We start from the raw sequence: 259,800 nt of genomic DNA on the forward strand, positions 1-259,800 counted from the left end.
CTCCCTATACATATTCCTCCTCCCTTTTTTGCCTGTTCGCTCTGCCCTTCTCCGGTTTGTTTGGGGCCGCCGCTCCCCACGGGGATCTCCGCCTACTTGATGTCTGACGGCCTTAAGCCAGTGGAGGGCCACTCCTCTTGAGAGATTCAGATATGCACAGTTATGTAACTTTTTTCGGTCGTTGGAGCAGACATATCATGTTTTGAGGGACCTCACCAAATTTGAAACTTTATGCGCTTCCGAGACCCCTCCGGCTCATGGTATTTCCTTGCTATATGGCCTGCTCTTGTCCATTTTGAATCCTGCTCCTCCACCATATATGGGCAAATGGGAGCCACTTTCTGACGGCAACAAAGGCACTGATTCCTTTGCATTGGGGTGATCCGCCCCCCCCTTCGGATCGAGAATGGATCTTACGTGTAGAACAGAAGCAAATTCTTGAGTTAGTAGACTCAGCTACTGATGCAGTTGGTATCACTGGCTGCAGTTCCTCTCTAGCTCTTGAATCTGCTCCCTGTTGAGCTCTACGCCCACATAGGAGATAGTGGAGACAGGCCTAGGGACCTTCCTCGGCATCTCTACTGTTACCCCTTCCATTTCTTTTTTCCCTCCCCCCTTTTTTTCCCTCTCCTTCTCTTCCCCTCCCTCGTCTCCTTTCTTCTTCCTTGCCTCTGTTCCCTTCCCTTGAGGGCAGTTACTGTATTTTATGAGATGTAGTTTAGTAAATCCTTGCTATTTGCGTGGTCAGTAATCATGGGTTAGCTTATTAGCTATAAAGTATTTTTATTCGAGATAAAGTAAAACCCATTTTTCCTATTCACATGCACCTCGCAGATATCCCGCGACCATGTGCAGTGAGACGCATACTGCGCGACATTGCAGATGGGATAAAGGGGTTCAAGCGTAGTGCATGTGTGTTGACGATGAGCTATAGTGACAAAGAGTGTTAGATAAAGTGTTTTCTTGGGCTTTTGTAATAATGTATGTGTGTGTTTGCATGTGGCTGAGTGAATGAGTAGAAGCAATGTGAATGAATGGGTGACTGAATATTGGTCCACCAAGAGATTATTCATACAGTACTATAACAAAGAAAACAGTGTATATAAAATACATTTATACAATGCATAGTACTGTATAATTGTTTTTTTTTGTTTTTTTTCTTTTACATGAAATGTGTTTATGGTGATCAGTAGCAAAAACGTGTATGGTGAACTGGGCCCCACAGGAACCTGTTATTCCCATAGCATCAATGGTTCAGTGCTCATTCATAACATTTTCAAGGATCCTAACCACTGTGAATAAAGATTGTGTGTAATCATTTTTGTTTGAGATATTTTCCTTTCAGATGATCCTCTCTGTCCAGATTTTGAAAGTATACAAAACAGAACAAAAATATGACATCCGCATACTTTATGTGAACATTTATGTCCCTACGGGACAGAAGCGAAGCAATTGTCATAACATCAAAGGCATATTTTCCTAAGTAATGATTGAATTCCACCTAGGGGTGCATTATTTAATAATCTGGCCCAGTATGATATATTTTCTCTTCGCATATAAGTCTCATAAAACTTTCTGTCCACAAGGAATAATGCCAGGGCTAATTAAAAAATCCATCAATATTCCCATCTACGAATAAGCAAACGCATTTCTTCTATGACAATGTATTATGAATAGGAAAAATACTTTAATAATTACAAAAATGCTGATACAAAATTCTTACTACCACATGATGCTTATTTAAAATAACTAACACAGAGTAAGACAGATATGTTATTTTTTTTTACAGGGGGAGTGTCACCATATATTTATACTTTTGTTATTGTGCTGTGGTTGTAAGGAATATGTACTATATGGACAAAAGTATTGGGACACACCTCTTAATTATTAATTACAGTCTGCATTTACAACCATTTGCGAGATTAATGGGTCCTTCTGAAGAGTTCAGTGAATGCAAACATTTATAGGATAGGTGTTAGGCTATCCTGATTATAAGAAAGGACCAAAGGTCAAATAAGGTTTAATGTTTTCACAGCAGGAACAAAATGGGCAGACTAGTTCTTAATCTGCCATCAAGTTTTGTATTTCTGTGCCGATAGATATGTTTATACTCCTGTGCCCGATACAATATGATAATCATTGAAACACAAAAGGGGCAGCAGCTGTACAAACAGACAATCAGGGTCTGTTCTGGCTCTTAATGCTTTATAATGAGAATCCAGACTGATACTTGGTTAATGTGCATAGTAACTCATGAAAATATGAAACTTCCCATTAAAACACCAGCTTTCACCCTATTTCTCTCAAGCAAGCAAACGTCCAACAAAGTCATGCCAGCTTGTCATTTTTTTTTTTTTTTTTTTTTTTTTTTTTTACAAGTGACAAGCCTGCACCTTGAAAACAATGCATCACCAATCAAGGTACGGATAACAGCAGAACTATATGTACAAGGGTTATAAAGTTTTGTTTCATGTTATGTTATGTGTGTGACTTTTTTATTTTATTTTTACAATTCTATTTTCTAGTAGAATCTATAATTTGCTTTGGTCAGAATGGATCTTACCTTTGCAGATTCCAATTATAATGACAAGTACTCCCCAACATTCTAGCAGTAGGATTCTAGCAGTAGGATTAAGCAGAGGAGGATCTGAGTATCTTGGCCTCTACGTAGGACCAGGTTACAAGAGGGCAGGCATCTATAAAGTCTTACAATAAAACTTAACTTTGATGAGTTAAAATTACAATAAATGTGACAAAAGCGGAAAACATAAAATAGTTTAACTAAAGCCCAGTGTTGCTGAACAGGAGTTAAGAACCTCTATATTTGCACTGAGAAACTCACCCATAATTAAACCTAAGCTCTTTAAAGATCTATCACAGTCCCGGTGTCACTGAAATTTAAGTAGGCTTGGTCAGGAGATTGTCTCTAACATTAACAAAATTGATATTGGTGGAAAGTAGGTGAAACCAATATGTTTACGTAATCAGGGGCCATATCTCAAATACAAGAGATGAAAAAGGTGAAAATGATGGGCCACAGAGAACTCTTGTAGCCGTGAAGAAGAACTGAAAAAAAAATAGCTAGAAGTACAAGTAATAACTGATCTGAATAATGCTTTAACAAGCTTCATTATCCTAAAATTTCATATATCATAATAACCACAGAGTGAGACATTACATTCAGCAATATAATTAATGACAAGCAATTCATCAAATTCAATTTTATGAGGAGAGCAGGAAATCACAATCTCATAATTATTATTATTATTTATAAAATCAGAGTCTGTATGGATGCTTAATAGAATGCTAATTTTAAATGAACAGGTTATTTTTCAGGTTGATACGGGCTACGTAAGATCTAACAAAATGATTTTGAGATTTTGAGTGCAGAAGAAAAGAGAATGGGTGATTTCCTTGGACGAGAACAAAGGATGGCTGGCAAGATTTGTAACTATTTGAGGCAACTGCCTGGAGCTTTTTCCATTTGATTTACCTGCAATTCCACATACAACCACCAGGTGAGTAGATTAGATAAACATGTAGGAAGTACTTGCACGGATCCTTTCTATGCTTTTTTTTTTTAATTTTTTTACATAGAGCTGGCCCTGGCATTAAAAAAGGAGGGCCGCACTTGGGTAATCCAGCAGCAATGCCCTTGCAAATCCTTCCATTGATCTATCTTCTACCATGCCCAATAGCCTTTGTCTATTCATCTCCATTCTGTATCTGTATTTTGGACAGGACTAGCGAGAGTATTGAGTTTGTTGTCTGCCAAATGTTTTTTGTGCCACTAACTTTCACCCCCGCCCCCCACACAGATATGAGCCCTAGTCATTCAACCAAATATGATCAAACTATGTGTGAAGAGAGAATGCCTCTCTTAAACACGTATAGTTACTTCTAACCTGTGTCTTGGATGCAGTTCCAGTATTTTCAGCATGTATTTTGAGCCTGTTGTACTTTCTACATTAATCGCTAGCTCTATGTCCCTGCTGGGCAGAAGTAGAATGAGTTGCTGCCTCTTGGTCTTGTAAACTAATGTGCGGAATTTATGCTGGAAAACAAAGGGCACAAGAAGCTCACTCAATCAGAACATTACAGAAAATACTACTCCTTATTCCAGTGGAAATGTGTTATGGTATTTCTAGGTCAGTCCCTAGATTTTGTATATTAATATTTATTGTTATTTTTAGTGTTAGTCACTTTGTAGGATTTGGTTACTGCAGATATGTCTGGAGACCTGTCTGGAGTTACCCATTCTGTAGTTCTTCTTCTTAATGGCAAAGGGATGGGGCGAAGGTAAGTCTGGTGTGTTACTGAGCAAGGAACCTACTGAAACCAGCAACATAATCTGTAATTTTCGTATAAAAATCCTCAAATCAACATTGCCGTAAAGAAGAAGGCCTCTATTAGGCAACAGGGTAAAATGTCATTTTTTTCTATTGTCTTTGCTTTCAGTTCACAGTAATAACAATGAGCCCAAGTCCTCTTATAGCGTGTGATATTCTGAACACATTCCTATTTAGGCGGAATAAAGAACAGAATGTAAAGTACTACTCAGATACTACTGAGCAGTGAATAACATAAAAGACACTAATTCTATGCGGCTCTACTGTTGTTATTTTCTCCATGACCTACTTGATTCTATTTCTCTCATTATCTTGTTTCAGATAATAAAAGGGAATCAAATTCACATTCTGCTTCTGCCTGAGCCTACATTTCCCTACCATTAGCCATAATTCTTCAAACACTTTTGTTTGAAAGGTGCTTAAAGCCATTATTTTTTTTTTAACACGAGGAAACAAAATATAAAGTACAGAACCATTATATATACATTTTTGCATTATGAGTTAGTGTAAATTTCAAATAAATGGTGATGTTGTGTTATAAAACAATTAACACCAAACTCTCCAAACATACATTCTTATACATGCATGCTTGCTTCCATACAGTATGTATACATGTACTTCTAATAACGTATTTGCTTGATTATAAGACGACCCCCAAAATATGAATATTAATTTAGAAAAAAAAAAAGCCTGAATATAAGACTACCCTATAGGAAAAAAGTTTTACTAGTAACTATTCATGGAAACAATTTTTTCATATTTAATAAAAGCTATGATTGAGAAAAATATTTTTTTTGTTTTTATTTCCTTTTATTTGCCAACCTGTCCCCCAGTTATGCCCCGAGGCTTGCCACTCTGCCCCCAGAAATGCCTTATACCCCCCTATATGCCACTCTGCCTCTCGGATATGCCTCAGACCCTCCTATATGCCACTCTGCCCCATGATATGCCTTTTAACTTATCTCTGCGGGGAATTCTCCTCTCTGGCAGCCGGGGAAGGTCTGTGTTTGGTGATGTCCCCTGCAGCGCTGCGGGGGATTCTTGTAGTCAGACCTCTATTTGAGGTCTGATTAGAAGACGACCTCGATTATAAGACGAGGGGTATTTTTCAGAGCACTTGCTCTGAAAAAAACTCGTCTTATAATCGAGCAAATATGGTATATGTTTCTTCATATTAGACATACTGACATACTAGAGATGGTATGGGGAACTTTATCATTGGTAAACCAAACAAAAGCTTTTTTATAGGCAATTTTTCCACCTTTTGATCTCAAAGGGTTAATTCTCTCAGTCATACTATGGCACAGGCAAACCTTAGAAAAAAACCTCTTGCACTATTAAAAGACCTTTTAATGATTGCGGTAAAATTAGGGCTGCCATCAGGGGTGTACAAACTGTACCCGGGTATAGGGCTCAGGAATGCAATGGGAATCCCTGATCTGTCACTGGCCTTTTCATTTACGGTTCTGGCCCTTGTGGTCAGCCCAGAGGGCCCCTTTGCAGAGATTGAGGTCTGGTGGAGCCTGGTAGCCCCCGCAGCTTGTAACTAAAGCTCTTGTTTTTTTCTACCTATATTTTATGGTGCATATAGCCTCTCAGTACACATATGAAATAAATAATTCAGCAAAGACACGGCTCGAAAAGACATTGTGAAAGCGTAATATAAGCTTTAGGTTTGAGAATAAAAAAGTGTGTTTTTTTTTAATTCTGCAAAAAACAAACTTGTTTCATAGCAACCACAAATTCTGCTAACTGCTTCTAATACGCTGCTAACGTCTCATGTATGTCTCAGACTGAAAGCAACAGGAGCACGATCTGCAGACAGAGACCCAATAAACAACCTGATTATCAAGGAGGGGAACTACACAAAAACTGTACAATGTATTCAATATTATACTTTCTTTCGTATTTTGAACAGTATTTATATGCTATACATTTTCCAACGGCTATAAATGAATCCTAATGGAATATAAAGCATCAAAGATTACTGATTTGATGTAAAAAAAAAAAAAAATCTACCATACATGAATAATGTTTAGAATTTTATTTGAAATAAAAATGCATTTTGATTTATTATATTTCTCCTTTATGTTTTATATAGCTCTTGCCGGTATGTGCAAAAAATATATATTTATTTATGGTTGCCACTGCTGTGAGACTTTGGGATATATGAAATATAGATCTAGGAAAGTATACTGTGTATGAGCCGTGAAATAAAAAGAAAAAACAAGGGTGAAGGAGAGAGCTGAATCTGAAGAATAGAGTTGTGGACAGAAACAGTTCTTTTTTGTTATTCTTCTTTATTCAAAGAGGGAATATCATAGAACGTGTTAATTTATGTATTAAAAACAGATTGCGAAACTGACCAATGGAAACATCTATAAAAGTTTAGAAAGGTCTAGAGTATAACTTTTGGAAAGAAATACAAGATGACCCAACAAAAGGATATTCAAAGTATTTGAGTTTATTCTTGGATTCTTGAGTAGACTTGGGTTTTACTCTCTTGCAATGCACAGTAAGGTCTGATGCATGCTGACGAGCACTCAATAATCCATCACCAAAAGTAACTATGTTGTCACCCAAGTGTGACCCTGATGAAAATGAGAGCAGTGACGTACAGATGCAAAAACATTCCCCTAACCTGTGTTCATATGCAATAAATGTAAAGCTTACCTTTCAAAAGAAAGAAGGAGTCAAACCAAGAAATTTGTGATAGAAACTGTCTTTCATAGGATCACCCTGATAGTGAACATTTAATCAAAGAAAGAGACAGGTACATTCACGTTGCTTTTAATTATCTTATTAGCGTTTCGTTTAGGAATTTTTTTATAGAAGGAGTTGACGGTTTCTTCAAAATAATTACATTTTTTGTAATTTTAATATGTTTTGTTAACTTTTAGCCAAAATTGTCTCAGAGATTCTTCACGCGCAAAATGATTACTAAATTAATTAAATTAGTATCTGTACCTGCGCCAGTCTTGGACAAAATAGGGCTTTGGGATTTCAAGAACATCAGCCCACAAATTAAATGATTGCCTTGCTCTCTGTTAATGAAAAACAGAACCAGAAGGCCAGTGACCCACTTGTATAACGCATGATCAGCCCAGGCCTGCTTACTGATTATCTTATCTAAAGACCCCTTAATGTTCTTTATATGAAGATGTAATAATTGGGCTTTAAATTATTGTATAAACAGTAAGTCATTGTGAGTTGTCAACTCCAGCAGATCTATTCTTCATGATGCATAGTTATTGCTGTAATGAGATATTTGTTATTTTACTCTAGGATCAGCCCCCAACAATATCAGAAAAAATACCATGTGCCGAAAATTGCATCTCAAAAAATTCTCAAGCTTCTGAAACAAATTAATTTTCTGTGAGCTACCACATCTATGGAAAGATCCAACTCTCAAGTTGGTTTATTTTATTTTATACCTCTTTGTTCCATTCAGTACCATATTTGACTTGTATAAACTTCAGACGAAGAGAATTGACTATGGTACTTTACAAAATAAGATGAGGCTAAGAATTGGTATGAAGTAAGTAAAAATATATATGTGAATTCAAGATGCCATTGAAATCAAGAATTACATTAAAGTGCAGGTTTGTTGTCATAACGCAAAACACTCCAATCAGTGAAGACTGATTAGTTTCGGAAGAAACTTGGTAGTAAAAATCTATTTCCACTGCAAGTTTATATCATTGGAGATGCTGTAAAAAAGTTGACAGTGAAAGTAAAAAAAAAGTCTAGTCTAAGAATGTTTGATTGCTAGGTATGGAGTTGAATGTGGATGAAGTCAGACATGTTTGTGCTTAATATAATTTTACCAGTATAAAAACATAGCAGAACAGTTCATCTATCACGCTTTACTGCATTTATGGTTTTATTCTAGAAAAGCAGTGTAGTTCTTACCATACTGCTGGCACAATATATTCTTGTAGTCCCTTGGTTTGACATTTATACCTGTCTATGCCAGTGTGGACTATGGAGAACGTTGGAGCCTTTATATATGGAATAGATTTGTTGAGCCTCTGTTCATAAAGTATGGATTCTACTGCAACATATTCTGTATTTAATAATGCAAATACCCACAGGCAATAAATATGTATTCTGTTCTCCGTACAGGACTGGAGCAGTGTGCGCATGCTAACTAGATTGGAGTTACATCGTATTACTGCAAACCTCCAATAATTAGCTCCAGCCATGGATGGACTCACTCACTGGGATACGTAAAAGATTCTCGGTAGGCTGCTTGCCCTGTGACCAGTCTCCGAGCCTACGCCACATTGCCAGCAGTCACGGAGTTTTATGACCTGCTAAGGTAAGCAGTGGAATGCTGGAAACTAAGTTACTTGAGGAACAAAAGGAGGGTGTGTGTTTTTGCATGTGTGTATTTAACACTACAGTGAGTGTGCTTGAGTGTCGATGAAAGTGGTGAGTTTGCTTGAGTGTGCATCAGTGTGATTAATATGAGCAATCATCTTATTGAGAAGTTGTGGGATATGATGGAGGTCATGGGGCCATTGTGGTAAGATATTAATTAGGGAGCGCTAACCCTAATAAAAAAAATAGATGCTAGGACCCAAAAATAAAATTAAATTCAATATGATATGCGGAATTTAGTTATTTCCTAGGCTGTTTTTTTTTTCCAGTCCAAACCTGGCCCCATCTCTTTCACATTTCCCTTGGAAATGTATAGAAAGAGTGGTATTAATATGGGCGGATGGAACCAACGCCAAATAGGTTGTAAGGAGTGGTGAACGCTCATAGATAGACTAAAACACAGAGACACAGAATTGTTTGAAAATGGCATAACTTTTACTTTACCCTAGAAATAAAGTTAAACATGGACTTGTGGGCTTGATTTGTTAGCGTCAAGACTGTATGATAAAGTTACTGGCATTATCACAAAGTTCTAAACTTAGACATAGTTTTGTTTCACGCAAAACATGAAGGAAATATATGATTAACTTGTGGGTTTCATAAATGTACTATACGCATTTTGTTCTTGAATATCAACAAATGATATTGATAAGTAATTTTGTAGCGACTCCCTAATGGCCCCAACCAAACGGTTCTAAAACAACCCTTATGAAATTCATATCTTGCCAAGATTGTGTTTTTTTGATTTATAGTCATAGTTGACTTTCTTTATTCTCAATATCTAAAATTCCAGTAGTATTTTTTCCTGTAGAACAATTCATTCACTCAAATAACTCTGAAATTTGTTCGTAGAGGACACTTAAAGGGAGTTATTTTACTGAACAAAGCAATAGCAGGAGAGTTGCAGTTTCATCTTACTTCACTTTACAAGGCGAAGGGCCAATCCCCAAATTATTAGGAAAGGCTAAGGATCTCAATATGTATAGCTTGGAAGAGAGTTTATTTAACCCCTTAAGGACAATGGGCAGACCCCTAAACCCATTGAAAACAATGCATTTTGAGCCCGTACATGTACGGGCTTTGTCATTAAGGCGTTAAAAGAAGGAGAAACATGAGGACAAGAGGCCATGATCTAAAACTAGAGAGCCAGAGGCTTATATGTAGGGTGAGGGAGTTTTACTTTACTAAGAGAGTGGTAGAAAAGTAGAATAGCCCACCAGCAGAAGTGGAAGAAGTAAATACAGCGGGGGGCTAGCATAAATATAAGACAAAGGACCGATTAAGGTTCTTTCCACCTGTATTAATCGGCAGACTAGATGGGCCAAGATGAAGAGAGATTTGTCATCGATGGACCTTAAAAATTCATATTTCATTCAGTTCATTTTCAGAAATGCAAAAAAGTTTATTTACTCAGCATATAGTACAATTAATGTTTTTTTTTAACTTAAAAAGTATTAGATGTATTATAGTTAGGACAGGTATTGATAGGGAGGCAGTTTAGATGTTCAGATGTGGAAGAATAACCTTTTGACAATTGATTTTAAAAGATTTTTATTACAGTGATGGGTAGATAGAGCTGTACACACAACTGCATAACCCACAAAATTCCTGCTTTCCATTAGATAAAAGTTTTAGAAGATATAGCAAAACTTCCTCAAAGGTAACTTGCGCGACTTATTGAAGGGCGTCTTGCTTTTTAAGTTCACAGCTTCAAAATATACAGTAGTTTAAACACAGTAGGAACTATATAAAAAGCCACGCTTCTAACCGTGTGGATGTTAAAATCTAGAAGCCGTTAAACAAGGTATTTTTCCTTTCCAATTTATTTCCATTGTAACCAAGATAATGAAAAGATTTAAAGCTCAATGTCTCCAGGCACGCGTTTTCTACACTTATTCACACATAGCATAGAAATGTCTATACATCTGTTTATGTCCAATAAGATCTGTTTAGGGGATGAATACAGATGCCACAAGGATCAAAGTTCTAAAATTAATAATAAAAACATGAACTTTTATTACAACAGGAGTATTCTGGCCAGAATACAGGCGTGTAAAGCCAGTCTTCAAAGGCAGATCCTTAAAAGACCAAGCGTCGGGATATGGAACTAGAGTATCAACCCGGCATGGCCCTGCCAAAAATAGCATTACAAATGCCCCATGTTTGGGATCTTTTGGCAGCTTGTACGCACAGTTTTTGTTCTGAATTCTAATCTAATACCCTTATTGCACAGGTAGCGAAACAGAAATCCCAGAGGTACCCTGATTGCTAATATTCCAGAAACAAATAGATTTATTAAAATTTACTAAAGTTAAACAACAAACTATAATCAATAGACTTTTAATCTAGGTTACCTTTGCCTTCCAATCTGATAACCATAATCCGGCACATGCGCCAGCTTGTGTGGTCTTAATGGTTCGGACATTGGGCAGTTGCCCCTTTTGCCCCACTTTACAGACAGTCTCCGCTTCCTGATCCTAAGTGTGTATGTAAATAGTGAGCAGTGTGCGATTAGTGAGTGGGCTGTGTTAAGAGTTGAACTTACGATGTGTGGGGTACCCACAATCTGGGTAATTAACTTTTTTGCAATGGGAAGGGTGGTTGTACTTTCCATTGATAGACTACTTTGTACAAGTGGTGTAAGGTCCCTGTAAATGCACTTGTTTTTATAGTTCCCCCACCTCCCAAATCCTCATATTTGCCCTTTAATCTAATGAGGGCTCTAAGAAGCTGCTTCATCTGTGTATATGGTAGCGCCGTCTCTGCAAACATTATCCTGAGTTCCAAAATCCCATTGTAGATCACTTGCATTTTACACAGTTTTTGTACATTTTAGAATTGTGGATCAATCTACAGGCTGGCTTTTAATCAGTGGGACATTTTGCCGCACCACTTTAGAAACCTCGGGCTACATTCTAAGCCTGCTGTATTCTGTTCCGTAGAATCCTTATCTATCCAGTTTCATCATGTATAGAGCTGTATTGATTTGGATTTAAGCAGGGGGTATCTTTTTTCCCCATTGAAGTACGCAGAATACACTACAGTAGCTTTGGAAATAAGAGAATATAAAAGACAGACACAATAAATCGTTTCAAGATAATGAGGCATTTTTTTGGAAATATACAAAGAACAGGATCATAAATAGTGTTATTGATAAAATGAATTAAGTACCCCCTGTTGTCTATAATAAGGAGGTAATTGTCTGGAGTCTTCAACTGACATCATAAATCACCAGACAAAAGGTTGAACACCTTCTAAAATGTCACTAGAAGACTAGATGCAATTAGAGTCTAAATTAAATGCAGTAGGGAGCTTCATTTTTTTATAGGAAATATGTTTGTAGAGTTCTCCCTCTATTTTGTGGTAGTGATTAACCTTTTTGTCTGTATAGCTACCTAGTGTTTTTTTTTTTAAGTTGCCTACAAACCTAGACATTAAAAATATCCACATCTAAGCAATGGCAGGGACTGGATCTCTTTCGAGAGGAATGCCTACAGATAATATTTTACTAAATACAGAAAAATATCTAAAATATATATATATATATATATATAATATTTAAAAATATACTCAAGCTTTTTCTCCATTCTGCTTGAATTAGAGCTTGAATTATAGTACCATAGTGTTTAGATAAAAAAATGTAAAGGTGCCAGGTTTCATTATATAAAATTTTTTTCTATTTACAAATTGTTTTGAACTATTTATCTCTTTCATCTTAAAAAAAAAAAAAAAAGTACCCCAGCCACCCCCTCTTCTGCTGTTGTCCTCACTGGCATTTGATGTCATAGATGCATCTTTTAATGCATCCGGTGGTGTCTACAGTATAAATGGGTTGGTTTGGGAGTTTTGAGGCCTGGCCTGTTGAGCAGCAATGCATAAGGGTCTGATTGCCCAAGAGGATGATTTGTCTGAGACCCCCCCCATACCTATTGTCCTCTGCACACTAAAAAGTTTGTTTGGGAGGAAAACAAGTATACCAATCTGTACATTACCTTCCTTTTCATTTGGATGCTACATTATATTACTGTACACAACGCTGTTTGATACTCAAGGGAACATTTTTTTTTCCTTCCCTAGGACTTCCCTTACAGACAGTCAGAATGGGACCATACTGTAAAAATCATTTCTTATTGTACTCATGGTTCTAGGAGGACATGACTGCATCCAACAACTCCCCCTTTCTTGGTGTGGGCTCATTCATTATAATTTATTGATACTGAGAATTAATCTCAGTTACTTCGAAGGTCATGCATTTTTTCCAGGATGTGTACATCATCAGTACTCAAGGTTGTCATTCATCCCTGGTCTCCTTAGCCACCGCAATCAATGCATACTCATGGTGACAAAATAATTTCTTATTTTATGTATTCCGATATTTAAAGTTAATGTGTAAATAATTGAAAATAATTATCTGTCTTTCTGTTGATCTATCTGATGGGTTTATGTATGGCAATTATTATTATTCCTTTAATTATATATTGCTAACAGCTTGTTACAGTACATACATTCAAAAGCTATAACAAAACTAGACTTGATCAATTATTAACAATAACAATTATTTACAATATATGTATGTGTGTGTATATATGTATATATATATATATATATATATATATATATATATACAAAGAGTATTGTGCAAGGGTTTTAGAAAGGTAGAAAGGTACTTGTAATGTCAAGAAAAATCTAAGACTTGAGCAGGGAACCTTGACACCATACAGACACAAAAATCCAGGTAGCTTCCTTCTGATGCAGAGATAAAACAGAAAGGGCCGAGCAATGTTCATGTTTTGGAGATGAATATAAGATGAAATAGGTTAATAAAATATAAAGGATCTGGACACTGATGGTTCATTGCACAATTAGGGTTTATCTGTGTTAAAATAATTTTCAGGTTTAATTTAATTTAAAATAGCTTTATTAGTATCCCAGAGGGTTCATTTAACATTGCTAAAGATAATATTATGATTGAAATTATGTTAACACTACCAGATATATAAGACAATTTTGCAATAATTCTATCTATCATTATAATGAACAAAAATAATAGTGTAAATAGAAAAAACTATTTTATGTTTTGTTTTTTGTAAAAATGTTGAAATGTATTGTTAAGAAGAATATGCTTAGGTTTTCTACTGGAGAACATTAACAGTTCAAATTTATATATTTCTACATAGAAAAGATAAAGATATTATAAACTATAACTGGAACTTTTGTTAGATTGGTGTTGTTATAAAGTTGGAGAAATATTATATATAACTGATATTACGTTGAGCCAGAAACCAAACGGGCTAAAAATATAAAAATCGTCACTGCCCGATGGAGAGATATATGACGTAAAATGCTGGCCCTTCAAACCATGCAGCTACTACTGCTAAAGATGCAGAGCTCTCTGTCAGAAGCAGGGCAGATGTACGACCAGTACAAGAGGAGCCTCCAGGCACACCCTCTCCCGATTGGATGAACTGGGGAGAAGGGGTGCCAGGAGGCTCCGCCCTTTTGCAGAAGTGTACTGGGAGGCTAGAATAATGAAGACAGATTCCCTGAGAAAGAGAAGAGTTTCTGTACCTATCATTCTCTGTGAATCTATCTGCATTAATCTTGCCACTCAGAGTGTGCCCAGAGGCTCTGCTCTTTTTGCAGAAGATCACGGGGAGGCCATGTCCATGGAGAAGCAGATGAAGAAAGAATATACAAGGAGCAATGATCAAAAACAGAAGAAAAACAAGAACACGCAAGAGAAAAAGTTCAGCTCCTCAGCAAGAAGGCTGGGATGCGGAAGCAGTTGGCAGAGAAAGGTAAGGAGACCTTCAGATAGCATGAGGGAATGAAAGTGTAAAAGACTAAGTGAGATTGTGAAAGCACATGAGAGAGTGAATGAGGTTGAGTGACAACGAATTTCGTTTCCTAATGTAAAAATCTCTTGGATTTTCGTCCCAACGGAAAGAGCAGGAAACATCCAGAAATGAATGGACCAAAGTCGAAAATGTATCCGATCGTTTTTGGTCTATTTGCACAAGTCTAGTGTGCATGTATATAAGAGGGTGGTGTATGTTACTGAATGGCATTAGCATGTAATGTTAAAGTCTGTATTGGTGTATGGGGTTAGCATTCGTGCGTGTGTTAATCTTAGTTTGTTACGGTATAGTGCTAGATTGTGTAAGTGCATGGTATTAGCATGAGTGTATATATGTTAGTATTTGGTGTTAGCATGTGTGTCTGGGTGTCAGTGTATGATGTTATCATGAGTTTGTGTGTCAGCGTATGGTATTGGAATGTTAGGGGGAGCTTAGGGTTAGTGATGTCTGGGAGGAGGGGTCAGAGGATCTCCAACACTACAGCTCTTGCAACAGGGTCATGGGCTGTCAAGGCTCACTGATGCACGTGGGGGGCGAAGGCTGGCCCGTGTGGTCAAATTCAACAGATGAGCTACTACAGCTGAAAAAATGAATGCTGGTTCTGATAGAAAGGTATCAGAACACACAGTGTGTCACACTTTGTTGCGTATGGAGCTGCATAGTTGCAGACCAGTCAGGGAGCCCATGCTGACCCCTGTCCACTGCCGAAAGTGCCTATAATGGGCACGTGAGCATAAGAACTGGACCACGCAGCGATGGAAGAAGGTTGTCTGGTCTGATGAATCACATTTTCTTTTACATCATGTGGATGACTGCGTGCGTCCACATGGCACCAGGATGCACTATGGGAAGAAGGCAAGCCAGCGGAGGAAGTGTGATGCTTTGGGCAATGTTCTACTGGAAAACATTGGGTCCTGCCATTAATGTGCATGTTACTTTGACACATACCACTTACCTAAGCAGTGTTGCAGACCATGTAAACCCTTTCATGGACACGGTATTCCCTGATGGCATTGGCCTCTTTCAGATAATGCGCTCTGCCAAAAAGCAAAAATGGTTCAGGAATGGTTTGACGGGTTTAAGGTGTTGACTTGGCCTCCAAATTTGCCAGATCTCAATCCAGTCAAACATCTGTGGGATGTGCTGGATAAACAAGTCTAACCTATGGAGGCCGCACCTCGCAACTTACAGAACTGAAAGGATCCGCTGCTAACGCCTTGGTGCAGATACCACAGCACACCTTCAGAGGCCTCGTGGAGTCCATGCCTCAATGGATCAGGGCTGTTTTGGCAACAAAAGGGGGACCTACACAATATAAGGCAGGTGGTCATAATGTAATGGCCGGTATATACATGTGAATAACGATTGGCTCTCCTTTGACGTTGTTAAGTGTTAAAGTTGTCATATCTTTATTGTATCATATATGCATTCATGGAGGCTGCAATAACTAGGTGTCCCTAGCCAGGACCAGACTTGGTAACTGGCCTTAACGTGCCAGGAATGATTTTAATCCCCAGACTGGCCCTGTCCCTATCTTTCATTTAACTTGGTGTTGGTAGTTTAACAATGTGAGAACAAAGACCTATGCCTTTTCCGTTGCAGATGTCTGCATCTTTCAGCGCTAGCAGCTGAGCAGTATGTAGCGTTAGCATATGACATCCTAGCCTGTATCTCTACACAGGCAGTTCCTATTATTATTTAAAATGTCTCTTAATACTTTATTTTCAGTGTTGAAATATACATATATCCTTCTTAGCAATCTATTTCTACATTAAAAAACCCATAAGGTACCTTTTTTTTCTATGATTCATTAATTGTAATGTAGATATAATTATTGCAAAACCGGCTAATATATCTAGTAGTGTTAACATGATTTCAATTATAATATTCTCTTTAGCAATGCTAAATGAAACCTCTGGGATTCTTAGAAAGCTATTCTAAACTAAATTAAACCTGAAGATTCTTTAAACACATACAAAAGCATTAATCATGGCAAAGATATCAAAAAAGCTAAACCTGTAAATGCAATTGTGTAATGAACCATCAGCGTCCAGTTCCTTTGTATTTTATTGAGTTATTCCAAGGCTCAACAATAATTTTTTTTCACCATCTTTGATTCCTAAAGAAATATTCATCTCCAAAGCATGAACATTGCTCGGCCCTTTCTGTTTTATCTCCGCATCAGAAGGAAGCTACCTGGATGTTTGTGTCTGTATGGTGTCAAGGACCCCAGCTCAAGTCTTAGATTTATCTTGACATTACATGTCCTGCTATGTAGGGTAAAAGCACTGCTCCTCACAGATAAAAAGAACAAACATTTGTTTTAGAAGCTCTCACATCTTCAGCTTTTTGAGGAATCTCTTCGCCGTGTGTAGCATCACTGCAACGAAACCGAGGTCCCCGTTCTCAGAAAATATACAGAGTTTGCCTTTCTCCTTATTCTATTACATTTCTTTATAAAGTGCTATTCCATGGAAAGAGTAAAAATTAACAATAACATTAAATTGTCCAAATGACCAAATATAATGTAAATATACCAAAATGACAATAACATATTGGTACAGATGGCAAGAAAGCCCTATGCTTGAGAGCTAACAATCTATTAGGAGGTTGAAGGGAATGAGGAGCCGCTTGATTATGTGATCATAGCAATTAAAATCAACAGCCTGGAGATCTAAAAGGTGGGGGGAACAGATGGTTTCTTTGGAATTCGAGAGTTTTGTATTTAGAGGATAGACTACATAAGTTACTCCAACTTTGCCCAACAAATCACCGTGCAAAACTGAATCAAGTACTATCAATGTAAAGCTTACAGACATCAGTACAAAGCACGATCGCCGTGCCCAAGAGCAGAATGGGCCAGGGGCAATTGCAATTGCCCTGAAAGGGCCAATAATTTTCTATTAATCATTTATAAGAGGTAGATATTGCTATAGCTATAGAATATAAATCATTAAGAAATGTAATCTACTGAAGGTAGATAAAATACAGAAAAGGTTATTATATGGGGCAAATATGCATTTCATTGTGTTGGCTATTTACAACAAATATGAAAAATAGCTTCAAAACGACATTGAAACAAGCTCTATGTATTCAGAGTCACACAATGGCAGAAGAAGATGAATTTATAGATATGTACTTTCTACTGTAAAAGAAATGATTTAAACTGATTTTTTTTCACTACTAACATTTTCAAGGTTAAAATCTCCAGCAATTTTACTGTAGGATGTAATTGTCCTAGATTCAAAGAGTCGAAACATGAGCAGGCTGCGGGGTAAATGACTAGAACATTATTACGAGACATTCAGATTTAGGGAAAGCGTTACAGGTCCTTACTCATGCAATCATTTATACAATAAGAATCTTGAAAGTTTCTTTGATGAGACTACACATTTTTATAAATCTAATCAAATGCTGGAATTTAAACTTATTTTAATCTTGGTAAAATGCAACATAAAGGGGACAATGTATTCGTCTTCACTGATATCTTAATGTGATATTTAAGACTATATAATGTAAGCATTACACCAACAGTGTGATAATTATTCCATGAGCTACTTTTATGTAACTTGTACATTTGCGATGGAGAGCAAAGGAAAGAGGACTTTTCTTTTATAGCCAACGCTTTATTTAGTTAATATGTATCTAATTGCACTAACAGAGTTTACTAATTGCTGGTATGTTTCAATGTGTGTGTGTGTGTGTGTGTATAGATATATGTATATATTCATACCCCTATAAATTAATCAACAGGTCCTGTTGAGTACCCCAAACTAACAGGCCTCTTCTTTAGAAGGTAAATTTATTGTTTCAACACCCAAAAGTTTTGGAGGCTTTAGATGTTCAGCTGCTTTCATTCAGCTCCTAGTGATTTATATGCGAGCTAAACTTGATCCACCGTAATCATTTAATGTGAATACAGTTACCTATATCTGCACGATCAGACGATTAGCCACTGGAACCACTTCTATTCTGTGCTGATTGAATGGAGCTTGTTCTGACAACATCTGCCCATGTCTTCGGCTGATCTGCTGTCATTGCAGGAGCGATAGAAAATATGGCGTAGTTCCCTAGGTCTATTCTATTTTTATAAAGTCATACGTATAATGTAAAAATAACTATGGCTTCTTTCAGTTCTTTCCTTATGGTAAAAAGCCTGTTCTGGCAGTCTTATTAAGAGTGCGGTGGATTGATGGGATGACTCTTGTTAGTTTTGATCTCCTCTCTACTGAAGTAAGAAAAATCTTGATGATTGAAAAGCAAGAAAATAGGTTAATTGTAATAAGGAACTTGGTAGGTGATTATTTTTTCTCAATATGCCTCCATGAGAACTGTTGAGATGCGATGCCAGACACAACCTCTTGAGATATATTTACGTAAAATATATTAAAAAATAAAATACAGTAATTACATGCCTGTTATTTTTATGATTCATATTTAAGCTACACAATATACGTAAAATATTAAGCGTTATTTGTGTGAATATCTTCTGCCAGCTTTGGAATCATTGCTCTGTAAGTTTAATTTAGCATGAATGGAAACCTAAACCTTTAAATAATTGAGCTCTGTGGTTGTACAATGGCCTCAACAAACAAGCACTAATCAGAACAGGCAGGTAAGGCCTTTCCAGAGCAAATACATGCTGTTACACATGTTGTAACATCGTGCAACAGAACTCAACACTGCTGACTATTAGGCAAATTAGTACATTTTAGGATTTTTTGTTGTCCCTAAATTGCACAGCAATTTATAAAATATTCACAGTGTGCAAGTAGCTAAAGGTAAGGGCTCCAGGTAAGGGAAGTTTGTGAGGTGTGATTGAAAGAGTGAGGTCTGGTGATATATGACTTCTGGTGATGTGTGATTGATAGCGTGAGGTGTGGTAATTTGTGACTTGTGGTGAGGTGTGATGTGTGATTCATAGAGTGAGGGGTGGTGATGTGGTACTTGTGATGAGGTGTGATGTGTGATAGACTGAGGTGTGGTAATATGCGACTTGTGGTGGGGTGTGATGTGTGATTGATAGAGTGAGGTGTGGTAATGTGTTACTTGTGGTGGGGTGTGATGAGGTGATATGTGTGGGGTGTGGTAAGGTGTAGTGTGTAGCTGATAGTATGAAGTGTGATGGAGTGAGTATGTCTGAGTGAGTGTGGGTTCATGTTGTAGTGTAAACTTGCGAGCAGAACCTAATGTATTGGCTTGTCTAGTTTGAGTTTTGTCAGACCCTATGAATGTATGCATTTTAAGAAGTAATGCGGAAAATCTTGGCATGATATAAATGCATCATAATAATAGCGAGTGTGTATGTAAGTGTGTGTGCTAATGTGTTTCCTACAGAAGGGGAGACAAGGGGCCAGTATGGCCAGACAGCCCTCCCCTGGCAGAGTTGTTATAATTAATAATAACCACTTAGTGTTTCTGCCTTACCAGTCCAATCTATGTATATAAACAAATGCATACAACATACTCCCGTAAATTATTTATTAACCCATAAATTATCTATTAATTACTATTACATTATTTTAATAGGCTGCTCAACTGTGAGATCTATGTTTTCCAGAGAAAGAATAAGAACCATTTATCCGTGATTACTTTTAAAACATATTTAGCCTTTATTTATAAAATGTACAAAATGATATTTCCAAATCAACTATTATGATTTATCGTTAGAACAGTCATTTGAGACAATTAAACGTTCTAAAACATGTCTTGCCACTTGTGAATTGCTTCCCTGGTACCCTTTTAACACATTTGAATCTCCATATTCTCAGTAGAGGGATATGTCGTATTTCCTACTGTGGGAGTCCTGGAAATGGATAGTACATTGAGAACATTAAAGTAATTAGAGGATGATCAAAGCAAGGTCTGAGGGAATCTCTCTGTCCTCCCCCACTGAGACATCAATCGTACCACAGTATGGAGTCTCTCTGTAATACGACCATGGAAAGCAGAAGGATCATCGGCACCTTGCCGGCATCACATTGCTGTCTTTACAGTACCCAGTATTTTGTAATAGCTCTTCTTATGACTAGTACCGATTCTTCTGACAAAGGCCTAATTTTCCATCTGAAACCTTAAAGAGTTTCTTGACATTGCAATCACAAAGTCTGCCACTTGCAGACCTAGATGCTCCTTTGATTGTGAAATTAGCATATGATAAGTGATTATACCGGCTCTTGACATGGAGTACATCGCTGCCCTTAACAGTAACGTATAATTTGGGAACTCATTACGAATTCAGGTGCTGTAACGTGGGTAAGAAATCCGGATTTTTTTTATTTTTTAAGTAAGGTTAACTCCTATTTTTGTTTATTAATTTTTTCTACTATGGACATGTTCAATGAATTATAATAAGTTGCACGATAATGGATTATGTTCTTTGTGTCAGAATTTAATTTTTCTGTCACCTGGATTTTCTTATTTTCAATTTGCCTGATTGCCCCTTTCCAGGGCTGAAGATGAGGACTTGTGGACATCCTGGATCTTCCCCGGATGGACCTTTAAAAGGTAAGACGTGACTTTTCCCACTGGTTACACCCTTTAAGTGGCATTTGGTTGGACCCGCCATATCTGATTGGCAGGTTTTTATTGGTTCCGGTGATGTCATACATGATCTGCTGGGCTATAGATATGAATAGCCTGATAAATCGCATTTTACTTTGGTAAAAATGTCTGATTGTCAGTGGAAGGACATCAATGGTATATACATTTCTATAAATAATATATTCTCTTTAAATACTTTCATGGTTTTTATGCATCTGAACGTTCATTAAATGGCATGGCTACAACCATTCAGAGTGTGCTCGCTATTCCAACTCAGCCTTGAAGGTGTTAAAGACACATGTCAAGTCTTGTAACACTCAAAGCTAAAAATTGCTAGGTTGCTGGAGGGAAACATATTCCTAGAGTTACATTAACTGGTACGGTGTTATTTTTATGGTCTAATTGCTTTATTGAAGGTACTTGCGCTAGACAGTAATTCAAAGTCATTCCTTTGCCCTAATAAAACTGTTCGCTTTACCTTTGCAGATATTTATTCATCAGTTCAAAATATGTCGTGTACTTCTTTTTAAGCCTTCAAAGCTAAGATTTGCTTGAAACCCAACCATTACCATGGAAGGTTTTTGTTGGCGGAAAGTATGTCTAAACACAATTGAATTGTGTAAAATAGAAATATGGCTTTTGGGAGGAAGTTTAAAACTATGCTTACCATTCTCCGATGGTGTACGTTACCGGATACACCAACCGCTGCCCACTGGTTAGGCCCAAGGAGGCAAAAATGTAGAGCTTGGGTTGCTGCTCTCTGCGTAGCTAGTCTCACGCCATTTTGTATGTTTTGGGAATCACTTTGGGTTCTCCCCATGTGTAAAGATGAGTCCAGACATGGATCCCCTCGCTCACTATGACTACCAACTGCACCTCATTCATAAGGTGTATGAAGGCTACACTGTATAGTTAGGGTGTCTTCTTGTTGAGTTAACCTCACCTCTCTGATAAGTACCAGAAAGGCTACGATGTCCAGGTGGGTTTCCTGGTTCTTTCAGCAGGTGTAGTTGCTGTTTTTAGTTGAGTTATCAGACAATGGGAGGGCTTCCTACCTAAACACCTACAGGTTTCAGATGGGTAATCAAAGTTGAACACCCCAAACATGAGACTAAATAGTGTTAATTATGTTTATTAATGTAAAATGCTGTGGTACTACTAAGTGACATAAAAGATCAATTATACATATATTGTATGTGCAGTCCCTATCCTAATGAGGTTCCAAGTGGCAGGAAAAAAGCACTAAACTGGTCCTCTCTTCTAAGTGATCTATTTATGAGCACACTTTGTTCCCTCACCTAGTGCCCTAACACATCATACCCTGCCTGACCTACTGGTATATTGCGCGTTTCTACATAGCATTGGATATGTTATCATCAGAGGACTCTACAATCCCTAGGTTAAAGAACACTGTGTGCTTATAAATAGATTACACAGTAGAGAGGACCAGTATAGTGTTTGATTCCCCCTTGGAACCTCATGAGGATAGGGACTGCACATACAGTATATATAAAGAATCTTGTATGTTACATAGTAGCACCACAGAATTTTAGTGTACAGGTTTTATATACAGGATTCTAGCTGTTTAGTCCCAAGTTTCAGATGAGTTAGACTCACTTGTTTTTGTATGTAATGTCTCCCTTTGGGAATCTTTTGAGGTAAAGGTATGCCACGTATGGAGCTCCTTGCTCAACGTGTCTAGAGAGACACTACATGTCACCAATGATTATTGGTGCAAATGGGCCAAAAAAGATTTGGACAATTGTTTTGCGTCAAAACCTGACCTTTCTGCATAAGTATAGTGGGATTTTATTGTTGGATGAGATGAAGAAGCGCAAGGCTTCTTACACATTTCAAATGCTAATATGCTAAGTCATATCCTTCTTCCTCTACTTCGACTGTTTTATTGTTATGCTAATGTCAGCATATATATTTTCCCAACAATCTTGGTCTTAGAAATGCCTTTCAAATATACACTTAAAATTATTCATTGTTGGATTAGCCAGACAGTTTATTATACAATCTCCCATATGCTGAAGGAGACATATTAAACAAAAAATATATATATACATTGAAAAAATATATACGGTACATCTGAAAATAGTATTCGAGGACATTAATCCTACTTGGAGATAGGGCTGAAATTGTCTTGGCAGGAGTTACCAAAGATACCCAGCAATTTTTACCCACTTCATCGGTGACTCTTACCATTCCTGATATGGTGCATGCAATGTAAAGAGACACAGGGACTATGTGGAGTATCACGATTGTTTCCCCTTTTTGATATGGGTGTCCATTTGTACCCACTTCTAGTTAATGCATCATACACGTAAGGGTTCTGGAAGTAAAGGGTTACATTTGATCAACCATTTGCTTCACTCTGTTATCTGATGAGAGTTTTAGGTCTATAATTAGGTGCTGTCTTTGACGTTGATAACAGGAACTAAAGAATACACACCAAGTACATCTTCACAAGTGTTGTGTAAGTGTCTTCAATAATTGACCGAAAGGATTATAATTCGACTTGCACCAGCCTATAATATTAACAAGACTGTGTCTTGGAGAATTGATATGAAAAATATTATCGGTGATATTTTTACTGACCTGAAATATGTTCCATAACGTATTGATGCACTTATGTTGTTATGGTGCATCCAGAGATCATTAAATTAAGCGGACAGGCACTTTAATGCATATGATAGCTAAATAGTCCCTTTACATTTACATGGTGTACCCTTACAAACATCATCCCACACAAACCCCAATTACCATGCAATCTGATGGCTCGAATTTAGAGCTAAAATGTTATTTATTCCATCTTTCTTGTCTGATTATTTTTTCTGTTTATTAAGATTGTAATCCAAGCTCGAAACTGGTTGCTCAACTCAGTCTCTGCTATGTAGGTGGATTTCTTGAGTTTCCAAGCAATTACAACTTACCTGTGACACATTTTTTGCATATGTTATAATGTACATCATAAAGCTATGACAGTGGTGTTCTTAGATTGTGAAGGCTTACAATTACCCAACACAAATAATGGTTAAAGTCAATGATGTCCCGATGACCTCTACCGGAGCAGCCAGTTGATGAAGTCTTCTCATGAGGCTTTGATGAGATGCAATAGGTTGGCTTTTGTGGAAAATGTGTGTCCCTTTGATTTGAGAAGAAATACAAGTTACCTAGAATACTAATATAATAGTGTACTGGTAAAAAAAACAGTGATTAAAAAATACTTAATGAAAAAATATTCAGGTTTGCTTATTTAGAACTTTTCAAGTACACGAAAACACATTTTTTTAAAAAAATCCTGTTAACTTTAACACAGGCAGTGACTGGTATCTCTGCCTCTCTGTTTTTCTCAAGCAAATCAACCTAAACCTAAAAATTAGGTCAAGAAGGAGAGATTTCAGTTTGTGTTAAAATTACTTGAATGAGCCATTTCCATTTAAATCCTTCTCAGTTCTTTTCTGTGGCATCAATTTTATGCTTCATATCTCCTGACATTGGTAAATTATTCTAGGTATTGTAGACTTTCTGCTAGATTATTTGTCCGTCCAATTTACATGTTTCATAGGCAATTATCAAATGACTTGCTTTTCCTAAAGCAGAGAGTGCGAAGCATGATTTACGTGTCTTATTTTTGGAGGCATTTTCCTACTGTTAAAAGAAGCACTTTGAACACCAATGAGTCATTTTAATTAAAATGCATTTAATTTAAAATTCAAGATATATAGGTGTTACCCTCGCCAACCCTGCCAGCCCCTCCGCTGTGCTGATCGGGGGGCCTCTGGGCAGCGTTCCACGCGTCCGGCGTCCTTATCGGGCACCCTTGCACACAGCTGTGCCACTCACAAGATGGAACAACATGAACAGAGTGATGTCACTCCATTTCAAATGTGGAATGACCCTGGCTTGTCACAAGACTTCCCTGGTCACAGACTCCTGGCTTAAGACCTGTTCGATCTACCTGTTAGTCCCCAGTCTTGGAAAGTCATCACAAAGTCCCACAGCCAGTCAAGGGGGAATCCGTTTGAGGGCGAAGAAATGTTCTTAGACCGACGGACTTTCTCCCATGGGTGGGGACACACTGTCCTACCCTGCACCAGCGTTTCCTCTGCTAGGCTCTACACGACCTTAGGTGTATCATTTAGATACTACTATACAATTGTTTTTAACTGTTAACCATGTGGCAAATGTAGCATAGATATTATTCTTGTACGTTGGTCAGGACACCTCTTAGGGTCTAAGCTGTGCTCTTTTGGACAACATGTGTCCCAATATAGATGAAATGTCTCATCTTGATTTTATTATTTGAACTTGTGTTGGTAATCAGTCACCCCAATACTGCAAATATAATGTATTGCAATCTAGAGCCTCTGAAAACAATGGTATGGACAACCAACTCTCCAAACCTATGTCTTGTCCAGGTGCAACCCTTGGCTACCTCTTCCAGGATCCCATAAATGTAAACCGTTGACTACGCCAACAACAAACATTCTTGTGTGCAATTTCAGGCTTAAGTCCTTTTAATATGTAAATTATCCCTAAATCAGTTAATTTTGGTTTCACAGGCTTCTATTAGTAGAAAGTCACCCCTCTAGGCTTTGAATAGAACCTATCCAAATGCAATGATACCTGATTCAGTGGTTATCCTTAATTTGTCCTTTTTCGGAGGTAAATCTGCGGTTAAAGTGACAATATTATAACACATAAATATGGGAATATTATCCTCCCTTACCTTCAATAAAATGAACAATGACTCATCTGCCAAGGCTTTGATTTTACACAGCTCGCGATTTCAAAGAACCTATAGAAAAATTCACTTGACCTGTTTTAGAAAATAGTTATCTTCAAACATCCTTTGGGGTATGCAAATAGATTATTGCTGTTTCTGGGTACAGAGAGACCTGGGGCATATTAGTCTTTTAAGACCTACATTTCTTTTTTCTAATTAACCGCTTGTACTCCACTGTTTCGTGAAATCTTTTAGCCTTGCAAATGATTTTTGTTTTTGGTGTTGGGACTTCACATGATGTTAGCCAAAAATAAACTAGATCAAGAATCTGTAAATTACTTCAAACTGTGAAGCCATTTTCATTGTTCTCTTATATATTTTAGTGACTTTTTGTCATTGTAGTGGTTTAGTTCATGACACTGATAATCCAGCTAGCACATGGCTCTTTGAATTTTACATGTCAGATAGCTACAAAAGGTATAAAGCCATGCTAAAAAGAGAATTTTTATTAGTACGGTTGTGTGCATATGGCTTGGGAACTTTATATGCAATGCTTACTTTAGAATCTAATAAAATTTGATCAATACAAAAATCAAAGACTTAAAGATATTTTGTTAAATATTTTTTATGGAATCCATAGAATTATGTTCTTATGTTAACAAATTAAGCATCTGCTCCTCCAAACGTAGATTAGCAAAATAACGCAGCTTGTGTTTCTTGGGTAGATATGCCACTGTGGGGTCAATTAAATTAACTTTTATAAAGATCTTCACATAATGCCCATAATATAATATTTATATTATGTAGTAAAGGAATTCAGTTCACTAGTCTATGACACATCCATGCTTATGCATAAGCTTCTCTATGAAGAAATATAGTATTTTGCCCTTTGGTAATCTTTTGTGAGTCCAGCTCATTTGTGCCAAAAGGGATACCAACTGACAGGACCATATATTGGCCCATGAAGACCAATATATACATTTGGGGTTGCTGGCTCCCTCTGGCACAGGAAATTTACCTTGCATTTTTGGTTCTGGACTGCCCAGAATCAGACCGATGTGTCAATTTTTGCTCTATTAAAGCACAACAGAGATGCACCATAGGACAGGCTATTAAGCAGCTGTCTATCCTTGGTGAGCTAAGCTCAGAACTTGATGATAAAAAAATCTCATCTAACCAATAACCTGCAATAACAGATCACGTTTCCAAAGTTACTATGTAGTAAAATGTATATTATTTTTTTATATGATCAGTTACTGTGTAACTGATATAATCATTTGCATTGGGGGAAGGGTTTATGAACAGTGGATAGCCACGGTTGTTTACATTCTATAGCACGGTATTATAATAGAACGTATTGTGTGTGCCCTGTCAATCAAAATGCATGCTGGAATGAAATGCTTGATTAAGTTACACTTAATTTAATCACGCTGGTGTGAATACAGGGTTTTTAGCCAAATCAATACAGAATCACATTAAATTAAAAGTGGTGTCAGTGATACATTAAAGTATTGACCAGACAATGAAAAACACAATTGTCCTTAGAAGAGTAATCCCAGCCAGCTAGTTAATGAATGCTCTAAAACAGAGTCCATCACGGTGCTATCAACATAGAACATAAAAGGGGATATAACACCTATGATGCATTTGAAAACCATGGCTTGCTAGGCTTACATATACATACAGGGATTAAACAGATAATATCGTATAAACTGGCTTGGCATCCAATGCTGTATAAAATAACTAATCTGCCAGCAGCCAGTTTGATGAATGCATTAATGCCTGCAAAGTTGCTGGATGGAATCGTCTTTTTTGTAAATTCTTTTCCATCCAAGTACTCAATTTTAGCAGTTAATGAAACAGGTTGATCCCTGCTGCCGGCTACTGCCTTGTCGATTTACGCCAAAATACTGATTATGCAAGTTTTTCACCAGGTTCCTATCAGGTTCCCTCTCATACCTGCCTAGAAGATTTTTATTTCCACTCTTGTTTCCATTTTTTTAATTGCATTTTACGTACAAGTGCCTGCAATGTAAATTGGACAATGTGTAAATTGGGCAATGTGTAATTCAAAAAAAACCTAAAAAAATACATTTTTAATATCAACCTCAGAGCAAAGGTCTTCAGATGTTAGATGTGAAAGTGAAGTCCATGCATTCTCAATGTAGAATGTAGTAGAGTAACGTGGTTTCTTCATCGCACACTGTTTTCATTACTTGCAGTTGAAGACCTTGGTTGGATTATTTTGTTCATCATTTCGATATTCTAGGTTCCTCTGATTAATGAAAATACGCAAGCAACGTGTCATCTTTCTATCAGTAGTTTGTGTTCTCCGTGATCTATAAGGATAGGGCTGGTGACAGCAGTACCATTATGCATTTCTTCAATGGTATTATTATTATATTTTTTCTTTTTTGTCTAACAGTGTGTGGTAGGACACACAGAGTGTGAGTCTCGTCATAGATGACATTTCGCTGTGAGGCTTGGTTGTTATTTTCCTTAAGTGTGTCACAATTAACTATGCATCAGCTTCACTTAATGACACTAATAGTCAACAATGCTTCACAAGATGCCTCTATGAATAAAGGAATCCTCTGTGCTAATTGCACGGGTAATTTCATTTTTTTTTAACTTGGCATCAAGTCTTATATTATCTTCAAGTCAAAATTTTTAAAGTACAAATATTTAATGCATATGTTCAGACTGTGCTTCTACTACCCAAAGAACAGAATAATTTATACATTAGTCTTATGGCTGTGTTGGGCATCCATTGCATTGGAGTGAATATATTTTTTGTAAGGTGACAATTGTATTAAAATTGAGAAAAAAAAAAACCTTAAACATATTTAAACCCAGTACTCTAGAAACCCCATGTTTCATCAAATGAATTAAATTGTCCTAATGAGGACACACCATACCTACCATTGGCCTATGCTTGGGAATCCTTAGATCAAAAATGCCATTGTTGGTCATGCTGTAGATCTGTTGGAAGATTTCTACAGAAGTTAGAAATAAAGTAATACACTGCAGTGCCTTCATCTTCTTCTTATATAGTGAAGTCACCTCTAGGGTGAGCAGTGTGTTGCTATTCAATAATTTAGTCGCAGAGAAAATATTTCTTCCTTCAGTTGATCTGTGAAGCCATTAAATTATTGTCAGTAGTTTTACCTTGAAAAATGATAGGGCCATGGAAATGTCAACAAATTAGCCTCTTATGCCCCCTGGTCTCATGGTTGTGCGGTTATATATAGCGGAACGGTGGCCAGGAAACAAAAACGTGGGGAAGCATATTTTAGTATATTATCTCATTCACTGGGGATTAGCAAGCGGACATTATCCCAGAAATCTTGTTAACTCTATCACCCGGGACACAGATAGCCTGTTATGTCTTTGCACTTGGTTTGACACTCTTTTACAATAGTTTAAATGCAGTACCCTGAATGATTCTATACAAAGCAGATTTCTTGTGTGGCCCAACCACTGTTACAAGCCTAGAGATGCAACCTTTGCATGCTGACGGCCTGTCTCATGTAGTTGAAAGGGAAGTAAAAGAGGTTGCATTGACTCGGAGTCACAAAGCTTGTCTTCATACAGACTGTTTGCTGATTAGGAGCTATCACAAAAAAAGAAATGTTACATCCCCCCCCTCTTCTTCTATTTCTGTCCCCTACTTTTCTTTCTATGTTCTGGGGTTCAGTCTGGGTGGCTGTTGCCTCTGTGATTTCGTTTCTCCATCACTTATCAAAGGCACACATTTTCTCTCTGGTCCTTCATGGAGAAAGTATATGTCAGTCTATCCCAGAATGTTGGGAGCTGATGAAGATAATGTAACCGGGGATAGAGAGAGTAGCTATTTGTTGATGTGGGTGTTCATTGGAGGGTGGGGGAAGGGAGAAGTTAAGCATAATTGATGCAACACTGACTGCTCTCGCCTTCATATTCTTTATTGTGACTCAATAAGGTTGTCCTGTGCTGAACCTTTGATTTTTTTTGTCCCCTTTCCCTTTTATTTATGTACCCCTCGTAGGAAAATCAATAAGCATTGATTTACAAAAAATATTATCACTTACATAGCTTAGTGATGCATCCAACGTTCTCTCCCAGTAAAAAACACAATATTTTATTGATTAAAATGAATACTTAATTGTAGAAAAAAACTTAAGTACTAATACTTGGTTTTTAAATTAGTGCACAGAACAAAGTAAAATTAATACACAAAATAGACTTCGTGATAGTTTGGGGTGTGCATAAAGCTATGGAAAATAACTGAAAAGTGATTAAAAAAGGGTATTCTAGATCTTATCATTGTGTGGATTGTAGATTTTTACATTTCTTTTATAATTTCTCAAATCTATTGACCCATTCCCAGCCTTGCCTCACTGCTGGGGCTTTGGTGGCCGTTTGTACAAGTGACCGATTTGACAACAGCAATGGCGAGAGAGACTAATTAACAAAGACCCGTGTCGCAGGCAGATGTTGTGACAGATAGCAACATATGATCTGGCAAAAACCATATGACCCAGCGGCAATGATTTCCCCATCCAAGATCAATGCCAAGACATAGGAAGCAAGCGCATTAGGATAATTGCTTACACTGCTCTCAAGTCAACACTGTCAGTTTGGCTTTTTATTGAGGTTACTTCAAATAAGCATTTTTAAAAATCTATATAGAAATAACATAATAAGAGTGTTATGCTGTATGCGAAACTAAAAAATATTATTCTGTGGCTATAACCCTGTGATTCGTCTTATGTGTGTAACAGACTGCAAACTAAAATTAATGGGGTGAACCATAAAGCTCAGTAGAATTTGACGGTACATAAAAAGCATTAATGCTTCCCTGGTATAAAAACCCCAAACCTTACTTGGTCCCTGGTTTTGTCTTATATTCAGGATAGCCGTATCTGTATGATCTTATTTTATGACCTTGCTTTTGTTAAGCTTTTAAACGGAACTTAATGACTTGTATCCTATCTATAGCAACATACCAATTAAAAACTGCAACACCATCACCAGATCCATGGGTGGACAATGGATATTGCAATCACAATTTTGTTTCCTAGAATCAAGATTGTAAATCTCAGTATTCAGCACACAATTGTTTTATTTAAAAAAACACATTGGGAATGTCAGGTTTACAAAGTGTAAATTGCATATTCTAAGTATACATTTTAAACTGAAGTTAGTAAAGAATTTTCATGCCACAAATAGATTCTAACCATCATTATTAAGCAGAAGGACAATAAGAAATTCATTATTTCCCATGATTTCAAGATCTAAGGCACTTGCTACTACTTTCATAATGGTGATGAGGTTAATGGATGGAATCTTCAGACTGAAAACACTACCTGACGTCGCCGTTTAACTTCAGAGAAACTCTTACTTTTTAGAAAGAAAACATTTTTTCCTCTGCGGATGTAAATTACAGTAATTACGACAATCATTTCCCAAATAAAGCATCACTCAGAGGATTTCATTGAAAATTCTGTATATTTTAGTAAATAATAGGCACATTAGACAATACATTTAGGTTATTTATATAAGCACCTACATCTTTCCAAGATGCCATTCAAATATTTGAACAGATTTATTCACTTCCATACAAAGGTATTTCTACAGATTTTAAAAACAAACAGTATCCGAAAAACACTTGTTTTCTTGTCCTGAAATTCATTTTAACTTAGCATATGCATTAAGATATAAAACAAATATACATGTTATATAGTTGGAGCATATTCCTGGTAAGTAAAATCAGTAAAAACCCATCAGTGCACTTATATTGAAGAGAAGACAAAAGATAGAAACTATGGCAGTCCTTGCAATAATACATAAAGCCAACTGAGGACATCATTTATTTTTGAATCTAGAACATTAAAACTGTTTAATTTTATGAGTTTTGTTTGAGCTATAGCTCGCAATATTTTATTCCACATTCTGAGACAATGTGTTCAGTCCTGTGGATGTGCATGCTGCTTTCCAATATGCAGTTTGTAACCATCATTCCCCATATATAGCATGAAATGATAAAGAACTGGGTGAAATACAATTTTATTGACGGCAATCAAAGTGAGTTTCCAAATTAAAAGAATAATACTGTGCAACTATTTTTTAATAAATTGTTATATTACAATATTTTTACATTTATATTAACAGTATAAGAGAAAAGTAGGTCCTAGTCATGTGCTATTAGGATCTGCGCGGTGTTATGGTATTTACAGTTGTCTATAAGAATAGCAGAATCCCACTTAGTAACGGTCATTAAACTGATCCACAAAGCCAACTTATAGCCCAAGAGTTTGTTATTATTCCATAGGTTAGCAGCTGCTTGCCCATATTATTACACAGATAATGAGCCATGTACGGAAGCCACCGCAGGTGACTGTGTCCATGTTTAAGTATGTTGTCGGAGGCTCTAGTCTTACAAACTCAATCAGGGTTTGAGGACAAAGTAGTATTTATACATATTATCAAACACAATTATCCAATAATGAAAAAAAATAGTGACTTATTTCAAGTTGTGAACCTTAGCTATACAGTTCTTTTTCCAATATTTTTATAAATACCAAAACGTGATTATTTCACCAGTGAAGGGAACTATACTATCTTACTGATTTATATATGTTTTTTACAGGCCCATTCATGGTGTTCTTGGAGCAGAAGCTCACTAGGGTTGGCCCTTTATCATATAAAGTGAAGTTAGTTGAATGAAACTGAACACCCGCAGTGCAATCGTATATTTTTTTGGTTGTTGTCTGGATAATCGTATTTTCCACTACGCAGTTTACATGGCAGTACAACAGCTCACCTTGCTTGTCTAAGACTCAAACGCTTACACTTTTCATAAACAAACATCACACGTTACTTTTAATACCAAAATCACACACAAATTACCTTATTACAATCATGTCCGTAGTAAAAATAGACAGAATTACAGTGCAACCACTCACTGTGACCGGTTATCTCACACACACACACACACACACACACACACACACACACACACACACACACACACACACACACACACACACACACACACACACACACACACACACACTTACTCTGTCTGCTCTACAAACACGTATCTTTATTGTTTACAACATACTAAGACGTGAATAATACTATCACAAAACTCACCCAACCATTATGATCCCCCACCTCAAGTACAATCGTATCCTTACTTTTTGTATAATTAAACACCAAACTGAATATATGTGATTTATTCAGATAGCAGGTGATATATCGTATACATCTCTAATATCTTAATAAGATTACATACATTAAGACCCTTTGTAAAGGGGTATAAGGTGCTTAAAAGGTGTGTTTTCGCTTGCTACTCTTGGACTACGCCTCCTATCATCTGCAGCTAAATGAAAGATTAGAGATGCAGTTTTCTGGTCTGCATTTTTGCTTTATCGCCAGAGATTATGTCCTGTGACAGCATATATTTCCCAAAATACAGACTGACAGTCTCACCACAGAGACATCCAACAGGACCGCCTCGAATTTAATATCTAATAATTATTGCAAAAACATGATATAGTAATTACCCCAACGGTAAAATATATTAAAGTCTGTAAGCGGTTCTTCTGGTAGATGTCTGAAAAGTGATAGTGAATATTCTAAGCATATCCCAATCTTTCGCTTAAGGTTGGTCGTTGGTGTGCTTGTTAAAGCGGAACACATACATAGTGTGGATTATTGCAGAAGCAACATAAAGGACATGATTACTTGACGTATTTGAAGTAGATCCATGGATTCTTTAAGAGCTGAGATGTCACAACAACATTGACGCATTCAAAGGGTTTGAGTCATTATGTTCTATGCAGTCCTCTTTCCTCCAAGACTGATGTTAGCAAGGAAAAAAGGTCAAAGGTCTCCACTCTGAGGCTCAAGATTCCGTGACTCTCTTGGGTGATTGCGAGATAATTTCGGGAAACGTGAAGCCACTTTTGATCGACTGCTTTTTCCAAGCTGTTCTCCAGTGCTTTGAGTGTCACTAAAAGAGAGGGAGAGGAGAGGGAATAAATAGGTAATAGGTGCAAATTACTCACAAAGTGATTGCAACAAAGGTTAGAGTATTTTCCACCATGGATATGTCACTGCTGTACAGAGGTAATCATCAGTGTTCTCGATACATGCCAGATTATATGAAGTGTGTCAACCACGTGATTATTAGCGCATGGAAATGCAGTAATCTCGGGGGGAATAAAACGTACTATGTGTGGAAGTTTAAAAAGAACAATGTTCAACTGTAAGACCTTAACGTGACATAAATACAAACCATAAAGGATTTGCGAATAAAGGCTGGTTTCTGCCGTGCTCCTTAACGTTCTAGTGTCAGATACACTGACAGTGAGATTTGGAGCGACTCTGAGACACCACAACAACAAAGGGGTTAAAGCAGATGATCCGCTAGTGCCTCAGGCAATGGCCTTCAATACAAACCCTGTCAATGCCTGAAACTTGTTTTACACAAGCGGAACAGGGAGAGAGTGAACTGAATCAACGCTCTAGTTACTTAGTTCTTCTAATTAAGAAGGTTTCATTAAATGATAAAGTACATTAGCAATACATCCCTGCTGGGCACTCTTCGCTTACTCAAAGTCTGATCCTTACATGAATGGCTTCTTTTTTTATACTGGCTGCAAAACAAACCATCCCAAGCTCACAGTTCATACTGACACAACTGACACAGTAAATAAAAAATACATACACATTTTGATTTTTAGATTGTAAGCTCATGGGCCCTCACATAGGAAATGATTTGCTAACTCACACGGGCTACAATGAACAGTGGCTAATAACAATGAAAGTCTCGCCGGTGAGAGGAATTTCTTGACCTCTCCCTATGTTATTTGATGAAGCCTCCACTTTATTTAAGAAGGACCTTGCTAGTGCATTGGGAACGTTTACTCACTGGCTCCTGAAGAGATATGCCACAGGTAGTTCACCAGCTGTTGTTGGTGCTTAGAATTTTAATATACACCTGCTTCCCAAGAACTACCTTTGGTGAATAAACCCTATTGCATAGAATTTAATGCATATCGCTCATTACAGATATGGAATTATACGAGTCCCTCTGCAGGACCCAGATCCGTCTGTTCTCTTTTTCTAGGTTATCACAAAAGATCTACAGCTACAGTATATATATATATTAATCCCGGGGTAAACAGCTGGAACTCTGCTAATAAATCAGGTTAGGAGCACAAGTTTAAGCGACGCTCCAAGGCAATTAGAATCCAGTATGTTCTTGATGCCAATGGTAACAGAACAGTTTGCATCCTACTGTACCCACGTTCCTGTGCACCCCAACCACCACATCAATGATAGACACATCATCATCTAGTCTCCAGATCCTCTACTTTATTACATAGACAGGAGAGAGCTGGCTGAGCTGATTAAACGTAAGGGAATGCGTAACTTAGCTCTGGGTCCATACAGGTTTTTTTGTTTTAAATGTAATTTTTATTGACATAAATACAGTAATGACTAATTACCTCCTAATCAGCTAGAGAAATGTTCCAAAGTAAGGAATAGACAGGACATCTAAAATCCATACAATTTGAAATGCACAAGGCAGGTAAGTATACTTACAATGAGTATAGACTTGATACAAATTCAATACGTTGATACAGCAGAGTATGTCAATGTAAAATAAAGAAAAACAAGACTGTTTAAACCACAGAAACAATCAATCAACCACGGGAATAACGCTATGTAGCAAACATGGGTCAGAGCACTGGTATAGAAGGGTCATTTATCCACATTTCTAGGGAGTTTCCCCACAGCTTTTCTTTAACCTGTAGCATAAAACTTTTTTCAGATGCGTGAATCCCTCATCTTCACTCATTAGAGAAGTGCAGTGATCATTACCTTGTCTAAACCAGGTGAACCCCAAACCACTTCAGACCGATTTCATTGCTCATCTGCAACATCAACATCTATCCAGGCCCATAGACCGGGCTCTCTCCTACATGGCCTATTACACCCAGATCAGGCGGGATTTGTCTTGGGAATTACACTCAGAAACTCATTAATGTCATAATTGATTCCAACAGAAAACCAGAAATCATATTGTTTTCAGGTTTTGCAATATACGAGGAATCTTTTGTGTTGTATTCTTTGTACTGAGGCACGATCGATACCATAATATTTTTTTATAGTTTAGTAAATAAATCAGTTTAAGTGAATACAATGCTTTTTTGTTGTATAAAGTGCCTGAAATTCCCACACATGCATAACTGAACTTTTGTGTTGATTTTAAGGAGGACCTTGTAACATGCGACACTTGAATGCACATGTTAGCTGAGCAGTCCCTTTCAGTGGAGACGTTTGCATTGATATATGTGTGGAGCGATTCTGCGGAGTCCCCCATGCATTTTCCTCTTTCCCTACCCAACCCCTTGCCTTGAAGGTGATGCATTTGCTCAAACACATCTTCTTGCCAGTGTGGACACAAGTGGTACTCTCCGCCAGCTCTGGCGTGTTCCATGTGTGGAACTCAGATATTTAGGGGTGCTTCTTATGTCTCTAATATGTTCTGTATATCTTTTATTTAAAGGGCACCAGTTTCTGTTTTCATATATTGACTGAAGACATATACGTTGGAGGATTACTGCACACACCAAATACCAGTTTGCTATTTTGTGAACAGCATTGATTGAAATCATGTGTTTTACTCAAATTTTATACATTTGTATTCATATTCGGTAAAACACAGCAATTTATGGAATCAGGAATAATTTGGTGAGAGTAAGTAATGATGTGAATTAGATAAATGCATTTGAAAGCAAAAAGAGCAATTTATAGTCATGCCACAAAAATGAGCTGGATCTGAGTACATGACAGCCGGCAAAAATTAACATTATCCATCTGTGCGATGAGACTGGATAGTTTTGCATTTAATAAATATGTATTTAGGCTTTAACGTATAACTGAATTTGGAATATAATGATTTATGGTCAAACCGGCATTTTATTAAAGAAGAATCATAGACTACGGATGTAAATGTATTGAGTTTTATTGCTATAAACTGAGTCAAGACTTCATACTATGTGCTGAAAGCTACATGTATGTCATATAACAGCTCAATGAGCTTTAAAGGAATCGTTTAGCTATAAAAGCTAATGAAGGCTCCTATTAGTGAGAATGGACCCACTGGCATATAATAGACCCCAGCATACATTTTAAATCATAGAGAACATATTAACTACTCATTTTATTATGTCATTTATTGTATATGTTTTATGAAAACCTTACTTAAATGTTGATGATTTACTTTGTTTAGTAAATTGGTACCTTTTATTTATTAATACCTTCGTAGAAAACAACAAACTGATAGGAGGTGGGTGTTGCCGTGTCATAGGGCTTAATATAAGACAATAATGATTAGATTAACAGCAATGTTCAACATACACCACAGCAAATGTAAGTAAAGACATTTCTAGGTTGTTATAGCCCATTATTGGTACAGGGCTGGCTTAAGGAATGTTTGGAGAGATGGAAAACAATGTAACCTCATTGTATTTTTTATGCATTATCTGGCAGAAATTGTTTTTTTGGGGGGTGAATACTTTTGCAAGGCATTGTAGGTGGGAGGAAGGGAGATAACTTGACAGTTCATAGGCGTCTCTAAAGAAATGGATGTTGAGGGATTTTTTGACCAACTGAAGACAGAGCAAGAGGGATTCGCCAGAGAGGAGCAATCCAGAGGATAGGGGCAGCCATTGAGAAATCTTGTAGGCATGCATGAGAACTAGAAATCAGAGCAGAGGACAGAGAAAAATCATCGGATAGGAGGAGAGAACGGGTAGGAGTGCATTTAGGATATCGATTGATGGTCCACATTGTTTAGGGCAACTGCTTGGTAGGCCTAATGAGCAGAGATCCACATTAATTCAACAATTTATTAAAAAATACATGAAACAGTGCTAACCAGACTGCCTTTAATTACAAGAATCACGTACACGTATGTATATAGAGATGGGAGTTGGGGCATTGTCACCGATACTTTCAATGATGGGTGGATGGCACAGTGATGGTACATTCATTTCTGTCTCTGGAGATGTTAATGACAATGTATCCAGCTGAACTTGTACGATTAACCTCTGTTCTTTCTTCTTAACCCCACATTGTATTCTCCATGCATGCCAGGGAACCGCAGAATCCATGCTGTGAGCCTGCTTCTTCACCAAGTAATTGTTGTTTTGATTTCTAAGAATTTCTGTTCGGGCGTACAGCCTTAAATACAAATCCATGTAAATTGATTTTCTCATAATGTGTGTTTTTTTGCTCCTCTTTTACTAGTAGTTAATCTTCAGAATGCATTTTAACTGCTCATTTTATCTGTTCTTGTACAAGCTGATGCTTAGAAGATGTTTCAGAGAAGCGCCGATGTAATCACTTGTATAATTGCAGACCTATCCCTCAATTCCCACTATGTTTCTAGAGGGTAGCAACACAGTTACATCGATGCTTTAATTTCTGCTGGATTTGCACTTACTAGCAGAATTTATGTAGTGCAAATTTATGTAGATTGTAAGATCACAAAAGCTGGGACCTCTTCTCTTCCGGTGCCAGCCTGTCTTATGTGTATTCACATTATGGTTATTTTTTATATTGTCAGTTTCAATGTTAATCTGTTATTATTCCCTTCTACTACAATATGGCTATTATTGGTTGGATGTAATGGAGGCAAAGAACAAGAGATAACAAGAGGTAGTGTCCTTGATCAGGCATAGGGCATCACCCTAGATAATATTGCATTTATTTAGAGAGTGTCAGCAGATTCCATAGTGTTATTATAATAGCGGGACAGTAAAGATTAATAACATTCAAATTCACAATATACAGCTTGGTACAACAAGATTAACAGGTATGTACTAAAACAAAATTACTAAACACTGAGAGACTTAAAAAAGGAAAGGAGATATTGCAGTATTACGTTACAAAGAGTAGAATACAAAGTTACCAATGACATTAACACACTTTTACACATATTGGTACAGAAGAAGCTTACAATGTATTAGAAGAAGGAGAGGGAATGAAACATAAGGAGACAAAAGGGGTCATGTAGAGAAGTCAGTGGCCTGGAGATAAATTGTGTGCCTCGCTAAGTCAGTGAATTTGGGCTGTTGAGTAGATCATAGGAACTTGTGAAGAACCTATGTCTGATCTTCACTGTTATTATTATTATATTTATTTGTACCCTGTTTGAATGTGGCTGCAGCTCCAGCCTTCAAAGAGACGATCCTATAATCTGGCTGGGGCTCTTAATCAGCCAGCACAGCCCTGTCTGCCCAGACGGCACCAGCACTACAGGGGGGATAACACAGGTGGGGGAACCCATTGTATCCCTTAATTCCCTCACCTGATACATACCCTGTATACCGATGGGATTTGTGAGGGGATGTGGCTGATGGGATTTGCGATGGGATGTGGCTGATAGGATTGGGGGTTGGGTTCGGTGCACAGTGAATGGAGATTGTATATAAGTTCTGTGTGTTTGTAATAAAGGGAGTTCTGTTTTTAACCTCCAAGCATGAAGTCCTGTCTCATGATTGAGGGAAGTGCTGGTCTGTGACTGCTTTCTTCGGACAGCCACAGCGTGTCCGCTTACTGGGAGAGGGAAGGAGCTGACGGGCGGATGTGTCCAGTCTGGGGCACAGGACGATCCGTCACAGAACTCTTAACAGTGATGGAGATATAAGGAACTGGGTATAGAGGAGACCAGGGGAAAGTTTTGAAAATTTCAGCTTCAGGTAGTGGGACGCCATTCAGAATGCTATTCAGAGAGTTGGCAAAGTGAGTTAAAGAAAAGGGAAAGAGATCGGGAAAGGAAATGTAAATTAGCGTTTCCTCAGAACAGAATTGGTACTGGAACCCAAATTCCAAGTGATGTGGTAGCTAGAGAAGAGTGTAAGCCCCAGAACTGAACCCCAAGGAACACCAAAGAAGAGCAATGGAGAACACAGACAAGTGCAAGCGAAGCAGATGCTAAACGTACGCCAGGAGAGAGCTGTGTCACGGATGCTTTAAGGACTTGCAGGAGATTAAGGTGGTTAACCGTGTCAAAGGCTGTGGAGAGGTAGTAAGAAGTCATCACCTTTTATTTTACAGGCGAGGGGATCATTAGTAATTTTGGTGAGGATTGTCTCAGTAGAGTGTTGATCCTTGTTCATGGTCTAGATATCAGTCCTCTACAGAACTTGGCTGACATTAAACAAGTGGGGCTTTAAGTGTCAGAATATGAACTTCGTGTAATACTCAGAGTAATGACTCAGTGTAAGAGCATAGATTGTTACTAGTGCTTAAGAGATTAATAGTTTGGTTTATATTTTTGGTTGAAAAAGAAAGAATAGGAAAAGCTATGTCTAAAGCTAGCTATAAAACCAAATGTAATATCAGACTCAGCTGACAACTTTTACTGCCATTTATTTCTATTGCTGGTAGAAAGAGTCGTTTGATCAGTGAGCCCAACAGTGGTTACAAGTACAATTACCCATACAAAGTCTAATCCAATAAATTTGTCTTTGTCTCAAGAAGTTAGGAATCCTATTAAAACGAACATCAATCACGGCGCATCTGCTTTAAGAAATGTTAAGATCTGCTTTCAGTAACAGACAACAGCGGTTTTTACAAATGATTCATAAGCTGTATAACAATATATACATATGTCCTGTGTCTGATTAAAGCTTAGGGTACAGAGGTTAACTTCAAGCTGATGCGTGGAGCCGGTAACCCTTTATAAGTAAGTCTCGAGTAAAACAGAGAGGAGTATGAATTCTGGCATGGGATTCCAGCTGGAAATTTCCAAATTAGAAAATCTCACCGAGTAAAATTGGATTGGAGCACAAGGTTCAGAAGCGTTGGCATGACAGATGAGGGCATTGCTAAAAACCTGCACGGAACTGGGTTTGTAATTCAGTCAATACTAATTTTCTATTAGTCGGCTTCATGACAAAGAGGTCTGAGACATCCGCTAGAAACCTTTTACCCCTTAGGGATGATGGTTTTTTTTATATTTATACATTTACAGTACCCACCAAAACCAATATTAATTGTGTTTCAGGGCTTTCCTTTGACATAATTCCTGTATACATACATACACATCTACAATATATAGTATGACAAATGATAAGTATAAACATAAATCCTTATTAATCCTCAAATATATTAAAGAGTCAGTCTAGTCCCCCAATTTATTATATTATTTTAATACATAATAGAAACAGTTTTACACTGAGTGCAAATTGGTGCAGGCATTCTTGACGTTTTGAAGTTAGAAAATTAAACGTCTGTTTCATTTTCCTCGTCACTCGGAAGCATACTTTAGTACGCTTTCTGTAAATGCACAGTGCTGCTCCCATTAAAACCATTAAATGGTACGAATCTCGCCCCATATCTCAACCCGTAAACAAAATGGCAGAACATCAGGCTACTGCATCTGTAACATTCACATTTCATTTTCAATACAATAAGGCAAATACCAATCAGATACCTATTATGAGAATAAGCCGAACGCCCCTATCTGATATGCCAGAGGTTGGCATGCAAATAACAGTAATCCAATCCTACCAGCTGTTTGTATGATCATATCAGTTCCTCCCTGGTCATACAGTGTCTGTCTTTGAATTCAGATTTTCTTCCTGCAGCGATACCGAAACATACATTACTCTACAGCGGTGTGCTGAAACGGTCTAGATTGTGAGCTTAGATATTTAGTACATTAACCTTATGGATGTCACAAAAAAAAGATCAAGAAACCTAAACGTATAAATTAATGTAATAATAGGCATTTTGTATTGATAAAAGGAAAATCCAATGTTTAACATAGTAAATAAATACAGACACACCGCACTGGCTGCATTCTAGATTTGATAAAGAAAATAAATACACTATAATGTTTGGGCAATCATTATACTCTGGGTATATGCACTGGGACAATCACTAAAAGCTATTACTTGGTATTGCGTATTTGCTGAAATACAGTTTCTTACTAATTTTTTGTACATTTACGGATTTTACACTAAAAGAATCATATTAAGAAGGCTTTTTGTGTTATAGTCTTTGGATTATAATTGGCTGCCTGCAGGTACAGGCTTCGAGTTTTGTTAAAGAAAACCAATTTCTGCCAACATAGATTTAAGAAAGGATTTATGGAGGAAAGGAAAAATTGGTAAGATTTTGAACAGGAGCCATGCTACAAATTGTATAGGTTACAGTAAGCATTTGCGAAATGTTTTATATTGCAATTGAAATGTTTTTATTTAGTGGAATTGCATTATGTCTGTACATTCTTCCGAACACACTCATCTAGCCCCATTATCAGTATACAACCTCCCTTTAATCCTTAATTCACACATTATTCATGAATAACACAGATCCAACCTCTGTGTTAGATTTCTAGTCCAACATCTGCACCAAATTATGCAAGATATATTTGTAAATCATATGCGAACATATTTTGGTCTATGATTACTGCCTTGTGATAAAGATACGTGAATATTACATGTTTCCTGGTAAAGAAAATATGTTACCAACAGAAAATGTAGATATCGCTTCCACCACTCTATCTTTGTGGTTTTTTTCCTAAAACATAGTGGAACCAGATGTCTCGGGTCCAAAACGCCTCTTCACAACAACATACCCATCAGGTTAAACAGAGTGGGATAAAATGCTCTTTGAGAATATTTCTTCTGTAAAAATGTAGTTTAAAAGCAGTAATAGATCCATAAAGTCTGAAAGCCCTCCAGAATGGACGTAAGATACAGAAGAGTCCTCCAGGGCAATAATGTAGACTCTTTAAGCACAGGCAGATACAAATTGCAATGTTTGAATGTGCAGGTGAGGGCCAACTCCTCTTGTCCTGAGCATTCATTAGAATATGAGACAACAGTGAATACAGCAGAACTTTGTAGCCTGGTGTCAGAATCAAATCTATAGTTGAGGCTGATATGTGATCATTTTGGGCACAATTTAATTTAATTCTATCAATAGGAAGCCATTTTAATATTATGCTAGAAAATTTAGGCGTCAATCGGAATTTTAGTAGACAAACGGTTTGTGTTGGTCTGCAGCTGTCACGTTTCCTGGTCTGAATCAGAACCTCTGGTTACAACGCCTGATGCATCACAAGAGACTTTCGTTTTACATTCGTCAGCTTACAAACTTCTTGCTATATTCTAGCCATGGTTCCCACATCTGTGTAGGATCAGAGTATTGCCTTCAACTTCTCACTGTAGGCTTTAACATAGCAGTGCACACAGTCAGCCATTGCCCTTGGATGGTCCTGCCTGTGTCTAGTACAAGCACATTGTTGTTTCTCTAGTCCCTGTTGTGTCGTGTTGGGTTGTCTCATTTCTGGCATCCCGACCCAGCTTTTGGCATTTGTTTCACCTGACTGACTACCAACTACCAGGGAGGCACTTGAGGTTCCGGGTGGCTCATCAGGAAGTGCCATGGCCACTCGAACCCAAGGGCTCAGCCTGAGGGATCACCGGTTAGAGGGTAAAAAAAACTCCACTTTGATTCTAAGGGCGTTTCTCTTCTGTTGGTAAACATCAATCTTCGCTCAAGGGTCCCACTTGGACACTCTGAGCGTAAATGCAACAACATATTATGAAATATATGACAATTATATGTAGTTACTACATGGACAAGTTACTGCTGGATTTTTATCTCACATGTAATTAATATGATCATTTAATAATACATTTAAAAAAATGTTATGTCATTGACACAACTTTATTTTTCATCAAAAAAGTCTTCACTTTATAGCGATTCGGAGCACCTTTCTATATATAGTAGAAGGCTAGAGGGTAGGTTTTGCAAATAAATCTAGCATGAACGTGTACATGTAACACTGAATTCCATCAAACCAACCCATACAAAGTGAGAACCATGCAATTGTTATTTTATCCCACTGGAACCTCAGCATACACAGTAATAATACTATATATACTCCCATAAGTAACTTCTGGTAAAAACAAACCTATTTCCTCCTGAATTCATTTGCAGTTTCTTGCCCTTGGGTGGTTAGTTTCAGTTCTCAGTGATATCTTCAAAACTACTGTAATTTAATGATATTGAAAGTCTACCATCCACTCCAAAAAATAAAATGCCCCTTTACTCACTAATGCAGAACAAAATGGTCATTATTTTTTCTTCGCACCAATATGTTTCATATAATTAAGAAATTCTGCAACAAAACTCCCCTTTGCTCTGGATTAACGCCGTGTTTCTTTTAAAGGTAATATGAAAAGATTGCAGCAGCAATGATAATTGAGGTTATCAGAGTCTTGCTGACGCGAGGGAATGAATAACTGGCTGGGGCTTCCATGAATGACATTGGAGATTGCATGTCACTTTCCTACCAAAAGCATGTAATAGCCTTAAACCTTGGCGGAAAAAAAAAATATTTAATGCCGATAAAGTTTGAGAGAATCAAATTTGCCTATCAAGAGAGGTTTCATTAATTCAGACATTGGTGAATGAGAAGAAAAGATGAATCGGGTTACACAAATATGAATATATGAATAGAAATGTTATGTATGCAGAAAATTGGCTTGATTGAAATAATGCACACGAGACAAACCGAAAGCAGGTTTCAATCTTATATTGTATGGAGCAGGCAATTTATCTATGTTTGCAGATATATTAACATATGAGCGGATATATAAGTGATGACGTACCGAGTGTACCTCCAATTTTTAAAGATACATTTCTAATGAAATATTAACCTACTGTCTTTGTTGTCATTCTTAAGGGTTTTTGAAATATTGTTTTCTTAAAAACGATAGAAGTTTTGCATATTATAACTAAATCCCACTTCTGCCTCCAAAAACATACATTTGAGCAATTTAACATAAACCACCACTTTATATGTTATTAATAGTCAAAAAGCTTAAAAACATAGGATATGCCCCTATTAAGGCCATGAGGAAAATATCAGGAATTCTGTTAATTTCTGAATTTTTACATATAATCAGGGGTGTCTGCAGGTGGTTTCTAGTCCCAGACACAGCTATGCCAGATTGACATTGCTTTACGATAATGATTTATAAACATGTAGTGTAGAAGGAGGAGGAGGTTAGGTAAGTGGCTTGAGACATTTTCCCCATTTACAGTTTGCCAGATTATAAATTGGATTTGTAGCTTCTACACTCCCCTATATTGCTACCTCAGCTACCCTCAGACCCTGGTAAGGATCTGGCAGTAAGTATGAACATCTTAACAAAACGTCCAGTTGCTGCTTCTGATGCCAATCACACAGTGGAATTTTATTATTATGGACCATGTTGAATGATTTCATAGAGTGACGATAATAGCACAAGTTTTCTAACACTCTGCATTTCAGGAATCCAGTTCATAATCAGATGCTACAGACCCCAAAGCTACCCCAGTCCACACTTACTGAGGCTTCTTGTGACAATCTCATGGATCTTGTTCCAAAAATCATGAGGAAGTAGAGGTCCGTTCCACCATTACTACAGACACCAAAGTCTCTGACATGTCCCATCACTGTGGGATTGGCAGGTTCATTAATGAACACAATATAGGGCAATTAGTGTCATTAAACCCCGTCTAATTCTCTGGATGGAGACACAACAAATATACTGTGCAGGGGTATAACTAGAAACCACAGGGGCCCTGTGCAGCTTATCAGTGCCATCCTAACCCCCATACAGTCTGTTTGTGCCATCTTTTCCCCAGCCTGTCAGTGCCCCAAACAGCTTATCTGTGCCATCTTTGCCCTTAAACAGCTTCTCTGTGGGATCATTGCCCCCAAACAACTTGCCTGTTTCTTCTTTGCCCCCGTCTTCCAACATACACTCCGGCACACATATGTAAACACACACTGCGGTCCAAGTCAGAAAGGCCCTTTCTAAACTATTTTGAATTGGTATGAGGAGACAGAAACCAAGGGTTGCAGGGGTCGCCCGGGCCCCGTCGAAGCTGCCACCACTGTGACGCCTGTATTTACACCACTGATACTGTGTATGTCCATAAAGAAACAAATACCGAGAATCTTCTGATCCTAAATAGCGTACTGTGGAATGTTCAGGAATGCACAGATATCTAGTCTAGTTTACATCTGATTTTTGTTTTTTTGTACAGATGCAGACACCTTGCTCTATCTCTTTCGACATCAAACAGCAAGCAGAATCAGGAATGTGCAACAATTTCAAGATGGATTTCTCGTACATCGGGAAATGTGTCAGGAAAGACATATTTTTGTTAGTAGCACTGCCAAATTTCACATTTCCTTAATGTACTTGTTTATCCAATATAGCCCAAGCACAGGATTACTGGCATAATTTATAATGCAAATTATGAACACGGACAATGATGCTCTCTCATTATCGACTGCCCAAGGCGGTTCACAGCCTTTCTAGACTTGCAAAACTCAGTGTGAAAGAAAAAATCCTGTCTTGGTTGTGAGTGAATATACCACAGAGAGCTGCAAAACCTTTATAGAACCATAGCGGGTTATTGGCTTGAGCTTTAATGATGGTTTCATGGCTAGCGCGAATTCTGTCTAGCGATATACAATAAATAATTATCTGAGTTTTGCTTTTCCAATAAGCATGGTGACATAATGGTATTTTAAAGTGGTCTTTTCCAAAAAATATATTTAAAGGTAACATAGTGCTGCTATAAAACAAACTTGAAGATGTATGTAAATGATGAAGATGCTAATATTAGTTAAATGTTGCTAACACATCATGCTAAAATGATCAGTACATACACCAATCATTCTGAGACTGATCTAAGCGACATCAAGAACTAATTAAGGTCAGAGTCTTTACATCAAGAAAACCAGGCAGACTAGATGGGACGATTTGCCATTAAATTCTATGTTTCTACACTAAATATTTAGTGTCAGACATCAACATGTTAAATAATTAACCATTGGTATCTTCTCCATCATCACGACTGACATTCCTTTTGTCAGTTTTCTCCACCATGTCCTTTTCTGTCTTCTCAATCAACCCCACAAACACAATTCCTTTTGGCTTTATCTTATTAATTGTCCAGACACCATTTGCCTTTACATACTTTATATACATCTATACACAATAGGAGTATAAATGTAATCTCTACTTACATTTTATTACCCATCAATCCGCTATATATGCCTAGTTTGTTATCTTGGTATAAAATTTGTTTTTAGTCCACAAGCCCATACCCGACACCCAACTGGTCTGAAAATCCTCTGTTCTCTCACACGTGGAGATAAATGTCATTTCAAATCTAAGTCATCATGAATTCTCATTTTCATCTAGAAACAAAATGTGAACAGTAGCTATATTGAACTTTACCCAATTTTTTGTTTGATGAACCAATAGGAAAATATATTAGTCATCCTAAGCAGAGAATGATTTCCCTGATTTTTCTTTTATTCCCCAAGAAGATGGCAACAAAAAAAAGTAATTTTGTCAACTGACTATAATCATATATAGTCAAAGCCTCCAGAATACTAAAGGGATATATGCCACTTGCTGAGCAAAAGATTTATTTCAGACACAAATAGGTTTGGATGGAAGAAATGATTGTGAAAATAACAACATGGAATTACAGGGGGGGTTTGCATAACGCCAGCATGGTAGAAATCACCTTTCAATCATTCATTGCAAGAGGTATCCAAAATTGATTTTTTTTCTTTTTGGGAAAAAAATCTGTTGATTGAGAGAGGAAAACAATGAAAACATTGTTTTTACAGCAATATACTGTGCTACAATAATAAAAATGTGTCTTTTCATCAGGAAAGTCACACGTATAACTCTTTTAGGTAAGCCGTAGAATGTTCAGGTTCCTACACCAACGTGCTGGGCTTTCTTAACGCGTTATTGGGATACAGTAATGCTTGCATGGTCACCAGTCAGGCTTGAATCTATAGAGAATCCCTTGAAGGTCACATCTAGCCTATCTTCTTCCTGTCAAACTGCCTTGATCTTCATCATACTAAGTATTTCTAGTTCATCCGGTGAAGGACCTGCCAAGCTTTGCTTAACAACTAAATCACGTAACAGCCTTCTTCAGAGTCAACTTACGCCTGGCATCGATTCTAAGTTTGGTGAATTTCCAAGGCCACACTGTAGTTAAAAATATGCAACTTGCAAAAATGTTACAGTTCAATAGCTATAGTGAGATTTTATTAACAACACAACAGCACTTTTCCCTGCCATTCAGAGGTTACTATTCCTCATGTTTGTAATAACTCCAAATAACCATAAATTACATGATTAAGCGGGTACATCTGGACGTGTATTTTATTGTATCTTTATGTAATATACTTAGATAATATATACATTTATATATATATATGCATGCATTGAATACAAAAATAAGTATTAAAAGGACAGCTTATTGTCCCAGGGGTCGCTCCAAATAATAATGCATATTAAACTACTTCCGGAGTAATTCTATATGCACAATTGAAAGAAAAAAAAACAGTATTTCAGCCAAATACATCTTCAGCATGGAAAATATCCAGGGTACGGGCAAAGAGACACCATGTAAAGGGACATCTATCGTATGCATATAATGGATTGATAAGGTTGTGCCATAAAAAAATCATCGGCATTGGAAGTTCATTTAGCTCTTAAAAAGAAAAATGCAGCCATTTCTGAAAATGTTCATGTATGATAAGTACTGACCAGTGCCTGGAGGTCATTGGAAATAAACTTAGAATTTCAATGGACACAGCAGGATGCGGAATCGGGCCTCAATCATCTTTCATTTTCAGGAGGTCCATTTTCATCTTAACTTATTTCTATTCAGACCCAGATAAGTGCAAAATGTCGGTGGAAAATGGAACATTCATATTTTTAAGTTGTGTACTAAGATTTTTTTTGTGTGAGGGTGTAGCTTGAAACCATAAAACAACTTGAATAGTTGTACTATATTAAATAAGATATATAATTAGATAATTATAAAACGCTACTTTGTTTATAGTGATGAACGATTGTAGCATGTTAGTACTTTATCTTCCGTTGGAAATCTATTGGATACTATCAGAAATAAATCAATTATCATGTATACCCTAAAATGTATCCAGGATCTGTCTTAGGGACAAGACAAGAACTGACCCCCCCCAAAAGCTGTAAAATCTAAAATTGCAAAGTACTATTATCTCAATTTGTCTATGTTTTTCTGCTGACCTCAATATCGTTCTGTAATCAATGAAGGCAAATTGTGTCTCGCTTTATGTCAAACTGTATTGTTTTGTAAATAACAGTAGTTAAAGGATTTCTGGAATATTATCTCAGTCACACGTTCAGACTTTTTATCGGTATTCATTTAACTTTGAAACCAGCTTTGCCTTGTATCCCCGTGCCAGCTTAAGTTTGAAGGAGACAAGGCACTAAAGGTAAAGAAGTGATGCTAATTTGATTCCATTAATCATGTCAAGAGTGGAGCACAGTTGGTCTCATCCCTAAGGTGAGCTGTTTCTCTGAAGCAGACAATGTTTTACCACATGGCAGGTGACACATTAACTCTAGCAAGGTGCGAATCTGCTACATCCACCGGCAGAACTTAATTAATTCTACAAGATTTCCTCGTGAAAGATAAGGAGAAGAGGAAAAAAAAAAAAAACTTTAGGGAGGCATTTTCAAGTTTACATAGTCAGGAGCTGATTTATTTGTGCTGATCAAAAAAGCTTCACAAAAAAGTGGAAACGGAAGCATTTTGATTTTTGCATTTAATTAAAACATTTTTTTATATATATATATTATATTTTGAAAACAGAAGGCAGTAATGAGGAAAGAAGTATATGAAGAATATTAGCATCATTTTAGCTATGACTAATTATTCTTATCAAAATTATAATAATACATAGGATTTTAGTGTGCACAATATATATATATATATAAATTTAATTATTATTATTTATATAACACCAGCAATTTAAGTTTTCTTTGAGAAAATGGAAATCTTAAAATTGTAATTATGTTTTATTTTTGTTATATTTGCTACAAATAGTGTGTAGGAGCCTTACACACTCTTTAATGGTCCATATACGTTGATTCATCATTATGGCCCGTAATTATGAAATGTTGTAAAAGTGATGGGAATAATTGTGTAGGCAGCTGTTAACTGGCAAGCGGCAGATAAGAAGCTTTATAAGAAGACAAACGGTTGGCTCTAATCTGCAAGCCGTTACCAGCTTTACTTTTTATCACTTGCTTGTGCTGTGGCCCTGGGGTCATACATGGCTGCTTACACATGCAAAGGAACGGCAGATTAGTATGAGATCGCAGGGCTGCTAAAATAAAGAAAATATTTCATTATATGCTTATGGGGAATGCAGATAGAAAAACCACTCATTCTATATCTATATATTTAACTTTGTTCACTAACGCAAGTGACCTCTCTCTTACCTATATAGCTATGAATGTATATATATATATATATATATATATATATATATATATATATATATATATAAGCTAACAATTAACAACTGCTTCCACCGTATAGGGGATATGACAAACCGATACATATAGTATATAAAAAATAAAATGAAGACTTGCTGTCACAGACACAAACATTAAATGGCTTTCATGTACCTAGATGACTGCATGCATATATGATATAATAATTATATATATATATATTCATATAATGTATATTGTGTATAATATAGAACAGGCTGCAATGACTTTTTACTAACATATGAGAACAAATATAATTTATTAAACAATACTATTTCCATTTTACATAAAACACAACTTCAAATGTATGAAAACTAACGCCATCTTTCATCTTGCAATAGGCACTCTCTCCCTTGGCGGCAAACCCTATTGGTTTATATATCTTTACGGTAGATTTAGAAACTGGAAAATAATTTCATACCCTGGAATAAGCATGCGCTAAATGAAAACCGACCATGAACATGTATAAAACATGTACCCTATTGTCATTCTTCATTAAACACAATTACTTGTGAATCAATTTAAAATGATCCAATATCCATTGTTCGCAGTAAATACATTATACAATTTCTTAAATTATGATATTCATGCATTATTATTTACCTTTATCTCCCTTTGTCATTTTATTTCAACATATTTCCATTAGTTAAAAACATGTGCAGGTATGCAAGTTTTGTGAACCGTTCTAAAAGTGGGGTTCTCGCCATAGGGACCAACAGATTTTGCTGCAAATAGAACTAGTACGTCGGTTGCCACGGTGATAACACCACATTAAAAGCTTTACACCAGAACAGCTTTTATAAATAATCATCGTTGTGTACAAATGTAGAAAATACATTTCATGCAGCATTTCTGTAGTTTCCCGTTAGTGTTTTCCTTGTTTGAGAGAAAGCCTAGGAACGAAGCAGAAAGGCTTTCATAAAATCACTGGGAAATTGTGTTTAATGGCAACCACAAACTTTTCTGGAACTAAAGAGCCATCGTGAAATAATACAGGACAGCTTTTGGTTCTTTTTTCTCCTCTAGTGTACATATTTCTGTATTTCCTATTGTAACACATTTCACCGAAGGAGAGGTAAACTACGCTTAATTTGGTAATCCTGGATAATTTGTAATAATATTCAATACTAATAAGGCATAGCCTAGACTAAATAGCAATCTGCATTGATTTTTGGACGAAGCACTTACGTGACCCATGTTTCACAATGTCAATAATCTGTTCACCACGCATTTTGCTTGTTTAACTATATTGCCATTAACCTTTCTAAACGGGATGTAAAACCAATGTATATCTAATGTGCAATACATTAAATAGATTACTGAGCAGTCTATATATAATATTAAGATTAGCCCTTTACACAGTAATATGACCAGGAATACTAAGTAGTAATATTACACACGCCATAGATGTGACAAAATCCAGAGTGTCCCATTTTAAGCAGGACAGCGTAAATTTTCAGGCACTGTCCTACCTTTGCGGGATGCAATGACATAAATTGATATCTTAGAGATACAAATGAAAATCCAAATGTATTAAGACAGGCATTGCTGTCCAATAACGTTGCGGCTGATGATGGCGAGAGCTGTAGTTGTTAAATGAGTGGGTGAATGGGACATCAAAGTTTGGGACACTGAATACTAAGGGATAATGTAAAAGGACTATTTCAAAGAAAGAATGATAGAGACCTGGAAGATGAATGCACAAGGCTGTGTCTGATTTAAAGATAAACATACAGAGAATATGAAAAGTATCAACCTATAGCAGGTACTTTTGGCTAAAGCAGAATTACACATTTATTAAAGTGCCCTTTTTTGGGTGAAACAGTCCCTATTTGGGACCCAAACCCCTCAGACTCTCTTTCCTCTCTTGATGTCCCTCTTTTCTAGGCGCTCAAAAAGTTGGTATTAAAAGTTGGTATGAGTGTTATATGTAAGTGTTAAACTGTCCCGAAACCTTGTTTAATTACCTTAATAGTTATTAACAGGCCACAAAGTCACGTAAAAGTCATGCCTCACAGCCACACCTCACACCCTTTGAAACGTTGGCGGGTATACCAATGCATATCTATGTATAGAAACTTACAATCAAGCTGAACTTTATTGTAAAATCAACGTCTTGACTTGGAAAGCTGTCCTCAATGGTAAAAAAAAGATTTCACATTTAAAAGTGCTTTGCATTACAACCACATTCTGACTGATACAAAATGCATGTGGTTGGAAACAGGAGTCAGAATTAGGCCTATTTGATTTGAGCTAACACTTTTGACACTAGACAGCGAAATGACATTAATATTCATTACTAATTATCCTAGCTCATCTTTTGGAAGAGCACATACTTGCCCTTTTCCTCTGCTGCTGTCTTAAATAAGAAAGTAGAAAATATTCCTTTCTTAGCACGGATCCAACTCGTCCGTAAAAAAGGCAAAACATTTTAGAAATGTGGCCTTATTTCATGTATCCTACCCTAAGCCTAAAGCAGACAGCCATGGAGATGAGGCGAGGGAATGGCTTGCCCTTGGAAGGGGTATGGTCGGGACCAACTGCCCGCCATACCTCAAGAGCCACCTTGTGTCGCTGAGAGTGGTGGCCGCGTAGGAGCGGCACTGGGGGTCTGTGCTGTAACGGCACATATCTTTACTGATGTTACAGCTCCTTAGTCACTGAGGGGATAACAAAGGATCTCCCAACTGACCCATGAACCCCACTGCTGGCAACGGCAGATACAGGGACACTCGGGAGGTATGCACTCCAACAACATAATGCTTTACAAATAAATGTCCACTTGAGCCATGCATTATTCACAGCCATAAAGGATTTCTTGGTATGCGTATGTTTGAGAAAGAGCTTAAGAGGACTTCAAAGAAGATCATGTAGTGTCCTACATTATGTGCAAAAAATGTAATATACCTTTTTGCATGCTAGATTTTAAGGAATCATGCGGATTCTGACTGCTTGCCAGTTCTATTGACAGAATGTCAATAAAACCATGTCGTGCGACAAATGACCTTGGTAACCTTCAGTCCGTCAATGAAAAATTACCTTCAAATATAAAAAAACGCAATCATTTTATCTCAGAAACTCTTTTTAATTTATGGAGATAAGATTAAGCGGATTCTTCTCGAGTAATGAATGGATTGTAACCAAATACTGTACAAAAAAAAAGTTAGCCACAAATACACGTAGGTGTGCATTAATTCAAACACCTCTGGTTATTAATGATTCTGCCTTCATTCACAAGGGAAATATAAAATCAATATAGATTAGATCACGATTCTGCTTTAAAACATGAATTTTAACACTTTTAATCTCCTGTTCCAATGAAAGGGTTGAAATTTGATTTTTGTATCTATTTATATTTTTAATAGCACTATAAATAATGGGAAATTTGCATGAAATTGTATGCTTTTGTTTTTTTTTAAGTTTTAAACTAAAGATAATAATGGCACAGGTGTAGAGATATCTGTCACACGTTTTATGTAAAGTTAAAACATGTTTTATGTGAGAAATGACAGAGATCGTCTTGGTTTTGGCACAGTTAAATCTATGATTTCTAAAAGAAGAAGCTGTTCAGACTGCAAACATGCTTAGGTTTCCTATCATCTGGGTAGATTTTACCTGCAACTACTTTTTATTTTTATTGAGCCCGAGGGGAATGTTTTTTTATTACAATTGAAGATGTATGAGAGAAAAACAAAGTGATCAGAAGAGTCAAAGCTACCTCTATCTGTACAGAGGAGCCTGAAACTCAATATCGTACGGAGGAGCCTGAAACTCAATATCGTACAGAGGAGCCTGAAACTCAATATCGTACGGAGGAGCCTGAAACTCAATATCGTACGGAGGAGCCTGAAACTCAATATCGTACCGAGGAGCCTGAAACTCAATATCGTACGGAGGAGCCTGAAACTCAATATCGTACGGAGGAGCCTGAAACTCAATATCGTACAGAGTATATACTCATATACTTATTACATACATATTCCACACTCCTCCCTTCCCATAGACGACCCCTAGCAGGACATGGTCTGAGAACATAAAATGTGGTGGGATACCTCAAAACTTTGCCACAGGGCCCTTCTCATACTGGCATCTGTTGGGTAGATATAATGAGTGTTAGCCTTTAAAAAGGCATTCAATAGGGATTGCGCAACAAGAAAAAAGCAAATCCAGTGCGAGGAGGTATAAGTAGGGCAATCACCAGAAACATTTCATTAGTTGCTATAGTGATTGAACCATTTACCTTTTCTTTGCCCCGGGTTTTCTCATTATTATACTGGACATTGGACAAAGATTACTATTAAATTAAATTAGCAGCTTTAGCAGTAATAGGCATGTGTAACAAGGTATTTTGTTATGTTTTAGGTGCATTTTCAACAAGCAAATTGAAAACAAAAGTTACTTACGTAAAGAACGGCATTAGCTGTGTCAAGCCTTCTTTGTTAGGTCTGGCAGCAAACTCTGGCACTGTCTGAATGACTTTGTTCATTACATGTCTCAAGTAATTCTGTAGTTGCTTCCTTCGTTCCTCCACAAATTTTGCATCCTAGGGGGGAAAAAAGACTCTTAGAATTCCTATTTTAAGATCCTGAGGTCATCTGTTTTAATCCAATAGATACATTCGTAACTGAAACTCATTAAAAATACTTTCAGCTTGTGCCGTTTATTCAACAATCAGTGTAATTGATTTGGAGATACTTAGTTTAAAAGATTACCACTGTGATCTGTGTCTCAACATGGCACACGTAGCATTAGCAATTTCTATGCTGAAGGTACCTCCCTTCTTATTGCTAACAAAACTTTACATTATTTTTTTTATTATTACTTCAGCCCTATTTCATGTTAAATGTGTCCATTTCCAATGCATTTTAGTGCAGTCATTCTTTAGTTACTGGACTTCGGTTTCATAACTCATTGGTCTCCTCAATGCTGAGAAGGCATGCAGATACAGGGAACACCTAATTGGCCCCAAATTTATTCTGCAGCATGGAAATGACCCCAAACGTACAGCCAAAGTAATTAAGAACTATATTCAGTGTAAAGAAGAACAAGAAGTCCTGGAAGTGATGGTATGGCCTCCACAGAACCCTGATCTCAACGTCATTGATTCTGTCTGGAATGAAGAGAGAGAAGCAACTGAGGCTGTCTAAATCCACAGAAGAACTGTAGTTATTTCTCCAAGATGGGAACAACCTACCTGCCGAGTTCCTTAAAAAAAACTGTGTGGGGAAGAATTGATGCTGTTTTGAAAGCAAAGGGTGGTCACGCCAAATATTGATTTGATTAAGATTTCTCTTCTTTTCACACATTTTGAACGTTATTAAATGCTAAAAATAAACTATTAACATGTCTATTTTTTTTTTAAAGTATTTTTACTCTACAGCATTTTTACTCATTTGAACCCTTGGATTTTATAAAAGGTCGGGCCTCCTTTGGCAGCAATAACATCAAACAAGCACTTCTGGTGGCTGCAGACCTGCTTTCTTGGAGATCAAGGGGCATCGTAACTTAAGATCATATCATATTTTAAGACTAATTTATACACAAATTCGTTAGTTTTTCTTGCTACATATTATAAAAATTCATAAAAGTTTATCGTAAACTTCCAGGTGCAGCTCAGTCGGTTAGGAACCCAATCAGTAGAAAGCAACTCAACAGGTGCTACTCAACAGTTAATTTACAGAATGATTTCCAAGTTCACTACAGCTTTATCTGTTTAAAGGAGAACATCCATTGGAAGAGCATAGAGCTGAACTCCACATTTTTTATTACACACAACACATTCTCGGGAGTTATTTATTTGAACCTTGCCGCCCTCAGCACACTATAAAAGAAACCCTGCATTGTTTAAAGCTTTTCATTTTCTCTGAAAATAATTGCATTTTCATTACAAAAGAAGTGACCATGAGTTCTACATGTACTTCAAGATTATCTTGGAAAAAATCTTACTAAATGAATCTGTTCACATGTTACACTTCATCAATGTGGATGTGGGTCAAACTCATCTTGAATTTTAACAAAGATGCTTTACTACATATAAGTCATTTGTAGCACAATCACCTGGGGTTACAAACTACTGTCTGAAATTCATCCAATACTGACCACAGGATAATAAACCTTGAGTGTTTTCATGTTTGGTTTATCTCCACAATGGTTATGGTTTCCGTCTGCAGAATCTGCCGGCGCTTTATAAATAAATGTAATGTCATAAATGTAATGTAGTTTAGAGAGCAAAAATGTAAACCTGCTTTATCATCTCCAAAAGTTGTATAATTCTAAGGTGGTCAAAGATAAATGAGGACCCAAGGTTGTTTTTAGTTTTGAGTCAACATAGAATCATAAGGCTTGATTCACTAAAAGGACAACTGTCAGGAGAATAACAATATCAACTTTCTCTCTTCACTGTTAATTTTAATGGGCTAGCACTGACAAGTTTCTCCAGTAAGAAGCGCATAATACACAAGTTAATGTGCGAGGAGAACAAAGTACCTATATGGCATTATACAGGGCAAGCCAAGCTCTTCCTACAGCAGAAGCTCATCAGGGCAGTCAAAAAACGGTACTGTAAACATACATTTTAGCGAAAAACTAAAGAAAAAGAAAAACCATAGAATTTGAAAGCAGATAAGATCCATTTGGCCCATCTAGTCTGCTCATTGTTCCCTGCAGTACCAACCTCTACTATGTCTGGAACGCTGTTCCTCTTATCTACCACAATCTCAGTGAAGTAGAACTTCCCTACATTACATCTAAGCCTTTAGTTTTAAAATATGTCCTTACATTTCCCTCCTCCTCTCTTGTACATACGTTTTATTGAACCCCTTTATGTATTTAAATGTTTCTATTGCATCTCTCTTCCAAGTTAAATAGTTGGGATCTTATGGTCTTTCCTTTTAGTTTTTATTCTGCGAACATCACCATTTTAATATCCCTTCTCTGAACTCCCTTCAGAAAATCTGTAATCCTTAAGGAGATGGGATGTCTAGTACTCTACATAATAATACTCTAGGTGAAGTCTCACCAGAGATCTGTGAAGTTGCATAAACACCGCCCTCGAGCTGCAAGAATATTAATGTTTCTGGCGATTCCATGAGAAAGCAAGCTACAATTTAACATCATAACTCTTAGTTAATGTAATAGCAGCCTAGTATAACAAATACATATCTTTTCGTACCTTGGACAACTGTTCTTTAAGCTATTAAATAGGTTACAATGAAATTTCTGAATAACAGTACAATATCACAACATTATAGAAGATTTGAAAAGGTTCTGAAGAACTGATGCTAGATGGAGAAAGCTCCAGGGTAAAAGAATAATCATCACTGGACTTATGGAGCAAATGAATGCTAAGAAAACACTTGATATTGGCTTATCTTCCTAAGCGGTAGAAATGCACAAAGACTGAAGTAAGTCTGATTACTCATTGTTGTCACCGAGTTTCCCACAGTAGCGGTTGCTCACGATGTGATGCTGTGTGACACAGTCGCTCCTGCTGAGAAAATAGGGCTAACACAGAAGAGAATGTTTTGGCACACGATACCCTTTTTCAAACACTATAATTCCCACAACTTTCCCACATAAAAGGAAAGTAATCTGGTTTTTTTTTCTGGATGGGACCCCCAGGCATTACAGATTTAGTAAAATAGATTCAGCTTTGAATAAATAAATTTTAGCTGATGTCATGCCAATCTGTGCTCCAGTTTTCAAACCTAATTTATGGAAGAAAATTGGAAGGTTTTAAAAACACTCAGCATATTTTTACTGTTTGTCTTAGATTTAGGATTTGATTATTTGGTTTTGTTGACATTGCACACCATCTTATTCATACATAGCTTCCTAGAAATGTTTGCTTGCTTAAGCCTATTGTTGTTTTGTTTTTATTTATAACTAATAGAAATCTACCTGTTGTGGACAATGTCTTTGGTTGCATATTTTGATACCGTCCATATTGATATTTGACAAGGTATGGGTCCTGGTTATAGGTAATCGCGATATGCCTCGAAGCAGCAAAAATGTCAAAGGCAAAAAAAAAAAAAAAGAGATAAAAAGAGATTCATAGCAGATGAAGAATGTACAGTATGTGGCAAGAAAAGAGCCAGAGAGCAATCGATATTAAAAAATTGTAAATAAATCTAAACCTGATGGCTCTCGAGCATTATGTAAGTGGATACTGGATTTGGTATTGTTCTTTGGGGAGATCTGCATTGAGGGGCGCTTGAATTACTTTTGTCCTATTTGCCTCGCGTTGAAGCTTTGCAGGTCTTCTTGTTCTGTATTAAAGCTGTCTGGGCTGTGTAAAGAACTATAACTTATTCACTGCTTATTCTGACTAATTGTATACCACTACTAGTTCACCATCAATCAAATAATATAACGTCAAAACAAACTTTCAAGAAACGATGTTCTATAAGGGCCTAAGAAGGCATAAGCAACAAGGAGCTGCTCTTCATTGGCTTTGATATATAAAAGATGGCACGATAGGCTGTTGTGTGCATGTGTTATTTGACTGATATGTTTCTTTCCACTGATCCGTAAGCAGCTTGATCAACATGGCGCCATGCACAAAACTACCCGTGAGTTGGGATCTTTCCATCATCATACAACCCTGATTTTAATAGTTACATCAAATAAAATCAGCTCATTCATCCATTCGTAAGATTGCAAAAAAAAAAACTCCACCAAATCTCTTTAATTTCTAACTCTATCAAATATTTCATTTACATTTGAATCAAACTCCATTTTATGTGACCTTCCCTAGAGAAATGTTTTTTGAATGGTTATAAAATCATTCTCTTGGATGAATTAAAGTACATGACTTGGTCTTGCAGTTCAAAATGAGCATTAGATAAATACCGCATACTTATTGAGACTAATAAGTATAATACAATTATACATTTAATGAACCTAAATATTAGGGGGAGTTCTATCTCTACAGAAAGGAGTAAAAAATGCATTGTTGGGTAACAGCAAATATATTTTTGAAGAACAATCATATTTCTTTCCCATATTTCCAAAAGCAACAACTGCTGTGTCAAATGAGACAGGAAGGTGGTAAATGAGAATAGTGCCCAAAGCGTTATAGAAATGGATTTTACACAAGTTCCCTGATGATTTGATCAATTGCCTATTGAACTGGACACGAAAAATATACATACATTGTCGGGCCTCTCCATCATGTGTCACTGCGACTTGGGTAACCCGAGGCTATAGAGATGCTGTTGACGTGCATGGAGTGAAGTATTTGCGTGCAATATTATTCCATATATAACAGAAGAAGAAAATGTGTCATATATCATTAAGTGCTTTATGTTGTATAATATCAGAACTAAATATAAGTTATTACAGGAGGGCAAGAGTTCACTTTGTAGGGTCACAGATTGAATAACCTCTGACAGTTTTCTCAATAATGGGATGGTTTTAACCAATATCTGCATCTGCCTTCAGATGCCACTCTGGTAGACAAACCCATCAAATAATTAGTATTAAAGTCCCATTATAAATGGTTACTACTAGTATATCCGAAAAACAGGTTTCATTATTTTTTTAAAATGTATGGTTTTCATAAAGTCCAATAGGTTTCACCGAAGCATATCTGCAATTTAGTACACAACAGAATGCCTCAGTCTTGATCACCCAGAGGGGCATTGGACTAATGATGATGAATGAGGAAAGGTCTTACTAAAGGACTTCATTAGCTGGGGACTTCAATAACTTAAACAGCTCAGTATGGTACTTGATTAGGGAAAGTCAACCAAATATCATAACACAATGTCTACACAATGGCAGCTTCCAGGTCTAGAGCTAAATGAAAAAGTGTTTTTACTCAAAGCTACACTATATTTATAGAACACAGAATACCGTATATCGTTCATGGTAGATCTATTTTTTTCCATGGTACTTACAATTTAAACAGAAAAGCCTCATAATACAGCGAGTAATATAGTTAATATATTTATAACCTTTATAGAATAAAGAGAGTGCTCAGCTCTAAACATCAAAACAGACACTTTATAAGCTGAATTTTAATAGACCAAATTGGACTGGTTGTTCTGTATCTTTATACAAACCTAGTCACCCAAATGAGCACAATGCTTCTCTGTCTAAGCACCAGAACACTAAACAAGCATAACTTATTTGAAAATCCTTTGGTTTAGCTCTCAGGGCCCCAATCAAACACGGTATGAGAAGCAACAAATCTGGATCGAAGCCCAGGCTACGAAAGCTGCCAGGATTGCTTTGCGAGTTACTTAATGAGATCCAACAGCTTGCGATACCACTGTTTTTCAGCCTCGGCATCCCACCATGCCACTGTTGCCATTAATGTATAAAATAGCTCATACACTTTGAGTTATCTCTCTATTAAAAAAGAACATTCAAGCGTTTCATAACGATTAGCATTGTTTCAAATTTACATTTCAAATATTCTTGAATTGAACACGTAGGAACTATATATGTCTGTTAATTCATTCTACATATGAACCAGTATGCTTCAGTGTGAATGTCATTTTGAAGACATGCTGACTAACTCCTGAAACTATAACTCACACTCCTTTCTACCTATAGCATGAGAATTAAAAGGGATATTGTTTTTACATTTTAAATCAGGACAAAATATTTAAAAAAAATGAGTATTTTTGATACCAAGGAAATTGGCATCTACTAATGCTAAAAAAATATCAATAATAATAATGCTTCGATCATTATTGCGATGAAGGGAAAAAGACATGCATGAAAGTTTATCTGTCAGACACCTCACATAGATTGTAGTATTTGTCTATAGAATGCAATTTAGTGCCGATTAAAAAGAGAAAAAGAGTGTGGGGGGGGAAGCAAAGTGAAAATCAGAATGTTGTTATAAACCAATGTTTGTTGAATTCGTACAGTTAGATCTTGAAACTGCTGCACGTGATCTTCCATTTGTCTCCAGAAAGACTTATATGTAATTGCTAACTGCAAATGGAAAATGAGCTTTCTTTTTATTGTCAATTTAATGCTCCCGGAGGATGCGTCAACATGCGCTGAAAAAGCTAGTAATTTTTGTGCAATTCAAGAACTTGAAAACACTACTAAATAGTTGAATTCATGCATGTTTTGAGAGAGGAGAATTTTGTTTATATGTCTAAACTGCCCTGATAAAACCAAATTAATTCAAGTACAAGTGTGAAAACTGAAGATGATTGGGAGTGATTAGATCATAAACATTTGAGTATAATTTCACAAACATATAATTTTTGACCAAAAATCTCCGGATAAAGCCCTGCTTTCCTTGGGTATAGCGTCAGTTTTTTCTTTCTCTGGGCAGGGGAGTGGCGTGTGGCCATACTCACTCCCCCCCTACATCCTGCCAACTCCTCACCCACTTCCCTGCTCCTCGCCTTTGAAGTTCCTCTGTATGTCTGTAACACATATTTGGTCTTTTACGTAAATGATAGGTCATTAGAAAGTGCTTTGTATTGCCCCTAAATAAACCTATATTAAAATCAATAGCACCCTCCACTCACCCACTTCTTTTTCTATATCGGGGAGCTTTGTGTATTTCCGTGGAATGTTTGCGAAAAAACCACTTAAACAAGCTAGTGTTCTAGCACCATCAAAAGGGGAGAGGATTAACTGCAAAGCATAATGGCGGTTAGTTATAAAGAGTAATTGTGGTCTTTAAAGTGGTCTTGTGAGTACGGTAACTAATGGGATCCCTCTGCTAACTTCACTATTCAATTAGTTGTTATGAGGGATAAGCCTTGTTGTTTCTTTTAGAAATATTATCCTTCAGTAGGGAAAAAGGGAAATTCAATATTTTACTGTATGACATGTTCTTTAATTTCTGGACTGTTTTCTTATAGAAACAGGAATATAAAATGTGACGGCATTCAGCAACACCGAAAATGCACTGCGTCACAAGCGCCACTGCAATAGATTTTGCCGTTCAAAGATGGCCCAAAAATAGGACATGGGCACATACTGACCAGATGTCTAAATTCCCCAAAAATGTCCTTTTACCTCCCAAATAACCAAACAAACCCATGCACGGGTGGTATCACTGTACTCAGCAGATGTTGCTGAACACATATTGGGTGTTGTGTGACATATACCAGGAGCTGTAAACTCATACCTGAAGTAAAATCTGTGTGGGGAATTTTTTTTAAAAAACAATTACTACCACAAAGTTTGACAAAGACTAGCGGCTAGGGGTAGAATTAGTGAATGGAAATACTAGCATTTGAAATACCCTGGGGTGTTTGTTTTCAAAAATATATAGTTTGATGGGGTAAATTGCAATATCCTGCTTCAAAGATGTCCCAAATAGCACATGGGGCACAAAATTACCAGATTTGGAAAAAACTGTTTTGAAATAGCAAAGTGCTACTTGTAATTATTGCCCTACAACTTGTGGAAAAAAGCAAAGAAAACATAAAAACATTGGGAATTCAGGGCAAAAGTCAGAAAAAGTCCCTTTTTTATATAGTAAATGACATTTAAAGAAAGCCGTTCTTGTCTTGAATTAAAAAAAAAAAACAATATATAACTTGTGTGGGTTCAGTAAATGAGAAAAAAGAAAATTACAGCTAAACACGAGCACTTCAAAATTTTTTTAACATTGTCACAAAAACTTTCCTCGTTTTGGAAAAGATACAGCCACAGAGGAAAAGGGGAAAAAACTGCAGCTTTTAGCAATTCTAATTCCTTCTTTGTTTGCAAAGCAGTTTAAGTAACCCACTGTATTCTTATTTTTTCAGTACATGCAATTAAGCTGCATGTCACTTCTAAATCAATTCACCATACATTAGAATTGTTTCAGCGCCTGACTGTTAGAAGAAACAGTTTGTAAACAATATTTTATGGCAGCGATATATTTCATGCTTAAATCAATACCTGTGTCTCTACGCTATGTTTGGAACATGTTTCTTTGATGACGACAAAAAAAGTGGCTGAGCATTTTATTGATCTGTTGGTAGGATTGTATTAAACTTGTGTACGCACGGAAAGTCTGTCTAGACAAGACTGATTGGGAGCTGGTAACCTGTTTGAAGAGGCTGTAAACTACAAATATTCCAAAAATTGCTATTACCATGCATAATACATAGATTAGATTTAAATAGGTGACTCTAATGATGTTCCGTATAAAGTACAAGGGTATCAAACAAGAAATATTTTTTGTGGAAATGTATTTTTTTCTACACAGCTTTTTCAACCTATATGTTCCCTGAACGAATTGATAGAGACGGGGAATAAACTCAGCTAATCACATGGAGATGCTGGAGGTGGATTATTGTGCCATTAGATTTTATTGATAAAGTAAATAGAATTGGTATGATTATTTGGAAATACTTTATTGATCTGTAAATATTCTCGAAAGCAGAAGGCGGCCATATTTTGTTGTGGGATCAAATAGCCATACTTCCCAGGGTAGGCTACACCGAGTTCTCCCTCCTCTAGTGGAGTACCTCCATCAAGGATGGGACTGGCTGCAATATCTCAATTTTATTTATTTTTTATTATTTTTATTTTTGTATTAATCTTCTTTTTTGTCCTTTTATTCTGAATACAATACATTTTGAGAACCCATTTCTAAAGTAATCAGCTTTTTCTGTTTGTAAATGGGATAGAAACACTTGCTACTGTTATAAAGTATATATTATGTGTAGACATGGCATGTCCTTTACCAAATTTGTATTTAGTCTGCCGATAAAGTAGTATGCTTAGCTAGAAACATTAAATATCATTAAACTTCAGTTTAATGTCGTTTTATCTAAAAAATGGTTTAGTATAATGTTCAATTGTTCACCCTATGGGACGACTTCATGTATTTAAACACTACAATTTCAATAATTTAAACCTTGTAACTTTTATTGTATGTATTCCTGCTGATTTGGGTTACTCGCTGCTGTGCCTGGGGTACATTTAAATGTTATTTTATTGGTATCTTTAAAGCTATTGGCCATTTCCGCTCATTTTATTTCAGAAAGAGATTTCCCTGTAAACTGCGAGATGCATCGCGTTAAATACAAACCTTATATTTACTAAATAATTTCATACACAAAAGCTAAAAAAGAAAATTGGCATCAATGTGCTAAAATAAAATGTAAACATTAAAAAAACCTACCAAGCTTCCCCAGTGCATAGAGAATGTTCAGCATTAAGCATTGCAGTCACGATTTTAAGCTAAACTCAGGAATAAATGCATTCACAAAACACTTGGAATTTTTGGAAACATGCAAAACCAGATTGCAACTATTTATATTTAAACCATGTTCACGTCTATGCGTCATGGGAGCAGATGCTTATTTTTGTATTTAGCAATCCATTTACTTACCCTAACAATGGTAAAGATGACAGTTACCATGTGGCCCCGTTTAGTAAGCGGTTTGAGCCTGTTTACAATGTTCTAGTGGGGCTGAGAGACCAGAGATTCTCCCATCCGTTTCATAAAGTATAAAACAAATCACAGTGCGCATTATAATATCCAACACAAGTGGATTAATCACAGAGGCAGCTTTGACTTTCTTGTCATTTTTTTTATATGCTTCCAAGTGATTTTATCTATGAGGAGAAAAATTGATTCATAGTTATTTGTTAGGGGCTTCGGGTTTTTGCACATTCTTAGCTAAAATACGAAACAAAACTTCATGTGGGACACCTGACCATTACACCAAAGGGTCTTTGATGACATCACATTCTAAATACATAGACATAAATAAATAGTTGGTTCCCCCCTTTGTGGTTATAACAGTTTCCACTCATCTAGGAAGGCTTACCACACATTTCTGTGGGAATTTTTGCCCATTCATCCAGTAGAGCATTTGTTAGTTCGGGCACTGATGTTGAGCGAGAAGGCCTGGCTCGCAATCTCCAGTTCATGCCAAAGGTGTTCAATGGGGTTGAAGTCGGGGCTCTGTAAGGCCAGTCAACTTCTTCCACACCAAACTCATCCAGAAAAGTCTTTATGGACCTTGCTTTGTGCACTGGGTCACAGTCATAATGGAGTAGGAAAGGGTCTTCCACAAAATGTTCCCACAAAGTTGGAAGTAGAGGACTGCATTGGGAGGCAAAAAACTTGCGGGCGTGTGTGGTCTTGCTGGTGCTGCGGGCGGGAGCGGGCGGTCAAGCACTGTACCTGCGGGTCCCGGTAATCCCGCAAGGCTGCCTTCTCGCTGCTCCCTTACAGTGTCTCCTCTCTTGCTCCGCCCAGAAACAAAACGGAGTCACGTGATGTGGCGTCACTTCCCGTGACTCTGCCTTGTTCCTGGGCGGAGCAAGAGAAGAGATGCTGTGAGGGAGCAACTCGAGGGCAGCCTTGCGGGACTGCACAGGAAATCTGCAGTTCAGGTAAGGAGGTGGGACACAAATGGCACGGGAGCGGGCGGGAGTGGAACACCCACATTGCGGGAGCGGGCGGAACTGGGCAAAAAATCAGCGGGAGCAGGATTAAAAAAGCAGTCCAGCGCAGGGCTCTAGTTGGAAGCATGGCATTGTCCAAAACTTTAGTATGTCCCCTTCAACTATGCTTCCATTAAGGCTCATTAAGCAGAGGGACACCAGGGGCCTGATCTCTCGAGAGGCCACACATGTCATTTGGTGACCACTGGTGTTAGATATTTGTTTGTCTTAAATATCCAAACTTTTCTGTGAGCAAAGAGCAATCAAGACCATGGCTTCTAAGTCTTATTTAATAAAGAAGTATACATACAGCATTGAGTGAAGACAGTTGGTTGTAGAAGCTATAGGCTCTGTATTCTTGAAATGGAGGAGAAAGAAACGACCTTGCCCTTCTAAACATGAGTTTTTATACCCTTTACGTTAGGGTATAAGGTCTTACTATATATGGGAAATATTTGAATTTTAGGAATCCTATTGGAGCCTTCATATAATAGACTGGCTTTCCAAAGAAGACCCTGTAACAGTTACGTCACCTGATTGAAAACACATGTTCCGCCCTGTCCACCACACATTCTGAGCTCCTAGAAAAGAGGAACACCAGGAAAGGAAAGGACGACAGATAGATTTGAGTCCTAAAGGAAACATTTGGGAGGCACGCTTAAAAATACCAAGAGACAGCCAAAACTTAGCTAATGTATGATGAATTCATATTTCTGTCTTGCTTTTACTAGTTATGTTTTCCTCACAAAGCACTCCCAAGTTAAAGTGTTTTCTTTGTAAACTTTTACAGAGCTTTCCTTTTGTGTTCTCTCTCTTATTATATATTGAACACCAGCTGAGGGAGGAGGCGATTCATAAAACATTAGCTTTGTGTTGGAGACGTTTTGAATATTAGCATAAGTGCCTCTCAGCCGAACACTGACAGAAAGCTTCATTTTTTTCTGATACAATCTTAAAGCAGCACACAGAGAGGTGCTGTCAGCAGATTGTGAGGAGAAAAAGATGCGTCTGTTTACATGGCGCTATATCTGTGAGAGAAAAAATAAAAACATTCCTTTGTTACGTCCAATTTGCCAGCCAAGTAAATGTGTTAGAAAATTAGAGGCCTATGATGTGAATTATGTTATAAGGCAGCTAGTTGTTATTATTTTATTATAAAGCAACAGGTAGGTTATGCTAACTTGCAACTCTGTACTAGAATCCTAACTCTCAGTCATAAAGGCCACTGAGTTTATTAAATGGGAAGGCCAGTTTCTTTTCTTCTATCAGAAAAATATGTTTTCAAAAATATTTCTAAAATGTTTCTAGAATCTGCATAATGTTTTCAGGCAGCTGCATATCAGTACTAGCTCTGTTATCTTATCCCAATCTACTAGAGTCTCAGACTCCTTATCATACTGAGTTGTGGTAAAAAAAAATAGAGCGACTCAGTCTTAATCTCACAACCAGACATTCTGACTGATGACAATCAATGGAGGAATGGACTTCCATAATAAATCAGCTCAGTTGGGTGTTGGAGCATAGAAGATAACCCAATATATCACATGACAAACAACAATGACAACCTTCAGGAAGGTTGTTGGAACAAAATGACACAAATGGAACAGCCTCTTATCAGAAGTAGGCATAATGCTACACTGAATTTAAGACAAAATCAGGGACTGTATTGTTCCTATTTGCCATCAAATTCTATGTTTCAATATAATCTATAATATATATCCCAATAAAAATCTGCCTTTTCCACTGTTAAGTATCCCTTTCAGTATTTTGAGCATGTTCGTGGTTATTAGAAATGTTGTCAATAATGTTTTTAAATAAATCTCCACCATGAAATGTTGAGAAAGGTGACGATCTGTTTAGAAAGCCCAGTTTGGGTTGTTGGCGCTTGGATGTGCAGAAGAAAAAAGAAAACAAGAAAAAACAAAATAAGTAAGAATATATCAATCTAACAATAAAAGATTGGCACGCATTAAACGACTCATGCATTAAAGAGATGGAGCCTTGCTGGCATATGAAAACATAATGCAGGGATAGACTAAAGGAAACCAAGCAATGAATTTGCCTTACCCATCAAATTACCAACCCTGGAGATATGCAGCCACTTCAGTCAAATTTTGTAGTTGCTATAGCGACAAACTGGGAGGTCTGCCAAATTTAACAAGATTTTACTACGATGTTGCTACATTATTCTGGGTAATGTACCAAGTCCCTGAAGGCAACTCAGCTTGTCAATAATATAAAGACCGGCAGTATGTATTGTGTCTATAAAGAGATAAATGGACAGAAAAATCAGCAGATAAAATTCAGGTAAGTGAAGCTCAGTGCCGGGAGTGAAACAGCTTAATATGTGGTACTCTGGTATAAATGTATGCTTTAGACATTTCCAAGATGGTTTATCTCGCTTGTAGGAAATCTTTTCACAAACAAATTAGACAGACCCCCCCCCCCACAAGGACAGTCCAGATCCAAAAGGCAGAGTACATGTTGTGCTTATGGCTGTTGGTTTGGAGGTACAGAGATTTAGCCAGCCATCAAAAGTGATAGGAGGGGATAATCAAGCAAAAAAATCAATTATAAGCTCCCTTGGCTGCTTATTAGACACTTGAACTGGAATACGAAGCTATCTACATTAGCATCAGCGTAACGCCTTGTCTAGTAACATCCTGGTCGACCGTGGTACATTATGGTTTCCAACATTTAGATATTACCTTCTTGATTTCCTTCTTTCTGACTGGCAGATCATTGCAATATTTTTATCCCCACATCAGCCCCAGATACAAATGTCTTCCCTTCACTGGTCCTCCATTGAAGAATGGCTATTGGCAAAGCGAGCAAAGACATCAAACGTGGAATAGCCTTCAGGAGATTACACCTAAGAGTATTCAGATGAGCAAACAAAATATAAGGTGCGTGATCCAAAATGAACTAACCCCATGAGTTTGTCCTCACAGATGGAATTCCTCTGGCCCACCGCACTCACAGCCACGAGGAGCTACACAATATCATCAGGAGTCCTAGGTAGTTCTAGAAGAGCGGAGGGGTTCTCAAAAGCAGGAGAAGAAAGGAAGCGTCACAAAAACACAAGTGAGGGCTGCTCCTTGTACTACAATGGTATTTGATGCTGTATTTATAACATGGGAAGGTCCAACAAAGAATTTTTAAATGACATAAGGTTCGTTATGGGTACACACTCCTATTTTTTATGCGTCAGTTTTTAGGTGGTGTGATTATGGAAACACTTTTCTTGCATCGGATTGCTTGCGTGTGAATATATGGAAGTATGTATATATTTACCTGTAAACACGTAATTACTTACACAAGCAGCACTAAATTAAAAAAAACATAAATTATATCAACATCCCGACAATTACATTTCCTCAGGATATGCATGTTTAAGTGTAAAGCAGATGTCATTATGTAATAATTGAACCTGCTAGCAAGGGATCTTCATAATGTAATCAAAATAGCCTAAAAGGCCTTAAAATATGCACAGCTGCAAAGCAGGAAACATTTGATTTCTTTTTAAACTTTACACTTAAACAGATAAATGCAGAATACAATCACATCATAAAATATGCATGTTACACTGTATTTAAATCTCGAAATCTAGGACTCACAGGTCCGCACTGCATTTTACTTAAATACAGTGTTCTACCTGCAGAAAAAAGTTGACAAAATTCATAAGCTTACACAGACCTATTTGCAAACTGCTCCATTTTAACTACGATGGACCATGCGGCATGATGACCGTATAGAAATGTTGTACGCTGATCATTCAGGTGCTGTACCAGCTAATTTAACATTTGTAACAAAAAGTAGCAAAACCTCATTCCTATAACTGCGGAGCACCCAAACGGTTCACAGAATCAAAATCATTTCAAATTTGGTTTCATTCACAATTTTTCTTGGGAAGGCTTAATTTCCATGTGACATAAAGGCAGATGCTGAAAAATTGTTTCCATGGAAACTGAAAAAAAAACACATTTCTTAAAAGATTAAGATTGCATACCTTGAATCAACATCTTTCGGTAAATTTTAACTCCTAAAGTAGCATGCTGACCTTTTCTTTGAGAGACTAAACATTTTTACTGCTTTGCCACAATAACTACATTCCTGGCTCTCTATCTTGGTTTATAGTGAATGAAAATGTTACAGAGGTCCGCAAGTCAGGAAGAAGGAAATCAAACGTCTAATATCTAAATGTCGAAAACCATAATGTACCACGGTCAACCAAGGCGTTATGCTGATCCTAGTTGGCCCTTCTTATTTCACTTCAAATGTCTGGTCTGTAACCAAGGAGATGTATGATTGAATATTTTGGTTTGATTACCCCGTCCTATCACTTTTGATAGCTGGGTATATCTCTGTATCTCCAAACCAACAGCTTTAAGCACCACTGACCTCTGGCTGTTAAAAGGGAAGTCTTTGAGCGTTAAATGCAGCGCCGTACACAGTGATTTAAGCCTACAGATAAAACACAGGTTGCTATGTTATAAGCAGGCCAGAAAACAGAATAAAATGTGTCCCACGAAGACATTCCTTTTAAGTATAAAAGGCTTATTATTCAAGCAGGATGATCATTAAACATGTAGTCTTTTGTTTTTATTTCTTGCTTTCTTCATGACAATGTAAAGTAGGCAGCATGCTGTGGGCAGTAGCCAAATTATACTTAAAAAGGATTAATTATATCTTACTCAGCCAAGGGAATAAAAAAAATGGATTGGGCCGAATGGGCAATTATTGCTAGGGAGTCAAACATAAAGGTCATAGTGACAGTAACATGAAAAGGCAGAATGTCCAATAAATGTGATTCCTAATGATTTGACAATAGTGACACAGCTGGCACCTGTGATAACCTCTTTCCCATGTTCTAAAGAACTCTTCTGCACTCAATTACCAAACAACGTCGTCAGAGGCACGTTGTAAACTTCAAAATAAGTCATCTCTGCTTGTTGGAAGTGTGAAAAATTATAAATTTCTAAAACAGCTAGGTGCTGAAGTACAAAAAATACGAGGAAATGTAAAGCAAGTATAAACATGTGGGGATTTTTTTAATCGACAGGTTTATATATTAATGAAAATTAATTAAAAAAAGTTTTTTTTATAATAATCACGTCATTAATCAGCGGAAAGCAGGAAGAACGTAATATGAATTACAATGGAATACAAGTTGTCTGATGTAACAGAGTTATATAAAACAAAACGCAACAGCAACAAAACAAAAATGGCATGCGTAGGAAACAATGGATTGCTGATCTGAACAAGGATTTGTTTTGTTTATTGCATCTCTCTCTTGGAATCTTTACATGCATACATTTCTCCGATAACAGATGCTCCTTGATCTCCAAGAAACAGTGAAGAATGTATTAAAGGGGCAGCCATATATGCGGTCTCTTCCAATGTATTATTCCCTAACAGCTGGGTTCAGCATTGACCCATAATGTTTTCAGCACTCCAGCCTGAGGACATTCAGTGCAGTATACCACAACTCACCAGAATAGCCCCAGGGCCATACAGATGGTATGTCTGATGTTTCATCGTATATCCGATCTAATCAGCTGCCCAGGGCTCCGAGCTTGTGTGGAGTTCCACCTATGTTTGTAAGCAAGTGCACACAGCAGTGAGCACTTGACCTAGAGCTAGCCCTTCAAACTGGTAAGACATATCAAACAACTCATTGGAGTTTATCATTGATCGCGTAGGGCGGCTGGAGGAACTTGTGTGTTTTTACCAGCCCAAAACATTGGTTGATTACATTACCTGTTACCTTTTTTTAACCTTAAAATGATGAAACCACAAGACATTTTTTTCAATCTCATTATTAATAATTTGAAAAAAATAATAAATAATGACATTACAATTACTACCTTGTTCCCAATTGCTTTCTTTGGCGGAAACTGAAAAGCCCTCACGTGTGGATATTTGCTTTGTAGTTTGTGATGCAAGCTCCGGAACTCGGCATATCTACGATAGATGTTCCATTCATCATCTTTAATCCTGATATAAACCTAAAAAAAAAAAATCAAAATACTTAAAACGACTGCTACAGTTTTCAAAATAAATAGAAATAAATTACTCAACATTTTCCAGCATACAAGTATGGTTACTAAAAATAATAATGCTTGTTAAGTTAGCATTCATGAAACATTATTTATATATATATATATATTTATATATATATATATATATATATATATATATATATATATAAATAATAATAAATATATATAAATATATATATAAACCATGGGAAACTGAAATACAGGACATAGCTCCGTTCCACACTCATTCCATGTGCCCCCCCCTTTCTTAGTTTTAATACTGGTCCCAGTGGGGGTGTACCATGGGAATTAGAGGGGCATCTAACAAATAACGTGCCAGACGTGGGTCTTTCATACTGCTTGACTGATGTACTAGTGTTCAATATGAATATAATTTCTGATGTAGGACTGGCCATTGGTCGAAACATTGGGTGCTCATTCCTCCACAATCTAAAAAGGTAAAAATATATAGTGCTATCTGGACCGGGGGTAGTGGTTTCCTAAAAGGCTAAGTCCAGAAAGTAGGTCTGGAACACAATCAACACAGTTTATACAGTCGCTTTATATATCTGTCTACAGATTTATGGGATTACTAAACTAAAAGTTCCATTTTATTCCACCGTCACTGAAACATATACCGTATTGGCTCGAATATAGGCCGCACTTTTTTCCCTTCCGGGTTGTTTACCCGCATCGCCGCAGCCGGTGACCGTCCGGGCGATGCGTTTTACCTCTGCCCCCAAGACTTACCGGAGCAGACTCCCGGGTGTCTTGCGGGGCGCCGGCGGGGGACATCTACGCAATACGCGTATACAACTTCCGGTTGTATACGCGTATTGTGTAGATGCGCCCCGCAAGGCACCCGGGAGTCTGCTCTGGTAAGTCGGGGGGGGGAGGAGGACAGTGGTAGCATATCGGGGGGAGGAGGACAGTGGCAGCATATCTCGGGGGGGCGACAGTGGCAGCATATCTCGGGGGGAGGAGGACAGTGGCAGTATATCTCGGGGAGGGAGGACAGTGGCAGTATATCTCGGGGGGGAGGACAGTGGCAGCATATCTCGGGGGGGGAGGACAGTGGTAGCATAGCTCGGGGGGGAGGACAGTGGTAGCATATCTCGGGGGGGGGGGACAGAGTGGCAGAATGTTTTTTTTTTTTTTTGGTGCTTTTTAAAGAAAAAAACTTTTTCTTTAAAAAAGCACCAAACTTTTAGGGTGCGGCCTATATACGGGGGCAGCCTATATCCGAGCCAATACGGTATATATTCACCATCCCCTTGTTCCTTGTTCATTAGATTGCTTTAAAATGATGAATCGCACATAATGATCATTATGTGTCCTTTCTAAAGGTAAAAAGGTTCATTACATGCCAACCGGTTTCTGCTGATTAAGGAAGCAGACAATCACACACAGATATAATATAACAGAGTTCACAGAGCATCACAAAGATAAAGTAATGGGAACCCACTTGTTCAGGATAGAGCAGCCTAAGGTTGATTATAACAACCTGTGGGCTTTTCGTTAACCCATTATATACCGTTGTCTTCAAACAGGGTAACATTTGCGGTATTCTCCACCTATTTAACCTTGCATGTCATTGGCATTTTGAATATTGTTTCTGGGTTTAATTTAAGTCACCAAGGACATGCTGACCTGCTGTGACAGTAATTAAGAAAAGAAACCAGCTGCCAGAAAAAGAAAAATTGCTCCAAGGGGGCTTACTATGATACAGTTAGAAAGGACACCTAAACCAAGTAGAGAGAAATGGGTAAGGGAGTGTGCGTATGCAAAAAACAATTCCTTTGCCAGAGAGAGAAGAAACATAGGGAAGCAGGGCTTTCCTAGAGGAACTGTGTCAAGGCCAGGGGGTTCCCAGGTATGATCATCTGGCAGATTTTAGGATATCTGCAATAACCACAGGCCTGCCTGCAGTAAACAAATAAATTCCCAGGTATGTCAACATAAACAAAACATTCTATGTCTACTATTGATGAATGTTGCACCTCCACTGTACAGGCTACTGTTGGTGATAAGAATAATCTAAGATTATGATTTAGAATACTGGTAGCTTTATTTTTCACTATGCGAGTAGAAATGTATTAAATATGACAGCATCAGTGGACAGCGTTTTTTGAGGGGGGGGGATTATCTTGTTTCTTCATCCAGGGTGTAAAGAGTTTACAAATTGGTCCATTGGGATTTTAAAACAACTGGAAGCCACTTTTTCATTAGGTCTGATTTTATGTATACAAAGTCAATTTCATTTTGCCTAAAAAAAACACATAAAATTTGACATTTCAATTACTCTGCTGAAGCCTAATGAAAGCCAGAAAAAAACCAGAAATAGTTCAAATTACAAAAGAACTTAACAGCAGTGTCTCATCTCACCAAGATTACTACTCCGCTAAACTTTAACTTGAGATGAGTAACCATCAGTAATTGCCTACTTGGCTTTCTTTATAATTTGCCCTGATCATTATCAGATGCCTAATCACATTTAAGCACATTGTTTCTCGTAGGAGATCTACTCCAGAAACATGGAGTGTTGCCGAGTAAGAATTGCAGGGAAGTATTGTGTTCTCTATAAAGCTTCTCTTTTTGTCTATAACTAATTACCCAATCTACGTCAACTCTCAGTGATGCATCTACACCTGTTTTGCAGGTCAACAACAATCTATACAATCTCTAGCCTCTTATCTGTGCCTACCTGGGGTAAAGCTTTATTTTTTCCTTAATAATGCTCAAGAATGGTAGCCAAATGATAAAAGGCCAAAGAAATTAGCACATCTTTTCTATCAAGTAACACAATGCCTCTGTATTAGGAATTATTTCATGTTAACCTACTTCCCTGGATACAAATGAATCCTCCAGAAGGTTCTGCCAGTATGTTTAATTACACAGATCCCCCTGTGTATGAGTTTATTTCCCGATCTTCATGTGTAAGACAGGGCCACAGGGCTGGAGAAATTGACCTTATTTTTCATGTTACACATTTTTATTTTTGTACGCATGTAGAAAGCGTTGCTACCTGACATAAACCGCTGAAATGTATCTACAAAACAACTGCAAAAGATTACCTGGAATGCACCTGTTCTTAAACACGATTAATTACCGTTAGTGCTGCTTCTGTTACATAAATTAAAGTACCTTAACTAAAAATACTTAACATTTGGTTGCATTATTTCTGGATCTCAAAGCTGCCAATCACTCTACACTGCCTGTAATCTCTTTACTGCCCTAGGGCCTTCTCTGCAAAGACTCGCAGACCCCTCGGGCAGGAACACACTTATCTAATATTAGCTAATATCTGTGGTACCCAATTGGTAAGTCTACATATTTAACTAGAGATATATATTAGAAACTACTGTGCTGAAGAACAAGATGGACTTTGGTAATTTCTACAATCCCCATTTGGTAACATTAGTTAAGAGTCTATTTTTTTGACACCTGTAGTGTCAGCACAAATAAAAGTGGAAAATAACAATATTCAAACTTTCCATTATGTTTGGACTGATAATACAACATAGGAATCGGGTATCTCAGAGTCTATCTAACATAGTAACAAACACATCTTCAACAGTTCAACAGTTCACAAAGCAGGAATGTCCCATTCAAGAAAGTATTTCTTCACTGGGAGGGTTGATAAGTGCTATAGCATTTCTAAAGAAGTTGTGGAGGTCAATAAACTGAGGGAAATTAGGTTGTCTACGTTCAGAACATAGGGTGAGGCCAAGGACCAGATAAGGTTGACATCTTACAATGAGTAGGCAAATGGGCAGACTAGATAGGCAAAGTAAAGGCAGAAAAGGAAAGCCACCCCTTAACAATGTCAATGTGACCCCTAATGGTGTACCTGTGGGGCAGGACAGGTGATGTTCCAACCTTTACTGGTCTTTAAAAAGGCCGGTACTAACAATTGTAGAGCAACTGTGATTGTCACGACGTGCAAGCAGTTTTTATTTGCTATTAAATTCTCTGTTTCCTGGAATCTAATATATTGCGTGTTGTTTCAAGTTACTTAAAAAGGGCAATTATACAATACCTATTTCTCAAAATAAATTAGAATAATGCCTAGAACACAATTACATTAAGCAACTGTGATAAGTATCTTAAAGATGATTATAATTTGGGAGGTATGAAACATAAATGTATTACTATAAGATTTGTTATTTAAAGCGAAACCATGGTAAAAGTAGTATGTAATAACCGTTACACAAAACACTAATGGAAATCATCTGTTATGTTTACAGACCATTAAACACAAAAGTGCTGTCACAGGTAACTGTTCTTAATATAGCTCATGTTACTTAGTAATGTTACCATTTGAAATGCCAGAGCATTTGACATCAGAGCTTTCCTCACAGAAGTGCCGTGTGGTTTTTCACCCCTTTAAACAGTACATCAATTACTAACATCAATGAGTAAAAATATAGCATTCTTTCCACTTGAATAAAATTAACGTTGACTGCATCGCAGGCTGTATAAAGACCAGGGCACAGTCCGAAGAATTATCAGGATAAAAAAGTGTCAACCAGCTCTTGAACAATGACACAGGAAATTAACAAACAGCATTTAAAATGTTAATGAAACGCCATCTTTGTTTGCCATGATGGCAGCTTCATAAGGTAACCAGGTTAAAAAAATGTCAGTGGTCTGTGCTCACAAAACCTCAATGACCAGGGGATGGTCCAAGGGAGGTACCTACGCTGATGTACACCGCCGAAACATGCGATATGAAAGAGTTTTAAATATATTTTTCTTGAGTAAAATTATGCCTTTCCAGATGTCGCTCGCGTGTAAAATTACCCTTGTTCAGATATCGAGGGCACACCAGTCCATGGAGAAGCCTCAAGGATGGCAGTCTCTGATCCTTGATTTTAAATCAGTCTCTTCCATATCCTAGCAAAGAGAGCTGGGTGATCTCAAACTGCTGGATTGGTTTCTGGTTTGCTGTAGTTTTTGTGTTGTAGTTTTTGTGTTTTGCTGACAAATGGAGAAGCCACTCCAACTTTCGAGAGCAAAACACGTGTCCAGGGGAGCAAGGATTTATTTTATTTTGTTCTTGATTGATACTTTAAGAAAATACATTTATTTTTTTATAAATCTGTGTTCTGTTTGTGATTGTTTGATATCCATGACAGAAGAGCATTTTTGTGTATTTTTTGTAAGAAAAAAAAAATTAAAGGTTAACCAATAGACACATTTTCACAGCCTTCTTTGCTCATATTTACCAAGGGTAACTTATAAACTCAGTAGAGCAGGGCCCTCCCCAATCTGTAAGTCAATTTGTTATGTTGTATACTAATTGTTATGTCCCATTGTACAGCGCTACAAAATATGATGGTGCTATATAAAAAAAAAAATAATAATTAGTGGACGGTGTTGTAATATATATTTCATGCACTTTATGACCAAAACACTGGCAGAAGAACTCAGAGACTTTAAATGTGGCACTGTGATAGGACCCCACCTTAGCTACAAGTCAGTTCGGGAAATTTCTGCCAGGCTTGATCTGCCCCGGTTCTAGCATGACTGTGCCCCTGTGGCTTGGCGTGGAGGAACTTGAGGCCTCCATAGAATCCTGACCTTAACCCCACTGAACTCCTTTTCTTAAATTAGAATTTAGATTGCGTGCCAAATCTTTTCATACGACACCAGTGCCTGATCTCACAAATGCTCTTTTGGCTAAATGGGTACAAATCCCCCTTAGCACCTTTCCCATTTTGTCACTGTATACACACAGACATACTTACACTATTGTGGGCTCATTATTAAAAATAGTAGTATTTCTTTAATGTTAGGCAATGTTAATCTGGAAGATTGCCCATGAGTACTTTCAGGCTCGGATCATTGTAATAATATGGTTGCAGCTGGATTCTGGAGAGCAACTCCGCTTTCCACTGTCAGTTTGACAACTAACTGAAAAGAGAGACATTCCCAAAATAAACTGTAATGATGGACACTAATAACTACTGGTAATTGGCTACAATTCCTTACACATTTAGCTAGGATATTTCGGTTTCTAGAGTCTTTGAATTGAACAGAAAATGACACTTCCAAAACTGATTAACCTATAGATGGAATAATCATCATCAAAGCTATGATTAAGAATGCATTGGGCTAGCATAGAAACTGTTTAGGAATAATGCGCTACAATATAAATAGTTATGATTTGAATAAATGCATTATCTGTCATGGGATATACTATCATTTTAAATTTGAAATATATTTTAAAAGAAGCACTTCACATTGATCTGATGTATTCAGCACTTTCATATACGGACAAGGACCCATAGCATAGAAGTGTGAACCCTGCCACAGTTTCTCCCAACATCAATAAATCACCCCATAGACGTACATTAAACAGCTTACAGATGGTGGTACCTGTCAACATGGGATTTGCTCTGGGAGATGCCATATGGGGTCTATCCAAATTTTAGCTATCCATGCCTTAAGATATATATAGCGCCATCATATTCTGTGATCCCGGATTTATATTAATTGCAATGAGGGTCTATTGAACTCACAGAAGCAGAACATATATATGTTTGATATACTGTATATCTTCATCACTCCTAAATCCTACATTTTCAGTTCCTAAAGTGTGACTTTTTAGGGGGAGGTGAATAAAGGATTACCAGAGGAAAAAGAATACCTGGATCTCACCAACTATTGATGCAGAATTTGTATTTGACACATAAGCTCCACTTCAATAGGTGCACAAAAGCACACACCTTCATCAACTGTACAGCTCAGTGAGATGGGATGATCTTTCTGGATGGCCTATTAATGATCACCAATGCCCGCAGCGGGGTGGCTTGGCAAGACAGCAGGACTGCCTCATGCCAACTGAGATACTTGGGAGGTATAGCACAACAAGTGCCATGCACATACGGAATATGGGGTGCTCAGCTCTCATTCCCACTCAACGTGTTAGCAATGGATTCCCTACACCACCTAAACTAAGGACTTTAGACAGAGGGCCAGAAAGGTGGCCTAGTACCCACGGAATTAAGAAACACGATTAGAATCGACACAGGGCAACCAAGCGAGTAACCAAGAGCTTACCAACCATGATGCCATTTGTAATATGTAAACTGCACACCTTCAAAGGCAACTTTATTTATGAATAAAATCATATTTAAAAACCTATAGGGTGTGAAAGGCTGTCAGATTCTTAGGCACCCAACAAACACACACACATATATGTGTGTGTGTGTGTGTGTGTGTGTGTGTGTGTGTGTGTGTGTGTGTGTGTGTGTGTGTGTGTGTGTGTGTGTGTGTGTATTTGTTTTATTTTTTTTAAAAAAGGGAAGTCCCAAGAAAAACATATTACATATTCTCCTCTTGAGCATAAAGTTCAGTGCAGAACATAGTAATGTAGGTTAGCGCTGAAAAAAAATAGGTTTTACCCAGGGTTTCTTAAGCCTATCCATTTTCTGCAAAAAAAAATATATATTAAAAAAAAAAAGGAAGCTGCTGTCTATATGGGGCAACGAACACTATCCGAAAACAAAGCTGAGGTTCCATTGTTAACTCTAAACTGTCTGCAGTTAAGCACATTTCTCTGCAGTGTTTTTTAATATGGAAATAATGAAGAAATAAGAGGTATTTAGATAAACATGGCTTCATTAGTCCTCAGAGGACTTGATGACGATTTCCACAGCAGTGACTAAAATGTTAATGGCTTTACAGTTTGACGGCTACGGTTCTTCGGTTTGTTTGAAAAACAACCAATTTCAGCTTTTCTGCAGTAATCATTCCAAGGTAATGAAATGCAAACATGACTACGAAAATATGCAACTATAATGCGATTAGTTTTCAGAGGCTCTTTTCAGCAGAGGTATCATAACAATTAGAAAGAACATTCTTGTTATAAAGAACAAATCCCACATTAACTTGCACAGAGACTATAAACATTTAAATAGGTTTACATCATGTTCAGTATTTATGTTTACAAATTACTAGGGAACGTCAAGGTCGTTAACACGAGTACAGATTAACTCTGAATAGAGCCAAAGGCGGTGGGATGAACTAGACATGCCCCGAGCTGTATAATAACTTGGAGATCAGTATGGTAGATTGCCAAAATCACGGGTTTCAAATTTCTGACACTACACATACTTGTTAACAATATAACAAAGGCGTGCAAGCAGCTCCCTAAATGATATCCCTCATTTGAATCTGTTTTGCAAATCACCTATACATATGGAGACTATGGGATCTCAATCCGTATAGCTTGGAGAAAAGGAGAGAGAGAAAATGTGATAGAAACATTTAAATACATAAAAGGATTTTAAAAAGTACAGGAGGGATGTTTATTTTAAATGAGGAGAAAAGTTAGAACAAGAGACCATAATCAAAGACTAGAGGGTCGGTCAGAGCTTTAGATGTAAAGTAAGGACATTTTACTATACTGAGAAGGTAGTACATAAACGGATTAACCTGCCAGAAGTGGTAGAGGCTAGTACAGTGAATGAATGAGTGAGTGAATGAATGAGTCTTCATATCAGAAATAATGGGCAGACTAGATGGGCTGAATGGATCTTATCTGCCATCAGATTCTATGTTTCTATTCTATTGATGGAAATTTACAAGAACTCAGACACTCAGGGGTCTAGATTTAGTTATTTGAGATAAATGTAGCCCTGATGTCTGGGAAGTTACTGTAATAGATGAAACGTTTATAAAACGTAACAGAATTTAGTGCAGGATAAGGAGAAGAGACCACTTATGTACATTTTACTAGTGAAAATATAAATACCATTTACTGTTTACAGTACTTGAACACATCACGCAACAGGGAAATTCTCAATATCCATTCATAGTTTGTCAACCTGGTAGGACAAGGCTGTTGGTAAAGGAAAGTTGGTAAAGTACACCTTTAAATCATGCCCCCCTCCACTTGCCTCGCTCCATGGTCAATTCACTAAAAAGATGTATTAAATTGGAAGTCAAGGAGAGTTTCTCTGGCCACCTTGTAGATTCACTAAAGCCAAGCCAATTTACAACATTCTCACCAATTCCAATCAACATGATCGTATTGCTCGCTCAATGAATGTTTAGTGGTGTCATTAGTTGTTAGCTTTTTGTGTTTACAGTAGTGTATCCTTTTTTATCCATCACGAAAGCAGAAGGAATATGCCATTGGAAGACCCATCTATCCTTAGTGCAAACAATGTGACAATTCATAGTAAGAGGTTAGGTGTCATTTTAGGTGCTTAACAATTTTCTTCTCTTGTCCCATTCCAAACACAACAGTAAGACTTTCTTCTGCCTAATGATCTGCGTGAGGAAAGCAATCAATACTTGCTCTGACTCCATTTTGCTATCAGCCAGTGATTGAAACAAGCGAAGGTTATTTCTTTTACTTTCACGGAACCACTTTTGAAGTTAAATATTGATTTATTGACATGCTCATCTGCAATGAATGAAATATATGAAGCTTATTCACTTGCATTGATTCTCCCCTAACTGTAAGAGGCACTTGCTGGCAAACACTGCTGGAATGGTCATCAGATCCACCTATAGCCAAAATTGCCTTAAATACTCTTCTGTCCTTTAGTTTTGATGACTCCAAGGAATTGACTATCAACTCATTGGTTTGACAGATGTTCTTAACTAGTCTACATTAATAGTATAGTAAATATTAAAAACATGCTTTGGAATTTCCAAAACAAACCTCACATTTCAGCTTCTAGTGGGAAGGATCTAGCAAATGCTCTGAAAAACAACCATCGTCTTATATTCCCTGCAGGGGACCTGGATCCTCCTGGCTGGCAGCCGTTGGAGGTCTGTGCGATGTGCACAGACAACCTCTGCTACTGCCGGCACTTCTTTAGGGGGTTAAAAGGAATATCAGGGAGGCAGAGTGGCATATAGGGGGTAAAAAGGAATATCCAGGAGGCAGAGTGGCATATAGGGGGTTAAAAGGCATATCTGGCGGCAGAATGGTATATAGGGGGTATAAGGCAGTTCCGGGGGACAGAGTGGTATATAGGGGGTATAAGGCATTTCCAGGGGGGCAGAGTGGCATATAGGGGGTATAAGGCATTTCCGGGGGCAGAGTGGCATATAGGGGGTATAAGGCATTTCCGGGGGGCAGAGTGGCATATAATGGGGGTATAAGGCATTTCCGGGGGTCAGAGTGGCATATAGGGGGTATAAGGCATTTCTGGGGGGGCAGAGTGGCATATAATGGGGGTATAAGGCATTTCCGGGGGGCAGAGTGGCATATAGGGGGTATAAGGCATTTCCGGGGGGGGCAGAGTGGCATATAGGGGGTATAAGGCATTTCCGGGGGGCAGAGTGGCATATAGGGGGTATAAGGCATTTCCGGGGGGGGCAGAGTGGCATATAGGGGGTATAAGGCATTTCCGGGGGGCAGAGTGGCATATAGGGGGTATAAGGCATTTCCGAGGGGCAGAGTGGCATAAAATGGGGTTATAAGGCATATCTGGGGAGCAGATGTGCATAACTGGGGGCAGGTTCGCAAATAAAAGGTAATCAAAACAAAAAAATGCATTTATCTCAATCATAGTTTTTATTAAATCTGAAAAAATAGTTTACATGTGAATTAATATTTACTAGTAAAACTTTTTTCTTATAGGGTAGTATTCTATTCAGGCTTTTTCTTTTTTCCTACATTAATATTCAAATGTTGGGGGGTGGATCGTCTTATAACCGGGCAAATACGGTAATAATCAAACATTATATATTTCCAACAAGCAAAAATGTACTGTGTGAGCAATGCACACGTTTTGCGATTACGTAAAGAATTACATTCAGATACAGATGGAACATGGGAGTAATCTTCCTTATAGACATGTTTGCATGCCATGTGTTTAGCACATACATATATATATATAGTTCATGCTTTTAACTATGTTTGGGCAAATGGCATAACATCTTAACTTTATCTCCAAGGCCATTAGTTGGCTAGTTCCCTGTAAGGGTCCAATATAATGATAAAAAACATCGAAAGTATTGAGTAAAATTATATTTTGCTGATGTAAAGACAGACCTTAATTAGTTCTTGGTCGTGTCTGAGTTATCCAACAGCTCTATGCCTATCCCATGCATGTCTATATTCATTGTATTAGTCCCTAACACTTCTGATGGAAAGTAAAAACTGTTTGCCTATTAAAAATAATACTGTCATCATAATCATGTAAAATAAGAGCCTCAATTAATAATAATGCACCACGTATTCCAAAGTAGAAAATGTATTTGTATTTGCTGTACAGTATTTGGATGGATGACCAACATGGAATTCCATGTCCCCCAGCTTTCTACTCAGTTCTTGATTCATAGTATGAAACGTTTACACATCATTTTAAAATGTATTCCTGCTCAGAATTTTACATCTAGTTAACTATTTTACTACCAATAAAGCACCAATGAGAGTAGTGCGACGAGCTAGACTTTTCATTTACTGATGACAATCTTTAGCCAAGTGATGGAGCAGCCTCCAACCCGAGCTGCCAATATGTCTTAGACCAGGCTGGGGGCAGTTAAAGGGGGAAGCATCTCCAGCTGTGAAACAATATTAATACTTCATAAACTGTAGCCTGCGGACATACACAGCTAAAAATATAACTGTATATTTCTTTGTGTGCGCATAGACAGATTATGTAGAGATTGTAGGGGGAGTAAAAACCACCCAACACGGCAAAATGCATTTGGTGACATGACCTGGAACATTAGGAACCGGTGGTACTGTTGGCTATTTCTACAGATGCAGACCAGCGTGGGACTTATGCGGGGTGCTGCCCTAGGCAGTTCTATACATGACATGTAGATGCAGAAGTAAAAAAAAAGTAGCTTTAAGAAACACTGTTATTTAGCTCTCTCTCTCATCATTGTGTCTAATTAACAGATGGAAGCTGAACTCAAAAATACGCTCCTAATCAATACGTATCACACTCCAATTCCTGGTAACCGCTGAATCGTGAAAATGTAACTTTTTTAGACGCACTACGTTTCTGAGAAGATTCATACTTGGAATTGAAATGTTAAACATATACTCCTGAATTTCTGCAGGAACAAGATTTTCAAACCTAGCAGTACATTTTTTAAGAGAGGAAATCTACAAACATAACCCCCTATAAAAAATATCTCTGAATCTAAAGATTAAACAAGTTAATAAAGCGAAGCCATCGTCATATAATGAAATATGACAGTAGAACTTTAACTAAAGAGAGAGAATAGGACAAGGTGCCAAAGTCTCAGTATACACTTCAGCAAGCACAAAACATATCTCCCAGACTGAAATGGCAGGCGGAAGACTTGCCCAGAGCTGTCAACACAACTTAATATTTCAGTAGATCATTTGGAGAGAAAAAAAATAGCAATGCATTTATGTCAGTTTCCAAGCATTTTAAAATGGTCTCTTAATATTCCAAATTGGGGTTATAAGTAGAGTTCAATTACATAATGTCCTGTTTAGTAAATTAAACAGGCAAAACAGTGTACTTTACTAAATTAGTCAATATTTAAATATGCCATATTTCTTCTCGTCTCTTGAAACTTGATTGCAGGGTCTTAGAAAATACTTTGCTTTTCCTTCCTGTAACAAGCAACATACTGTATACTGCAGGCAGTAAAACTGTTTAGTAAATGCTATAAATTTGTACAAGTGCTAAAAAAAATTAAAAATGAAAAAGTATATGTGAAGGAAAACACAGGTTTGACCCATTTGGATTAGCACTGAAATTTGTTACCAGTAAATTCAGGTTACAGGTACAGCAGGGCTTTATAGGTGCTGATCCACTTGACACAATATTAATTGTGCTCTCTAGCATGTAAAGGAAATAAACCTTGGCAGCTTTTCTAAACCTCCTTTCACTAAAGGTTTAACTCCCAGAAAAACAAAATTAAAGTATTTTTTTATGCATTCCCTGAAATACTATAAATAAGCATACCTGGGGAGTCTGCAGGTTTGACCTGGAGTCTCCGAGTGAAGCACTTTTGTCCCTGGGTCTCCGAAACAGCGTCTTCTTTGCCAAAGAGGAGAGTGGTATTTGGCCACATCCATCCCCTTCCCACTCCCCACCCATTTTAGCTAATATAGCCCCACCCCTAAGTGCAAATGTCCCCACCCCATATAACCCCCCCAGAAAAGGGAGGGCTCTATGCAGCCTAACCTGGGAAGCTCCCAGGTGGGTTAAATGAGGCAAATGTTGACATTATTAAGGACGTATTGCTTGGGCATTTAACACTACTAGAAATTATATATGTAATGCTGCATTTAATGAACTTGTCCCAAACTCTTTTGGTCCTAGCACAGTCCCGAGTAAGTAACTACTGTTGAGTTTCTCCAGTGGAAGGGGTGAATTGACCTTGCATAAAGCATAATTAATATGGAAAGTTTTCTTGTCTTGAAAATCTTTGTATCATACAACGCCAGGAAAGAAAAGTGAAGACATTGATTTGAAACGTATATATTTAGCATTGCCTATGACTATTATATAATAAATGCATATATAATAATTTGTTCATCTGAATGAACCTCAAACATATAATACAGCTGACAAAAATATGTACTGTACGTTTTGTACGGTATGGCGTACAAATCACTTTGGTAATAAATGGCCCATGGTGTGCTAGAAGACCAAGATATTTTCTTTATTTATGTGGTTCCTTTGTGGATGTTCACAGGGATAAATGGTTTTATTCTGAAAAGGCCACTGGGTCATCATTTACCAAGTGAAGCTACATTTTCTTTGAGCTAACATATTCCTCATTGGCAAACAAGTAGTCATTAACTGAACAGCGAGCAAAGTATAAAACAGTGTCATGAAACCTATCTACATCCCTGAGCAAAGTGTAATCATTGTAAATTATATTTCTAGAAAAAAATAACAAATAAATAATATTTTCTTTAATTTGATATAGATATATGTGTGTGTATTATTTCACAATAGAGTAAACGTTGGTTCCATCTTACACTGTAAGGGTGGTATGACCCTGGAGTGAAGATTCACATTGTAGGAACATGGAAAAATAACGCACCTCCCAAGCGTCCCATTTCTCACAGGACAATTCTCAGGCACTGTCCTGCTGTACCACTTTTTAGGACAGGGGTAAAATGAGCCAGTTCAGGAGATCCTCTGATATCCACTAACTGGCCCAGGAAGCTGTAAAAAGCATAAGAGGTCTTCATTCCAATATGGCCACCCTGCAATGCTCTGAAGCTGAGCGCCACAGGGTGTCTCTTTCGGGATGGTTGGCTTGCAGTCCCACTCCAACCATGCTCTATCCAGGGTCCAGCCATGCCCACTCCCTACCTCTACCCATACCCCCTAACACAAGTGTCTTGTCTGAAATGTTGCTGTATTAATTAATAGCATAAGTATTGCAGGATTCTTGGTAATGTGAAAACTATTTGTTGGGGAGAAACATTTTTTTCATGTCTTAAAATCTCTGCAATATCAGTAAAAACTGCTTCAAGGAGGATTTATTTAGATTCCACTGGCTTTTTATTAGACGAATTACCTTTTAATATGCCTAATAGAAAAGAATAGTTCTTTACTGTGAAATTACTCAGGTACATATTACTAAAAAGGCAATTTGAATGTGCCAGTGTGTGCTATTTGCAAAATAAATATAACATGCTGATTGTTTTCTGATGATTTTAACAATACATGTCGCATTAATTTATTTACTTTATATTTTATTAAAAGTATAGATTTAGTGGTAATGATTCTTCAAGGGAATTCTAATGGTTCATTACCAAAATGGTTTGATTCTTTTTCTAAATCAATCAGACGTGAAATATAAAATCATTCTCGTCCTATATTTAGTTAGAAATCTTAAATTTAAATGATGGCTCTTCCTCAATGGGATATTATTAATAAATTACAGACATCACTTATAAATAGAACAAATTAGCGCAGCCACGTGAAGAGCTAAACATGTTAGCAACCATGCAAAATCCTTCATATTTGCCAGCGGGTTTCACCTATTATATATTCATGAAAACCATAAGCTTTATTTTCATTTTGTAATGACTTCAAGCAACACAGGCATCAACGTAGTTTAATGGTATAGAAAAAATAAAGCTGGGCAACAAAATAAACATTCTAGCACTGAATCTGTTATTCTAATCGTATAACGGAGGTACCTTAAACGAAAGGCAATACATACGGAAATAAAAATAAATGTGTGGCATGGCTACTCTATGACTTATTTATGATCTTTGCTGTAGGTTACAGAAAATACTGACTGCGGACTACACTTTAGATCATGAGCTTTTGAAAAGTAAGAAAGAAAAACTGTGAGATGAACCTTAACTTTTAAACTGTGAGGCGTTAAGGGGATCGCTAAATTATATTTATTAATAGTATCAGATTAAAAATATGTTTTCAAAAATACTATGCATTTTTCCTTTTTAAAACAGTTGTTTTTTGCACAATATATTTTCATGCAGTTGCATATTAGCCATTTGTATGTGTTCTAGCGCTTATCTTAGCTCATTTTATTGTGGTAGTATTTTTTTTGTGTATAATTAAGTTGAAAAATGTGCACCTCCCAAACGTGGACTTTTAGCTCCCGAACAACCTGACAAACATATGCATGGGTGGTGTCATTGTACTGAGGAGGTGTTGCTGAACACATATTGGATTGTTGTTTGGCAATGACATTCCCAAATAGGACATGGGCGCAGATGTCAAAATTCCTAATTCAAAAACTAAAATGCACACTTCCCAAATGTGGCCCCCAAGCAACCAAAGAAACATATGCATGTGCGATATCGATTTACTCAGGAGATGTTGCTGAACACATATTGGGGTGTTGTTTTTAGCAACCTTTTACATTTTCATGTATACCTGAAATGAAATCTGTGTAAAAAAAATTAATCACCAACATTTTTACCTCTTTTGCCAAGGTAGGAAAAATCTGGCAATGGTTGGTGGCAAAATGGCTGCATGAAAAGTGTCAAAATACCTCAAGCTGAATACCCTGGGTTGTTTGCTTTTGAAAAATATGTACATGTGGGCGTGATTCAGGGATTTAGGACAGATATCAGTGTTACAATGCCACTATCACTATTTTTGAAAAACAATATATTGTTCTCGCAAATGATATAGCTGAAAGCATCTGTGTTAGCTCATTTTGCAGGAGCCGGCAGCCGCTGTACATAGTGCAAGTACTTTTTAGATTACCCGTCAATGATTCTTTGAAAAGTGCAAATTATTACAAAACTATCGGGCTTTTGTTCGCTCACCCAAATGCACATCATTACACTGAACTCTACCAACCGATTATTTGATCGATCCGCATTTCTCAAAATCTTGACATTCACTGAGTTTAACATTCACTCAGTCTGCTTTAAAGCTTTTTTTTATTACTGATTATTATTATTTGAATTAATTACTATATAATTACTATATATCGTGCTTTCTCGGGATTTTGGAAAATACAGTGATTTAAAGCTGGCCATGACATCACCTAATCACACCTGGGAACTTCACAAGATAGACTATGCGGCGCTCTCACTCTTTCCTTAAAATACTAGGGTACTCTGTCTTTGGCCAATGGGCAACAGCACCACTAACACAACTGCCAATCAGTGGCACTACTGCCACAACAAGTTATTTATTTTTTATTTCTTAAAATAATTTTAAATTATAGGAATCCTATATATATATATATATATATATATATATTTGAGGCTTTAGGAACAAATAGTCAAATTTTGTATTCTGCACTACAGAAATGTATAAACAAAGTAGAACAAATGTTTGCACAGATGAATCATTCGGCACATTTTCCCCCCAAATATATTTCAAGAAACAATCTCCCACATCATTTATGTTTTTAGAACGTGTCGCCTAATAGTGATATTTTTAGGCATAACAGTTGCTGTTGGCATAGGACACACTATGATATGATAAATCAGATTAAGCGTACAAGTGACAACCTCTTAGCTGAAATGAAATATGACTTTCGAGGACAAATAACTTAAATAAACATTGAATGCCTGGAAGGCGATGTTTATGAATATTAAAGTGGTTGAATGAATTTAAAGTAGATGTGTGAATTGTAATATACCTGCATTTTTTAAATAATACATACAGCTTACTAGTCAGTTCTTCATGAATCACTTGTCTTGGCAAGAAAATAATATTAGTTACTGGTGTGCCAGCAAGGTGAAAAATGCAACTCAGTATACAAATACCCACAGGAGCAATCACAAGGACATAGGGACCTTAAAACGTAACATTTAATGAATAATAAAAGACATGGAAAAAAATGAAAATTGTAAGAAGCTTTTAATATGAGAAAAAGCTTAATAAAAGCCCATTGTCCTGCACATCCTATCCCTATTATTATTCTGTCTCCATGAACATTTGACCCAGAGATTCAGAGAAGCAATGTTAAACCCGGAGACTGTGGGTCAAACCTGGAGAGTGATCAGGTATGCCCATGAAAAACAAATATAGCTCTCCTTTATTAACTTAACATTGAATTCTCCTACTAGGAAGGACTAGACTAGGGCTAATGTAACCTGTTTCATCAGGGATCAAAAACGGTATGTGCTAGAATCAAGTACCGATTCCAACCTGACAGCATACACCTGTGTTAATAGCTTGCAAGAATATTAAACAACATAGATATACCTATGTATATATTTAAACGGCTGTACAATATATTTTTTATAACAGGTTTGCAAACAAAACAGAGAAAATGGAAATAATCTATGCATGTGAACGCACAGGAATTTGCATTGTGTTATTCTTAGAGTAAACCGTATTTTATCTAATCAGCAGATCTGAATCTGAATTGTATACACAGAAACCACAAACTATGCAAAGTAAAGCTTGATGATCAATATGCTGCATCTCACATATGCGGTACAGATATTGTATACCAAAGGTTGAAGAATAGACCCTGTGGTGTTAATCCCATATATTGCTCAAACAGAAATGCAATCTCTCATGTATTTTAACTGCCCATGCTGCTTCTGGCTATAAAACAGCGCGAGCAGGCAGCGCGAGCGTCCACAAAACTGTTAAAGCCAGCATTGCTTGGTCACTTTACAGGCGTAAGATCCCTAAGGAATAGAAAAGTTGCTCTATGTAATTATTTTGCTGTCAGCAGTACCGAGGTAATATACTGCAGTCCCATTCATTTTAGGTAACAATAAAACAATTACCAGGCTCAAACGGAGAACTTTATAGTGTGTGTATGGATTTTTACTTTTAGTTTAATAAACTGAACTAGAATACAAAAACATACTCTAATGTGATAGAATCAGCCTGGATGATCACTGTTCTTAATATAATACTTCTCCGGTTTACATGATTCAGATGATTTAATATAACCATCATTGAGCATTATAATCAATATATCTATATACACACAAGACTTGGCCCATGGGGCTCAATATGCCTAGTAGTAGTGAATCAGCCCAGATAGGAAGCAAAGTCTCAAATCTGTGGAAGTCACAACTCAACATATAGACAAAAGGGAATGTACATATATTTATCTCTATATAGTGTTTCCTGTTATTATTCACCTTGGCTCCATAAGACATACTGCACTATTTTTCGTTTTTTCTTCATTTTACATATCTCCATCCCCTGGTTATATTGGAAGACCCTTAACAGCCATCATACCGTTAGGCGCGGCCGCCACAGCCATCCCAAAGAGTCTACCTTCAAGCCAGATAGGAGAGGTTCCCAGCACGGTTTGTGTTGCTGCCTACACCTCCATTCAAAGACTACTCCCAGCGCTGAACCATTTTTCTGTATTTACATATGCGTTTGTACCTCTTCACTCATTATTGCTTATATTTAGACTTCTTCTTGCACTCTCGTTGCTGGTATTTTTTCATGCGCTTATGTTTTTATTTTAAACAGAATATTGTTATTTGGTTCCCTCTGTGCTTCTGTCTTCAGAATCTTCAATACTGGTGACAGGGATGCAGCTTGCAAGACAGCAGTTAAAAATGTAGGACCTGTGCATAGCTTCCTTCTAAAGAGGAATACTCACCCACCCTTCTGGCACTCCTCATCATCTTTATTCACTACCTGGAAGCCGCCTGCGTCCCGGGACACTGCAGCAATAACTTCACAACCAGCATAGTGTGCGATGTCATTGTGTAAGTATAGTGGCCTCTTATTGCTGGCCACCATGCTATCCTCTATCCCCCAGCTGTGTAACTGACATATTTAAAGGCTAGCCTTTAGCTTCCTATTCTACAGGACTGATTATCACTTTAAGTAAACTACTTTACAAAAATGTTACACAAAATATCTTAAAAATTAAAATTGGTTTATTTATCTGGTCGCACATGAACTAAGAATCACCCCTACAATACAATGTTTCAATGATATTTTCTACTTGTCGACTATGCCAGACTAATCAATCTATACAGTCTTGAAAATATCATTAAACCTGAAAAGGGGAAATCAGTGAGTAAATGTTCAAGGAGACCTGAAATGGTAAGGACAATGACAACTGACATGGAGACATACTGTGAGTAGAACCATTCTTATGGATATTTGGAGTTGTAGGAATGTAACTGTCTACTTCATTGAAAGTATTAAATGTTTGTAGCAAATATATATTTTCTTTAAGGAATTCCTTATAATTCAAGCTGTATAAACAAGGAATTCTGCTGTCAAAGCCTATCTTCACATCTGCAGAGGGAAGCCCAATAACCACTAATCCGGTTTCTGCAAGACTGAGATAAGGGTGAAGACTTAGGTGTGATATATTTCATGGTAGTTAGTGAATATATATATATATATATATATATATATATATATATAATCTTTTTTTCTTAAAAAAACAGAACAACGAGCTGAATTCAATTTTAATTTGAGGAAATCTGAATTTGTTTGTTCTATATGGAATCAATTATATTTGTTCTATATGAAATAAGCTTAATCAAATAAAATACCATGAAGCTAACTAAACATTTAAATAATATGGGCCGTACTTTTAAGCTTGTCATACATATTATCTAGATCTGTGCCCATTTCCTATACTGCCAAGGAAAAATCAATTACTTTGAACCACAATGTATTTCTTGTTAATGTACAGTATATTTCTACCTTTTCAGTTCCATGCCTGCCAGTTCTGCCTGTACTCAGGGTAGTACCATGTATTCATCTGTCTTCCTACTGCCAAGTTAGACTCACTTTCCGTATTTTAGAACCATACCTCAGTTTTGTTTCTATTTGAAAGCTGACCTTGACTGGGCGAACAAGGGGGCAAAACACACCCGCAGAGGAGCCATCAACAAGCAAGCAAGTTTGTCTAGATTCCCTAGGGCCTGCCCTGTTTTATTTCTTATGTTTTGGGCGGCAAAAAGACAAGTCAACACAATTAACAGAGGCGTATTTACCTTGGACTCTGCCCTATCATTCCACCCAGCCTCCATAGTGTAAATGGGCCTGTTGGGGAGATCAGAGGTCTCCCTTGTAACAGCCTGAACATCCACGAGACCTGCTTTGCGGATGGGGCTAGAATACCTTGCTGGGGGGGGTAGTAAATTGAGTTGCAGTTAAAAAACTAATCTAACTTACTCATCAAACTTAAGTTCACCTACACATATCAAACAGTTGATGGTTGCCGTCATGGAAAGCATTGGCACTTTAAAAAATATTTTTATCGGATGTATAAGCTACCGAATGTTGGCAAATACTGTAAGTGTATTACTACTGTGAAAAGTACAATGTACTTTGGATTAAAAAATAAAATCTGATATACTTCAATTCCAAGGGGAGGAAAACAACAAACCCTTTGCACACTACTTAGGGATTTAATGCAATAATTGAAACTTCTTTGATTCGCACCTAATCACCTTCGAATTTAATAACTAAATCTTTTCTTTTTTTTTAAATTACAAGTTTCTGTTCAGATCAAAGACGCCTATTAAAATGTGTAAATATATAAAGAAATGAAGCAAATGCTTGATGTACCAGCAAATAACATTCATTCAATAGTTCTTCACAAATTTATGAGCCAAATCAGTTTCACGGAATGTGCTATTATAGCAACTGCCATGATTCCACATGCCAGAAAGAAGAAGAACAGTTTAAAAATGTCAAATGTATATTTAAACCTCTTACAAAGAAATCATGGGCAGAAGGTATGGAAATGATAACTTTCTTCAGGATTGACTTAATTGCTGTCATGCATTGCGATCAATGAAAGAATGTTAAACACCCATATAATGTTAGTTTGCGGTTTCACCGAACTTTAAGTAAATATATAAAAATACTGGGCTTCCCAAGGTTTTACAATTATGGCACAAAGGGGCGTTGTTTAAAGGATGACAACCACATCTATGTACTTTGTAATTAAACTAATTTTGTCCTGCAGATCCGACATATAGATACATTTAGAACACTTTTTATCAGTTTCCCAAGCCTGTCTTCAATAACCACTAGCTGAGTGAAAGCTAACAGCATCCTTGCTTGAATATCGGCTAGTTGACTGATTATTGATTGATTAAACCTATTCTCACCGAAAATCTAAATTTCCAGCACAGGTTTGCCAGGGTATGGTAAATTGAATACTGATTGAATTGAATACTGATACAGGACATGAGAAGACAGAAACAAATACATAAACCGGGGGGAAAGAAAACAGAAAGACAATGCTAAGGTCAGACGTGAACAGTAATTTAAAGAGGTCATTTTTCACCTCATATCATCCCAGCCAGCATAAGTTTGTAGGGTGAATAGCTGGGCCCTAAATCTCCTTCCCTCAAAGTTTATTATCACCTACCCCACCACATACAGCGTGGAGAATGCCTGTTGGTTAACAGGGCCTCACGAGGCCTTCAACTGACCTTGCATCATCCTGGCTATTTAAGGTGAAATTTGTAAGTTGTAAAAAGTTTAGGCTCACATTTTCATCTCGCAAGCAACTTACGAGTTAGTGAATTCTTTTTTTCGAGTTGCATCACTTTGACTCTCCTGGAGTTGAGCGTGTCATTCACTTCCTCTCGTTCCTGTATTGCCGGTGGCTCTAAACTTCTTTTGTAGTTATAGTTTTCTTTTGGGCTTTGTTTCTTATTGTTTCTTAGCATGTCTATTGAAATCTTATTTTTTCTTATTCAATGTACACACTATGAAACCGACATAATGAGTTAATATACTGTTGTGCTAAATAGATCAATAAAATGTTTTAAACGCATCAAAATGTTTCATTGTAAGTATATTTTATAACCTGTGGAACTATAAATCTATATTCTCTTCATTGTCCCTGAATAATACTGTGTATTTGGAATTCTTGGCACAGTTACATTTATAAAGTATTCTCTATTCAACATTTCTTCCTTAACAATACAATTTTATTTACTTCTCAGCTTTCGTAAATTGCTTTAAAAAATAAATAAAAAATGTAAGCAACGTACTTTCTCTGTAGCCGCTTATCATGGCTTAAGATCAGAGTAGTAAATGTACTTTAAATCAACTTTGCCGTTTTTGTTTAATCCAGTTGAATCTTTTTTGCTCTATAGTTAATTTAATTAGAGGACAACATTTGAAACATCAGTAATAATAATACATTTAATAAGGATAACTTGCACTACAAATAATAATACATATTAAACGTGAGACTACTTTGGAAAAATACATTTCACCTTATCCTAATCTCAACATCATCAAGTGAGGCCAAAGCCAAAGAAGAACTGTGGTTAGTTCTCAAAGATGTTTGGAACAGCCTACGTGCCAAGTTCCTTAAACCGTGTACCTAAAGGAATCAATGCTGATTGGAAGGCAAAGGGTGGTCACACCAAATATCGGTTTTATTTGGATTTCCCCCTGTCCACTCACTTTGCATTTTGTTAAATAATAAAATATATATCTATTTTTGAAAGCATTCTTACTTTATAGCATTTGTTTCCACACCTGCCTAAAACCTTTGCACAGTACTGTATATAGATAGAGAGAGAGAGAGAGAGAGAGAGACACTAAATCTAAAAACAACTGCATTATACTCTATAAACTGAAAAATTTAAAAATGATGTCACGTAGCTTGCATCATTAAAATTAATGGGGATTTATTCACATTAAATATTGAATATTATTGAAATTTGACTAGTGAATATTACAGACATCTGTCTAGAACATCAGCTGATGTTTCTCTATGACTAAAATCAGCTAATTGCATTCCTACACACCTTTAAATATATAATCATTCACATATAAACATTTATGTGTACAAATCACTAGAATGAAGTATACAAATTACAGAGAGAGTAACATGTGAGAAAAATACAGGGATAAAAATCCAGAATAAAATAAATTTAAACAACTGACTGGTGTATTGCTGTTTTCTTGTTCCTTCTTTATATTTTGTTTATTAGAATGAACTTTTCTTAACAAAGATCACATGTGGATTTGTGTTCATCTTTATAAAGGAAATTTTAAATAAGAGAAAAACGTATTTTAAAGTAGAAACAGCATGGTCTTTCCGCCCAAACAATATGAATAATTTCACCATTTTAGAGCATTACATGCATTGTGTTATAGATTGTGATGTAGTACTAAGAAACACGTGCATGTAAAATGGATATAGCTGTATCGGTCAGAGAAGGTGGGGTCTTTAGCTGAAGGTGATAGCTTTCATTGGGACAACATAGAAAAAAAGAGTTGTAAAAGCTTTCAGAATTCAGAGCGTAACTCTTCTTTCACAGAGGTGTGTCCTATCTGAAAATGAGATCCATGAGCATACCTGGGAACTCTCCAGGCCTGGCCCAAAGAACTCTGGGAGAATTGCTGCTTCTCCGGTTCTTGGGTGAACACTGAGCAGGGTCCTGACACGCCCCACTCCCCTTTGAATGGGGAATGCCCACTGACGTCAGCCGGAACACACACCGACGTCATTGGTAATCAGACCCCACGAGTTCCAAGGTATGCCTATGAGGTACCTACTGCTTTCATGACTCATCTTCTTCTATGATGGCTCAATAAAATGTATCAACTTTGACTAAAGACACCATCTTATTTTTATATTAAAACCAATATGGTTGGCTTAAAGGGGCAGTAATGTCCACAAGTTTTTTTGAAGGCACCAGTTTTGGCATATCTAAAATCTAAAGGCCTTAAGCATATTCCGCCATATTTCAGTGCTATGACCTATTGCTAGACATGTATACTTAGTTTGTATCCCCTTTTGTCCAGTCTGTTTTATACCTCTGTGTCCTTTTCTGTGTTTTGTGCATTAGAACAGTTCTAACCATGGATTAATTGTGTACAGGTTTTCCTGTTCCATTCCCTAGAATGAAATTCAGCAAAAAAATTCCCTTGTGAAGGACGCTTGTGAATATTGAGAAACACTGCCCATGTTTGCTTTGGACTTATGTTACATTAAGTATCCATATAAACCCATTAAACACATTTAGAGGCACAGATATTTTTGAATGTACAGAAGCTTTTTAAAAATGATTTTTTGAGTTTAACTACAGCCAAGTGTCTGATATAACTGGTCATAATCAAGATGTGCAGGTTTCTATTTGCAGAACATTTGGAAAGTTGGTTTTCAAAGCAACCTAAATTGGAATCATCAATGTTCATGACCACGGAGGAAAGGTTTCCAGATGACAAAAAATTGGCCAAGGGATCAGTTCCGAGACCAGTAATTTGATACGCTCAGCTGCCTGACATTAATGGAACAGTTAATTCAGCAATGATTCTCCATCTTCCTACAGACACCTTAAAACCAATAAAACAAATGCTTTTTTCATAGCCTATAACCCACATCCTTCTTGGGGCTAGTGGAGCACTGAGAACCACCGCTCAGTTACCTGTCTGGTGTTTACAGACACATTTATTCATCTATCCTCAATCTATCTACAGGGTCAGGGTTTCAATGTAATGTAAGGAAGTTACAATGAGCGTTTGGTAGATAAGTGGAACAGACCGGTGAGGGCATTTAAACATGCATGGGATGGGCACAAAGCTATTCTGAATCCAAGACAAGAACTAATTAAGTTCTGAGTCTTTACATCAGGAAAAACGGGCAGACTAGACGGGCCAAATGGTTCTTATCTGCAGTCTATGCACAGATATATAAACAAGGATAATAGTATTCCCCCTAAACCAGGAACTCAAGCATTACATTTGTTAGCATTCAGCATCCACATTGTCTATGTTAATATGAAAGAGAACTGTCATTGTCTTACCATAAAATATTTCTTAATAAAGATTATCCTTTCAGATTGTGTGACACTATCCTTAAAACTTAACCGGCAGCTCTAAAAGGCAGATATGCAGATGAAATCACACGCCAGTGCTAGTGCCCAAAGAATGTTATGTTGGACAGGCAAATGAAGAGCTAAATATGTTAGCAAGACAGTAGAAGCTCCAGGCTGTCTGTCAATCTTCATGACTCCGCACGAGAGGCGGGAGACAAATACTGGTTACAAGAAATGAATGGGGAAATAATTGAAGGTTTATTCTAAAAGCCACACACTGCCTGAAGAGCTCTACTAAAGCACAACATAAAACGGTAGTTTTACCGGCCCCTTCATTTTTTTCATGACTGTTCCTTAAAAACCTTGTCGATTTTAGTTTTGAGAACAAATACTGCTATGAAGCTCTGCACAGATATAACTCACAATCACAATCTGCGCAGCAGTATGCACATCACTGTTGGTACCCTGCTAAAGGCAGCAGTATCACCTAGAAAACTGATTGGCCTCTGGGTCCGGATGGGGTCACACCCACTCCTCATCCAGGTCCTGCCCACTTCTCTACCAACTTCCTATGCTGTTTTCCCCATTCCCCTCCCCTGTGTGACTATCCCCGCCCCTTATCACGAGCACACTCCCGTCTCCTATAAGTAGCAGGAGAGTGAGAGCTCCAGGAGGGAAGTTTTCCCCCTAGTTGATGCCAATTGATGTTTGTTTTGTAATAAATCATGGAGCACCTTTCTGCAAATCATGTATGTGTTCCAAGTCTACCCCTCCAGATGGCATAATTTGAGGGTAAGACCCTTATAGCATTTTGGATTCTTATTTTGTTATCGACCTTGTTCCAATATTATATTTTTGAATATCAGCCCATTTTTCAGTTACATTTTTATCAGAAAAATAGAAACAAGTCTTTTATTCTGGAAAATACAATATTCCATAGCTGTATTCCCTCAACTAAAATAATATTATACTTACTATGAGATACATAATAAAGCAAGAAAAAAATAACAGCCGTCCTAAAACTGCAATGTGAAACATAAGGCTTTAGTGCTACGATTTGTCAAATCACATTTGCTGACCCAATTCATCCCCTCGGTCTAAGAACCAGGCGTAGATTAAGCCATTCGCTCCACATACATCATCTCGGTGTAGCAATGAACAACAGTGTTAAACCTGCCGCTGCTAAGATGGAATCGCAGCTTTATCCAGTATACAGCATTGCCCTAAAACAGCAAATTAAGCTCTGCCAGTACTATACTGATATCATCCAGACTTCTTCGTTGGTCATGGCTCTGCCACATCAATGAGGAATTATTTTAATTGGTTCTTGAAGAGCGCTTTAAATATTATAAGGAGTTGTGATACTCCCTGATGAAATGTCTTGTGCAAAGAGCGATAAGCCTGAATAATATAAGAATTCATCTTAAATGTGCTTTATCGTTGTTGGACACGAGTCACAGCTGGATGTCATTCAACAACTCAATCCCAAATTCCTGTGGCTTGGTAAATCAGCCGCTACCATTTAACAGCTGTAAGATAAGAGGTAGCAGAAGAACATACGTGGCATTATAGAAAGCAACCATAGCTTTGACTTCAAAAGTGTCGCTTGCATATTGTATATTTTTTGTGTTTATGTTTGAGATATGAAAATAAAAACATCGTATGGAAAATACTGTACAAAAAATTCTATAATACAGTTAAGCAATAATAGGGAACCCGCAGACTGCATCTCATAACTATTTCTGGGAATTACCTGGAGCTCTTCTTCTCGGGGAACAGCTTCTCGAGGAAGCTCAGCTATCCTGCCATTTAGGTAGGGCCAGGGAAAGTGTCCGTTCAAGGACACCAGTGTCCATGGCAAGGTTTGTAAAGGTCCATAGAACAACATTAGAGCGTCCACCAGAGACCCCAGTAAATGTCCACAATGAGCAATCTTGGTGCCTAACCCTGAGAAAGGCTAGCCACACATGGATGGAGCTGGTCCAAAACAGTATTGTTTGAATTAGGGTCCTTACCTGATAAACATGAAAGGCATTGGCAGATTTGCCCCGAAGAAAAACCGAAGGTATCCAAACATTTATAAGGGCACGGTGTGATCTGTTAAGAAAAAATAAAAGCTCACTGACATTTCATAGTCAATAGGAGAACAGAAAAGGATTTCTGTTTGGTCAACAGGGTTACGCTTGAAAGAAATGCCTCGGCACTACATTATGTATATTGCAAACATAAAACTGTGATTTCCAGCAATCAAAAGACTCGTGAGGACATTTTAAGCAATAAATGGCGCTCAGACCAGCACATCCCATGACGCTAAGTGAGTTTGGTGTATTATGAAATACCTCTTCTAACATGAAGTGATTCTCTGTTTCGACAAAATAGGTTTCATTAGGCAATGCAACTCTCAGTTAGGTAATGAAATGAAAATACTCGAAACCCAACACACGGAAGAACTATTTGTCCTCCCAGACTCTCCCAATAAATGAATATACTGAAATGTATGGCATTACGAGAAGAAAGAAAATAGGATTCGCAGCTGACGAGAGCAGAGTGAAAATTACACCCTACTGTGTGTATCAATAGGGCTTTCCTGTAGAGGGCTTACTATTTGTACACCTATAGAGAAGGCATATATATATATATATATACCTTCTCTATGCCAGAGGAGTAATACAAAGCCTATTATCAATCCTACCGTAATGCCTGCGTCTTTTATCACGTTATGCCATATGTGAGAAATTAGAACGCAATTAAGTGCAGTTATATTGTAAAGCTAATAAAACCTACGTGGCAATTTTTCACATCAATTAGCCAGTGATATGACAACAGACACCTCGCCTGGTAAAAAAATAATTCAACAATCATTTAGCAGCAGACGTCATTAACAGCAGCTTCAAGCGTTGCATTTTGCACCAATAAGCCTTTGGGGTCCCCTAGAGCCTGGGGGTCCACTGTAGAGAAGAGGCTGCAGGAGCCTACATTATACGCTTGATCTAAGCTACCTTCTATCATTAAACAACCTCCATATTAATCAAGAGGCGGCATCTGATTAATGTTGACATTTTAACTTTCTTATTCATCAATCATCATGTAATAATATGTTATTTTGCTTTAAATGAAACTGGGTGGTAAATAGTCTTTCCTCTGAGCCTTTTCTTACAAGTGGCAAGTTTAATTAAATTAAAAATAAGCGGCTGTAATTTAATACTTGAAAGGCAAAGTGTATTGTACACAAGAATTAAAACTCTCAAAGAGCAGATGTTACAAAAAACGTAGGATCATAACATTTAGAAAAGGAGCCTGCCAGATACAAGAGGCTCTGAGATCTAAAGGACAAAATATTTGGGAATGTCATCTCGTGGATATAGAATTGGAAATACGACATTAGTGGGTATTTATAATAAATCAAACAGGGGTTTGGACAATGAAAGATGTCTTCATGTACGAGCTTGAAGAAGAGCCTTCCAGAAATGAAACACTTCATTACTTTGCTATCGCATGTTCTATATGCAGAATCCCCCCGTGCATTTGCAGGGGGGACATCAAGAAAATTTAAAGGGACCACATTAAAGTGATTATGGTGGCTGGAGTATCCCTTTAGATTAATAGTTCTCATGGATCAGATGGTCTCTGTCCTTCAGTAGTTTGGGATTTTTGTTCAATAATGGTTATTTCATTTTCCGGGATTATTTTTCTATCTGGAGAAATCCCAGAAGTAAAGCGAATATGAGGACACTGTTTGGGGAAAAGAATTTAAACCTGGAAAGCAGACCTATAAAGGTAACTTTAATGACAATTATAAGTGCAATAAATCTTGTCATTAGTTACATATTTAGCTGAAAAAAGACGTGTAGTTTTCGTAACTATAAAGGCAAGCCAACGTGTAAAGTAAGTAAGTGGATATAATTTTGTTGTTTTTTGTTGTTTTTACAAACAAGTCAATAGTTTGTACAATACAACATTTCAAACAATGTCTTACATTATATTTTGTAATGTCGCTTACAGAATCAAGAACACTGATGTGCTATGATGTGTAGAGGATGCAACACTTGCTCTCTGTTCCCACAGAGTTCCAAAAATATACAATACCCACAATGTCTTCATGGCCAGCTACTGACAACTTACATTTCAAAATCTGACAAACTTGGGTCTTCGGACGTTTGACTCAAGTCTCCGGGGACCTGAAACAGCAAGAACAACATCAATTTCATTATACTTCATAAAACCAATGAGATTTCAAGAGGTCACACGTAGGACACATGGATCACTCTTATAAAACAAAGACGTCTGCTCTCCCTCTCTGTTTTAGAGAGCATTATGATGTAATCTCTATAAGTAAAACTTTTTTGCTTATTTAGAAAGAAAATATTTCATAGGTTAACCAAGGTTAACAAAAAAAAAACCTTAAGGCTCTAAATATAGAGTTTTTAGTTTTTCAGTTAGTGCCTCTGGTGTGGGCAGATGCAACACCTCAGTGAGGAGGTGTTTTTGCTGAAGGGGGGGAGTCCAGGTTGTCAAAAGGCAGCCTGATCTCTTGTGTAGCAACAGAGAGATGTCCGTGCCACTGCAAGAAAGTCGGGACGCACTGGCACATCCTAATGGGCCTTAAAGTACTGTTTTTAGAAAGTACCGGTGTGTCTATAAGGTACAGATGGGGTTAATAAGTGACATGAGCTTTATAAGTTGGTGTAATTGTAACTGATGTGTGTCCCTTTGTATATACTGTCATCTCAACATGAAACATTTATTTGTGCCATAGATCAGAAGAAAAATATATAAACCTTAACAGTTCTCCATATGCGAAATGCAATATGAATAATGGCATTTTAGACTTTGCAGCCGAGATGTATGCATAGCCAAGATTATGCAAGGCAAACATATACACCAGCTACATTCTTAGAGGCTATTCGTCAGTCTTATGTCTACAGTATATGATGAATAATGAAATTTAGTTCCACAATATTCTCAGCACAAAGTGTGTGTAAATGTTTTGAGGTCAGCTAAGCACACAGTGCTTGATTATTCGTGTAGCGCAATATATTAGAACAGTACCATATTCTGCTAGGTTTAGGGAAAATGCATCAGATTAATGTAAAATATATAGAGAGGGAGCTGGCAAGTCATAAATAGTCATGACATTTTGCAGCTATTCACACCAGACCTTTTTTTTTGCCCTGTGTTCTTCCACGCAAAGTCACAAAAAGAAGGGCAGATAAGGCATCACCAGGATAAAGATGTCGGTTCATTTAAATGAACCTTTCCGAATTATACCGATTTAACTAGCACGGGGGAAAAAAGAACAAGAATTGCAAAAAAAAAGAAAAAGAAATTGTGAATCCAATAAAAATTCTTATGGCTACTTTACGTACACATGTATTACTGTAAGAGACCATAATAAAGATTGTGGGTGAATAACTGATCCTGAGCCGGACTGAAATTCTTTAAATGCATTGTCTTTACTGTTACTGCCTGACCCAAGTGCCCTTGGTGAGATCCCCAATGATGGCTGAAGATGATACCTTTGTCCAGGTACAGAATACTGCAGCTATGACCTTTCTGTCCATTGAGGAGGACAACCAGCAGACAGGGCTTCCCGCTGTCTGTATGATAGCAACAAAATCAGGATGGCTGCTAACTATGGAAATGTTACAAATGGTTGGAGGTGAGAATGGTCTCAGATTAAAAAAAAAACAACTAAAAAACATGGTGAGCCTCCTGCAACCTAGCTACCCCACCGCAAGAACCATATCAGGCTCAATTAAGAGGGACAGGATATCTATTTGTGAAATTCTGTTCTGTAGGTTGATATACAACTGTGACAGGAGAGAAAAAACCCACCATTTTTCAGCCCCCTTCAAGAGTGAATAGCCAAAGCATGTTACAATACAAAAGTACTCTGTTTATCTCACAGACACTGTAAAAACTTTGCAATCTACTCATGAGGATGATGGATTATGCTCTTAGTAAAGAAGTAAGCAAGCAATAACCGTGTTCTGCTAGTAAATCGATGTGAGAAAAAGCTGAACAATTTTCACAGGCGGCCTATCACCTCTGATTTATTTGTAATCTGTGGAGGGAACATTCAACTTTAATGACTCAAATTGCTGCATATTTAAATGCTACATTATAGATCAGTAACAAAAAAATCGACTGCTAAACTGCTGGTTTAGACGAGGAGGGCAAAGGAGTGAATTGTAACAAAATAGCATTTGAATTTCACATCAAGGAATGATACACTGATGTATTAATGTCATCTTTTAAAGGGTGAATGTGTGTGCATGTATGTATGTATGTACACATATACATGTACACACACATACATATATATATATTTATCCAAGCTGTTTTGAAGAGTACAACAAAACGAGCAAAGTTGAGGACCATAGATGCAGAGGCCGGCCAAGGAAACACATCATGCTTACTTCCCTTTAAAAGTGAATGGTTTATTTTTATTATTCAAAAAAATAAAAAGTGAACAGAAGAAAAACATAACTACATTTCGATGTAAAAATGTAATATACTCACCGGTCCTCTTAGGTCAATAAGTTCTTGTCTCATCTGTGCCACAAGTACTTCTTTGGCGATCAGTGTGCGGTGCAGCCGCTCATTAAATTCTATCAGCTCTCCATGCATTTCAGCAACCTAAAAAGTTTGCACATAAAATAACAATCTGGTTATAACTCTCTGCACGCAGCTGGGTTCGTTTCTTTGGAATAAAAATAACTTGTAATGAAGAAACAAAAAAAGCTAATATATATATAAAAAAAAAAACACATAAATGAGCACTTTCCAAACAGGAAGCAAGTTTACTGGTCCACTTGTGAGGCATCCTACAACCACTCTCTAACGAGCAGATGGATTTCTAGATCCGCAGAAGACATCGCCATTTGTTAATGCACGTTGTGTTTGCATAAGAATACAGTGACCCAAGACATGATATGAGATAGAAGCAGAGCTATGCAGATTATGCAAATTAGCTTCCTCAATGCTGTGTCTGTGATTAAGATTTTTGAGTGTAAAAAGTGTAAATCAAACTTAGTTCTCTAAATGCATGTATGAAGTTCTAAGTGCAAAAGTGTGCCATCAGATACATCGCTTACAGAACGGTCTCTGTTTGGGACTCCTCTTTCGTATGCTGGGTACGAGTGTATCACAGTGCTTTGCAGCCCTAACAGTCACAAATAATGTATGTGTAAACAGCAGGGAGTATGCGTGCGCATTACGCTGTCATTAAAATGCAAGACCCAGAAATGTTTCATCTAGTCTATTGCGGAAAACCAGTATGTGCTAAATGTGTTTTTTACAGATTTTATGCCGAAGTGGTTTTTAGCAGACTTTTTTTTTTTTTTTTTTTTTTAAATACGCACCCTGATCAACAATGGGAGCTAGTATTCCAAGCTTTAAAAATATGTGTGTTTATATCAAAGAAAATTACACCGTTGAATCTCAGCTAAAAGCAGTTTTAATGAATTTGTCCTCAGTGGCTGCTGTTTTGAAGAAAATCAATTTCTTATTACCCGGCTCATACTTCTCCTTGAATGATTCTTCATTCCCTTGATCTTCCTCATCTTTTTCTAGACCTTGGAGTAATTCCATTACTCATTGATAGCTTCCTTCCCTTCCACTATTCTATTTATCATTGTAACGGCTAGAAGTTTAAAACATCCTAATTTAATTTGTCATTGTGTGTTCATTGCATTCTCCTATAATTACAGAATGTGTTATATTACACATTTAACTAAAATGAGACTACTTGCTGGATCACTGATTTATTTTTGTTTATTCCTTTCTTAGAGTGTTTATATAATTGATTTATTACCAATGTAATAGTTTGTTTGTAGCTTTAAATTAGTTATAAAGCCAGTTGTCTCCTTCGTGTTATATCTATAAATTCTTCCTGAGGGTTACAATTTAAGGTCACTTACCAGCTACATCCCTATGCTTGCAAACAACGCTCTCCACTAGGACATCCGCGTACCATAACATAATGCCTCTAACGCAAGCTAATGATGATGTAAAGTACAACCCGAGATGTACTTTACATCATGTTAGTTTCAAATATCTTAAATGAAAACCCTCAGTTGGTGCTTATATGGTCCTGGTGCTTTTTGGATAGTAACCTGGTATTATTCTAGCAGATCTTCAGTTTTGTTGACTTTTTTGGTTTGTTTTCTTGGATTTGGTTTATGTTGCCAGTGACCCTGATCTTGAACTCTCCTTTTAGAGATCCATTTTGCATCTTGATGCTTCGGATTCATATTTGTGGCAGTGACTTACATATGGGAGACTCGCCTTGGTTCCAAGGCTGTTGAAAAACCTTATCTTCCTTTTCTCACAAATTTTTTGTCTAAAAAACTTTTCCCTTCTTAAAATGACACAATGTTTATTATGTTGATAACTGAATCCATTAAGCCACCCAAACATTAACTGGTGTGAACAAAATGTCTTCCAGCAGATGGTGTCCAGTCAGCAACTTTGAGGATCTTTGTTCATCCAGACTTTAACTCAGGGCTGACACATAAAACCATTCTGGGTTTCCTAGACGTGTGTCATGGGTTAGAGTCTATTTATTAAAAAGGTAGTATTTAGAGTTAATATCACTGCCCATTTACATTCCATGGCTCAGTTTTATATAATTCACTTAAAAATAAATAAATAAATCCTGCAATTCATGATTACTATACCTGGGACCTCCCTGGGTTTGACCCAAAGGTGCCAGGTGAAGCCTCACTTTGCCAGGTCTCTGGGTCAGTTTCTTCTTTCTCCAGTGAGGGAAGTGGCCACGCCCACTTCCCTCTCTGATTCTGCCTACTCCCCACCCACTTACATCCAACTCCCCACCCACTTACACATGTCTGGGGCTAGCCCTGCTCCTTCAAATAGCCATTCCCTCAGGAGAGGGGAGCTTTGGATAGCTTGGGAAGTTTCAAAGTATGAGAACATTGATAGTTTTGGGGTTTTTTTTAAACTTGAATTGAATATATTAAAAGGAAAATGGTGCTTCTATGAATCTGAAAGTTGACAGCAAAATGAACACTCAATAATCAACAAATGCCAAAAACCTAAATAGCAAAATAGTGACCTTTTGTTTGATTTAATTAAAATGTGATGACATTGAATTTGGATCAAATCTGAAATTTTTATTGGCTACCAGTACTTCTAGGCAGCAAGCCCAATACCTCTAATGAGACATTAATATTGGTCAACAATAGACACAAAACATGTTAATTCAAAAAGTGAACATACAGTGCTGATGTCATCACTATTTACTTTTTCAGAACAAAGCTGTGACACATTAAAAGCCATATGGAATAGAAATAATACAGATCTCCCACTAATCAAGTACACAGTTATAGATATTCTTTTTTTGGTGCTGAAACCAGTCTCCAAGTAAACGCATTAACAACATTTTTGTATCACTGTGTTTTGTGCAAAATTCTGGTTCACTTAAACAATACTTTTGACTTAAATTAGTCAGAGTTCAAAATGTAAAAAGTAAGGATGTGGGGAGAAGTCATCAGCGATAATATTTTGATATAGAAGACAATGGCCATCTTACATGTTTTTTGTTAGAAAAAAAGTGGACTATTAGATTCCACAAAATGCAAAATATATCTAAAAAACACCATGATTTTCTTCACTGCTCACAGTTCTTGAAATACTGCTTTTGAATTGGGTTTAAGTTGCACATTTACACTACTAGGAAAACCTTTTAATTTTGGAAAGTGCAAATAAATCAATACATTATATATATATATACTGTGTGTATGTTTGTGTATATATATATATATATATATACATACATACATACATATTTGTGGCAGGGCATGGGACTTTTTTCATCTGTAGGTTTTTGTGGGTTGAGCAGAGGCGGTGGCAACTGTGTCTTTAAAGCAGGTAAAATGGGCAGACTGGATGGGCCGAACGGTTCCTATTTGCTGTAAAATTCTGTTTCTATTTTTTTTTCAACTAAGCACAGACAGATTTTTTTTCTAGGGAAAAATTAAGAAACTAACAAACCGAATGTCTTTCCTACAGGAGTTATATTTGACTAGAAAAATAGACCGTAAGGCAAGAAACAACTTGGTCTCCAAAGGCCTCCTTTGCTTGGTAGCTGGCAGGTACTGATTTTACCAGTTTCAACATTTTTGTACTACAAATATTAACATTAACAACTGGTGATGGAAAATGTGTATGGTGCCCCAAAGGTCTCATCTCTTAAGGGATTTCATTTATTGTGAATTTTAAAAATAATATGTATTTAATTCTATATGTCTATGCCTTCTGCTTGGTTTTCAAAGCTATGACAGATACATTTAAAAGTGAGGTTTGATTTTTTTTCCTTCTAGCTATCTCATGGGTTATTTCCCATGATGTTACTTTTTCCACAATCCTAATAACAGGTCTCATTTTACAGTCTGCTGTTCACTGGGCAGAGTTTGAGTACAATACACCAACATATATATATTATCTTGTATCTTGTTAGCTCATGATCTTGACTATGGAGGGAGAAGGTTGAAGGTTCTCCATGGCTTCTCTCCAATATCTAAAGACTCTAGGGTCCCTTTCCTTCAGTTTTGTCCTTAGAAGGAAGCACCCACCCTGGTTGCCAGTGCCCCGACTCACACAGCAAACTCCGAAAACAAATTACTAACCTCCGTTATTTAGTCTCGAACACCAAAAGACGCTAAATGAGTTGGAAGTGCTGTGCTTTCATGCAGAGAGAAAGTTAATACACTAAATATCCAAAAATGGCAGCAAGCAGACATGTGCATGCAATATGTTATATTATATATAAAATAATCGAACATTATAAAGCCAAATTACATAGGTAAATCAACGATAATATTTCATTCTTTGACGTTCCAGTTTAAAACGGTTCCTCTTGTCTACTCTTCTTGTTTTAACAATTAAGACATTGAAGTACGTAATATTATTGTCACAAGACAAAACCGAGTTGATATTATATAGTGCATCTTATTATACCAAAAAACTTAGTACACATTTACAATTTGTATTTATAAATAGAATATGCAAGATTGACTATTTAAAAAAAAATTAAGTAAATCATTAGGTGGCTTTTTTAAAAAAAAAATTAAACTTTTTTAGTATCAAAGTATTACCAAGTGCAACAGAATCTACTAGTGCTCTATAAATGTAAAAAGTTATTTAGGGAATAAATTGCATTGTCACTCACTTTAGGGCTGCTGTGACAGCGAGTGTTGGTTTATTACTTTTAGAGATTGGGTTGGGAACATTTTGAAGCATCTATAAAAATATGCAGGACTTGTTCAAAAATATCGTTTGTGTTACATGGATGATAAAATGTAATATGATTGGTATATGTGCTATGGTTATGAAGAGAGGAAATAAAATAAAGCGTATGTTCCTTGCCACAAGGAATGGTGATTAGGACACGGTTTCCCTTTCACAAGCCAACCTTTACCAGGTGGCCTGAGCACTAACACAGCCACTTATTTCTTCCAAGCATGATTGGCCCAGGTGGAAAGAGTTAAAATATGACGAGGGTCATTCACGTAGTAATAAAAGTAATTAGTTTCTCTTAGCACTGGACTTAAACCATCATTCCCCCATCATTTTATGGGAAGATATTGTGTATGTGACTGTAGATATGTGTGCCCAGAGGCGCTGCCCTTTTGTGGAAGTGCTCTGATGTGCCAACTGTGCGACTAAGTAAAGTCCTTTGCCCGGCAGTATAATAAGATATTAAAGACTTCAGTGAACAATAGGATACAGGAATTATTTTTAAGGAGACCAGAGAAGCCTGATAAAACTGCTCCTATTTATTTTAGTGGCCCAAATACTGGACCACATAGGGGGCAGCTCTTCCAAAGTACTAGAGTACTTACAAATAGGCATTGTTTGTTGGTGAGGCTGTATGGGACACTAAAATGTCCCTTTAGAATTTTACTGGTTACGGTTGCACTTTTTCCAAACTGTACTGAGCACAAAGTAATCAGTATCTTCACCAAATTCCAAATCAATGCAAAAATATGGGCCATCTATAAAACGTTATTCCAATATATGCAGGAGTGGAGAGTGCATGGGCTTTATGAAGATCCCTTATTTACCGGAAACACTGCAAGGAAATGGATTTGCGTCTCAACGGTACATTCAGAAAGTGGAACAGGAGTTACTGAACTTTTTTATTTTTTTGGAAAAGTTTGGCCTGATCTTCACCTATTGGGTATATCCTATCTGAAATTACGGTGTAAAATTCTATATGTGGCATTTTATCATGGTGACAGAGCATCATTTTATTTACAATGTACTATACCCCAGGCACTTTTCACTGTGTAAAAGAACATCAGGTCTACAGGAACACAGACTTTATTAATGTTCTAAGATACAAATCTTTATGTTTAGAAACCATTATATGATGAAGAATACTGCTTGTCCAAACTTGCTATTGATTCAGAAGTTTGGGTAGAGATTATTAAAGAAAAGGCCAAGATACAACAAATAATGTTATGTTGTTCACATTAAAAAGACAGAAAGAAGTCTAATTGCATATATTTCTTTTCTTTGTAGCTTGTATTTTTGTGCATTCGATGGTTGATCTGTTTCATAAGGTGTATTCATATTATTTAGATTAGATTTTGTGTGTGTGTGTATATATATATATACATACACCCATACCATTCTTCCTGTAGAATTGGATTTGATTGCTATTGATTCTATATCATGAAAGCTTAAGGTCAGACCCCTTCTGATGCGATTGGATGATGTTACAACTACATCATAGACGATTTCTACTTAATGTTAATAACCCCCTTATAACTTTAACCTGGACTTGACAATTTACTATTGTAAGTCACCTTTCCTGTCCTGACATTTTGCCTTGGAACTGCTTAATAATAATCTTGATTTGGTAAGATTGTTTGGGGCAGTAGACTGTCCCTTTAATAAACCTCGAATGAGTAGTTGAAAATTGTTTTGAACTTCAAAGGGAATTAACGACAAACGCATTTCTTTTAGGGATTAGCGAAGCAAACGAGGCAGTGCTGCCAGGCATCTGAACCTGCATGTATGCTCATCTTGACGCTGGGTTCAGCAATTAACCTGGTGGCACACTATATATGCCACTTAGACTCTAGCACGCTTGAAAAATTAGGCAGGCGGAAAGGAGAGAGTGTAAGCATGGCTATAGGAAAGGACAGGGGCTTAAATAATAATAGGCACCAGTATTCTTGTGGATACCTAATAACTAAACCGTTTAATCCCACTAGACTGAGACTGTGCTGTAGATGTAGGATGTTCAAGCTATTGACTGGTTCAAGAAGATGGGCAAGGCATCTAACCATCGTCCAGCACAGAATCCTAATGCACGTTCAGAAGGGTACCGTGAGGACCCCACTGCCAGAGGGTGAGTTTGAAGCGCCAACATCAATGCGATTCCTCTGCAAGATTTCTAGAAAGTGCCCTCGCTGATTGAACTATGTTTTTACACAGGGTCAGTTCGGAGAAACATCCCAGGGATGGCCCTTTATAATGCACAGTGAATTCACATTCTGCTGTAAACTCCTGCTTTAAGGAATAAACCAGTCAGTCTTATTTTGCATTGTGAAGCGCCAACCATAGTGAATTTCTTCTGCAAGAAAGGCTGAGATGGTCATGATGCATAATTAAAAGGCTGAGATTAGATCACAGATTTAACTATGAATAATGCAGGGCCAACAAGGACCATGGTTGCAACTTCATAAAGCACAGATAAGAAGTGAAAAATAGAGTTTTCATCTTATTTCAGCTCACCCCAAAATACCAGTTTACTAAACCATTTTTTGGCATTTTGTTCTATTGTTCTATCTATATTATCTTTACATTATCCTATAATGAATTTCTATTGCAACACCAATGCAATACCATGTAAATGTGAAGCTAAGCTGGGTATTAATCAAGAGCCAAACTGTAGCTATACCTTTTTTCGTTCCATTAACAAACTCATCAGTTATTATGCCTTCAATAAAATCAGTTGTGTGATAACTTGGCAGATCATTTAAGTTCGTATAACTTAGTTTGCCTGCTTATATATTCGTAGAGGTAACGCACTCTTCCAAAATCAACAGAAAATAATTTGGTTACGGGATTCACCATGAACTAGGTCACTGCTGAAATTTCATTACGTTACTATAAGACGACTCAGCCTGTTCTCTGGGGTGAAATAAAGCAGAAAAAGGAACATATTAGTTTTGGGATCGCAGCCAAATTTGCATGGAATGTAAAGTGTAGATCGAAGGAGACCCTGATTCCAATTTCTATTACAGCATCTCTTGTGGCTTCGCCAGGTTATTTATTATTTTCTAAAACAGACAAAATGCAGAAGGTTTTGAATTGGTGGAGATCAAATGCTAATTGACCTTCTTGGTTTAGTGTACACCTATCAACTCATACTAAACCTAATGGTGCCACAAAGAACGCCTTACTGTTGTTATTTGTTGCTACTTGTTAAGTATTATTTATTTAATTATTTTTATAGTACCATCATATTCCACAGAGCTGTGCGATGAAAAAACAGGACATAACAAGCCGTGCATTAAAAACAATTTGGACATAAACACAAGGGGAGGAAAGCCCTGCTCAAATAAGCTTACAATCTGAGGATCCCATGTGTGAACAGCGGTCCCTGTGTAGGTAGAGACTGTAGATGGTTGTTGGTGCCAGATGTGCTGTTCTGAGTATTTCAGAAACTGCTGATCTACTTGGATTTTCACACACAACCAACTCACAGGTTTACAGAGAATGGTCCAAGAAAGAGAAAATATCCAGTGAGAGGCAGTTGTGTGGAAGAAAATGACTTGTTGATGTCAGAGGAGAATGGGCAGACTGGTTCGAGATGACAGAAAGGCAACAGTAACTCACATAACCACTTTTTACAACCAAGGTATGCAGAAAACCATCTCTGAACGCACAACTCGTCGAACCTGGAAGCAGATGGGCTGCAGCAGCAGAAGACCACACCGGGTGCCACTCCTGTTAGCACAGAATCACCAAAATTGGACAATGGAAGGCTGGAAGAACGTCGCCTGGTCTGATGAGTCTCGATTCCAGCTGCGACATTCAGATGGCAGGGTCAGACTTTGGCGTAAACATGAAAGCATGGATCCATCCTGCCTTGTATCAACGGTTCAGGCTGATGGTGTGGGGGGCATTTTCTTGGCACACTTTGGGCCCCTTAGTACCAATTGAGCATCGTTTAAACACGGTAGCCTACCTGAGTATTGTTGCTGGCCATGTCCATCCGTTTATGACCACAGTGTACTCATCCTCTGATGGCTACTTCTAGCAGGATAATGCACCATGTCACAAAGCTCACGTCATCTCAAACTGGTTTCTTGAACATGATAATGAGTTCACTGAATTCCACAGTCACCAGATCTCAATCCAATAGAGCACCTTCGGGATGTGGTAGAACGGGAGATTCGCATCATGGATGTGCAGCCAACAAATCTGCAGCAACTTGTGATGCCATCATGTCCACATGGACCAAAATCTCTGAGGAATGTTTCCAGCACCTTGTAGAAAGTATGCCACAAAGAATGAAGTTGGCAGTGAGAGTGTATGTATATATATAGATATATATATATATCTATATATATACATACACTACATCAGCACATAATACACGCAGTTGAGATATACCGGTGTGTATATATATACATGAAAACAAAACTCTAAACATGAAATTAGAAGAAGAAAGAACAGTATGGTAATATTCTCAAGCTCCAGAAAATATGTATACCTGAATCCTACCTGAGTAATTAAAAGAAAAAACACTAAAGCTGAAACCAAGGCATTAAAAGTTTGGTTAATCCCTCCAAAAGGAGGAAAATAATAATTTCACAGGAAATTGAAAGTTGCACATTTAAGGTCATCCTTCTAGGAGCTGCAAGGAATGCGAGAGCGTCTTACACTTCATGTTTTGAAATTAATACCACAATTTATTTGCTTTTTAAGTTGTCATAAGTTTTTTTTTTATTTAGTAAAGATTGCTACTGTCATCATAAACCAAAGATACTAGAATCCTTTTATACTGTATGGATACATGTTGCTATAGCTATTCTAAGACTTGTATTTATCCTTTTTATGTTACTATACTTAAATATTTACAACTGCGGCTACCTCACATTAAGTTTAACCTCAAAAGGGCAGTGAATCACTTTGGCAAACAAGGTTAATCCAGTCAAAATACTTTTTTTTTTGTATTTTCTTATATGGAACACAAAACACATCCACTTCCATATAAATTTTACACAAGACTATTTTATCAGAGCTGCAATGAACCAAGCAGGTAGAAATCATTTGATTTAATAGCGCCACCTGCTGGACAGGACCAATAAATAATACAATATATTAACTACTAATTAAATGGATTATTGCCAAATGAAACAAAGTTTCAAAAGAAAAATCTACTTGTTTTTCTCCTAAATATATTCCTGTAGATAAATACAAAATGTATTGAATGTTGTTTAAGCTAACAAATTTTGCAAAGAAAATTGTGAATCTATATGGTTTCAAATATATAAAACATGTAAATGTAGGAATATAATGTTGACACACACAGCACACGGTACATGTACTGCCAATGCTTGACAATTAAATCAAACATATAGAAGAACCCTGTCCTTAAAACACAAGATATAGTCAGGCCATATATCCAGGCTGTGTTGTTTTATCGTTAATAGAAAAACAAAATAAATATTGGCACAAATTTGGTTTTCAAAAAATCCTTTTGGCTAAACTAATTCGCTAACAGAACACTGGTAACAAGAATGTTCTTCTGAAATGTCCATAATCAGAATGGCATAGCACATGGATTTGATTCTCAAACACTTGGCACCTGATGGAACTTTTATGACATTGTGTTCTAAATACACAGTTGTTAATATAGAGTTGGCGCCTTTGCAGCTAAAACAGCTTCCACTCATGAGGTCAGGGCTCTGTGTGGGTCAGTCAAATTCTTCCACACCAAACTCATCCAATCATGTTTTTAGGGAACTTGCTTTGTGCGCTGGGGCACAGTCATGCCGGAATAGAAAAGGACCTTCCCCAAACTGTTCCCACAAAGTTGGAAGAATAGCATTGTCCAAAATGTCTTGGTATGTCCTTGTTATGCTTCCAACTATGGGGGACCAACTACGTATTAATGTGTATGTACTTAGAACGCAATGTCATAGAAGTCCCTGTTGGTGTAATGGTCAGGTGTCCCAATACTTTTGCCCATGTAGTGTGTGTATTTATATATATTACTGAATTAGATATGGTAAAACACATTAAGGTATGCTGCTGATGTGGACATTAAAAAATATTTTACAAGCACACACATTTTAGTTGGGTCTACTTCCTGCTGAAATTCCTTCTCTACCCTTCCTGATCACCCAGCCTAAGCCAGGAATAGGGCTGTAAGGGCACTGGATGCTGGATCAGAGTCTCGATGCAGGGGCAGGTTCGGATTCAGAGCATGGCCGTAGACAGGCTGATAATGTATCCAGTCCAGGGCTGCTCTCCACTTTAGCCCTAGTCTTCCTTTTGGGCGCCATCTATATGTGTTCTGAGCACGAGCAGGATATAAACGTGGGGTGACAAGCTCAGTACAGACAGGAAACTGGAAGCCCTCTGGCAGGGTACACGGCAGGCGGCAGCAGAATGGTAGGAGGCAGCAGGCAGCAGTGGATTCTGACCAATGCACAGTACAAAGGATGATCCGAAGAATGGTCGCAGTCCAAGCAAAAGGTCAGAAACCAGAATATCACGATCAGCGGGGTCCCAAAGGACAAACACAGAAGACAGATTAAATGCAGCAAATCAGTAGCTCAGTATACAAGGCCGGGAACACAATGCTCTAACACTTAGGTTAGGATAATACCTGGTTTATATTGGGCCTTAATTGCTCGAACGAGGGGCAGGTGAGTCAAGAGCACGCAGGAACAACATGGCCAAGGAGAGGCAGAAGGAAACAGCAACCAAAGATCCACCTGGTGTAGTAGTGGTAGGCGAGTAATCTGGAATCCACAAGGTTGCTGGTTCAAATCCCTGCGGATCCTGACATGGGCTCAAGCAATCAAACTAATGAAATGCATGCAATCATGTAACAAAGGCTGGGGAACCAGCAGCAACATGTGGGAAAGTCCAAGCATCTCTCCTGTGTTCTTCAGAAATACAAGGGGTTTCATTTTTTAACTCCACCTCAATTATGGAGGTGCATGTTTACTAATCTTAAACAATACAATAAAGAAATAGAAAAATAAGAAGGGGGTGGTTGGATTAAAGGCCAACATTGTGATCTCATAAACAAAAGTATTATATGTAATTTGGAAGTTTACTATGGAACAGCCTCGCAAACAACATCTTTGCAGAGAAAGCATTGTCCTTGACATGGCTAATCTTTTTTTTCTAGCCATATAATTTTCTTATGATATATGTACATTTACTATAGTCGCTATATAGTTTTGCTCCCTTTTCCTTACAGCAAACTGTCAGCAGTTCGCACGAGGTACAAACTAAAAATAGCTTCGCCACAAATAAAAAGAACTGGCAAGATTAAATCATAATTAGGCAATTTCCTGCAAATTAAGGAGCCAAATTGCTTCTCAAATTATCACCAGAGTGATTTTCTAGCGTTGTTGCATTAAAAATTCATGAGGTAATCAAACATTCCATAACATAAAAGAACAATACAATGTTACAACCATTCGCATGCTTTCTTTGTTGATACCATGTTTTTACAAGAGAATTAATATTTGAAGATTAAAATTACAATAATTTATATGTGTAATTTTTATTTATACTCAAATTTCAAATTTAAAAAAATACTATTTATTCAAAATTACATACTTCAAGTACATATTGAATCAACTATTTCTAAAACTCCTGTGATCACGGTGCTTAAAACAGAATCATTTTTAGGTTGTGCGCTCTCCTTTCTGTATATTTTTTTTTGTAGATTTGCAGGTTCTGACCAAACCTTAGGTTGAGAACCCCCTGCTGTCACACAGGCGTCTCATTAATGGTGTCCAGAGAAGGCTTTAACTTGCTTGAGGGTCTCTTTTGGGTTAAAATGCATTGCACTCCCACTGATTCAGCTCCTTGGTAAGCCATATCCATGAAAAAATACATAAGATTCGCCAAAGTAGGAGTACTTTGACGTAGTGGTGGGTTAAGCAATATCTGGCCATATAGTGTGATGGAATCCCCAATATTTATGACTTAGGTGTTTTTTGAATTGTATTCGCTGGGTATGTGCTAAATTCTTGCTTTGTTTTGTGTACTTACTGGGCAATGCTATTCTAGCAGCAACCCGGGAATCTGTATATGCCCTTTTTGTTTTTTTCCTAAATTAATATTTAGATTTTGGGGGGTCGTCTTATAATCGAGCAAATACGGTATTTTATATACCGTATTTGCTCGATTATAAGACGACCCTGATTATAAGACGACCCCCCAAAATCTGAATATTAAGTTAGGAAAAAAGAAAAAGCCTGAATATAAGACGACCCCAAAGGAAAAAAGTTTTACCAGTAAATGTTAATTCATGTAAACTCTTTTTTTAATAAAAGCTATGATTGAGAAAAAGATTTCTTTTGTTTTTATTTCTTGTATTTTCCAAACTGTCCCCCTGTTACGCACATCTGCCCCCAGGCTTGCCACTCCAATATGGCACTGTGGCCCATGATATGCCTCTTAACCCTCTATATGCCACTGTGCCCCATGGTATGCCTTTTGACCCCCTATGTGCCACTCTGCCTCCAGAAATGCCTTATACCCCTATATCCCATTCTGGCATTTAGGGGGTTAAAATGCATATTATGGGGCAGAGTGGCATATAGGGAGGTATAAGGCATTTCAGGAGGCAGAGTGGCATTAAGGGAGTTAAAAGGCATTGTATAGAGCACTCTGCCTCCAGAAATGCCTTATACCCCTATATGCCACTCTGCCATTTAGGGGGTTAAAAGGCATATTATGGGGCAGAGTGGCATATAGGGAGGTATAAGGCATTTCAGGAGGCAGAGTGCTCTATTAAATGCCCCCTTAACGCCACTCCAGAAATGCCCTATGCCCCCATTTAACACACACACACCCTATAACCCCATTTAACTAACACACTCTCTCTCTCTCTCTCTCTCTCTCTCCCTCTCTCCCCCCCTCTCTCTCCCCCCCCTCTCTCACCCCCCTCTCTCTCTCACCCCCCTTCCCCCGCTCTCCCCCCTCTCTTACCGGTGCTTCCAGCCGGGGCAGCGGGTTGACGTCGCCTTCTGCTGCAGCCGGAAGGAGGTGTGGCTAGCAGCGGGGGTTTGTATGCGTCCGTCGCGTATACTTTCCCCGACTCTGACAGTCGGGGAAGGTCTATGCGACGGACGCAGACAACCCCCGCTGCTAGCCACACCTCCTTCCGGCTGCAGCGGACGTTGTCTACGCGCATCGCGTAGACGTCAACCCGCTGCCCCGGCAACAAAGCAGGAAGCACCGGTAAGTGTGTGTATGGGGGGGGGTCGGGTGAGACTGTGCGGGGGATCTGGATCTTAGTCTCCTAATCAGACCTCTATTTGAGGTCTGATTAGAAGACGACCCCGATTAGAAGACGAGGGGTATTTTTCAGAGCATTTGCTCTGAAAAAAACCTCGTCTTATAATCGAGCAAATACGGTAAATAAAGTTATGAGTGGCATCCAGTGCTCTGTCCATGGGTTAAACATGCTGTGTGATGCATCCTCTGCTGCCAGCTATTACTGATGATGTATATATATGAAGCTGCATGTTCATATATATTACGCTGGTTCAGCGTTCACCTTTTAGTGTCCAGAGGGAAGGGTTGTTCTTCAAGTCATGGTTCCCCAGAGGTTTCCTCCTGAAAATGGGGTTTTTTCCTCTCCTGCATGAAGAATGATTCTTAGCAAGTCCAGAGGTAGCTCCTTCTCTGCCCCTAGCCATACAATAAAGCTTCGATTGTTCCCATAATCATTGTTGTCTATGGGTAATTCTGGTATTCGAACATTGTTGTTGCTCACGGCACTCGCATTACTAAATGGCAGACATTATCATGTGGTACGAAGTGGTTAAACAAACAAAGGAAACAGATAACCACATATCTTTTTATAATATAAAACAGATTCCATGCTGCCTAGGTTTGCTATCCTAATACCTACACATTATTTGATTACTTAGTATTTATTCTAGATTCTTATTCTAATGCTTGACATTTCCACTTGTCCAATAACCTTGTCCGAAACAAATAATTGTCCCAGATGAGTATGTAGCTATTTCACACCTCATCAATTAACATAAGTGGTATATTTAAAGCAGATGTTGACCAATATTTTTGGGTACTAACCAATGAAAACAAACATAGCTCGAGCCAGAGCATCAATCCATTGTTTGTTGATACAAGGGAGCATCATAACTGTTGATTTGAATAATCAGAGAAACTCAGGAGGGAAAAAAACACCTAAAACAAGATGTGACGGTTCCCTGTATCTATTCATGAAATATGTTGACTGTCTGTTTATGGCTGCATGACATAGCAAAATCAGGAGTATTACCAAATATATCGGGAAGGTGGTTATCATCATACCTGTGAAAACTCTGGCTTGGTCACAGTGTCCCTAGGCAGAGCTGCCATCAGGAGGGTATGCAATGTCACACAGAGGTAACATTGCTCTCATAAGTTTTCCTTATGGGAGGATCATAATGAGGGGTGATGGGGTAGGATGACAGGAGGGGCCTGGAGACCCAGGCTTTAAGTCTGTAATGGGCCCCATGATTTTTGATGGCGGCTCTGTCTCCAGATCAGTGCCTTCTTTCTTTAGGCAGGGGAGCAGTGTGTGGACATGCCCATCCCAAATTCTCCCTGCTCCCCATCCACCAAAAGCTGTCTGAGGCTTGCCACTCCCCAATTCAAGGCCACCCCCAGAAAGAGAGCTCTGAGAAGCTTACCCTTGAAAGCTCTGAGGTATAAGTAATTGTATGTGGATAGATCATAAAATGGAGTGCCAACACTGCCTGGCCTGAATTTACCTGAACTTTGTGACCCTTTAAATTTGACATTGCCTGCATGAAGCCGTAAAACCCAATGAAAGATATTTTATTTTCTGCCATCATTTGTCCTCTGCTGTCAAACAGTAAAACAAAAAACTGTCAAATAAATGAAATCAAAATTAGTGGCTTAATCCCTGTTGGCCAAAATGCTTCAGTTATCATTATGTCATTATCAGCAGAAGACTATCCAATATTCTTCAGCAGTAAACTGCAAAAAAAAAAAAACAACTATCTTTAATTTTAACCCCCGGCCATTTAACTGTACAAAACAGTGATATGAATTCATAGCGTTTCTACTCTAGCAGTGGCTTGGGTCAAAAAGATTTCTGAGAAAGTATTTAGAATTCATAATTTTCCCAATGCATACTGAATTATTTAGGGCTGCATATTTTAACAGCTCCTTTTTACTACGCTTGAGAAAACGAAGCATTAAAAGTAGATTTATATTTCTTTGCAGACTGTTTACTGCAAAAAACTTTCTTAAAAATTCTGTAGCTGTTAACTTGCTCGAAGTTTCAATGAATATTCATATTTAAAAAAAAAGAGGTGAACTTTTTATAATGAGCAAAACAAATCCATTATGGAATAAAAATATGGGGTGTAATAAAGAGCATACCATGATTTAAAACATAATAGGTTGAAAGATTGTTAGTTAAAGTTGATATTTTTTTGAGTGCCGACATAGACAAGATCTATTGTTCCACAAGCTTTCAGAACACAGAGGTCTCTTCATCAGATGAAAGGAGAGCAGATAAAGACACTTCTGAAGTCAAAAGAGCTTATATAACTTTACATCTTTTCCTATGTTGATAGCTGTCGTTTTTGCATCACAAAAACCATCGTTTTCTCCCATGTTTGTTTAACAGGCTACATCGCGATTATCAGCACAGAAAACCGGCCGTTGTAGGTGTTTGTGCTAAACTGTCAACTGTCGCTAACCTAACTTCTCCTATGTTACTTTTAAAACATGAATTAGATACAGCTGTAGTGCTCAAGGCATATCATGTATACGTGACCCACCCAGTACACAAGTCCAATACAAAACAGAAACAAGATACTTCCCGCTCTCACAAGTGTAAAACACGCTGGAGTTACCTAAACTGGTCACTGTTTTGTGACAGTCTATGATTAGGTCCTGTACAGGATAAAATGTGTTGTACTGTACTTCTTCTAAAAGGAATGGAATGACCTTCAGTTGAAAGGCCAACCTAAACTGAAAAATAACACTTTTCCAATAGTCAGATGCTCATATTTGAATACATACCAATTACATATCTTAATGATCATTTTATAAGCAGATTTTGAATACCAAATGTCTTACTAATTGCCTGCATCAAATCTGAGTGTAAATGGGGATCTCTGATATGCGCGGCCGTAGGAGAAGGCCATTTTTCACAGTGGATCTCCCAGCTGCTCAAGATGAACGAGCAGACTGATGCTGTCTTGACTGGGAGTCTGTGAGTGTGCAGCCTAAAACTGCTCTGCTTTCTGAATATTCCATTAGGCTACTTATAAGTAAATTATGCTTCTGTGAAAGAAAACAACATTATCTTCAGTTTCCATGTCTCTTTGCATTATTAACCAGGATGTTTCCTTGTAACAGCAAGAAAGTATAGATTTATCCTCGGTATCCATGATGCTGTCCATAGCACGAATATGAAAAGTGTCTAAGGGTAACTAATTAAAATTAATTCGGCACCCTGTCTGATTTGGTCATACCGAATGAAAAATAACTTAAATAGGAAAGCTGGGCTGGCTGTGGTGTTAAACCTTAACACAGCTCGGCTCTGGGCAGTATTGGGTTAATTGTGTGACATCTATATTTACTAATTTACAGTAGGAAAAGAAAATAATCATTTTTACAAACAGTTTAAAATGGGTTAGAATACAAAAAAGCCAGCAACAAAATTCAAGGCCTATACTGAAATGGAAGTCTTGTTAAGACTAGCGTTACTGCAGAATAACAAGCCTCCCAAGTTTTTTGTCATTACAGGACAGTCCAGATTTTTGGTCAGTGTCCCATGTAGCACTTGAGCGATCATGGATCGCTTGGAGAGATCCTACGAACTCCCAACAAGCTATCAATAAACGGAAGTCTTCCACTGGAGCTGCACAAGGTCATCTCACGACACCCTGTAGCTGGGTGCCAACAGTTGGAGTGATTGGTGATCTGTCACTTTTTTCTTACCTTTACTGTAATAGATTCACTTTATCTGATTTAACCAAACCAAAAGTTTACATTAAAATCTGAATCAGTTAAAAAAAATTATGTGGTTTTCTGTCAACTGCTGTGAAGGAAATGAAGAGGCAGGATACTAAACTTTCCTGTACTGAATACCATGCCGCAGAAAGGGATTCCCCTTCCATTATGGAATATAGATGATAAATTGTTGTTTCAGAGGTTACTGGCCAGATTAATACTGCAGAAGGGCAAGACATGTTTTTTTTTGTATCCATCTCTAAATCACCACACTTCCCGCCTCATATCCTCAGCATTGGTTTTGGAAAACATTTGATCTGCAAGGCCCCCAACTGCTTTCAGTACGTGTTTATCACCTCCACCGTCTCATATCTAATAGAAGCTCATGCAGTTGCCAGACAACCCATGAGATAAAGCAGAGCAGGCGATAAAAAAAAACCCAAAAGTATATTGATTTCCCACCTAATTTACTGCTTGTCACTAAACAAAAATACATACAGTTTTTGCTCTTTTTTTAATATCCGACACGAGAGGAGGCCGAAAGTTCCAACAGGTTAGTTTCCTCTACATACTCAGTTTATATAAACTTGAGGACACCGATTCACGCTTATTTTTTAAAAAATGTTTAAGAAGAACATGCATTTTCAATGTTTCAAATCGGTACAGTTAGAGGCTTGGTAGAGCTGTACAAATATTTGTGAGAGTAATATATTTTAATTATACACATTATTGTAAGTTTAAGCATCATAGAACACAGTGATTATCATAACCAAGCATTTTGTGTTTCCAGAGAAAAATCAAAGGGTTATAAAAGTTTGGGATCTAAAAAGATGGATGCTTAAAGGGCATGTGCTTTGCAATTCTGCAACAATGTGATAGAGACAAAAAAAAAGAAATTTTACCTCGATCAGCTTTCTTTCGTAAGAGTTGGCAAGTTCATCGTTGTCTACCACAGGCTTTACGTCCGGAAGTGCTTCTCCATCTGTATTTCGCAGGCTTGGAATTGCTGTTAACATATAAAATATACAACATATCTCATTAGAAAAAAATATAGTATGGTTTGTATATGACATTTCACATAAATAAATAAGGAGGAACACCCGCCACTTAAAAAAAGCAACAAAAAACACAACAACTACAACATATCTCATTAGAAAAAAATATAGTATGGTTTGTATATGACATTTCACATAAATAAATAAGGAGGAACACCCACCACTTAAAAAAGCAACAAAAAACACAATTAACTGAAGCCTAGAGTTTCATGGCAGATGAGAAGCCTTCAGCCCATCAGGAGTCATATGCATATCTCATGTATAAGCCTCTTCCACTTCTGCTGGGAGCCTGTTCCCCATATATACCACCATCTCAGTAATGAGAAACTTCCTTATATTACAGGGTGCCACCTAGTCAATCAAATAATAACCAGAAAAGTAAATTAAATTAGTGCTGCAACAACTTATAGATAAAATTGATAATAATCGAAAGTGAAAATCGTTGTAAACGATAGAGGTCTGACTATGAGATCCAGACCCCCCGTATCATTGCAGGGGACCAGGATCCTCCTCCTCTCCTCCTCCTCTGCTGCCGACACTTCCGCCGGGGCATCTATGACGGAGCGCCGACGTGACATGACCTTGTCTATGCGCATCGCGCAGATGTCCACCGGCTGCCTCCACTAGACACCAGGGAGTCTCGAGCGAAGGGGCAAGTCTGGGGATGCATTGGTAAGTCTAGGGGGGTAAAGTGGCATATCTGGGGGGCATAAGGCATATCGGGGGGGATAAGGCATGTTGTGGAGTATAAGGCATATCTGTGGGGCAGAGTGGCATATCTGTGGGGCAGAGTGGCATATTTGGGGTATAAGGCATATCAGGGGGCAGAGTGGCAAGCCTGGGGTCAAATGTTCATAACTAAATACAAGAAATGCATTTTTCTCAATCATAGTTTTTATGAAATATGAAAAAAAATTTACATGTCAATGTTTACTAGTAAAACTTTTTCGGGTATTAAAACCTGGTTTGAGAAATATTGTGGAAGGCGATTAGAGAAATGACACATATTAATGTCAACTTAATGTTTTTTATTCTGCTGTTTGTTTTTAACACCCAGTTTGTTCATTAAATTATTTTAAATAAACGAAAAATTTGCATATTGTTTTTTTTAATCGGCCAACTAATCGATTATGAAAATAATAGTTAGTTGCAGCCCTAAATTAATCATATTATCTCATAGATCTTAAACACCATAGGAACCAATGGAAGGACCAATCAGCGGCTCATTCCACTGGTTATTGCCAATCGTTTTTTTTTAGTTTTTTTTTAACTCAATCTCTAAGTAGTTTTTGCTATCTAGTCCTAAAAGCTATAGTTAATTTAAAAATGTTAAATTCAGATTCAGAATAAAACATTTCAGTTATTTCAGTTAATATACAAAATTTAACACCTTTTAACACCTTTCCCCAATCATTAAGGTTAACCTGTATAGCAGCTGAACTACAGTCTACATTATGACCTGAGGCTACATTATATTTTAGCTCTGCTCTCGTTTCAATTAATGTTTGCTTAAGGGAAGAAAACCTAGACAATTTTGTCTACAATCAATTAAATACCCATTGCAAGACACTAGCGAAGAAAAAATGCGAGGAGCCTATTTTTTGGCACTTTATTGAGAAGACCAGAGCCTGAGAACAGAAAAAGAATATTTATATATCCACATGTTTGACAAACTGGCAGTTCCCTTGACATATAATGGCACACATCAGTCACGTTCCATACCCACAGAGTCGTCCTTCTCTGGAACGACAACTATTTAAGAGTAAAATATAGATGTTCTTCATGTTCTAGTAATCTGAAGCCATCTGGCAAAACCAAGATCACTTTTCATGGTTGTCAAGTCTTAATTCAAAACAACTAAGGTCTATTCACAGTAGAATGAATTGCACATACTACGTGCTGTAACTTCTTAAAGTGAACTTGTCAGCTACACATCTTTTGGCATGAATAAGTATGTGTGTACCTGAATTATTTAAAGCTTCATTTTCAGAAGCTCTTATCTTATTACCCCAAACCTTTAGATAACCCATCCTAATCTCCATCAAGCCAGTGGGTATGTATCTGCAGCGATGCCCTAGGACTTACCCTAGGCTGCCCCCTCTGCGCCATTGTCCTTTCTACTGGGAGTCAGGATATGGCATCATAGCCCAGTGCTACACTTTTAAAGGAAGCATGGCATGGAAGCAAACAGAGATCTTCCTTTTAACCAACCAATTGAGTAGTGTCGTTACAAGGGGCATGATCACCCAATGGGGCAATCAGGCTCCCTGTTATGCGGAGGGGCTGCCGCCTGCCTGGACCCGCCGCCGTAGGCTAGGGCTTAGTCAGCCTAGTCTGCATCAGGCTATATAGTACTAATTATAGCGTGGGTCACAAGAAGATTTTCTATAGTACATTGTTTCTTCTATAAAGGAAAATGTACAATGAAAACAGTGCTGCAGGGTATTTAGATTAATGACTCCCGACACCATTGTATTTCCACATAGGAGCAAGAAGTTGCAAAAAGATGTTTTCAAAAGTTGTAAAGGTCACAAATGAAGTAATAAAACTTTTCCACATAACCTTTAATACTAACAAAAAACAAGAACTTTTTCTCATTAACGTGGAAAGAAGACAAGAACCACAAAATACAATGCATAAAAACGAATAAACGGTAGGGAATAAAACCCAAAAATGTTTTTTAAAAGAGCAAAATGTGCCAACATATTCTATACATTCTAGATATACTTTACAAAAAGCATTGATATTGTGTAGACTCTTAATTTCCAACATCTTACAAACTTCTACATTTTAAATACTTCACTGTATACACAAGTTTAAGAAATGTGCACCAAATCCCATAATCAAACAATACTGCTAATCCCGTATATTGAAAAGCTATATGAAGGTGTTTTAATTTTTATTTTTTCATGGATTTATGTAGCCACATGTCTATTGCAATCCAGAGGTGACTCTAGGCATTTAAAAAGGTTGTGTGCATAGGGAAAGCTTGTGTAAACATCTGCTCTTGGGGTCCACCACAAGTGTAAAGGTGAGTCCAGATGTGGGTCTTCTTGCTTACTTGTGCCTAGACCCCATTGCACAGACATGGCACATAAAAAGCCAAAAGACATACGTCTGGGCTTGTTGGTTCCCTCGTGCAGAGGAAATTAACCCCCATCAGTTCCCGGACTGCCTGTTTGGACAGGATCAGACTAATACTCCTGTAATGGCTCAAGTGAGCCAAAACCTGAGGTGCTCCTGAGTAAGGATATCAATCAGGTGTGACGATATGATCAAAGAATATACCGTACATGTATAATTACAGATAACCAAGCTAACATCAGTAATTAAAACCCTATCATGTCTTCCTTAAATAACAACTTATCTTGGGACTGTTAATCAGAATTGATTGCACTAATTTCTTTGTTTGGAAAAAAGAATCTATTAAGTTGCAAATTAATGCAAGTATCATCATAAATGCTATCTGAGTGACAGCTGGAGATACTGTACGTGACTTTCACAGTAATCAGTAAACAGAACTTACTTTTATTATTCTACCTATAGCTTGCTTACTTTTAGTTTTAGTTTTGGGTTAACAATATCAAGAATAATCAAAACATCCCAGTAAAGAACTCCAAGGAGATTTAAGTTAAGAGCTCCATTCTAGCATAAACTCCTACATTAGTTAATGGACTCTCAACCTAAAAGGTTGTATATGGGGTTTCCCTGGAGCAAAGCCTCTCGGCAGATCTTTCTATGGGGTTGCTGGCCTCCTGGAGTTAGTTTGTGTGTTTTGCTCCCCAATATTGCTAATAAGAAACTTTGCCCTGACATAATGTTTTCTCTTTGGGTCTAATTGCTTTCCATAAATGTAGCCCAGGCATTCGTAACTCAGGGACTGTATAAAGTATAAAGTATTCTTATTTTAAAATAAACACAACCTGTAAAAAATAAAAGATTTCTGTATGTATTATGAGGTTAAAGGCACTGCTGTTATCCTTAAGTGACAGACTTTACTCCATCAGAAGAAACAAAAATAAGCATGAAAGACATACTATCAGTATAGGCATGTCATAAGCAACACCCCATACACTGGTCAAACTATAATTCTATTACTCATAACACTATGGGTAAACTTATAATAAACTTATAAGATTGGATGTATGGGGTGAAGGTGTTAAGCGGAAACTGTATCCAAGAAGACCAGACAGTCCTTACAGTTTGTACAGAGCTGGGAGCTCTTCCAAGTTGCCAACGCAATCCCATGCACTGCCAACAAGCCAGATGCTCTTCTAAGAAAAATCTAGTTTCACAATTCTTCAGCTGAAAACCTGGGCCAGTACTGCACCTACTCAGAAATAAATTACAGAAGCCAAATGTGGAAGGATTACGCACGCCGATACTCAAGAAAGCGTATATATAAATTTAGAATTCAGGTTGTATCTTTAAAAAAATGACTGTGCTTATTAACTCAAAATATATTGGTGCTTCCTCAACATCTTGCTTGTCCTGGAGATGAACCAGCGGCTAAAAAAAATCATACTAACAAAGTTATTCTCACAGAAGCATCCTGAAATGGTATACTTATGCATGGTCGCTGCCCAAGGCTTTACCCAGGGCAGGATCCCAGCCCCAAAATGCCAAGGAGGTCCTTCTCTGTTACTAGTTTTCTCCTTCAGGCTGGGGGCCAGGATGTAGAATCATACCCTAGTGCTCAGCCTTATGCAGCATAGAAAATAAACTACATCTTAGCCATCAGAGACCTCCACAGTATTAATGGACCAGTGTCAAAAAAACGATTTCAATCTCCCCAACTAGCCCATTGTCATATGCGGCAAACAACTAAGGTTAACCTAGTGACTTCAATCTATATAAAAAGGAATCAGTGACCACCACCACCAATGGGATCTTATACCAACATAGCATCATAGTAAAGACAAACAAAATGTACAGAATTAATATTTATAAGCTGCTTCTAGTAGCGTTCTAATTAGATGCTAATGTTTATCATGTCCTCTTTTAATTGGCAGCTCTCTTTACAAGGTAAAGTCAATAACTGGTTTATACCGAATGACGTATTATAGGCCTATGAAATCAAAAAATAAAAAAAAAATACCGGTACTTATTTGTTGTAAATCTTGTTAAAATGTAATTTCAGTTTTAGGAATTAAATGGAATTCTGCCTTTCTGTAGAAGTAAACCAAATAAGATTTGTATTTTAAATGAGTAAACAAAATTAAAGAATGTTTAATTACACTTCGCTGTTAAACATGTTACTTTAACATTCTAGGCAGCGCATAAAGACTCTGGAGATCAAACTGCTTAAACATTCAATTCTGTTTTTAAGGCTTAATTGCGACTCTAAAGAATCGCTCCCCAGTCAAGTAAATTCAAGCCAATGCTAATGGAACTAACATGGTATTCAGCCCTTGATCTTTTTAAGCATACACCGCATTGTTCTCTTTAGCCGCCGCTTTTACGAGCGCCAGTTGGATATATCAAGCTGTAGAATGTTTTGTGGATCGTGGCTGGGCTAAGAAGCACAGGTGCATGATGCATTGTCTAATTCCAATTCACAGAAACACCATCCATCTGTCAAAATACTTCAGCCCTAAAAATATATTCACTTTATTTTTTTTTTTATGTTTTCTCACATGCTTTAATCTATCTACGTGAATAACATCCAGGCTAACATTATCAAAGCGTCTCAAAAATAAACGTGAGTGATTGACAGAGCGTTTCAAATTAAATTGTATCAGACACATTCAATGGTGTTTTAGATTGCGTTAAATATATGTGAAACACTCCGCTGCCAGAATCCTGCTTACTGGCCCAGAACCAGCTCACAAGTCAATTGCTACAAAGAAACAATTCTCTGCATCTGAACGGTAAAAGCTGAACGTCAGCGAACAATGAAAAAAGGATAATAAGAATATCATGGTATGCTTTACAAGGAACTAAAAGTTAATTAAAATGGGCATGCTACCTGCCAATGTGACCATGAGGCCATCAAGAATAGGTGCTCAGCCTGTAGTACGCTAGTTAAAAAGGAGATCGGTAAGGCTAGCTAAGCACATCCGTCATAAGGCTAGCCTGGCCTACACTGACAAGGTTCAAGATAGTACCCCTGCTGCAAAACCAGGGGTCAGATTGCCCTTTTGGGTGATTAGGCCCCCTGGTGTGCTGATGTTTAATGGGCTGGCTACAGTGGAGATCCTGTGACAACCCGCTACTTCTCTGATCCACTGTTGACCTCCATTTGCGAGGAGGCATGCTTCTAGACTTTCATTATTGTAGACAGACTTGTGACTAAGTATTAGCAACATTAGCATTGCATTAGCAACATCGCCTGAATACAGATGACATCGCTTTTTAAATTTTTCTCTTTATTTACCTCCTCGTGACCTCATTTCCTGCTGGGTATTTAAACGCCGGCCCTTCAGTTGGACATTGCAACTTGTTGTTTTTATGTACCGTTCCACAGTACCAGTCTCGGCTCACAATGCTTTCGTCTTCTGATTTTGCTTGTGGCTGATGGTCCTGTTCCACGATATCAGACCCAGCTTGCTCCATGGTACCAGAGTTGGCCTAGTCTTGCTTATGCTGCTTTTGTCTTCTGATTTGTCTTGATTTATCTGGCTCCACGGTACCAGACCCAGCTTTTTCCTGTTTCACTGCTTTTTTCTTCTGAGTTGGCTTGGTTTTCATGGTCCTGCTCCACGTTACCAAGCCCAGCTTGCTCCTTTGACTTTGCTTCTGTTCTCTAATTTGGCTTGAGCCAGATGATGCTGCTCCACAGTACCAGACCCAATTTGTTCCTGCTATTCCCGATCCCTCCTGTCATTATCCTATCTCTGCATCTGGGTTTCAATTTCTATGCTGAGTGTTATACCCACCCAGTCAATCCAGTTTGTAATTCCACAGAAAATCTGTAAAATACATCCCAAGCAGTCCCTATTCCCTTCTTGGTTTGTATCTTGGTTTTTAGATGCTCCTCTGAATAGCAAACCATCCAGATTTTAAAAACTCTTTTTAGTTGAACAGAGTAAATAAAAACCAGGGCAATAAAAACATGTTTTAAACTGCAAAGAAAACCTAGCTTTGGATTCCTACCTTTGATGGAAGGCACAATTACTAAGGCTATGTTGACAATCAGCAACCTACTGCTTTGTCAGATAAAACGGAGAGCCAGCACTACAGGGGTGGAAGTGAATTCATAAAATGTATTCCCATGTATCTTCTGATTATAGGGAAGGCAATTACTTTGTGACTTACTATATAAGAGAAGTCCATTAAAATAGAATATTCAGAGGTCTGCATGATTAGTAATAATCTTACTGTTCAATTCACGTGGAGAGATAGTTAAGTAAAATGTTCTGTATCCTTGGTGCCCACATACTTTAATTTTAAAAAAGGTTAAAAGTTTTTTTAAGGAACACAATGACCAAGCCTGAAGAATAATCACTGACCAACATACAGTGGCAAGAAAAAGTAAATGAACCCTTTGGAATTACCTGGTTTTCTGCATTAATTGCTCATAGAATGTGATCAGATCTACATCTACGTCACAAGTATATACAAACACAATTTGCGTAAGATAAGAACACACAAACAATGGTAATAATTCATGTCTTTATCTAACACACGCATTAAACAGTCACAGTGCTGGTGGGAAAAGTAAGTGAACTCTTGGATTTAATAACTGATTGAACCTTCTTTGGCAGCAATAACCTCAAGCAAAAGCTTCTGGCAGCTGCGGATCGGACCTGTACAGCGTTCAGGAGGAATTGTGGACCATCCTTCCTAACATAACTGCTTAAGCCCAGCCATATCCCTAGGGTGCTTGGTGTGGACGGCTCTGTCAAGGTCCTTCCACAGCACCTCCAATGGGTTTGGTGTGGGCTCTGACTGGGCCACTCCAAAAGGCCATTTTATTTTTTTGAACCATTCTGTAGTAGATTTACGGTGATGTTTTTGGTTACTGTCCTGCTGACAGTAGGTCACCCAACCTCTGCTGAGCTTTAGCAGGCGGACATATATAGAGGACCCTCGATTTTATTACCCTAGAAAAGGTGCAAACATTGGTGTCTGTATGCGAATCATACCACCATTGGTACTACTTTTGCTAATCTAGTTTATTCACAAATAAAATGCAGTCTCATTTTCCCTCGGTTTCATTTCTTTTCTATTTTTTTTTTACATATATTATTATTTTTTTGTTAATTTCATGCATTATTATGCCAGGCTTCAGATTTTTTTTTTTTTAACAACTGTATTACAGTGGGCAGGCCATAATAAAATAAAAAAAAGCTCTGGCAAATGAGGCAGGTTGATTTGGTTAATCATATTTCAGGCAATTATTAATTTAGCATACTATTGTGCTACGAGACATTTTCAAGAACAATCTAATATAGGTGGTTTTACTGCTTGGTTAGACTTTTGTGTAGGAACATTAAAACAATTTGTCTGGTGGTGTTTAATCAAGCACGTAAATGAAATAATGATCTCATTTCCTATAAGTGATTCCATGTATAAAACTAGATTTGAAAATATAATTCAGTTGGAACAGTAAGAAATGTAACCCTTACACGTCTAGAAGAGCTGGAGAGTTAAATTAGAAGACCTAGAATAATATTTGCATTGGTTGCACCGTAACCATGTCCTTACTCGCAGGTGTCCTTAAAGTGAAGGTCCTTAAAGCGGGGTACGCCTGTATGTAAACCATAAGGAACGTGTGGCTTGACGCTTCTGTCTACCCAAGGAAGCTGCTGAGAAAGAAACCCAGCAGAATTTCTCGCTGAAACGATTACTTAGATTGCAGGAACACAGGGCATGTTCCCACTTTTAACCAGGGACTTTTTCTTCTTGTTCATTTTCCAGCTATACAAACTGTTTTGGTGTGGAGTGCTACCACCTACTGAGGCAATGCCAGCGTAAAGTACTTTAGGAAGGTACTACGGATCCCATACATCTCAATGAAGAATACTGTGTCCTATGATGTTTACTGTAAAGTAGTTTCTATCTGGGTTAGCTCAAGTTTGCGACTCTCTAAGAGTCTCGAGCTCATCCGGGTTTATTCAGGTTACAAGATTTAGCATTTTTCTAAAGCACAGGCAAAGGAAGAACAATTTTGAACATTCTAACAAGTTTGAACATTCCAGTGCGAAGGGCTTAGCAGGCCCAGTATAATGCATAAATCAATGGGTTAGGAGGCTTTGAAGAAATATACAGGACCAGAGAAGCTTTACCTGGAGCAGAAGCTCACTGGGGTCGGCCCTTCATAATGAATAGTGAAGTCACAACTCTCTTGCAAATTCTTGTATCGACCCCCCTTTAGTAAATAAAACCTTTCACGTCGCAGGAAAGAATGGTGAGAATTAGATCACAAGTACTCAAAACCATGTCCAGTTACTTATTAACCAAAAAGATTACTATTGTGTTTGTATATATTTGAGGTACTAGTTATTAATGTTTAATAGTGACATTGTGTTCCTTAATAATTCAGAAGGGCGCCATCACATGTAAGAAGACGTATTCTACGTTAGATGGTTTCTGATTACATTTTCTGTAAAGGCTCTGTCAATGACGTTAATTAATTTTTGAGTGTTCCCCGTTACACAGCAACAGGAATAAATTTACAGGACCGATTCATCACACTGCTATAGAAGTCTTTTCTTATTCAATTCGGAAAATATTTCACCTGTGATTAATTACTAGATGTCAGTCATAAGGGTAAAAAAAAAGAGTGTAAAGAATATGGAATCAGTCATGCAATGGTTTCAGTTCTCCATTAATATGCAATATTCTAAGCTGTACATTCTGTTATTCAGAATTCTTTTTTGCATGGAAGATTACTCATTACTTTCAAATTAATCATTCTGATGCCGCAAACTGACGATAACTGGCACCCACCAGCCCCTAGGGTTCCATAATTAACCCAATCAGACCCAGAGGGTTCTGCTGCGTACAGCTAAGCGATTCTTTGCTCACTTTTCTGGCGCCTCATGGGTTAAGTGGCAAAGAGCTCATTTCATAAAGGCCCAAAAGACGCCGTTCAAAGAAGAAGCTGTTTCATAAACTAGTTTTGACGGATTTGTATGTTTGACATTTTTTCCCCTGGATTTGAGGGATACTTGACTTGAGTACCGTCTTTTTTTCCCCGTAGCCTGCAACATATCCCTAAGTTATGATAAAGATTTGCTATTGTTAGAAAGTGCACGCAAGATACAATGTTGAATGTGTACAAAGGGTTCTGGGATGGGAAACATTCATGTTAATCATGTTAAACAAGTTTTCATACTTAAAATCTCAGCACATATGAGTTCCGTAGCGTGCGGGCACAACTAACATAAATAATTAGTTCCCTGTCCTGAGCTAACCTCACACCCTGTGGATCCATTTTACAATTAACATGATAATTGGTATTACTGATTTCAATATATTATTATTTATATATTAAAGTAGTAGTGGGTTTTCTTTGGACCCCATTGCTAAATATACATACTCTGATATACTGAGTACTACAAACTCTATAAAGCAATATATTTTTTGCTCTTATTTTTGTACTGCTTTTGAACGGCTGTGTGTATTGGTACAATCTTTGGATATTCCACTGACACTGCATATGAAACATTTGGTTAGAATGTAACAATAAATAATGTATTGCTTTTCAGATGGGCACAAAGGTCTCACATGCACACAACAAGAGAAGGCTGGCATCGTACGACTAGTTCTCCTGGGCAAAAAGAAGGAACAAGATTGTACATATACTCTTGTACACTGTAACTCTTGAAACATAAAATTAAAAATGTATTTCTCCCTATAAACACGATTCAGGTCAAACTGGTGAGGGGGGTTTGATCAAAGCAGCTTGGGGGACTTTTTTCTGTCCCCTAATGTATTCTTCACCCGCGGTTCCTTTTTCTTATCTTGCTTGTTGGTCCTTGCACCTGTAATTCCTCATTCTGTGCCAATAAACATTGTTTCCATCAATTTTTCCTTATTTAACCACCCTAACCTCAAATGTCTATAATTCTTCTCTCATTCGCCTTAGTACATTTCTCTCTGTCCCCATCCTCATCCTCTATTTAAATGCTATTTGCTCACGAGCTGCCAGTGAAATGCTGAAAGGCATGTTAAAATTATTTGCTGCTAAATAACTTTACACAATTTGACATCTCTAGGTGGACCGTGAGATGTTCCTTAATATAGTGAGGGACTTTAAAGGTACATGGGATATGCATAAAGCTGTCCTGAATCTAAGAAAAGTCTAAGGACTGATTAAGGCAGAGTGGATTAAAAGCAATGATTTTTTTTTTATTATTTAAACCAGATTTCTTTTTTTAACTAAAGATAGCTTTCTATTTAACCTTAGTTATGTAGCATGAGGCTGTATGTTGCAATTTATTGCAATATTTACATTTTTGGTAAACTAATTCAATACATCCAAGCTGAGAAAACATGCACTCTTTTGCAGCAAAAATGGAATAAAAGAAGGGAATGTATTCCTTGCAAAAACAATTCATACTTCAAAAAAAATGCACACGCCGCAGCGTACGTAGAGGTAGCAGAAAAAAGTTCTAACATGTCAAAAAATTTAAATGTCTGGTACGCAGTTTGGTCAAAGAAAATGCTGCAAATGTGTCCAAAATCCGAAGAAGCGAATTACATATGGTTGCCGTGCTCATTGGATGTACCTCCTAGCCAAAAGGCTTCTCTGTTCCAGGAATGAAGAGTAATGTTGTTGAAATTGCCAAATACTTCCATGATTTTGCAGCAGCAGCTCTTAAAAGAATGTGTAAAAATCAAGCTAACGCGTCCACAAGATGTTAGATGGAACTCCTGGATTAAGAGCCGAGTCTTTCCATTAGGAAAAATAGGCAGACTAGGAGTGCCAAATCGTTGTTGCGTTCCTTCAAACTCTTATATATCCAGCCTTTTCTGCAATTATAAGTTGTTCCCTTCAAAACACATCATCACGTATTGGCAAACGGTTTTGCAGCACTTATTGGAAAAATACAAACGTAACCACTTTTTTTTTATATTCTTAAATTTCTGCACTTTGATAATTGCTTAGAAACAAGATAAGGGCGGATAACTGTTTCTTAAAAGTCTCACACTACTATTGTGTCCCTGCAGTTAACTACATAACAGATACCTCTGGTGTATATGTCCAGTTCTACAGATTTAATAATAATTGTTTGTACATCATAGAGTGTCTACGTAGAGTAAGCAGGTCTGTGGCTGTTTCGGTGATCTTCACCCATCAGCCCAGACACCATCTGTGAACCGGTAACTTAAGTTTTTCCCAAAATCCAGAACCACTTTTTTTAATCATGATTTTAGGTTTCCATATACCTCCTTAGAACATTAGATTTTAAAAAAGGAAAAAAGGTTTTCAAAGCTTATGTCACTCTGCATCACCTTCTACAAACCTGTCCCTTCACCAACAAGTATCACTAAAGGCTACAGACTCCCATGCGAGACCAACAATGAAATATACATTTCAGAAAAAAAACAAGAGTTTTTTTTGCATAGCGTAAAATGGCAAAAGATAGTAACAAAACATAAGTTCTTACAAAAATAAGTATTATGCAAAATTCCTTAAATAAATACACAAGCTTTTGAATAATTTTTTTTAAATACATCATTATGCAGATGTAGTTCATGTAATTTTTCCGGATTGAGTTATACTCCCACCTCTTGCATAAATCTGACACTCCTACTCATTTTCTATTTTTGTTTGGCCTTAATTTGCATGTGGTTATTGCTGCTAATGCGGTGTATATATATATATATATATATATATATATATATATATATATATATATATATATATATATATATATATATATATATATATATATGTAAATTACACTCATCACAGACAACTGTCAACAGATAATGGAAAATAATTTCGGCTATTACAGAAAGCCTGAGAGAATTTTCATGAATAAGTATTCTATAAATAGCAGAACCGCATTTTTTTTTACAAAAAATGTAAACAATAATTTAGAAACATTTTTTTATGTCATCTAGCAACATCACACTATAAATAATTTTTGTAATTGCCAATAATTACATCAAACTTTAGTTTCCTTTACCATAGAAAAAAATGCACAATAAAGATTGAGGTTTCAGGGACAACCAAGGCCAGTTTGATTTCCTTATCCCCGTTGCCCTCCATCTACCATATTGTGCCAATCCCTCCACATGCGCCCCATATCCTCCACAATAAAATAAAACTCCCAACCCTTACCTACAGTGCCCTTAACAAATCAGCACCACTATATCCTTGTACTTCTCTTTAAATAACCTCCTAATTCCTCATAATACCCTGTTTTCTCCTTCCATGATGTGGGTCTTCTTTGATACCTTCTCTGGAATTGCCTAATTTGCTACATGTTTAGGAAAGAATACAATTCATCCTTAATACTCACAATCTACATACTTAAAAAAAAAACTTTCAGAATGTAGCAACTTCTCTACGCGGCCTTCACTTCAACAAAAGCAACCTCACCAAAAAAGTTTCTCCTTAACCCCCCAATAAACTGTAAACTCACAAATGCAGGACCAATATGTCTTATGTGTTCTCATTTTACTGAGAAGAAATAACATACACAAATATATAATCTTTAATGATGCATTCATTCTTGCTTCTAGTTTGGATCAAACTATTCCACTCTAAATGTAAATGGAATTCTATTGAAAAAAAACAATATATTTTCCTTATCAAGTAGAATAATACAAACAATGAATTATATTTATCAGTTAAATACCATATGGTTAAAAGTTCCTTAATCTTTCTCCTTAAACCTGTCAAACCATTTTCTCAATAAAAAGTCTAGGGTCTGAATTTATTTCCTCTTTTGGACAACGTCAAGAGGGAATAAGACTTTGGTCAGGCAACTGTGTAAAACGTTGGAAAGCTTCTGGCATTGGCAGGATGGAGAGTAAAGATAATGAACTTACAATCCAATCCACTTGTCCAGCTGAACAGTGTACAGACCTTGTCTGCCAGTTGGCGTGCGACAAGGAAGTGATTTATTTGGGTGCTGTAGAAGACACTACAGACAAAACATTTAATAGCAAGTCAAAATTAATTTTGGATTAAGTGTTGGAGATAATGAAGAAAATACTTGTACTCTCCCGAGCACGTGCATTTGGCATGCATTACATCTGCTATGTTGGCTGCCAACATAACATTTTGGGCTTCACTCTCAGAAAACAGGTTAAACAGATTTTATATATGGGATGGATTTTACTCTTATAGTGTGAGGATGAGCAGCCATGATAAGAATTCAATTTGTTTCTGAAAATAAATTTATGATTTATTCAACAAAAATAAAGTCTAAATGGAGAAACCATGTTGAATAATTAAGTACACAATTACTGCTTCCATAGGAATTAAGATACTTAGTAGCAGACAGGTGCTACTAATCAAATGCCCTTGATTAATTGGTCATCTGCAAGTGTGACCACCTCTATAAAAGTCATAATCCAACATTTACATTCAGGTATTAAATTAATATTTTATTATATGTTTTGCATTTGTATACCCGGGAACTGTTCAGGCCAGGTTGTCCAGAGCTTACTTCTGTTCCTTACAGGAGGATGGCAGAGGGTGCGGATGTGACAGCAGGACAGTGTTACCTGTGTACAGGGGCAGGACTATCTCCACTTAGACTTTGAAGGGCAATGGAGTGGACAAAACTAGACAGGTGTTGGTGGGGCCAGGGAATACCTAGGAACTCTCCGGGTTTGACCTGGAGATTGCCGGGTGAGAGCTGCTCCTCCGGTTCTCCGGCCCATCTCATTATTCCTTTAAATGGGGGTGCCAACATCAGCGGGAACTCCCACGACGTCAGTGGGAATGCCACCGTCAGCGGGACCGCCCACAGACATCAGCGCGACCCCCCCACCGACGCAAGGGAAGGCTCCGGGTAGCCGGAGTCCAGAAGTTCCCAGGCATGAGCCAGGGTAAGGAGTGGGAACAACTAACTCTAGTTAGGATACATCTGGCTCTTTAAAGTACATGATTGCTGGCCAATTAACTCAAACCGTCTTGACCACTTGAGCACTTTCACTTTATGGGATTGTCAGTATGGTTGAAACGTCAGTACAAAATATATAGTTTAATGGATGAGGATACTGAAGAAATCTCACTGATTTAACTATAGATTATATACAGGGTCAGTCAAGCTCTTCCTGCAACAGAAGCTCACTGGGGTCGATTCTTCATGATGTAAAGTAATGGAGTTGAAACCCCACCAAACTCTCTAGTCAACTCTCCTTTTGGTGAATAAACCCCATTAAAATGCACGTTGGCAGATGAGGCTAAAAAGAGAAACTAGTAGTCTGACTAGTACAGTTTAAAAGCACTTCAGCGAAATTTATTAAAGCCATTTGTGCTTTTAAATGGATTTATTTTAAGCAAAATCTCATGGTCTCTTGCTATAACAAATTATAGTTTATCAACATATCTACAAACTGCAAACTTACTATTTTGCATGTGGACAGATAGATAGATAGATAGATAGATAGATAGATAGATAGATAGATAGATAGATGGATAGATAAATTAACAATGCACATATTAGTGGCCTTTGTTCATACCTATACAATCTGTTATGCACTTTAAATTCAAACAAGCAAAAGATGATAAATACATACAAATTATGCGGGTAATGACATAATGCAATAGAATTCACAAAGGTCAGAATGAATCATATATTCATAACATCAACATTCATGTATTCTCACTGACATTATGTTCTTCAGCTTTAGTCATTCTACGAAATCAATGCCAGAGACTGGGATATGACATATTGTGTGTTCAAGTGGGATACCATGAGTGCATCGAAAGTCACTGGGTCGCTGGACACATATGATTGAAAGTATTGTTCCACATGGACTTGGCATTAAGAGAGTCATTTACCATATTAAGGAAAAACAAGCATCTATATATTTTCATCAAAAATGTAATTAGCTTTTGTGTTCCTATGGCAACAACCTATCACCATCATCTCGCTTGAATTAAGAATTCCTTAACCCCTTAAGGACCACGCTGTTTTTTGTGATCGAGGCATTTCAGCAACAACATTGTTTAATGAAATGACGCACCAGGCACGTCATAGGTCATCACCTGACCGTTTTTGCGTGACGTGCCTGACCCGTCAAGGGACGTTAAGGGGTTAAGGAAAAATTTGACAGGAGAGGCAACACAACAATATTAATAGGTTCGACGACTTGGTCATGGGGCCCGTAGCATCAGCTCCCATTAACATATGTACAGACCCACGATACTTCCCTCTCTGGGCAGGGAAGTGGTGTTTGGTCACATCATAGAAACAGAATTTGACGGCAGATAAGTACCAGGCTATTCCATGTATCTACCACCCACTCAGTAAACATCCATGCAGCTCTAAGGTTCCATCTGCATTCTGCCCACTAGGCACTAAAGGCTAACTAGGGCTAGCCTTTCCTCTGAACAAAGATCTCTCAGTTGCCGACCCTGGGTAGTTTCCAGGTATACCTGCAATGCGTTTACAGATGTTTCAAAAGCTGTATTTAATTACAAAATATTTATACTCAAGTAACTGGTACCCTTAATTTAAACATAACTCAACAAAATAATATGAGTAAAGAAAAATATACCACTAGAAGATTAAAATTAGAATTAAAATTAGATAGAAAAACAATCAAAAAAAAGATCTCCTTAAAAAAAAAAAAAGAAGTTTTGCTTGTAAATAAAATTTTAGAGCAGTAAATAAGATATTATGGAGTTCAATCTGGCAATTAGAATAACGTTAGCGGGAAAGGAAAAAGAAATGTTTGTTAAAATCGCTCCCTTGCGTTTGGGTACATTTCTCACTTAGAAGAACATTTTTTTTATACTGCAATTGCTTTCTTTAGTAGCCACCACATTTTCGTAAATGAAGAATTAAATGAAGTTCACTTGTAGTCGTTGCCTAACAAGGTGCCAGAAAAGTTATATTCTGCAAAGCCCGTGACACTGTTACAATAACACTTTCATGTTGGCAGCATCTAATTAGAGGTGAATTTGCAATGATATCAGTGTACATGGTTGATACTTAATATTTACAGAAGTAAACCGGCCCTCCAAACGTAACTTGGCACCTCTAGAGAATGTTTTGTTCCTCTCCATCATAAAATTGAAAAAATAAATAAAAACAAAACAATTACGGAATACAATGAAATATGAAAGAGTCTTGGAAGGCAAGCTTAAGTGTAAATGTAAGGCAGCCTTTCTAAATTATTCTTAATGCTGTTTAGTATTTCCGATTATTTGTAAGGCTTAATGAACTGACACCTTGGAAAACAAACACCTAATAATAAGGTCTCCATGTTCCTAGCAGGGTTTTGAGTACATTGAAAACATGATCAATTGTTTTTGAGTGGGGGCAACATTAAACCATTCTTGCCACCCTTAGCTTTGTCTACCATAAGCATGATACAATATACACCAACATTAAAAGATAACGTAGGGGTTAAACAAGCCCCCCTGTTGCGGTTCTACAAAAAGAAGGATAGAAATACATTTATTGTGGTTCTTGTCTTTTGATTCTAAAAAAAACATTAAGAACTTTGCCACGTCATCTCAAATAAAAGAGAGCTTTATCAACCACAAAGAGAACTTTATTGAAACTGCGCTACCTGCATTTTCCTCTCTAGACCTCGCCACCTAAATCAATGCGCATCGATAGCTGGAAGTTCTCCCCAAGCTTCTGCCATGGAAAATAAATCTCGCAATGCCCTGCTGATTTCACCAGTAGTGTGAATGGCTTCCTCTCAGTAAATCATGTCACCGCCGCCAAGGTCAAAAACGTGTTATATTGCAATCCTACACTTATCGCATTAAATGCGCCATTCAGAAAAGACTGTTGGGTGTCTCATATGGGTGTTGTCAGCTTCAGAAAGTTTAGGAGTATTTTTCTCGGTACGGAACGTTTTTCGCAATGAAATATAAGGTTTTCAAGATAAAAGGCTATTTTTTTTTTGTTACAAATAATGAAAAGGTAATCCTGGATAAGAACCAAGCGGCAGTGACGTGACGGTGACTAAATCTGGGTGATTGATCTGTTACATTTATAGCTGATAATGATCAGCAGTTTTTAAATAGCGTAAGAAGAACAAGTTCTCTAACTGATGTTTTGTTGCCAGTAACACCTTAAGGGCTTTTTATGTTTTGGAAGATTAGGTCTTTATGCTTGAAGGTGTCAGTCTATTACTGGCTGACGGACGACTGATAAGTGCATCTTTCATCTTACAACATGAAGCACCAAGTATTTAGAGAGGAATAAAACACTTTAACGTTAGCGACATCAAATATAGGTACATGATACAAAGGGGAACACAAGAAAAATAAAAAATAAAATATTTTAACGACAGAAGAAGAGAAAACTATTTCTAGTCCAGCCCCGGCACCTCTACTGCTTGATTATTTAAAGGGACGTATAATATCTACTATATAAGAATGCCACTTCAATAAAGAACACGCTTTATTTTTGTCCCATGAGGTTCCTCCAGACATGTAACTTCCATGATGTTGGCTGAGCATTATGGGAAGTGCAGTTAACAGTAAATAAAGGTACAGATGTAAGCTGTGAACTACAGTCCCCATGATTCCCAGACAACCAGGTGTCCCCTGTGACTAGGCATCATGGGAGTTATAGTCCACAACACCTGCCACATCATCTGCTGTTAACTACAGTTCCCATGAGGCTCAGCCAGACATACTGCTTCCATGATGCTGGCTGTGAGAGTAGTAGCCCTGGTGGGCTGTGGGGGCATCCTCATGGGCTGGCAGTGGTGTGGAGGGACCGGCTCCCTCCATGCTTTCTCACACTCCTCGTCAGGGCAGGGGGCGATAGTCGGTTCCTCACCAGCAGCACTGATTTGCTGTTTCCCAGTTTACCAACTCTAAAGTAATGAGAGTTTCAGAGACCGGATGCTGATTGGCTCAAGGTACAGTATGCCGATTGGCTAAAACCAAAACACTGTGTGCCGATTGGCTAAAACCAAAACACTGTGTGCCGATTGGCTGGCAGAATTTTGCACTCGGTTTTAGCAATCTGTCACTGTCATAATGGATAGCAAAGTGGGACAGAGGTAGGGATAGGTGGGACAGAGTCCCAAAATTGGGACTGTCCCACCCAAATTGGGAAAGAAATTGGGAAAGAATGCATATTAAAGTTTTCCGTGGCCAAAGGGGGCGACTGAAGATCCGTAATCATGTTGAAACGACGCACTTTCTCCATTTAGGGACGTAAAAAAATGATATCTATTTGCCAGAAACAAAATCTATCAACCTAAGCATATGATTATGATTCATGCACGTTAAATATTAAAATGGATATCAAAATGTTTGATATTTCAAGCAGCTGTTCAATTCGCACAACAGAACATGTTGAAGAATCTATAAAGAAAAATGAGTAATCAAAATAATCACATTATTGAAATACAATCTAACCTTTTAATGTGTTATTCCAGGAGTGATCCTACCTATTAATAAATCCCGCCACACCTCTTGTATGTTTCCTTTATTGTTGACCATGATTTACAAGGTAAGCATACTCTGACATTACCATACATTGGGTGGGGGTTTTTTTTTCCCCCAGTACAGTCGCATAATGTCTGTGCAAAACTTTTTTCCTTATATGGTCCTAGTTGTACTAAAATAGTGGATTTTAGGCTCATGTTCTTGAAGATGATGTAAGGTTTTTTAATGGGAATGTGTGAGGGGCTGATCAACTCATCAACTTTGTTATGTATTATGGAGGGCTATTTCTAACAAGCTTCATCTTAAAAATTTCCTGCATAAACAAGGGTTTCAATAAACATCCGATGCATACTTCATAAGGAGATGCATACCACACAGCTTTTGGGCACTATCTCGCTTTTGTGGGTTTCTTGCTGGAAAAAAAAAGGCGCTGGCGTTGATTCTTCAAAAGTCTTCGAGAAGAAGAAGCGAGTTGAAATATGTCCACGTCCCTTTTCAGTTCAACTTAATAGAAGTATTATTAACGCATGTCTGTTACATGGTGATCTGGAGAAACGCTAAGAGCTCTAATTCCATTCCCTCTCACAGCTATCTCAGTATGATAAGAAATTAAATTTTAATAAGGGTTAAACATTAATTATAGGCTATAAGCTCTGACAACTTTCTTCTGCAAGGCATATTTAAATCTGAATTTCTCAGCTTGCTAAACATAGAACGTATCTGCTTCCAAACATTAAAAGCAGCTTCGCTCTAGAGTATCAGGGCATACGTTTTACCAAGAACCTCTCCTTCTTTGAAAGGGGTTCTACTGGAAGTTATCCTGGGTTCTTATATGGACGGCACCCCAATGGGTACGTCCGGCATACAAAGAGACGCTTCAGGACCTGCTTCATAAAAAAAAAAAATACTTCTAGGTTTGCAGTTAAGGGACCACACTATCTTTCCATGTAACCTCGCTAAAGATTGACGGGGGCTTCTCAGCAGGAACTAGACCTTATCACGCATGGGGCATTAGTGATGAATCTACTGTCCCAAAAATATTGCACAATAAAACCTACCCGGGCCGTAACTGTTCAAGATAAACACACAGTGAGTCTAACGGGAAATCCCACAGTTTCTTTCTCCTTTTTTGTTAATATTATGATTGGGGACAGGGTCCTCTTCTCCTTCTCAATAATACCCCTAACACTATGAAAGTCTGTCTAATGGGCGTTTATGTTATTGCTTAGCTCGTTAATTTGTTTTCTGAATGCTGTATTTTTAGTTCTTCAGCACTGTACAGAAAATGCTAGTACCTCAAAAATAAATAAGATACACAAAAATAAAGAGAATGAACTGCTTTCAGATCATTGTAATAAAGTTTCACATTTCTGCAATGTTTTCAAACATTATAACATTCGAAGAATACACAAAAGCATTTCTTTTGAGACTTCAACAACTGGCTTTTTTCTTTGTTCCATATAAAACAGTAACAATAGCAAGTTATAGCCAGGATAATTGAGAGCAATTTATTTGGCAGCTGCAGTAAGACCATTTTCTCTTACATGGCCATGCTTGAATACAACATATACATAAAGCCAGGAGCAGAAAATTATCGAGGCGCAGCGTAGTACAGTGTGAATGATCTCCTGAGTAGAACTGTGATCAGTAAGAGTAACAAACCATTTGCTCAGTGACCTGAATAAGCTAAAGCGTATCATTTATATGCCAAATATCTACAGCAGGGTACAATGACCCAGTAAAATCCTGATGGCACCAAGACTTGTCTGTTTACTATGTACAAAAACATCATAAATCAGAATTCAAAAAATAAAGTTCTGCGCCATAACCGTGTGCAGCTAAAGCTAAGGTCAATCAAGCTATTCTTCTAGACAATAAGGTCTGAATAAGTATGAATTGCAAATCAGAGCACTATAAATCCAATTCATTCTTCCAGTGGAACCTATTTCCCAGTTCACTACAACCACAGAAGAAAACCAGTATGTGAGCCACCAGCTACTTCAGTGCCGACCACCGCGGTAACCACCACCATAAGGGGCTTGGTATCGGCTGAACTCACCTGAAGGAGGATGAGTTTATAGCTAAAGTTTTCTTGGTTTTGTAGAACGTTGCTTGAGTTTTGGTATTGCTGATCGCCTCCTGTCCTGTCTCCTGCCAGGACTGACCTCTGGACTGTTCTCTGCTTGCTCCTGCTATTGTACTACATTCCGGATTCTAGTATTTTGTGAGTGGTTCTGTACTCTTGGGTCAGTGGTGACTTTGCTTAAGGGTCGGTCCCACCGGTCCTTTCAGGACCCCAACACATTCCACGGTGCCACTGACCTACAAACTCTGTATCCCAACTCTTATAGATCATAAACATGTGAATAGGGCCCGTGTAACCTTTTCAAATAGATTATCTTATCATGTTTGTTATAACCTATGTACTTTGCAAAATGAGGGGATAGATCGTTGGCACTACACACGTAACTAATAATAGTTATTTACCTAAATAGTTATTTACCTAAAATGACTAAGTAACGATAACTATAAAATAGTTGACAAGTTTAAAGAGCACTAAAAATAAGTGCTAAGGATCACATGACCCACCATACATCCCATACGCATTTATAGATATAACTTGAAGAGATTATTTTAAGGTTGTTATGCTATGCATAGTCATGCTATGAAAAAGCTAAAATTCTGGGGTATTGTTGCAACAAGTATGTATAGAGCTAAAAAGGTAATATTGTGGTACTAAAATGTTAAAATGTTTATACAGCAAATTAATTTTATTTTATACTTTGTGGAAGATTCACACAGCTGTACATGTTCTCGTTTTTCAGGACATGCGCAAAGGAGAAAAAGAGCCAAGATGCAATATTGAATAGCGTTCTGATTGCGCAATGTGTAACTAACCACCTGCTATCCTAGATTTACCGAACAGCTGACTGCATAGCACACATGAGAATGTTCACTAAAAAGAAGTCTCCAAGTACAATTTATTAATGAGCCCAGCTTTGCAACAGGAAGACAAAAGCAATTAAACTTGTAAAGGACATATTGCCACCAACCGTTAAATTAGGTTCCTGGAACTGCAAAATGTTTCATACACTACAGCCTTCTAATTGGCCCTTACGCCAGCTGCATATACTAGCCAGGGCTTATGGCAGCAGGGCCAAGGGGCCTCTGCCATAAGACTGGGGGAAGATTGGCCCTCAACTGCTGCTCAACGTTACGACGTCTACTGTAACAAGGCGAAATCTCCCCAACCATCCCATTCCCATTATATAGTTCTGTGTACCTAGCACCACACATCTGGAAGAGACAGCCACGGCGGTGGTGAGTCCTTGGGGATGGCTGGGGGACTGCCCTTGGTGACTACAAGGGACACTCACGACGTAAATACCTCTCTCCACCTTTAGTAACAGTGGAGTGAGGAGCACTCAGACATACTGAGAACAGATCAATAAACACAGCCCCTATAGCACAAATTCCTTAAACTTCCGGAGCTGTAAAATGTAGGTTTTGTTAAAGTGACAGCTTCACATTAAAAGACTGATGATGTTTTCTATCCCTGTGTATTTAAGAAATATGGTACTGTATTTTCTAATTTAACACCTAAAACAAGGAGTTGCAAAAATGCTGACTTAAATAGCACAGGGCCAATTACTTACAAAAGTTTCCAATTACTAAAGGAAGCATCAGCTCACGAACTTGTAGCCATTAATAAGAGAGAGCATTATTAGCCATTTTTCAAGACAAGAATAAGGTACAGAACAACAACATAATTAATGGAACAGCCGCTACGGTACACATTTTATTTACAACGCAATGTCCTTTAGGCATTTGTTTCCACATCTGACAGTATTGACCTTCTTTGCAGCAAGGAACATAACTCTTTTTCTCTGCAACAGTGTTAACGGAGGTAAATCCTACTTTAAATGTAATATGATTAACTTTACAAACTCATCTTTAGGTTTTTATTGGCAACATCTCATTCTGAGTCAGGTCGATGTACCTTTCACACACGTTAGTGGTCAGGCGCAAACGTACGTCATATAACAGAGCAAGACATTATTTTAAGGGACAATGGATCAGGAAAGGATGAATCAGGCAATGAAAAGGATCAAGATGCAGTCAACTCTGTAAGTGGGATTCTTTAAAATGGCTAGCAGCCGACTGCATAGACTGAAGAACACTGTGAGAATGTCCTGTTCCATAACCCTCCTTTTGGGAGATGTTCTGAAGCCTAATGCCTCTATCTGCAGCAATCCATCTGAAGAAGAGACCACTTTCGATCCAAAAGCATATATAATCCTTATCTGTGTTGACCCAATAAAAGGTACCACCTTCCACTAAGAACTTTGTCTACAACATAACCTATACCCAATACTGTAAGATGCTTAAGTGCGCTTTATACCTCTGAGCATGACAATAGAGCAAGGAGCTGTTGCATCCTTGACATTCATTATTATTATTATTATATATATATATATATATATATATATATATATATATACATACACACACACACACACACACACACACGTCATCCTTACCATCACTTTGACCTTCTCTCTTAAGCATCTGCACCGCTCCAACATACTTCTTTAGCTGGACTTTCAACACCTCGTTTTCCCTGTGCAAAGATAACACATAGAGACAAAATATTAAACAGGTGTCTCAGGCCTTAGTATTATGAATTTAAACAGATGATCTTCCTTACAGAAAATCTGCATCTTTCCCAAATACATTGTAGAGTTTAGAACCATAAAGTAAATATGCACATTTCATCTTAACCTCTAATTCTCATAATTTATGCTTTCCCCCCATTCTGTTGTGTTATTGTTCCCCTTTGAAACTTTTGTCTTAATTTTTTGAGTTAAAATAGTCCCTTTTGTTTAAAGCATATGTCCCCAACGGATAGACGAAAATAACACACTATGGCTTATACAATAATTTTGTTATGCTTAAAGCTGTGAGGGTGATTATTCCCTTTTATTCCCCTTATTTTAACCCAAATACAAAAGACTACATGTTAACTAGCTTTTTCTTGGGAGATAAAAGTGAGGAATAACTTCTGTAAGAAGCCATATCCATGTGTAATCATACCTTTCATTACGTACTACTTAGCAGCGGAGTAGTTCGCGTTGATCTAGCACAATCTTTAATTGTATATGTTATTGTCAGGCAGATGTCGGAAGTTAATAATACCATTCAGATATCCTCTCCATTCTAATTATATACCCTGAGAACGCACCTCAACTACAGTTACTAATAAAGAAGCCAACTAGACAGCAAGACAATGCTATACGTTAAAAGCCAAAGGAGAATTGTGTATTCATTGAAATCCAGTTAAACTCTGGTTATTACAACCACACTTTGCAAAACGCTCTTGAACCCAAGGATTACGCAGAACATAAAAAAATTGAAGGGGTACAGTTCCTATGATCACATACAGTAAACTTAAAGGGAAAGTTCCATGGAATCAAAAAAAATTATTCTTGTGCATAAAACGCAATGTTCCAATAAACTTCCTTTATCTGCCAACCTGGGGGCTGCCATTGTTGTCAGTGATGTGACTTTTCCTGGTCATTCACCACACGAAGCAGATTCTTTATGGCAATAATAATCATTGTTTATCTTTATTTAGGATTTTGGAGGGGTAAAATGTATGATAAATGAATCCTATGTGATTACATAAGCCTTCTATGTTAACTAAAGATAAAGAAGCCAGACACCTGTAATTGCGTTTCAGTCAAGGAGGCGAGTGGATTAAGTATTACACAAACACAAGTAATTTTGTAAATTTATTTTACTTTCTCTTAAATTTGGCTATATAAATTAGATTTAAAAACATTAACGTTACTACGCCCCCTCCAGATTTTGTCTTCTGTATAATAAACGTTGTAGTTATCATGTACATATAAAGTCAGATTAGTAATTGGTATTTGCTAATTTAACGGATTTGTTTACTTGTAACTGTGAACAGCGTCCGTGCCCTGTAGGCCTCACCTTACTGCAAACGCTGAGTTATATGTAGCGCGTTATTAAAATATATTACGGCTGCTAAAAATATAATTTGATATACAGCGCTGAATTCGGAGAAATGTTAACCCTTACCTTCCAATAAAGATATGGTATATATAAAAATAAATTGCATTCTGTGTATCCTTGCCTCAAAACAAGTACCTTTGATGAACTTTAAACTGAGATATCTGTGCTAAAGCTGGGATAACCAATTATTGTGTGCTGTTTGTGGCCCCTAATGACTGGAGTTGTGCACATAAAATGTATATAAGTCCTGGAAAAATAGCTGATGTACTCACTCGAAGAAGGAGCTAAATTCCCTTCAACTTCAGCACCTTTGGACTTATTACGTCTTCTCACCTGAGGCTTTTGACCACGCAGGAAAATAAGCTGTTTTTTTTTAATAACCACCATTGAAAGTAAGGGATTCTGCTTCCAATTGTTTACAAAATAGAAAAGTACTAAAGGCACCAAGTCTCTCTTTCTTCTCATGTAAAAAAAATAAACCCCTAGAGGCAGGGCCAGCTCAAGACATTAGCCCCGGCGACGCCACTGCTCATTATCTACCCGTCCTTTCCCTACCTTCTCATTATCTACCCTTCCTCTCCCTACCTTCTCACTATCTACCCTATCCCCCCCCTTTGTACTTCACTTAACTTTCAGCAGTCCTGCGGCGAGTCTCCCTGCTCTGTCGCGGTGCACGCTGCTTCACTGCTCAGCGCTGGAAATGACGTCATATTCCGGCACTCAGCATTACAAGCCAGCACGGAGACCGGGCTAGAGGGCTCACAGAGGAGAGAGAGAGGGGCGCCGAGCGGGTACTGAAAACTTGATAAGCAAAAAACACTCAGTGCCCCTGTGTGGTGCAATTGCCCCACACTGCTCCATGGCAGGGCTGGCCCTGCCTAGAGGTAGAAATGTATAGGGACCGACCCTAAGCTCCTTGACACTCATGTCCGCTTCTGATTCTGATTTGTTTTGATTAATGACTGGTTATCACAGTAGAACTCAAGGGTCACCAACAACCCACTGTCTGTTGTAAGCCCAACACATAAATCCTGGACCACCAGTGGTCCTCGGGTCCTGGTTTAAGAAACTCTGACATGGAACAGGGCTTCTCAACCTCAGTTCTAAATGGTATATATTTTATCGTTCTCCTCATAATGCACACCTGGAACCTTATAGCCTGTTAGGGGGCCACATTGAAGATACTCTAAACTCTACTACTACATAGTTTAAGGTCGCAGAGAGCATACCAATGCAAACCGAGTGCTAAGAACCATATAGAACTCTGATCTAGATTATTAAAAGATTATAAAAGAAAAGAAAACAACTTAATGTTCAAAACTGTTACCCAAAAATAGATGGTCTGCTCATTCGCATCTATCCTAGTTATGAATGGATAACTGTTTCATGCAGTACCGATTTCTAGATTAAAACTGGATTCAGGCAAATTCCTGTTTGCTCATTCTTCCATTATAAAAATGTTCACCTATACTTAAGGGTTTTTTATTTTGGTGACAGTTTAAAATAAGTTCTATGTCTCTCTATATCACGGTAACAAACAGCACACCATAAGGTCCAAAAGAGTGTTCACATTTGACTCTCGAACTCTGGTTTTAATTTTAGGTTTTGTATGATTACAAATATTTCAGCACCTGTTTCCCAGACAGTCCCCATCTGGTGAATCCTGTTAAGAGCTTAATAAATTATCAGAAACTCATAACCAGTCTCAGAGAAGTCTTTTTACAATCCAGTAAATGAGAAATTGCAGACTTTGTGCATGCCTTCCATTGTGATTTATCATTTCAAAGAACCTGAAGCCGTAAGAGCAGATTGGAACATTACACCATTTTACATTTAACAAAGAATTCGAGATAATATCTGCAAATACAAATGTGCTAGAAAAATTACAAGCGAAGGCATTTTTTTCTAAAATTACAAAGGTGTTCACAAAGCTCTTTTCTAACTGCTTGTGTGAACATAAATCAACCAACGATGCGATACCAAATATATGTAAAATATTCAAACTTTTATTTAGAATGAGACTCTGTTATCTTTATAGGAAAGCAGTCTTGGTTTTGTTGAAACCCTGGGTACTACAGAAGTAACTACAATCTAGACCAGGGGTGTCCAACCTCCGGCCATCCAGCTGCTGTAGGACTACATCTCCCATAATGCTCTTTCAGCGAAGGGGCTGGTTGAGGAATATGGGAAATGTAGTCCTGCAGCAGCTGGAGGGCCGCAGGTTGGACACCCCTGATCTAGACACTGGGGACCACACTGTGCTTCTTCATCACCTCTGCTGTTTTCTCTCTAGGTTTCCTTTGGGAAAAAAATTGCCTTCAGTCCAATACCTTGGTTAATGGACCGTTACATGTAAGAAATATTAACCCACTAGTCATTACCAGCGTACTGAGGGATTCTCACCAACAGAATAAGAATGTAAGTTACTAGCGGGGAAAACAAAGGGTTGGGGCATCAGAGAAGAAGCGGTTACGACAACGCACAGCACGGACACAAAATTCAACGAAGCTGACACACAAGCTGGAGTTATGAGAGACAATTTCAGGTAGAGGTTTGAACTTGCACTGGACAACATCCAACAGGGTTGATCGGAAGCTATTTCATACTTGTGTGCTTTCATTAGATAACAATATATAGAGATAAGGGGATACCTCAAGAAATAAGGTTTGATATGAAGAGCGTTTAGGCTGAAAAGGCTTTAACGTAAATGGTAAGCACAAGGCATGTAACCAGCAATATCAATCTGAACAATGGCAGATATCAAAGAAGAAGAGAAATTTACCAAGTAAAATGAGAACATGTGGACTGTAAGCATCTCAAGCCCAGACCGGTCATCTGGCAAACGGGCCATCTGGTCTCTTTGTGTGCACCTGGACACACACGGCCACTGTCTGCAAGAGTGTAAGAGCCAACAGCAGCATGTATGTCATTTATCAACCACCAGTCTTAAAGTGCCAGGATCGATTTTAATCCCCAGCACTTCAGCCCTGATCTACTTTATGTGGAAAAGTTTTCAACAGCCCTGAAGGCAACAATTAAGGCATAAGCCTCTAGGAAACCGCCTATACATTGAACTACATCCATTACAAAGTGGCTGATATATTTTTATAATCTATTGCCTCACTATACAGTTATTTTTCCTCTTAAGCCTGAGAATACTACTGCAGAAACACTACCAGATAAGATGTAATTACAAATCTACTATATTTTTTTTATTTGCAGAGGCAACCACTGACACAACCTACTCATCCCAAAGTTGTTTGATGGGGTTGAGGTCAGGGCTTTGTGCTGCCGGTCAAATTCTTCCACACCAAACTCATCCAACCATGTCTTTATGGACCTTGCTTTGTGCGTTGGGCACAGTCATGCCGGAATAGAAAAGGGTCTTCCCCAATCTGTTCCCACAAAGTTGGAAGCATCGCACTGTTCATAACGTCTCGGTATGCTGAAGCCTTTTTTCTGACCATTTTATCAATATACTTGCCACATTAATTAGTGACATATATAATTACAAAAAAATCAAAGACCATCTGGTCAGATTATAGAATATAGTCCTGGGGCAGAGATAGACAGCCCTGTTACATTTTATTGCTGCAAAAACTAGAGTACTTCAATGTGATATTTGCACCTTAGTTGGTTGACTAGTTATGTAATGTTACAGGTAAAAACAATGCAATACATTTTACGTAACATGTTTCACTATAACACATACACAGAATGATAAGCACATCATTCTATAAGCCCTCTTCTTATAGTGGTTTCATTTTATTTTTGCAGAAAAGGGAATTAGAAATTACTGGTTTGATGTACTTGTGTTTTTTTGCCAATACTGGAAGAACAAAGAAATCCCTACAGGTGTGCAAACCGAGTAGCCCCATCAAACCTCCTTGTAGGCCTGTAAGAATTTATTTTGCTAAAAATCTTTTTATGTGTGACATCAATAATGCCAGCATTGGAGACAAGAACACCCGTTATAGATCCTTAACAAAACCGAAGCTTTGAAAACTGGTATTTTCAGTATGTGGCGGTTCAGAAGGTACCATTTAGCTATTCTAACCAGATCTTTACAAAAGTCAAAATGTATGTCACATCCTTAGACAATTGTCATGAACAGATAACACATTTACTGTATAGATTTGACACTTTCAAAAACTTCCTTATACTGCAGGAATAAGAAAAATGTAAAATAGCACATTCCCTAGAGAGATCTGTTTCCAGCCCCGTCTACGGGCTTGGGTAAAGAGATCAAAGAAAGATACGCTTCAGAAAAAAGGGAATCAACTGGAAACCATGGAACAGTCTAAAGATTATAGATACATAAAAAGATAGACTTACAAAAGAGTAAGTGTGATGACGTTAAAATGATGATGTCAGAAATGATCCTGAAATGAACTTACACTGAGGTTATCTTTTTTTTTTTATTTATTTATTTTTTTTAAAGAAGTTTATGCGTTATCGGGTATTATTTGTTGAGGGATACTAGTAAATCCAAAGTAAATCACATTATGTAAAATAGTTTGACGAAGATGCTGCTATCAGGGAATGACAAAGGAGAAGGTCTCATAAGAGCAGCCGAAAGGAGCTTCAACAGGAACCATTGCTGCAAAATGGCAGGTTGTGGCAACGTTCTTTCATTTGGAGAACCCAAAAAGAACTATCAGCGATAATCTTAACTTTAGTTACACAACACAGAATGAACTGTCTTAACATTTACTAATTCCTTGGCATACGCCAAGGAAGGGGAATCCTGTTTCATTAAGGTTGGTCATTTTTCATTACTGTTGGTTTGATGTCAGGTAAGAAGGCAATGTTTTTCAATGAGGAGCCTATCTTGATGGTTTTGCCCAGTTTAAACAAAACAATTACGGTGAACACTGCAGAGAAGATTACCACTGAACCAGGTTTACCTTATCCTGCTGAAAAATACGGGTAGGATTAGATTTATTGACTTTCTAGAAATTCTTCTATATACACTCGGCACTTATTAGAAGGCGTTTTAAAGGTCCTCTTCCTCCTTCTCTGTTTAATTTTGTAACTAATAATTATTTTATAAAATAACATTGTAGCCTTTATAATTTTGGATAGGAACACTCCATTGTCATGTGACATAAATGACAGATTGCTGCCATGAAAAGTACAAATGCTTCTTAAAGCATTTATGGTATTAAATCTTCAGAGGAAAGTATAACATTACAGATCTGGTAAGTTTTATTTGCTTAATACAGTAAAGATGTACAATGTAGGTGCTATCTAAGTGGGACAGCACCTTTGACAAATTAATAACTGTAATAGTCTTGGCATAATGGTATTTACGTATGTTTTAATGGTTTTATATTGATACGTGTCTTCCTTCAGAATAAAAAACGCTCTAAAATAGCAATAACATAATCGTGACATATGTTCTTATGTAAAGTTTGGATAGTGGTCAACAGAGCAAACAACAGAATCCTCTCAACCTCTGCTTACCTTTTAATGTCACTATAAACAAACTATACGGTAACCCTGCTGTTACCCAATACAGTCAGCTGGATGCCAAAAAAATTCAGATCAATCATAACCCCAATCTACAAAATAGCAGATGGAGTAGGAATGTTAGGCATGTTTTGATGGGCTCTGCAAAAGTGGAGCTGTCATTTTTTCTAATTGCTCTATGGGCTACTAGGGTCTAAAAATGTAATTTCACAATGCACTTCCCGGAAGTAACAGTCCTGAATTTCAAGCAATGTCCTGCTGTTCCATTGTCCCACTTTTGCTAGCAACATGGATCAGGGGCAGGAGATCCTTTGATCTCCCCTGAGCTTTGTAGGGTGCCGTAAAATCAAGGTAGGTCTGTTCTGTTGCAGTGCAGACCTCCATTGTAACTTTTCAAGTGAGGCGGGTGGCTGAGGTCCTGACCCCATCCCTGGCCACACACTCTAACATAGGTGCCCGACTTGGACATCTGACATTTAGGTGTGTCATAACATGCTCTTTTTAATTAACAATAAGTAACTACGATACCTCACTAGGACAAGGAACGTAGCATGGAAGCTCACCAATGCACCATGGCAGTGCTCTGAAGCTGACGGTAGTAGCTGTCAAAATGCTGACCTTTCATTTAAGCAACTAACCTATATACTTTACGCTCAGTTTCAAAAGTAATCCTATCCAGTATGAAAAATTCCTTTGTGGCGGAATCTACTTTTTAGCGAATACTAAAAGTTTCTTCTCCTCTCAAACGTGTAACATTTATGCTTAAAGTTCATGACTTTTAAAGTTTCACGGCTGTTTGTATTACCTGTCAGCAAACTTTAGATGAAGATTGGTGCCCGAGTGAGATTACTACACAGAGAGAACCGAAAAGATAAAGCACATCAGAAAAAGTTATAGGCTCCTTTGTCAGCAAAAAGTTCTGACTGATCCAGTTGACCCAAAAGGGATGACCTCAGAAATTAGCATTTTCAGAATACTTTGCCTCAAAAAGCATTGTGATTTAGTTAAATCCGTCAAGCAGAGGGAAATGTAAAGTAGAATTGTTCCTTGGCTATAGGAAGCAATGACTAACAAATCCTGGTTTTCAAATGCTCTTGAATGTCAATAAACCTGATTGAAGATGCCCAGTTGGCTTTGTCAGTTACTTTGACCACAGTCACATCATTTTTTTAATTTCAATTAAATATCCAGTCAGTTCAAGTTTTTCAGGGGCCCAAACCAAAGGAATTTATCAGGCCCCATCTTTTATACAAGTAACATATCTTCCAACCATCCTATATTTCGTGAGACTGTACAGATTTTCAGGAACTGTCCAGACAGGGCCGGCCCAAGACAAAATGCCGCCTGGGGCAAAGTTTAAAATGCCCCCCTTCCATTATCTACCCTTCCTCTTCCCCCCCTTGTACTTACCTTTCAGCAGTCCTGCGGTGAGTCTCCCTGCTCGGTCTATGCGCCAGCTTGTAATGCTGAGCCCCAGAAATGACGTCATCTTCCGGCGCTCAACATTACAAGCCGGCACCGAGCTAGAGGGCTCGCAGAGGAGAGAGAGAGGGGCGCCGAGCGGGTACTGACAACTTGGTAAGATAAAACCACTCGGCGCCCTCTCTCTCTCTCTCTTCTCGGCTTTAAAAAAAAAAAAAAAACGACTTCAAAAGTGCCGCCTGGAGCGGTTGCCCCACTCGGCTCCATTTTCAGGCCGGCCCTGTGTCCAGAGGAGCTTCCCTACTTTTGCAGGCAGTAGGGATCACAGGCTTGTTTGGGGGATTCTCTGATGTCCCTCTACTGTCAGAGCTGTGGCCGGACAGGTAAAGTAGATGGTTGGTCTCTCCCCTACCCCTCCTCCAACCCTGTCCTACCTCTAACCAATGAAGGTTCCCTGATTTGGACACCAGGAATTTAAGGGAGTATGAAGTAATGGAAAAAAGAAAAAAAAAAGAAAAAAATCACTATTTGTGTCACGTTACTGATCGCTCCCTTTCATCATCTAAGGCATGCTTTAGACCTATGGGGACCCAAAGTAGCCGCTTAATCTGCATACATGCAGGCAGCTGTACGTTTTATTTATACAGTAGAGCTAATTATGAAAATATGTACGATTTAAAGAAAATTTGAGTTTGAAAGCAAATCTGGTAATAGCTTTTTACTAACTAATGAGCACGGTATGCAAGCGAAGGAACGCTTTATAGCCATTCCAAGTGACTGCTTAGGTCATGACAACTTTTGAATGAAACACTGCACAGCAGCGAGAGATCCCTCTTGGAAATCCATCAGAAACAAAACTTTTGGCGTGATGATTCATCCTCAAAAAGGAAAACATCAGAAAACTTTTATAGAACTTGCTTTTTCTTTACTTACATACGGTACAGTGCTACTTCTATCAAGATGCAACATTATTAAAAAGACCCATACTGCACATCGATCAATAAACTATGCATTACTTATTGAACAGAGCTCAGCGGAGGGTTACTAACAAGCTGAATGGTTTGCAAGATAGAAAGACTAAGAGATCTCACTACATATAGCTTGGAGGAAAGGAGAGAAGGAAAAGAAGGGAACATAAAGCTTTTCCAGAGGAGGATCAATAAATGGGGCAGGTGCCCCAGGGCCCCCAAGCTCCAGGGACTTCCTTGCCCAAATCACAATCCCAACCTGCAATCAGGAGCGGCAGGGTCATGGCAGAGAAGGAGGAACTGAGTTTTGGGGCCACATCAAAGCTGTGCAGCTGAGCCTCACTCTTCTTATCCCCCGGTGCACTACAATAGGGAACCTCACTTGCTGAACTGAGGTCCCAGCATTGCAGGGGGATCCCTGTCAAGTGGGGGGGCAAAATGCCACAATCCCTCAGGCCAAGCATACCGCTATGCTGGTGACCACTGCCTAGCTGAGTCTGAGTCATTTCCCTGCGCTCAGACTGGGCAGAACAGCTGTCAGTAAAGGTAGAGGTGTGTGTATGTATGTATGTATGTATGTATGTATGTATTTTAGGTTGTATTTGGAAGCATGTTTTCAAGTTTAAAGTATGGTGTTTACAACTCTCATTATGATGTTTGCTGTAGAAGAATGTCTAAATTAACAAGTGGGCTATTTTGTGAGGTCCATATCATTACCAAAGACCAATGATTTCTAAGAAACTGGTAAGAAGCACCAGAAAAGAAGGGGAATCCATACATGGCAAAATATAGAGGTATGCCTTAATCCTTGCTCTATGTGCCTACAATTTCACATATTTTTAGGGGCCTGTGCACTCAGGGTAAAGTTATTTTAGGCCAAATTTGTCCTTACTGCAATCCAAACATTTGAGCAGTTTTGACGAAATCCATCATTAACGTTGTATTTGAAAGATTTTGTGAAATGTCTTGGAATGGTTCCCTGGCTATCGCTTGCTACCTTGCCAATGCCTGGATCTTCGCAGCGTGCCGCTCCTCCTGTTCAGCCACTTTCCTCTTCAGGTTGTCAATTTCCAGCCTGAGTGCTGAAGAATGTTCCATCTCTGAATCAAGCAGGTTTCTCAGAGATCTGAAAAAAACAAAACAGAAAGCACCATCTGCCACAAAATTCACAAAACATCCATTGCCTCCAACATCAAAAATGTCAAAGTTATTTAGTTTGTCCAGTTTTAAACCCATATTAAAGATTCTGAGAAAGGTCCAAAGAGTACATATTCTGGAAGTCACATTGCAGTTGCTTTTTTTCCAGAAGGCAAGAGTGATATTACCCCATGGAAAAACATGGCAAAAGATCCAACCACACATGTTTGCATCAACTACATGAGGACTTGGAACATGGAAAGTGGAAAATCTATCTAGTCAGAGTGACTCTATGGTGTACAGGTGGAAGAGGTTGGTGTCTGTTTCGGCACAGACCTTTTTGCATGTGCTTCCTTGTGGTGTAGATATGCTGTCTCGGAATACAATGCCAGGGAGCCATGGCGGTTCATTAAGACCACATGGGTTAGTCCCAATATTAGTGAGGGAGGTGTGTTTGTGATGCTCCACAATACGTGCAAACAATTCACACATAAAAAAGGGAGCTTGCGTGGCTTCTACGGCAAGATATCATCGAAACCAAGCTCAGTACAAACGGGAACTTTGATGAGTGCTGCCGCAAGACAGGGATATCATTTTGAATCCATATGGGGGACATTCACAATTATAGTTATTTAGTGAAACATTAAACAGATGCACAGACTTGTGTAATGAGAAACTTTCCTTAAATAAATACATGTAGAAAAGACATCTTCATAAACTGCAAACTTAGTAGCTGTACCCTTGTCCAAATCAATGAATTAGAAAGGGGATTTTTAATACAATCATAAAACCTACGCATTCTGTTCTTCAAGCTCATCCTTTCTGTTCATCAACAGCACAACCGCTTGACGAAGTTCACCTACAGGAGCGGGAAGCAAAGTAGAATTATTACAGGCATATGAAACAATGTCAATTTAAAAAAGAACATCTCAGGCAAATCCATTTCATTGATCGATAAAGAAGCTCCTTTTTCATTGATTGTGTTTCTAAAGGGAGCTTGTAATGATTATTCTCCCTTTGCCTCCTTAGACTGCTGTATCCACCTTGCAACATTACCTTTGCTGGACACATTAATGTTGAATTTAAAAGCCAGCTGGATTCTTTTACTTGCCAAGAACGGATTTGTCCTAATCCATGGAGATCGATAAAAAGCAGCACCATCACTTGTGCCAGGATTATATGTGTGGAGCCACAGCCGGACGGCTACTGAGATTTTTCCAGGTGAAGTATTTAGCTTATTTAAATCCTCTGTGACCAGAATCTCAAACAAGGCTTGTCATATCTTAGGAGTTGAATTTCCATTCAACTGGCACTCAGGGCTGGCCCTAACATATAGGAAATCTAGCAGAATGTCTAGCGTATTGCATACCTCCGAAGTGTCCTGGTTATGTCCCACTTTTAGGAGCAGTGGGGTTCATGGGAAAGTTGAGAAGGTCCTCTAATGTCTCCTTACCAGCCGTTACAGCACAGACCTCCATCAGAGCTCCCAGGTGGTAAGGTGGGCAGTTGACCATGCCTCTGACCCCATCCGCGTGGCCTTTTGGGTAATGTTTGCGTATGTAGAAGAGGTGTCAGACACACAGTTCTGAAATAGCACTAAAAACTCTAAGGTCAGAGGCACTTTACCTGGGGAGTCTTCTAGACTGCCCAAGTTGAGCTTCTGATGCTAACCCCCCCTCCAAAAAAAATAAAAAAATAAAGTAGCACTGTACATTTCCATAGCCAGCTGGGGAAGGAGACAACTATTGATGTCATTCTAGCAATAGCAAAAAAAGGAGAACAAAACTATACAAACATAGTAACACGCAAAAATATAATGGAGTCCATGAAGAAGCACTTCTACATACATCAACAAGAACAGAAATCCATATTTTTTATACATGTCAAAGATATCAAGAACGTTCCTTTAATTGGAGATAAAGTTGTTTCTGTAGAGTTGTTTCTGTAAGTCCACATTGTTGATTGTGATGCACTATGCGTTACATCACGTTTACCCACTACCAACCAACTAGAGTAACCAGATAAAACAGAAGAAGCACCATATATTTAACATTATTACAAAATACAATTTTCATTTGGCCGCCATATATGCTGCTTTGGAATAGTACTTGGATATAGTAGCAAAATAAAACGTTTATGCTAATGAAGATGTGAGATGGATAATGTAGGGTTAATATGTTTTAGCAGCTTGAAATTTACCAATTAAGTCTTGCTGTCTTCACATAAATCTCTCACACAGTCGTGTCACGTAATAATCCCATTTCTAATTATAACGTACATGTCTAATATTCAATGTAATATTAACAAAAAATCCAATTTCAGTGAAAAGTTAAAAATAATCAGTACTCATGGCTCTCATTTCTTGGTTCCCTGCCAGTATGTTCAAGGCAGAGTTATTCTAAAACAAACCTGTTTTTCCCCTCGCTTGCCAGTCATCATATACTGAAATGGGAACATTGAGCTCATCCGTATAAAAACAGAACGCTACAAACTTAAATAGCGCTATATTTTTAAGAAAAAGAAAAGCAATTGTCTCCGTTCCTAGGATAAAGCTGCTACCTAGCGACGTGCGTCTAATATACCTGCGTCACATATTTTAGTTACGCCACAAATTAAGATTTCATTGACGCAAATATATTTTAGTCCTTTTAAGAGATGCTTGAATTAAATCAGTTTTCTACAATTTCCAAGCTGCTGGCTAAGCATGGCATGTAACCTGCAAGGGTGTTAAGAATGATATACTTTAGCAAAAGACAAAATATGTCCTTACTTATGCATCATAAACCCAAAGGAGGCTACCAAAATATTCCCGATTATAAATGTTTTGAGAAAATCACTTGCAAATGGGGATAGAATAAACAAGAAACATGACTTTAAAAGGGGGAGAAATAACTGAATGGGGGGATAATCATGCCAAAGAACAAGTTGTTGAGACGGCCGCTACATATGTTTATTAGTGATTTACTAAACTAGATGGTAAGCTCGTTTGAGCCGGGCCCTCCTCACCTGTTGTTTCTGTAAGTCATATTGTTATGTTATATACTACTTGTTATGTTCTGTCTGCCCATTGTACAGCGCTACGGAATTTGATGGCGCTATATAAAACAATAAATAATAATAACTGCTGTATTATTATTACTTCTGTTTGATATCCTGATTAAGTTAATTATGCTTTTATTTTTGGGTTAGCTATCCACAAAAGGCATTGTCGGGCATGTTCCCACAATGAAAATTACATTGGAAGTCACCCCAAACAGGAAGAATGGCTTGGGACTGGTTAAAACAGGGTAGTTGGCGCTTGATGTTAACCATAGGATGCAGAAGGATGGCAGCTCCCACATACAGTCCAAAGGGAAATCTTTTTTTATAGTAATTTGTGGGGTGAAAAGAAAAAAAAAGTTGAACACAGGATCAAAAATTAGGACAATATAGAATGTATCAGTTTACTTTTACGAATGTTTTACCAATAAAAAGATTGGCTTGGGGATAGGCGCAAGTTTTGATGCCATACGATACTGTATATGTACCGTAATGTTTTTTTAATATCACGGTTGCCTTCCCAGAATACGCCTTTCATTCCAGGGACTTACCGGGCATTGATCACTGAAATGAAATACGCCATGCTCTTGGACGCAATGTGTAGCCGTGTGAATCCAGCCAGCAGCCACACAATACGGTACCGGGTCTGCCGTACATGTGGGGGGCACCATCAGGCATTTGCCCAGTTTACCAGATAGCCGGCCGGGGCCAGCTTCCTTCCCTTAAGAAATAATATTTATAGATATTCTGACTAAAATTTGTGTAGCAAATTTTTGATAATAAAAGCAGCCATTTTCCCGCTAAGGAATCAATTGCATCAACGTGATTATATGTTTTGGATTTGAGCGGAGTGAAATTTTATATTAAATACTAAACGGCAGGTTCAACCTTTTAAAATGCTGCATTGATCCGGACCCTGAATGCACAGACTCATATCTTGAAAAAGATCCAGCCCATTTTGTCTTCTCTTAAAAACATTACACTTCAGTGTTGTTCCATTATGTCCTCTTAACTGATTGTATGGCACTCGTGAAGCACTGAGATCGATACAATAAGACTTACTCAAAAAATAACAGTTAATGGAATCTTAACATACTGTTATTTTATAACACCCAAAAATCAGGATATTCTACTGGGGTGGCCGTTCAGGAACAGTATTTATTCAAGTGTTACAGACAGCGGGACTTTACAAAAGTTTGAAACTTTTACATTTGCAGTGGAAAGGCTACAGAACAATACCGCTTGATTTACATCTTGATTTAAGGATAACCATTAAATAACTAAAATAAATCAGTTAAGTGTGACAACAGCTGAAATTAAAAGTTCTGTAGACTCTTGTTGTGGGAACCAGAAAAGAAGAACAATAATCAAGGCTACTTGTGGGACTTTGAAGCAAATGAATCGAGCACTCATACAAATGCATACAATCGCAGAGCTTTTTTTTCTGGTAGTTCAGCTGACTAACAACAGAGTTTCTCAACATCATTCCGCACAGCCAAATGAACGGGTTGTCATCCATAACCTGAGGTCCTAGTGAGAAGTAAACGCTGTTTACAGGCTTGTGTTAGTCTATGCTCTGCTGACATACCCCATTTGGGTTTCTCTTCCCTGCCTGCTCATCTACATTCTGGTGTCCTGACCTCAGCTTGTCTGTACGTTTCATTACTTTACTTTTCTATTATGCCTTTATTCCTGTACATGTCTACCCTCAGCTGCAGTAGTTTGCTCCGATGGTCACTTGGAAGCTTAACCAGAGAGGGACGCGATTCCTTTAGGAGAAGATCATCCACTACCCGAGTCCCTGCAACACGCTGCATTCGGTACCTATTCTACACACCTTGATAATGGATTCCACCTCCATGTACTACACGAAGGCATCTCCATGGTCTCTGTGCCTACCAACATAAAGCTTAAGAACAATAAACATCCCTGGTTCACCATCTGTAGGTTCTAAACAGCTTTCCCTCAAAACAATTTGTGGTGACCCTGACATGCTTTCCTATGAAATATCATAATGTCACATTCGTTTCTAACCCAAGTCACCTATTAGGAAAAAGCATTTAACAAATGGGACTTTTCACAATTTTCACAATTTATTAATAATGCATAAAACATTTGGTAGCATACTTTTTTAACTTGGAAGTAAGCCATAAGGCTAATATTCAGATTAATGCTGAACCTAGGGTGGGTGTGGGAATAATGCTAACTTCTTGCCTTAACAAACACAGATAACCACACCCACTTTCTACTCCACCTCTTTGGGCTTCCCGACCTCACCATGCAACATGTTACTCACTTCCCATACTGCCAGCTTTGCCGCCAAACAGTTTGTCTGTATCTTTACAGCGGTTATTTTGAGGAAAGTAGAATAACAAGGGAATTCATGATATTAAAACTGCAGAGTTAAACAAAATAAAATTAAACTAAATTTCCCCAAACTCAGTGATTTATTCACATTTTGACACTGAGGGTATACTGTGCAAGACATTGACGAAGATACACCCTAACTTCCATCACTATGTACTGAGCCAGACACTGACGGTGGTACAGCATTACTCCCAATATCACATCAGTATATTATCGAGCAGCACCGGGGCGGGTGGCGACAGGCAGGGGTGGAAACAGAGGGGTGCAGAGCTGCTCGTTCATAAAAAAAAATCTTTCAGCAACTGCTCGGCTCCGCGCCTCTCTCTCCCGCTCCCTGTCACCTGGGTGCCGTGCACCCGCCTTGAAGACCTGGATTCATGGTTCCTAGAGAGTTCATTAGAGACATCAGAAACTCATTTCTGTAGGATATCTACCTATATTTAGCTGAAAAGAAGTAGACTGATGTAGGCAACACAAAGTTATAAAACAACAGGTGGAGGAAGGCCTGTCCTTCAGAAATCTTGGGATTAGGGAATAAGACACTTGAAGCAATTTTGCTCCCAAGAGGAGTGCAACCAGTATTAGAAAGGAATGAGCTATGGGCACACAGCTGTGCTGCTTCTTACTATTGCTTCCCTGATCCCAATCCAATACAAAGCACAGCAAGGCAATTACTGACGCCAAGATGAGAATTTAGGTGACTGGAAGCAATTGACCACTTCGCGATCAGAGAGAACAGCAATATCTTTCTGTGGCAGGGTTACAATATGTCCTTTGAAGTATGCACATCCTGGTTTATTTACATGGAATGGCAACAACTAAATATTGAATCACAAGCATAAATATATAATTCTGAAGACCTTACAACAATGATGCTTGCATTCAACAAATGACATAGATATTAGCCTATATGAAAATTATTATTGACTGAGGTCAACAAAAAATACAAGATTGCTATAAATAATCAAACAGTGCAATAACTGCATCACTTGAACTCGACCCTACGAAGGACAGCTTTGGCATTTTCCTCTCAATGCAACAAACTTGGGACCATGCAACTGTGTCTCTGGTAAACAGGAACCATACATCTCCAATTTATTAATTGTGTTCAATAAACCTGAAAAATTCTGCAGACACGAGGCTTAAAAACCTTACATATTTCACCTAGTAAGTCTTAAGTACCTTAATCAATTAGCCACCTTTTAGTTTGAGCTTCCTATTAGAAGTTAAATGGTGAGGCATATAAAGCCTTCCTGCTTTCTAATCACAGAGATTCCCTTAGTTTATGAGCCATGTGATCTTATATTAGCCTAGTAACACAGTAGTTTAGTTACGCTCACACTGTGGCTTCACATTGCAGTCAGGTGAGCCATTGTGCCAGAATACAATATAAGAAAGCCTAATAGATATTTTACTTTTTTGTGCAGGTTTGGGCACTGGTAATGTGTTCCTTGTTTATAAAACATGGTTACATTTCTGTGTCACTGCTGCCATCCGGTAGACTGCGACTGAGCGAAGACATGATGGAGTTTATCCAGCTTTCTTACTTCACTATTCATTATGAAAGGCCGACAATAGTAGGTTTGATGAGCACAAAGGTCTGAGCTGGCCCTTTATAACTTACAATTTAATGGATGGGGAGACTGAAGAAACTTCACTGATTTAACTACATTATATAGAGCAAGCAAAGCTCTTCCTTCAGCAGAAGCTCACCGGGGTTAGGCCTTCATAATGCATAATGAAGTCAAGGAGGTGAAACCACTACTCTGCCGCAAACTCTCCCGACACCTCTTTAGTGAATAAACCCCATTGTCCCCCTGTAAAGTACCCACCGAAATCAATAGGCTCGTGACTCGGAAAACAGTATGCAGCATGCCTGAGATCTGCATTAGCCTTAATTTCTGCTACTACCAAAGCACTAAGTAGCACTTCTTTGTCCTACACTCAGTAGGGACTTCACTAAGGATATGGCCCACTTTGCACCACTAGTATGACTCCCTAGCCAGCATTTTTCGCATCTAAGTAGAGGTATTCAGTCAAGGATACAATTCACGCTTTCCATCTGCAGAAACAGTTAATCATTTTACATGTGATACATTAAAAAAAACCTAAACTATTGCAAAAAAAATGAATTTTTGATTTAGTAATCACAAAAAAATGACAGCAGCTTTCTTCTAGCCTCTGTCCTTTAGTTAATAGACTATCCTATTCCCTATTTTATGCCTGCCTTCCATTAAGAATGAGGTTGCTATGCAACCAACAAGAAGCCTTTCTCCTACTTAGAATTCCCATTTATGGCAGAAGGAGAGCCATTCTACATTCGAGATATCCACTGGAAAAAGAAAAAAGAAAGCCAATGTATTTGCTGAATGTGTCATTTACATCTATTTTTACCCAAAGACAACCACAGCTAATCACTTGGTTTTTATACGACTATTATATAATAAACATCTGATTATTTTTATGGCGTCATAATAGAACCTGTGTTTTCTCTATTAATCAAGCAATCAAAGGCTATTTTACACTGCCTCCTTGGGAATCGGGAAATAAGAATGCTCTGTGTGAAACTGGATGTTAGTGCGGAACAAGAATAGTAGAGAAGTAGGACAATGAAACAATGAGAAATATAAAAAGATCAAGTTCTCCCCCAAGTGGCTGCACCGTTTAAAAGCAAAGCCAAAGGAAACCAATAATACTGAATACACGGGCTATAGAGTCGCGTTCCTAAAATCCCATAGACGGCAGTGTTTTAGCAGCAGCTCATGATCTAGGCAATATTACTCTAGCATTTAATCTTAATTCCAAATATTAAACGTTCAGACAGACATAAATTGGGGATTTACCAGTAATATTATTAAATTCACAGCATTTGGCATTTCCTTTTCGTAAGCAGATCTCTGTTGCTAACAAAAAAGCCTATTTTGTGCTGTCCTTAAGGCAAAAACAAAAAAATCAGGGGATACCCCAACCTCCTTAACTCTTTCTACAGCATGCAAATTGGTTCATTGTATTTTTTTAAATATGAAACGGGAAGAATACTCCACGAACATGCTCGGTCATTAGGGGCTGTGCTCCCATTGGAGTTGGGGTGCCAGGGTATAAGCAGCCAAAACGTTACTAGCAAAACATGTGTTGACACTGATTTCAGAGGGCGCTACTGAGTATGTGCAAGAAGTGTACTTATGAATGCTTCCTGCTTGCAGTGGAGGCCGCTGGGGGAGGAGTTAAATCAGACACAATAATCATTTTTTAGCTCCAGTAATTAGAGACAACATGCATCAATTTGTATACTTTTGTAACCATCTCGGACTATAATCAGTAAGTACTTTCCTAAATATATAAAACGTTATATTATATTATCAGCCTGCATACACCACATATATAATATATTTAGCCATGATTCCATTGACTTCACCCTGGGGCCCCACATAAAAAAATGGGTGTCAATTGAACTTGTCAAAAGTAGAAGGTGGTAGGGAAGTGGTATCTGTTATATCCTTTTGTTATTTTCCTATAAGTAAAAAGCCTCATGACCTGGAAGGTTCTTGGATATGGATCATGGTACCAATCGTGTCACAGCCGACATCAAATGTCTTCAAACTTCCTTATGCAAACAATGTAGTTATGTGAGATAACACTCTGATAAGGCGAGCCAGGCGTCAGATCATGTTAGGGCTGCCTCTTAATGTTCGAAGTCCGGCGAGGAAAGTCTGTAATAAACTGGGGTAACAGGGGAAAACTGTGGTGCTCCTAAGCCTTTGCTTCAAGCAATAGAAACATAACGGGCATTAACTGGAAATCCTTTAAGAAAGGTAGCAAAAGGAGTAAAACGTCATTCTTCCCAGGCAACAAAACACAAAATAATGCAGTCTGATGTCCACACATTCTATTAGTGACTTGGGATAGCAGAGCAGTTTCATGGGGTGAAGGATACACAATGGGAAAAAGAGACCTTTGGTGAAGGAAGATATTACACTGCATGCTTAGAACTAATCTGTTTTAGAACAATAGGATTTTGTGTTATTTCTCTTTGGGGACAATTAAGGTTTTCTGGTCTCCATTGTGCATTCTGCGAGTCTTGGAATTTAGTGTATGGAATATGTTCCGTGGTATTTGCTTGGTCTAGATTGGTCTAGCACAGGCTTCGGAGGCCACAAACAGGACACAATTTGGATATTTCAGCTTGAGTACAGGCGTCTTAAAAAAGAGAGGATACACAAAATTGTTGGTCTGTTTGTGTCCCTCAAGCATCTGCGCTGAGCCACTGGCCTACACCATATACTCCTTAAGGAACAGTAATGGATTGTCCAAGTTATATGTTTGTCATTGAAAACCAGTATCTTAAGCAGACATCTGGACCAGCAATTTGTGTTACAGCTCAACAATGGAAATATGCAGAAATGTTTGAGATTAATCACGCTCTGTTATTACTGCCATTCACAATTACTACAAAATGTCCATTCTGCAAGAAAAAATTACTATGAAATTAAATTCCTGCCTAACAAGAGAAAATGATGTATATGTTTTGAGAATTACATTCAATTCAGTTTTCAAATGAGAAAGGGCTTGAAATCTGATAGCAGTACTGGTAAGCGATAGTATCACAAATGTAATTCACTTGCAAATGAAACCAGGTTTGGTGTCATCACAAGCTGGACAGGCCAATACATCTTGATATCAATTTCCCTGTTATCTGCATGTGTGACGGCACCCACTGCTTGGTCGATTCACTTTAAAAAAGTTCATGTTTTGATCACGAATATCATAATCACTGTATAAAATTATTGCTTACAAAGGCAGCGGATACTTTCCAGCATTTCAAATGGCCAAAGACGGACATCTTTGTTTTAGGGGTTTGGATGGAGGCGCATCTAGGGGACTTTTTATGTGACTTTGTTACCAATTAAGAGTAGGCTGTTGGGTTTTATACCTGAGCTCGTTGGACAGGCCACTAATCAAACTGGATCTTCCATATTTATGATTTACAGTGCCAGAATATTACAAGAAGAAAGATCAACAGAATGAAAAGAATGTGTACGTAAATATGATTGAAAGATACTTAATGCTATTCCCTCCTTCCAGCCTGTTAGCGCCATTTAAATAAAATATACACACAAGCTTCCTGCTGACTGCTTTCTTCATCAGTTATTACACATATTAAAATAAGCAACCAATCAAACTTTACGCAGACGATATATTACTTACAATTAAAGATCCAGTGAATTCAGTGAATCAGATCATTAAGCAAATAGATCGATTTAGTTTTATTTCTAACTATAAACTAAACATAAACAAATCAATAGTGTTATCTTCCTATCTTAGTGAAATACAAAAGAAAGAAATTGAGAGAATTGGTTTCGGTTGTACAAATGATACTTTAGTTTATTTAGGTCTTAAAATTACAAATACTCCAAGTACATGGGTTGAAAAAAATTTACTCCCCATGATTAAAGAAATGAATTTATCCTTTAAAAAATGGCGAAACCTATTTATCTCTTGGTGGGGGAGGATAAATGTGGTGAAAGCATATATTTTACCCAAATTTATATATTTGTTTAGGATGATTCCACTAAATATACCTTACAGTTGGCTGGATCTAATTCAGGGCGCTATAAATAGATTTATTTGGGGAGGTAGGAAACCGAGACTAAATGCTAAATTGATTACAAAAAAGAAAGACCAAGGAGGATTAAGTGTTCCACTAATCCAAGAATATTCACAAGCAGCCCTGTTAATGCATGCTAGTATATCACAGAGAAAGGAATCTAGGCAGGAGGCTTGGTATAGAGGTGAGACTATAAAAATATATCCTGTTAAAGCGCTACAAACTCTGTTCTGGGTCCCCTACAAGAGAGCGATAGAATTAATTCCAACTATAAATAGCTTAGTTTTAAGACAACTGTATACGAATTGGATTTGGGTAAGAAGCAAGTTAGGGTTAAAAAATAAGATCATAATAGATTTACCGTTGGATATTATGGAAAATTTAATGGATAATATTAATTTAAAAACTTGGCTACAAGGAGGTCCTTATAGAATTAAAGATTTAATCAATGGCTCTAATGTGAAGCCCATCTCTCAGCTTCAAATAGAACTTAATCTGCCAGAAGGTGAAGTATATAATTATTTAAGAGTTAAAAGTTTTTTACTAAAATCGATAAATTGGAATTTAAATGTAAAAGTACAAAAACTGTTAAGTGACCTAGTAGTAGGGGATTCACAAAAAAATTGTTGTCAAAAGCACTAACTCTGATAACGCTACTTAAAAGGGAATGTATCCCCCCAGCAATTAAAAAATGGGAGAGAGAGTTAGATATCATAATTAAACCGGAAGAATGGAATAAATCATTATATGTATCGTATAAAAATATACACTGTTTGAACCTTAATGAGATGCAACATAAACTGATGAACCGGTGGTATTTAGTGCCTACAACATTGGCAAAAATCTCCCCCAATAATTTGGCGAATTGTTGGAGATGCGGGTATCATAAAGGAGATATGATCCATATTTGGTGGAGCTGTCCTTTGATAAATAGAATCTGGCAAGAATTATCTAACAAGCTCATTAAACTGTTTGGATCACATTGGGGACTAACACCAGAAAGAGTTTTATTACATCTAAATTTACCTAAAATATCTATTCAGGAATTGCAGTTCTTAATACATGTCTTAACAGCAGTCAAAATAATTATCTCTAGGAATTGGAGAACTTCTGATCCAATTAATTGGATAAAAATAAAAGTCCAAATTATGCATCAATGCTATATGGAAAAATTGCTTCTGTTATATGATAGAGGGAATAAAGCTGGGTCAGAAGCCTGGGAAAACTGGATAAAATTGCTGCAAGAAGGTAAAATGGATTAATAAAGAACTGCAATCCTTTAATTTCTTCTTCTGCAGTTATATTTCTGCAGATTGAAAGAAACAGAGCTTTAACAATATCCCAATAGAGTCAATAACACATTGATATGAAGAAGTAGTATTGTCCTCGTATTTTTATTTATTTATTTCACTTTTTTGAAATACGTGGCAATTGAGGCTGTCAATTGGAATCCAAAACTGTATGTCTGTCTTAAATTATGTTAAGTATTTATGTATCTGTTTAAATTTTGTTGTTGTACTGATGTATTTATGCATTCACCTGTAAGTCTTTGTGTATTTTCATAATAAAAAAAAAAAAAAAAAAAAAAAAAAAATAAGCAACCAATGAGCTGCTTAGCAGGATCCTTTCCTCAGGAGAAGAGGAGTTAAATATTTATTGCAAACCTGCAGAAATGGCCGTCGGGTAAATTAGGAAAATGCAAGCGGGTCTCTGCCCAGCGGTGCCTTCCATGCATTGTTGTTCCTGTCAGATCCTGTCTAAGCGCGTGGAGCCGCCGGCTGGCCACACGCTGTAGGAGTGTAAGAGCGTGTATCCGGCAAGACGCTGCACTTTTCGGCTGCTGGTTTTAAAACTGGCGAGGCCAATTTTCATCCTCACTCCCGCCATTATTACAAATATGGTTAAATTGACATGTGGACGTTAATAGTGTTCCCACAACATATGGTCACGTTTTATGCTCTACTGATTAGTGTGTACCAGCGCCACTATCCTTCACCCGTCTCCAATATCATCAACCTCATTAAACGTATTTCTATATGAGGTCTCGTTAATAATGTGAAGAACATGGAGGCACTGAAATGACAAGACTTCATTGCTGGTAGAGTTTAGGGAGCTTCTTATCCCCTAGGGATCTCATGCTCTACACACCTGTCACACACTGGCTCTGCTTTGATTAGAGGGAGTATTAGTACTCACTAAGAGTCATTGATTCTGGTCCAGATGTTACCGGTATAGTACTGTCCACGGTACTCGATGGTGCTGGAGAGTTGGTTTCCATACTGTATATGACATAAAAAAAGACAGGGGCGTTGCATTAACAAAGAAGCTTGACACGAGTGACATGATATTGGGTGATAATACCATCTATTATTCAGCTGACGATTTGGTTAATACAATACAATTAATAATAATAATAATAATGACATCCTTCAGCTATGGAAACAGAAGAAAATCATTAACTGAAACTTATATTACACCTAAGCCTGTGGCCCTTTGACTTTACCCCATGACCTCTTGCTTTAGCACAGTGTTCTATAAAACACACTTTATCATGGCACTTTATTTAAACTCTTTAGTCTTTCCTGGATTTTTTCTCATGTGAACTACGTACCCAGGGGACGGCTGGCACAATAAAGCCCCCCCCCCAGTGCAACACTAACACAGTTATACACACCGACACACACAATTACTCTGTTAATTAGTATGTCCTCAGGAAAGCTAGTACATGGTGTAAGCAGCCAAGGGTCATGTGACGCTGGCTTATGTGACCCCGCTGAGGTTCTGCCCTGGACCAGCCCTGTTTGGAGAATCTGCAGTATGACTTCTATGCTCTCTCTGCCACAAATCTCACCTGTTATTCTGCTCACATTTCCCACATTCGTAATATAGCCTGAATAACTTTAAAGGGACAGTTCACGGGGAAACAATAATGTAAAGGGGTCACAGCTTTCATATGCATTAAAGTGCATATGATGGCCCAAGAGTCCCTTTAAGTGATTTACAAATAAAGACTGTGAAGGCCATTTGTCGTTGCTGTCTGTATATATTATATTGGGGCTTTGTATTTTTATATCTACTTTGTATCATTTTCAACTTAAAATATTCCAAAAGATCAAAGGTTTTTTTTTTATTAGTACCTCATGTTTCATCTTTTGTGACTATTCTATAATTTGTTTTGTCGGGTTTGGTTTTGGTTTTGTGTATTTTTCTGTGCATTTCACACTGTTAGATTCTGCTTTATTAAATCCCTGCCTAATCGAGTATCTTCTAAACATTAGAGATGAATCACCTCAATAGTCACAGAAAATTAGAAGGAGATGAGTGTTTTTCTCTACTCCGTTCCTCTGTAAGTTCAATGCAGGGGAAGATGTACTAAGGGGGTATGACATCTAAACGGAGCTATGTCAAAAAACATACTGCAGAGATACAGAAACCATAATCAATGGGTACAATGTATATTTTGGAAGCATTTAAAATAGAGTTTTACATGAGTTTATATTTAAATGTTTAAAAAACTATAAAATATTCATATCATAGCATCAAGTACCTGTATTGGATGTTTGATCCCCGCTGAGCCAGCTCTACTGCGAGCGTGGCACTGACGTTATCTCCGAACGGCAAATTATCCAATGTGGAATCTATGGGTTGAGACGTAAAGCAGCATTAACAAGGAGTAAAAAAGACATTGTCTACGCTTAGAAATATATTTATTAATCCACATCAGGCCCCAGAGTCATATATATATATGGTGGCTGGTAGATGTGACATTGATCTAACTAGCTAGACATACCCAGCTCCGGTATATCATAAAACAGCCAGGTATTAACATGATCAAACACAATAATGAGGAAGAAAGAGGTCAGTGAAGCAGGTACAAACTGACCGAAATCTATTACCGTCACGTCAGTGCGGGTTATAGAAGCAGTTCATCCTAATTCAGTTGTAACTAATATTTGTATTAAGGCTCTAAAGATTTAACCTTAGTAAGTCATTGAAGGGAACGTCATCTCAAAGCACAATGTTCATCAACATCAGACGGTTAGTACATTACATAATTTACATAAATTAAAGGCACCACACAAAGGTGTTTTCCCTGCCAACACCATACCAGACAGCCCTATGAAAACCAATGCCCGAATCCTGCCGTGTTCGTAAAATGTGGCACATATGTTTCACATATATTCAAAAGTCAGAGGATCCAGTAATGATAAAAGGACACAGGCATGTTTCTAAAGCAATATATTTCATACGCCAGCTGGGCTCTTCACATGATCGTACACTTTAAATAATTGAACAAAGGCAAAGTGGAAAAAACAAATCAAAGGAGTCTTTTCTTGTTCCATATGAGAACAGAAACCACAAAGAGGGGCTTATTTATATAGGTTTTAAAGTGCATGATTCTTGTGCTTGGGTTGCATTCAGGTTGTGATCGAGAGGCAAGTACACTACATGCTGAGCAGCAGACGCCATCACAGATATCATTAAATATATGAGGGATTCAGGCTATGTGATGGACTCGATGATAATACATCAGAGAGGGTGATGAGTTCCATTCAAGTCGCTGAAGTAGACCCCAAAGAGATGGGTAATGTTTAAGTCATGGGATGGTAATTCACCTACCTTGACTTTTTATACTTTCTGCAACTTGGACAGCTACTTCCAACTTACCTGAATGAGGGTAGGAGCCAGCGGCGTTTACAGGAAACAGAACATCCGCATTATCGTTCAGGACTTGTAAGGGCGCCCAGCGGCATACTTCAGCCGTTTCTGCACTTCCTATAGGCATCCTATAAACAGGAGAACAATTACTAAACCTTATAGAATTTAAAACATCTCCAAATGTCAACTCCACGACTCCGCTATGCGTTATAAAGAACCCTGCATGATGCGCCGTTAACATGTGAACATATCATAAAAGCTTGTTTTAAAAATGCATTAAACAGGTCCAGCTCGGCCCTCGCGGAAGAGGCTTCTGCTGTTTGCGCTTAACTAACATTAACTGGACCACTTTTCACTATATTTGGTAAGCTATAGGTATATTTAGAGGTTAGAGAAACATATGTTTGGTTTTTCAGGACACGTACAGTTACTTTATCAAATCCAGGTAAACTGTGCATCACATTATATAATGGTAAAAAAAAATCCTTTTGCCCCATTATTTCCCAGAATATGCCAAATTAAATAACGTAGGTAATTAAAACTAAATATTTTAAGGAAAAGCTCAGCCCCCTCTATATGGAACTGTGCACGCATGTAGATTGCATTGAGGGAAGGGGCTGGATGATTATATATATATATTTTTTTTTTTTATTATGTATATATATTATAGATAGATAGATATAATTGGGCTCCTATGTGGTTGTCACTGAAAGAGTTAATAGGTTGTTCTATACTTTATACTTTGACAATATCGCGGCAGCTCTAGGAATCTGACATTTGGAATATGTATATATGACAAAGGAAACTAAGTTCTCAGACTCTTCCTGTCTAAAGGTATGAAAGGTCCTGATGCCGACCCACAACAAACAGACCAACACCGAGACAAACCCACGGGTACAATCTGAGGCAAAGAGGCAAATACCGAGACATCGGAGCGAGAGAGACGGCAGCGAGCGACCCAGACACCCAGAAAGCCACAGAATCCGTTCAAAGCAATTTATAGCCGAATGCATCTGGATTTAACAAGCAGAGACTCCTGAAACATTGTGACAACATTAAAAAAGAAATGCTGGGTTTGCCTAATTTTAGTGCCTGGCAACCGTTGGTTTTACTCATCAAGAGGAAACAGATGCACTTTAATTCAGAGTATTACATATTATGATATACAATGATGTATAATGATTATATTTTATCGCTCTCCCAGCGAGCCGGTTAATGGTTTTATTTTTAAATATGATGTTCAGAAGCTGCCAATCTAGCCGGGGCATGAGGTTAAAGAGAGCAGGTGGACTCTCAGCAGCTTTAGATGAGGTCAGTGAAGTCATAGCATCTCAGAATTTCACTTTCACATCACCGAAGGGGATTCCCGGCTGCCATGAATAGTAGAACTGAGTAAATAAGAGATCTTATTGCCTCGCTCTTTAGCAGAGAAGTACTGCTATTTCCGAATCAGTAAAACGTGTGATCTTACTATTATGGCCAACATAATTCACCCTAGCGGGAGAAGCCTCGCTCGGAAACGCATCTCAGCCTTCCGGTTTTATATTGCGCCCGTTTTTTGTGACATTTGTTTTCTTCAACATCACAAAATGGGAAAAAAATACATGTATTAGGCTTTCGTGGCAGCGGGAAGACCTTAATATTCTTTAGCAAACAAAGAGGTACAATTCATTCATAAATAAAGTTACTGCAGTGACACGGAAAGAATAAAAAACTTGGTAGAAGAGAGCAGGATTTAATCTATGGATAAATGAAATATTTTATTTAGATTTACCTGCTTTTTCAGCATATAGGTATATTTGAATAATGTGCTTCGCGATACATCACCATTCTAAGCTACTGCAACGCATACATGTCTCTTTCTCAATATTGTACAGCGCTATGGAATATGATGGCGCTATATAAATCAATAAATAATAATATTCTAGCTCCCAATCAGCTCACCGAGCGCAATGCAGCTTTCATAACATTATGTGGATTTGGCCAATCCTTATATTTCTCATTGTGTATGTTAGCTTGAAATTTGATTATTTTTTTTTTACGATATGTGGGTTTAACCCCTTCACAACACAATCACAATGCATTGTCATTAATGAGTTTAAGGACAACCTGTTGTCCTTAAGGGGTTAATAAAGATTTCCCTTTTCTACACCAGTTACATAGAAACAGAGAATGTGACGGCAGATAAGATCCATTCAGCCCATCTAGTCTGTCCATTTGTCATGATTTAAAGACTCAGACCTCAATCACCATTAAAATCAGAATAACTGTGTGCCTGTCCCATGCATGTGTACATTCCCTTACTGTAATAGTCTCAACCACTTCTGGTGGGAGGCTGTTCCATTCATCTACCACACTCTCAGTAAAGTAAAACTTCCTCCGTTAAAAATAAAGCCTACTAGGATATAAAAAATGAACATCAATACAGTTGAACATCAATTAAGCTGAGATGTGGCACCTTGTCAGAAGGAAAGATAATGGAAGTAAATGCATAAACATCTTAAAATCTACCATATGGAATGTTAAAAATGTTAATAAAACATATGGGCAGGTTTTTTACCCACTACTTCTTAATGTCACCTTTTTTAGATGACTTACCAGCTTTCACACAAAACATGAGGGAGAATTATTTAGAAATATATATATATATAAATGAGCTTGTGATGTGACTATTAAGGTGATCACAGATACACACGTTTTGTCAGTATATATACGACTACCTGCTGGCAGAGCAAATCGTTTGATCTACTTTACTAATATCAAGATTAAATTATATATTATATTTAGAACATTTAGTTTGACTTGACTGAAGAATATGTGGAATTTTATGCCACAAAGGAAACAATACAAGGCGTGTGTATTGTAGCTCTCCATACTAGTCCCTTGCTGCAGTTCATCGCTCTTGCAGGTCTCACCCAGTACTTCAGCAGTAATATCAGATCCATGCTCAGGACGGGGTGATTAGCACTGGCGTACAAATAAAAAAGCTCTACACCCGTGCGATGCTTTTCATTCTAATCATGGAATGTGTTGCTAACCTTCCCACTAACGCTCTGTATTAAAGCAGGCCATCGCCATTACTACAATTCACAATCACCGCTGTCTGCTCTTTAGGCTCCGTCTAGCACTAGCCAGCTCTGGATATTAAAATTACTCACCTTAAGGGTATTTACCCCAACATGTTCTATCCACTTATTATACTTCCTCTCCTGCATTCATGCTGGTTCCCACATGCTCTTCCCCAGTTTTATATCCTCTTATCTAATTACGCCACTCAAAACTCCACTTACTCCTACCTCACTGCCAGGCCCACCTTGCAAACTGGAGAGATGTTGCGGGCCACTTACTTTAATGCACGGCCTGGGTATAAGTTGCCGTAAGAGCCACCAACATCATTTAGAGGCTGCTGGCCTTTAAGTGCCAAGTCCTAGTCCAGACCAGCTCACTGGCCACTTGTTTTTCCCCTTGCTAAGCCTGCTCTTAGGATATATGATACCATTTTAAAAAGTAGAGACACTACGACGGCATTTTTTAGTGCAATAACCACAGGGTCATAAAACAGAAAAAAAGACACAGCATAGGTCAAAACTCACCCTTCGGAAGCAGCATTCTCAGCTCTTATTGCTTTTCCGATTATTTGTGGCTCATACGAATCATAATCATCGATGTCTTCATCATCAATGCTTTTCACATCCAGCTTCTGAGAGGCAATATCTCCATTAACACACGGTAAATCGGTTTGCCACGAAGCTCCAGTGAATTCCTTGTCAGACATATTCAATTCAAACTGAGCTTCAAAGTGAGGTAAAGGAGCAGACGATCTGTCAGAGTTTTCCTCTGAACTCTCCATGCTACTCATGGGCTTCTTTGAAACTCCCACCATATTTGAATTTTCTTCTTCCCCGTCATCATCAAATGAGATGATATTTGACACTTTCTTCTTCTTTTTTCGATCTTTTTTCATCTTCCCGTCTATGAGAAACAGAGCACGGCACATTACTTTCTGGAGCATACTTAAACTACTTTTCCTTAACAAAGCAAATTATACAGACTGGCTGCTCGGAATATGAATGTAGATAGTAGGGCTGCAACAACTAATCGATAAAATCGATAATAATCGATAATGAAATTCGTTGGCAACGAATTTCATTATCGATTAGTTGAATCGATTATTATCGATTATAAAATGAGGGTTTTTTCAGAGCAAACGCTCTGAAAAATCCCCCTCATTATATAATCCGTTTAGTCTGACTCACCGTCTCACAGCAGCAGCTCCTACTTACTCCCCCTCCCTGTAATCACTGTGACAACTGGCCCCGCCCCTTCCTTCTCCAGGCCAGAACCACATGGCTGTGACACTCATCTAACTGTAAGTATATGTATATATATATATAATGTGTATGTGTGTATATATATATATATATATATATATATATATATATATATAATGTGTATGTGTATATATATATATATATATATATATATATATATATATAATGTGTATGTGTGTGTATATATATATATATATATATATTTGGGCTACTGAAAGTTAGGGGAGGTGGGGGTTAATTTAGGGGCAGTTATGGTTAGTGGGGTGTTTAGGGTTAATTTAGGGGCAGTTATGGTTAATTGGGTGTTTAGGGTTAATTTAGGGGCAGTTATGTTAATAGGGTGTTTAGGGTTAATTTAGGAGCAGCTGTGGTTAATGGGGTGTTTGGGGTTAATTTGAGGCAGTTGTGGTTAACGGTGTGTTTAGGGTTAATTTAGGGGATGCTGTGGTTGATGGGGTCTTTAGGGTTAATTTAGGGGATGCTGTGGTTAAGGGGGTGTTAAGGGTTAATTTAGGGGCAGTTATGGTTAATGGGGAGTTTAGGGTTAATTTAGGGGAATCTAAATCCTGGGGGCAGTGAAGTGACATATCTGGGGGTATAAGGCATATACAGTATATAAGGCATATGTGGGGAGGGCAGTGTGGCATGTCTGGGGAGGACGGAGTGGTGTATCAGGGTGTATAAGGCATATCTGGGGGTAGAGTGGCATATCTGGGGGTAGAGAAGTGGCATGTCTGGGAAGCAGGGTGGCATGTCTGGGGAGGATGGAGTGGGGTATCAGGGGGTATAAGGCGTATCAGGCACAGTGGCATGTGGGGGGTAGAGTGGAGTGGCAGATGTGGGAGGCAGCGTGGAGTGGCAGATGTGGGGGGTAGAGTGGAGTGGCAGATGTGGGAGGCAGCGTGGAGTGGCAGATGTGGGAGGCAACGTGGAGTGGCAGATGTGGGAGGCAGCGTGGCATATGTGGGAGGCAGCATGGTGTGGCATATGTGGGGAGGGCAGGGTGGCATGTCTGGGGAGGATGGAGTGGTGTTTCAGGGGGTATAAGGCTTATCAGGCACAGTGGCATGTGGGGGGTAGAGTGGAGTGGCAGATGTGGGAGGCAGCGTGGAGTGGCAGATGTGGGAGGCAGCGTGGAGTGGCATATGTGGGAGGCAGCGTGGAGTGGCAGATGTGGGAGGCAGCGTGGAGTGGCAGATGTGGGAGGCAGCGTGGAGTGGCAGATGTGGGGGGTAGAGTGGAGTGGCAGATGTGGGAGGCAGCGTGGAGTGGCAGATGTGGGAGGCAGCGTGGAGTGGCAGATGTGGGAGGCAGCGTGGAGTGGCAGATGTGGGGGGTAGAGTGGAGTGGCAGATGTGGGAGGCAGCGTGGAGTGCTGTGGTAGGCAGCGTGGCATATGTGGTGGGGGGGCAGCATGGCATGTCTGGGAGGCAGCGTAGCAAGCCTGGGCTCAAATGTGCATATATTGGGGGGCTGGTTGGGAAATAAAGACAAGAAATGTATTATCAAAGTTTTTTTATTCTGCTGTTTGTATTTAACATCATTTGTTTAGTAAATTATTTTAAATAAATGAAAAATTTACATTCATTTTTTTTATCCGATTAATCGATTAATCGAAAAAATAATCGGCCAACTAATCGATTATTAAAATAATCGTTAGTTGCAGCCCTAGTAGATAGCCATCATATTTAATAATGAAAGGGTAAAGATATACCCCACACAGCGTAAAGAATGAATCTCGCTGCCAAATCTTCTACCTCTGATGTCTCACCTGAAGTAACGCTTCTGGAGAGTACCGGAAGAGGATCAGAGTCCTGCTCTTGTTTGATCAGAATCGACACGGCAGAAGATGCTGTTATTTCGCGAAGGAGACTGCTGACACCTTGGGTAGACTCCTTGAGTAACGACGTGACATTCTGAGTAGATTCCTTCAGAAGGTCGGTGACTGTAGGGGTACTTTTTGCTTGACCATTCAGATCTTTGTTATCAATGTTGATTGCAAAAAGGATTGAATTTAAACCTTTGTAGACACAAAACATATAATAAGTAGCAAGTAGTCATTCGCACAAGGCAATAAACAGCTTGGCCCCACCATTAGACCAGGCAAGGTGGACTTCAGTGCAAGTCTAAATCTAAAATATATCATGACATATAAAGCACAAAAAAAAGTACAATCTTAATTTTTTTAGCAAATTATAGAACCTTTAACAAACATTTTAACATTAATAGAAAATGATTCCAAAGTTAATTAAAAAATAAACCATATCATCAGATAATCAACACTTTGTTTCCTTCATTAAATATATACATTCCTTAATGCTAACAGATCATTTCAGTAACTGGAATCTTGGGATTTTTGTCGCAGCACTGATATTTAAAATGTAAATTAAAATTAAAAACAGAAAGGGTTTTATCTAGAAAGTATATGGCTTGAGAAATGTGTTTATGATAATAAAAAAAGTTGACTGACTTCTTCTTGCATCTATGCCCACCCGACTGTTAAAAAAAAAATTAAGAAATAAAACTTGTTTCTAACTTATTTCTGGATTTTTTTGTGCAATGAATTGAATTTTTTTTGTAACAAAGAACAGGGGCATGCCTTCCAGTCATAAATAACACTATCAATGGTTTCATGTGGCTCAATATGTCCCTCAAATTATGTAAAAAAACTAAAAGTGCTGTGTTTCGTACATAATAATACTGTATTTTCACTGTAACTGGTTATAACAAGGGTTACCCAAATACAACCAACAAGCTCATAACTTTGGCTATTATTCCATTCTTGAAATTAAAAGCTTGTGTCTTAAGGCATCTTATGAACCATGCAGTATCTATATCTGAGACATACAGCCTTCATTTACGTAAACACGTTATTAATATTTTCAAAAATATAAATATAGGCATCTGTATGAATCTTTGATTAGGCTTACCAGCTGCCATGTTAGGAAGCATGCTGGAACGTTCTTCATCCAACAGGAATGACCAGTCTTCATAGTAGAAACTGAAAAGAAGACAGATGGAGGAGTTATTGTCTAACGTTAGCTATGTTATACCATGTAAATATAGGGTGTTAAACTACAGGAATTCCTAGTTTACATAATATAATGTTTTCAGACAGCTGCATATTAGCCATTTGTACGAGTTCTCGCTCTGTTATCTGAGGCTCAGTATTAATCACCCATCTAGTTACTGTGACTAATGGACGTTTATAAAGGAACAGACTGCATTATCATTACCATGAAAAGTCAGCTCAGTGTGTTTGGGGAGCGTACCTAGAGTATTTGGGTGGATCCTATATTTGGGACCCTCCATCCCCCACACTTTAAAATGTAAAAACATCCACACTCTTTACTTACTCACGCACTCTCTCACGCAACCTCTCATACACTCACAGCTCTGCTTCTTATTTTGCCTCTTCTGCTTTCTTCATCCTCTTCCCAGTGTCCTCTTTCTTCATCCTCTTCTCCATGAACCAAGCCTCCCAGAGCACTTCTGAAAAGGGGTGGAGTCTCTGGGCCCACCCACTCACCCGATTGGAGGAAAGGAGGTGAGGCTGTCTCCATGGCTCTACCCTTTTGCAGAAGTACTCAGAGAGGCCAGAATAATGAAGACTGATTTGCGGAATAAGAGAAATGTTTCTCCACCTCTCCGCGAATCTGTCAGCATCACAGAGTATTTCCGCTAAAGGCCACTGGGAGAAGCGCAAGAATACAGAAGAAAGACGAACAAGAAGAGGCAAGAGAAGAAGTAGAGCTGGGGAGAAGGCAGGGCGACATTGAGAGAGAGGAAATTTCCAGGAACAACTGACAACAACGGCAGCCTCCAGGTCTTCAGTTTATTGGCGCAAAATTAGATAAAGCTGAGTAAAATGCCAACCTACATCACATTTCTATGATACTTTCTATTTAAATATTATTAGTTGCAAATATTATTAATAAATACATGCCTTTCACTCCAGTGACCCATCAACTTAAACCAACATTTAAAATAAAAAGAAGTCATATTATTCTCGATTATTGTTCAGTCCACATTGGAGACACAACTTATATTAGAAAGATACTTTCTGTGTCTACCAAACTGAAGCTGCCCAGAATTTATAAAGGTGAAGGATGCATATTCCAAAAGAGCCCTCAGGGCTGAGCTTTACATGTGCTGGTCAGTAATATGATGAGATGATATAAAGCCCTGATAACCAAGTGTGTTTAGTGACAAAAAGCGGACCTCTGATCTCCAAACCAGACCTCCCTCTAAACTGCAAACATAAGAAAACAATGGTGGATCGACAATATTGGAAAACAATGAAGACCGTGTTCTAGCTATGTCAGTCGGTATTACCTAAGCCTACTGGGATCTCCAAGCAGCATGTGTACATAACGCTCTAAGGAATGCTCATTTAAGGCACATCGCAGCCAGGCACGACCTCTCCCGATGTCCGTAGTGATGTTTTTCAAAGAGTAGAACCTCTGAAGCTCATGTTTATTGAGGATTTCTTTCACGTACACCCAAAACGCTGGGTCTGAAAAATGAAAACATTTCCATGTTAAGTGGACCTTGGTTGTCTGGATCATTGGTCTTGATTGTTAATTTTTTTTTTTACATCTTGTTTCAAAAGTTGACAAATATATATTTTTTTTGTTTGTTTTTTTTATTTATTTTTTTACAGTTAGTGGATGGTACATTATTTCAACAGGGAAAATGTGCACAGTAAAGATATATCGGAGGTATTCTGTAAATTTATATATTTTTCTATTTAGGTAAAAACACATGCAGATTTATTTTTTGGCTTTTGAAGTTTTTTTTTTAAAAAAAAAAGCATCAGGAACTCTTTAATAGTAATAATAGGTAACAGTCTCGCTTTAAAACAATGGTAAGCATTATGTTTTAAAATGGTGGGATTCTCAACTGAAAAACTTGAATTTCAACCGCGGTTCCTTTTTGAGTTTTGTTGAAACAAAATAAACCGTTTCATTATGAGGTCCACTTTCGTTTAGTGAAATATATTTTTGAATATTTGTGTTCCTTCTTTCACTGTTCTAATGGTGGCAGTTTTAGGAGGATAAGCGAACCGTTCTTGAAATTACATTTAGAAAGCAACAATCTACTAAAAGAATATTGCTCTCAACAAATGATCTCATGAAATGCTGAACAATCTTCACAATGATCTTTATAGAAAAAGATTTTCCAAGTCATTTAAATCAAACAAAAAAAAACAAAAAGGTGAAAAAAAATAAGACTATTTTATGGCTTTGCGTTCCCTCGTTTGTTCTAACATATAGTTCGGCAAAAATAGTTTCTCAAGCTTTCATGAGATCATTGCTGAATAAAGCATTTACCGATTTACCTGCTGAACCTTTAAAAATGTTTTGTGGAAATAATATATTTCATTATCGTATATGACGGCTTGGGAGACTGCAGCTAATAACCCGTGATAACGGCAATGATGTAAAAGGTATTGTTACTTGTAATTAAGTATATTTTTTCTGAAGTTTGACATTATTTGCATATATTAAAAATCTCACAAATAACCTATAGATGTTAGAAAAATAAGGGATATATCCGAGTATTTGTCTCTTTAAATTGTTGTATTACTACCATTTCTACGGACTAGTATGGTGAGATATAGTGAACTTTTTTGTTACCACCCTAATTATTGCCTTTTCTTTTATTTGTGGTTGCTGGGTGGACTGGAAATGAACTGGTTTGATATTAGTGCATGCAGTGATATCTTTAGGATAAATCGGAGATGTTCATGTTATGTGCTGTTTCACCTGTTGCATTGTATGTGTTGATCCATAAACCAGGGATTAATTCCTGATAAACATTGCATTTTATGTCATGATTTACTGTGACATGTTTCGAAGATAATTTTTCTGTTTCTATTTTTTGCGCTGCACGGATCATATAGATATTTTGTAGATTGTGTTTTCACAATAAATAACATTTTTATTAACTACCGTGGTGATATAATATCTCATTTTGAATTACACATTTTCGTGTTATCTGAATATTGGTCCAATGGTTTTACCACAACTAAAAATTAATTATTTTTAATTACCTACACATTTTGCTATTTTTTTCTGTGTTTTTTGGTTGTTTTTATTCAGAGAGACATTTGGCATAAATATGTCTATGCGGTATATAGTGGTAAACACATATTTATACAATTAGAGAACCCCCATTTTATACTGTAAAGTTAGGTCTTCTCCTCCCTTACCAATGTGTGGCTGTATAGGGTAAGGGTGGTCCAGGGCATAGTAACCTTGATGCTTAAGTAAGGAGCAAGGAGACCTTTATTCTTCTGCTCATTAACAGATACGCTTTAAGTAAGTCTGGCAATAATTTTTTTACCATTTTATGCATTAATATACACTACCGTTCAAAAGTTTGGGGTCACTTAGAAATGTCCTTGTTTTTGAAAGAGAAGAAAATGTTGCTCATTAAAATAACATGAAATGGATCAAAAATGCAGCGCAGACTTTGTTAAAGCTCTAAATGACTATTATAGCTGGAAACAGCTGATTTTTAATGGAATATCTTCATAGGCGTACAGAGGCCCTTTATCACTCCTCTCTTCCAATAGCACGTTGTGTTCGCTGATCCAAGTTTAAAAGGCTAATTGATTGTTAGAAAACCCTTTTGCAAACATGTTACAGCCAGAAATGTCCTTGTTTTGCATGAAAACAGCTAAGTGACCCCAAACTTTTGAACGGTAGGGTACATCTGATGCATTCATTGTCAATGCCATCACTACATTATTTATTTATTTTTTTAAACGGCTACACGATTTACACGATTGCCAGTAGATTCACATATGTAGCAACATTTCTTAAGAATATCTCCTAGAAGCGCGCTTACTAAAATACAGCGATGGTTGTCTATGGCAGAGCTAATCAAGTCCAAGCACATTATTCTATATTCTAGAAAAGTATGATGAGGGTTCTCCTTTAAGTACGCAATAAATTCTGGTAGGCACTTTAGCGAAACAACTGAATAAAGCGCTTCGGAAACAAACCATGCTAACTCCGCACAGAGGAGCTGTCAAAACATAATTAGACAGACTGGTGATAATAGCTGGTTACCTGTCTCTGTTTTACTTGCGAACCCCGCTGCCTGTTTGATTGCCGCTGCTGTTAATGCTAATCCTCTGCTCCTTTTCAGGCCATGTTGCAGCACAGCTTCAAACTGAGCGCACAGGCAAATAACTCTGCAAGCAAACAAACACTTAATTAGAGATCTGCAAGGCGAGCATAATAAACACGTCTTCTTTCGCAGATGAAAAGGTGAAAGGGGGCAGGATTGTTTCTTACAGCACGCCGGCACACGCTTGGCTTCTGAATCGGATTCATTATGTTCAGACTTAGGTGCTGACTGCATTATTTCCATACAAGAAACCGGGAGCGCCTTTTCAATAAGAACTAGGCGAATCATTTTACTGCCAGAAAGGCATGCGGAACGTTGGCTGGAGTAGAAACATTTCAATGCATAAAGGGATCCAATAAAGTACAGGGGGGGGAGTTTATTTCAAAGGAGGAGAAATGTTAGAAGAAGAGGTCACAATCTGAAACAAGAGGGTCACAGGTTTAGATGTAATGTAGTGAACTTTTACTTTACTGAGAGGGTGGTAGATAACACAAGGATCGCCGGCCAAAAATGAACAGATGGGTTGGTTTTCTGGATGTCCAGAAACCTCCTCGGAACACATTTTACCTGCTATCGGAATCTGAAGCAATTTCTTTGCGTCCTCCGAATCGAATCTGGCACTACAAATCAAAATTCACACGCGTGTTATAAAACCTAGTGTCACAGCGGCAATTATTTCAAATAATACCAGTAACTATATTCTTGACTCATGAGACGTATGAAACGACAGTGTTTATATTTGGGCAGATGGGGTGAAGGTGGTCTCTGGCTGGGCATCTTAGATTTATCAGATTCATAGCATTCCCCCACTAACCACTTGAACTCGCCTGAAGCCTATCCATGAACACTTCAAAGCACACTTTGAGCTAACCCCGACGACAAGTTCTCCCTACGCTGAGCTCCTACTTAAATCCACTTGGACCACGCTCCAACCTCACCTGCTTTACTGCATCCAACAATCTCTCCATGAGACACTGTCTTCTCACGTCATTGCTCTGTGATCCTAAAATCAAAGTGGAAGATCAATCAGTTCTTGTAGTCAGCAATGTAATTTCAGCAACGGAGGGAATTTTTGCAACAAAAATGAACAAAACCTTTAAAGACTGTACGGTTCGACACAGCATACCACACCATGCCCCTAAAACTGAACAGGATGGGTCCCAAAACAGTTTACATATTTAAATCTGCAAACCTGACCACGTACAGCTGATCAAAGTTTTATAAGAAGGGCCACAGAGAAACATGGGGTGGAGCAGACGCTATGGAATCAATCATGTAACACATATAACATGTGGAAGACAACGCAAGATAAAAAATAAAAAGGACCACCTTCCTAATAACTGATCTTAAGTCCTTATACCCTTTAATTCAAAGAAAAGCGACTTGAGTGAACCTGAAAACAACCCGTCATATTGCATTTTGGAGTTGAAAATCTACTCAACTGCACCACATGTCCTTTGAGTGACACGCTAGTCATCATATGTACTTTGATGCATAGCTGGATACCCCTTTTGAATTTTTGTGGTGCCCCTTTTCCAAATGTGTGTGTGTGCAGGGGGTTGCAGAATAAAGCAATCCCCCCTCCCAAAGGAATACAGGTAATAAGGGTTGTACTGCCTATCGGGCAAGTGAACTGTGGTCTGGTGCCCATCGGCATCGTTTGCGTGTAAACCCTTGGAGGCCGGTATCCAGAACTTCCCAGTTTAATATCCAGTCCAAACCAGCAGAAACGGAACCCTTTCTTATTTCAGAGGGTTAAGGAGAAGGAAGAACGGAGAACAGGTGACCAATTCAGCCAACTGGAGGATTAGGCAATGAGCCCACTAACGGAGTATTTACACTCGCAGGGATAAGTACATACAGCCAGGTTAAACTTAATAACATGCAGGTGCCTAATAGCAACGCCATCGTCTACCGTCTTTCTCTCTGGTCTGTTACAATTCCCTTTTTTAGCTAAGACACAATTCTTGTTTTTTTTAATTAAGGTTTTATATGTTAGATACAGAAGATCCGCATATGGACAGATAGACAATGCTAGCAATAGTATATTTAACAAAGCTATAATTTGTCCATTACCCTACCAAAGCCCTACACCTGTCATCGCAGCTCTCATCAAAACCCCATCAGCTGGTGCGACTATTCCAGTAACTTCCATAACATCAGTCCAATCAACTAGCAACGAGGGTGACCGCGTCGGCCATGTTTTCCAGGACACATATAATTTTGACATATTGCTAACCAGCTCAGATAAAATGCTGCCCTGCAGTATGTGGAATGTATAATCTTATCGACCAATTAGTCAGATATACATCTGGGCTGGCCAGCAATATGTAAACATTATATGTGCATACCTGGAACTCTCCGGTTTGTTCGGAGATTGCCGGGTGAAGCACCGAATCCTCCGGGTCCCGGGCTCTTGACACGCCCCAGCTCCCCGCTCATTTAAATGGGGATGTTTCCGATATTGTTTAAATATTCCACAAGTTCCAAATCCTGATTTTTCAAAGTTTTATTTAAAAAAAAATCGTCTCTGGGTGGTTAAAAGGACTGCACTAAAAGATCGCTGAAACAACTGAAAAAGCTTAGATGCCTACAAACCTTTATACAGAAGGGATCATGCATTCTGCAGAGCTCCGCTCAATTATTTCACTCGGGGATTTACCAAGCTTAACACTTGGCTGTCTATAAAAAACCTTTGCCAGACCCAATTCAGAGTGAACTTGTAACGAAATGACCCCAGTTCTCCCTTGGGTTACAAGCTTACCAAACCCCCCGATCAGTTATTTTGTTTCCAGTAAGCAATGCTGTTCACGTGATCTCTTTACGCACCATGCCGGTGGAGGAGGATTAGCATTATTGTGCCAACGTCTTATTCAAGGGACACTCCAGCCATCGTTTGCACTTTTATCCATATAACAAAGGGCCCTTGAAAATGAGCAGGAAATTCTGCGGAATCCCCCATATAAATTTAACCCTTTCCACAATGGAGATGTGTTCAGCTGAACAGATTCCCTATCACGTGATAGACTTCTTGCCAGTCAACTTCAAGTCAGTGAATGCACCGGCCAAGGGGTCTAGTGAGACCCCGTGCACGCGCTCAGAAAGAGCTCCAACTGAGTTCAATGGCAACACTGTCCTGCCATTGACGAGGATCATTGAGCCACGTAGGGCAGCTGTAGATGTGAAGTCAAATAGTAATTTATCATCAGGTATCTCTCTAAAAACATCTTTACATAATGACCAGTCAAAGTTTCAACAAGGACATTTGGTTAACACTACACAGAATCTTCAAGACGGGCTGTTAAAGGGTTAATAGTTAAATAATGTCAGGGTCGGCTCATTTAGTTCCCAGGTATGCTCATTGCAGGAGCAGTAAGTGACTGTTGCTGTTAAGATCGCTTCCTGCAAGCAAGCAGGGCAGGTCTTCCTGAGAAATCAGCTCGTTGCCCTCTCAAAAATTGTGGTTGTAATTTAAAAAAAAAATTTGCTTTTTTTAAAAATAAAATAAAAAAAAACTTAAAATGTTTTCTGGCACTTTAAATCATTTGTTTCCAATTCAGACCTCAAGAGGCACAAACAGACTTAAAAGTTCTCTGTTATATGAAGTATCACAGAAGCTCCCCCCTTGTATGTAAAACATGCGAGACCACCGGGTAACTGCCGCTACTAAAAGGAGTTTGGAAAAGCCAAAGTAAATTTTACATTAAAATGTATACTTTTGATCGTTTGCTATGAGACACAACAAGAAGATCTAAAATAAAATCTTTTCCCCAACATAAACTCTGCCAACAGAAAAAGCAGAAACCTTTACACATACACAAAAATGTACTTCTTTTCACCAAATGGCATTTATTCTTAAAAAAAAAACTCTATATTAGTAGATTTATTTCCTTTTTAGGGGTTTTGTAAAAACAGAAGCTAGGGAGCGTTCTTTCAAATTATATTGTGAACTATTTTTTTGATAATATCTTTGACATAAAACCTCCTGCTCCAATAAATCTTGTGTTTAAAATATCAACATGGTATATTTTCATGAAAAATGTTTTGTTTACCGTAAATACAGATGGTAATGACAGAAATATGACACACTGATAAATATTCGGAACGAGTATCTATGCTAATTCCCACACTGGTATCAGCACATCAACGTCTGAATTTACTAACGACATAAACATAGAATTTGACGGCGGATAAGAACCATTCGGCCCATCTAGTCTACTTAGTTTTTCTTGGTCTTATCTTTGGTCCTTGGTATTGTTTTATCCTCTACCCCATGCATGTAAATCGCCTCACTGTTCTAACCTCTACCACTTCTGATGGAAGGCTGTTCAACGTATCTACCACCTTTTCAGTATTATAAATCTTCCTTACATCCAAGCCTCTGACCCTCTAGTTTGAGATTATAACCTTTACATTTTTAACCCACTAGCATCTAATCCAAAAAATGCCCATTTTGACTGTTTTTTCAACAACGAATCCCCTCGACTTTATTTAAAGCATCCATGCAAATTATATAATGTTTAATAAGGACTGCTTTCTGAAGACCTCAAAGGTATTATTACTATATTATTATTGTGATAAAAGTCATAGGGTGATGAACTAAAAATATATATATTTTTTATAATATTATTTATTATTACTATTATTATAATTATTATTGTGATAAATGTCATAGGGTGATGAACTAAAAAAATATATATATTTTTTATAATATTATTTATTATTACTATTATAATTATTATTGTGATAAATGTCATAGGGTGATGAACTAAAAATATATTTTTTATAATATTATTATTTATTATTACTATTATAATTATTATTATTGTGAGAATTGTCATAAGGTGAAGAACTAAAAAAAATCTATATTTTTTTTATAATAAATTCCACACACCTAGTATAGCTAAATGTAACCTACTAACTTAACATTAAACCCCCTTTCAAGAAAAAATAATAATAATAAAAAAAAACATCAACTCCACTGCAGCAAAATGTACAGCGATCAGAACAGCCCTACGGCATATTATGTACAGGCTGAGCAATTTCTTGTTGTATTTTAGCCACGAGAAAGTAAAATTTATAACATGAATGTCTCTCTTAAGATTGCTTATCGAGCAGAAGAAAAATACAGCAGTAACAACAAGGCACAGAAGAAAATCCAGAAGAGCATTTACAATAACAAAGAATGCTTTCGCCGTGTGCGCATCTCATGTAGTAGGAAAAATTTACCAAATGGTTCTTATCTGTTAACATGTGTTTGCATTTTGGGTTCTATTAGATATATAAAGTCACCTTATATAATGGAATTTATATCCTGTAAAGTTAAAAGGGATATAACAGCCATCATACTTATTATTATCTTTTATTTATAGTGCCAACAATTTACGCAGAACTTCTTGCATATATTCAAAGGGTCTGACAAAACTAGAATAGACAGACTGATATGAACCAATACAAGCAGTTTAATGAGAGCTGGGTGGTCCCTTTTCTTGAGGTCCCACTTTCAAATGCGTCTGGGGGATTCTGCAGAGTTCCCGTTGTGCATTCACCTCTCCCCGCCTCACAGCTCCTCGCCTTACACTTTCTGCTGATCGGAACCACGAGACGCAAAGAAAGCTCTCCTCCTGAAATCAATGGGATTGCTCATTGTCGTAAAAACAGGACTACAGAGGGGTTATCGCAGTGAACTACTGGAACAGCAGCTTCTCCCAAAGGCAAGTACCTTTACAGGCAGTAAAACACTTTCAGCTTACCAAGATACATTTATTAAAACTACCCACAGTCTGTATTTTTTGATTTTTAATTGCTATGGGGGTATTTCCTTGAAAGGTTCGCATCACGGAAGCCAATATTACTGAATCAATGCTCTGCCCCGAAGCCTTCTCCTGTCTCCTCAACCTCCATAAAAACCCTTCTTGAGCAAATCAACAATCAGATATTAACAAGGAAGAGAGAACATATTGCATACCATTCACGGGACAGCGAAGATTTTTGGACACTGTCCTGCATAGCCGCCCCACTGCACTGCTTTCTCAGGCATTGCGGATCATGAGCTGGGTGGGAAGTTGAACCCTGCGCAGGACTGTTTTCTTAATCCTGCCCACTCCAGCTGAATTTCTGACCATTACCGCCCGCTCCCACAACGTGTGTGTGTGTGTGTGTTCCACTCCCGCCCACTCCATTTGTGTCCAATCGCACCTGCTCCTGCAAACATCGTTCACAAACATTTATTCATATACTCATTCATTCCCTCATTCCCAGATACTCATTAATTCCCTCATTCACAGATACACATTCATTTCCTCAATCATGCATACTCGTTCATACAAACTCCTCCACCCCTTTGCCTGAACTGCAGATTGAGGACTGCATCCCGATGTCCATGCTCTTGCAAGACAGGCCTAATCTGCAACTAACAGTGGCCACCTTGCATTGTTCTAAAGCTGGGTGTGGGGGCTCTTGCTACAAAGCAGGTCAGCGGCTATGCCTCTAACATTGCCCAATTCTGACTCCAGCCCTGCCACTCCCCACCTTTAGTCACCCCCAGCACAGATCTCCCGCTTTGAACACCTGAAATGTTGGGAGGCGTGATATCGTAGAGGAATAATCATAGCGATCTAGAGCACAGCTCAAGTTAACGCAAGTCCTGGTCAGCATACACTTTCCTTGCAACCAAAAAAAACATATTTAAAAAGTCCCAAAAATCCTACAAAGATATTCATTAGGTGGAAAGTACAAAGTGTGATAGAAAAGTCTTGACACGATTCATAGATGAACTACCTAAAATAATAATTAATCAACTAAAATGTAATCCCAATCAGAAAGCACAAACCACCCACCGTAACAGGGACAAAGTTCAGAACTTAGAGAAAACCAATGTTAAACTATTACTAATCTGCCAAAAAAGTAAAGCAATGACCAGTTAGATTACAGTAACATTAAATGGACATGCAGCTCCACCAATGAAAAATGCATATTAAAGTGCTTCGGTACATTGCATTCGTTGGATAAAAGTCTCCAACCTTTAAGAGAAGCTGCAGATGCCAAAATGCAGCACCTCTAGGCTTGCAGGGTACATGTTCAGCTCAATATCCTCCAAGCCAAGAATCTGGCAGTGGGGGGAGAGGCGAATGAATGAAAGAGATTCTGATGCATTTACAAGGGGGAAACATTTATTTAAAGAAACTATTCAGCTACCATTAAAGTGATTATGATAGCGGGAGTATCCCTTTTAAATAAATACATTAAATATTATACTAATATATACTGCTTTGTAATATTTTTTTTAAATAAAAATAAATCTACAAAGATACACCCCAATGCTTGCTTTTTATAAAACGTTTCTAAACGTATTTTAAACTATCGAAAATATGCAAATAACACAGAATTTAATCAATTAGACGCTAACAGAAGTACAATGTACCAAAAATAGTGGAAAATCATAAAACATAATTCATGAGCATAATACACACAATACACAAAGTACATAATTAATATTCGTTTTAATTTTATATTATCAGGATTAATATTAAACAAAATAAAGCAATTCCGTGTTATTTGCATATTTTCTATAGTCCTGATCATGTCTTATATTGATTTACAGTGTCTTCACATTTACTATGGTTAGATTTCCGGCGCACATGCGCAGTACAGATGTCCCACTGCTATACAGATCGATCACCCTTGGGATGTCACATTAATACCCAGTAAGCATTCTGAGCTCCTAGAAAAGAGGGACATCAGGGGAAGAATGAGGGGCAGTGGATGCAAAAGAGGGACTGTCCCTCCTAAAGAGCGACACTTGGGAGGTATGCCTTTAAAGTATTTAGTAAGTACAGCAATATGCGTTCGTGTATAGAGAAGCTGATCGGGACAGTATACTGTATACAGAACGGTGATTGATCCTTGGGCTAGAAAGCTGAAACAAATCTTGCAGTGAAGACTGTGGAACGACGTCAACGGTAGAAACAACCATCGCTCATCTGACATAATGAGTTCTTACTACTCTGCAAGTAACTTTGTAGCCCAATAAAGTTTAAGAGTTTGTTTTCGGCTGATGATCCCGCTACTGAAAGGCACGGCGGCTCACAAAGAATAACCCGTCAATGTGGAAACCTGACACATCATATTTTTTTATTGTTGTTTTTATAGGTTTCCTTTATGAAAATGTCAGTTTTTTTTGTTTTTACGCTGATATCAGCAAATCCTTAACAGGATGCAGTTTAGGAAATACTACAGAAAAAAAAAGAGCCCAGAACTTCCATATATTCTTGTAATAAAAAATGATAAACAATAAGAATATTTTTCTCTTTAACAATTACTTTTTATTTAACCAGAAAATAAAATAAAAATATCCTGAGTATGGAATTTTTCATCTGCATTCCTCAAATATAATAGGAAAATGTGTTATTATTAATTATTCTTCTATAATATGGTTTAGAAAGTTATTTGTTGTTTCAGTTGGTTTACTAGTCAAGCTATTCCCGGTAGAAGGTGACACACCGGCTGAATTTGGCTGGTTTAAGATTGGTTCGCAAAAAATGAAATGATCTCTGTATAATATGGAAACATATTAAGCGATATTGTCTACGTTTATACAAACTATACCGGTGAGTCCAACAGAAAGCCTTCAGAGCCCTGATACATGTTCATTGTCTGTGTGTCGTAGACATTGTAGCAAATAATAGAGGATACCTGCCTGGATATGGATAGTCTATGTGCGTAAGCAGTGATTTGGCAGCTACCCTGCATGGCTGCCTCTCACCCCGATGGGGAAAGCATTCAGGATTACTAGTTTCAATCGAAGGGCTTCACACGTAGCGGTTTATGAATAGGCTGCTTTGGACCCTGGGCACCCATCCAACTGGCCTTTAGTGAGCTACCAGCACCTGCACAACAGGGGTCCTGTGTATACAAGATAACCCACAACCATCTAACAAGGTTCCAGTGCCAGCCTGCACAACATGGCACAGGCACCTGCGTGGCATGGCACGCACTCAGCATGGCATCTGCTTGAAACAGGCACCTGCGAGTCAGAGAACCTCTGCAGCGAGGGCTACTGATCAACACGGTTCCTGCATGCCATAGCGAGAGAGCTGCTGAGCGCGCTGGGCACCTGAGGCATGGGCACCGGGGCAAAAGGGTTCCTCCGCACCGCTGGCCTCTCATGCAGGCGCAATCACTTGTCTCCGTGACAGGACGAAAGGGAGAGAGGATCCGCGCTCATGGAAAGCAAAATGTTTGCTGCCCCCGACAGCCTCAATATTCATATTAAAGTGCGCTGTGACTACTTTAATGCGCATTATTAAAAAAACTTACCCAATGTAAAAACTCCAGCTCTGCTGCTGCTGCCCTCCGCCTCCATGGTGCAACAATCCTTGCCAATGATTGGCTGCACAAAGCGGCCAATCAGTAGCAGGAAAGCACTCCCACTGAAATCGCCTTGAATGCTTTCCGCATCCGCGCATCAGTGTCTGAGCAGACTCCTGCCCGCGGCTTTCTCTGAGTCAGTGCTGAAGTGGACTGTGGCCCATGTGGCGATGAACCCCTACAGTCTCTAATGACCACACGATGAACCCCCGCAGTCTCTAATGACCGGGCGATAATCCCACGCATTCTCTAAAGACCACACCCTGAACCCGCGCCGCATCTAATGACCGCACGCTGAACCCGCGCTGTCTCTAATGACTGCACGCTGAACCTGCGCCGTCTCTAATGACTGCATGCTTAACCTGCGCCGTCTCTAATAACTGGAGGATGAACCCGCGCCGTCTCTAATGACTGCACGCTGAACCTGCGCCGTCTCTAATGACTGCACGCTGAACCTGCGCTGTCTCTAATGACTGCACGCTGAACCCGTGCCGTCTCTAATGACTGCACGCTGAACCTGCGCTGTCTCTAATGACTGCAAGCTGAACCCGCGCTGTCTCTAATGACTGCAGGCTGAACCTGCGCCATCTCTAATGACTGCATGCTGAACCCGCGCTGTCTCTAATGACTGCAGGCTGAACCTGCGCCATCTCTAATGACTGCATGCTGAACCCGCGCTGTCTCTAATGACTGGAGGATGAACCTGCGCTGTCTCTAATGACTGCAAGCTGAACCCGCGCTGTCTCTAATGACTGCACGCTGAACCTGCGCCGTCTCTAATGACTGCATGCTGAACCCGCGCCGTCTCTAATGACTGCACGCTGAACCCGCGACGTTTCTAATGACTGCACGCTGAACCCACGCTGTCTCTAATGACTGCACGCTGAACCCGCGCCATCTCTAATGACTGCACGCTGAACCCGCGCCATCTCTAATGACTGCACGCTGAACCCGCGCCATCTCTAATGACTGCACGCTGAACCCGCGCCGTCTCTAATGACTGGAGGATGAACCTGCGCCGTCTCTAATGACTGCACGCTGAACCCACGCTGTCTCTAATGACTGCAGGCTGAACCTGCGCCGTCTCTAATGACTGCACGCTGAACCCGCGCTGTCTCTAATGACTGCACGCTGAACCCGCGCTGTCTCTAATGACTGCAGGCTGAACCTGCGCCGTCTCTAATGACTGCACGCTGAACCCGCGCCGTCTCTAATGACTGCAGGCTGAACCTGCGCTGTCTCTAATGACTGCACGCTGAACCCGCGCCGTCTCTAATGACTGCAGGCTGAACCTGCGCTGTCTCTAATGACTGCACGCTGAACCTGCGCTGCTGCCCCTCTGTGACCAGCTGCTGGTGACCTGCCTCCTGCAGCCAGCACACTATGAACCCAGAAGCCGGGTCCTCCTGCCCCCGGTACTCACCACTCATTGCTCCAGGTCCCTCACACCTAAACTGACCAACAGCAGTGACAGGACACAGGAAGCTCCAACTCCACCCGGACAGTAAACGCAGGGGGACCCATCCACAGCCACAGGGATCCAGGCACAGCGGCTTATTGTGAGCAGGGGGGCACAATTACCCTAACGAGTAACTCACTGCACACCTCGGTACGAATCCCTCGTTTAATTGAGAATAACGACTTAACATTTCGGAAAAACAATACCGGCGGATATACGATGTGTGTGGGTTCAGGGAGTTATTATTTAGTACAGTGACAGGAATGAGATCCTCCCCGTGAAAATGGTAGCAGCTAGTTCCTATCCAGCAGCAAGGCGTCTGATGATATCACAGGTCATGTGACTGTAGTGGTCACATGATACAGGAAGCCACTGCGAGTCCAGGCTGTTTGAAAACAAATGGAACTTATGGGCCGGTTATTAGACGTTCTGTGTGTTTATAGTCTGTTTTGAGCTTATGTGTTATTTTTTGTGTGTGTGCAGAGTTTATAACGCGAAGCTTCTGGATACGGAGGGTCAGGGGAGGAAAAAGCACGTTTATACTTCTTACAGTATGCGGCACGTGATGCCCTCCCTGACTCTGGCTGTCTCTTTTACGCTCCATGTACCGGACCCTCTCCCCACGTCCCTGCCTGTCTCTTTTCTGTCTCACTCTCTCTTTATCGGGGTCTGTCTTTCTTTATCGCTGTTTCTCTCTCCATCCCTGGCTCAGTCTGTTTTTCTCTCTCCCCCATCCATAGCTGTCTTTGTGTCTCCCTCCTCACCACTGCCTATCTTACCCTCCATGTATCCAATACACTCCCCATCACTGGCTTTGACTGTCACTCACTGCCTTCTCACAACCATCTCTCCTCCTGTTTCTTATACACTCTCTGTGCTTAAAGCTCTCCCCCCTCCCCAATCCTTGGCACTGGCTGCATCTCAACCACAAGTAGTGTTAAAAGCTTAAACTTCTACATCTTACAACTCTGCATCCTCCTGGATTGGGTAATCATCACTTATTGCCCAAGAGTTCTCTTCTTGGTGTGATGTCTTTTTTTAAATAGTGTAAATATTTTGTACACTCAAAATAACATTTGGGATTTTTTTTCATGTTCATGTTTTTGTTTTTACAAATGGTAAAATGTTTGGGGCGTCAATTCCATGGGAAAGATAAATGGATCACAACGAAGAATTCAACATATGATTGGCCGTAGGATCTATTATCAATATAGGAAAAAAAAGTTTAAATGAGTTTAAACAAAAATATATAGATGTTTATTAACCTTAAAACGGCTCATAATAAGTAAGAGTATTTCTACTTTTCCACTACGGTTTTATAATCTATTTTTTTAAGCTCTTTATCAGTAACTTATAGAGAAATGATAAGAAAGCACCGCGTGACCTCACAGAACGCAGGTATGGTTGGAGGAAAGCGTGACTGTGCAGAAAAAGTGGAATAAAGGTGTGCGCTACACAAATATGGACAATCCGTGTAATAGTAATATATTCAAAGAAAACCAAAGTATATAATCCCAAACAAACAGAGAGAACTAATAGAGGATTTATACGAATTCTGGCGATGAAATTATCGATCTCTAAAACTGAGTGCTTTTAGCACATAGCATGTGACGGGAATGGAGAAATGGCTGGCGTGTACTTTATATCATGCTGTTACGTTTTGGTTTGGCAAATATCATTAAGGGGTTAATTAGCATTAAAATAATTTATGTGGAAAGTGGATTGAATACCCACAGAGTATTAAGCAAACTGGAACTTTCCGCAGTGTACTCCCAGTCTAAGTCTAGTCTTCACCACTGTGTTGTGTAATTAAAGCCCACTTTTACATATTAGGAGTCCAACTGGTTGATAGAGATACTGGTTATGCATGCGCTACCCCTTCTAGATTAACTTTCTGGATTTTCTAAGGTCCGTCTACAGTATAGAACCATTCAATGTGAGCCATCTAGCTCTCCTCCTCTGAAAGGACCAGGGTTACAGGTTGATGGAATCTCACTCACCGTGAGCCAGTGGGTTCCCATCTCTATTCAGGATCCGACCACTAGTGGGTAAAAGGTCCGTTTGCAGTATGAGAACTAGCTTTTTCGCTTTGAGCTGACTAGTTCCTATCCTCTGCTAGGTCCAGCACCCTCGGCTGGTGGCAACTACTCGCAACCCTTTAACTCCTTTCAACTAATCATTGATTTCACAAAAGCTCCTGTCCGTTGTACATAAGAAGAATGGCTGAGATGTTTATTGCATGGACATAACTGTCCCATTGCTAATTTCTGACTTTCTCATCTTGAGCCACTGTTTCTGTGTATAATATGAGAGGAGTTTAATAAACGGGCTCTGTCACAGCTTTTAGCATAACTTCTATTTGGCGCATCACTTAGTTTAAAAGCTAACATTAGGGAAGGTAGGCTTTGTATAGCCGAAAATGGCAACATCTTTCATTAGAACTTCACCTGGTGGAAGCTGAGGTTGGCCTCAGTGAACGTTATCGAATCAATCTGAAGTTCTATCCCTTCTGCTCATCCCACCATGACAACTTGGCCAACCAATTTATAAAGTTTCCGAGTAGAGGTATGCAGTCTGCTAAAACAATACACACAAGGTGTGTTACATATTTTCCTTGGACGTATAGGATTCTAATTCAGTGTTTACTGAATCATAGGATAGGATTTACGGAATTGTAGATTTCCATCAAGGAAGGGTTGGCACTTTTTGACCCAGAGGACCTGTAAAGCCAAGCTTAATCAGGAAGGCATCAAATGATTAAATCGGCTGCCAGAGGTTTACGTCCTTTTAAAGAAAATGCATTCTGACTTTTAGTTATCGTTGAAAATAGTTTAGTCAGCCAGCCGACCACTACAAACCTACCATGACTGGTATCTGAAGCATAAAGCCAGCTTAGTATTTTTTTTGTTTGGAAGAATCTTGTTCTCCCAGATCCACTAAAAAAAAAGATATGAAAAGTACTGCTTTCACATTCATAATGTTATAGTTCTGCTTCAGCAATACAAGGAAGATCTCACGGGAGAAAGTTTGCCCTATGATACGTACATTTCATGCAGGAAAATATAAAACTATTCCCAATGAAAAAAAAGGACAGTCTGTGTTTTTAGAACATGATGTCATGATTGCAAAATACCTGTACTTTCTCTAAACCCAAAACTTGGGGGTGGCAGTCATGCCATCTCCCCACGGTGCTCTGAGCAGAGGTGGGGTAAGAATAAATACTTGTGAAAGCAGCCTACGTGTATCTTCAGAAAGCACGAGTTTCAGAACTATTTTCCACTTTCCAGAAAAGGTAGTTTAATTCTAGCCATTTAATTCACCTCATCAAACAATAATGTTCCTTGATTTCTTAAACAACGTGTTTGTGTATTTCTTTTATACATCTATGTGATATCGCATGTGTCTATTCATGTATTTTGTGACGCCACCACTCCTTAAAGAATAACACTTGGGAGCTATTTAGAAAACACCATCAGTTCCTACCGGGGTATATAAGCCTTCAGGTTGGGTCACTGTGGTGCTTGGGTGATTGGACTGGTTTTGTACACACTGTACTTTGCGCACATGTGGCACCTGAATTATTTCTCTGCACAGCGGAATTAAAGCTGAGTCCCTGAAGACTTTATGGAGAGGGAGGTGGGTTAGCGTTTTGGCTCCCACTTACCCTTGAAGAATTTGGTGGTTCTCCTCTTTGGAAGGGGCCAAGAAGATCTGTCCCTCCATTCTTTTGCCAAGAAGGTAAGGAAGGGGTCGCTTATCTTTTTGGGGAATGTGACCCCAGAAGAAGAACTGAGTACCTTGTGAGCCTCCCATCTCTAGCTTTGGCGATGGAGAGGAAGAGCATGCAATATATAACCATGAAGGGGGTGCAGTTAGAAAAGAAGAATGGGGATCTGGTTTCCATCATGGCCTTATTTTTGACACTTTGGAACATAATCAACTAATTCTTCACAAGACAAATGTAAGCATGACACTAGAGCTGAGTTACTACCAAAGCTTCTTGGTACTTACTACCAAAAGCGGGACTATGGTGAACTAGCTACTGGACTAACACAGAATTTGCTGAGTGCTTTACATGAATCGGAGCGCTCAAATTGAACTCCTTTCAATTTCTTTCACTCAATCAATCACTCACATTTGGAATTAGCATTAGGAATGCTTTCAGTAATAATAAACTATAATAAAATACACATGAGACAGCATTCTTTTTACCACTCACACTTACAGCACAAGATAGGAGGTCAAGTGAACAGAATCTCAATAACATGCCCTACAACACTCAACATCTTAAGCTTTTGCTCATGGTTACCAGTATAGAGGGGAAGAACCTGGCATATCAGTCTGATCTTTTTTTAGTCTAGACATTAAATGCAAGGCAAAGGTCCTCTGACTGAGAGAACCAACAACTCCAAACATATATCCCAAGCTACAGCAGCCAATTGAGCATAAAGGTCCATGTCTGGACTCACTGTTAAGCTTGCATGTGTACAAAGAAGTTTGACTCCAACTCAGTCTAGAATGGGGACTGACTTAATATCCTGCCACACGGTGCATCCCTACTCGGGGGTGTCCCAAGTTTTAGCTCACATGCATCCCAGGTGTAAAGGTGAGTCTAGACTCGGACCTACTGGCTCACTTGTGCGTAGCGAATTATATTTCTCCAGGAATACATTTGAAAATGAGGTCAATCTCATAATTTTTCTGAAAAAAAAAATAAATATTGATTTGAAATCACAGTTGTGTATCATTTAACATGTTAGCTGGTATATTCTTAGGTCTAGGGGCTGTGTATGCTACAGTTGTTATCACACGTGAGTCATGAGTTTGCTGGAATAGTATGTGAAATAACGACCAAGCGCTAAACGAAGCGAGACAATATGCAAAAACGCCTGGCACCAAACCAACATGTGTTTCGCAAATGGAAACCAAAACAGGGCTTTTTGTGATACCAGTATGCTATTGTTACTTCTGTTGTTTTGGAGATATAGGCACCCTTATTATTGATAGATTTTGTCGTTTATGAGGTTATTGGGACAGAGAAAATTCTTATTCCTTTGTTACTCTTCTGTGCCCCACAAGACGTCATGTTCCCTTTATCCTCTGTCCAATGAACGGTAACATTCATTCGGTCCTTGACAAAACCATTGTTCAGTAGGCTATACTTGCGTACTTTCCCCAATATCAACCCCCGGCGGATTTATTGAATTTGAGCTTACAGGAATGTGACATAGATGGGGGCTCTAAGCCATTGTTTGTGTTTTTATGTATAGTCATCATTCACTTATGTGAAAAAAAAGGTTCTTTTTAGTACTTTTATGCATTTTTTAATCTAGAACTATTTTCATATGATACTCAAAATTGATAACTCATATTGAATGATACGGTTCTCGCACATTTAAATGGACAATCAGGAAACAAAAGTGTTCATTTGCGTAACTGAAAAATGGACATAGCTATGTAAAGATACTCGGGTAATAAAATCATTCGTTCAATTTTTATGTACTAAAAGCATCTTTATTGTTACATGTCACAGACATTACCTGCCCCGCGGCCGGATCTTACAGTCTTATCTTTGATGCTTTATGCGCTAGAAGAGAAGACACCGCATCTGTGTTCGCGTGGAAGACAAATGGATTGCATCAATCTTTGCTCAAGTGTCGCAATCAAGGGTGTTACTAACTGCGGAGCCCTTTCTTCCCCCGACGCGCAGTATCGCAGGCTGTTTCTTTGTGAAATAGTAATTTACTCCATCTACACCATGAAATAATGCACGTTATATTTCCACAAAAGCATCAGCCCTGACACCTGGCCCCGCGTTACAACAAGCAGATGTTTTTGTGGTGACGAGAATAGCGGCCCCTTCCTCTATAGCTGGTAAAGGAAACAGGTAGTCAGATAAAGCATTGTCACAAACATGGATTTCCACTTCTTCATTTTGCCACATCGCTCTTCTGATTTCATTCGCTGGAGCCGACTCTAAAACAGCATCTTTAATCTTCGTTCCGAGCTCGTTTTTATCTTTGTCGTTCGTTTTTCCAAAACATCCTGAAAACACATTTTAGAGGTTTACTCATAAAAACAAAAAAATTGACATTTATCTCTAAAATACATTTCTAAATAGGTTTAAAAATAGTGTTGGCTGCCAGTAACAATGGTACACAATACTCTCAAGAATCGTTCCGTATTTATAAAAACCGGCCCAGCACTCCCCAACCTCCATGGTCAGAGGACCAGACTGGAGGGACGTCCAGCAGTCACCATATGGGCCCTGCGAGCCCCCCACCTAAAAAGCCAGGCTGGAAAACTGGGTCCAGCAGACCCCCCCATCTGAAAGCAAGATCATAGGGCTGTGTCACCCTAGGCCAATCCCTACCAGGAGGCCAGGTCAAAGGCCACCCAGTAGTCCTGCTTCGCCACAGTAGTAAAATGAAAAGCGATCGTTATTTATATTGCGGGGAATAGAAAGTTGCATCATTGCCCATTGCTGAGGATATTCAAAGCGCCTGCTTTATGAAGCCTGAAAAATATTATAATAAAGTACCGTACTTAGGAGTTTAACCAATTTCATAAAATTAGTCTGCTTTATAATGAGGCTTCATACATTTACATATTGTTACTCTTCATTACTAGGGGGCCGTGGCTGCTTTTTCTGGTTTCTTTTTTATCAGAGTTTCATTAATGGGACAATAGTTATGCAAACACCGACAAATGTATTATATTAGAAAATCCCAAAGCTTTCAATACGAGGACCGCTCAGATACTTTCAGCTGCTTTGCCTTCTTACGTGAGTGTGAGGCTTTGCCTGTATTTACTATACAAGCGATGGAAACATTCTTCATAGGATGGCCAGATCTCACTTTGAACAGAGAAGCTTCTAAAGACGCATCATGCATGGAAGCGAAAACTCTTGCAGAAAGCATTTCCCAGTATCTAGGGTTAAAAGGGAATATCTGGCCCACCATACCCGCCAACAGTCTCAGACTGTCCATGAATACATAATGGCCAGATCACATTCTCAAGAAAGGGATGGTGTTTATATGGAGAAAGTGTGCTATAATAGCACAACTCACTCAAACTAACACGCGCAGACCTCATGCTCGGCAACATGCACTCTTGGGTGTCCTCGAGAACACCCAGGGTGTTGGTAGGTATGGGTTATGCTACCTTTATGCATACGTGACATAATTTAAAGTGGATTTGCCACCTTCATAAAACAGTGCTTCTTTCAGTAAAGACAACAACCCTATAATTAATGCTATAACCATTTCATCATAATGTTGAATATCTCGTTAGATATTTCATCATACACTAGACGCGATATTTAAGAGGTAATTTACCGTCCCTGACAGCCCCGCTAAAGAAGAACACATTTTAAAGTATATTGAATCAGTGGCTGTGTTTTCTGTGCATACGCATGGGGTCTGAATAGATCTCCGCATGGAGTGTTCACCGAACCGGTCCTAGAGCTGACTGGTAATAAGTACCGGCATATCAGATGCGGCAATATCTGTTCAGCCAAACACTTCTCCTTTATGGAAAAGAGCTAAGGGGGCGAGGGACGGAGCAGATGCACATGGGGGATTCTGCAGAAATTCCCCATGCATTTGGAAGGTGGACACAACTAAAATATAAAGGGACCACACAGCTATCATATGTGTTCAATTAATTCAATCCGTCTACCGTACAAAACTGTCTAAGGTGATCGGACTGTAAGTGTAAGTTAGATCACAGTTGATATTCTTTGTGTATCACATAGTCGTGGTCTTAAATTGTGGTGTTTTTAATAAAAAATATACTGATTATTGCTACCACATTTTGAGGGATGTAGAGTTGCAGCTCAAATGTTACTTTACTATAAAGTTAGTATAATTTTTTCTCCCATTCATTCACCAGCACTGTGGCCTGGCTTGTAGATATATGATGTAATAGCATATAAGGAGAAGTATTAGAGTATAAGGGAAGAGCCAGTTAAGATTTTAGCACTAAAAACATCTCAATTCATAAATGTCTGCAAACTCTTGTTTATATCTCATTTTTTTCCTTTACAATAATTGAAATTTGTTAGCATATTACACACGCATAAAAAAACAAGACACGGCGTATTATATGCCATTGTTCCATATTACCTCCATGTTTATTCTCATTTGTTTTCTTCAGTTTGTTCCGAAGCACAATTGTTAACAAGAAAAGGGTCGGTAGTAAGACCAAAAAAAAAGCCAGAAGGAACCAAATAACCCAGGAAGTGCTCTTTTCCGGATCATCACTATCTGTGAATGCAAAAGAGTTACAATGTCTCAATACCAACATTTCATGCTAGAATTTTATTATTTTTTTGCTTGAACGTGTGGTGGTCCAATATACACCATATGGACAAAAGTATCGGGACACCTGACCATTACATCAACAGGGACTTTGATGACATCACATGCTAAATACAAATACATGTCCCAATACTTTTGTCCATATAGTGGTACATAGTCTAACTTTGCCTATTTCCCAGTCAATAAACATACACTTCACTCGAAGGCAGTCCTGTACAAACACTTTAGAAAAAAGAAACATGCTTTAATTTTAAGTATAAATTAAGTCAATTTCTTTAATAATTTTTTGAAAATTTCATTATTTTCAGATATTTGTGGTATCGGTCCTCATGGGGAAAACGGATTTAGCTGTATTAGTCCATGAGAAGACAGTTGAAACTGACGCCTGTTATTGGTCATCAAAGAAAAACATGTAGATTCACATACGCTTTTTTGGGGAAATCAGAGGTTTTTTTTTAGATAAAGACATTTTATTTCTGAAAAAGAGTTGTTTGCGGTCTCGAAAGCTTACGTGACTCTACCTCTTTTTTATATGTTGGCCCAACAACAGGTATCACTTCCGACCAGACACTCGGCCTTCAGAGAAAAAGCACATTCTTGTAGCCAAAAAGATGTCTATACGGCTGACTTCCAGCAAGGTCATTCAAGGTCTTCGAGCCAGATCCATTTAGAGATAACATTGTCAGGGCTGCAGTTGTAGGACATTAATGTCTTTTCCCGCAGCCTATACTGTATGTGCTCATTTGCATTCATCAAGCCCTACAGCCCCTGGGACACCAAGTAAAAAAAGCTTTGAACCCAGATCTATGGAACCCCGAACTGCTTTTTAATATTAAATCCCTATGAAATATTCCTGATCAATGCTCATATAAAAAAAAACGTATCTAGAAGGCAAGCGTTAGTTTATTTAGAATACATACTAAGTGAAAATGTATATATATATATATATATATATATATATATTATTTATTTTTTTAAGTAGGAGTCAATCTAGCATATACTTATGGAAAAAAAAGCTTAAAAATAATATTAAGGAAGATTTAATAAACAAATCAATATTGCTTTAGTGTTAAAGTAGCAGGTAATGTGTAGCCTAATATAGAGTAGTTCTTAACCCTTTGTTAGTGAGCTTTATGTCAAATGCTAGAAATTGTACCCCTAAGGTATACTATTTTATTCACAGAACAGGAAGGGAAGTTTAGCGATAGCGACATGTGGTCTCTGTTCTCTAGCAGTAGTCTTAACACTTTAATGGAAAATAAAAATTATATTAATATTTGTGGATTGCCTAAAGAAACAAACAATAAGCCAAATATGAATGATCTATATCGTGGCACAGATACTACGGCAACACCTCCGAGACTGAGAATTCTAAGCGGGGGACAACATGTTAGCGTAGAAGCTAGTGTAGTGTGTGCATGCATACACAATTAACACATTTCTCCGGTCTGGGACACCAATACCCGTAAGGAAATGCCGCTTATTTATTCTAGCATCTCCAAAGTCAATGATGACAGTCCGTATTACCTTGTGTAACATGTGTGATCACTAATCCCTCTAGATTGTAAGGACGCACAAGCAGGCTACTCAGCTCTTCTTGTTTCAGTTTGTGTTCAGTGTTAGTCCCTGTCATTGCAACATCATTGTATGGAGCTGTGGAGTATGTTAGAGCTATTTACACGAAAGATAATAGTGATAATTACATACCAACATACAAAATGATTTCTTTTTTTAGCTACCAGCAGTATAGTGAAGTGTGGTTTACGCTGGTGATTGACATAATGATTTAGTTCACATTCCCCCAACTCATCAAAAACGGAAACAAATAAACGTACTTCCTAAACGGAGTGACAATAATGGCGTTATCACAATACTACAAGATCTACACATCTGAAGCGCTAGGAAATATATTATTCTGAAAAGCAGGCACATATATTGTTGGCCAACATCAAAAAATAGGTGTAGAGTCACATAAGGTTTCAGGACCTCGGGGGTCCCTTCATAAATTGAAATCGATGAATCTACTTTATTATATAATAACGTAGGAAAGTATCCTGCAAACCAGGCTTTTATAGGTTGCGTAGAAATTCTATATAATTCCAGCGGAAGAAATAGAAAAACAATAGAGATTTTGCACAGAGAAATGGTAGCGCAAAGCGGGAAAAGCCGAGCCATCATCAGGGACTGACCCGTTTTTTCTTATGATGACTTCATCACTTTTTTGCACATTTATTTTTTTGCCCTTTTTGGTCGAACATATAAATTTAGTACAAAAAGGTACATGAGAGGTTCCGAAGACAAAGAATCAACGTGGATTATTCCGAACAGACACAGACTGTTCCACAAGGGGCCACAATAAATGCAGGCTTAAACACTTCATATTTTAAGCTTTCAGTTTGCCAAGGTATACTGAAATTTCATACTTATTATGTTATAAAAATCTATTAAGAAATGTGAAAAAAAAATATTTTGGCATAATCTTAATTCATCAGAAAAAAAAATCGTGGAGTACAAACCAATTAATTCAGGATTCAATCCAGTTTGTGGAAGAAAGCTCAATGCCAGAACACAATTCAGAACTTCAACTTCAAATAACATTATATATATATATATATATATATATATATATACACACACACACACTACTACCGGACTAACACGGCTATCCCAAGCTATATATATTGCTCGGGATAGCAGTGTTAGTCCAGTAGTGAAAATTGTAAGGAAACAATCAGAATACCGTAATACCTTTTTATTGGACAAACATTCAATTTTAAGGACAAGCTTTTAAGAGTTTCAACCTTCCTTTATCCCATCAGAAGCAAGACTTGACCGGGGTGCAGTTATTATTTTAAATAAAAATGATTAAACATTTCAGCACTGAGGGCACCGGATTAAACATGGATATAGGATTCCTGTCACATTACCAGAACTTCATTTCTCCTCATTTATCACGCCTCACTTATTTATCTAAACATATATGTCTGTTTTTTAAATTATTATTATTTATTGTTTTATATAGCGCCATCATATTCTCCAGTGCTGTACAATATGGAGACAGGACATAACAATTTGACTTACAGAACGAAAGGTGAAGAGGGCCCCGGCTCAAAGGAGTTTACACTCTTTTTTTTGACAATGCCATTATTACCCTCACTCCCTCTACCCCTCCAAATTCTTCTCACGCTGGCTAAACTCTTTAACCTGCTGTGACCTGAACCTTATTAGTCTCCATCTTCTCTTTAACCCCTATACTGCAGCCCGATGTTTTGTAGTTAGTGTTGCTTCTGACTCAAAATGGAATGTTAGTCCAATAAAAAGGTATTATTCTATATTACAGTACATATACATATATAATATATATATATACACACACACTACATGTTAATACATATTTAATCACTGTTAAGCACACCAGCTCATAGAACTGTATGGCAGCCTAAGAGTTTCTGTTACCCAATGCAGAACCCTAAATGTTCTGCTAGCTTTTCCCTCTTGGGTCCTCTATGACGCTCTACCAAAAAATCTGGAAACAAATATTTAAACTGTCAAGTTAGCAATTAAAAGGCTAGAGCGTGACACGTTCACTTGTTATAATAGATTGTAGTGCGTATGCCAAGAAGAATATTTCACTTACTGGTTGCGCAGTAGCTCTGACATGGAGGTGGAGGTGAGGCTCTACACCTGAGGAGACAGGGCTTACATGATTGTATCAAGATGTCATAATAATGGTTTTGAAAGCAGTTGTTTGCCATTTGGTATCTTAGCCACGATAAAGATACAAAGCATGTGTTCTGAGTGCACTTCAAGCTTTTGCCATGCAAATCATTCAGAGGGGAGGGTGTTCTTCAGCCAAACTAAGGCTTTCTCGCTACTAGTTCTCAGAGCAGGTGCTACAATGGATTTTACACTTATTGGTGTGAAACATAATACTGAAACACTGAGATGTGAGGTCAAGTGAATTGGTATCCTTATCTGCGGGGGATACACTCAACAACGTAACATAAGGATTGCAAGTTGGAATACATACCTTTATTTAGACTCATTGCTAATATTGAGATAGTTGTCCATGTAGGTAGGACTAATAATTGTGTGAGTATTAACCTAAACCTGAATGTAGGCAATTGCTTGTTATGCTTGAATATATGCACATTGTATAGTGAATTCAAGTAATTGCTTGCATGGATACCTCAAGTAATGGGAAATATTTGTATAGATACCTTAAGCGACTTGTAATACTTGCTGGTATACAAACCGCATTCTGTTTGTTATAGCGATACTATCACATATTATTATTATTATCATCTTTTATTTATATAGCGCCAACAATTTACGCAGCGCTTAATACAATACATATGTTCGAGGGGTATGACAAGACTTATAAATACATTAAAATATCCCTCCATTAATACAGACTACAGTTTGAACCCCTTATCTATGAATATGTTTGGGGGCAGTAAGTCGTTCTAGGCATACATAGGTTGCTCTACTTTTAGATGTTGAATTAGTCAGTGTGTGCGTGCGTGTGTGTGTCAGCTTACCCTCAAAAACTATCAAGAATAACAGTTAGCAACACACTAGCCGGCGGTATATATGCATGATACCGTTCTCTAGCTGTTTTACATTAGATGGAAGCGTTCACTCCTCTTACCCTTTATCCTCTCTTATTCTACACTTTCTTTCCCCAGAAAAGATCAAAATAAAATGCGTATGAAATAGCATCATTTTATTCTGTTTGACTTCTATTTTATTTTCTCTATATTCTAAAAAACAAAAACGAAATGGATTTCTCTGTATATCAGATACATTTAGACCACAGGATCTTTTAAGTGCAGGCAGGAGAAGGGGAAACAGTTTCATGGTCCACAGGACCAGGGGTTTTAATGATTCTAGCAGAGCTGGATGAGCCAGCAAAAGTGTAGCATGCTAAACAAGGACATTTCGAGCTGTAACAAAATTGCAAAAGGCTTTTCTAATAACCAAAATTAGCCTTTTAAACTTAAACTTGGATCAGTGGACACAAAATGCCATAAGAAATCAATAATCATTTACAACGTCTGTACTGTGTTTCTGATCCATTTCATGTTATTTTGATGGGGAAAATTGCTTTTCTTTCAAACACAAGGACAATTTTAGGTGACCCAAAACTTTTGAACGACAGCATACGTAAACAGAACAAACAAGAAGATATATTAAAATAATTAGGCTTTTATTTCTTGTATGCTGACCCTTGTAACACATCACCAATACAGCACTGCTTTCCTCTCCCTTGATCATTTCTTCCTATATTGAAAATCCCAGAAACTGACCCCTTGACTTGAACCATTATTACAGACATTATCCAGATGTATGAAGAATAAAAGGGAAACCATGCGCAAACTCTGGAACATTCCAAAAACACAGAATATATGTTACACGTGCTTTTTCAAATTTCCTGCAAACGATGTCAACTGTTGTTTGTTTCCATGTCATGCCGCAAGACTCAGGTCTGGACATCCAAGTACCATTAGGCACATTACGCAAATATATTTTGGGCCGATGCCTGATAGCACATCCCAAGTATCTTTTATTGCTCCTTGTATGGCCAATCCTGTCCTGTCAAAGCCTATGGGCAGCTAGTGGCCTCAGATATGACATCACAGTCACTTGTTGTTCAAATTCTGAAAAAAATCATTAACTTTAATAAAATGACCATCAACTACAACAGAAACTGATGCAACCATGTTAAAGGTGGATATATTTTTTATTATTATTATTACCTACCCACCTTCAGAACATCCCAAGGTGGTCGCATGGGAGCTACAATGAAGGTCTGTTCTGCAAAAACCAACATTTTTACAGGACTGTCAGAGGATCCCTCAACTGCCTATTGATCCCCACCGACTGAGCGCAAAAGCTTGAAAATCAGGACCATCCCAAAAAAACAGGATCATTAGAAGGTTTTAACCCCCCCATGTCCCAGTGCACCAGTTATAGCTCTACTTTCTAGTCACACCATTCCTGTCAAACGAAGGTCCACATCCTGATACCGAACAAATAAGAACCTCCTACATTTTAAAAACATTTCTAACTAGTATTTTAGTTCTCTTGGTGGTTCAGTTGCTGGGAGTTCCCTTGTTTTTTTTAATGTAATTAGCTTATTAACAAAAAGCACACGGTTTAGCTCAGCTGTGGGGTTTCCTGGCACTTCCTGCTGTGGTGACCGTCTTCTCACCCAATAGGATGAACCGAGTATGAGGGGGAATCTCCAGCGCAGGGATCCAGTGAAGCAAATCTCTTACAGATAATGAATAAAACAACAATCTCACAACGGGGAAATTCCCAGTAATGGGTGTTTTCATTTTTAAATAAGTATCGAAAATTCTAAAATATGATACACAATATGTGTCCCCAAGGACAGACTCTTACACATATATATATATATATATATATAAATTTACTTTATTGAGCTTCATTGAGATTTCTTGTACTAACAGGGACGAAGCAGGAAAATGTTGCACGGAGAACACGTATAATACAATTATAATTTAGCAATTATTTAAAAATAATAAAGAATAATACAGATAATAAGCTGATATTTTTACTCATTACAGTAAAAGTAAAAAGCAATACATTTATTAATTAAAATCTGTGGCATTTACTATCACCAGTTTTTACATACCGTACTTCAGACGTGGCAGAATAGCTGGAAGCAGACATCTTTTTATGCAGTAGACCTCATAAGAGTTAGTTTTTGTTACATTGATCTTTGTATAATGACACAGAAAGATGGTGGCCCTTGGTGCTACTTAAAAGGCTGGAAAAGAAGAGCTTGTTTTTTTTAAGTACAAATGTTGTATTTTTTATGTGCAATAAAAAAATATGAAAAATGCAAATAGGAAAGATAAAGGAAGGTAATAAGGTGGGGTAGATCTGAAGCAGACTACCAATTCAAACAGAGAAGTATTGGAACTGAAATGAAGGATGTAGACTAGTTTCTAGATTTTGTAAAAATGATTTATGGTTCATTCAATGATCAGTCTTCATAGACCAAGAAATCCCTATCAAATATCAGTCAGAAGACGTTTAATATGTAAGAAGAACCACTAAACTTTGAGCAAGTTTCAGCACATTTCAATGCTATTACAGCCAGGGGCTTTGCTAGATCTCCAAGGGCCACACACACAGGGCAGGCCCTATAATGGGGCAGACAATTGCCCCAGGCGGCACTTTAGAAGGGGCGGCACTTTGCCGCCCCAAGCGCTTTTTTTTTTTTTGAAGTGGAGGAGAGAGAGGGAGAGGGGCACCGAGTGATTTTCGCTTACCCGCTCGGCGCCCCTCTCTCTCTCTCCTCTGCGGCGAGTCTCCCTGCTCTGCCACGGTGCCGGCTTGTAATGCAGAGCGCCGGAAGTGACGTCAATTTCCGGCGCTCAGCATTACAAGCCGGCACCGTGGCAGAGCAGGGAGACTCGCCGCAGGACTGTTTAAAGGTAAGTACCGGGGGGGCGTCGGCGAAGTTTAAAATGCCCCCCCCGGCGTCGGCGGGGGGGGGCGGCATTTTAAACTTCGCGCCCCCCCCGGCGTCGGGGGGGGGGCGGCGTTTTAAACTTCGCCCCAGGCGGCGTTAAGTCTTCGGCCGGCCCTGCACACACACACAAATATTTGCACAGCACGTAAAAGATTCTGATTTCTTTATTTCTAGCAACCTCTTTGACATATTTTAGCCCTTTACATTATCACTCTTCTTTCTCTTTGTCTCTGATTTCTATCTCTTCCCTTTTTATGTCTTTGTTGTCCCACCTTTCTCATTATCTCTCATCCTCTTTCTCGCTCTCTTTTCTCTCCTCCTCTTTGCCTCACATTTTTCCTATCTCTCCCCTTTCTGTATATCTAACCTCCTCTTTCTCTTAGGAGCATTTTCCTAAATGTCTTGGTATGTCCCATGCAGCATATCAAGACGTTTTGGACAATGCAATGCTTCCAACTTCGTGGGGACAGTTTGGGGAAGGCATCCCCAGCGCACAAAGCAAGGTCTGGATGAGTTTGGTGTTGAAGAACTTGACCGGCCACACAGAGCCCTGACCTCAACCCCATCGAACGCCTTTGGGACAAACCGGAATGGAGATTGCGAGCCAGACCTTCTCATCCAACATCAGTGCCTGACCTCACAAATGTGTCCGTGCACACAGTGTCGGTCAATGGGTGTTAAATGCATTCCAAAGAGCTACTCATACATTACATACCGCTTCTCCAGGAAGTCAATAAAAATGGTTTCAAAATATGTTACATTTAACTGGTGGAATAACTCAATCCAGCCAAACAAAAAGCTTACTACAGCTTCAAAACTACATATATGTTGTGTTAACATTTTACAATGGTTTACAACTTTTTTTATATGTTTATGATAATAGATTTTCCTTCAGGGACCCAGAGTTTAATGGTTTTACAGGTCAGATTCTGAAGAACGCATGTCTTGTAATCTCCATATTGTCTGATTTTTCCATTGCTAGAATCCCTGCTTAAATATAGGGTTTCCATTTGAACAGTTACAGAACTATTTGTTTGTTTACTACAAATTAGCCATTTGCAGTCAATTGGATATTGTTTTGTTGTGGGTTACAATGGGAGAGTTGCTACATAAAATATTTAGTGTCCTTTCACAATGTAGAAGATTAGATTGGATTTTAAGCATTTTCCTATTTCATAGCTAGCATGCCACCTGGTGGAGAAAACTGGAACTGAATGTGGCACAATGCAATAATTCATTTCATTATATATATATATATATTCTATATCTGTTTGTTTGTTGGAAATTTGGCTTAGCTGCTCAGAACTTTACGCTTCAAGAATGGTCCCGTACTATTAATTTTTATTCTTGGATGGATGCTTCCATTGGAAGTTACTAGAAGGATTTCACATGACAACTAAAAGCCCTACTAAAACACGGTAGAATCGCTCAGCCTCAATTAGGAAACACAATGACTTCATACTGCAGATGGCTCATTCTTAAAGCCAAATTAGTCATCTGCCTATGTTATCAGTGTACAAAGTGTTATGAGTCTACCCATGCCATTCAAAGGATGTTAATAAAAAGGGAAGGTTTGCGTTTGCATCGAGTATCAAGACCCCATGAGATGGTTGTGCCGACCGAACATACACGTGAACAGATTGTCCTACGTTCAGCAAGGTAATCTAGGTTGCTGCTAATATACATTTACACGCTAGAAGCTAGAACATTGTGTGAACACAAGAATTTGTTTGTTAACCTGAAGGAATATGTGTAAGCATGAACTTGCGTGTGTATGTGTGAGCATGAATGTATAAGTGCGAGTGAGAGAAAGTGTGTTAGAATAAGTGTGTGTGTTAGTATGTGTAGGTGTGTGTTAGTGTAAGTATGTAAGCATGTGTATGTCTTTAAGCATGCTTCTGTATGTTGGGATAAGTGTGAGTGTAAATATTTGTTTGGATGCATATGTGAATTACTGGAAGTGGAGGAATGGGGCAGATGGGGCCACTTGGGTCTATCTGCCCCCCCCAGGCCAGAAGGTGCCATTGATGATAAATTCTGTATTTGTTATGCATAGTTTCTGTCCTGATATGTAGTTTCCACATACTTTTGTCTTATTTCTGGACTTTTTTTAAATAATAAAAAAATATTAGTCATTAATTAGCCTAAGACGAAGATTAAGTGTGTTTTGTTTATCCCCCAATGTTTTCCAATTTACAAAACACCATATAAAAAAAAAAAAAAAGAAACAATTGTGGAAAATACTAAATCTTGTTTCCATATGTGCTCTGAAATATAATTCACAATAATTGATTTTATAATTGCTATGTTTACTGTTGCCTGACATTTTATTGCTAATTAAAATCATTAGATCATCTAGACACGCGTATGTTCCTTATGTTTCCTTGACATGTATTTGCCATATAAGATTGTCTGAAGCTGCTAGATATTTCTTGTAGGAGCTGATTAGTATTTGAACTTAGTTTTTGGTAAATACTTAAAAATAAATAAATAAAGCAACATACTTTTAGAGCTGATTTCCTACTTGCTATTTAACTTACATTCTGCCAGCAGATCATCCACAGCATGGAAGCTCCTGATCTCTAGAAGCATTTGCCTATGACTACTGGGCCATAGTTCAAAATTATGAATGGAAAATCAGGAGAGGATTAATATTAAAGGGGAAAAGAAATATGGTAAAATCTGTATTAACTAGATATAAAATTGATGATATCAGACAGCAGGTGAGAATACTGTCATATTTTATTATTTTTTTATTGATAATACATATTTGTTATTACAGTGCTGGAACAATGGTGGAGCAGCGCCTATCATTATTTTTCTGCTACCCGTGTTTGTGTGCATAAACATATTTTTTAACCCCAAAATGCATTGTTTTCAATGGGTTTTGGGACCGCCCATTTTCCTTAAGGGGTTAAAAAAAACTGACTGGTTTCTCCCAAATAAATAGACAATTTGCATTTTAATTGACAAAAAGCTTACTTCCAAAATCATATGAAGAAGCAATGATGATGCGTAAATAAAAGGGACACTCTAGTGTCCCATGCAGCCTCATAAACTAGGGGAATACATTTTAGAGTACTTTGCAAGTATGTTAATACTTACTCTAGAAACTGTTACCAAATAAAATAAAGCACTTATCTTTAGGAAAAGTTGCAGCTCCAGAGCAAGGCCTCCTCTTCATGAAATTAACTGAGGTGCTTTCCAAACATGAGCATGCGCAAGGGACTCATTAGAACCTAGATCCCTTCGCTGAACCAGTGCTGGAGCTCAGCGGTGGTGTGAATACCACATGGTATGGCAGGACGAGATCTCCTGCAAGCCAAACGTATAGAAGATAAATGCATACAGGTGGATCCTGTAGAACCCATCCATGCATTTGTAAGGGGGAACTATGTGACAATTTAAAGGAATAGCCTGGCTGGAGGGTTCCTTTAAGGTACAAGGTGCAGCCTGGCTCCAGCGCTCCAACTATTTGCCCAACTATTTTCTGGACAGAAGACGCGCTAAATGCCCATGGCACCTAAAGATGAAATGCACTGAAATCTAGAAGTTGCTGTTGAGTGAGTGCCGAGTTGGGTTTGAGCCATCACTTGCAGTAGATTTTCTTTAATCACATCTCATTAACATCATGAGAGGAAAAAAAAGGGCAGAGGGACTGTTGCTGCAAACAGAGACTCTTGGCAGATATGATATTGGATGTAGCCTGCAACCCTACAAGGGGTTAATAACAGCGCTGAAGATATTTAACATTTTGTGGCCTGGAAATCATTGTTGGTCTTTATAATGAAGGAATACTCAATACCCTAAATCGAATGATATACTTACCTTCATGATACCTGTTAGCTCTCCTCACAGGAAAACAAGATACAAGGTGAAATTTGCGATTGAAATAAACCTCTTGTGCCAAAGTATATTATTATAATTATTATTTATTGTTTTATATAGCGCCATCAAATTCCGTAGCGCTGTACAATGTGTAGACAGGACATAACAAGTAGTATGTAAGTAACATAACAGTTTGACTCACAGAGACAAGAGGTGAGGAGGGCCCGGCTCAAACGAGAAGTCTACGCAGATAACTCACATGCCTAAATCGAATGCATCGAGGAATGAAGAGAGAGCGCATGCGATAGAAACATTTCAATGCATAAAAGGAGTTCACAAACTACAGAGACTTTTATTTTAGAGGGGGAGAAATGCGCACAAGGGGTCATAATCTAAAACTAGAAGGTCAGAGGCTTAGATGTAATGTAAGGACATTTTGCCTAACTGAGAATGTGGTAGAGAAGTGGAATACCCTCCCAGAAGAAGAGGTAGTGAATAATACAACGAGGGAATTTAAATACACATGGTATAGGCATGTAGCTATCCTAAATTTAAGACAAAGCCAAGCACTGAACAAGCATCCTTCCTCTTCTTGTTCTTCTGTCTTCTATCTTTCTTAGCTTCTCCTCGGTATCAGCTCTGTTAACCAGGCCTCCCGGAGCACTTCCTTTAAAAACGCTGCCCACCCTCTCCCCAAATTGGAGTACAGTGAAAGGCTGTCCTCATAGGGGGCACCATGGCTCTGCCCCTTTTGCATTAGTAATAGGCCAGATTATTGCAGGCGAATCCATCTGCAATATTCTGGCCTATTACTTCCACAAAACCCATGGCGCACCCAACAGGACAGCCTCTCCACCATTCCTCCGATTGGAGGAGAGGGCGTGTGCAGGGGCTCCGCCCTTATGAGGAAGCGCTCCAGGAGACCTTGTTAATGGATACCAAGGAGAAGCGGACAAAAGAGAGAAGAACAGGAAGAGATGATGCAGAGCTGCAGAAAAGGAGACGAGGACACGGAATTGGTCGGTGAAGGAGGTAAGGAGATATTGAGAGACTGAAAGAGCAATGCGATCCAAATGATAATTCAGGGCTCTCCCCTCGTTTTTGTTAGTTGCGTTGGGCCTCCTCCAACGAATTCACGAAATAAGCAAGTTTTGGTGACATTTATAAGAATCTGAATGTGCAAGTCTTATTTGCACTTAAAAAATACCACAAGCATTTATAAAATTTTGACACAAGCAGAATATTCTTGTGTGAATTTACCAGCAATTTACAAGATACACAAAACCAGACAAACCACAACGGCACAGGAACACACAAACGTAGTATTCATGGTGTAAAAGCTACACATATGTACATTTTAACACACGTGTGTCTTCAGCGAGCTTAGGGAGCATTAGACTTCTGAAGTCTTTCCAGTTTACGAGGGCTCCAACCCAGACCCCCTACTTCCCAATCTCTCTGAAGGCCATTTTCTAACTTGGGACCTCTGACTTAAGTATTGCATATTACAAGCTTTTCAGAATATCCAAGTCTCTTAATAAGTCTGAAGAAAAGACCTAGATAGTCTCAAAGGCCTGCAATCTATTATACGTCAATTAACCGATAAAGGCATCATGTGTACCAAATTTGGTATATTTTTATGAAAAACGCAGTTATTGAATACGTATTGCCCACACAAAAACATAGAACTACGTTTCCCAGCATTCCTTGAACACTTCGCATTTCACAGAACGAAAGGGCGGTCTCGCGTCTTGGTTGGAGCAGGGGGTTATGGGGGATGTAGTCCGTCAGGGCTCGCACGTCTCATACGAATCAATAGCTCTTGGCAGGCGAAGCGAACTACCAGCTGGCGCCTCCCGTGTCGCGTTTGATGCGCCGGCTTACGTCGGTGACGTCTCGGCAACACACGAGGAGCCGTTGAGTGAGTGCTGAGTAGGGTTAGTGCTACAGCCGGGTGTCCTGTTTTAAAACAGCCGGTGCTGCTCTCCTTGAGGCCCGAACGCGAACGCCACACGCTAGACTCCCACACTAACCGGTTGTAATCCTCCCCTCATCCCATCCTCACACCCGGAAATGGACGCGAGCGACTCAGCCCCGGATTCCTGGGAGCAGGCGGACATTGACACTCAGGAGGCCCAGCTCAACTCATCCCTTGCCAAGCTCAACGTGAATGCCAAGCCGTTCGTTCCCAATGTACACGCCGCGGAGTTCGTGCCTTCCTTCTTTATGACTACACCGGCCTCGGAGCGACTGCAGGAGGAGGGTAAAGAGACAGGGAAGGGAGCTAGATGGAGGCCACACTCACAACCCCCCTCCCACCCGGTGTGGCGCAGGAGCCGGGCGGTTGCCGAGTGAGGCCTAGAGGTATGGTGGGTGGCCGGTGTTCCCTCCCCCCCCCAGCCCAGGTCTGATCGTAATCAGCGGGTAGCAGGAGCACGATGCACCCGCCCAGATGTCCACAGCACGAGGGAGGTGCCTGCAGTCGGATAGGAAGCAGACACCCTGGTCCTCTGTGCCCTCACATGCGATGTATCCGTCTATGCGGTATTTGGCGCGGCGCAATGTGTTTAGCATATATATGTATATATATTTTAATTGGCATTAGTGAAGCAGCTGGATCCCATGCAGTGACTATGGCGGGGGGAGGGGAGACAAAGAGATTTATTGATAGTAATGCAAATGTTTTCTAAATAACAAACAATAGCTTATGCCCAATTATACAGAAAATTATACAGCAGGAGTCGTTGCGCTGTCCTATCGCCTCCTCAGGGACTGTTGCCCAGTTAAGGCATTTTAAAGGGACACCCGCTAAAGAACAAGAAACCCATCTGGTGTAGAATCTGACAATCTTGCCACTGATAGGCTGTTTGAAGCAACCAATCAATGCCAAGAATGTGCTTCCATCAAAATAATTGAGCTTTCTGCATATGCGCGTGCGGGTCTGCACAGAGCCAACGCTGGAACTGGCTGGAGGTGAGCATGTCGGGGGCTCGGAGAGGTGCAGGAATACGTCTCCTGCATGGAGAATAGCTGTGATACAGGGGAAGGGGCATATGGGGGGTGCTGTGCCCCCATGGCTATACATGGGAGACACAAGCATTTCTAGGACCCTCTAAGCTGTCATATGCTTTTAAGTGCACGTGATGGCGGGAGTGTCCCGTTGCGTATGACGTGGTACCTGCACAATGCGCCTTGCACTTAAACCAGGACTAGACATATAAAGCTTCTGTTACCCAGAACGATGCATACGTACTAAGGGCTCGTACTGTAGTTACTGACTCCATGACCATATAGACTTACGCACCCGAATCCCACTGATCAGTCACGTTTCACAAGTCACACACCCTTCTGACACGGGAGGCCACGCAGTAGCCTCTAACGTACTGTGGTTGTCTCTAACTATATTCTAAGCGGTTTTTGCTGTTGACTTAAACATTCACCAAAAAATGAGATAGGCGTCTTGTGAAAGTTAAGTTTGATGAGACTTTCCACGTCTTTAATACTATCTGCCGTGGGCAGGTTTCTAGCTTGTGGAGCCGCTGAGTATTCATAATTCATAATGTGACCTGGGGCAGGAGGGTACGCTCTCGGCTGTCCTCGGCCCGCTTTGCTTCACACGTTTCTGACTTTGCGCGATTGCTAGTAAAGCTAACTAGCAACATAACGAAAAAATAGCACTTTTTTTTTTTTTAAAAAAAAAAACATTTTAAATTGAATCCAAAATGTGCATTATACTGTAATACATATTTAGCAGCATTTACTGCCCCGTACCTAAGGAGTGTACCCATAGTGCTGCAAAACTTTCCAGCCGTCAAGTTAAAGGGACGGTTTGCTGTCACTAAAGAAGAATGCATATTTAAGTGCTATGTGAGTACATTAATGTGTTCCTTAAAACAAGGCACCTGAAGTAGAAGCTGCAGTTTCATGCACAATCACCCCCCCCCCATGGTCTGGCCCTGATTGGCTGCTTAACGCATTGAAATAATTTATCACTTTCCACACATGGGGGTCTGAACATCCTTGGAGGTAAGTATATCACGTGCAAAGAGATGTTTGGCCAAATAGCTGGGGCAGGGGGGCATCGTAGATATTTAAGGGGCAACTGCTTTGCAAACTTTGTTTTACACAGTATTTTGTTCCCAATCAGCCCAAGGGCTTTACCGAGCTTATGAACATGAGCTTATAAAGTGTTAACGATTTCCCCCAGAAAATGGAAGTGTTGTCTTATACAGTGAAGGGGTTATATTCCCCCTACAAAGGACTTTTTTCTTTTTCGTCGATGTGGACATGTTTTGCCCCAGAAGTAAGCCGTAGATAAGGCTGACCTCGGTGAACCATCTGTTGCATGCCCACATAACTCTGCCACAGAACCTGTCTGCTCAGATGATTTTACTTTGTAGCTCGGGATTTTGTGTGGATCAGATGATGGTGGTCAGGCACTCGCCGCCAGACATGAATGCCACCATTTTGAGGAACACATGTGACCTGCACGTAAAGTGGTGCCCTGTAGTATGTGTAACATTCCTTTTGGAGTTTAGGACGCCATTTTATTGTGTGTAGGTCATTACGCTGTGAAATGTTTCCTTTAAAAATGGCTGATATGGCAACCTGTAACTGACAGCGTCTCGTATCACGTTTATCTCTTGCACAGCTGTGTAGATAGATCCCCAATTATAAGAGTACACTGAAGACATCATTACCAAAATTCATATATTTAATAGAAACCCAGAATGTGACCCCGGACGTGACCAATGCGTACCTTCTAGTCTGCCCGTGTTTCCTGATGTAAAGACAGATCTTAATCTGCCGTTTGTCTCATCTTCCATTTGTGCTGGCCAAACACATCTACCGCATACATGTTCCAAACCTCCAATACTTCCTCTGGGAGGCATTTCCATGTATCTGCCACCCTCTCAGTAAAGCACATGAAATGCACAAAGTGTATTAAAAGGTAAAGCTTTCTAAAGCCCTGACTAAAATATAAGTATGTACGGATTTGCGCATGCTGATGTGACACTAATTATACCAGTCCCCTCAGATGAGCATCACTGAGACAGCAAGTCATGTTTCCTTAAAGTAGACCAGCTGGGGCGTTTAATTACTTGACCTGCCCCGGTGGGGTAAATAATGTAGCATTAAACATGTTGTTTTTTTTTGTTTGTTTGTTTTACAAAAGATTCTTATCTTGTCCTAATTCCTTTATTTACTGTTTAATGTTCGTGGCCCTTTCCTGAGGCATGAAGGGGTCTTGTGTATACGTTGCTTCTTGTGAACGTGTCATTAGCGAGCTGTGTGATGGTCCTAGTTGTATGAGGTTAGAATTTTGCCTCTTGTGTGCCTTTGATTTAACTTTCTTACATTGCCCTTTTTTCTGAACTTTTTCTTGATCCTTGGTTGGGTTTATTCACCAAAGGGGGTTTGCAGTAGAGTTGCAGTTTCACTGATTTTTTATTATGTATTATATTATGAACCAGCTGGTCGTCCTACAGAAAATGCGTAACTCGGATGGCGAGGTGGCTTTCACAATCTTGTTTATCTCTAAAGAGCCGGCCGGCGTCTTTCTGCAGGAGAAGCTCACTGGTGTCGGCCCTTCATAATGCATAATGGAGCGGAGGATCTTAAACAGCAGCTCTCCTGCAAGTATCTGCTTGAGTGCTCTGTAGAAATGAATTTATATAAAGAGGCAAACTGATGTTCCTCTTCTGTCAGTCAGAACCCTGTCTTATTTGCAAACTCCTTTATGTGGAGCAGCACCTTTTAATTTACTGGACTAATAAGCTCTTAATAGTAAGCGGCCCACTGAGAGTAAATGCTTTATGGTGTCTACTGAACGAGGCAGTTAGGTTGGCTTCATACCATATCCACACTTCTGGAATAGAGAACAATCCTTTCATTAACTGTACCCCTCGGGTTTATGATCCTCATAAACCATATCGCTATTATGCTGTGATGGTGAAGATTGTTGTGCTGCGCCAGAAGTCCGGATCAGTCTGGCTTTCTTTCACATGGCCATGCGCATGGATGGAAACCAGGATTTTTTTTGGGGGGGGGCCTTAAGAAAACACCAAATAACCTATCGCTTGTTCACTGTGTCACCTGAATGAGTGTCTTTGTGAAAAGTCACTCTTTTGGTACAGCGCCCCATTAAAGGGAAAATAGAGATCATCTTTTAAGACACTGATTTCTCCTACACTTTCTGCTATTCTTAACCCTTCCATAGCAAAAAGTATGTACAGGGTTAAATTGAACCCTTAAAACAAAAAACCCAGATTATAGCAGTTGTTGTTGTTCAATGCCTGTTTTAGCTGAAAGGTTATTGTATAATAGTTATTTATTACGGTCATTTCACTAGTAGTGTTTGGATAACATTTTATACTTGGCCCGCAGTCTTTGTCAGGTACGTGTTTGTGGATTACCTGTCTGTCTCTCTCTCTCTCTCTCTATATATATATATATATATATATATATATATATATATATATATATATATATATATATATATATATATATATATATATATAATATACTATGCAGTTGTGTAATACTCATGCAATAAAGGTCATCTTATATTGCATGTGATACTCCAGGAGTCAACAAATTTGGTTTGTATCTAGGCCACCCTATGCTGTCCTCGAGGTAAAGCGAGTGCCGGGCACTATGTGACCCGGCTGGCAGCCTTATGGCCCCCGCTACACCAAGCCCCCGCAGGAAAGAATATGGTGCTGGATTTGTGTTCCTCCAAAACCCTGGGAAGTGGCTTCTATTCGCCATGGTGACTTGGGGTTTGTCAAGCCCTGTGATACACAACCCTTCTAAAGTCGTGAAATGGGGAAGAAAATATATTTTTTCAATGTTTATTGATATAGTAGTCCATTCTTCCCTAGGTATGGCAGGAAAGATGCATCTTGTCTCCTAATATAGAATTAGCGATGAAAAGTAAATGACAGGCAGGACCCAGGAATCTTCATTATTACCAGTGACTTCAGATTGGCCTGGTGTAGTGTGTCAATTTCCTTGATTAAATGATCTGTAAAATAAAAACCAAATTAGTTGAAATGACTCTAAGCATGATTTTTGTTTCCTCAGACACACCTGACAACTCTGCACAAGATGAAAAGTCTCTGTCCTCCGAAGGTATTTGTTTTTCTATTAATATTTAAGGTACCAAAACCTAAATATAATTTGGACCTCAATGTCATAGTTTTGTTCTTGTATTGGGGGGGGTTTGTCCATAGTCCGCATGAGATGTTTTCTGCTTCCGTTATGGACGTATGGCTGCAACAAGTCTGTAATGCAACAGGTTGGTGTGGATGTTTCTTGAAATGCCAATTAATTTTCTTTTATCTCCAGACTCCAGTGCGGTTGTTGGGATGGAGGTATCAGAGCCAGTTGGTGAGTAGTATTACCACAAGGCCGGGTGATCTCTACCTTTTTCGCAGAGCTACCAAACAGAGCCCTGATATTACCCAGTTCTGGGCGCTAGGCACAAAGTGGAATAAATATATATATATATATATATATATATATATATATATATATATATATATATATATATATATATATATATATATATATATATATGTGTGTGTGTCTATAATCTTATAGAAAAGGGAGCACACCCTAAAAGCATAGAAGGCATACACGTTCAGATTGCTAGGTTGCTGCTAAAATCATAGCGACAAATACACAATACGGAGTTAGAAATCAGCGCACACCCAGCAAATACCATTCACAATCTGAGGCGTATTAGTGTCTCTTTATCAGAGACCTCACCTGTGAAATTTAGGTGAATAACTACTTGTAAATTATGCAAAAGATAAAGGAATGTTTTTCAGTTGATCATACGCTGTCATTTTTTAACTCTTTTATAGTAGAAAACGGAGAGTCAGAAATGTCCCCTGAAGAGTCCTGGGATCGTAAAGATGAGCCCAGCGAAGCTGAACCAGGGGGCGGTTTGGGTGATGGAGGGTCAGCTGAAGAAGTTCCTGTTGAAATTATGGAGGAAGAAGAAGAAATAGCAGTACCCAAAACTGTTGTTGTACCCCCCGATGCTCCCAAAAAGGAACATGTGAACGTTGTGTTCATCGGGCATGTAGGTATGTGACTGTAGAATTTTTAAGTGAAACTTCAGTGCGCAAAAACTCCTATAACTAAAAGTAATCAGTCTAATAGCCACCATTAAATGTTTGTAATGTGGGGTATGTGTGAAAAGTTAAGTACTTGTAGAAACCAGTGGTATGTTCTGCTGATTCTGTACTAGAAATATTTATACATAAAAGATTCAAATAAACACTTAACTGAAAACTATAGAATTGATCAAATGTTTGTGGTAAATTTCCTGTATATATATATATATAATCTTCAAAATCTGGTCCCAACCAGAAAATAACGACGCCAGTAAAAGCCAGGACTAGTTTAAAATTCTGAATAAGAAAAATATTCTAACTATTTCTAACGTAAGTAAATGGATCCTTCCTGGGACAAGAGCCTTATCCAAGATCTTAACTATTTCAGCGTGTACCACATCAGCTTCGTAATTTTTCTGGGAAAAGGGGTTATTTTAATTATTTTGTCACATGACAAGCGGGAACATACAGGCTGTTACCATAGAAACATTAACGATTTATAAAAGTTCTTTTATGTGATACCGTAGACAGAATAAAATGTTAGTTCTGGTAAGGTTTGTTTGCATCACGCACTACAGAGTGCTATTAATATTTTGCTTAAACTGAACGGCGTTATTATATTCTCTTAACTGTTGCCTGTTTTTAGATGCTGGCAAGTCAACCATTGGGGGACAGATAATGTAAGTATATTTAACTAAAAAAAACAAACCCTTTTTGTAACGAGTGCTGGAAATAACGTCTTTGATCCAGCGATTGCTATTTTACGGCGTCTCCATTTATTTGTAACCATACATCTTGCATGTGTTCGTACCTCCTTGTCATTTTTATGTAAGTTGTATTAACTGGGGTGACTGGCCATATTTCTCCGGGATTATACTGCAAAGGGGTCGTTTCTTTTCCTTTCTCCTCTTCTCACACGTTGTACTGCTCTGTGCCTTCTATATATAAGCAAAGTATTTCCATTCTCACCCTTCATGCTGCGAGCTTCCGCATCGGCTAACATTTGTTTGTATCCGCAGGTATTTAACTGGTATGGTCGACAAGAGAACACTTGAGAAATATGAAAGAGAAGCTAAAGAGAAAAACAGAGAAACCTGGTAAAACTTTTGTTGGACTTGTAATCCACATCTGTTCTTGCAAAGTTTTTATGTGATTATGGCTGCTGATTACAAAACAGGAATACTGCAATAAGTGGTCAAGGTTCAGTATGTCGCGTTACCTGCTGTTACCTAATGCGGTAGAAGGGAATGCCCAGGTCACCTGGTCCTGGGAATCCTTCTTCTCATCCATATTGTTCACTGTTAACGCAATAGAGAAGATGTAGGGAGACATTGAAGCTGCTTTTAGTACAGATAATTTGCCAATCTGCATTTAAGGCACCTGACAGAAATTTGGCCTTTAGTGAATCACAGACTAAATGAATAGCTGCCCTGGCTGTTTACACAAGTATTTGTGACATAATCGTTATTAAGTTTTATTGTTCCTAACATTTTCATTTCCTCCTAGGTACCTCTCGTGGGCCTTAGACACAAACCAAGAAGAAAGAGACAAGGGTAAAACAGTTGAAGTTGGTCGTGCCTACTTTGAAACAGAGAAAAAACACTTTACTATCCTTGATGCCCCTGGCCACAAGAGCTTTGTCCCAAATATGATTGGTGGCGCTTCTCAAGCTGACCTGGCTGTTCTTGTAAGTAACATTTTTTATGATAAACCACGCTTAGCTGATCTGTTTTTATGAGAATAAGTTGAAGAGGGACATACATCTTTTTCACAAATATAACCTTTTAAAGTTCAAAAATCCTTTATGCAATAGAAGTGTAATCAGAATTTACATACGTGTAGGGGACAGATCCTTTGTAAATGTAATTGGTAGCAAAATTGTCACGTCTTTGTAATTTCGAAGTGTCCCGCATATAGCTTTCAACAAATTGTCTAGAGAGGAACCGATTCTGTTCTTTTTTTTTTTTTTTTTTTTTTTTTTTTTTTTTCTTTCTAATGTTAATACGTGCTACATAAAGAATGTAACAAGTTGGTATCTTGCACCTAATTTTTTTTGTTTTGTAGTTTAGTGCACTTGAATAGTTATAACTGCTAAAAATATTATTTGGCTTTGAATGCAGGTCATTTCTGCAAGAAAGGGTGAATTTGAGACTGGTTTTGAGAAAGGAGGACAAACCAGAGAACATGCCATGTTGGCCAAAACAGCCGGTGTCAAACACTTAATAGTTCTTATTAATAAAATGGACGATCCAACGGTGAACTGGAGCAACGACCGGTATGTTCTGTGCCAAACTTGGCAGGGAAATTTTTATAATAAATTAGCTTATAGAAATGTCCTGGTTGTGAGCTTTTTCCTCTCGTGTTTCTGAATCTGATGTATTAACAATAACGAATAAAATTGCTGGATAACTAACAGTGTACAGTATATTAGGATATAGGTATTTCTTGTCTATAGCACTAGGCCACGCTCCTGGATTCTACGTTATACCAGAACTCCATATATCATTGTTGAATATCGGTAGTGTGTCTGCAGGTAGAGCTATGAACCGGCTAATATGTACTTCAGGCATTAATTTGTTAATGGTCTCTTGTGAACATGGCATTAGGCCTCTTGACTGATCAATAATGGGGTTTATGACCGTTTTGACCCTTCTCATCTCTGCTGATAACAAAGATAGCCTGGAATATATTTTTCATTTTAGGCATAGTTTTATTCAAAAAACAATGTTGTGATGTATTGCTTTGTTCAGATATTAGGTCCCTAAGACAATGGTATGTCGGTTTGCCTCTGATAGAATGATTACTCTTTTGTTTATAGGTATGAAGAATGTAAAGAAAAGCTTGTGCCCTTTTTGAAGAAAGTTGGATTCAACCCCAAAAAAGATATTCATTTTATGCCATGCTCGGGGCTGACTGGGGCCAACCTCAAAGAGCCAGTGGAGTCTTGCACATGGTACAAGTAAGTGGAGACATTCAGTTTGCATGTGATATTTCAGTAAACGGATGTGCAGTCATTTTGTTTTAGAGATCACTGTACATTGAAGTACAGTCAGTCTTTGGGTTGGGATTCTTCTCTTTACACTGTCTGCTATTTGTGGCATGATTTATAAAGGCGATCTAGCTATATTTTATACAATGTATATATTTTTTTTTCTTCTCTTCCTCAGCGGATTAGCATTTATACCATATCTAGATAATATGCCAAACTTCAACAGATCATATGACGGACCTGTCCGGCTGCCAATTGTGGATAAGTACAAGGTATGTTCAAAAGTTGCAATAAATCTTAATTCATGTGTTGTGTACAAAGTCTTCTGTCTGCAGAGATGAATAAATGATATGGTGGGGCTATAGGTGAATTTCCCATTGCTTACTAAAATTGCAAGGATTGTGTACGGGTTCTGTTGTTTTTACTGTATTTTCTCCCTCCCAACCGTTTATTTTTTTTTTTGTTTTGTTTGTACATTCTTTATTTGGATACGATGTGTGATTTTCCCAATTAACATACCTGTGTCCATAGAAAATGTAATTTGCAGATTAGAAAGGTCTGAACCAAAAATTATATAGCAGCAATGCCACAATTTTTTTTTATTTTGTTCAACTAAGGGGGATTCACAGGTCACCTTGTAAAGTCAAATATGCGAATTAAAAGTTGTTTGTTCTAGTGTAGTAGTTTTTATTCTATACATTTTCCGTTGCAGGATATGGGCACGGTGGTACTAGGAAAACTAGAATCTGGTTCAATATGTAAAGGACAGCAGCTTGTCATGATGCCAAACAAGGTAATTGCTTGGTTCTTTCCATTTCTTACCTCCTGTGTGCCTGAAGAAACAATTTGTTTATCTGTTTTTGTAGGCGACATGTCCATTATAATTCACTAATTACTGAGCATTCAATTTCAGGTTTAACGTGCATTACCAGTAACTAGATGTGTTGGTGACTTAATTTTAAAACATTAAGCATTTAGTGAAATGATCTTTCGCGCATTTTAGTGTGTGTGTCAGTGTCAAACTCCATGAAGCAGCCTCCTGTCCTGGAAGGTTGTAAGCAGACTTTACATGAGTGAGCCAGCCAGCCCATTACCCCACCATAACCTTACAACATCATATGTTTAGTGAATAGAGCTGAGCAAGTCTGCTGAACACCTTTTTTCCCTCCCTAGTAACATCCAGGGATGATATCCTTGAAAGTAATGGTCAGAGTAGGAGATTGATCTCTAATCCGTTCTGCATGAATATTGACGTCATCTCCCTGTTTGTTTTGTTATCAAGCACACTGTTGAAGTTCTTGGGCTGCTGTCGGATGAAGTGGAAACTGAGCTTGTAGCACCTGGAGAAAATCTGAAGCTCAGACTCAAAGGCATTGAAGAGGAAGAAATCCTTCCAGGATTTATACTCTGTGACCCAAACAATCTTTGCCACTCTGGACGCACATTTGATGCCCAGGTAACACATTTGCTCAGTCTGTTGGGTTTTAAATGTTCTACGTCAAATCTGGCATGTGGCATGAAGTCACCTTTCCCTAGACAAACCACAACTAAACCTCATGACAGGAACATGGTTTAAAGTGGTTGCATTAAAATTGCATTGAGGTTGTTTAACTTATGCTGCACAACCTTTGGGCTACAGCTCTCATTTATGCGTGCCCCTAAAAACTTTCACTGGTTCAAAACCAACCTTTAAACTCCATCAACAGCAATGTTTTCTGCAAAATACAAACTAGAGCAGAGATAAGGGAGAACACGCTCTGCAGTGGCTGCCAACTGAAGAAGACCTTTGATTCCGCAAAAAACAGAGGTTTCGGGTAAAAACATTGCCTGACTGTCCCACAGGCACATTGATGCTCGGTGGACATATTACAGTCCTTCCTGTCTTGTTTTCATGCAGGACTATAGGCGGCCCACGATCCACAGCTTGGATATAGCACATACACAGGCTACTTTACGGCTTCAGCGTCCTTTCCTCGAAGCAAAATCCTGATAACTGAGTGTATGTGATAAAATGCCAGATATTTAATTTTTACCTTTTTATAGAACCGTTCTCTGTGTTTTGCAGATTGTCATTATCGAGCACAAATCCATCATCTGTCCTGGTTACAATGCAGTGCTGCATATTCATACCTGCATCGAAGAAGTTGAGATAACAGTATGTTCCTTTTTACTGTATTTTACAAGCTGCCAAATTCCTTCTAACATAACTTTACATCTACAACATAAACTATTTTCCTTAGGCTTTAAAAGGGAAAGATTTACGGTCCCTAACAGCCCTGTTAAAATGCCTATTCACATATTCTTTTATGGAGAATCCCCCAAAAGGGGACACAATGGAAATGTAATTGAATAACAATTAATATTAATGCATAGTCTTAGTCCAAACTCTTAGATGAATTTCCATGGCAAGAAATGCACATTCTAATTGTTCATTGACCGTGACTTGCAAACACGGCTTAAGACAAAGCCATTGGGTTAATTTTCATTAGGGATAGTGATGTAAATTTGTATAGTTTGTCTAATTTTTTTCATTTTCTTACCCAGGCCTTAATCTGCTTGGTAGACAAAAAAACAGGAGAAAAAAGTAAGACACGACCCCGATTTGTAAAACAAGATCAAGTTTGCATTGCCCGTTTGAGGACAGCGGGAACTATCTGCCTTGAAACCTTCAAAGATTTCCCTCAGATGGGTCGATTTACCTTGCGAGACGAAGGTAAGGTCGTCTTTATGTTTTAACTGTGGTAGTGCAATTATGACTGGGTGGGTAAGGGATATATAGTATTCCGGTGGAAAGTGTATGCTTACCCTATCATAGTATAGACTTAATACTATATGAAGTATGGATCGAGGTCATTGAGCCGGTAAAGTTTGAGGTCCTAGAGGTGGTAGGGAAATTATGTAGACTAGATGGGTCTTGTGGCTTTTATCTGCTGTCAAATTCACTGCATCTGTGCTAAAACATTTCTCACCTGTGTTCTTCTCTTTATCCAGGTAAGACCATTGCAATTGGAAAGGTCTTGAAACTAGTTCCAGAAAAGGACTAAGTTTTTATTTCCTCTTGACCCAGCACAATACTGTGAGGAAAACTGTCTCTACAGAAGCCTACTTCACATCGCCTTCTTACTGTTTGCCCATTGACAAACTCTTTCCCCCCCAAGAAAAAAATAAAAATAATCACAGCAGAAATACTATGTCCACATTGTAAGCTTTCTCATATTGAGAGCTCTGCTGTGTCATTGATGTATTTCCTTCCCTGAACATTTTCATTTCCTAAGTCCCTACTAAATTTTGCATCCATGGAGAGGTTTGGCAATAGCATCATAAGTGATGTGGACAATAACGAAAACCTAAGAATTTTTTTTTTAAGTTCATGCAATACTACACTTTCCTCACCACCAGAACAGAACATAAGACATCTTAATTCTTGGTAGAACATTCTAAGTGTGCGAATGTGTGAGCACGTGTTACAAAGAGCTACCATGTTAATAAAATGTTCAATTTGAAACCCCTTTTCGGTATTTGAATTGCTTCTGGATCTTTCTTTTAACCTGAATGTAACACCTGCTGCATTAACTTTTTAACTTTCCAAGTAAAGTATTAAATATTTTGGCTTGGATTTTTTTTCTAAATACCCCCTAATCATCAAATGGCTCACTGGCAGTTAGGATTGCATCCTGTTTTTAGAAACTGTCATTGATTCGGATGTCCTGATGAGGTCACTCTTTACGTGTCAGATTGCTTATCCAATGCATTGTGTTTATCATCCCCGGTGAGCAATGCTTTCGTTGAAAGTTGACTTCACAGGAAAGATATATTTTAAAGCTGGAGTGTGGTTTAATTTAAAAAGCAGGTTGAGTTAAATACTTGTGTTTTCTCCGACGCTATCTATGTAAAATATATAAAAGAATCTGCTAATTCGCATTGGTCTTACCATAAAGTGCTGGTTTCTTCTTTCATGTTTAGGGGTTATTACAGGCTTTGCCGAATGCAGCAGATTTCTAATTTTTATGTCGTTAGTAGCTTTTAAAATGAGCTACATTTTAATTACTAACTGGGAAGGATTCCAGTTCTCAATAACAGTCTGGTCTTTGTGTTTAAATATAAAGGCTTGATAACTTCTCCTTGCTGCTTAAACTATGTCTAAAAATTAGAAGACTATTCAGCTCATAAGAGTTTGCACATATTGAACCTTTTCGGATACATGATATAGTCTTTCTGTCTGTAAACTTTGCATATCAAGAGTTGAGCTTCTCTAGAACTGAAAGCAATGTCTCTGGTTATTGGAAAATGACATCATTTTCTTTATGTATGCCTTTTGTTCCGTCATCCTCAGGATGTAAAGAGCAATAGTGTAGCCCAATGAGTAGCAAGCATGAAAATATCCCCCCACGAAGAGAATCTGGGGAGATACTTATGCTTGTGACATCAGGCAATATTTGGATTATATAGATCTAGGTAATGACTTCTGACTGTGTTCGACTTTTAAGAGGAAAATCTTTGTTAACCTGGACTCGGAAATCTCTCCAGAATTACAGTTTTTCAGAACTCAAATCCGTAAAGATTGTTTAATTCTGTTTCTTTGTAAGTGTGGATTTCCCATTCATTTCATCAATTAAGGCTACATTGTACGGCCAGAGAAAATTATTGTCCTTCAGTTTAAAATGATTACTCTTGTAGCTGCCGTAATGCATGAATTGGAAATAAATTTTATTATGTCAGCAAAGCTGTGGGCTTCCGGGTTTTTTGTTTCATGTAGGACTTCAGCTATTTAGATAAATATATGTTAAAATGGATTAAAACCTGGAGCATGCCTGTCGTTAAAATAAAATAACCACAGCTAATATAAAAAATATAACTTTATATAATCTTAGTTATACACTGCTTTAGCTTACTGGTTATAAATGGTTTTAGTAGCAGTACTTGCAGTGTTCCTTTAATCTTTTTTTGTTAAAAGATTGGTTCATTTGTGTGTCATCTATATTCTAGCTTTATAAAAAAAATAAAAATATTGGTAAACTACAATTTCCATGAATGTAAACTTGCCAACAAACTAGCCTTTCCACAGGAGTGCCACCCCCATATTATAATACTTTACTCATTTTCTACTTCTCTCAAAACGTTTTGTTCTAAGATTCCAGCCTCTGTAAGCCACTGTAGCCAATATTCGATAGCAGCCACATTTGTACTGGGCTACATCAAGTGAAGTATTACGAGCTCCAAACTGCTCACTGTTGAGATGAAGATAACTATAGGACTCCGTAAACTTTTGTTATGAACTTGCTCTAATAATGCATATCCGCCTTGCGTTTCTTTTCTTGGAAACAAGGCTAGATTCTACCAAACCCCCCCCCCACACACACACACACACACACACACACACACACACACACGCGCTACTTCTATAGCCATTAAAATAATTTTTAACTACTTTAAAATACTTTATTGGATATTTCCAAATTATGACTTCACGTCTGCTGTGATTTTAAAGCCTACAACACACTCTGCCCTCGCCCATCCGCCCCTGTGCTGTCTTAATATATACAGTTTTTCACCTGACCCGTTTACACTTGAATCTCGTAGTCTGTAGAGGACACCAACCCTTGGTACCCCTTCACGACCCACTATGCTCTACTGGACCAGTCAAATCTTTCTCTACCTCTCTTGCTGTCCTTTACTTACTGTCTCTTAATCCTGGTCCCCTGCATTTCTCTCTGTTCTCACATCCATCTTTCTTTCCCTTTTACCGTGCATTTTAGATTGTAAACTTGTGAGCAGGGCCCTCTTTACCTAATGTTTCGCTTTGTCCTAGTCTGTCCATTCTAGTCGTGTCAGACCCCTTAAATATACATATATTTATGAATTATATGAAGTGGCGTGTAAATTGTAGGTGCTATATAAATAAAACCGAATAACTGATAGCTTTCATATACCAACAAGGAATCGACGCAAGCTCGGTGTAAAAATAACCGTATTGTATTGTGGAAAGTCTCTTATGCACTGGTAAACGCTTTTTCCCACATAAAGCTTCTCAACCACCTTTACTTTATAGCCCATTCACACAATTCAATAAACTGCTTTTAAAGTAACCTGTAAACTTAACAAGTCCTGAAAAACATGGCTGTGATCACTCTGTAGGCTCAGCCAGTTGAGGACACTTGGTAACTATGAGTGTGTTCCATGCAACACATAATGTTATGTTTTTTTCCTGTCAGGTGCGGGATATATATATATATATATATATATATATATATATATATATATATAAAATATATATTCCCTACAAACTATTCAGCGGGTTCGGCAGCGCTTGTGACTGCTCTCAAGTCTCATGCCACCAAAAAAAAGGCAGTGGTCACGGGAGGCTCGGACGTCACTTTTTGTGCGACGTTTTGTAGTTTTCCTTGCAGTATGAATAAAGTTGTTCGGCGAGTCCCAGCAGGCGCGCATGCGCAGGAAGGTAATAGCTACACGTGTTGGATGCAACATGGCTGAATCGGGTGCAGTCGGCTTCGACAGCTCTCAGGTGAGACGATTAGTTAAATCCGTCACTAAATGCAGTCTGCGTTCATACGGGCCTGTCTTTTTTTTATTTTTTAAACGCGGACTGTCTAATTAGTTTCCTCTAAAAATTACTGGCTGTAATTTAAAGGTCTGTGGGAAAAGTCACTTCACGTGGGTTAAGCTTCATACTAGTTATGTAACTTTACTGATAATTAATATTCAGTCTGTGTAAAATGATTTGCTTCCCGTTTATGTATTATTGTAACATAAAACTCCCATAGCATTTATCATGGGATATGTATTATAATGTTAACAATATAAAGTATTGTTGCTTATCTCAACCTTCCTCAAATATCAAGGCTTTAACACAGGCAGTTTTGCAAATCCACAATGTTCATAGAGGCAGTTTGTGAGGAGTGATGTCACTATGATGACATAGATAGACTGAGCTTTTGCTTGCTGTTCAGTTAATACATTGTTCTGCCATAGGGACTCGTTGTGTGTGTTACATATATAACTTCTTTTTACGCTGCCATTGGCGGTATTTTTCTGTAGCAGGAAGCAGTGCGTTAATGTGAGCGCATGCAGAAGTGTTTTGGTTGTAGAACGAGGGAGAAATGAGATGAGAAGCGTCGTGTTTCGGTTACTTCCTTAATGCGCCTAGTGAAAGAAATAGATGGACCCCGTAGTCACAGGGTGAATTGCCGAGCCATCCACACTAAGATTGAAGTGAGGCGTTAGGAGGGATCTTGGTGGAAACATAAGTATTAGTCGTCCGGGAACATTCAGTTTGGGGGAAACCAAGAGAGAATAGATAGAAGCTTATTCACTTTTAATTATTATTTACTGCGCTTTAAAGAGTCGCAATGTTGTCGTAATGATGCCGTGCGGTGAGCGGATTCTGCCGGGCTGTGCGATTAGGTGAAATGACATCATAAATACATCTTTAAATCGAGATAAAAAGTGTGGAAGTCCCTGTTCCCTTCTTTTTAACAGTAAAACATTGCATTCCTCTCGCATACTTGCTTTGAGTCCCAACTTCTATTCTGACGCTGCCACTAAATGGCCCTTAATACGCTTTGTGATCTTAAAATAACTAGACTATAGACCAAATGTATATTTCCATTCTTCATGCATCATTAATTTAATTGTCTCCTTCTCTCTTGCCGTACCCTCCTAAAATGTTATAATCGTTCACATGACTTATGTTTTCTTTTTCTTTACAGGTCAAAAAAGCTGTACAAGCTCTTCTTGCCTACCAAAAAAATAAAGATAATGCAAACTCATTACTTCTGAATGAACATGATAGGATCGTTTTGATGTTAACTGTGTGGAAAATCCCCGAGCGCCCACAAGTTATTAAAATGTAAGTCATAAACCATTTAATTGGGCATATGTGTCTGTGTTGCAAAATAATTATTTTAGAGTGTAGTTGACGTGATATACATGTATATTTTAGTGTGTTCAACTTAATGTTTATGTTAATATATGAGCTCCACATGTGTCAGTATATATATATACCGTATTTGCTCATTTATTAGACGACCCCAAAAATTTGAATATTAATTTAGGAAAAAAGAAAAACCCTATAGGAAAAAAAAACCTATTTTTTCATATGTAATAAAAACTATGATTGAGAAAATCAGTTTATCTACTACTCTGCCCCCAGTTATGCACATCTGCCCCACAGCTTGCCCCACAGATATGCCAACCCGACTTACCGATGCATCCCTAGACCTGTCCCCCGTGCTTCACATTCCCTGGTGGAGCCGGTGGAGGTCTGTGTGATGCGCACAGACAACCTCCGCTGCTACTGGCCGGTACTTCTGCCGGGGTTTCTATGACTTCTATGCCCCGGAAGGTCATGTCATGCTGGCACTTTGTCATAGAAGCCCCAGTGGAGGCTGCTGGCAGTTTAGTAAAACATCCTTACCTTCTATCTAAGCCTCTTTTCCTTCTGTATCATTATGCTCACGCCATCCCCCTCCCCATAGTAAAAGGTTTTGTGACTTACAAATAAACCACCCTTTCTGTTCCCTGGTGCTCTGCTGATGATTTTTGTAACCCAACAGAGCTGAAATTTACCTCAAATTCTACCAATGAAAATAAGAATCTGTACGTGACAGTGACACAGGGTGTGCAGAATGTTGATGCATTATTCTCTAATTGCAGCCCAGTGCCACATGGGATTCGCCCGGAATCATTGGAGGTTTGCCTCTTTACCAGAGATGAACCAGGCATGTCTTATGATCAGACTGAGAAGTTCTATAGAAAGTTGCTCAGCCAGCATGGAATTAAACAGATAACAGAGGCAAGTAAGGGATTTGGCATGGGGAAAGGACTGTAGCTTATTTCCACTTTTTTCTGTTGTCTCTGTGATCATATTGGTGCTGGGATAGAGGTAATAGCTGGGGGATTCAAATTGTCAAATAACCCCTCTCCAACACACTTCCCATCCAGTTGGCTAGTACAGTGTATAGGTGAAGTGTCGACCCTTAGAAAGTGAAACCTTGTTGTGAAGAACATTCCAAGGTTTGTTTTTCCAGGTGGCTTGGATTGTACGTCAAAAGAAATGACACCTGTGCTCCGAAGAGCTCAATCTAATTTTTGGTGTTTTTTTGTCAGGTCATTCCACTTCAGAAACTTAAAAAAGAATACAAACCCTTCGAAGCAAAGCGACGTCTGCTTGGGAATTTTGACTTGTTCCTTTCAGACGATAGAATTCGTCGCTTTCTGCCATCTCAGTTGGGCAAACACTTCTACAAGGAAAAGAGGTGGGTATGTCTGCTACACACACTGTGGACCAACACTAACTCTCTTTCCTTTCGCTCCCTGGAAAATTATTGATGAATTAACAGAAAATGATTAATGAATTAACAGATATCCTTACCAGTCTAAAGGGGCAAATGAAAAGTTCACCTGGAGACGCTTTTGTTTTTCTGATTGTCTTTTAACTCCTTCAGGCCCCGGAGGTTTTTATTATCAAAGGATTTTTTTTACCTTGTTTGTTAAACCATGATTCCCCTTTTCCATATTTGATGAACCCGTGCAAATTCTACAACATTTTGTTCAGGAGAAGTTGGGCTGCCTTTTAATGTGATCAGCAAGCTGGGCTTCATAATAATAATTTTAATCTCAATCATAGTCATCCTGTGAACTTCTGGTGGGTGTCAGCAGTAATGGCAAGTGCCGTTACATGCAACAAGGTGCCAGGAATCCAGCAATTCTGGATTCCTTCCTTCTACCAACAGGCAAGAAGTCTGTAGACAGCCCCATGTCCCTGCTTCTGCAACAAATTCAGAAAGTTACTGATATTAAGCATGGTTTGGTCCAGCGGTTATCCCATTAATTTAACTATTCAATATCTGGGGCCAGCCCTTCTTGCAGGAGAAGCTCACCGGGCTTGGTGTTTGGAATATGCGTTGTGGATGAGCAGAAAACACCTTGTTTAATAAATATAACCCCTTAGAAAATCCAGGCAGCGCTAATGTTTCACATCCGGCAAGCACTGTTTTAGACACTGTTTTTTGATCCTGGTGATTGATCTCTTCGCAGGGAGCCTATATCGGTAGACCTGAAAGCCAAGAACCTTGCGGCAAAACTAAACCGATTTATCCAAGGAACACAACTTCATATAACAAACAAAGGCTGCTGCTAGTAAGTTCCATCGTAACAATGAAGTGCTGCTGTTTCGTTATAGCCATTTTCACTGCATATTAACCAGCATTTCCTTCTTGCCTTCCAGTTCAGTCCGAGTCGGCCACACAGGCATGGATGTGGATCAAATTGTTGAAAATGCAGCTGCTGTTGCAACAGTCCTAGCGAGGAAATTGCCAATGGTATTGACTCAATTTGCAGGTCATTTATATCATGGGGTCCAACATAGCAGCACTATCTAGAATTCTCCCTTGCCATTAAAGTTTTATTAGGTGGTGCCACTAAGTTGTTTTAGTATGTTCTGAGATATGAATGCTAATTTTGGTCTTTTTTTTTTTCAGGGATGGACAAATGTGAAATTGCTTCATCTAAAAACCCAGACCTCTGTGGCCCTCCCAGTATACAATTCTCCACTTAACAATCTGGACCAATTGAATGCCTCTTCGGGAAGTCAGAAGAGAAAACAAGTAAGTAAAGAACACACCGCACAGTCAATCTGTATTAAAATGCAAGCGATGCTTTCATTGGAGGAATAAGTACATATCAAAATATTTAAAAAAATGCCTTTTATTTTTTTCCTTTTGCTCAGAGGAAAAAGAAGCAAGAAGTCTTCCAGCCCTTACCTGTAGACTCCACGGTCACATCTGAGGTAGCGACTGCACCTATAGAGCAACCGGAGGAGGAGGAAGATGAAGCAATTCCTGAGCTGGTCCCTATACCGGCCACTGCTGAGAAAGAAGAGAAGAAGGTAAGAGCCACCAGTGTCTATGGTGTACCTTCCATACAATGTGATGGTGAATGTTACATGAAGCAAAATCAATGAGGACTTGGGGAATTGTTCTTTGTAGGTTGAACTAAGCCTTATGGCTGTTAACCGATAAAAAAACTCAATATTAATGAAAGAAGCTGACAAAACAAGGCAGAGAATCCCGTAATAATTATAGGGCAACTCAACAGTCTTTGTTAAAGTTGCTGAGGGGACATGATAAATAACCAGAGAGCGAATTGAGGGACCAATGTCCTTGACTAAGGGTTTTTCAAATGTGGCTTAACTATTGATTTGTGATGGAGGGAGGCGTAAAGTTCTGTTTCTGTATTGATCGACTCAGACTTGATGTTAATTTATTATGAAGCAGACATCTGCAGTCACCAAAATTGCTTGCAAACAATAAATCTTTCCACGAGGTGGAGCTCTGTGCACTGGAAAAGATTAAAATGTGAATAGAGTCCACTTAGGATTCATGTTCCTTCACTCGTTGAGCGTAACATTTTGGATTCTTTTTATAGAAAACCGAGGGGAAGAAAACCCCTGCAAAAAAGCCTAAAGCTGGAGTAAAGAGGCAAGCACCTGTGGAAAGTGAAGAAGTGCCATCAACGCCAAAAGGTGCAGGGGAGAAGCGTAGAGCTAATAAAGTAAAAAATGGTGACCCCACAGAAACGCCAAGCAAGCAGAAGAAGGGCACCCCGTTGAAACTGAAAAACACAGAAGATGATGAACAGGACTCATTGCCCAAACGCAGCAGTCTTAAAAAGACTCCCAAAAAAACTGGTGTGAAATCTTCTGTGAAACTAACAAAATCTGCCAAGAAGGCTCCTCAAACTCCAAAACTAAAGCAGAAGAAGAGGATGAAAACCCCTCAGTCTGTATAAAACAGATGATTGGTTTTCTTTACTAAACTGTGACTTTGCAAGTACTTTGCTTGAGATGAAGCATTTAGACAGAGTAATCTCTAAATGAGTGTTCTGTGGGGTCCTATCCTTTTAGAAAATACAAGTTGGCCAAGATTTCTCGAATGTCATCTCATCTGTTTAACTACTACAAACTCACAGTTTAGGAAATAAATTCACTGTTTAGAAAATAAAACTCCTTGTCTTTATTTTTCACGTTTACCTATACTGGGTTAATATTTTATAATGAAGTCAATTTTTTTTCTTGTCTGTATTTTGAATGTAAAATATACAAAATGTATTTGACGAGAAACATATCGATTTAATGTCTGTCATTCCATAAAGACTTGGCTATATTTTGTGTCCTGGGTCCTCCTAATCATTATATCTGTCTTGAAAGTTTTTTAATGCCACAGCCTTTCTCTACTAAAGGGTATACAAAAGACGACATAGAGAGCAGTGATAGGTGCTTAGCCAAGCTGGTAAATTGATCATCTGCTTTAGAGAATAAACCCCTCTGTGTATTCTGAGGTTTGATGGGCACATGAAATTTGAGTTAACCTGGTATACAGCCCTGCCTTTTCCTGATGACAATTTTAAGCTTAGTAAAAAGCAGTTAGCAAATAGTGGAGTAATTGTAAACGAGAGCAAGCCTGTATGTCCCCAGTAGTATCTTGTGAAATAAAGAATCTGAACACCCATAAGTAAACCAAAAGTGAAATGATGCTATAATTCTATACATGTTCTAGCCGCTGAAAGTATTGACACGTTAATCTCAAGGGGAGTCATCAGGACACAATTAAAACATTAAAAACCTGATCTAGTATGCTTTAGAGTCCTTCTATTTATCTCCCCTTACTAGGTGTCTCACCAAGCTTTGGATTTCCCAAACTAGTTATTGGAACGCTTCCTACTTTAAAAAAAATATAGCAACATATTCTATAGTATTTTTTATCCCCCGCCAGCGTTGTAAGGTGTAGAGGTTCATAGCATCGCGTGCACGTCTTTCCTAGGTAAAAAATAAATGCATTGTGTTGAAAGCAGGCTTTTCTCTTCCAGCTACACAGAGCTGGGGATCAAATATCAGGAGAGGAGAATTTGCTCTTTACACCGATGGGTAGAATTTTCTTTTGTACAGAACTCATTATCCAGATGATGGCTGAACAAATCTGTTTCAGTATTATTTACCCAGCTGTCCCAGCTGTACATTTTAACTCAACTTAGCCCAGGGAAAATCTACAAGGGTTTGCTTTACTTGAATGTATTGCTGCTAAATATGTTTTTAACTCACCGTAAAAGGGGCCAAAAAATGGGCCAATTACGCAACAGTCTTAGTAAATAGGCCAAGGACGGGTTTATAGGCAGAGCATGCCGCTATGATCAATGCTTTGATCTATTCATGAACTTAGTTTCAAATTAATATAGGAAGGGGGCACCTCCAGACTTCACCATTTCTTCACCATAATGCAGTAACAATGAGTAAAACCCACAGGACGCAGGGTATAGCCCTGAAAGTCCCTATGTGTAAAACAGCAAGTGACGGCCCATTCGGCCCATCCGGTCTGCCCAACCTCTGAATACTTTCCGTAGTTCCTGGCAGGAAATCTGCAGTTCAGGTAAGGAGGTGGGCGTGATTGGACAAATCTGTGGCGGGAATGGGCGGGATTGACCACAAATGTGGCGGGAGCGGGTGGGATTGGGCACACATGTAGCGGGAGCGGAACACACACATTGCGGGAATGGGCGGGAGCGGGATTTAAAAAAAGCAGTCCCGCGCAGGGCTCTACCTCCAATTGGATGACCTATCACACACTCTCACTGCATGCTGTCTGATCCAGCATGCAGGAAGTGACATCACCATACCTGGGAACTTCTGAGCTCTGGCTAACCAGAGACTTCCCTTGTGTTCCTGATGAAGTTGGGGACGTTCCTGCTGACATCGTGGGAAATACCCCCATTTAAAGGGGAAATGGGACCCAGAGCGTTCGAGTGTTGACCCGGAGAACTGGAGATGCGGAAGGAGTTCTCCAGGTCAAACTCTGAGAGTTCCCAGGCATGGACATCACATCCATTTCCTACATGCTAGATCAGTCTGCACAGAGGGAGAGAGACGCACAGAAAGAGAAAGCTGTTTGGAGGCTGAGATGGCTAATGGAAGCTAGGGACAAACTGTTTGGTGGCAAAGATGGCACTGTGGGACATGTTGCCCGGTGAAGTTGAGGAGGTACATTATTTTTTCACCAGAGTCTGAATTCTAATTACACCCCTATCTATATGTATGGCTTTGTGTAATTTTGGTCTTTAATCATTATCATCATTTTAATCATTATCTATGTGTATCTCACTCTATGATCATCATCATCACCGCTGCACGGCGTCACTTGCTTGGCTGCCACAAAGAAGTACATTACACTGTTCCATCGTAGAGAGCCGGCAGGTGAATTGTCAGCTCCCAGGACACTCCCATAGGGCTGCTCTTACTTTGTTCTGCAAAGCACACAGATTTTTTTATGTTCCTATAATCCATCCCAACCGCTTCCCAACTCATCTGCTTCCATGAAAGCTGCGTATTGCGATCAAGAGAAAATTTATAGTCTCCTAAATCATTCAGGTATGTTACATCTTTTATTTTAATAGTTTACTAGTCGCAATATGTCGATGAATCATTTTTATTATTCTTTTGTAAATGTCATGTTTGCATATTCATCTATGCTTTGGCTAATGCTTTGCATGTACAAAAAAACAGTCCGTTTTAACCTTTCACTACCTGGATTGCATTTAGGGGAAAAAATACAGATAAATCACGAATTGTACAAGCATCCCTTTATTATTTAATGTATACACACACACACTACCGTTCAAATGTTTGGGGCCACTTTGAAATTTAGAGAATTTTTTAAAGAAAAAAACATGAACTTCTGTGTTCCAATGGCACGTTGTGTTCACTAATACGAGCTTAAGTTTAAAAAAGGCTAATTGATTATTAGAAAACCCTTTTGCAATCATGTTACAGCGAGAAATGTCTGTGACCCCCATGAAAACAGTGACCCCAAACCTTTGAACAGTAGTATATACTGTATATACTGCATTGAGGGCTAGTGTGATGCACTCCATTTTACACTCTTAAATTCTGTCTAAGGAGTCTGCTTTTTTAAAGATGCTGTTCCACTTAGACAAAACATAAATATAATAATAAACAAATAAACTTTAGCACAGAAACTGTCTGCCTATGTGTCCCATGGCAATTCCGTGTTTCCAGCAATAATTATGAATACGTTTTAATACATTTGAAAATAAATTTGATATGATAAAAAAAATCTGTCAACAGCTTTGGACATTCGTCTGTACGAAAAATGATTTTTCTAAAGCTGCATATAGTTCTAAAAAGTGGTAAATTTAGCAGACTAGGTGGAACATCACTTGTCAAGATGAAATTATATTTCATTAGTTTCAAAGCTAGAACCATTGAAATCGATCTAAGACAATGGAGAATTTGTAGGTTGCTGGTCCATGAATGGATGGTTCCCATAATTCGTTGTGTGACAGGATTATCTTTTTGTCTTCGAATATCATTAACGCATTTAATCTAACAGTTCAGTCCAGTCTGGGAGGTTGGGGTGCATGTTGGGTTGATTGGATCACAAAGATGATTCACTAATTAAGTGCAAAATGGATGGACTACAACATGATTGTGGCCGTTATTTCTCCTTGCAGAATGTCTTTGGTAATAAGTCCTATCCTATCAGAACATGCCAACCGCGATGAGAGCACAACAGCCCTCAGACATACATCAAAAAGAGGTCCTTCAGAAGCCATCATTAAAGAGAAGACCAAATGGGCCTACTACCACAAGCCAATCACTTTGGTCATTTTTGGAGCAGTAGTCTTTCTGACAGGAATCCTTCATACTATCTTTTACTTTACCAAATATGTGGATGTACCATATGCACTGGGGCCTGTGTTCCTTTCTATCGGGCTTGTGTTCCTCGTCACTGGTTTAGTGTGGTTACCAATTGTCACAGAGTCTATTAGACGCAAAGGTCTACTGAGAAAAATGAATGCGCATACTTCTAATGTGACTTGACTTCCACATTTTGCCAATAAATACCTTGGCTCCATCTTCCCTAGTTGGTAGCCTGGCTACATGTAGGTAAAGCTCACTGTTAATCATCTTTACTTTGATAATTTATTGCTAAATAAAGTCGTTCATTCTTAGAAAAATCTTTGTGCATTATAATTAGTTTTATTTTTCTTTCCAAGCATTTGCTGTCTTCAAGTCACCCATCGCTGTCAGTGGCGTATCATGGCTGGAAGCATGCTGCGAGAGCAGCGTGGAACATGGTCACTATGGTGTCTCCATAGTGTGTATGGGCCAGATACAAGGGAGATCTCTGATCTCTGAACACACCAAAGAGCTCTGGTCTTGACACCAGTTATACCAGACTTCCGCCTGAATCAATTTTGTTAAACAATAAGCTGAGGGGAGCCTCAGACCATTTTTATTATTCAAAGAGAATTTTTTCAGGGGGAGACCATATTGTATTTGCTTATCATTGTGTTGTCCATGCGTGCTCAAAAAGAAATGAATAAGCATTATTGAACCCTGAGGCCTGCAGCCACCTTTGTTTAATTCCTTGAAAAAGTTTGCAGTAATAAACACGGCTTACTTCTATATTCCATATTCCTTCTTTATTTGTTGAAGTGCCACGTGTGAATTATATGTGATCATATAAAGGGTGTATAATGGATTCATTGTACCAGGCACAGGTAGTACACGGCTGGCCAAGTGGACCTAGAAGACCAAGCACACATCGAGTACATGGTGGCGCTCTAACCCCCTATCCGCAGATATTGCCCCATTTGTGTTTCGCTTGGAATTTACTACTTTGCACCAAGAACTTCTCATTATATAAAACATCTGGCACCCCCTAGGTGATGAATTCTGCAGCATTCTGTTATAACGGAAGCATTATAGTATAGAATAAACATGTTCGTTTTTAAAGGATTAGCTTTGACGGCGGTTACCCAGATCTTATTGTGCTCCTCTTATTGTAAGTCTATTCTGGTTTCGTGGCCCACGGCGTAACAGGCCTTATAGTCAGCATTGCAACAGTGATCAGCCTAAGCCTGATGACGGCCTGGTCTCACCCGTCAGCAGAAATCAACATCGCTGGCTCTGTTCTGACAACACATAAATATTCACCAAAAGGAAACATATTAGTAGCCACATAATTATTGCATTAGCTGCAAGTTAAATTGGACACCTTCTTGGTATTAGTTGGGGTTATAAAATAATGACCCAGAACATTAACATCAGAAAGGCCCAGGGGACAACTACAACCTTTAATAATAATAACGATTTAAAATACACAGAACCTATCGCTGTTGCCACGCATAACATGGCCGCGGCGTTTTGCCAACCACGCCACACTTCCGGCTCCCGAGAATTACGCGTTTTCCGCGTTCCATTTCTTTCTGCGTGGTGGATCAAAGCACGTTGGTACAGCCGGACAAGTTTAACTTTCGTGAGTAGTCGGTAGACACTTGTCCGAAATGTATAATTAGAAGATTGGTTAAGTTAGCTTTGCTTCCTGTAGTGACAGGACGGTGAAAATATCAGCGGGGCCTTAGTACATTACACCCCCCCCCTAACCCCCTCTATTTACGGGGTTCACGTGACACGGTCCCAATCTGCATATCAACACAATTTACAGTAGTAGGAAATGTATTTGTTTAACTTCCAGCTTAAGCATAAATAGAACTACAGATCCATGATAATTAATGGCGTTAATAAACTGTGACATGTTTACAAGTACTTGGAATGGCGAGTTATTAATCCCAGCAACGATCACTATAATGGCTTATTAGTAATGGGGGGGGTCTGTCAAATTTGTATATGTATGTATGTATGTATATATATATATATATCTCACACACACTATATGGACATTACACCAACAGGGAATTTGATGACATCACATTCTAAAATAGTTGCCCCCCCTCCTTTGCAGCTCAGCTTCCACTGTTCTGGGAAGGCTTTCCACAAGACTTTGTGTGGAGGTCAGGGCTCTATGCGGCCGCTCAAGTTCCTCCACACCAAACTCATCCATCCGTGTTTTTATGGAGCTCGCTTTGTGCACTTGGGCACAGTCATGCTGGAATAGAAAAGCGCCTTCCCCAAACCGTTCCCACAAAGTTGGAAGCAAAGCATTGTCCAAAATGTCTTTGTATGCTGTAGTGTTAACATTACCCTTCACTGGAACTAAGGGGCCCAAACCCTGAAAAACAGCCCCAGACCATTATCCTCCTCCACCAAACTTTACAGTAGACGCCATGCATTCCGGTAGGGAGTGATCTCCTGGCATCTGCCAGACCCAGATTTAACCATCAGACTTCAGATAGTGAAGCGTGATTTATCACTCCAGAGAACACGTTTCTACCGCTCCAGAGTCTAGTGCCGCTGTGCTTTACACCACTCCAGATGATACTTGGTATTACCCATAGTGATCTTCAGCTTGTGTGCAGCTGCCCAGCCATAGAAACCCATTTCATGAAGCTTCTGACGCACGGGGCTTGTGCTGATGTTGCTTCCGGAGGCCGTTTGATTTCTGTAGTGAGTGATGCTACAGAGGACAGGTCATTTTCATGCACCGTGCAATGCGGCACAAGGCAGCCCTGCACCGCGGGTGTGCGTAGTCTGCGCTTGGTGGCCGAGCCGTTGCTACTACTAGACATTTCCACTTCATGGTAATAGCACTTACAGTGGACCGGGGCAGATCTAGCAGAGCAGAAGATTTGTGGCAAAGGAGTCACGTTTAAAGTCACTGAGCTCTTGTGCACCAAGGTTTGTTATAACACCGTCCTTTTTTTATAGGGTTAAAGCCTCCTGAGACGTTTGGACAGCACCGTGTCTGCTAATCATACAATGCAAAGTAAGCCAAAATGTAAAACGTATAGCAAGGTGTTTTATGCTGAAAGCGTTTCCAAGCTTCGGCCACTGAACTCGCTTTCTCAACTTTGTTTTTCAGCAAATATGAAGATGTGTGAATATGATGAATTTTTGAACTCCCCTCCAAAGAAAACTGTGAGGTTTGGTGGGAAAGTAGCAGAAGTCTTGATGAAATATTCAAAGGTGATTACAGAATATCTGCAGCAATAAGACACATTTCTTTATGGAATGAATTTGGTTTGAAGCCCCTTGTGGGACCAGAGATGTACGCAGATACCCTTTAGCAGCGTTACATTTGTAATCAGACCATTTGGTTATACGGTTTAACTTCTAGATATCTAGTGATGAGCAGCGGTTTACATGTTATGCAGTTTGTACAGGCTGAGAAGTGTTTGGAGAAACAATTCTCTTGAACAGGACTCCACAAGCGGCAGGTACTCACCTCCAGCCACCGATTGCTCACACAAGATTTCAGTGGGGTCTGATGAGACCCCCTGCACGCATACACATCTGGCGTCAGTGGGAGCGCTTTCATGCCAGAGACTTTCAGCAGGTGTGTTTTTCTTTCTTTCTTAAGGTAAAAAATGTATATTAAACTGCTCAATAGTTTATGGAGGCTGCGGGTACCCTAGACTGTCCCGTTAGTATGCATGGTTTGATGATGAGGCCACCTAGGATAGTTAACTGACCCTTTAATTTCACATTTGTCCTATGAATTGTCCTGGACACGTCTTCGTTTTAGCGGTGTAAAGAAATAATGAGTTCTGCTATTATGCATATGCTGTCAGACATCTATAAGCGTATCCCTGGGTGGGCGATTTTCACACAGGTCCTATCTTCAGTGTCTCAGAGCAAGGACAACCCTGAGAGGCAGACTCAATAATAACTATATCATGCCACCAGGATCTGTAGACCTAAGTACAAAGTTCATACTCTTATCTAAGGGAGATACTATACAAAATTACTTCTGATTGGTGGAGAAGAAAACTTCCTGCATCAAGCAAGTGGAAGCATATAAACAGTTTTTCATTTGTACTGTTTTGTCTAGGGAGAAACTGCCGACTTTGAGCTTTTAAAGCATCAGTTATCAGATCCTGACATAAAGGTACAGTATGATGTTTGAGTCTTTGAGCGTTTTACTATCACACACTTATATATGACATGTGTGTGTTATATATACACTGATCAGCCATGACCACTGACATTTGAAGTGGATAACACAGATAATCTCCTTATATTGGCCCCTGTCAGTGGGTGGGATATATTAGGCAGCAAGTGAACATTTCGTCCCTAAAGTTGAAGTATTAGAAGCAGGACAAATGGGCGAGCGTAAGGACCTGAGCGACTTTGACAAGGGCTAAATTATGATGGCTAGACGGCTGGGTCAGAGCATCTCCAAAACCTATCATTGATGCACATGGCCCATGTGCCCAAATTCACCAGACGAGCTACTGTAGCTCAGATTGTTGAAAAAGTTAAAGTTGGTCCAGATAGAAAGGTGTCCAATTGCAATTTGTTGTGTATGGGGCTGTGTAGTAACAGACCAGTCAGGGTGCCCATGCTGACCCCTATCTACCCAAAGCCCCTACAATGGGCAAGTGACCATAAGAAATGGACCATGGAGTAATGAATGGGAGAAGGTGGCCTGGTCTGAAGAATCACATTATCTTTTACATCATGTGGATGGCCAGGTGTGTGTGCGTTGCTTACCTGGAGAACACACAGCACCAGAATGCATCCATAGAAGCCGCACCTCTCAACTTACTGACCTTAAAGGACCTGCTGTTTGGTGCCAGATAGCACAGCACACCTTTAGAGGTCCAGTGGAGTCAAGGTCAGGGCTGTTTTGGCGGCAAAAGGGGGGGGGCAATGCAATATTAGTCATAATGTTATGGCCGATTAGTAGGGGTGGGGGTTGTGTATATATATATATATTCATATTCATACACATAGTGTGATACTTTCTAGTTGCACCAATTAAGATAGCACTAAGCATATAAGCAAATGACTCCTGCACAATCTGCATGACTGCATACAACAAAACTGATGATGCTGTTATTTATTTGACTTCTACACAGGATGCTCAGATTATAAATTGGCTGCATGAGTTACGCATTTCCGTTACATCCCTTACAAAAGACCACGAGCAGCTAGTCAACATTGTACTGGTAAGAAACCTGATATATATTACTAATATCATTATTTTGGTGTTTCCTCCATATAGACACAGTGCTTAGACTACTACAGTAATAGCTCTGTTGTGATTATTTCATTTGGGTGTTAAGTAGAACTTCTTTAATAAGTAGAACTATATGTATCTGTACTCTTGCAGAAGCTGCCATGGTTAAACCGAAGCAAAGAAGTTGTGGAAGAATATTTAGCATTTTTGGGAAACCTTGTGTCAGCCCAGACACTATATCTGAGATCCTGCCTGAAGATGGTTATCTCACATTTTGTCCCAGGTATTTTTTAATCACTCGTCTTTTCTATTTACTCTGTCCCTTAAAAGTAAATAAACTTGTGTGTTTTCTGACCTGTCATGTGTATCATCCCACCATGTTTCTGTGTTACCGACCAAAACATACTGTTCCTCCCTTACCAATATCTCCTGGGTGTCAAGCGTCTTACATTTGCTAGAAGTTGTTAAAGTTTACTAGGTTTTTTGGTTCATCAGTTAACATTCACTTCATGGCGGCAGATTTAATTTAATGTGCCTTCTTATTGTTTGTTAACTCTATTTCCAAAACTAGACCCCCCTTCCGACCTGAAAGGTGCATTCAGCTTTCGTATACATTAAAGGGTATAGACAGGTAATGATACAGATGCTTTGTTATATTACTGAAGAAATAGCACAATTGGATCTGGGTAACTCTGTCACCTGGGGCTGATCTAACACTCTATGTTTGCTGGAATTAATTGAAGGAATGGCATTTATCACTGACTATGTATTTTTCTTTTTCCCCCCTCTTAGCACGTGTAATTGTAAAAGAAGATGATGTCAATATATCAGACTCAGATGATGATGATGAAAGTGAGTATGAATTTGCATTTAAACTCTTTTACCACCCACGATATTAAGTCTACAAGGAACCGAAATGTACAGAATAGCACTAAGAATATTTGTCTGGCATTGTCAGTTTCTATGGGCATTTTTAAATATTACTTGCCAACACCATATAATAGGGCTTACATCCCCTATATTTTTATTCTCAATTGCCTGGTTATGTTTGTGGAACATAAGAGATGTAAGTAAGTGTTTTTTAAGTTTCATGAAATTAAACCAACATGTGCATCGATATTTTGCTATTCTGGTGAGCATCCTGTGTTTCTTATTTTATATCTTTTGTTATATTGTTTTTTTTGTTTATCTTGCAGATATTATTGCAAACTTTACCACGTGTCACAGAGCTCTTCAAATCATTGCACGATATGTTCCTTCGTAAGTGCTTTTTATTAACCCCTAAATTGAGGCTTGATTGCTTCTGTGTAAAACGCTTACTAGTAGACCTATCCCGTCCTCATGTCTATATCTGGGTCTGCCATCTCTCAGATGCCGAAGAACAAAGCAACACGAGTGGACATTAAGAGGTGCACAAAATCAAAGTTGGATCCCCAATCAAGCTTACCAAATGGCTCTAAATAGGGAATTGCGCTCTCCTAAAGAGATCTCCAGGAGAGATCAGTTCCATATATAGAGCCCTTTGACCTCTCAGATGTCTTCCCTTGTGCAAAGCAGTCTTTGTATCTGGTAATAAACATCTGTTGTTACCTCACCCCGCGGTTAGTTAACTTTGTGTGTGTGTGTGTTTTTTTTTTCTTCTTCATAGGACGCCACGCTTTCTGATGCCGATACTTGGGGAAAGCTTTCCTTACATAAGCAAGTCTACAAGAACACTGGTGAGCTTATTATAGTAAAATCTAAGGCACATGGGAGCATAGAGCATTTTATTCTGGCCGTCCTGCTCTTCTTCTCCCTAGCATCCATGTCTAAAAGATAAAGGGCCACCCCATTTAGTAGTGTGCATTGGACATGATCATAAATGTAAAGGCCATCGCACATTCACGAGAGATAGATTGGCTATATCTTCTGTGATATTCTTTATTTACTTGCAAACACAGATAAAAAAAAATGTGCCATGCAATTTGTGGTAATAATGTTCGCTGAGCCATTATGCCAATGGTTCTAATTTCAACCTTATCTTCACAGTTTTGATTTAAAATACAAAAACACATAAAAAGGCTTGATTAGCTCCAAGTGAAGCCTCAGCTGCTATTCTGCATTATATCATTTCCATGTAAAGCAAAGGAACAGCATCCATTAATGTTTTCCCAGACCTCGAGTGGCTTTAATATGAACATCTTGGTTACTATTTTAGTTTTAATAATAGCCATTATTTTTTGTGTTGTTTCAGGAATGCTATGTGCACAACCTCCTACGGATCACTGTCTACTTCCCAACACTAAGGCTGGAAATTTTAGAACTTGTCATTGAAAAGTTGATAAAGATTGATGTAAGTGTTTAAATTGCCCATTTGTTGCGTTCGGAAAGGGGAAAATGGCTTATTCATATGTTCATGTGAAGGTCGATCTGACTTGGAACATAGGTGGAACCGTTAAAGGCTTTCTAATTGTGCTGCATCGTTTCTCTGCCTCAATTTCTTTGGCAAGATCTTTGGTCTGGTCTGCAGGACTCATAGTATTCGATTTGAGAACATTCTTTAAGAAAAGGTGATGCTGCGTCTTTCCAAAGAGAGAATCAGAACCGTTTCCAGAAATGGGCAAGAGATGTATTTAAAGAAAGGTTCTAGACAGTCAACTAGAGCAGCTGGATCAGTATGAGGAACAACTTGTCAAAACTCATAACTGCAATGAAAACTCAAGCATATGAAATTAGAAGATCAAGTTAATTAACCTTTAGTCATCGCTGGAGTTGAGAATCTACAAGAGTCTAAGTGTGTCCTGTTGTGTTCATTGATTCTACCGAATATTTAATTAAATTAAGCCTGCAGCTCTAAACGCTATCACTTTTGCGTTTCCCTAATCTTTTGCCTGGGATCTTTGGAGGCTTGATGGTGGCATTACTGGACTATCTGACAGTTTCTCATATCTATTGCTGACTTTCAGGTGAGTGTCCCACGCCATGACATAGAGGATGCAGAGGAGACTGCGTTCCAACCTAATGGAGCGATTAATAGCAGCGCCGAAGAAGGACTCTTCAACATGGTAAGGAGATTCGCTTAGTAACAGAATTTTCCATTCCAGTTTTTTTTTGCATGTATTTGGTGCAGTAAATAGTTCTGTCTCCTTTTTCTGTGCATTCAGGGGGTACTTTTTATTTCCCCAGTTAAATGTATTATTTTTCTATACCGCTTCTTATATTGTCCTCAGACATCTTTGAAGAAGTGTTTCTGAAAACCCAGTGAATTTTATGCACTTTTGTCTTCTTTCTTGGCCTAAAATATCAAGGAAACATATTTATAGAGCATCTGACTAAACAGGTGTGGGTGTGTGTGTGTGTGTGTGTGTGGGTGTGTGTTTGCGTAGGTATTTGCAGGTAAATTAAAAAAAAGTCAGTCCCATGCATTACAGAAGGCAAACACTAGCGAACCTCTTCTGTGCAAGAAGGGCTGATATTTGAAGTCATTTTACTTTTCATTTAACGGAATTACATAGGGCTTTCTGGGCATGAGAAGCCCACTGTTGGCTTTTGATAATGCTCGGTGATATCACAGAGTTGAGATGCTTCATAGCACAAAGCTTCATATGCTAAGAGACATTGTGAGATACCACATCTACATAAAGCAATGTCATAGGCATGGGACCCATTGGTTTAAAGCACATTTTCTATTAATTTATACATTCTGCTTGCAGTTGTGGCAGTTACACATATATCATATGTATTTATTGGATGACAGGAAGCACAATTCTGTAAGTGGATAGAATGCTAAGTCTTTTCAAACCCACAGGATGAAGATGAGGATCCCGAGGAGAAAAGAACTTCAATTGTTGACATTGATACAATGTCCCATCCCGATGCTGAGCGCCTGGATGTACTGATGCTTGTCCTCTTTGCTTACAACAAAGACATTTGCTACACAAATGGTAACACTTCTGCAATTATGCCGTTAACAACAAAGTATCAATTCCTGTTATCAGTTACTTTGGAAAACGTTCCGTTATATGTAGGTGCTGAGATGCTGAACTCTTTCAAACCCCCGTGGGTTCAAACGTAGTATTGGCTATATATATATTTGACCATAAGCCAAGACCAAGGGCCAAATAAGGTTTGGTGCCTTTGCTGCAGGATAGATAGGCTGACTAAATGTTCTGTATTGGAACTGAAAAGTATGCATCGATAGGAATGACGTGTTTTTAAGTATGGTTCAATTTGTGTATCTGACAGGCTCGCTGGACCTGAACAAAACAAAGGATTTATACAGAGATCTCTTGGCAACATTCGATAAACTTATTTTACCGACCCACGGCTCTTGCCATGTTCAGTTTGTAATGTTCCATCTCTGTAGCTTCAAACTGGTATGTATGTCGTGTTCGATTTTCTTTTGCTGGCTGTAATATTGTACAGAATGCTTTTACTCGGAGACGCGATTGATGAATATGCTGAGCCAGCAAGTTTCACGTTGGTTTTAGTGCCTCTGGGAGGTAAAGATGACTTTAATATCTTGCACAAGAGATACTATGTTTACCTATTTTGCTAAGGCATACCTGGCCTGTTTTGATGTATTGAAACTTTTACCCCCCAAGAGTCTCGTTATGATTTTGGATCGAGTGTGGGAATTCTGTACTTGCTACTCATGACATTATTACATCTGAGTGTTTAAGCTCCTTCCTAAAGGGAATAAGTCACAAAACAATTTCACTACAAAGGTGACGACGATAAGAACCACACTCCTGCCCCAAGTTGTCGTTCATTTTGTTTCTGTTAGTCTGACGATTTGATTTATGAGACCCGCTTTAAATGGTCTCTTTCAGAAACTTCCTATTGCCTCTGTTGTAAACTCAGTTGATTTCTGAATTTGCTGAAAAATATCATAATTTTAACCTTATCAGCCAAAATTCTAGGTATAAACATTAGGTAACGTCTGCTCTTGTCACAGGGTTGTTATGTTTAGAGAATCTGGAGTCTGTTATAATAAGGATTATTAATCATTAGTCGTGTTGTTACAGGGACTTGCTGAAGCCTTTCTGGAACATCTTTGGAAGAAACTGCAGAATCCAAATAATCCCCCAATTATCAGACAAACTGCTGCAAGTTACATCGGGAGCTTTTTGTCTCGAGCCAAGTTTATCCCAGTGGTGTAAGTAATGCCACCCCGGCGTTATAGAACTGTGACCGTTTCTTCATATGAATATTTTGTTAACGTCTGTATAAACCCTGCTCTGTTAAATGGAAAAATAACCACGAAACATCTTGGGGGTAACGGTTTGATTAGGAAAGACTTCTCTTATAGACAGGGTGCTTAACTCCAGTAAATGATATGTACTGTGTGTGCTGAATACTGTATAAGATGACAAAAAAACACAATAGTGGTAGAAGAACTATTAGTAATATAAGGTTAATGGGATATTATAGAGTTCGGAGTCCGGCTATATTAAGTCTGAGCAAAGCATTAAGCGAGGCATCCTTCACTTACTCGGGTTTCTCTTTTCTCCATCAGTTATGGAAGCCACATACTCAGTAGTAAACATACAACACACAGACGTTGTGATCACTATTTTTTTGTGTCCGGAAACCTTGGTAGATTGTGTTTAACTGGTTGGCGGGAACCCTCGGCATCCTTGCAAGTTTCCTTCATTGGATCTGTTTGTGCCCGCAGGACAATGAAGGCCTGTCTTGACCTTTTGGTCAACTGGCTGCACCGGTACATTGACAATCAGGATGCGGGAAGCAGGGCTTTCTGTGATGTGTCTTTCCACGGCCCCTTCTATGCAGCAAGCCAGGCTGTCTTTTACACCTTAATATTCCGCCACAAGCAGATTGTAGAAGGGGACTTACGTAAAGGTACGGTATATTACAAAAAACATCTGTATATGAGTAGATTTGGCATTTTACATTTCCCACGCTCATTGTATTAAATGGATAGCAAGGAGTCGTCGGGTCTATCCATCTCTGCAGGATTTTGGGATAACCTCCCGTGGTGGTGTGCTGTCAGTAATGCCAGTCATTGGTCTTATTGTACTTACCCGAGAGTACTGCTTATTGCACTTTAATACTATAATTTGAAACACTGTATATTATAATTACTGGTGTGCGCTGTATGATGCTTGCTTTGTCTTTCTAAATGATCTCAATGAAATGAAAGGCATTACAATGTACTTATGAAGTGTGAGATGCTAGACACATTCCTGGTAAAGGTGTAGATGCAGACCAGTTACTTGTAGGCCTCGTGTACATCTATAAATGGTGCATGAATGAACGTACATGGCACCATCTTCACTGTTATTCTGCCAACCCCTTTCCATGGAAAGTCTTAAGGAATGACTTTGAAAGGCCAGTAAATGGTCAAGGGCTGTAGTGAGGAGGTACCCCATTTCTAAATGTAAGACCGTAACGTACACATCCCATATAGAGCTCCTTAACTCGTATAGTGTTATTAATATGCAGCAGAACTGAACATTTTTGTCTTTGTAAAGGTTTGGCCTATCTCCAGGGTCTGAATTTGGAACGAATCGTTATGTGCCAGCTCAATCCTTTGAAGATTTGTCTTCCTTCGGTGGTCAACTTCTTTGCAGCGATCACCAGGTACTTCCAAAACCATCCTTTACTTCAAAAGGTCACACTGGCTACTTATATTTCATTTAAAAAAGACCTACATCTTACAACTCTTCTTGTCCTGTAGGTTAGAATGCATCATCTGCCTGAGCATCTTGCCCTCTAGTGCTCTTAGTGTAAAGATGATTTGGATTTAATAAATACACCTCCGTTCTATATTTTCTCGGTTGTGATCATTTTTTGTGCCCCTTCTCCCCAGGAAGTACCAGCTGGTGTTTTGCTACACCATCATAGAGAGGAACAATCGGCAAATGATCCCCATTATAAGAAGTAGCTCCGGTGGGGACTCTGTCCAGGCGTCCGTTAATCCACTTGACAGCTTCTTTCCCTATGACCCTTGTGTTTTGAAAAGGTATAATAAGGCGACAGTTGTGTGTTTTGACGTTATTCAAAAGATATAGCTGCTTTTAGCTGAAACTTATACCTTCTATTGGGCTGGCATAAAAAGGTTTGAGTCAGCAGTTAACTGGAAGTTCTACAGCGGTTATGGTTCATTCAGCTGTTAGGGCACTATTAGTGGTTACCAGCAATGCACCTAAATAGTAGTTCCTTCATCTATTTCCCTTCTCTTTCTATATTGTTTTATAAAGGCCCTGAAGATTACAATTAGTACAGTTAGTCTTGTGACACTTTTCTCATTTTTCCATTGAGAGTAGGGGACAGGAAATTAGACATTTACATAAACACTATTAAAAAAATGACCTGCAGTCACTGTCTTTGCCGTTTTAGCAGGGCCTATGGTAATGTTAGGGGGTGATACTAAAATTTACAATAGACACCTTAACCCCTTCAGTCCCCTATAGACGTACCGGTACGTCCAAAAAAACGCATCCCAGAAATCCCCCATGGACGTAGTGCTACGTCCTGCTCTTCTTGCAGGGACACATCCCTGCGGCTACACAGGAGTTTAGGCTGTCGTTTGACAGACTGGACTCCCCCCTGACAAAAATACAAAAAATAAAAAAAAATATATAAAAAAGAAAATAATTTAAAACAAAAAACCTTACATCCCATTGCCCTAACACAACATCTAAACAGGATACCCCTCCTGTCCCCGTTCAGAACCCCCAAACCCGTTAAGCCATAAGCATAAAAAATCTACGAATAATGTACACCTTATAGTATGTTCCCTATAAGTGTTGGGAAAGTATGAAAAATCTATATAGATTAGGTATTTCTGAAATCAGGACACCTGAATTGATAAACTTGGAGGGGAATTTCCATCACTTTACCTAATTTTGTGAGACTTCAGAGGGACAATATATTTAAAAAAATATATTTTTTCTAATATTAGCTAGTTTTTACTAAATTTCTCATCCTTAATTTTCAGCTAATCATGTAACTAGGGTATGAAAAGAAAGCTCTATCTCTCCTTGAAAAAAACAATATATAGTTTACATGACTACGCTATTTGCAGGAAGAGAGAATAACCACTAAACCGACATACCGCAAAAATGGCAAAATTGCTTCGGGCTTTGAGGTACCAAAAACCCCTGGGACTGAAGGGGTTAAAGTGTGACGTACGAGTGTTTCTTTGTATTGGGTATGTTTGTACAAGCAGATACGAGTATCTCAACTTTTATTTTAAACAGGTGTAAGAAGGTCATTGATCCAATTTATCAGATATGGGAAGAGTCAAATACCGAAGATTTAAAGGGACCTCAAAAACACATCAAGGTATCTGATACAATTGGCTTAACCTGGGTGTTATTCCATTTCCCCCAAATTATTTCTGGGTAGGTTTTGCCCTGTTGATTATGGCCATATAAGGCAGTTTGAGGGCCAAAATGCAATGGTGCCATTTACTGCTGCAGATAACCTTCCTAATTAGATGAGTTGTCCCTTTTGTGCTTGACCACAATGTATTTGTTGCACACGTATTATTATTTATTTCATAGCGCTGTACAGTGGGTAGACAGGACATAACATGTAGTATATAACATAACAAATTGACTTGCAGAAACAACAGGTGAGGAGAGCCCGGCTCAAAGGAGCTTACAATCCATTAACCTGGCTCTGCACAGTGTATTTGGACCCTAGGGCAGCTTTAAGTGGAATGTTACATGAACGTTTCTTTAGCGTTTTGCGTTTTGTCTGTGCAGGGGGCTACGGCAGATGAAGAAGACGATTTTCTCAAAGGTGAAACGCCTCACAGTGATGGTGGAATAACACCGGGTTCCCTGGAGGCTCACCTCAGGAGCCCTGCTAGCAGCGTGGGTTCCCCTCCTGTCTCTTTCCTGCGACGTCCTTTCTGAGCATCCATCAGTACACAAGGGCGCAAGTCATAGCTCCGAGGAGCTCCCACGTCAGTCCTGCTTCACATGAAGTCTTTTTACTACCCACAGATGTCGGGAGGATGAGCTGACGCTGTGTTTTGTGTATGTGAATGAATAGCGTCACTTGCAGGAGGCGTTACTACACTGACACCGGCAGAGCAAGAAACAGCTATAGATGTCACTGACCGATCTTGAAGGAATGTTGTAAAGATCTAAAAAATTAAAATCACAAATGCCATTTTCAGAAATAGGTTTTCCATTTTTGGCTGGGCCTATTTCTGCAAAAAGGTACAAACATCGTAATTAAACGTGGCATTGGGACAGGGTATATTAATGAAGCTCTGTCATCCATCAGCACTGATACACAAGGCCTGGTACATGTGGCCGTGAATGCTACTTTTCCCACTAGACGCTTGTTGGCCGCGCTGCTCACAAAGGCCAGAAGACCTTATGGCCGCTGGATGTCTTCATTAAGTCATTCATACTTCGGGGTCTGATTGCTTAAGTGGATGAGCACATCAGTGAGACTTTAAATTATGGTGGCCGGCAGGCACCTATGAAAACGCTGTAGAATAAATCACGTGGACCTCTGGGAAATTCTTTTGACCATACAAACGTCATCCCCACCCAAAGATGCCACATGGACCCAGGTTTATTTTTAATCATCCTGTGACATGCACCATATTTAGGGGCTTTTGTACTTTTCTTCACCATATTTACGTTAAATGTCATTTTGCAAGGATATTTAACTGTAAGGATTTCAGTTTACAATATAAAGCAAAATATATTTAGTTGTAAACCCTCTCAAAAGTGATGACGTTAAAGAGCATTCAGATTGAGCACAATGTAAGGGAATGAGTTCTCATTCTGTATATCTGTATATCTTTGTCATCCATCATGTGAAAATCAACTATTGGTATATCCATGAAAACGTACAAATGCCCAATTCTGATCAATAACGCTTTTTTTTCTGCAGATGCAGGAAAGTTGGGCTTTTCTTTTTTTTTGGAAGTAATATTCGTAAGGTTGTGAATGATGTAACAATCGTAGATACCTATGCTGACCTTGTAATATTTTGTGTTGTTTTGCATGGTGTGCATCAGATTTCTGTTTGTTTTATTATGTCCCAATAGAGAAGACCTTGCTGCGCATTAGACAGGGTTTGACATCCCTGCTCTGATGGGAAATGTGAAGCAATGTCCGGTGTCCTCTCGCTAGATTTAACCCTTTTCTAGACACCCACCATTAACTTTTCAGTAATCAGAGGTGAATTTCTTTCACATAAGTGATAATACCCATTGTATGTTTATTTTGCATTGTGGGAACAAAATGACCGAAATCTGCTGGTCTATGTAATTTTATCTGCTGTTCCTTTTTCTATCTTGTCTTGTGATTTTTGTATGTAAAGTTTAATCAAATTTGAGTTTGTCAATAAAAACACAAGAGATCACACACGCACACACATGTCCCTTTATTTTTTCACTGCCTACTTTCCAGCACTCAGTCTTTGAAGCTGATCTGCGACTTCTGTAAACTGTAAACCTGCTAAATAGATACTGCTATTTGTCCTGAGTTTAGAAATACCCAATGTTTTTATGGGGGTTTTTTCTGCCGGTTATTGGGCAATAAAGTACAAGTAGCGTTTTGCTATTTTAAAACCATTTTTTTTTTCTAAAGCTGGTCATTCTGCCCCATGTGCTATTTTGGGTATCTGAAGTATTTGGGCTGAACAACGAAAACGCATCGTCGTGTTTATTTTCATGTCTAGTAATTACAGCTCTCATAATGCTCAGCGGATGCTACTCTCAGGGATTCATACGGTCATCTGGCTCTGAAGGAAGGAGTACCAAGCAGCTCAGGCTCCTCATTTCATTTGGCTCTTACAAACGGACTAGGGCTGCAACAACTAATACTCCTCCACATGGGGCGCAAATACATAAGAGGAAAACAAAACAAAGATAGTGTAATATAGCATGGAGCAATATGTGGTGCCTATAGAATGAATTCCACTCACAAACGTGGATGATAATCAGGCCTTTTAGTGGACGTTATTTTCAGTCCGATTGGTAAAAAATGTCTTCTTCGGCATAGCATACACACAGGTGACAGTCAATCCATCATAAGTAGAAAATCCTCTTTATTCTCTAAAATATAAATAAAACCAATGGCGCAGTATCCACAGTCGCATAAAGTGACTTAGTGTATTGCACTTACATACAAAAGGCACAACACGTGCAAAAACGAGCCCAAAATCTACAAAGAGTCCCTCTGCTGCAAATGTTGACGTCCTGGTCCAGCCAGCGAAGTCCCGATATGGAGAAGAGTTCCTGCATGTAGAAGGAGCCAAAAACTCAACGCATTTCGCTGTCTTAAAGCCAGCTTCTTCACGAGAAAAAATAGCTTTTATCTTTGCTGCCTTCAATCCTGCAGTCTATATATATATATATATATATAATATATATATATATATATAATATATATATATATAATATATATATATATATATATATATGTGTGTGTGTGTGTGTGTCCAAAAGCTCAGAATACAAAGAAACTGTGAAAACAGATTGCAGCCAGCGCCCCCTAATGACAGCGCCCCCTAATTCAGAGAACCCCACCCCCCTTCGTCATGGAGATGAAATAACACCAAATATTTAAAGGAGCCTCATCGTGTTTAAAACATAGAGTTGTGGGATTAAACACAAACACACGAGAAAGCCTTGCACCTAAACTCCCATCACTCTTGGGACATGGTCACAGTATCGGCCTAAAATACATCAAATAAACCAAAATACATAGGATAAACAACCAAAAAATAGTAACATTTTAAAATCCCCAGATAAAAAAGATCTACAATACCTGGTATCTCTGGGTGGTCTCCCATCCAGGTACTAGCCAGGACCAACCCTGCTTAGCTTCCAAGATTAGTCACATGACCAAAGGCTACGACATCCCAGTTTTTTAATGTTTCCGAGATCTCACTCTTTCCACACAAAAATTATATTTTTTAAGCCATTTTTTGGGGTGTGGGTAGCAAGGATTTTTTTTATTTTGTACTTCTTCTGGGAAAGGATACACGCCTCTGTTAAAATAAAGCATTAAAAATGTAATTTGTGCTACTAATACCAAATCTCTGCCAGAAATAACTCTTTATTCACGGATAATGACTTATTAGAGCAAAGGCAGGCACTGATACGTTGTTGCCGTAGCAACAAAAAAGTACCTTAAATGTCTGTTGTTTTCATGTAATTACAATAAAACAAAAATGTTTTTGCTGCATGTACTAAATGGTACAATTACAGTAATGTTTTGTCTAAGTGGAACAGCAACCTTAACAATACCATTGCTGTGTATTAAAAAGGAGAAAATTGTGTGAAATGTAATGGGAGGTGTCTGCATATTTCATTTGATACCATTTATATTCAAAATAACTGTGTCTACTGGCATGACACTTTCCACTGCTGGTTTTAGCATTTCCATTAGTTGGGATAAGACATGCATTCCTTGTCTTTTTATTTTATGTCTTTTTTGATGGGTACATCAGATATATAAAAGTGAAATCATGCTTTAGTAAATATGATCATTGGAGTATGAAAATCTCTTGCTCCTGAATGGGTTAAAAAACGTCACACAAACCCCAATAAATATTTATAAATATATTATTATTATTTTTTTTTAAATATATAAATGCTCTAGAAAATGAATACGCCAAGTGGTAAGCCTCTGCATTTTGGACTCCCTATCATTTGCTGGTGTTTATTTAGAATGCACCAACATATAACAATGGTCGAGGGGGATACTTGTGGCATTTGGGCTTCACCTATTTCTCTCCAAATCAAGTTATTGTGTCAAAATAGGTTTTCAGCAGCTGTATCAGCACTTAGCTTTTCGTTCGTGCCTTTGTTATTGCGGAACCCCGCCCACTAGATTGTGAATGGTTGATTCCATGAATATATTAACTCCCGTTTGACTCAGTGTGCAGCTGAGCAAATACTTTACAAGAATAGCTGAGATAAACATCATAATAATGCAAAGTAATCATGTTACTTAATAAATTACACATAGAAGTTTTTAATATGACAGTTAAAATTAAAATTTAAATGCTCACCTTAACCTAAAGTTGGTGGCATTTCACGGGACATAAATACCAGTGAGATCGACAGTGTTTCTTGGGTTGGCTGAATTGAAGTGTGCGATGAATGGTTTCCCCTTTGAGTAGGATGGAGTTGTGTTCTTAGTTGGGATGCTTATTCTCCTGTGGACTTCATCGTAACACAGATCCGAGCCAACGGTGCCGTGGCATCTCCTCCGGGTCTCATTTTGTATTAACCTAAGGAATGTTAATTGTTATGAAATTATATTACAAAAATTATATTACAAAATATATTACAAAAAGCTCAGATTACGCTCATACAACAGACTAGAGAAAACTCATGCAGATGTGTGTTTGACCCTGTTTTTCTTCTCTCTTGTGAACCCCTAAGGCATATCT

The 259,800-nt window shown here is 38.5% G+C and overlaps 5 protein-coding genes and 1 long non-coding RNA gene across 7 annotated transcripts; 3 read left to right on the forward strand and 3 right to left on the reverse strand.

Moving 5' to 3' along the window:
* Nucleotides 1-31,339: 31,339 nt before the first annotated feature.
* Nucleotides 31,340-32,474, reverse strand: LOC128501822 (uncharacterized). Its single transcript, XR_008355062.1, has 2 exons — nucleotides 32,432-32,474; nucleotides 31,340-32,372 (listed from the first exon to the last, which is right to left on the reverse strand). It is a non-coding gene; the product is annotated as an uncharacterized LOC128501822 (long non-coding RNA).
* An 809-nt stretch (nucleotides 32,475-33,283) lies between these two features.
* SNX29 (sorting nexin 29) lies at nucleotides 33,284-194,811 on the reverse strand. The gene is made up of 21 exons (XM_053471455.1): nucleotides 194,660-194,811; nucleotides 184,806-184,870; nucleotides 184,435-184,487; nucleotides 183,807-183,931; nucleotides 181,063-181,243; nucleotides 179,658-179,728; nucleotides 178,499-178,747; nucleotides 175,990-176,368; nucleotides 172,406-172,524; nucleotides 171,285-171,375; nucleotides 169,934-170,016; nucleotides 157,522-157,585; nucleotides 156,587-156,715; nucleotides 146,230-146,309; nucleotides 122,032-122,135; nucleotides 103,406-103,522; nucleotides 101,006-101,061; nucleotides 98,899-98,980; nucleotides 71,551-71,691; nucleotides 54,715-54,854; nucleotides 33,284-33,867 (listed from the first exon to the last, which is right to left on the reverse strand). The coding sequence occupies exons 1-21, from the start codon at nucleotides 194,664-194,666 to the stop codon at nucleotides 33,738-33,740; spliced, it is 2,466 nt and encodes an 821-aa protein (XP_053327430.1). The 5' UTR covers nucleotides 194,667-194,811; the 3' UTR covers nucleotides 33,284-33,737.
* Nucleotides 194,812-200,187: 5,376 nt separating this feature from the next.
* On the reverse strand, nucleotides 200,188-206,771 carry TNFRSF17 (TNF receptor superfamily member 17). Its single transcript, XM_053471987.1, has 3 exons — nucleotides 206,654-206,771; nucleotides 202,822-202,962; nucleotides 200,188-200,740 (listed from the first exon to the last, which is right to left on the reverse strand). The coding sequence occupies exons 1-3, from the start codon at nucleotides 206,769-206,771 to the stop codon at nucleotides 200,469-200,471; spliced, it is 531 nt and encodes a 176-aa protein (XP_053327962.1). The 3' UTR covers nucleotides 200,188-200,468.
* A 9,476-nt stretch (nucleotides 206,772-216,247) lies between these two features.
* GSPT1 (G1 to S phase transition 1) lies at nucleotides 216,248-228,984 on the forward strand. Of its 2 annotated transcripts, none has more exons than XM_053471449.1 (15): nucleotides 216,248-216,614; nucleotides 221,438-221,485; nucleotides 221,702-221,743; nucleotides 222,226-222,447; nucleotides 223,124-223,157; nucleotides 223,497-223,574; nucleotides 223,984-224,164; nucleotides 224,598-224,752; nucleotides 225,296-225,436; nucleotides 225,645-225,738; nucleotides 226,179-226,259; nucleotides 226,749-226,922; nucleotides 227,532-227,621; nucleotides 228,011-228,179; nucleotides 228,458-228,984. In XM_053471449.1, exons 1-15 carry the CDS (start codon nucleotides 216,425-216,427, stop codon nucleotides 228,508-228,510), a joined length of 1,752 nt encoding a protein of 583 aa, XP_053327424.1. In that variant the 5' UTR covers nucleotides 216,248-216,424; the 3' UTR covers nucleotides 228,511-228,984. The 2 variants fall into 2 exon arrangements, with proteins under 2 accessions (XP_053327424.1, XP_053327423.1); XM_053471448.1 differs by having other exon boundaries at nucleotides 216,249-216,614; nucleotides 222,223-222,447.
* Nucleotides 228,985-231,889: 2,905 nt separating this feature from the next.
* RSL1D1 (ribosomal L1 domain containing 1) lies at nucleotides 231,890-237,488 on the forward strand. The gene is made up of 9 exons (XM_053471451.1): nucleotides 231,890-231,989; nucleotides 233,194-233,333; nucleotides 234,140-234,278; nucleotides 234,593-234,741; nucleotides 235,523-235,624; nucleotides 235,713-235,806; nucleotides 235,966-236,091; nucleotides 236,214-236,372; nucleotides 236,912-237,488. The coding sequence occupies exons 1-9, from the start codon at nucleotides 231,912-231,914 to the stop codon at nucleotides 237,272-237,274; spliced, it is 1,350 nt and encodes a 449-aa protein (XP_053327426.1). The 5' UTR covers nucleotides 231,890-231,911; the 3' UTR covers nucleotides 237,275-237,488.
* Nucleotides 237,489-242,751: 5,263 nt separating this feature from the next.
* On the forward strand, nucleotides 242,752-255,517 carry RRN3 (RRN3 homolog, RNA polymerase I transcription factor). Its single transcript, XM_053471447.1, has 19 exons — nucleotides 242,752-242,817; nucleotides 244,167-244,224; nucleotides 244,321-244,424; nucleotides 245,290-245,346; nucleotides 246,320-246,409; nucleotides 246,574-246,703; nucleotides 247,213-247,272; nucleotides 247,617-247,680; nucleotides 248,069-248,138; nucleotides 248,654-248,752; nucleotides 249,366-249,464; nucleotides 250,208-250,343; nucleotides 250,645-250,775; nucleotides 251,427-251,557; nucleotides 252,077-252,261; nucleotides 252,894-253,002; nucleotides 253,232-253,384; nucleotides 254,625-254,709; nucleotides 255,135-255,517. Exons 2-19 carry the CDS (start codon nucleotides 244,218-244,220, stop codon nucleotides 255,285-255,287), a joined length of 1,863 nt encoding a protein of 620 aa, XP_053327422.1. The 5' UTR covers nucleotides 242,752-242,817; nucleotides 244,167-244,217; the 3' UTR covers nucleotides 255,288-255,517.
* The last annotated feature ends 4,283 nt before the right edge of the window (nucleotides 255,518-259,800 follow it).

This window comes from Spea bombifrons, chromosome 7 (assembly GCF_027358695.1).
Source record: "Spea bombifrons isolate aSpeBom1 chromosome 7, aSpeBom1.2.pri, whole genome shotgun sequence".
Classification (NCBI taxonomy): domain Eukaryota; kingdom Metazoa; phylum Chordata; class Amphibia; order Anura; family Pelobatidae; genus Spea; species Spea bombifrons.

Bases quoted from the DNA above. Each gene is read 5' to 3' on its own strand.
- SNX29 (XM_053471455.1), bottom strand. The intron at 156,716-157,521 runs GTAGGTTTTATG...TGTTTTTTTCAG, and splicing joins GAGCTTGAAGAACAGAATGC to ATCTCTGAGAAACCTGCTTG. The intron at 33,868-54,714 runs GTAAGTAACTTT...CCTCTCTTTTAG, and splicing joins CAGCTAATGCCGTTCTTTAC to TGACACTCAAAGCACTGGAG.
- TNFRSF17 (XM_053471987.1), bottom strand. From the start codon at position 206,771: ATGGCAAACAACTGCTTTCAAAACCATTATTATGACATCTTGATACAA. The intron at 202,963-206,653 runs GTAAGTGAAATA...TTGCATTCACAG, and splicing joins TCAGAGCTACTGCGCAACCA to ATAGTGATGATCCGGAAAAG. The intron at 200,741-202,821 runs GTAATATGGAAC...ATGTGTTTTCAG, and splicing joins AAATGAGAATAAACATGGAG to GATGTTTTGGAAAAACGAAC.
- GSPT1 (XM_053471448.1), top strand. From the start codon at position 216,425: ATGGACGCGAGCGACTCAGCCCCGGATTCCTGGGAGCAGGCGGACATT. The intron at 223,158-223,496 runs GTAAGTATATTT...TTGTATCCGCAG, and splicing joins ACCATTGGGGGACAGATAAT to GTATTTAACTGGTATGGTCG. The intron at 224,753-225,295 runs GTATGTTCTGTG...TTTTGTTTATAG, and splicing joins GTGAACTGGAGCAACGACCG to GTATGAAGAATGTAAAGAAA.
- RSL1D1 (XM_053471451.1), top strand. From the start codon at position 231,912: ATGCGCAGGAAGGTAATAGCTACACGTGTTGGATGCAACATGGCTGAA. The intron at 235,625-235,712 runs GTAAGTTCCATC...CTTGCCTTCCAG, and splicing joins ACAAACAAAGGCTGCTGCTA to TTCAGTCCGAGTCGGCCACA. The intron at 236,092-236,213 runs GTAAGTAAAGAA...CCTTTTGCTCAG, and splicing joins GAAGTCAGAAGAGAAAACAA to AGGAAAAAGAAGCAAGAAGT.
- RRN3 (XM_053471447.1), top strand. The intron at 247,273-247,616 runs GTGAGTATGAAT...TTTATCTTGCAG, and splicing joins CTCAGATGATGATGATGAAA to ATATTATTGCAAACTTTACC. The intron at 250,344-250,644 runs GTAACACTTCTG...TGTATCTGACAG, and splicing joins AGACATTTGCTACACAAATG to GCTCGCTGGACCTGAACAAA.